The 269,016-nt window shown below is 39.3% G+C and overlaps 6 protein-coding genes across 19 annotated transcripts; 4 read left to right on the top strand and 2 right to left on the bottom strand.

Moving 5' to 3' along the window:
- Positions 1-1,619: 1,619 nt before the first annotated feature.
- On the top strand, positions 1,620-9,230 carry KPNA2 (karyopherin subunit alpha 2). Of its 2 annotated transcripts, XM_019733063.2 has the most exons (12): positions 1,620-1,753; positions 2,493-2,586; positions 2,838-2,935; positions 3,088-3,225; positions 4,363-4,451; positions 5,220-5,488; positions 5,739-5,833; positions 5,933-6,196; positions 6,372-6,605; positions 6,871-7,053; positions 8,127-8,276; positions 8,894-9,230. In XM_019733063.2, the coding sequence occupies exons 3-12, from the start codon at positions 2,858-2,860 to the stop codon at positions 8,984-8,986; spliced, it is 1,593 nt and encodes a 530-aa protein (XP_019588622.2). In that variant the 5' UTR covers positions 1,620-1,753; positions 2,493-2,586; positions 2,838-2,857; the 3' UTR covers positions 8,987-9,230. The 2 variants fall into 2 exon arrangements, with proteins under 2 accessions (XP_019588622.2, XP_019588621.2); XM_019733062.2 differs by lacking the exon at positions 2,493-2,586 and having other exon boundaries at positions 1,621-1,753.
- A 52,550-nt stretch (positions 9,231-61,780) lies between these two features.
- SMURF2 (SMAD specific E3 ubiquitin protein ligase 2) lies at positions 61,781-152,751 on the top strand. 3 transcript variants are annotated; one of them, XR_012492016.1, is made up of 20 exons: positions 61,781-62,063; positions 108,076-108,114; positions 113,055-113,163; positions 119,357-119,490; positions 122,553-122,618; positions 124,758-124,842; positions 126,717-126,800; positions 128,859-129,061; positions 131,993-132,077; positions 135,430-135,588; positions 139,722-139,917; positions 140,988-141,091; positions 143,297-143,411; positions 145,206-145,384; positions 146,178-146,315; positions 149,139-149,259; positions 150,345-150,546; positions 150,713-150,743; positions 151,796-151,871; positions 152,178-152,194. XR_012492016.1 is itself a non-coding variant. In XM_074319449.1 (19 exons), the coding sequence occupies exons 1-19, from the start codon at positions 62,012-62,014 to the stop codon at positions 152,275-152,277; spliced, it is 2,247 nt and encodes a 748-aa protein (XP_074175550.1). In that variant the 5' UTR covers positions 61,781-62,011; the 3' UTR covers positions 152,278-152,751. The 3 variants fall into 3 exon arrangements, 2 of the variants coding, with proteins under 2 accessions (XP_074175550.1, XP_074175551.1); XM_074319449.1 differs by lacking the exon at positions 150,713-150,743 and having other exon boundaries at positions 152,178-152,751; XM_074319450.1 differs by lacking the exons at positions 135,430-135,588; positions 150,713-150,743 and having other exon boundaries at positions 152,178-152,398.
- An 8,456-nt stretch (positions 152,752-161,207) lies between these two features.
- On the bottom strand, positions 161,208-194,811 carry CEP95 (centrosomal protein 95). 4 transcript variants are annotated; one of them, XM_019732886.2, is made up of 20 exons: positions 194,644-194,811; positions 193,007-193,135; positions 191,528-191,635; positions 188,753-188,863; positions 186,041-186,146; positions 184,557-184,672; positions 177,607-177,738; positions 176,666-176,856; positions 175,031-175,143; positions 174,695-174,824; positions 173,926-174,079; positions 168,799-168,938; positions 167,921-168,010; positions 166,774-166,903; positions 165,776-165,945; positions 165,594-165,668; positions 164,341-164,493; positions 162,220-162,366; positions 161,844-161,915; positions 161,208-161,558 (listed from the first exon to the last, which is right to left on the bottom strand). In XM_019732886.2, exons 1-20 carry the CDS (start codon positions 194,660-194,662, stop codon positions 161,382-161,384), a joined length of 2,463 nt encoding a protein of 820 aa, XP_019588445.2. In that variant the 5' UTR covers positions 194,663-194,811; the 3' UTR covers positions 161,208-161,381. The 4 variants fall into 4 exon arrangements, with proteins under 4 accessions (XP_019588445.2, XP_074175871.1, XP_074175873.1 ...); XM_074319770.1 differs by having other exon boundaries at positions 176,666-176,853; XM_074319772.1 differs by lacking the exon at positions 166,774-166,903 and having other exon boundaries at positions 167,917-168,010.
- Positions 194,812-194,844: 33 nt separating this feature from the next.
- DDX5 (DEAD-box helicase 5) lies at positions 194,845-202,144 on the top strand. Of its 3 annotated transcripts, none has more exons than XM_074319773.1 (14): positions 194,845-195,020; positions 195,570-195,754; positions 196,976-197,141; positions 197,495-197,591; positions 197,681-197,814; positions 197,930-197,995; positions 198,220-198,361; positions 198,443-198,603; positions 198,691-198,863; positions 199,204-199,314; positions 199,549-199,610; positions 199,715-199,774; positions 201,007-201,231; positions 201,438-202,144. In XM_074319773.1, the coding sequence occupies exons 2-14, from the start codon at positions 195,711-195,713 to the stop codon at positions 201,839-201,841; spliced, it is 1,845 nt and encodes a 614-aa protein (XP_074175874.1). In that variant the 5' UTR covers positions 194,845-195,020; positions 195,570-195,710; the 3' UTR covers positions 201,842-202,144. The 3 variants fall into 3 exon arrangements, with proteins under 3 accessions (XP_074175874.1, XP_019588441.1, XP_019588440.1); XM_019732882.2 differs by lacking the exon at positions 194,845-195,020 and adding an exon at positions 195,124-195,282; XM_019732881.2 differs by lacking the exon at positions 194,845-195,020 and adding an exon at positions 195,168-195,319.
- A 1,277-nt stretch (positions 202,145-203,421) lies between these two features.
- On the top strand, positions 203,422-245,950 carry POLG2 (DNA polymerase gamma 2, accessory subunit). Of its 4 annotated transcripts, XR_012492098.1 has the most exons (10): positions 203,422-205,213; positions 208,755-208,881; positions 208,995-209,106; positions 210,276-210,449; positions 211,307-211,447; positions 213,728-213,808; positions 216,036-216,136; positions 217,834-217,951; positions 240,882-241,040; positions 245,830-245,950. XR_012492098.1 is itself a non-coding variant. In XM_074319776.1 (8 exons), exons 1-8 carry the CDS (start codon positions 204,649-204,651, stop codon positions 245,849-245,851), a joined length of 1,323 nt encoding a protein of 440 aa, XP_074175877.1. In that variant the 5' UTR covers positions 203,422-204,648; the 3' UTR covers positions 245,852-245,938. The 4 variants fall into 4 exon arrangements, 3 of the variants coding, with proteins under 3 accessions (XP_074175877.1, XP_019588443.2, XP_074175875.1); XM_074319776.1 differs by lacking the exons at positions 217,834-217,951; positions 240,882-241,040 and having other exon boundaries at positions 245,830-245,938; XM_019732884.2 differs by lacking the exons at positions 240,882-241,040; positions 245,830-245,950 and having other exon boundaries at positions 217,834-218,809.
- MILR1 (mast cell immunoglobulin like receptor 1) lies at positions 223,503-245,931 on the bottom strand. Of its 3 annotated transcripts, XM_019733034.2 has the most exons (9): positions 245,799-245,931; positions 236,314-236,595; positions 232,083-232,367; positions 231,035-231,145; positions 229,050-229,139; positions 228,486-228,542; positions 228,290-228,358; positions 227,793-227,872; positions 223,503-223,874 (listed from the first exon to the last, which is right to left on the bottom strand). In XM_019733034.2, exons 1-8 carry the CDS (start codon positions 245,884-245,886, stop codon positions 227,820-227,822), a joined length of 1,035 nt encoding a protein of 344 aa, XP_019588593.2. In that variant the 5' UTR covers positions 245,887-245,931; the 3' UTR covers positions 223,503-223,874; positions 227,793-227,819. The 3 variants fall into 3 exon arrangements, with proteins under 3 accessions (XP_019588593.2, XP_074175878.1, XP_019588594.2); XM_074319777.1 differs by lacking the exon at positions 228,290-228,358; XM_019733035.2 differs by lacking the exon at positions 232,083-232,367.
- Positions 245,951-269,016: the final 23,066 nt, after the last annotated feature.

The following is a 269,016-nucleotide window of genomic DNA, read 5'->3' as shown; positions in this document are numbered from 1 at the left end:
TTTTAGGTTGTTTTCAGGTACAAGTGCAGAATAATGGTTGAGAGCATGGATCCTGGAACCAGACAGCCTGGGTCTGAGTCCTGTCTCTGCCTTTATTGGCTGTGTAAACTTGGACAAGTTACTTAACCACTTATGATTCAGTCTTCTGTAAAATGGAACAGATGATAATACTAGCTCACAGAATTGTGAGGATTAAATGTGTTAATATATATAAAACACTTAGAATACTTCTGGGAGTATAGTACTTAATATTTGCAAACAAAAGAAAACTCAATTTAGCTGAAACAACAAAAGAAGTGTATTGGATGACATAATTGCAGAGTCATAATTGCAACCATCAGAGGTAGGGCAGGCTGTTGATCAGAGCTTTCCTGGTTTCTCTACAACTGTCCTAGTCAAATTTCTAGGACACATATCCTTCAGCTCCGAACAGCAAACAGCACCTGCTTTCCCACTTCCAATCATTAAACAAAAGGCATTGCCTTCCAAACTGGATGAATTTAGGTCACATGCCTGCCCCTGAACCATTCACAGTGGTCAAGAGAATACCCTGGGGTGACTGGTTTAGGAGTGAATTCCTTTCATATTTTTGCATTTAGAGGGATGGGATTCTGCTGATTGAGTAGGTGGGAGTAGAATCAACCTCCTATGAATCCCATCGCTGCTACACAATGAGTGAGGCTGGCATAAATGCCTGCAAGAATAAACAAAGTTCAATGTTTGAATTTATAGTAAAAAAATAAATCGCAATATAACTTTTCTAAAAATACACTTTTTAGAATACAGAAAACTTGCATAGAGAAAGCAAAATGGCCCATAATCCCAATGCTCTAATAACCATCATTGATACTTTAAAAAATATACGTGGCAAAAATACAAATATTTTATTCAGAAATGTGTAAAATACAGCATAGAACATTACTGGAATGGTTGGCAAAACTTGAACACGGATACACACGCACACACACACAGCAGCAAATAGCAAATGTGGCAAAAATGTTAACATTTGGCAAATCTGCGTAAAGATTTGCAATTCTTCTGTATTTGAAATCATTTAAAAATAAGATTGTCTAGAGAAACAGGCATAATGAACCTTTCGTTACCATATTTGTGGTTTCTATGCAGTCTTTTATGACGCAAGTTTTAAAAAAAAAGAATTTTTTTTTAAGCCACGCGAATGTGCCATATCCCTCTACTTCATAACTCCATAATAGCCAGAAACCACTGCCAAGTTTCTTCTGTCCTATCAGGGAAAATATGCATAGCAATATGTTTCTATGTAAACATTTGTGAAGGACATGATTTTGGGAATCATTTGTAGTACTTGGTTAATCAGGGGAACGACCAAGAACTTCAAATGCGCAAACCCTTTCAAAGGCCACAGTCTCGGGCCAAGGCTGGGCTGACAACCCGTCCTTCGTGCTGCATGCCGGGATCTGAAGTCTTTCCACTCTAAACTGCTAGGTGCTCTGGGATTGCCCGGCCGCTCCCTCGTCTCGCGATGCTATCCTCTTTACGGCTAGGCCGTACGACCCCCGCTGCAACGTGTTTTTTAAATCCACCAATAGACGCACAGCGTAGACTCGAACCAGCCAATCAGAATGCGGAGCCACCGGGAAATTTAAATCGCGCCGGCCGGCTGCTCGAGCCACACGGTCGTCTGGCTGATCCGTGGTGTTCGTTGCCGAGTAGCGGACCCGCAGCCTGTGCTCCCCTGCGCCGTCTCCTGTGGAAGCCTGAGCCGGCTGTGTAGGTACGAACTCAGGTCCCAGCCCGGCCCGAGCGGTAACGGCTGACCTGCAGGCCGCGTTCTGCTTACGGGTGGCGGGAGGGGAGGCTCCGGGTACACGCCCGGCCTGGCTTTGGCCTCCTTGGTTGACTAAGCCTCTGGGGCGTCGTTTGTTGACGAAAGGGCTGTTCCGCGAAGTGAGTAAGTCCTTGGGCTTTAGGCCGCCGAAACTCGGTGAGTCTCATCGAGATCCTTTGCGCATCGCGGCTCGGAAAACAAGAGTGAGGCCGGAGGGCCCAAGTCCCGGGAGGGGGCGGCCGATTAGCTCAGTTGGTTAGCTTTCGTGCTGGTGTTCCCAAAGTGCCGGAGTGCGCCCAGTACCTCTGGCCCCTCTGGCGGTTACCGGCTGTGTCTTCCCCGGGGTGGGGGGCAGGGGAAGGGAATGGAGATGGAGGTGGCAGTTGGAGAAACTATCTCAACACGTAGGCCTTGGGTTGGCTGTGTCAATTTCGTAAACGAACATAAGGGAATAAAGATAAATTGTAAGGCGCTCTTTTACTTTTGTCACCTTTTGGAGATTGCTCTTAAGTATCTTAGTCACAATAATGTCCGCCTAATTAAGTGCATTTACTCGAAATTCCTGGAAATGAAAATGTAATCGAGATGCAGAATTGTGTCGCAAATTTTCAGTGTTGACAAGAAATGTTATGGGAGACTCCATAATGTAATAATAATGAACCAAATTTTTCTTTTATTTTTCAAGTGTGGAGAATATGCCTATTTTGGCCATTTAAAGACAATAGAGAGAGCCTCCAGAGAATCTGAATGTATTTGCGCCTAGGACATAGATATTGACCGTAAGCTCAGTTCGCCTACTTTGTCTTCAATTAACTATTTACAGACTCTATATAGTGGAGTCTAGAGCCACACTGTCCAGTATATTAGGAAAGGCTTGTGGCTAGTCCGAATTTTAAATGCTGTAAGGTTAAAGTACACAAAAGATTTTGGAGAATTAGTATGAAAAAAGTGTGAAATACCTATTAATGCTTTTCTTACTGACAAAGCAAAATGATAAAAGGGACATTTTTTTTCTCCCCCCATCTTCTAGCTTTCTCCCTTTGTCTCATAATGATGTCCACCAACGAGAATGCTAATTCACCAGCTGCCCGGCTTAACAGATTCAAGAACAAGGGAAAAGACAGTACAGTGAGTACTTTCTGTTGCTTTTGTATAGTATTTTTTGAATGGAAAACTATTTGGGAAGGGGTCAAAACTCTGAAGGAATTTGGAAAAAAATGCCCTCACTTTCTAACAAAAACTGAAATGTTAGGTGAAATGGTATGTTATCTTTTCCCAAGGAAATGAGGCGGCGCCGAATAGAAGTTAATGTAGAGCTGAGGAAAGCTAAGAAAGATGACCAGATGCTGAAAAGGAGAAATGTAAGCTCGTTTCCTGATGATGCTACTTCTCCACTGCAGGAAAATCGCAACAACCAGGTAAATATGTTTTAGCTTATAATTGTTTGAAAACATTCCTACCTTTATGGTTCTAACTATAAAATCTGTGAAGGTTTCATATTTGCTCTGAATCAGTAATTCTGATGGGTTTTCTTTCCTGCCCATCTTCATAATCTATTGAAGCTGATTCCAAGGTCTTCTGTAGCTTTGATCTCCCTTCAAGTTTCCCTGCGTTTACAGCTGCCAGCTCAGTACCTTGACCTGGCCATTCCAATACCAACCGAAAGTGTGTCCAGAACCAATTGCTTTCTGGATTATTTCTACCTTTTGTTATTCTCTATTGTTTGTACTTGTCACCAATTTTGTTCATGTCTTTTTCTTCTTGAAATATTGTTAGTATTCTCCTAATTTATTTTCCTTTTCATTCTCTGCCACATACTATTTACCTACAAATTTTCCTAAAATACTGCTTTAGACATATTCTTTCTTTGTTTAACAACTTTGATGGTTTTAAATTGATATTTTTTGAAGGCTGTTTTTGTAAATTAGACCCATCTTAGATTTTCAGAGTTATCTCTTGTCTTTCAAAGATAATTGGGCACTTAATTTTTTTACATTATGCTTTCTTTTAGTGCTCCCCATTCTATCATCCAAAATTGAATACTACTTGTGCTATTTCTAGAGTATTCTACTTAAATCCCATCTTATCAAGTTAACTATAGCATTGTTTCTCAAACCTTTCCACTGTGATCACAACATAAAACATCTGTGCTGCACTATACTTGGGAATGTGTTGATTACAAGGTTAGATAAGAAAATCCCCCAGCACATTGCTTATAACTCCATCCCTTGTTCCCTAAAAGCGTATCTGAATGTAAGTGATTGAGATTAATGTCGGAATAACCTTCAGACTGCTGTAATTTTTTAAATTATTCACAGTCACGTTTTTTAGTGACAAAATGCTGGGATACTCTGCAACTTGAGACTCCAGTAAGTCATGACACCAAGTTTGAGAACTGTTCTACATATAAAATGATATTTAATTAACAGACAAAGTTAAATATAGGGCTAATACACATTTAGTAACTCATTATAAACCTTAAAATGTCTTCACAATGGCAAATAGGAATTTTATTGTATTTAATCTTACAAAGGATAATTCCATTGTTTTTGTAGGGCACTGTAAATTGGTCTGTTGAGGATATTGTCAAAGGCATAAATAGCAACAATTTGGAAAGCCAGCTCCAAGCTACTCAAGCTGCCAGGTAAGTCTTGTCTGTTATACATGGGTAACCTAAGAACTGAGCCTTTTTAGATTTTTTGGTTGGAAAGAGATAGGTGGTGTGGGTAATGGTTAAGCCAGCCATAGTCCTATGTTCATTAGAATCTTCCTTTGGTGAAACTATAATTTTATATCATGCCTAAAATCCCACCCACACCCCATGATTACCACTATTAAACTTTTGGTATACTTCAAAGAAAAGATCAAAATTTTTATGAAAGTGGCATTTCAAGTCATTGTCAGGGAAAGGAGAAATTATTCAGTAAATGGGATTGGCACATCCATTTAGAAACTAAGTATATTTAAACTTTTATCTCTCACCATACACATCCATAACAGAAAGGATTAATAATTTCTGTAGCTTGACAGTGTAGAGAAAATCAAATGACCAACGAGCATGGAGAAGATGTTTAACCTCACTTGGTCAGAGAAACACAAATTAACAGTGACAGTGTGATTCTGTCAGATTGACGAGATCTAAAGTAGATTTCTGTAGGGATGAAGAGAGGAGAGTAATTAATCTACAAAACTGGAAATAGTTTGATTTTGGGAAAAGGTGGTTTAAAGACATCTCATATGATAGCACCATGCAACCAGTCTGTTCAGCTCCTTTTAAATTCCAGGATATCTGAGCATTTAGTGCTTTAGTTCTAAAGTTGTAAACTCTTGAGTTGCATTTTAAATTGGTTTTTACACAAACTTCATTTGTTAATCTCTTTCAACTTTTGTTTCTCTTTTTGCTCACTCTTAGGAAACTGCTTTCTAGGGAAAAACAGCCACCAATAGACAACATCATCCGGGCTGGTTTGATCCCCAAATTTGTGTCCTTCTTGGCTAGAACTGATTGTAGTCCCATTCAGTTTGAATCTGCTTGGGCCCTTACTAACATTGCTTCTGGAACATCAGAACAGACCAAGGCTGTAGTAGATGGAGGAGCTATCCCAGCATTCATTTCCCTATTGGCATCGCCCCATGCTCACATCAGTGAACAAGCCGTATGGGCTCTAGGAAACATTGCAGGTACTTGCATTTTAAATTCTTTTGACAGAATGTCTCTAATTTTGCTAAGGTTAGGAGATGTGCCTTGTCATAAATAACTGTCCTTTGTGTCAAGTTTTGAAATTGCTTCCAGTGCTTATTGGGGCAAAAGTGGCCTCTAAGTTAGGGAACTTCCAATATTTTGTCTTTGCATTATAACACAGGTGCTCTCAGTCACTGAACATTGATGGTACTAGAAAAGTAGATAGGATTAACTTTGTCCTTTTTTCAGGTGATGGTTCAGTTTTCCGAGACTTGGTTATCAAGTATGGTGCTGTTGACCCACTGTTGGCTCTTCTTGCGGTTCCTGATATGTCATCTTTAGCAGTAAGTTACTAACATAGTCAAGTTACTCACTTGTTGATTCTAATTTTTCTCACCCCCTCAGAAAACAGGACCTCTCATTGCATTTTTCTTTTTCCCCAGTGTGGTTACTTACGTAATCTTACTTGGACACTTTCAAACCTGTGTCGCAACAAGAACCCTGCGCCCCCGTTAGATGCTGTTGAGCAAATTCTTCCTACTTTAGTTCGTCTCCTGCATCATGATGATCCAGAAGTGTTAGCAGATAGCTGCTGGGCCATTTCCTACCTTACTGATGGTCCAAATGAACGAATTGAAATGGTCGTGAAAACAGGAGTCGTGCCCCAACTTGTGAAGCTCCTGGGAGCTACTGAATTGCCAATCGTGGTAAGTTAACTTTTGGACAAGACTGTACGTGACACGGAGCATGATCAATTGATACTAATGTCGACCTACTGCCTGTTTTAGGCCATGATGAGCCTCTTTTAGGGTACAGAGTTTTTGAGCATGTTGGAAAAAAATGAAAGATAACTGCCAACATCAACCACTGTTTTTCTTTCAGACTCCTGCGCTAAGAGCCATTGGAAATATTGTCACTGGGACCGATGAACAGACTCAGGTTGTCATAGATGCGGGAGCACTTACTGTCTTTCCCAGCCTGCTAACAAACTCCAAAACTAATATCCAGAAGGAAGCCACGTGGACAATGTCAAACATCACAGCTGGCCGCCAGGACCAGATACAGCAAGTGGTGAACCATGGATTGGTCCCATTCCTCATTGGCATTCTCTCTAAGGTGATGAATGAAGTCTGAGACCTTAATCCAAGGATGATTAGTAGTTATGGATGGGCATTTGGTAGAGCTGTGCGTAACAAGATTCTTGATGTGCCAGTGATGGGTTGCACTTGCAGTCCTGTGCTAAAGAATAGCCTGTAACCTTTCACTTAACCGTTCGATGGAACCAGTTAATAGTTTTAGTCATTGTTTATCTAAAATGGCACTTTTGGAATGTTATTTTTACAACCATTCTGAAATAAACCTGTTTTCTTACGTTTATTAGGCAGATTTTAAGACACAAAAGGAAGCTGTATGGGCTGTGACCAACTATACAAGTGGTGGAACAGTTGAACAAATTGTGTACCTTGTTCATTGCGGCATAATAGAACCATTGATGAACCTCTTAACTGCGAAAGATACCAAAATTATCCTGGTTATTCTGGATGCCATTTCAAATATCTTTCAGGTAAGTCTTTGAATTTGGGCTTGATGATAATTAGCTTACTATTTAGACTAGATGGGGCAACTTAGTTTACTCAGCAGGCCACAGAATTAGAAAGCCTGTTTGTGTGGGCCACACTCTTGATGGATGCGACAGGCGAGTAAAAGAGGCAAAAAGGAGATGACAAGTGCCTGATGTGACCTGAATTGAAGTCAAATTCATATGTGGGCACGTCATCCCTGTCAAAAATTTTAATTCCTCAATTTCATACTGAATTTTGGTGAAACTAAATTTGAACGACTTACCTGATTATATTTCATTCCTACTTGATCCAAGCACGCTAGTGTGTGGCACTTTGTCACAGTGATTAATGGTAGGTAGGTCCTAGTCTCCAGCTCTAAACTTCTGGTTACGGCAATTTTTATGTACAAAAGTTGAGTTTAGTATAATGATCCCTGGTATATTCATCACCCAAGATAAATTTGTCAACGTTTGACCTATTTTCCTATTCCCCCTTACTTAAGCCTAAAGTATTTTGAAACAAGTAAATTGTTTCATCTGTAAATGTATATGTATCCTGAAAGTTGAGAACTTAAAAAATTTAACCACAATATTCTTATACCTAATACATTTTTTGATACCCACAAATAATTTAGGGAAATTTGTTTTTATGCACCACAGGCCATCTTTGCCTTTAGACAATGGTTCCCATCTGACTACACTTTGGGATTATCTGGGGTGCTTTTACAAAACAGGAATTTCCTGCTCCTGTCGCAGACCAATTGAACCTAGGTATGGTGGCCTTTTTAAAGTTACCCAGGTGATTTTGACGCACAGAAAAGGTTGAGAACTATTTGAGGATCTCTGTGGCCAAAAGATACAGTACTAGTTGCTAAGAGCAAGTGCAGATCTGATCACCTTGAATTTTTAAAGAACGTAAAATGAAGATACAGATTTTATCTCCTAGGGTTGTTGAAGGAATTGTCAAGTATTTATTTATGTCTTATATGTATTAGTACTTAAACATAGACATTGTTTTCTTCATTAAAATCAAACATCCAGAGTATATAGGCCAATAAACTTGGAATTTTTTTTAGGCTGCGGAGAAACTAGGCGAAACTGAGAAACTTAGTATAATGATTGAAGAATGTGGAGGTTTGGACAAAATTGAAGCTCTGCAAAACCATGAAAATGAGTCTGTGTACAAAGCTTCATTAAACTTAATTGAGAAGTATTTCTCTGTAGAGGTAAGTAACATGGTGATGTTAATAAGAACTTAGAAAATATGCATTTAAGGTCAAGCCCATAAGTTTCTTTATTTATACTTTTTAGTGAGTCTTGTACCTCTTGATAAATATAGCAAAATATCAGTGCAAATAGGACATGATGTACATATTTGCTCCTCTGATGTTTGGCTTGATGATAAAACAGTCTTTTTAATTTGAGATTTTTTTAAATTGCCAATTTACTTTTAAATGAATAGCCTTGGGAATCGTGCAGTATCTTGGGAGTAAGTTTGTGTAGGAGTTGGTAGAGAGGTGTGCCAACCCCATGACCAGACTCTGGGCCTAATTAGCAGTTTTTTCCTTTCCTATTAAAGTGACAGGTGGAGAAGAAAAATACTGTTATTGTAGTAGCATTCTTTAACCAATTGAGAACCTTCCCCTTCCAGACACTCATGAATTGGCATGTTTTAGCAGCCGTCTCTCCCTCCCTCCACTATTTCAAATATTGAAATACGATACAGGATTAAGTGTGAAATACTCAGATGAAGACCTTAAGAGTACATAAACTAAGCAGGCTACTGCTTAGAAATGTGCCATATTTATGGGATAATATTTTTTGTTTTAAAAAATATTTCCAGGAAGAGGAAGACCAAAATGTTGTGCCAGAAACTACCTCTGACGGCTACACATTCCAAGTTCAGGGTGGCGCTCCTGGGACCTTTAACTTTTAAATTGTACAGCGGAGGCATAAAACTGTTGTGTGCTATGGTATGAATTTGTCTTACTGTTTCCCTACTAAGAATTCTTTTTAAATGTGGTTTGTGATTGTAGCACTTTTTACAACGAAACTATACTTGAACAGTTCCAAACTGTACATACTGTACGAAGCTTCTCCTCTCAATGAATTTCTTATTTCTATGTGGAATTTCATATCTTGCAGTGTCCTGTAAATAAAGATTCAATTCCACCCTTTCATTACTTCACCATGCCTGTGTTTTTGCTTTCAAATTTGGACCTCTTAGGTTGCAAATGAAAGGTAATGGAATCACGCCGATGTGACTAATTGGAGGTGTAGTTCTGGTTATAGTGCGGTTTGTGATGTCATCAAGGATACGGGGTAATAACTTTTCCTTCCTGCTTCTGTGTTCCAGCTTTGCTCTAGGCTGCTTTGCCTCTTGGTGATAATGGCTGTTGGCACTGCCAGAGTTCACATCCATTTCACACAGCCAGAAAAAAAAATTTTCAGAACTTTTCACAGAAGAATGAATAAAATTTCCCAGAAGCCCTCAGCCAGTCTCCTTAAGCTCAATGGCCAGGGAGATGGAATAAAAATCTTAGTTAATCGTGAGTCTTTGGGAGCTACAAGTGAAATGCATCCCTCCCAAATGTCAAGGCTGAAAGTGTTTTCAAAGCTTACTTTGGCATCACCTGCCAAGTTTACCCCAAAGTTAGGTTTATTTGGTAAGGGGTGGGGTCCAAATATCTCTTTTAATTGAATCCCCAGGTGCTGCTGCTATGTAGTCTGGGTTGAAAGTCACTATTCTTAAGGAGTAGCTGTACTGTTCAAATAGGAAATGGATGGGGGTGGCTGTTAAATACAGTACTCTGTAAGTCTTTGGAAAACAATGAAATGCATCTTAAAAGTACACTATTGTCTGTTTATGCTTTTTTGATTAGTGGAAAAAAGTGATGAGCTAAGTCTCCCCTGCTGAAATCCGACAGCTTTGCCAACCTTTTTTCCCATACAAGATAAACAGCTATGGTGGCGGAAGCTAGGATTTGGGTTGAAGACTGAATTTAAACTTGATTTATGACCTTGAAGGCCTTCAAGTCAGCAATATGATGCAACAAACTTCCACTTCTCTCATTGGGTATAAATGTAAGGATGTTCCTTCAGTTCGTTAATCCACACTAAATACATTTTAACTTTTGTAGGTAATGGGCTTTTAAAATTCCTCCATGAAATAGAATGTTTAGTGCTTATCTTGTTCAGGTGCAGAAATAGTGCTTTAGCTAATGCTTATTTAAAGCTCCTGCCACAGCCAGGTTCCTAACCTGGACCTCTAAACCATGTTACATGTAGTCCCCCTAAGCTTAGTGCATCTTGTGAGGAGCCCTGGTCTTTTTCTCACTTCTCTGTACAAAGGCATCCATGAAAGGGAGGGAAAGAGAAGTAACAAAACCGGTTCTGTAGACTGCCCTCCTTTTCCCAGCTACTTGCTCCACGCCCCTTTTTGCCTACTCTTTCCCCAAGGTAAGTCTCTTGTTGGATGCTGGATCCAAAAGTCTTTAACTTAAAAGATCTTGTGGAAGTAAATCTGGACACTAGGCTTTTGCTTTAAAGATAGATGGAGCTTAATGGCCCTAGAGGGACTAATGTAATATACGCGTTGATAAACTAACGTCTAGATTTGTTAAGAGGAAAAGCATGACTCATTGTGAAGTAATGGACAGGAGACAGCTGATTTGAAAATTACATGTTCATCTTTTAGATAAAAACTTTATTATGTTAGTTCCCTTGGAGTTAAAATTCATAGAGGCATTTGTATGTTTTTCTGTCATTGAGAATGAGTTTTCATAGTATCTAGCCACCAACTTTTCTTTCACAGTGTTAATGTCTAAATTGCTTTTATTAATGCACTACATTTTTTAGCTCCTAGCAGTTTTAAATCTCATTTAAAACTTTAATAAATTGTACGTCTTTGCCTGTAACTTTCATTTTTGTATGAGTTATAGGTAAGGGGTTATAGGTAAGGGTCGGAAGGTAACATTTTCATGAAGCAGATATCAAAGTAAAAACTGCCAGCACTATTTTGCTTGTTGCAAAAATCTTTAAAGAGTAGCATTATTAAAAGACTGAACATGAGTGTTAAACATATCACAAAGTATTGATTTTTTTAAATTTTTATCTTTTTCAATTATAGTTGAAATTCAATATTTTATATTAATTTCAGGTGTGTAGCATAGTGGTTAGACGTAATTTACGAAGTGATCCCCCCATTAGTCTACTACCTGGCACTATACATAGTTATTACAATATATTGACTATATTCCTATTCTGTACATTTAAGGCTTGACTTTTTAAATCAATACTTTGTTATATTGTATCAGCTTTAAAGTCCAAGCTACTGACTCTTTGGAAAAAAGGAAATAAACATTACATTTCCTAGGGTGGTTTGATTCCCCCACACCCCCACAACTTCAATCTTTCTGTAGCTGCATCATCACTGAAAAGATAAACTTTGGAAAAATTGTTGTTATAGTAAATCTTCATTGTAAAATAAGGTTTTTGATTCAGCATTTGGCTTCTAAAATTGCTTTTTTTTGAACTTCCAGAACCAAAATTATGTTCACCAACGTGGTATATTCCTTTCTATCCTATCAATAGTGGTAAAAGCAAAACCTTGTTTTGTTTGTATGGGCAGTTAGAAAGCTTGTGAGATACAGGACCCCAAGTTCAGAAGGCCATTAAGAGGAATGTAGCTGGCTGCTTCTTGCCTCCCTCCACCCTGCTGAAGCCTGCCAAAACCCAGCTGGCTGATGTTGGAAGCCCCTGAAATATGTCACTAATGGTGCTTTCTTTTGACATTGGGCTGTTGACCTAATTTGTGATTAACAAAACCTGGCCAAATCATGCAGCATCCCCCTTCTCCAAGGGAAAGTGTTAGTGAAAAGTGTTTTAGCAACATCACTGATAAGTGTCATAACCCCAGCTAATAAAGATAAAAAACACTCAAGCTATCAAGTAGGGTTTTTTGAGGGCAGACGAGCAATTTAATTTTGAGTATTGTATGTTAAATAGCATGTTGGCATAGTTTGAAAGCATAATTCTGGTATCTATAAACACCCAGTTCCTCCTAAATATTTGGGACAGTTTCATAATACTGTAGGAGTTGTATTCACCAAACACTTTTAAACTGATCGGTTTATGCATTCCTCTTAGGTTTTTCACAATCATAAATGTCTTTTCCCATCCTTGTTATGGGATGTGGTGCGTGGATGGACTAGTAATCAGGTGCCAGGCCTACTGTTCAACTCCTGTGTGATTAAGTGACCTCTCGGCTGTTAAAGTAGCACAATCTCTGGTATAAAATAAATACTCTAGATATTAATTACGATGTAATATTAATATCCCAGATAAGTATTATAACCATAGAACAGCTATTCCCAACCTTTTACCAGCAAAGACGTAATTCCTCCACACACCTCTATTTTGATATATTTTACTTTATAGACTAACTTTATTGTTACTTTTTTTTCTTATCAATCGCATATAAATCAACACAACATCACTACATGGTTTGTTTCTATATTCAACAATAGGATTCTATCCAAAAGTTGGATGTTTTGTCAGCCTTTAGGCCTTTTCCAGGCTTGACAAAGATTTTTGAACAGTGGAACTGGCCCAAGGCCAACCAGCTTTTAGCCTTTGCAGCTATCTGGGTGACAGCTCTGAGTTCTCTTCCTGTGCCCACTGTTTCCTTTTCTCTTAATTCTATTGGACAAAATATTTGGAGCACCTCCTCATGTAACTTTTCACTGACTTATGAGAGAACAGCCACCCGAGTCCTGTGGTGACTGGAAGCTTCTCAGTATAAATGACAGATAGGCCTTTACTTACTGGTGATACGAAGCTCCTTCAATGAACAAACACTTGACTGAGAGCAAAACAAAGCTGTATTTTCTACTCTGAAAAAGGTTTACTGTTTAGAGCTTGAACAGGTTCAGGCAGAAATATTGAAAACATCCACTAAAAGGGAAGATGAGGAAAATTGGGGTGAAGAAGAAAACTTGGAATTCCTGATTGCAGCTACAAATATATACAGGTAACCCCCGTATAATATGGCGCATCTGTAACGGTTTCGCTCTAACACGGTTTGAGAATTGGGGAAACCCCTCATACAAAGCATCCTAGAACAGTTTAACACGGTTTGAGAATTAGAGAAATCCCCGAACAACACAGCGCATAATAAGAGCTTTTAAGAGCAAAAGATATCTCATTTGAAATTTTTCATTCGAGTGTGGATGTCGTATCAGATTTCACTGCAGAATTTTAAAATTTATTAGAATTTTAAATCCATTTTGTTTGTGTTAAGTTCAGAGGGTATTAAGTTCAGAGGATGAAGATAACTTGTCAAAAAGAAAATGCCCTCAGTTAATGGTGCTTATTAGTGAGGACGAAGAAAACATTATTTAATACATATTAATGTTATACTTTTGGTGCAAGTTGTTTTAATAAAGATAGTTCTCTTTTTTGTAAAAATATAATGGTATGTTGTTTTTTTTAATTTCTGGAACCTAACCCCCTTTTTTGTACTGGTTCTTTGTTTCATATAACACGGACTCACATAACACGGCATTTTAGGAACCTAACAATCGTGTTATACGGGGGTTATGTATATCTATAGATAGATCTATAGATCTATATATACAGCCTGTTTCCCTGAAAATAAGACCTAGCCAGACAATCAGCTCTAATGCGTCTTTTGGAGCAAAAATTAATATTTAAGACCCCATCTTATATAAGACCCAGTTTTATTTTACTTATTTTACTATAAGACTGGGTCTTATAGTAATTTTTGCTCCAAGAGACTCATTAGAGCTGACGGTCTGGCTAAGTCTTATTTTTGGGGAAACGTGGTGTATGTATGTGTATATATATGTATATATATATATATATATATATATATATATATATATATATATATATCTTAGCAAAACTGTTGGAATAGCTTAGTTTCTACTTATTTTTTCCAGTTATTTTCTACATATTCATAGTGGGGTTTTTTGTTTTTTTAATGTCACCACCTCAGCTTGCTTCACACATAGTTTAAGACCTCCAAGCAATGAATTTAGCTATAATTTGACCAAAGAACTCCAGTTGAACAGGAGCTGTAAATGCTATTCCCTAAGTGATGGCGTTTGGTTAACATTCATTCCAAAAGCGTGATGAAGCACATTGAGAATGTGGTGCCTTTGTGCCCAGAAACAAGATGGCAGAAACAAAGATCCCTTTGGCATCCGTTGGGCTTCTCTGCAGGCCCTGGTGGGTGGGCGGTAACAACATACAACGTGTTGGGCTCTTCACCCTCCTGCTGACAGCCAGGTCTCAGAGGCAAATCACACACTTATCAAGTGTTGGGTCCTGAGCCCTGCTGGGGAATGGTTCCTAGCGGTTATGAGGAAGCAGGGAACTTGCCTGGCCTTCACTAGCATAATCAGGTCTGTCATTCTCGTCAGGAATTGGCTTTCTTTTTAGGTCTGTTCTTTGCTTTGGAGGCAACAACTGCCGTTTTCCTCTGGTATTTCTGCTGTGCTGATCATGCTTGCCCTTCTCATAGGAGACCAGAGGAATTTGCTAGCCAAAGTCACAGCTGGCTCCCAGATGGCTCTCTGTCCCGGGATTCCCTCCCCCCATCCCCAACATCCCAACATCCCAACATTGACTTGCTTGGGAGGTTTAAACTCTGTAGAGGTGGGATGGGGCTAATCAGTTTCCTTTTGCTGGATATTCTACAACCTGCCTAAAACAGAAGTTGACCTCATTCTTACCTCCCGTCAAAGATTTAGTGAGGATTAACTAGATAACTAGCTAGCTATTACTGACATTGGTAAATGACCTGGTGAAGAAAGTTCATTCATTCATTCATTCATTCATTCATCCTCTCTCCTTCCTTCCCTCCCTCTCTGTCTCTGTCTATCTATCTATCTATCTATCTATCTATCTATCTATCTATCTATCTATCTATCTATATGATATGCTAGAAGAGTTCTCCTCCAGGGTATGTTCTTTAGGACACTGAGTATGACATCAAAATTATCTAAGACGATTGTCATCTCCAGTTCCCAGGGTGAGAGCATTCACACTGTTCAGGTGGAAATGGGCAGCAGGACTCACATAGTTTCTTGTTGCAAAAAATTCTTCGGCGTCTATTTCCTGGAGATAATGTAGAGAATGCTAGCAGGTTTCTAACATGCTTCAGCTGTTCAGGAAATACTTTACATAATTTCCTGCTCCAGAGAATAGGAGGAGGGCCAGAAAGTTGGAAAGTATTACTCTCTTTCTTTACGGTCTCAAATGCTCTTCACCAGGACTCTTTCACTATTCATATAAGCTCCTATGAGCTCTTTTCTGACTCTCTCAGCCTTTTTCTGCGGGAATGTTCTCTTTAAGAGTATGGCGAGAATCCTAGTCATTTGGGCTTCCCATAGCTCCTGGCCTGAGCTTCCTAAGGAACCTTACAAATGAGAACTAATTAAGCTTGGAAAGCCCCATGAAAGTCCTCCCAGCCATTATTGAAATGCGGCCAGCTCTGAGGTGGACCGGCCACTGTTACTGCCCGGAACAGGAACAGCAACAATTCAAACCATGGAGAGGAAGAGACGCCGACTGCCACACGCAATTGAAACTGCAGGGAAGAAGTAAATTAGGCTCCACTTAATTGCCTCCTTGATTTGCTTGATTTGCTTTTGGCTGCATTCAATGGTGTTTAAATTGGGTCACTTAGAGTTTTCAGCAAAATTTCAGGTAACTGAAAAAAAGAACAAGTTTAAGATTAATTTTTACCTAAGGCAGTGGTTCTTAATCAGGGGCAATTTTGCCCCGCAAGGCGAAATCTGACAGTCTGGAGACTTTTTCTTTCTTTTTTTTTTACAGCTTTGATATTGTTTTATCGATACAGCACCATTTGATGTCCCAGAATGAAACACAGAGTAAAAGTAGCTAATGTTTGCCGTCAGCTCTTCCAGGAGATTGTTTTGTGTCTAAAAGGTGGTGGGTGACCAGAGCCGTGGTAATATCCTGGTCACTTGGAGAGTTAGATGCAGGACTAATGCCACTTGCATCGCACTTGCTCCTCTCTGGGCGAAGGAAATCAGCATTCATAGTGGTGTTGTGTCCATGGCATTAGTCAGCTTGCTGTTTTGTTTAGCAGCCTGTCGTGCAGGCTTTTACAGTAGCGTCCTGTAAAAATGAACACTCCCAATGGCATTGGAGACTTTTTTGATTGTCACATCTTGGGGAAAGAGTGCTGCCAAACATCCTGTAATGCACAAAACAGATCCCTACAGTAACAATGATCTGGTCCAAGTGCTGAGGTTGAAAAATCTGGGTCCAAAAGTTCAAAGCGATTCAGTGTTGGCTTGCGTCCTCTCTCTCAGCCCCAGATTGGTTGGTGACCCCTGAGCCCATTCAGATCTAGACTCTAAGCTCCTGGGAGCACCCTGGGTTCCTGGCTCAGTCCTGTGGGTGATGACATTCTCCTAAGGCATGCGGTGTTGGAGCCTCGCCTCTTGTCCCCTGGGAATCAGATGCATTTTGCATCTTGTGAGTGCTTTTTCTGGGAAAGGAACTTTTTGCACAGTTCTGGGTTGGGCCCTGGGAATTTTGAGAATCCTGTTTTTGCAGCAGTGAGTAGAGTGAGGCTTTGCGTTTCTCGGACAGGGTCCATTCAGTGAGCAGCTATTTATTTTCTCCTTCCTCAAGGCCCAACTACCAGGGAAACTTGTGTCCTCATCTGTTAATGTGGAAAATGGCCTCCCGCTCACGGGGTTGTTGTGAGGCTTAATGCAGTTAAAATGATTAGAGCAGCTCGGGGCACAGGAAGTGCTCAGGACCACTCAGCTGTTAGCAGCCTGGGGGGTAGTCTGCCTTCTAGGATTTCCGCAGGTTCTTGGCAAACGTCACTCTGAGAACTCTGATTCAGAGGTGGAGACGTTTAGAAAAGATAAAGGAAACACAGTATCTCTGTCCTTGTAATGATTTTATTTTACCTATTTGCAAGTTCACCTCCCGTGTCCACACACTGACTCTGGGCCTCAGAGCCCTGTCAATGGGCCATCTCTCCTACTCACTCCTTTGCCCTTGCCTTGGGCCGTTTCTTCGTCGCCTCCACATTATTGGGTAAAGAGTAAGGAACCAAATGCCCCATCAAACCTTAATTCAACCCATCCCATCCAGATCCCATCAGCTCTGTTCTAATCTTCTAATTAAAGGGGCCACATTTGCTCCTAATCCCACCAAATAGATCAAACCTATCCTCCCCACCAGGACCCTCCCCCGCCCACAACCGGCTCCCCACCCACCACACAAGGAAACCAACCTCCAAGGCCAAAAGCTTTCGCTTGGAACTTGGAAAGTTTTAACCGGAAGAAAATAAATCTGCCTTCTTGCCACCGAAACAGCGATATGAAGAACGAAGATGTTTCTAAAACTTTGGAGATGCAACCTACCCCAGCGTTCCCGATCTACCCGTAGGTGTCAGAGCAAGTCCCCCTCCCCCCCCCGCCCCCACCTGGGCCAGGCATCGGCACTTCCCCTTACTGGACTCAACCTGCGGGGCTTCTAAATGGCTTCCGAAGTGCGTTGAGTGTTGACAGTGCGTGAACTCTTTTGGTCTTACATAGGAAGGTAAGAAACCATGCTTTCCTTGCAGTTGTCGAGAGTCAGAGAAGGCGGAAGGTGCTGGTTAAAAGAACACCAAACCAATGTGTTGTTGGTGGTTTTTTTCCCTCATGGTGGGTTAATATTTTATGCATGTTGAAAATGTGAACACAGGGTGTGGGGTTTGCTACGAAAAGCCACAGGAGAGACACTGAGTTCTGTGCGTTGTGGGCCAGGGCAGTAGTAGGGTTTGTGAAAGCTGTGGTTGCCTCCCGACTGGAAATCCGCCACAAGGAGGCAGTAGGAGCTCAGTGGTTAAGGGCATGGGCTCTGGAATCAGACTTGAGTTTGAATTCGGCCTCGGCTACCTACACAGCGGTGTGACCTCCAGAAAATTACTTAACTGCTCTCGGTCCACCTCAGCAAAATGGGGATAAAACTTACATCTAAGTCCTAGGGATATTTTAAGGGTGAATGAGATAACCAGCTCACAAGTAAGCGCTCAATTGGTGTTAGTTCAAAAAGCAGGAGACTGTATTGCGTATTTGAAAGTTGTAAGACAGTGGGTCTTCAACAGTCTCACCACAAGAACAAATAGTTTTCTAACTACTATGTCTGGTGATGGTTGTTAACTAGACTTGTGATCATTTTGCGTTATATACAAATATCAAATCATTATGTTGTACACCTGGAACTAATATAATGTTTTATGTCAATTATACAATTTTTAAAAAGTAGAAATTTAACAGAAGGGCAACACATTTCTGATAGATGACAGATAGATTTTTTTTTTTTTGAGAGTACACAATTTTCGACCCAAATACCTCTAAACCCAGTGAGCCTGTCCCCAGTCCTCACCTACAATCACATCCTATTCTGGAAGCAGATTTAAACAACTGCGACCCTCCACAATGTCATTCTTCTAGCTCTTGTCATGAAAAAAATGTGGAATTTGTTTCATTCCACTCTTGAGGGTGACTAACTTTCTCTTAGCCTTTGGTTGGGTATACACACACACAAGTGATCTATATTATATAATTATTTTGTTAATATATAATATTGCTATATTACATAACAGTATATTATATATTATAATGATAAATTTAATTTCTCTTTGTTTTTTTTTATTTTGGGCTTCTCATTTAGGATGTCACAGAGGTGGGAAAGGCTGCTTTTTTCTGCTCTTTTTCTTGGTCAAGGTTTCAAAGAAAACTTAAAGTGAAAGCTTTCAATTTTGTGTGTTGGTTACACTGAGCAGTGTCCAAGTTAGGGGCTGGATAGTTATATCATGGCTGGTCGTTAAACGGGTAAATTGTGCAGGGGACTGAGACAGGAGGAGAGGGGTTTACTGAGTGTGTTGGGATCTGGGTGATCAAATGAGAGGAATTTAGACTTCATCACCTGATTGTGCTATGGTTCCATCTGAACATTCGATTGTCTGGCTGGTTTATAGGAGTGGGTTAGATTTTGGTGGCACAGATTCCTCACTAGTGACAGAAACCAAGTGAGAGACTGTCTCTCTACCCAGGAGCCCTCGGAAATCAGAGTTGAGCTTGAACCCTGATGACTTCTGAGCTGCTCAGGAGGTGTTATTTAGAGCTGGAGAAATTCCAAATGAGAGCCAATCATCATAAGAGTGAACATTTACTGAGCACTTATTATGTGCCTGGCACTGTGCTAAGTACTCCCCCTATGTACTCAAACCTCTCAGGCAAGCCTCATCACACTCTGTAGGGTGAGTAGTGACTATGAGCCTCAGGCACGAGGTCAAATGATTTGCCAAGGTGTATCCAGCTTCTCCGGTTTCACCTTCTTCTCCAAAGGACTAAAGGAGGAGGTGATCCAGAACCCAGACTTTGCTCTACAGACCTGGCTCCTGGCCAAGGGTCCTTGCAATGGGCAAGTACGCCCATGGAAGCTGCATGGCTCCCCAAGAACATCCAGGAGGGCACCAGAGAAGACCAAGCTGATTGCATCTGGCAAAGGGGCAATGTCCTTTCTATAAGTTTGAGGACTACAACAGGCAAAACCAGGGGAGGAGGCTGAAGCCTCCAAGAGGCCCTGGCCGGGATACGGGGCCTCAGAGATCTTTCCCTAGAATGATTCAGCTCTCTTCTGGCTGCTGCCAAGTTTTGAAGAGGAAAGAACTAATGCTGGGCAGAGAAAGGGTCAAAGCCGGATGGTTTTAAGAGACACTTCCCTGTTATGCGTCAACCCAACAACTGTTCTTTGAGCTTTGAATATGAGCCTGGGAAGGAAAAAAGTTTATACCACAAACCATCCCCTGACATGCATTACCTCTCTCAATTTTCACAAACACCTGGGATGCAGGGGCAAAGATTCCACTTCTACAGAGAAAGACACTGAGGCTCAGAAAGGTTAAGAAAGCTTCCTAGAGTCACACAGCCACCAAATAGCAAAACCAGAAAATGAGCTGTTGTCTGTATATCCCCTGCCTCATACTGCCAGGGATGGTACTAATTGCTGGGGTGCAACGCCTGGAAGAAAAAGTCTTCCCCCCCCCCAATATTTTCACTGTTCAACAGAAGGGTAAGACTGGTATCCAAATGACCAGTAGGAATGGTGGGCATTAATCGAGGCTTTTTGGAGCGATGACTGTACTTTCTATTCAGTAGCTCTGATAGGGTAATCATGGCCATGTGAGGAAGGGATTGTGCCTATTTTACAGATTGAGAAATGGGGGCTCAGAGAAGTTCAGAAAGTTGCTCAAGATTCCATAGCAAACAGTTGTCCCTTCCCAGCCAAGGGAGTTGCCATGAGAAGCCCAAGCCCTGTGGGTGGAGGTGGTTATGTTTGGTGTATGTGCAGCTCCAGCCTCATTCCAAACCTAACAATGAGTCATGTGCAAGTGACAGAACCAGCCCCTCTGGACACATGATGAGGCTGTTTTGTACATTAGGCAGAGCCGGCCCCAGAGAACGTGGTTCTAAGCAGAGAAGACGGCCCCATTCCAACTGCATCCTTCCACAGGCCCTTGGGAGCTGGCCAGGCCCGGTGACCCGTGGAAGAGGTGACGCTGTGCCTTGGTGTCCAAGCAGCACTCAGCTTGGCCGAGTTTGCTGGGTTTCTTCCCTCCCAGAAACCCGTTGGCTTTTTCCCTTATATGCGAACCAGATGTGGGGCACCTCACTTTGCAGGGCAGAGGCCACTCCGGGAGGCCCTTCACCATCTGCCAGCTCCTCAGCCCCTGGGGAAGAGGTAGCCCAGCCCCCTCCCCTCTCTCCTGCTTGCCTCACCCCCACATCCCATTCCTTTTGGGCACCCCCTGTGTCTTCCCTGCCCACCAACAGGAAACGACACTGGACAGAGCTCAGAAGTCCATATGTCCTGGGCAGTCTCTCTAGGAATTTTCTGGGCCTCTCCTCTGCTCCATGTGTCATATCCTTTCCACTCATGGCATTTTTTTTTTTTTTCAATCAGAAAAAGAAAAATGACTGTGAGTATGCTTCTTCCCCCAGTGCTACCTTACCCGCTGTGGTCTTGGGCAAGTAATTTATTGATGTCCTCACGGACCCATAGAGTCAATAAGTTATTATAATCCATTATTTTCATGACTTATTTTGTTAATTAAATCATCCCCAATTTGACCAGTGGGAGCCCATTCAAGCTAGTTGCTTTGTCCTTTGGCCATGACGTGTCATTCTTTGAGCTTTCTAGTACAAACTGTTCTAGGCTCATCTTGTACTTTTCCTGTCCCAGCCCTGGAATCAGTTGTATCTCCAAGGAACCTGGTTCATTTCAGTAAAAACAGTATTAGAAGTCAAGATCTGGATGCTGGGTTTGCTCACTGCTGCTACGTAGAGCAAGGTTTCCCAGTCTCTCTCAGTGGACAGAGCTGGGGAATATAGGTGTGTATATTAACACACACACACACACACACAACACAACACACACAATCATTTACGTCTATGCTTGTTTATTATTTTTAAAAATTGTGGCAAAATACACATAACATCAAATTTACCATCTTAACCAATTTTAAGTGTACAGTTCGGTGGCGTTCAGTACATTCACGTTGTTGAACAACCATCACCACCATCCATCTTTTCATCTTGTAAAACTGAAACTCCCCTACAAACTCTCATCTCTATAATGATTTTTTTATTTATCTGTATATGTACTGAAAGTCATGAGTTCACGCTGCTATGTCCAGTTCCCATCCAACACCACAAGGCTCTTCAAGCCTTCTCCCTTGCCATATTTGTCACTCCCTTGTGTGACAGCCATGCGTTCCCCTTTCTGCTCAGGCTCTGCCTCCCTGTTCAAGGCCACGTCCTATGGGGACACTCTGCTTGGGCTCTGACTCCTTGTGTCAAGCTTCCCCCTGTGGGGCACCCACCCGATGTCACCATGGCTCCCCACTTCTTTCCACGGTGGGCACCTACCTTGCTCGGTCCTATCTAAGTTTTAGGACTGAATTTTTCAAGAAGGGAAGAGGAAGGGGAAAGTGATGTGAGGAAGAAGCACTATTAGTCCTGTGAGCTTTAAACCTAAACTACAGATTTTGTTCAGATCTCACCAGTGGTTCTACTAACAGCCTTATTCGTCCCAGGGTCCCATCCAGGATTTCATGTTGCATGGAGTTGTCGTGTCTCCTTAGTCTCCAATACGTGACAGTTTCTCAGTCTATCCTTGTTTTTCTTTATCTTGATACTTCTAAAGCGTGCCCAGATATTTTATATAATGTTCCTCAATTTTAGCTCGTCGGATGTTTTCTCACGAGTAGACCGGGGATGTAGATTTTAGGGAAGAATACCAAAGTGATGAAATGCCCTTCTCATTATATCAAGGGGTGCGTGATATCAACATTTGTTAGTTACATTTTAAAGATGTAGACACTAGGATTACAAAGCTGTCACCTGCCTAAAGTCACGCAGCTGGGAGGATTTGAAACTGCGCCATTCTGAGCTTTGTTCCATTTCCTTAGTTTGAGAGGAAGAACTGTCTGGGGAAGGAGATTACAAAAGGCCCCTGGTGTTGAAGAGAAGGGTGGGAAGTGGGGAGACTTTACATCCATATTAGGTCCTTTCGCCAGGGCTGATTCACCACCGGCGGCCTTTCCCCCAGGGCCCTGTCCAGTCTTGTCTTAAATTCCCTCTGTCTGGTGCAAGCGGCAATGAGACTCCTCTTCAAATAGATCTGGCAAGATCATCTTTTGTCCATTAGATGAGATTGTCTGGTCTTTGTGCCTCTAGCGCCAGGATGAAAATAATCCAATTATTCAATAAAGATGCATTTTTCATGAGGGTTCAAGTTATACAAGAATCCTATAGCCAAACCAGTTAGCAGTTAGAAGGCCACCTGTGCCCCCACCCCAGCCTTCTGAGTTCCTTCTTGCTCTCTGGGCCTATCCCAGGGGGGTGCCTGCAGGAGAGGCCATCCAAATGGAATGGGCTCATGGACGTTGGTGACACTGGCTTTCCTTTGCCTGCTGTTGACCTCTTTGTTTAGCAATTATCAGCACCACCACTGTCAATACATTAAAAACATCCTGAAGTTTCAGCACAGAAGTTCTAAACATGACCTTGAGTCAGTGGTCAACCAGCATATGTGTTTTGTTTGGCCCTCACTTAATTAAAAAGGTTTAAAATTTGTTCACAACTTGAAGAAATCAGGAGCTCATCACAAAAGTCTAGATTCAGGTTTCTCTTGAAAAATCAGATGTGGCGATAGATGGTTCACATTCCTACCTGGCAGCAAATGGCCAAGACTGCCCCTTTAGATGTGGCGTACACAGTCCATTTCACTCTCGGCCTCAGCACTCCCTACTGTTACCATCCCCAACCTCATTCATTTGTACTGTCTGCCTGGCCTCTGAAGGCATTTGAGTCCACACCCTCTAGATTCCTGCAGTTCATTCATTCACTCAACAAACACTAACAGAGACCCTACTCAGGCCAAGTTTTGTGCTAGGCTCCAAAATCAATGGCATATGTACTGGTGTACTGGAACCGTATGGTAAGTCCCTGATAAAGATGAAGTCTGTTGATGTGGGAACATTGAAGGGAGGCCCCTCGCTCAGCCTGGAGGGAGTCAGCAGAGGCATCCTGCAGGAGACACACATCCTTGAAAAGTTGGTCATCATCTAAATTCCAGTGAGGTTTATAGGGGAAAGCAGCTCCCTTTATTCCAGGACCTCTGACCCCAGGCTGGGCCATCTGCCTGTTTGGCCTTGTCCTGTAGTTTGCTCTTCAATGGCCTCACCTCTCTGCTGATTCTTAGAGTGTATTCACAGAGGGGGATTTTCTGCGTTTATGTCAGGACCCCAGGTTCCGGGAGTATGAGAAGGACAAGTGCAGGATGCTCAGCTGTGGCGTGAGATGACATCAGGGCTGGAATGACCTGTTGTGTGAGTAATGGAGGCTCCATGAGGCAGAGGAAAGGGCAAAAGGCTTGGAGTCAGACAGATTAGGGTGCAGTCCTGGTTTTGCCCTTTACCTGCTCTGTGATCATGTGTAATTACTTACATTCTCTGAACGTCTGTTTCCTTCTCTTTCAAGTGGGGACAATAGTGTTTATTCACAAGGTTACTGTCAATATCATGTGTAATGTATGTAAAGTTCCAAAAGTAGTGTTAGGAACATGGTACTCCCTGAATAGATGCTCTTCAACTTTTTTAAAACACATGCGCTTCTTTATTATTACTATTATTATTTTGGTGTATAGGTCTATGAAATTTTATCACATGTACAAACTCAAGTCACTGTCCCCACAGTCTGGATAAAAAACTGTTCCATCACTACTAAGAAACTATTTTGTGTTGCTTCTTAATAGTCACATCTTCCCTCAAACTTTAACCGCTGGCAATCACTGATCTAGTCTCTATCACTACAATTTTGTAACTTCAAAAAATACACCATTTGCAACTTTTTTTTTTTGCAATGAACATATATTACTTTTATTACCTCAAAAAAAAAGGGAGCAAGAACAGCTTAAAGGCAGGATTTAATCATTATTCTTTCTTTTTCCTCCCCAGTTTTATTGAAGTATGATTGACAAAAATTGCATATATTTAATGTGTACATGTGAAAAAAATATATATATGTGTATATATATTATGACCACAATCAAGCTAATTAACACACCCATCACCTTCAGTATGTAACCTTTTGAGCTTGGCTTTTTTCACTCAGCATAATGCCCTGAGATCCTCTCAAGGTGTTCCGTGTATCAATAGCACATTCCTTTTTATTGTTGAGTAATATTCCATTGTATGGATATACCACAATTTGTTTATCCATTCACCTGTTAAAGCACATTTGACTTGTTTCCAGTTTTTGACTTGTGATGATTAATATTATGTGTCAACTTGACTGGACCATGCGGTGCCCAGATATTTAGTCAAACCTTATTCTGTGAGGGTGTTTTTGGATGAGTTTAACAATTAAATTGATAAACTGAGTAAAGCAGATTGCTCTCCCTAATGTAGGTGGGCCTGGTGTAATCAGTCGAAGGTATGAATAGATGAAAAAGGCTGACCCTCCCCCAAATAAGAGGAAATTCCTCCTGCCTGCCTGACTTCAGCTGGGACATTCTTTTTTTCCTGCCTTCAGACTCCAAGAGCTGAAACATCTGCTCTTTCTGGGTTTCAGGCCTTTGGACTCAGACTGGAACTACACATTGGCTCTCTTTGGTCTCCAGCTTGCCTACTGTAGATCTTGGGACTTGTCAGCCTCTATAATCACATGCACCAATTCCTCACTATAAATCTCTTTACATATAGGAGTATATATATATGAGTATTCCATGTAAAGCTGCTATAAACATTGGTGTACAGGATTTTGTGTGAACACAAGTTTTCATTTCTGTGGGATAAATACCCAGGGGTGTAATTCCTGGGTCTTATGGTAAGTGTATGTTTAACTTCATATGAAACTGCCAGACTGTTTTCTAGAATGACTGTACCATTTTACATTCCCACTGCTCATCGCTTTTATTGTTTTAGTATACTAGTTAAACTACTTAACTTTGAAATGGGCTGGCATTTTGAAGCCTGGTCATGCAGGGAGTTTTGCCCATTTGTATTATAATCATGGCTATCACACGCATCCTTGTTTTAACTTTCATATTTATTAGCCAAACACAGAGGTCTGCAGGGTTAAAGATTTGAAATAACAAATCTGGCTGCCTCAGATTTTCTTGGCTGGCACCAGGTCTTGCCAGGCCTTTGAATCAGCTGGGTGCAGGGAAGGGTCACCAGGAAACTCAAGCTGTCGAACCCGACAGGAAGCGTGGGACGAAGCTTACTCTGGGTCTGGCTCGTGGTCAGCCCTGCTGGGGCCCGAGGCTTCTAGGCTGGCTCGGTGTGCACCGTCAGGAAATGGCCCGGGCTCTTGAAATCACCCCACCCCTGAAAAAGAAATTCATAAACCAGGAAGCTCTGAGCTCCTTCCTTTGAGAAATAGCATCTTAAAGCTTGGAAGAAAATTGACTTGCAAAACAATTAAGATACTGTGCTCCTTGAGCTCCAGACACCCATAAGTCAGTGACAAGTGGCTTTGGGGTTCTTTTCCGGGAGAAGACAACTGTAGAGTTATTTACTAATGCTTACTACCATGACCTCTCCCTTCTCCCCTTCTGCAAGCCCTCCCCTGTGTTAGCATGTACAGAAGTATTTGTCTTGCCGATGGTTATTATTGCCTAACACTATAATTTTAGTATATTGCATTTGGGGGTTGATAAATAGATTCAATCAGACATCACAGCTGTATGGACTTTTATAGCTTTATGCTATCTCCCCAGAGTCTCCTAATAACTCTGTGATGTAGGCAGGTGAACTGTTAACTCCATCTTATTAGGAATTTCCCAGGACTAGGACTGAGATTCACAACTATGAAGGCACTTTCCACAGGTCCCACGGCTTTAAGAGGTGGAGCTGGGGCTGGAAGCCAGGGGCCAGGGCCTGGTTCAGAGCCTTGCTCCTCCTTCTACCCCGGAGCTGTCCTATACAGAGCCAGGAAGCCATGGGCCACATGTGGCCACTGAGCCTTGAAATGTGGCTAGTCCAAACTGAGATGTGCTGTGAGTGCAAAATACACATCGGCTTTTGAAGACCTAGTATGAAAAAATAATGAAAGTAGAACATCTCATTAATGATTTTTGAATATTGTTTACAAGCTGAGATGACGTTTTAGATATGCTGGGTTAAAAAATATTTTGTAAAAATGAATCCCATCTGTTTTTTGTGTGTTTTTTTTTCAATGTGACTACTAGAAATAAAAAATTACATGTGTCTCACATTGTAGTTCTCGGGGACGGCGCTGCTTTCGACCACATCACAGGGAGTTTTTTTTTTTTTTGCTTTTTTTTAATAGAGGAGAGTTTTAGACATATGATCTCATTATCTTGTAAAACATATTCATCTCCAGTGTCTGCTTTCTGGATGGCATTTATGCAGATTTCTCTTCACCATCTTTAAAAGTCACCCTTCTCTGATAAATTGTATGTGCCATATTTTGTTTATTCATTTATCTGTTGGGTTGTTTCCATCTTTGGGCTATTTTGAATAATGCTGCTATGCACATGGGTGTACACATATCAGTTTGTGTTCCTGCTTTCAATTCTTTGTGGGTACCGTGTTTCCCCCAAAATAAGACCTAGCTGGACCTTCAGCTCTAATGCATCTTTTGGAGCAAAAATTAATATAAAACCTGGTCTTATTTTAGTATAAGACCAGGTATAATATAATACAATATAATATAATAATACCGGGTCTTATATTAATTTTTGCTCCAAAAGATGCATTAGAGATAATGGTCTAGCTAAGTCTTATTTTTGGGGTAACACGGTATATATCTAGCATTGGAATTGCTGGATCATATGGTAATATTAAGCTTAACTTTTGGGGGGAACCGCCATACTGTTTTCCACAGTGGCTGGATCCTTTTATATTCCCACCAACAAAGCACAAGGATTCCAAATGAGTGGTTATCTTTTAAAACATCTTTATTCTAAGTTCCAAATTGATGCATACTCATTGTAACAAATCTAAACTATACAGGAGAATAAAAAGTTAAACGTTACTTGGCGGTAACCACTGAGAGTTTGCTCTGTTTCCATCTGACCTTTATCTGTGCTTGTACGTAGAAGGCTGGTCTCTCTGCCTCCATTCCTGTCCCCTAACACTTTATCCTCTGCACACAGGCACAGTTGGCTTCTTAATATGAAGCAGAACATATGGCTTCTCTTCCTGAAATGCTCCATGGACTGCCCATCTCACCTTGCCTTTATGCCAAGTCCAGCCAGTGGCATCTAGTCGTAGCTGGCACCTGGCATCTCTCTTTGTCAGCATAGCCTGCCTCATGTGATACTCGTATATGATCATTTTTGGTCTCCCTGACTAGGATGTAATCTCCATCAGAGTAGGGGCCTTTTCTATTTTGTCCATCTTGTCTCCCCAGTTCCCAGAACAGTGCCTGCCAAGTAGTAGATGCTCACTTGTTAGGTACATCTCTTTGTGAGATGGATGGATAAATAAATGAATAGACACGTATAAAATACACATATTTCTATTTATAAATATTTAAGATATTTGAAATACATGTGTATTCAGATCTGCTTGCAAAACAAGTGAAAATGACTGCCGTTCAAGAGATTACTGCCGATTATTGTGACATGACTATAGCAGTCCTATAAGTAAATTCAAGGCAATTATGCAGGTCAAAATATGCAGTAACTTTAAACCATCATATTCACCCCAGAGCTCATTTGTTTCCTGCAATCAAGAGCATGTTTTGCTTGGCTGTAGGATAAAGTGGCAAGCAGTCTTGATGCCACACTGCAGCCTGTAAAACTGGATTCTGACACAGGGCTCCAGCTTCATTTCCTCACAGTCTTCGTGGGAGGACAAGCTTCTGAGCAAGGGCCAAGTCACACTCCCATATGCTGTACTGAACCCCCTCCAGGGAGACAACGGGGGAGGGACAGAGCAGGCCACAAACTCCAGCGTCGGAACTTCTGTGTGTTTTCATAAATTGAGGTATAATTCATGTACCATAAAATTGACCCTTTTAAAATGTATGAGTCAGTACTTCTAGTATATTCAGAGTTATGCAAACATCACCACTATCTAATTTCAGAACATTTCATCACTCCAAAAAGAAACTTGTACCCAATTAGCAATCACTCCGCATTTACCTCTCCTCCCCAGCCACAGACAACCACTCATCTGCTTTCTGTGTCTATGGATTTGTCTATTCTGCACATTTCATACAAATGGGATCATACAATATGGTGATTTCTGTGTCTGGCTTCTTTCACTTAGCATGATGCTTTCTAGATTTATCCATGTTGTAGCATGCATCCGTTCTTCATTTATTTTTATTGCCAAATAATATTGTATTGCATGGATATGTCACATTTTGTTTATCCATTCATCGGTAGATGGACATTTGGGTTTATTTCCACTTTTTGGCTTTTATGAATAATGCTGCTATGAACATTTGTATACAAGTTTTTATGTGGACATATGTTTTTAATTCTCTTGGGCATATAGCTAGAAGTGGAATCGGGCAAGTCTACATCTGAGATTTTGAGGAACTGTCAAGTGCTTAACAAAGTAGCTGCACTGTTTACATTCCCACTAGCAATGTATGAAGGTTCCAATTTTTCCACACCCTTACCAGTACTTACTATCCATCTATTTGACTATAGCCATCTAGTGGGTGTGGAGTGGTATATCATTATGATTTTTATTTGCATTTCCCTAATAACTATTGATGTTGATTGTATTTCTACATGCTTATTGACCATTGGTGTATCGTCTTTGGAGAAATGTCTTTTCATATCCTTTACCCATTTTCTAATTGGATTATTTGTCATTTTATTGTTGAGTTATGAGAGTTCTTTGCCAACACTTGACATTGTCATTGTTAAATTCTTGCCAATCTAAAGGCCTCTCAGGGTCATGTGAATTTGCATTTACCTCTAAATGAATATTAGGATTCTTTCCACACAGGCTTTTGACCATTCTCTGAATTTCCTGTTAAAATCCTTTGCCCATGTTTCCACTTGGTTTGTCATTTTCTTTTTGCTTTTATAGGAGTTCTTTATATCTTCTGAAAACTAACCCTAAAGTCTGTAGCTTTATTTTCACTGTGACAATGGGCCTTTTCTTTCTTTCTCTGGGTACAGAAGTTTTTTGTTTTTTTTTATAGTTTATCCTATTTGTGTCTTACTTGAGAAATCTTTTTCTACCTAACACTGTAAAGGTAATCTGTATTTTTTTAAAAAAGTTTTAAAGTGTTCCTTCCACATTGTGGTCTCTGATCCATCTAGAATTTATGTTCGTGTTTGCTATAAGGGAAGGATGGAACTATTTTCTCCCATTTGAATAACTAATTCTCCCAGCACCACTTTTGAATAGCCTAGCCACCTTCTTTTCACCAATTTGTAATGTCTTCCTGTCATATTTTGTTTTCATATTTCATGGGTCAGTTTCTGGCCTCTCTGTTCTGTTCCACTGGTCTTTTGGTTTCTCCCTACACAAACACCACACTGTCTTAATTATAATATTATTACAGCATTTGGAAGGGCAGGTCCTGCTACATTGTTCATCTTCAGGTATTTCTTAGCTTTTGTTCTTTTTTTAACTAAGTTTGATAAGAAAACCTATTTGGATTTTTGTTAAAGTTGCATTATAGATGATAGGTTCTAGATTAATTTTTTTGGGGGAAATGACATCTTTACAATATTGAACCCTCTCATCTCTAAACGCATTGTATTTCTCCATTTCTAGATATAGGTCATCTTATGTCCCTCAATAATGGTTGGAGATTTTTCTCCATAGAGGTTTTGTACATATTTTGTTAGATTTATTCTTAAGCCTTTTAGAGCTTGTGTTGCTATTGTAAATGGGAATTTTGTTTTGTTTTGTTTTGAATTGGTTATTCCACTGTCTAGGAATGCTATCAGGTTTTTGTATTTTGATATTATATCAAGACACCATTCTGAACTCTTATTTAAATTTATTGTTTTGTCCAAAGTTTCTCTTGAAGTTTTCTATGCAGATCTTCTGCAAATAAATGCTGTTTGTCTCTTCCTTCTTAATTCTTATAATTCCTAATTAACTTTTCTTATCTATATTGTATTTCCTAGACCCTCCAATAGAATGTTAAATAGAAGTAGGGACAGTAGACTTTCATTTCTTGTTTCTGGTCTCAGTGCTTCTGCATTTTCTTTTTCTGAATGTGTTGGTAGAAAATTTTCATCAGGTTAAGGAAGTTGGCAGCTAGTCTGGTTTCCTATGAGTTTATTATTACTCTTGTTAACAAAATGTTGAATGTTTTTTCTGCTTTTATTTAGATGATGATATGTCTTTCCTCCTTAGTCTATTAATGTTGTGGAGTACTTTCATTTTCTTTATTATGAAATACATCAAACAGAGAAATAGAGAATAAGCAATAGAGAAGTGGAGAATAACCAATCAGAGTTCCTGGTTACAGGACTCAGGAATCAACTTTAGCTGATTTTGGTAGAAAAACAATTCATGAGGAGGAGAGTGGCCTCTCTCAGAACTGCAGGAAGACCGGGCCTTTGAGCTCTAAATGCTGCAGGTTACATTGCTGACACATCAAGCACTAAATGCTGGTGACCCCATCAGCAGCACTGCCACAGCTACCCCGGGAATTCTGTCCTGCGCCACTAGAGGTGGAGTTACTCATGGCCTGTGCAACACTGGGCTGAATGTTTTTGAATGGCTGAGCCCAGGTCATATGCTTGTACCCCAGATGCATAGGAAGAGGGTTCCGATGTTGGGTGGCCAAAAAGAATGAGAAATGTCCTCTACAATCAAAAACACTCATGTACCCACCAGCTAGCTTGATTATTAAGAAAAGCAGTTTAGTGAAGTGGTTAGGAGCATGGATTCTGGAACCAGCTCCCATAGCTCAGTAGCTGTGTGATCTTAAGTTACTTAACTTGTCTGTGCTTCAGTTCCCCATATGTAAGTTATGAATAAGAACAATAGCTACCTCATGGAGTTTTTTGGAGGATTAAATGAGTTGGTATATGTAAAGTGCTTATACCAACGCCTGGCGTATAAAATGTGCTACGTAAGTGTTAGCTATTGTATAAGTTAGGGACCCACCCAGAAACAGACTGCACCTTCAAACTGGGTAATTTGAGGAGAGTTTAATACAGGGATTATTTACAAAGTTATTCTCCAGAGGAACAGATCAGGGAGAGAGAGAGAGAAAGAGAGCGAGAGAGAGAGAGAGAGAGAGACAGAGAGAGACAGAGACAGAGACAGAGAGAGACAGAGAGAGAGAGAGATGTATTATGAGGGATTGGCATTACGGAGACTGAGAAGTCCCATAATCTTCCATCTACAAGTTGGAAGCCCAGAGAAGCTGTGGTGTAGTTCTAGTCCCAACCCAAAGGCCTGAGAACCAGGAGAGACAATGGTATAAGTCCCAGTTTGAGTATAAAAGCCTGAGAACCCAGAGCAGCAGCATCTGAGGGCAGGAGAAGATGGACGGCCCAGCACAAACGGAGAGAAAATTTGCCCTTCCTCCGCCTTTTCATTCTATTCCTGCCCTCAATGGATTGGATGATGCCCACCCACACTGGGGAGGGCAATATTCTTTACTCAAGCTACCAACTGAAATGCTAATCTTTTCAGGAAACACCCTCACGGCCCCACCCAGAAATTGTGCTTTAGCAGCTGTCTGGGCATCTCTTAGCCCTGTCAAGTTGACACACAAAATTAACCATCCCAGTGGGGGTCAGTTGTACAGTACCTCAGGGTTAATAACAATGGGTAGCCTTTATCACCTGTAGGCCTGAAGGGGTAAGAAGAGGGGCAGTTACTGGAATCTAGATATAGAGAAAGCTGTGTGGATTGGAACTCTCGGCAGGGCATTTGGGATGCAGCCAGGCTACCAGTGACCCGACAGGGAGACAGAAAAGGGAATGGGTCTGGTAAACCCACTTCCCTATTTCTTGTGGTCACTCCCTTTGGCCAAATCTGACTGGAAGCCAGCTTCTTTCGGGTGGCGGGACATGTGTTCAGACCAGTGAATTCTGTGGATGTGAGTCCATTGCTGTACGCAGTAGCAAATGAGGACCTGCTTTTCAAATGGAGAATAGTCATTGGTAGAAGACAGCATGACCTTTCTCCAAGAGGATGCTTGTGATGGCATTGGGATAACATTATTCAGGATAATCTCCATATTTTAAAGTAATTCATTTGTGATTACTTTGTGATTGCATTGGGATAGCATTATTCAGGATAATCTCTGTATTTTAAAGTAATTCAATTAACAAACCTAATTCCATCTGCTACCTTAATTCTTCTTTGCCAGTGTAATGTAACATATTCCCAGGTTCTAGGGATTAGATTGTAGACATTTTTGGGGGGGACTTTTATTCTGCCTCCCACACTAAGTGTATGCTTTCCTTGTATACATTCAGGGACTAGGGAAATAACCAAAGGACACTGGACTTGGGTCAAGATTCCATTTCCACGTGATCTCCATAAACTCTTATTCTGACCAGTAGACCACTGTGATATTTTGAGTCTTCAGAGACATCAATTCAGAGCCAATGCCTAAGGACCCCTAGAAAGTGTAAGTGTTTCTTTATCCCTTGTGCACAGCCACCCCGGTAAAAGGCCCTTGGACCCTCCATGGAGGGTTTGGGAAAAGATGCACAATATATACCTGTGACTGCATTGCAGACCTCTCCCCAAAAGGGCCCTCAGTCAGTGGGACCTGGATTTGTGAACTGGTAGGTTTGGGACCTGCATAGGAGCCCATGAATCCCTGTTATGGCAACTCGAGTTAGATTCCTGCCCACCAAACCTGGAATTTTTCCTCCTTCTATGTGAAGTAGTATCTTACAAGGTTACTCATCTACTTAATTCCCAGGAACCGGTGATCAATGGCCACCGTGTCAGATCCCCACAAGTCAGTACAGTCTGACTATTACTCCTCTCTGCTGTTTATTAAGTAACTGTGCCATGTGGTATCTGACAAACACTCACCTGACTTCTACTCTTCTGGAGTCTGGTTAGTCTCACTGAGATCAAGGACTCTGATTTCTTTGTGGCATCACAACGTCACCTCCAGCCCCCAGTGACCGTCACCACAGAGCTCCTGAAGGATACTGGTGACCCCATCACAATGCATTTCTTAGGAAAAGGAATATCCTCGAGGCCTTGGGGTGGAGGAAGGGAGATATGGTTGGGAGTGGCTGAGAGGTCATATGTAATTGACACACTTAAACATTTCATTTCTTTTAGCTTTCCGACTCCTTCCTCTATACTCAGCTTGCCAGGGAATTTTCGGCATCTCAACCTCATTCATTTTAGGTCACTGTTAAATCTAGTCTGACTTAGAATTAGTCTCCTTCATTGTAGGAGATTATTTATGCCAAACTCCAAAGCCCAAACCCGGGCAAGTATATCCATGTCCATGAATTCAGCCCAATCAATCCTTGCATTTATCTTCCATGGGCTCTAATGCTTTGAATCTATTCCCATACATGCTCCCAGGACTCGATTTAAATTGGCAAGGTCCTGCCACTCTTTCCGTATATAGATCCTCTCCTTCTGGAGCAGGGCTTGTATTTCGCCATCTAGGCTGTGTTGGGATCGAACTCTCCTTTTGGGGCTGGAGGATTAGGAAGGAAATTTGTCATCCCTTTCGTGAAGCAACTGTCCTAGGTTCCTAGGTATAGTCACTGAAAGGCTCCGAGGCAGGGATAAGTTGGTTTCCCCAGACAGAGGTGGGACTCTCTGAGATGACAAGGGAGGTTCAGGAGGATTTGAGAGTTCAAACTTCTCAGCCATGTCTGCTGCTTCCCAGATGCTCCCATTGTAAGTCTTGGTTCTTCCACTTCCCCATTGGGACCCTCCCTGAGCATTTAATTGGAGCTGCGTTTCTGCTACCTGTGCAGTGAGGCTCTGCGCTCAGTCTTCAGTCATACATAGGTCAGACAATTAAGTTCACTGTGGAAAGTTCGCCAACTTAATTCTCCGTCCTTCGTGTACTGCAAGGACAGGGGACGAGGGCTTCTTCACAGCTGCCACCAAGCCTTTCTCACTGTCCACTCCATGCACAGTTTGACATTCACAGCTTTCAATTTTTCCTTTTTCCTATGTATTCTCTCTAGTGACATTAAGAGAATGCAAGTGACTCCATCATCTTTATAATGACCATTATTGCCTTAGTATCGAAGTACCTAAGTCACTCCAAACCCTAGTGCCTTATCCTCTACCTGCCCTTCATCCCATGCCACTCCTGATAAGTTGAGTGATTATAATGCCACCTACTGCCATTGATTATACCAGACCCATTCCCTACCCACCATTCCCTTCACGGATGTTACCACTGCTCTCCTCAATGATATACGCAATCTAATCACAGAATTTTAATTTGAGAGGCCACCCTTGGCACTGGGCCACCTCTACTCCTGGTACCAATCACTAGCAGGAGACAGGTAGTGTACTCAAATTGGGTAATTTGAGGAAAGTGTAATGAAAGGAAGGTGAGTAAAACAACTAGGAATAGTGCAGTAGCCCAAAGGTAGTAACAGAGGAATGCTTTGCCACGCCTGGTCCTAAAACGGACAGGGTAGGAGTGGTTACTGAAATCCAGAGACGGAGAGCGCTTCAGTCAAGGGATGCGGTGGTAGCCTAGTGGCAAGCTGTCAGACGGACAGCTAGAGGAATCAGCCTATCAGAAGCCAGGGTGAGGAGGGAGATGGATGCCGTCCTTGCAGGTCAGTCTCCAGGGACGTAGAGCAGGATGGGGAGGGGTGAAGAGTGGATTTGGAGGGGCAAGTGCCCAGCGAGGCTATTATTATTATTATCATTATAATTTTGTTGTTAACAATCATTGAGTTCCCGAGATGAATCTTAGTTGATCATTTTATTTCTTATTCCCTAATACGTTCAATTGGCAAATATATTGTTTACAATTTTTAAATCTCTGTTGTTGTTTTCTAGCCAACTAAAGGAAGGGTTTCCCCAGTTGCAATTAGTTTGGGGACAAATGTCCTCGGCCTGAGAGTAGATGGACCTTGTCCTGAGGTTCTCCTCCTTAGTACCCACGTCACCCCCACACAATACCATGAGAAGGATTCCCTATTCTTGGTCCAGACTCTGTGCTGTTTAGTTATAGTCTTATACGTCAGTGGAACCCAACTTTTGCACATCACACAGAAAGTCACAAGTTTACATGGAATGCGAGAGAAATACACCAGGCTGCTTGCGGCGGGAGACACCCCCCAGGCCAGGCCTCCCCTGGCTGCCTGAGGAGCCGAGGGGCTCACCCTTTCAAACTCACCTGTCATCCCTTTGCCCCGATGTGGCGGGCTCTTATGACTATGTTCTAGTCTCTAAAACGTGAGGAGAAATGATGTGTTCAACTCCCAGGTTGTACCCTTTCTTTTACATGATTATTTTAAAAAGTACAAGCAATGGAAAGCACCCGTGGGTCAAGTGCGGACCCAGAGCAGGCAGCCTGCAGCTCTGAGGCGATTCCTGATGAAGTTGTAGGGTTGTATTAAAAGCCTGGGCGTTGGAGTCTGACAGTCTTAGGTTCAAATCTGATTCAGCTAATCCCGACCTGTGGTCCTAGGGTGAAGAATTTAAGAATGGGTCTGGGTTTTCTTATCTGCAAAATACTGTGAGGATGCAAGGAACCGTGGTAACTAAATCTTCTAGCAGCGCTCATTGGCCCAGAACAGGGCTTTAGCAAACAGGCGCTGCCTGTCACTGCTCCCTGTCCCTAGGGCTGCCTTTCTTTTCCCTCTCTGCCTGTCTTTCCTCCCCCTCCTATTTTTGCTGTCCTGTTCTTTCTTTGCTTTCACTTCCTAGGTTGCTTCTGTCTTGAGCTGAACTCAAAAGACCACTGGCATGTTTTACCTACAGCTGCCTTCAGGAGCCCAGCCGGTCTCCCTGGCTGACCTGTTATTCATTATCCCTCCTTCTACAAAGATGCCTCTTTAGCCCATTAAGAGACCTACCAGGCCATCCCTTTGGTGCACCCCCCCCCTTCTCTTCCTCTACTTTCTCTTTTTTCCCCAGAGAAGCCCAGGACAGGGCGCTGGTGCCATGGGCCACCAAGCTAGTGACGAGGCACAGCCAGCAGGGGGAGAGCTACAGCCAGGACTGTCCTGAACCTGAACCTTTGATATGTCAGGTCTTAGATACCACTTTCCTCTGTGTTTCTCTGGGAGCTTGTTCCTGGGGTTTGCAGTACATATTTAATACTTCCTTGGAAAAATGTATAGGGGAATAAAAGAAAAACAGAGAGGGAAGTAAAGAGGAACCAAAATGCCATCTATCCCATAATGGAGCTGAGGCCCCAACTCAGTCCCTCTTTTGGCAGCGGGGCGAGCCTAGCTTCCTGTGGTGGCCTCGCTTCTCAGGCATGAGTTACACCCCAACTCCGAAGGTCCCCAAACACTTCACCCCTCCCTGAGAACTCAACCTCTTGTGCAGCCACATAAAGGTAACCAGTGTCTGGTGGCTGCCTGGGACAGACTTGTAGGGACTTCCTGTCTTTTGATGCATGCCATTCCCTTGAGCACGGCTGGGCCTCTGAAGATGAGAGAACCCTTTACGCTTCCTGAGTGTCTCAGCAGTCAGCCTCTTGGGGTTTGTGGTCTGAGACTGGTATGAACATTGTGTTCTATAAAATGTGCCCTCTGGGTCCTACAATGTTAACAAGCAAAGCTTTGTGTGAACCACCCCCTAACCAAATTGACCAAGAGGGTCTGAAAGGCCCTTGACCTTGCTGACATTGGGGGAGAATGAGTGAACAGTTGGATGGATCTGGGCGGATAAGGGGAACTGCCTGGGTGAGGGGGTGGTGACAGCATGACCCTCTGCTGAGAGGTCCCCTGCACTCCACTTTGGCACCTCAGAGCTCCCTCCAAATCAGAGGTTTCTCCAGCACTTGCTCTCAAGGGGCAGACATATGTCACCACACTCTAATCCTCTTCCCACTTGCAGATGAGGAAACTGAGACTCAATGAGGTTAAGTGACTGCCCCAAGGACACACAGAGGTGGATTGGAACTCAGATGCAAGCTCTTCCTGCCTCATCAGACTGCCTCCCACAGTGCTAGAGCATGCTGGCAAAGTCAGGAAACATAGGACAAACTCTTTCTTCTGAAATCTGAAATCACCTGGCTGAGATATTTGTCAGATTTCTCCACTGTGAAGTTACAACCCCTGCTATTCTGCCCCTTCCCCTCTCTCCCCCCCACCAGCATCTCTTTCCAGACTGTGCTCTTAGGAAGTCGTTATTCACAGACCAGGCTTAAGGACCAGGGAGTTCTGCTCCCCTCCAGGAGTGTGCAATGCCTGCATAAATTACTTGGAATTCTTCTTCCTGGGAGATTTATCTTTTGTCCTTCCTACCTTCATTTATTTAATCATTTAGTTTTTAAAGTGTATGCTACTTACCTTTTCAAAGAATAAGCTCATTATGTTTTCAGGGGAAGTACCTTTAAATCGAAATTATTGGGTCCAGTTGTTAAGCTGAGAAAAGTATAATAAATGCACCACAGAATATCCAGAAAGTCTGGAAACACAGGGAAAGTCTTGTGTATTTTCCTGATTGATAACCAGACCCACTGGTTTAAACATAGAGGGATTTCACCTGAAAAGGTGTGAGGAGGCTGAATGCAAAGCATGTGGCCCATGTTATTTCAACGTGTTCCTGCATATTGCTGAAACGTAAGTTTATCCTGGTCTCAGTCTTCGCTGGCCCTGAGCAGTGTCTCCTGTGGTGACAGTGAAGTCCGTTCTACCTGTTAGCAGCTCGTCCTCTCATGGGGTCCATCGGATTCCCATCCGCTACTAACACTCAGATGGGAGGAAAAACCTTAGGCCTCCTCCCTGGCTGATCCTTTTCCTTATGCTATGGGCTGGGAGGGGGAAGGGCCTGGGAGCCATTTCATTTGATAACAAATGGAGGACTCTGGGGAAAAGCTGTGGCTGGCTTCAGACATCTGAAGGCTTTGCTGAGTGGAAATGGTCAGAGTACTCAGCTGACCCCCATTCCTGGATAGTTCTGCTCTATCTCCCAGGTATCCATCCCCTGTCCTGGGGATTATTTCCAGGGTGGACCTAAGCAGGCGCACAGCAGGCACCATCAATGAGAATCTCTGAGTGTACTTTCTGGAAACTTCCAACTGACCTTGGTGGAACTGTGACGAGGGGATCTCCAGCAACCCAATCAACATTGATCATGCCCCCACCCACCCCAATTCTGGGAATAGGGTGACCAACACCTCTGATTTTCCTGGGACTGTCCTAGTTTTAAAAAAGTCCCATGTCCTAGGAAAACCCTCACTCTCAGGCAAACCAGGAGGGTTGTTCATTCTGCCAGGGAGACTGTTGCTTTGCTTTCCATCTTCAGCTTCTAGAAAGGAAAAAGTAAAGTGAGAGCAAGGTGAGGGGAAGTTGTAGGAGGGGAGAGGTTAAGACAGCCAAGAGGAAGTAGTCTCCCACCTGACTGTCACACAGAAGAGGAGGTTCAGACAAAAGATGACCGGTTTCTGCTTAACAGGAGAAAGGGCTGATGTGATGAGTTAGCTCCTCCTGGGGAAATGTTTAGTAGAGCGTTCAGCAGAATGGAGGTCTGCTTTGGGGCCCACTTCCAGGCCATTCCCAAGATGGCTCCATCTCTTCCATTGAGGAAGACCCCTTAGTTTCTTAGTTTACAGGAAGCACATAGAAAGATGTAGCTGTATATACATCAATATGTGTATACGCATCATAAAAAAAAGCTCACAATTAATTGGTGAAGCAAAAAAAAAAAAAAAGGTTGCAGAATGCTTTGCACCATATGAGTTCTTTTCTGTAAATAAATAAGTTAGAAGCAGCCAGCAAGGATGATGACACCTCCTGCTATCTCTAATCTTTTATCTTTTATCACAAACAAGCTTAAAGATGCTTGTTCTGGTTTTTAGGGAAGAAGAAACAAAGACTGCAGCTTTTATTATAATAATTGTGATGCTCATGATAACATTCCCAGCTTTGAGCTGCTCACTGCACTTCACCATAAACATAAGGCCCAGAGCTTGTCTGGAGATTGCTGGGCGTGTTTTCTTGCTTTTTCTGTTCTTCTGGGAACTCGAATTAATGCATCTGCCCATTTCCATGCCAAGCACTGCGTTTGTGGTTCTTTTGTTAAACAGCCAAGTTGTTTTTCATCAAAACTTTGCTGGTATGGGTCTTATGACATTAATGCCCATGTGGCCAAATGCAGAGTCCAAATTTTAGAGCCCACCAAGGCAGAACTACTGTGGAGAGTATGTAGGAAATATTCCTCTCTCTTCTGGCTGCAAAATAAGACTTTGGGCCTCGGCCTCTGGAGGTCTTGAGGCTGCAGTACCTCAATTAAGCTGGGAGACCCCTGTGATAGGGTGCCTGAATGTGAGGTCCCAGGGCTCGGTCAGGTTAAACTTGCTTCCTTGCCCACTCCTGGGGATGGTACAGAAAGCAGGTTTCCTAGAGAACCCTGGGCAATGGCCTTCTAGACTTTCTAACCTCAGACCTCAAATTAAGGAAGACAAGATTGGTAAAAGGACCTGCTACTCCCTTTGACAGTGTCTGCAGAGCCTTAAACACAGATGCTCTTTTCTCTCTCTGGCACTGAGTTCGGCCTCCCTGCAGCGGCAGACACAGCACCAAGCCTTGCCAAGTGCTCACTTCCTCACCCACATCTTCCCCAGGAAGGTGCTGGCACAGAAGCAGGGTAAACTCACAGCCCACCTGAGCTGGCTGGGGGCTCGGCATGGGCATCCTCTCCTTGTCAGCATCCAGTTACCCAAGCTGGGAACCCCAAAGGAGGAAACACCTGTACGCCCTGTCTTAGGGATGGGCTGTGAATTCCCCAAGATACAGAGTGAGTCACCGCGGGACGTGGAGCGGAATTTACTCATCCCCCAGGAATGGACCCTTGGAAGGCTCCAGAATGACTAGCCTCAAGTGTTCTGTCTCAGGCACAGGGCATTTTCCCCCTGAACCATGTCTACAGTCACTTCCTCTCTGGACACATCCTGTTTCTGGGATCAGGCGACTTGCCAGGCAGATCGCAGCCTCTGCTGCTGGGAGCCGACGGGCGGAGACATCCTTCCTCTAATTTCTAGTACTTAATCCCATCTTCCTTCCCAGTCAGAGATATCAATCAGGATCTCCGCTTTTCCCAGGTCCCTGCACGCCAGGAAGGGAGTATAGGAGGAACATGTTTCTATTGGCAACACTAGCTCACTGGAGGTGCTTAGAAACCACTGCTTCTCAGGCACAGGTAATGAATGAGGAAAAGATCTAGGGCAAGGATCCATCCACCCATTCACTCATTCATACAATAAATATTTATTGAGTACCTACTATGTGCCAAGCCCTAATCTATATGCTGGGCTACAGAGGTAAACAAAACATAAAAATCAACGTCCTCATAGCAATTATGTTCACTGGGAGGGGCAGCTGATAAACAAGATAAAAATATAAAATATTGGGCAAGCCCGGTGGCTCAGGTGGTTAGAGCTCCATGCTCCTAACTCCGAAGTCTGCCAGTTCAATTCCCACATAGGCCAGCGGACTCTCAACCACAAGGTTGCCAGTTCTATTCCTGAAGTCCCACAAAGGGATGGTGGGCAGTGCCCTCTGCAACTAAGATTGAACACCGCACCAGATCTGAGCTGCCTCTGAGCTCCCAGATGCCTCAGTTGGTTGGAACGCATCCTCTCAACCACAAGGTTTCTGGATCGACTCCCGCAAGGGATGGTGGGCTACGCCCCCTGCAACTAGCAACGGCAACTGGACCTGGAGCTGAGCTGCGCCCTCCACAACTAAGACTGAAAGGACAACAACTTGACTTGGAAAAAAGGCCTGAAAGTACACACTGTTCCCCAATAAAATCCTGTTCCCCTTCCCCAATAACATCTTTAAAATAAATAAATAAATAAATAAAATATTGTGGCATGTAAGAGTGATCAATGCTAAGCGGAGAAAAAAAAAAAGCTGGGAAAACAAATACAAAATGTCTGGTATGAAGGGAAGTGTGAAACATTAAACAAGGTGGCTGGAAAAGGGAATTTGGAGTAAAGACTTGAAGGAAGCAAGGGAGCAAACAGAGGTAGCGAGAGCATTCTAGGCCGAGGGTACAGCAAGTGCAAAGGCCCTGAGGTGCGAGCGTGCCTGGACTGTGGTGAACAGGAGAAAGGCCAGTGTGGCCGGAGTGGAGTGAGGAGGAGAGAGGCACAAGAGTTAAAGCCAGAGAGATTAAAAGGAGCCATATCAAGCTGCCATATCAAAGGGGAACCATATCAAACTTGTGAGTGGTAGTATGGACTTTGGTTTTCACCCTGTGAAATGAAAGCCACAAGAGAGTTTTAATAGGGAAGTGACTGGATCTAAATTATGTTTCAGCAGGATCTCTTAGGAAGCTGCACAGATAGTAGCCTGAAAAGGCCGAGGGCAGGATGTGGAAGCTGAGAGACCCTTTAGGAGGGGACTGCAATAATCTAGGGGAGAGATAATGGTGGCCTAGAAAGACAGTGGCAGGGGGTGTGGTGAACAGTGGTTCCAGAATATTCTGAAGATAGAGCTCACAGGATCTGCTGATAAACAGAATATAGGGTGTGAAAAAAATGCAAAAAGACAGAAATAACACCAATAACACCAATATTTTTTACCAAAGTATATGGAAGAATGGTGCTGCCATTGACGAAGATGGGCAACTCTGTAGAGGGAGCTGGCTCAGGGCAGAATATCAAGAGCTTGGTTTTGGCCATCGGAAGTTGGAAATGCGCATGAGACATCCATGTGGAGTTCTCAAGTAGGCTTTGGAAACATGGGGTCTGTGGTTCAGAGTCGAGGTTCTGGCTGGAGATGTAAATTTGGAGTCGTGTTTTTTGTGTTGGCACCATCAGTGTGGGTTTTATTTCATATGGTGAACATTTTGAAAATGTAATCTTAAAAAATTTCTAGTATGTGATTCTTTAAAGAGGTAGGCCAGATTACGTAATTTCTCTACTTTTAACCCTTTAAATGATTTCCCTTTTCACTCAGATTAAAAAGCGAAGTCTGAAGACAGTTCGGTACTATCTACCAAAGCAAAACCTGTGTCCAGTGAACACACTCCTGAATATATATCTACTCAACTGAAGTGCACACTCATGTATTCCAACGATACAAACAAGAATGCTCATAGCAGTATTATTTCAAATAGCCCCCAAATTGAAAACAACCCAAATGTTGATCAGTGATAGAATGTGGTTTATTTCTATGCAGAGAGATAAATTGTGGCTTATTTATACAGTGCAATACTACACAGTAGTGAAAACAATGAACTATGACTATATACAACAACATGGAGAAATCTCACAAACATGACATTGAGTGAGTAAAGCCAGACACCAAAGGGTAATACTGTACGATTCCATTTGCATGAAGTTCAAAAACAGGCAGAATTAATCTACGGTGATAGACACTGAACTAGTGGTTATCCTTGGGGGACAGTGACAGGAGGCAGGGAAGAGGCTTCAGGGTCGCTGGCAATGTTGTAGAGCTCAGTCAGGGTTACACAGGTGGGTCCAGTGGGTGAAAATTCATTGGGTTGTACATTTATGATGTGTGTACTTGCTCTGCATGTGTTATATTTCCGTAAAAAGCTTACACAAAGCCCTTATGTATAAGGCCCGGAATGATAATGCCACTCCCTCTCCCCAATCTCCATTTCTGGCTGAACCCCAACTTTGCTCACTCCACTCTTATGACAATTTTCTCTTTACTGTTCAACATAACATTGTGGGTTGTTCCTCCCTTGAGGATTTTGCACTTACAGCTCCGTCTAGTCCCAGATATCCCCACAGCCCACTCCCTCACCTAATTCAGGTCTCTGCTTGAACTTCTTACCGGAGAAATCTTCCCTGCGGAATCTATGTGAAATAACATCCTCTATGCTCTTCTCCCTTACCCGTCTTAATTTTTCCTAAGCACTGGTCACTGCTTTACATGCCATGGATTTATTTGTTCATTTATTTATCATCTATCTTTCTTACTGAATCTAAGTTCCATGAAAATAGGTACTTTATTTGCTGTTGTATCTCCAGTGCCTGAATTGGGACCTAGCTCAGTAAATATTTACTTGATGAATGAATGCAACATACAGCAGCAAATAAGACAGACATGGCTCCTGCTTTTATGGAGAAAAGAATGCTTAGATCTTTAGAAGGTGTATAAATAGTCAGCTAGCTCTGACGTAGGAGATGTATTGCTTTGTATTTTCATAGGTTCTAGCACAGAGACTGACTTACAGAGTGGATTTTTCAATAAATGGTTGTTGTGGTCCTTAAAACTATATTTATGGGCTTAGAAATTCATTCTCTTAACAAAAGAATAAAGACAATTGATAGAATGAATTAATGAATGAATATTTTTAGCCCCGTCTGGTTTCCAAGTCATAGAAAAGAGACCAGATCCAAGCCCACCAGCAACTTCTTGAAATCAGGTGTGTGTGTGTGTGTGTGTGTGTGTGTGTGTGTGTGTGTCCCTCCTGAGTAGATGTAACTGCCAACACCATCAATTTATTGGAGATGATTAAATTGTGCCACATTTCTACATCTTGACAAGACCATTGCATTCTGAGCAGCAACTCTAGGGCATTGGAGTTCCCAGTCTGTGTATGGAGACTGGGCTTGTGATAAGTAGGAGAAAGGCAGGGCAGGGAGGGGCTCTAGATGAGCGCTTAAGTCAGGCCTCCAGATCTGGGGAGGAATAAGAATACTGAGTGGGGGACCAAGGAGGACATGTCACTAGCTCTATAGGAAGTAGCTGCCCAAAGATGTGCCTGGGCTGGTGCCCCAGCTGGGACTCTCACATTCATTTATATCTTCACAGTTGGCCAAACCTGCTCTGTTCTTACAGTGACGTGAGCATTTAGCCAAGCCGGAGTTACAGTGCACCTGCTAGAAATCCGAGTCCCTGAGAGGATCACAGGATTTAAAGGGTTACATGGCTGGGAGTAACCCTCCTCCTGCCTGTTGGGTTTTTTATGCCACCAGCTTACATACCTTCTCAAACAGTAATTAACCTCCCTGCAGCCCCAAGTGGAAGCGAGAGATGTTAAATACAATGCTCCTTGTTCAGCGGGGAGAAAAGAGGCAAGAGCACTTCTAAGTGTCTTGGCTCAAGGGCATACACAGTGAGTCAGCGACGTCTCCCAGGAGGGGAGTCTGGAGTCCTGTCCACAAGTGACATGTTTTATTTTAATCACTACCCCACCCAGCGTCTTCTGGTCGCTTCTTTTGCAGCTCTGTGGTGTCTGTTACCACTCCTCCATGAGCTTGCCCTCTCCCAAATTGTGTTGGAATTTTTCAACTATGAGATCTGTCTCCTTCCTCTGTGTGTGTGTGTGTGTGTGTGTGTGTGTGTGTGTGTGTGTGTGTGTGTAGGTTTGTAATCTTTCTATTTCTTTACTATCACATTAGTGAGGTCTCCGGAGGCAGAGGAGAAAAATCTAGGTGGACAATCTGCCATTATTAAAAAGTAAACTTGAGAATTATACTGATACCACCACTTTACAGAAAATTCAGGGGGGGAAAAGGTGGGGGGAATCTCTTGTCTCTCATTTTAACAAAACCACTATTATCCTTCTGATGTATTGCTCATGTGGTTCTCTGCGACGCATGTTTTCAGAATGTGGTCATTCTTGGTTTGCATAAAACTTATATCCTTTCTTTCTCACTTGACATTTGCATCATAAGCATTTCCCCCATGTTTTGACAATCTTTATAATCATTGCTTTAAAGGTTGCACAATATTCCATCAGGGAGATTTACAAAAATATACTTTAACCAGAATCCTATTGTTGGACTCTGTTCCCAGATACTTAAGGTGTCCCTGGTATTGATTTATAAATGGGGACAGGGATGAAGTAGGGTGACTACACCCACTATTTTTTTTTTAACTAGAAGAAGCTATCATTTGAATGTTGCCAATAAAATTGAGTATGTGATAATGGTGTATAAATTAATGGGCTAATATATAGAATTAGAAAAAATAGTATTGGGGACAACTGAGCAGCCATTTTTGGGGAAAAAACTTGGATCCATATTTTTCACTGGGATAAATTCCAAATGCACCAAATATTTAGATGTTAAAAAAAAAAACCACTATAAAAGTACTTGAAACTCCATTGGAGAATTTTTTTAGTATTTTATAAATGGAAATTTTGTCCAAGTATGAAACTACGTCCAGAATCCATAAAATAAAAAATGGATAAATATGATTATATAAGAGTCTAATTCCTTCATGGCAGAAATTACTATACAAGCAGTCAAAAGACAAATGACAAACTGGGAAATACATTTTCAATTCCAAATACAGAAAGGACTAATTTCCCTAATCTATAAAGAGTTCCTACAGATTGGTAAGGAAACAAGCCAATAACCAATTAGAAAAATGGGCAGACTATGTACAGACAATTCACAGAAAAGGAAACACAAATCATTCTTAAATACTGGGGCTGCCAAAAAAATGTATGTAAGTGGACACTTTGGTCAACATTGCTCAACATTGTTCGCTGTAATCAGAAGTGTCTGGACACTGATGGTAACCACATCTTATAAGAGGCAAGCACCTCTTGTAATTGCAGAAGTCAAACGTGACTTGTATTCATCTTTTGTTATATATTGAGTATTATAATTTTATTAGTTTTCCTTTCTTAAAATGTGTATACATTGTTTTGGCACCCTCTGTATTTTTAAAATGTTCACTTTCTTTCATTGTAAGAAAAATTCACATGAAAACATACTACTCTTTATTTCTAAGATTGGCAAAGATCTGATAGGCCATTTCAGCTAGTGGTTAAGAGCCTGAATTTTGGCTCAGAGGACCTGGATTTAAATTCAAGGTATACTGCCTCCAGGTTAGGTGAGTTACTAAACTATGGAGAGCAAATTGGTGATGTCTACCCAAAATTAAAGTATATATGCTCTTTAGCTGAGCATTTAATTCAGTAATTTATCACAAGCAATGATGCTTCTGTGATATTATGGTTTATAATAAGGAAAATATATTTGGTCTTTCTCTCGTTTTTTGGCACAGGGCTACTAAAAAACCCTTGGCATTCCCTAAGTGATGAAAGGGATAAATGTCTTTTGTTATGTTAATAATGTGACTTTCGGCCTGCATCTAAGGATGGGGCCTGGTTGCCAAGAGACTCAAGCATGTGATTGGAGGGTTAGAACTGTCAGCCTCACCCCCAGACCTTCCGGGAGAGGAGAAGGGCTGGAGGTTGAGCTCAGTCACCAATAGCCAGTGATTTAATCAATTATGCCTGTGTAGTGAAGCCTCCATAAAAACCTGAAAGGAGAGCTTTCACCGGGTTGGTAAACACGTGGAGAGGAAGGAGTGGCCCACCTGAAGAGGACATAGAAACTCTGTGCCTTTTCTGCCTACGGTACCCTATGCATCTCTTCCATCTGGCTTTTCCCGAGCTGTATCCTTTTACAATAAACCAGTGATCTAGTAAGTACACTTCCTGAGTTCTACGAGCGGCTCTAGCAAATCAGTCAAACCTAAGGAGGGGGTGGTGGGAACCTCTAACCTATAGCCAGTGTCAGAAGCACAGGTGAAGTTGGGGGGGACAGTCTTGTAGGTTGAGTCCTTAGCTTGTAGGGTCTGATGCCATCTCTAGGTAGATAGTGTCAGAATTGAGATGAATTGGAGAACACCCAGGTGATGTCCAGAGCATTGCTTGGTGGTGTGTGGGGGACACCCCCCCTACACATTGGTATTTGGGTACAGGGTACTTGTTGCATTGTTGATTGATGAGTAAAAGGTTGGAAACAACCTAATAAGGTATTGATTAAGTAAGTTATGCTATATCCAAAATGAGCACTGATCGGGAATGATAAACAAGGTGTGAAAAAAGATTATACATTATCAGTTTCCATATTGGAATCTTGGCTAGTCTCTAATATTGTCCTTAAGCAGGCGTCAGGGACAGGATTGGAGGATATCTTTTCACTGTGTACCCCGCTGTGTTTTTTAAAATTTTTAAGTGAAATTTATTTTCTCAAATTTATTGAAATCTATTTCTATTACTCATGGGGAAGAAAAATAACATTTACATTTAAAAAATGAAAAACAGAAACTGCCTACAGTGGGGCTGGTCTTTAGGAAGACACCCCGTTGAGTGGCTCCTTGCAGTTAGGTAGTTAAGGCAAAGAGTACCCCATCACTGGGGGCTTCCAGAGCACGAGCCACTCCACCCAAACTTCTTGGAGGGCGGCGCTCAAAAGTTGTTGGAGTGGTGTGGGAAAATCTGCCCTTACAGAAGCTTAATGGTATTAGAGCCTCGCTGACCCTCACTGAGGTCATCTGAAGGACATGGGGGACTGGAGCAGGAAGTCCCCGGGAACTCAAAACTTACCCTCCTGGGAAAATGAGCAGGGTGCCCGAGTGCCCAACAGCCTCCTTCCAACAGTGATTCTGTGGGAGAGCCACTCCGGTAACTGGCAGAGATGAGCCCTTTTGGAGACTGACCGATTTTCTCTTTGGAAAGAGCCTCTTGGAATAAAAGAAGGACAGCAACCTATCTTCAGTCATTTCAGTTATAAAGAAGATGGTTTCTCATTTTTGCATCTTATGTGGGAGAAGCAGGACAAATTGGTTATGCTTAAATAACATCACAATTAGCAACTTTCTACTTAGTGCTTTCCCACATTGTGTATTTATTTATTTGAATCAGATTCTGAGAAGTGGCATTATAGAGTTAAAAGGAAGGGATGTTTTATGTATGACTTTGTCAAAGCGTTGCATGCAATTTATAGATTTCCAGCTGTGTAAAAGACAATGCGTTCTTCCACGTGAAAATGTATATATGAATGTTCATAATCACCAAAGAGTGGAAACATTTCAAAATGCCCAGGAAATGATGAATGGATAAGCAAAATGTTGTCTAGCCACACAATGGAATATTATTTGACAATGAAAAGGATTGAAATACTGATGCATGCTACAACATGGATAAACCTTGAAAACATTATGCTAAGTAAAAGAAGCATGACACAGAAGAACACATATTGTATTTGAAATGTCTACAATAAGCAAATCTATAGAGGCAGAAAATATATTAGTGGTTGTCTACAGCTGGGGGAGAGTGGAGTAGGGAGTGACTGCTAATGGGTACAGTGTTTTCCTCTGGGGTGATGAAAATGTTCTAAAGTTAGATAGTGATAAGGTTGTACAACTCCGTGAATATACGAAAAAATACTGAATTGTATACTTTAATCAGATAAATTGTATGTGAATTATACCTCAATAAAATTATTATAAAAAAGACAATGAGTTCTACGAAACTCTGACTAATATGAGGTTATGTATTTATTGTTATATTTTTCTAATTCAATTAATGAGAAATATTTCAATATTTTTAAAAGTTTTTGTAATATTAAAAAAAATTTTTTGACAAACTGTATGTGCAAGTGCATTAATCTTTTAACCTTAACCCATTAATCTTTTGGGTTAGTGGGGTTTTTTTTTTCTTAGGAATTTATGTTCTCTACATAATAAAAATATTAAAACTTTCCTAATTAGGTTTGGGAACAGAATGTAATCAGTTTCTTTTACTTTTGTGTTAATTTTTCTTGGATATGCGTACGTTTAAAAAATAATTATATATAGTTAAATCCAGATTTTTTTCTTTTGTAATTATTTGTTTTTTCTAGGCTTTGGAAGTTATTCTCTGAAGAACTAATAAAAGTAAATAAGAAGTCAGAAATAAGGTTGAATTGAAACAAATCGAAGGATTGGTTCTTTGAAATATCAAAATAATCTGATGATCTAATTAAGCTATAAAAGGGGGGGAGAACCCCCTTCAATAAGTAGAATTAGAAATGAGAAAAAGAACATAATAATAGATGGGAAGAAATTAACATCATATTTACTATTCTAGTAAATCTGTTCTTAATGAAGTAGAAAGATTTTCTGGGAAAATATAAATTACCAAAATGGATCTATGAAAAAGTAGTGTATCAGAATAAGCAAACAGGTGTGGAAGAAATTGAATATGTATGTCATTAAAAAAAAAATTAATTCCAAGAAAATGAGTCCAGAATTTACCAGTCTGCTGTCAGCTTTCGGGAAAAGAAAGGCTGGTAGGCATGCAGTGAGATGGTGAGTCTCACTTTTCTGAAAAAGGGTCATACCTAGAAAAAGTTCATGTCCTTTGACCTCAAGGTAACTCCAATTCTAGGACTTATTCTAATAAAATAACCAGGGATTTATAAGCAAAAGTATTCATTATAGATCTAAATTTGTGAAAAATTTGAAACAACCAAGATATTAGTCAACATGTAAATAGGCAATAAATCAATTATATTTATAGGTTAAAATGTAATACAGCCACCTAATTTGTGTTCAAGTAGTATTTAATGATTTGGAAACAATCTCATGATAAGTGAAAAATCTGGATATAAAATTGATTTTACAAAATAACCCCATTGTTTTACATTTATGCATTAAAACACAAATTGGATAGAAATATTAATAGTGATTATGCCTAAATATTTAAAAATTTCTCCTTTGTACTTTTCTGATTTTCCAAATTTCCTATATCAATCAGGAAAATAATTATCTAAAATACATAGTTTGCATAGAATAAGGAATAAAAGGAAACACTATACCAAAATGATAACAATGGTTATCTTTGGGTGTTATAATAAATTACTTTTAGTTTCTCCTTTTAGTGTTTACCATTTTCCAAATTTTATAATGAGCAATTATACTTTTATAATAAACATTTTTTAAAAAGTCTCCATAAGCTATACAATGTTTTAATTATATTTTTAACTTTTTCATAATCATTTTTAGGTTAATAGTGTGTATGGTAAATCTCACATCGTGTATGTTGTAATTTGTTTTCCCTTAATGTAACAGTATTATGAACATTTTTAATGCCCTTAAATATTCATCTAAAATTTCATTTTTAATGGGAGCATAACATTTTCTTATCATAGTTTTTACCTGATTTAATTATTTTCTTTTTGCTTTTCAAATTCAAACTCTGCTTCAGTGAATACCCTTACTCATCAGTCTTTCTCAGATAGTCCTCCAGTTTGAGTCCTATACAGTCTCCTGAATAAGAGTATCCCAGATTTGGATTTCTCCCTAGAGTAACAGGGTACTCTTTCCCCCCTCAGGGGGCAGTCCAGACCAGTGCCGCTCCAACCTCAATGTGCATTTGAATTGCCTGGCCATCTTTTTAAACTGCGTGTTCGGATTCAGTAGGTCTGCACTGGCCCTCGGATCCAGCACTTTCCAAGAAGTCACTGCTCTGGTTCCACGGACCACACTTTGAGGAGCAAGTTCAAGGCCAGTATAACTTCCTCCTGTCTCAAGTTCTGTCTTAATAGAATTCCAATCCTAGCTCCAGCACACTGGTCATAGCTTCTTCCTGCAAAACCATATGAACAAGTTTAATTCACCTGAATGTGACAGCTTGTCAGTTATTTTAAGGCAGCAGATGTGTTCCTCTGGGATTTCTTTCTCAGCTTCTCCAAGCATTCCACATGGGACATGACTTGAAGCCCCTCAGCATTTTGATTCCTTTCCCCCTTGTCCGTTTTACAGTATAGCACCCAGAACTGAAAGTATTGCTTGTAGAGGAGGCTGATTGGCTGCAAGTAGAAAGGGACCATCATGACTCTCATCCCCAATAGAATCCTGCTCTGAATTCAGCTAAGAGCCCATGTCCCTGCAATGACTCATGCTGAGCCCATTGTCAGCTAAGAGCCTGAAGTTCCACAGGGGCTGTTGTTGATTCACATCTCCCTCAACTTCTACTTGAACCCAAGTGACTCCTTGAACCCAAGGAAGCCCTGTTAAGTCTGTTTTCTCACTTGAATTTGGCATAGAGCTGTCCTTGTCTCAGAGAAAGATGCTATGACCACAGGAAGGGGGCAGTGTTGAGTCAGGGATCCCCATTTGGACCAATAAAAAGGTGTCACTGGTGTTTGCAAATTACACCTTTATCAGCTTCATGTATTAGGAATCCTGTTATTGACAACCAGATATTTCTGAAGAAAAAAAATCTATAGCAGTAGATGATAATGCAGTTTTCATTTTTAGTTTATTGAAGTGACCTTTCTCTTAACTGGGTAACCACTTCCTTTCCCCTGCCCATTCATCCAATATGGGGTGAAACAATATGTAGCAGTAATATGTAATACAATTTTAACATATGCTCTTTGTGGAAAATTCAGAAAACATTAAAGAGGAAAATGAAAATCCCATAAGATGCCATTATCTAGTGGCAACCATTGTTGACATTTGGTATATTTCTTTCATTCTTTTTTATTTGCATATTTTTATCTTGCTAAAACCCAACATTTTAACTGTTTAATCACATAAGTAATGTTCATTAGAATAAAAGTGGAAAATACAAATAAGTGAAAGAAAAAGAGATAATGAGATGTTTAAATCTACATATATTTTTCTGTTAAGAAATGAATTTATACAGTAAAATTATATTATAAAGATTTTTTCCACTTGATATCATGCTTAAAGCAATTTCCCATGGCAAGAAATAGACATTAATATTTAATATATATTTTATATGCTATATATAATAAATGCATTTCTATAATATTATTTTAATGGCTGTATTAAAATAATATTCCATAGTATGAATGTACCATCATTTATTTAACTGATCCGGTATGATTACATATTAAGATAGTTTAAAATTTCTTGCTGGAATACAAACTATAAACAGAAGCACTCCACTAGGTCACATTTTTTAAACTTGGTTAATATATACTACTTGATGATACCTAAGTCAATGTTCTTAAACATTTTTTAAACTTAACTGTATACAAACGTATATTTTGGTGTATCAATGTAATTTACCTACTTGGCATTTTTAATGGCCTGTATGGCTCTCTATTAATTGAATATATTATAGATTGCTTAGCTGTAATGTAACACAAATGTCACATTAGAAATTGCTATTTTCAATAAGAAAATTCACAATGAACATGAATACAGTAGATAGCTTTTGTCTTTATTGTCTATATTTCTATATATTGTATATTTTCTATATTCATATTCATGAACATTTTCTATATCCATGCCTCTTCTCAAGCCTGTCGAAGCTGAGAGAACTCGAGCCAACAGAACCTTCTCCTTTCAGGCCACTCTACCGTTGGTGGCAGGCAGATTTCCTCTTGGTTTGCTCAGAGTTCTTCCTTGCATCTCCTGCATAATGACGCAGGAGAGGAATTCCCTCCAGAGTCTTGACCGGTTCAGTCACTTTTCATGGCTTTGGTTCTTTGGAAAACTATTTTCGAGAAAGTTTACTGAACTCATTCTGTATGTTTTCACATTGTGAGGATTTACTCTGGAAGAATATTATTTCACCTGTATTTAGAGAACTTTGCTTGTTTTGGCAAATTCCTCTTTTGTTCTGAGAATTCACATGAGCCAATTTCCACTTTCAGAAATGCTGTGGGCTGAGCTTCATGCTGTGTAAGTTCATACCTAAAGACTGTAAATTTCTGAATGGGTTCATAAGATGAAATACAACTTACTTGTGCTTACTGCCTTTCCTTAGACATTCGTTCTAGAATGTTTTAAATGCCTACATACAGTCATAGATGTAAGCTGCTAATGATACCAGTGAATAAATTCAGAAAAAAAGCCATCAATCCTTTCAGGCAGATTAGACCACATGTTTTGATAATTTTTCAAATAAAGAAATTCTGATATTGAGGAGAAATTCTGATATTGAGCTTCGTGGTCCCTATAAAGGTAACACAAGTCGTTCTGAAGACAACAACTTGATAAGTACGAATTTAGTTTATTTCATGTTTGACAAGAATTTGGCACAATAAATATTTGATGAATGAATCTATCACTTATATTTACTTTACCAGGATAGTAGAAAATATGGCTCTGATCTCTTAATTACCATATGGAATATGTGTTTTTGTTTTTTTGGGGTTTTTTTTGTGGGGTGACACAAATTGACGGTATAATTTTGTCGTTGGGTTTAAATATTTGATTTGGTTTCCAGAGGTTCTCCTCATGTTTTCTCATCCCAGCATCAATCCATTGACCATGGCTGCTTTTCTAACTCTCTGTACTAAATCCATGTCTCACCTATTCGTGTCACCTGCCAGCTCTCGTTAAGAGTCCTTGTCCTCTGGGAGTATAGGTGATGTGTTGACCAGGAAATAGGCCAACCTATTTCCTGTTCACTGTCTGAACTACAAACATAAGAATGGTCATAATGTTGTACAGAAGTGTTATAGCATCTATCTTTCTGTGGAATGAGAAAAAAAAACCCTTTTTCAGCTCATTCCTTAATCAAAAAGTAACTTCCTAATCCAAGCTAGGTCTCAAGAGACCTTGCATATTTTCACTCTTGCTCTTGGCACTTGGCTGGAGGATGAGAGACCACGTGGAACAAAAGTATGCCATTGCAGCTGAGGCCATCTTAGACCAGCCAGTCCCCAGTTGATCTGCTAGCTAACTGGCAGCTGACCAAAGATGCATGAGTGAGTCCAGCTGAGACCAGAGCCCAGTCCAAATTGCTGACCAATATGATTGTGAGCTAAATAAATTATTGTGGTTTGACACACTGACTTAAAAGGTTGTTTGTTATATAGCATGAGCTCAGTGGTACACCCTGCTAGGGACGTCTGGTCACATCACAGGTTTAATAACTGACTCGACTTTACTTGATTGTGAGGCAAACTTGGGAGCTATCCTGCTCTTCCCTAACACCTTCAGCTCTAGCTTCAGCACTTTAGTGTGTTGGTTGAGGTCTTGGGCTCTGTAGTCACAGGACTAGGTCTGAATCTAGTCTCTTCCACTTATTGGTCATATGACCTTGGGCAAGTCACTTTCCTTTCCCTGAACTTTATTTTCTCATCTGTAAAAATGAAAAATAATATCACTTGTGGTTGCTTATTCAATATCCATTCCTGGCTCCCATACTTCCTTCCTGACAGTACCCTGATTTTTTTCAGGTTTTAATACGTCCTTTACATCATTCTCTGTACTCTCTACATAGCCTAGAGTAGGGGGTAATTTATGATTAGTATCAGCTAATCTTGGAAATATCATTGTTCTTGACAATGGTTTACTTAAGAGTGGGTATATGATTAAATTCTGACCAATGAGAGAAAAGAGGGAAGATGCTGGTATGGAAGAGCTTTGTGGAAAGATTTATTTATTCCTAAGTAGCAGACAGGAGGAGATGATCTGTTTCTTCTGAAGATTGTTTGGTCTGGACATGGTGAGGCCTGGGACTGCTGTGGCCATCTTGGTCATGGAGGGAGTTACTTGAAGGCAAAGCCAAAGCCCTGAGGAAGGCAGAGGCATGAGATAGAAAGAACCTGGGTCCTTGAACATATTAGTAAACCAATGATACTCCAATCATGGATTCAATCCTATCTCACAGCTACTTGTTATATGAAATAGCACATCTCTATTATTTCAGTTTGTTGGATTCAGGTTTTTCCTTGTTAATCAGAGCATCCTAAATCATATGTTCCTTAGCAAAGCATCTAGCACATAGTAAGTCCTCAACAAATATTAGTTCTTATAATTATATTGGCTTCTTTCCCTCAACTATTAAATGGTTTCAGATTTCACAGATCTGGAAATCTGAATCCTGTTGACCCTTTCAGGTATGGTACTGTTTTCTTTATTTATGGCTCTGGATCTAGAGCAGGGGTTGGCAATATGTCACATGGGCCAAATCTAGCCCACTGCCTGCTTTAATAAATAAAATTTTATTACAACACAGCTACATCTGTTTATCTATGGCTGCTTTTGCATTACAATATCAGGGTTGAGTAGTTGCAACTAAGACCCTATGGCTGGTGAAGCCTAAAGTATTTATTCTCTGGCCACTTGTAGAAAAAGTTTGCCAGTCTGTGTTCTCAGGCCAATTCTTCACCTCCTCAATGATAATTCACGGGGAGGACCTAGTTAATAATGCAGACAGCAGCTTCCATCCAGAGATTCTGCTTCACTGGATTTATTAGTTAGGACTCTTGTAGGCAAGTGACTGAAAACCTGACCCAAACTACATGGTGGCTTTAGGAATGGCTGGGTACAGGACCTCAAATGGGATAATCAGAATCAGATTCCACTCTCCATCTCTTGGCCCTTCTCCCTTTGTGTTGACTTCAATCTGAGACAGTTTCTGCCATTGAGGGCCACACGGTGGCACAGTAGTTCCTCTCCTTCGTAGTTCATGTCTAGTGGGAAAGAGGTAAAATCTTTCTCAATATTTTGGGTAAAACGTTGGAGAATCACTGTGATTGATTTGACTTAAGCATTGAAAATACACTCTAGGAAGCAACAGACAATTCCCTTCTTACCCTTTGTATGTGATGTCTTGTTTCCTTGTTGGTTGTCTTCCTCCACTAGATTACAATCTTTAAGAACAGTGCTCAACAGCTGGCGTATGCTTAGTACATAGCATTTTGAATGAATGTATATTTATTTTAGAATTGGAATTGGGATCATTCCTCACACAGATTTTTGTTTTCTGCTTTTTAAAAGTTTCTATATGTAAATCGTGAGCATTCCTTTATGTCATTAAAGCTGTTTGGATTGGCTTCTAGATACAATGAGCAGCCATTGAAGGTTTTTAAGCAATGGTTGACATCGACCCATTGGCTTATGAGCCGTGTTGATCTCATTTTGGCCCATGTCCTCTGCATTACCCATGAAGACTGCATCATACAAATATTTCCACATCTCCTCCCATCCCGCCCTTAGAGAACCATGTTGTAGCTACTACAGTTCTTATTTTGAAGATGATTGGATATGACTTCTTTTTTGAGCGTGGTCATGTTGCTCCGTTGTCCAAAGTAGTTGCAGTTGAGTGATGCGCCCGCTCCCTTTCCCCTGGGGCTGGGGCTGCTACCTCATCCTGAAAAGAATGTGTTGTTTCATGATATCAGCTTACAGCAAACCATGCACAGATAACTTTTCAAACATTTAATTGTAATACTTCCCTGCTTAAATCACCAAATTGGCTTTGGAAAATATGTAATCTCTTCAAATTATATTCTCTTTTAACCCAGAATTCACAATATAACAGGACAGTCGGTTAAGACATTTGGAAATGAGTGCATAAAAACGGCTTAGCGTTACAGGATTTTCTATTTTTTAAGAAGCACAGTATTGCAAATGCCACAAATAATGAAAATCAGCCATGCACTTTTTCACCTGTATTGTATATAATATAATTGGGTATGGAAAGGACTTAGAGGTTGTATTAGTTTCCTGGGCCTCCTGTGACAAAGTATCACAATAGTGTGGCTGAAAACAACAGCAGTTTATTCTTTCACAGTTCAGAAGGCTAGACATCCAAAATGAAGGTATTGGCAGGGCCATGCTCTCTCTGACACTCTGGGTAGACTCCTTCCTTGCCTCTTCCTGGTTTCTGGTGGTGGTCAGCACTCTTTGGCATTCCTTGGCTTGCAGCTACACACTCGAATCCATCTCAGTCATCACACAACATTCTTCCTGACTGTCTCTGTCTTCACATGGTATTTTCCTCTTGTTAGAAGGATACTAGTCATATTGAATTAGGACCTATTCTGTAGCTTTGTCTTAACTTGATCACATATTCAAAGACCCTATTTCCAAATAAGGTCACAGTCACAGGTACAGGGGATGGAGTATAGGACGTCATCATATCTTTTTGGAGGACATCTTCCTACTCTCACTAGGGTGAGATAGTTGCTGTCGAACTGACCTAGCTGTAGAAATTGGTTGGAGAGCTGAGTGGGTAAGAAAAGGTCTAAAGAGGGATGCAGGGAAAGTCTGATGTTGGGCAGAGCCCAGAGCCCACTGGTCAGGGGATCCAGCTGGTGGCAAACATTCTGGAAATAGATGGATGGGATGGTCATCATTGGCTAGATCACCACCGTTCCACAGACGTATACAGTGAGTCACATTTGTAGTTTCAAATGTTCAAGTATTCATGTTAAAAAAAAGGAAAACGAAATGGGGACATGAACGTTAATAATATATTTTATTTAACTCAATAGATCCCAAATATTACCATTTTAATATGGCATCAATATAAAAAATATTAAGCTATTTTTGTCATCTTTTTTCCCATACTAAGTCTTCAAAATCCAATATGCATTTTCAAAATCCAACTTGCAGCAAGCACATCATCAGTCATATTTCATGAGCACAATAGCCACATATGTATTAGGCCGCTCTAGATTCTAGAAGTGTCTGCCCTTCAATGGTGGATGCAAGCCCCAGGCTGCGTTGCACGTGAGTCTCAGTTCTGGGGAAGCAAGGCAGACAATCAAGGATGTTTGGGGAAGAGCGTAGGACATGCCTGAAAAGGAAAAGGTGTTTTAAATGGAGACAAAGTGAATGCAAGGGACAGGGACCCACTTAAACTTCCTTAAGTGTGGGGTGGTTATTCTGCACAGTGAGATCCCTTGGAAATGAATTGTAAGAAGGCACACTTGAGCCAGGAGTCCCTGCAGGAAATATGTCAGACAGTCACTCTCTTTGTCTCTCTCTTTGGGGTTATGAAGCCTCTTATCTCTTCTCTCTATCTGCTTTTTAGTATCTTTCTACACACTTATTTCCTCTTTTATTTATCTACCTGAATGTTAAAATGGTGTCCTCAACTGCTAACTCTGTCATCTCTCAACCCAGCTCCCCACCACTGTCTCCTAGTGTCCCCATTTCATGTTCCAAGAAGAGAAAATCTGATTGGCCTCTTGGTCAGCCATCCACTTTTGGGATCAGTTAGCTGAGGTCGAGCTCATCCAGGACAAGCAAGGCCACTCATCCCTGGTGTAAGGCAATGGTTTTCAAAGTGGTTTCTCCCCACCAGCAGCATTAGATATGCAAATTCATGGGCCCCACCCCAGCCTGTTAAATCAGTATCTCTGGGATAGAGCAGAGGACACTATGTTAGAACAATAGGTGAGGGCAGATTCCTTCAGAAGGGGAATCCGCCTTAGTGCACCAAGGTAGAGGCCGAGAAGGCAAGAGGTGAGGTGAGTGGCATGGGGGAGTCCAGATCTGGAGAGACACAGGTCCCAGATGTGACCTCAGCTTCCATCATTGGGGACCAGGTCTTCTGGGAGGGAGGTCAGGAAAGGGATCACGGAGAATAGCTTGGAATGTGACCTAATCCTAAACCATGTCAGGACAGGACTGCCCATGGGGGTCTTTAGTGAACCTAACTTTGAGGACATGGGAGAGGCAGAGGAAATAGTGGAGATGGGGGAGGAAGGGTCAGCTTGACAACAGCAAGTACATGGGGGTGGTGCTGGCTGCTTCATCACTTATAAGCGAATTCGGAGGAAGCTAGAACTAAATATTAAATTCAATTCATGGTATTCTAAAGATTAAAGAAAGGTGAATTTTAAGCAAGGGTGGAAACTGCTGAGTGCCTGATATTTGCTTTTTCCATGGCGCATAAACTATTAAATTTGAAATTTATACTACAAAAATAGCTTCACATTATTACCATAACCTTACCTCAGACAGATTTTTTATTACTGGAGACAACTCTTCTGTGTAAAAAATATATTAATGGCTGGAGCGGAAGAAAAAAATACCAACTACAGATGGTAAGCATTTTCTTACAAAGTCATATGAAATTTAACATTAGCCTTGGAAAACAGAAACACGTTTTAAACAAAAGATTTTTAATATTCTTATAACTGGGTGTTGATTTTTACCTCTCGTCTAGGATACCATCATAAAGAATGCAACATTAAGTGGTTAGAATATGTTAATGAGAAAATTTAAAACTTTTGCTCAAAAATGCTATTTAATGAGTTGTTACAGCATTTTCATTGGAAGGTTCTATTTAGCCATATTGATAGAAAAAAGCATTTATTGGCATGAAATAGGTGGAGTTAGTATACTTGAGTAGATGCCTAAAACAATGATTCGATAAAAGGTGCACAGTTCTACAGAGAGCAAATTGGAAGTCATATGGGAATAAAAAGGCTTTGAAAAGATTTTCTGCAATTCCCATACCCATTAGAGACATGTATAGGTACAATTTACATTGAAAGTGCATTTTTATGTTAGGAAGAAAGAAAAGGGTAAATTCCCTAAGAATTGTTGTTCCTCTCTTTTTTTCCCTCATAAATGACTAAATTGTTGCCATTATGAAGCAATGCTATGCATTTAATGTAACATGTAATCAAATGAAAGTTTAGCTCTCCTTAACAATATGAATGGTTTTAAAGCATCATTCTTATCTGAATCTTTTCTTTTAAACAGTTAAGATTTAAACTTACACATAGGCAAGCCTAAACAGAGTTTACCTGCATATTAAGCGTGTATATATTTTTCTGTACTGTCACTGACATATTTGAATGTACTGCTTTAAACTTCTCAACAGGCAGTCTCCCCTGCTCTCCCCATCATGTTCTGAAATCCTAACTTCTATACCTAATACAAAGCTACAAATTATGTTAGCGGGTGGTTGGAAACAGTGTGTGCCATGAGAATGAAACAAATACGTATGTATGTATCAGTTTGCTAAGTTTTATTGTCATTATCCTTCCAGTCTCTTAAATTGTGATAATTTGTTGCTCAAATTGGTTAGTGTATCTTCAAAGCCTCTGTAGTACAAAGAAGCATTAAATGATCTTGTTCACTGCTTTGCATACAGTAGGCAATCAGTATTTGTTGAATGAATTTCTAGTCTGACTTTCAGAACTTCATATAATCACTTTTGTTGTAGGGTTGTATTCAGACTGATGAGATGCTCTTGGAGGAAACTTCACCTGGAGAATGAAGTGACATCACTGATGAATTGAAAATTACCATTGACACTGATTTAGGATTAAAATATATCAGACTTTGTTCAACATTTAAAATTGCATTAACAAAGCACACAAAAAATCCCTCACGCTGTTATCCTTAGTTTTCACTGTGCTGGATACTTTTGAATGCATACATACAACTTTTTATTCTGCTTTTAAACTTTGATTATTTGTAAACTCTTCCACATTAGATGATCTTCATAATTGTCATTTAAATGGGTGCATACAAATCCATGTGGTTGATGTAATATAACTCACCAGACTGTTTGCTCAATCCCCCTTTTGTTATTAACCAAACTTTACAAGTAACATCTTCCACATTATTACATGTCAAGAAGAATATCCCAAGAGTGCAACTGCAGAGTCAAAAGCTAAGGTACACTTATTTTTATTTCATTTTTAATTTTTTTCCTCCAGAGATAACGACATACAGTACTGTATGAAAAGCTTTTCACACATTGCTCTCCAAGGTTTATCTTGTTAATAATCCTTTAAGGCAGTATTATTATCCTTCTATCCATGTGCTACAGCTGGAAAAAACCCGAGCAGGCAGGTAACCTGATCTTCACCAGGTGAGTCCTGGATGGAAGTGGCAACTACGATACCAGGAGCAAAACATCCCTGGGGATTGGCAGGAATCTTCGGTATGGAAAGTGTCTTTTCCCTCCGCGAAGCTACATTCCCAGAGGGAGCGGTTCTAACCTTGTTCGCCCCATCCTCTCAGAGTCCTGCACGCAGTGGAAGACTAATAAAGGGAGTCCGCGCTGCACGGACAAAAGCTCTCCCTTAAGTGGGCCGGACACTAAGCCCCTCCTTGCTCCAGAGAGCTCCGCGCTGCCACTTATTTCCTTTGCCGACTCCCTCCTAAAGTTCTGCGTGGGACCGTCTGCTGCAGGGAACATCTCCCTGACCGCGGGCGCCTAGGCCGAGCCGGGCCTCGCGCCCCAGCGCCGCGGGCACCAGCGCGCGCCCGCCCAGGCCCCGCCCTCCGGCCCCGCCCCGCCCCGCCAGCCCCGCCTCCCGTCTCTTCCCCGCCCCCCGCAGCCGACGAGTGGCGGTGGCGGCCGCAGGACCGGGTTTGCTCAGACAAGAGGGCGGGTGGAGGAGGAAGCGGCCGATCCCTGAGTCTGCTCCGGCGCCGCCGAGCACCGCCCGCCCCAACCGATCAGCCCCGTCGGCTCCGGGGCCTTGCCGAGCCGAGAGGAGGGAAAGGCGCAGGCGGCTGCGTGGAGGCGGCGGGGGCGCGGGCGGAGGCGGCGCGCCCGGCCGCGGCTGCCGCTTTGTTGTGCGGCCCGGGCCGAGGAAGGAGAAGTGGGAGGAGGGGGGAGCTCGGCGTCCCGCTCCCTCCGCGGCTCATGGCGACGACGCTCGGCACATCCGGGACCCTCCGGCCGTGGCGGCCGCGGCGCCGGCTGCTCGGGCCCCAGCCCCGGCCGCTGTGGTGACTCTGTCGCGCCTCGCCGTCGCCCCAGCCCCGCCTGCCGGCCCCGCGCCGCGGCCGCTGCCCCGCCGCCGCCGCCCCCGCCGTCGGGGACATGTCTAACCCTGGGGGCCGGAGGAACGGGCCCGTCAAGCTGCGTCTGACAGGTGAGGGGGGGTAGGGGGGCGCGCGGGCGGCGGGACCCGGAGGGGGCAGCCGCGGGGTGGGCAAGCCGGCGGGGGGTGTCTGTGGCCTTGGGAAGGGCCAGGGTCGCGATCAATGGTGAGTTTGGGGTCGGGGACGTGGGAAGGCCTAGTTCAGGGAGAGTCATGGCAAAACCACTCGCCCTTGTTGGGAAATTCTTTAAAAAGCCAAGGGTGACTCGGGGGTCTTTTGTTGAGGGGAGGGGGACCCAGGTTGGAATTCCAGGCAGATTTGAGGTCGAAAAGCCGTGGCCGAGGAGCACGACTCTCCCGGAGCCTCGGGGAGCAGCCCCTGGGCTGCCGCCCAGGTGGGGTCGTTGAGGGGATCAGGAGCTCCTGTGCGGGGATTATTGAATCCGGTGGTTGACGGCGCGCAGTAAACACTCCTTAAAGATGGAGCGCTTAACGGGAGGGTGTGTGTGTGTTCCCTGGTTGTTAACTTGTTCGCCCACTTGTGCCCGCGTGCAAAACCTTCACTTTCTGCTGCCAGTCTGAGCAGCCGGTGCCACACACCTGAAACGTACGTCCTTGGGAGGGAAGGAGACTGAGGTTGACTTTTCCGGTGTGTCTGCCTGATCCCGGCGACTCCGGCGTATTGTACACGCTATGTTTTGGAAGTGTTTGATTGCAGGGTAGCATGTTTTGGGATGTTCCTTGTAGGCCGCAGAACTTGTGTCTTACTTCTAACTCTAGACCGGCTTTACAAACACGCTTTTTTTTTTTTTTTTTTGTACATTTCTAAGGATGTGCTCACATAAACTTTCAAGCGAAGTTTTTTCTCTGACCCCAACCTCCCTCCGCTTTCCTTTTTCTAAATGGAAAAGAATGTCTGGAGGGGTTGCTAGATAGAAGGCTGCTCTTACAAAGTGTTTATGAGTCCAAGTGCATTAAATCTGTAACATTACAGGTCCATTATGCTTTATAATGCCATTTTTTTTTTTGTATTCTTACACGGTCGTGTTGCCTCATTTTAAGGAAAAAATTTTTTTTGGTTTGAAAAAAGATGATTGAAATCAGCATAGTTATCCTAGTTTCACCATTCACTATTAATAAATTACCCACGTTGATAATTGGATGTGTGGTGAGAAAGATCATTTTCCTGAGGATCTGTGTGTGTGTGGGTGGGTGCGTGTGTAAGAATAAACTGTAATTATGTTTGCCTACGCTAGACTTTGAGATTTATATGGACTAATTTTGTAATTGAATGCTTGTGTGTTACATCCCAGTCCACTGGCTGAACTTTTGAGATAAAGACTTGCAGTGAACTTGGTATTTGAGAATTTAGCCTGAGTGTATGTTGGCTGCAATTTTAAAAATATATTTCTTTCATGACAGTTTTACTTTTGCTAGGGAAAACTGCAAAGAATCATTAACTGAGTGTTTCTTAATGGAAAACCTGGATTAGGGGATGCCTGTCTCCCCCATTCAGTTTCCTTATTTTCATATGAATCAATGGAAACCTTTATAAGAGATGTTTGTTGCTTTAGAGTTTTATCTACTGCTGTTCCTCTCCAGAGTCAGTCCTGTGTCAGTGATTATGGAAAGAACCTGTGATTCCAGGTGTGCAGAAAGCATCAAAAATAGGCTATTGGCCATTTACTTCCTTCTAGCCTATATACATAATGTGAAAATGAGGAAGAAAACAGGGATTTTTACTTTCTGAAGATAAAATGAGTTTGAGGTTTTTTTTGTGTGACTCAATAGATCTAAAAGTGTTTATCTGTGGTTTCCTGACTGCAAATGATACATTATAAAAATTCATGAGTAAATTTGGGAGCAAAGATTACACTTATTTTTTGGGGGGGAGGGACACGACTGAATTTATAGACTGACTTTGTATTTTTAGATTTTTCTGAGGAATTTTAAATATACTGTGTCCCCTTAATTGTAAAAACAGTTGAGGTACTCTCAATTTCTTAAAATGGTTGGGAATTTTTCTCTGTCATATTTTAGGAGAAAACTATTCAAATATTAAAAACATTGCCCTCTCCCTTTTGGTTACATATGGTGAATTTCTTCTGTTTTGCCAGGAAAGTTAACATATATTTTTCATTTTTGTTCATTTACAAATTAGATGGTATATATTTTAACAAATAGATCTCAAGAGCTGGATTCAATTAGCAGCTTTTTAGGACATAAACATTAAAGGGTTAGATGGAAAAGATTGTTTTGACTGACTGGATAAATGACAGGGCTGTGTTTGATGTGTGTCCAGGAATTGGTCTGGAGCTGGTGCCCAACTTTTCAGTCCATCTTGAGAAGCCAAATAAAATATTTAACCTAGGCCTCGTTTTGTTTTTTTTTAAAAAGTTGATTCTTTGTTAAGACCTTAAGAAATGTTTGGCATACCTTTAGACTAAGTGTTTAACAGTTCATTTAGATCCGGATTCCATAATAGAGGAAAATCACTATTAAAAAAAAAAAGTAGATCCCACAGCGATCTTTTATTTGGTTTTCAATATACTGGGGCTGGAGGATGCTTTAACATTTTTGGTTTTTGCTTTATGTTAATACCATACCAGTATTTTAAATTTATGGAGTGTCTTTGATTTCAAGGTGCTTTCTGAACTGTAGTTACTCAATTATATCCTTAATACAGAGTTGCCCCTTTACTGAAAGGTGTAAACAATTCTTACATGATGACACACACGCACACACACACACACACACACACTTCTTGCATGATGACGCGCACGTGTGCACACACACACTCAGACACACATATACACAAACTGAAGGAGAAGAAATATTTGAGCTATGAGATCTCTGCCCACAACAGATATTAGACTTTTCCACATATTATTCCTAAGACCACAATCAACTAGTGAACTGTTTGGTATTTGTTGATGCTAAGAAGGCAGGGCTAATTTAATACTAAATTTAAGATTCCTCAGGCCATTAGTGGTTAAAATCTGATTGGGTCCATCAAGCTACTGTTCTTCATGACACATTAACACTTGGTCATTAAAATGGGCCCTATGGTAAAGCTATCAGTTTCAGCAAGTATTTCTGGAGCAAATTGATTGTGAAATGTGAAATTTGTATGCATTATACTTATGAATATCTGATATAGGCTTTTCTTAAAATGGTTTGGATAGAACCTATTCTTTGTATTTGGTTATAGTAAAGAATTTGGGGTAATTTTTGTTTTATATCGTTGTTTTTGAAAACCAAAGACTGGAAAAAGCAGTTTTGTATAATTTCTAATATTTAAAATTCTTAGATCTGGAGAAGTAACAGATTACTTCTCCAGAGCCTTTTTGTAATTTAAATATTTTTGTACGCTCCTCATGTTATTAATTTATAAAACTCTTGGCAGTAATGAGGTTAACCTTGTCTATCGCTGAGTGAAAATTAACTTTAAGTCTCACTTTAGATATTATGGCATCTTAGTATTGTTTTCTGCCATATTTTATTGATTCAAGGCTTTAAAAATTGCAACTTGATCATAACTCACAGGTTTTTAAGTAGGAATGTGCCTGTAAACCATAATGACTTTTTCTAGGGGTGTTAGTGATTGGAATATCCGCAATTCATTTTATTTTCTTGGTGTCTGAAGAGGAAGCCAATCTGGCGTAGCGCCTTCCTTTTCTCTTTACATTATCTCTTCTAGTCTAACCTTCATACAGGCAGTTGGACCTGCCTCGGTGCTTCATGTAGTTTAGTTTTCATTTGTGAGTCGTGTGTGTGTGTGTGTGTGTGTGTGTGTGTGTGTGTGTGTGTTTTCCTCTTGAATTGTACCTGTCACAACTACTACCATCATTTATTTAGCGTATAATTTAGCATAGTCAGCATATAACTTAATTTTTAAAGTAAATGAAGGGCTACATTTTAGGCACACAAGATTTCTATTTAGCCATTTTTGATGTCTTTTCAAGATTTTGAAAGCTTTTAAAGATATAATATACCCTACTTTTTTCAAATAGACCATATTTAACAGAACTTAGTATTTTATTTACGATTCAGCATAATTTTGAGTCTAAATTATTGTGCTGTAGTGTGAGGATATCATTGTGGTGTGTAGAGAGACCTGTTTGACCCTGGCTATGTGGTGATACGCTGTTTAACCGTGTTCTTAACTGCTTTGCCCTCATTTTGTTTTTGTTACTTTCTCTAAGAATACTGGACCCTTGAAATATACATTTGCAATCAGCATTGTTATGTGTTTCCATATGACTGACACGTATTGAGTGCTTATTAAGTGCCAGATACTCTATTAAATTTACACCTATTATCACTTTTAATTCTCACAGTAGCTCTAAGAGAGAGGAGAAAGTTGGAGAGGTTAAGGATACATCAGAAGCTAAGTTGTCTCGAGAGTCTGTTACAAACTTACAAGATTTTGTGTGGAAACATAAATACTTTCCATTTATTTGGAATTAGCCTTGAGATCCTTGCTCCTTTTTTAAGACTCATCTCCAGGATTACCCTCATCCGTACGACTCCCTTTGACTTGAATTGGCTTTTCCTCTGGAGCTCACTGCAGGGCATTGCTGTTTCTGTCTGTAAACTCCATGAAGGCAGAGTCCTTGTTTCAGCATGGATTAAGAGGTTTTGGCATATTATGGAACCAATGCTGAAGACACGGAAGTAGTTCTGTGTAATTCTATATGTGTTCCTTATGGCTAATGCACTGGGTGTGAGTGGCCAGAAATGAGGCTATCGACAGGGACAAACCCATTTAGGGCCTTGTTATATTTTGCCAAGAAGTTTTTTTTTTTTTTTTTTTAAGGAGGTAGGAATCATTGAAAGATTTTAAGCTTTGATATATTTAATGTTTAGAAACAATCTTGGGGCAGTAGGGAGGATGGACTGGGATGGGAACTGAGAAGACTGATTTTAGGACAACCAGTTAAAAGGATGTGACTGCAACCATTGTTCATGTGTTTTTCTTGTTTTCACTTTTATTTATTTCCAGATTTTGTTATTACAGATAATTGCTATAAACATTTTGGTGTAGATAATTTTGCTTTTTTATTTTTTTTAAAGGATGATTTTCTTAGGATATTTCCATAGAAAGTGCTATTGCGTTCAAGGGTTTTTGAGGTCTTTTTAAGGTTCTTGATTAATTTTTTTTCTCAGGCAGCTTCCAAAAAAATTGTGCCTATTCAGAGCGCGTGAATGTCCCTTTTCACTATTCTGTTATAAACATTGACTCTCGTTTTTCAATTTTTTTGCTAATTTCATGGCATTTAATCTTTAAACATTTACTCGTTAAGTTGAATATTTTCCTATTTACTAATTATGTTTCTCTTTGTTGACTTGTTTGGCCCTGTCCTTGTTACCGCATTTCCCTGAAAATAAGGCCTACTCCCAAAATAAGCCCCAGTTAAGATCATCAACCAGATGGACGTATTTAGTACGTTATGACGATGTTCCAGAAGAAGATGACATGACTTTATTTGAATAAATGTAGATTGTTGTACATGAAAAAATAAGACATCCCCTGAACATATGCCCTAATGTGTCTTTCGGAGCAAAAATTAATATCAGACCCGGTCTTATTTTCGGGGGAAATACAGTATCTGTTAGGGTCTTAGTTTTTTTCCGTACTGATCTGCCTGAGAATTAAAAAAGATATTAGTCTGTTGTCATATTTGCTACAAACATTTCTCCCAGTCTGTTACTTGTCTTTTGATTTTGACCATTTTTGGACATCCAGAAATTTGTTATTTTAGAAGCCAAATCTGTCCAACTTTTGTTTCTCCTATTATTTTTATACTTAGGAAGGCCTTTTTCCTCAAGAGGCTTAGTAAATATTTAAATATATTTTATTTTAGTGTTTCAAAAAATGGTTTAGGAAGCTATTTCTCTCCAAATTGCTATTAATCATCTCATCATTATTTATTAACCAATTCTTCCTTTCCACAGTGATGTGATTATCTTTTTAGTTATGTTATATTAGTTATAGTAGAGTCAGATTACCTCTTGTTCAGTGCCATACTATGTTCATTATTTTAGCTTTATAATTTATTTTAGTATTCTCTTTGTACCACAGCATGTTTTTTGGTATTTTATATATTTGCTTTTCCATGTGAATATTAAACTTATTAGGTTTAAAAAGAAATTTCACTGGGATTATAATTAGAATTGCATTACTTTGGGAGAAGGAACCATTTAAGTGTAGTATTTAGTTTTCCCACCTAGGAGCATGCTATGTTTTTACATTTATTTAAGCTTTTGTCCGTATTACTCAGGATAGTTTAATAATTTTCTTCCTATATTTTAATGTAATTTCAGCTAATTTATATTTGTGGCATTTTCATTGTATATTCTAATCGTGATTATTGCTTGTATTCAGGAATGCAGTCATGTATTTTTGGTTGATTAGAGTAATTTTGCTGAACCACTAAGCCTATTTTTCACTTGATGCTAGTTTTCTAGGTATCAGTATTTGGCATTTTTTACAGTTGAATATTAACATTTAAAAGTTTTCATTTCTTTTTGAGTTTTCCCACTAATGTATGATCAGTTGAACAAAGTTAGGAATTTTATTTAATTTGTTGCTTTTTAAAAAAACCACATTTGACAAGACATTAAGTAGCAACATGTATCTTAAGTTTGGCAGTTTGATTTCTTAGTGAAAATTGACAGCAGACATAAAGCTTCACTTTTAAAATAAATCTTGATGATTCATTTTAGGTAGGAATTACTGCACTGGTGATTGCACAGAGGGCGTTTCTTTCTTCCCAAAAAGTTTCCTTGTGCCCCTTCATAGCCAGTCTCCTCCCATCCCTACTCCTTGGCAACCACCCATTTACTTTCTGTCACTATAGTTTTGCCTTTTCTAGAATTTTATGTCAATGGAATCATACAGTATATAGCCTTCTGGATCAGGCTTCTTTCACTTTGCACAGTGCTTTTGCGATCCGTTCATTTTGTGTGTCACTTGTTTGTTCCTTTTTGTTCTTGAGGAATAATGTGTTGTATACCTACACCCCATTTTGTTTATCCATTCACAAGTATCCACAGATATTTGTTTCCAGGGTTTGGCCTTAAAGCTGCGACAAACATTTGAGTACACTTCTCTTTGTGAACATGTTTTTATTTCTCATGATTAGGATTGTTGGATCGTATGGTAAATATGTATTTAACTTTTAAAAAAATTTGCTAAACTGTTTTTTTTTCCAAAGTTGTACCACTTTGCATTTTTACCAGCAATGTATGAGAGTTCTAGTTGCTCCCAATCCTAGCTAACACTTGCTGTTATCAGTCTTTGATTATGGCCATTCTAGTTGTGTAGCAATATTTCAGTGTAGCTTTAATTTTTATTCCCTTATTGACCTATAGTGTTAAGCATCTTTTCATGGATTTGTTATCCATTTATCTTTGGTTAATATCTGTTCAAATCTTTTGCTTATAGTTTTAAAATTGGACTGTGTTCTTATTATTGAGTTTTGGCAGTTCTTTTTGTATTCTGGATACAAGTCTTTTTTTAAAATGAAAATTTCAAAAAATTTTTAATGGTAGGAACAGACACAAGTCCTTTACCAGATATTTTCTCTATATTGTGACTTTTTACCCCCTCAATAGTATTTCAAAGAACAGAAGTTTTTAATTTTGATAAAGCCTTGTTCAACTATTTTTTCTTTGTGGTTCATGCTTTTTATGTCCTAAGAAATCTTTTCCTAATTCAGTTCTAAACATTTTCTCCTATGTTTTCATCTGCATTATTTATAATATTAGCTCTTACATTTAGATCTATGACCCTTCGAAAGTTAATTTTTTAATATGGTGTGAGAGGTAAGGATAAAGGTTTTTTGTTTTTGTTTTTTCCTTTCCCATATGGATGTCCGATTTTCCTAGCACTGTTTGTTAAAATATTTCTGTTTTCCTCCATTGAATTGTCTTGGCACCTGGGCTGAAAATCAATTGACAATATACATATAGTTCTATTTCTGGACTGTATTCTGTTCCTTTTATTTATAATTCTGTCCCTTAGAAGTTTATTATCTATAACCCACACTATCTTGATTTCTGTAGCTTTAATGTAAGTCTTCTGATTTCAAACATTGATAAAAAAGCTTTTGTAAACATTTTGATAAGAATAGATTAATAAGCATAATTGAGTCTTTTGTTTATTTATTTTTATTATTAGTTTCAGGTATACAAAACAATGTAATAGTTAGACATTTCACCCCCCTACATAATTGAGTCTTTTAAATTTAGCATCCTTTAGGACCTTGTAATGCTTGAGAGCCATTCTTTCATTTGTATAGCCAACAAATATTTATCAATTTCTTGACATGTCCCAGACATTATTTTTGTTATATGGTATCATGGGTGGAGATATAAGAAATCAGAGTAGACACGGATTGGACTCTCTTTTTCTTTTCAAAATTTTTATGATTATTTTTATCTCTCACTGGTGAAAGTGGATTGCAACAAGTATGACTTAGGAAGGTTTGCCTGTTGACCAGCTACCCTCCTCAATTCATTTTTAGAAAAAGGTGGGCAATAGAAAATATATAATTGTTTTATTAAATGTGAACTGGATCATGAGTTTTTAAACTTGTATTTTTTATATTATGACTATGTATTTTTTTTCTATCAGATCAAAGAAAGGAAGCAACTTAATTTTATTAAAATCTAAGCAGACTTTTTTATTTGACCACAGTGCATTCCTGGGAACTGTCACAAAGCAAACATCATAATGTAGGTCTTACTTACTGCGAAAGATATACTTGGTAATTTTGTGGGAGACAGTGAAATGTTGTGGGAAGAGTATAGAACTTGGAGGCAGAAAATTTGGGTTCGGATGTTAGTTATGCCACTGATTAGCTTTGTGTCCATAAGCAAATTACTTATTTTCTTGGTGCCTCTGCTTTTAGTTATAAGTGCATGCTTTAAATGACAGTGTTATTTATTTTAGGATTCTGCTGGACAAGATAAAGTGTATGTAAAAAATACTGTTAAAACTGTAAATTATTATGTTAATGTATTTTGTCATTTTTGACCACACTTTTAAATAAGTTAGTCATAACCAATTATATGTTGTTTTATAGGAGCAAGTACAACATTAATATAGGTATTGATTTAAATGGTATCATGCCTTATAAGATAGGCATAAATGTCTTGTACACTTTGGGGTACCAGTGTATCATAAAGAATTCATTCATATAGTTAAATTAGCAACTATGTTATACTTTTATTTTTAAATAATACAGCAAACATTTAGAAAACTCATTGTATTTACCCCACACTCCTTATTTTTGGTAAGAAGTAGAGGAGCTTTGGAAAACAGTTTGAATGGCTCAGGATTTTAGAGGTGGGGGAAATGTTTGTATCCAAGTCTTTAATGAACTAATACATTTCCCTGTAGCTTGCTGGCACTTTCAAAAGTAGCCTGTAGTTTCACCTCTTACCAGTAGGTGGGGTTATTTCTACACAGGTAGATGTCAACAGTGAGGAAAGACCTGTAAAACTGCAACGTTCAATGAGTGTAGTACTTGAAATAAATGGAATTGGAGAATTAGAAACTATCAAAGGTGATGCTGCTTCTAATGAAAATTCCTACTTTAGGATAAATTTTCTTATATAAACTATGTGCTACATGTTGTTATATTAGAATTCCAAATATTCGTGGTTAATTCTACTTTTATTTTTGTATGATCTATGTCATCATGTTGTCAATATAACTTTCTCTAGTGAAGAAAACTTACTGATTGATTGGACCATTCTGAATCATATGAACCTAATACTATAAATAAAGTTGAAAGAGTTGCTTTTTAAAATTGAATTTTAGAAATTTTATAAAGGAAGATGATGGAAAAAATCTTTTTTAAATTGAAGAAAAATAAAATGGTGTTTGATACATTGAAAATACCGTGTCTAACCCAGTACTCGGTACATAGTACATCTTCAGTAAATATTTGTGAGTTAAAGAATGATTGACAAAATTGGAAAAAGCTCACATGGTCTTAAGAACCTCATTTGAAACAAATAATAGGCTCTCTGTGATGTCATTATTGAATTAACTGACAGTTATACCTTAATAATTTTGACAATGTTAAATTATAAAAATATAGGACTGAAGTATTTATTCGTTAATATTTGACTTGATGGATAGGACTCTTACCATATTCTGTAGAATTTACTTCCTAACAAAGTAAAGAGCAATCTGATATTCACTGCCAAAAGATCTGTTTTTGCAATGTCACCTAAGAGAAATTACACATATAACTAGTCTGTCAATGTTAGGAAGATAGTTTTCTTTCAGGGCTCTACAGTTTTAAAGTGTTCTCATTTATTATCAAATTTAATTGCTATTCTGACCTTAACTTCATAGGTATTCTGAATCAGTGACAGTGAAATGAGAACATTGTATTTGATGAAATTTTTTCCTTATATCGTAAGAAGAGAAGAGTAATAGATTTTTGATGGAACAGTTGGTGCAACTATTCTAGTTCCATCAAAAGGAAGCTAGTTGTACCAAAAGTCCTTTGTAATAAAATAGGAATCCTTATGTATTTTAGTTTTCTATTTCCTAGTTGTTTTGCATTTTTCTCATTTTAGGTAGATAGGAGAGCTTAAGTAAGAAACCAGCTTTTTTGTTACTTTAAAATGGGATTGGTGATGATAGTTTAAGTTTCTTCTGATTTTCACTTTGGTTAACTTGTAAGTCTGTTTTCTTTAACTAGAACAAGGACTTGGGATGGTGATGAAATATTCATAGTCATTGAACATTTGTTGAGAGTCTTACATGCACCTGTCATGGAGGTGTAGGCTGTGGGATTTCAAGAGGTTTGGACCCTGATATTGCTCTCAGGGAACTTGCAGTGTGAACAAATAGAGATGAGATTTGATGGATGAAATAACTAGTCAGTGCTAAAGTTAGCGGTACACGCAGTGAGAGCGAATGAAATAAAAAGAAGGAAAAGCTCATGGATATTTTTAAGGGAGTTCACTTTTCAGATTCTAAGATTGATTAGTCTTTCATATTTCTTCCTTCTATTTTACAAAACAAAAGTATGTCATCCCACGTAGTATCCCGAATAGTATGTTGTCCCGTGGTGAGAGGCCTTCCAGGACGCCAAAGAGGCAAATCAGAATATTGGTGAGACTGCTGAGAAGGCAGTGACTCCAGTGATGGATTAACATCTTTTCACAAGTCAGATGGTTTCCAATCCTTAATTTTCAACAAAATTGAAAAACCTGATCAAGTTGTTAGCTGATCATTAAAAGTAATTTTCATAAAAACAGAGAAGTCAAATAAATGCCATTACTTTTCAGAAAGTTAAAAAAATTTAAATGATTATTGTAATTTTTCAGGGGGCATATAACTCAGAAGCATTAAAATAGTTTGATGACATTGCTGTAATAAAACTCATACATATTTATGTGAGTAAGTTTTCTTAGCACTTATATTTATAGTGAAAAATAAGAATAGAATAGGAATGGGATATTTACAATAAATAATATTCACTCATAGATACATGAACTAATTGGAAATAAGAAAACTCCATCCATCTCATGAAGAGATGCATTTCCAATTCTTCTTTTCCTCCTTTTTCCCTCCCATTTTTTGAACAATTGGTTTGTTCTCATCAGGATGCAGGAAAGTCTGTTTGGTTGGTATGTCTCAGTCTGTCTTAAACTATAGCTCCCCCTGCCTTTTTTCTTTGAATTTTCTTTGAATTTATTTATTATAGAAACTAGCTCTGTTAAAAATTCATCTAAAAACTATGATTTGGTTCTAGAGTTGTTTCCCATTGTTCCTGTGTTCCCTTCATGCTCCTATGTTGCACCATTCTGAACTCCTCACCTTTTCTTAATTCTTTTCATAGTTTCTCGAATTTCCAAGTTTTTGACAGTGTTGTTTCCTTAGACTCTATTACTTTCCTTCCTTAGTCTTCCTTCCTAAGACATAGTTGAGGCATTATCTCCTCTGAGAAGTCTTCCGATTTCCTCAGGCTGAGTTAGGCTCCCTCTCTCTCAGTTAGGGTCCAGATAGGAAACAGTTAACATTCCCAGAGTAGGTGAAAGAGAATGCCATTAAGGGACTACTTACAACGAATAGGCAGAGTTAAGGGAATCCTGATGAGGAGCAGGAATAGTGTAGCATGTAGGGACTAGCAAGGATAGGCAGTGGTGCCATCTTTGGGCCAGAAAGGGCGAAGGGAGTGAGTAATTATGGGAACCCAGAGAGATCCTTGCAGTTGCTGCTCATTTACTGAACCCAATTTGAAGCCAGAGGGCAAGGGAACCTAGTTTAAGGTTAGCTTCCGAGGACACCAAGCACTGAACAAAGGATAGAGAATGGTTCTGGAGGAGCAAACAGAGAACAGCCAACACACCCTTATTTATACTCCTTAAGTACTTTAGCAAACTTCTTTGTATCGTCGTATTGACTTAAAAGGCATTGATTGTATTGGTGTTTTCCCCATAGTGCCATCAACTCCTTTGTAAGATATGAACTGTCCCTTGTTTATAGTTGTGTACCTACCGTGCTCATTAGATATTTGTTAATTAAATGAATAAAAGTATAAAAAAGAAATGGATGAAATACATAATTTAAGTGGCTACACATACCTACTTAGTGGTAATGTGTAGTGATTCTTACCATGTTTTCCCGGAAATAAGACCTAGCCAGACCATCAGCTCTAATGCGTCTTTTAGAGCAAAAATCAATATAAGACCCGGTCTTATATAATATAATATAAGACCTGGTCTTATATAATATGATATAATACCAGGTCTTATGTTACTTTTTGCACCAAAAGATGCATTAGAGCGGATGGTCCGGCTAGGTCTTATTTTCGGGGAAACACGGTAGTTCAAAAGAGAGTAAATCTAATATTTGCTTGTTCGGCAGTTTTGATGCTTCTGCAGTAACTGGCTCACTAGTTTTGGTTGAAGAGAGCCCAGGGATTAGGCCATAATATATTACTACATTGAGAAGGATTATAATGTAGATCTTTGAGTTTGCTGCTCAGTAACCTGGTCAATACATGTATGGCCTTTCTTTTGCTCTATGAGAATCATGATGCAGGGAAAGAATCTGTAGAGGCTCTAAGGCCAAAATGTTGACTTCAGGAGAATGTGCCTTATTACATAGCCTTTTCAAATCTCCTAAATATATGAAAGCTGGTCCTTCTCTGGAAAATCAACATGTATTGATAACCACCGTTATTGATAGATGTTTTTCCCTTCACTCAGTTAATTGAATTAACTATCATGTATTGGCTATAAAGGCTTATTATACTTGCTGTGTAAAAAATTACTCCAAAACTTAGAGGGCTAAAACACACACAGTAATTTTATTATGTCTCATGGTTTATGTGGGTCAGGAGTTTGGGAAGGGCTCTGCTGGGTGGTTTTGGCTTAGGGTCTGTCATTCAGGTGGTGGCTGGAGCGGAATCGGCTGGGCATTTCTCTCTCTCTTCAGGTCTCTCTGCATGGGCTATGAATAGTGTATGGCAGCTTCAGGGCAGTTAAACTGCCAATATGACTGGCTCAGTGCACCAGCAGGAATTGCCCAATGAATAAGGCGAAAGCTGCATCTCCTTTTCTGACCTAGCCTAGGAAGTCCTTGCCACATTTTATTGGTTACAAGCAAGTTAGTTTTAAGTTCTTCTAGATTCAAGTGGAAAGAACACAGAACCTATCTCTTAATGGAAAAAGTATTAAAAAATTTGGCAGCCATTTAAAAAATTGTCATAGGTGGCAGCAGTGGTAACTGCTGCTGCTGCTACTACTTTTTGTTTTTTGGGCTTGACTACATACTCTTTGGTATCCTAATCTAAGATACCATTTTCTAGCTTTTAGAATTTAGTTATTTTATGTTTTGCTTTTGAAGTTTCCAAGAATTTTATTACAGAGCACTTAACAAATGACATAAGAATTTTGAACAACTTGTAGAAAAGTTATTATAGTTGTTATTAAAGTTTAAAAATCCATAAATTATTTTGGTAAAGGATAAAAAAGACCCTTAAAAAAAGGATAATGGAAACACAAGCAGACTGATAAAAAGAGAGAAGGCAGATACTATTTGAATAAAATAATTGATGCAAATGTATGAATTTAATTCTTTAATTCTCTGGAATTATTATAATGAAATATTATAATTCAGGGTTAAGAATTAAAGAATTTTAGTACTTCCCCTTTGAGTCTGCATTGTTTTTCTTTAAATCATCTATAATCCATTATCCACAAAGCAGATTCATTTAAAAAAAGAAAAAGTAAATTGGATAATTTTGTTCCCCTGCTTCAAACCCTCCAGTGGCTTTTGAATGAAATGGATATTATTTGCACAAGATCCTGTATAATCTGGCCCCCTGTTGACTGGTCTTTCTTTTGCTCATTATATTTTAGTCACATTGTGTTTTAATTTCTTGAAAATGCCAGTCTCTTTCCCACTGTAGGGCCATTATATATATATAATATATATACATACATACATACATACATATGTATGTATATATATAATTTATGTTTTTGTGGGGATCTTCTTGTTGCTTATTGTTTTTCTGTGTCAGTGTAAGTATCTCAAAGAGTTCTTGCTGCAGGGAACTCTTTGTCTACAGTATCTTCTACCATCATTAATCTCTATCACAGTATCCTATTAACTTTAGAATACTTATTACAGTTTATTTTCATATTTATTTCTTCACCTGTTTATTGTCTTTTTATTGTTTTTTTTTTTGAAGGTAAACTTTCTTTCTTTCTTTTTTTTTTTTTAAAGATTTTATTGGGGAAGGGGAACAGGACTTTATTGGGGAACAGTGTGTACTTCCAGGACTTTTTTCCGTGTCAAGTTGTTGTCCTTTCAATCTTAGCTGTGTCGGGTGCTCCACAAGTTGTTGTCAGACTTAGTTGTGGAGGGCACAGCTCAGCTCCAGGTCCAGTTGCCATTGCTAGTTGCAGGGGTGCAGCCTACCATTCCTTGTGGGAGTCGAACTGGCAACCTTGTGGTTGAGAGGACGCGCTCCAACCAACTGAGCCATCTGGGAGCTCAGCGGCAGCTCAGCTCAAGGTGCTGTGTTCAATATTAGTTGCAGGGGACGCTGCCCACCATCCCTTGTGGGACTCGAGGCATTGAACTGGCAACCTTGTGGTTGAGAGCCCGTGCTCCAACCAACAACTGAGCCATCCAAGAGGCAGCTCAGCTCAAGGTGCCGTGTTCAATATTAGTTGCAGGGGGCACTGCCCACCATCCCTTGTGGGACTCGAGGCATTGAACTGGCATCCTTGTGGTTGAGAGCCCACTGGCCCATGTGGGAATCAAACCGGCAGCCTTCAGAGTTAGGAGCACGGAGCTCTAACTGGGAGCTCAAACCGCCTGAGCCACTGGGCCGGCCCCCTGAAGGTAAACTTTCAATTTTAGATTTATAGAAGAATGGCAAAGAGAAGTGTAGAAAATTCCTATATAGAGAAGTATAGAGAATTCCTATATGCGCCACACCCAGTTTCTCCTATTATTAACTAATCTTACATTAATATGGTACATTTGTCACAATTAATGAGCCAATAGTGGTTTGTCATTATTAACTAAAATAATACTTTATTCAGATTTCCTTAGTTTTTACCCAATGTTGCTCATTGGTTTTTATTCCTCCTAGATTGGGAGTTCTAGCAGGGCAGGGAGTGTGTGTTTCATTCACCTAGTGTAGTGCTGAACACTTAGGAGGTTCTCTAAATATTTCTTGAAAGAATGACTACTAGAAAGATGTCTTAGAGTATATAGTCTAACTTCTTCCCCATTTTAGGTGAGTAACTTGCTCAGGGAGGTCATGTGTGTCCTCTGTAAGTCGCATGGCTAGTTGGCAAGACAGGTCTCCATGGTGGTACTGGAAACGACATCTTGTGCTACCCAATTTGCTATGTATGTATAGAGGTGAGTTTACTATGAAATTCATGAAGCTAATGAAACTCATGAAACTTAACTTTTAGGATCCTGTCTGAGGGCTCAGGAGGGATGCTAGTAATGAGTTTATATGGTCACTTTTAAAAGTTTTATTGGTACATATTATATACACAGAAAAAGTGCAAAGATTGTAGGAGTGCAGCTTAAGACTTTTCACAAACATAACACACCTATATCACCAGCACCCCAACCAAGAAACAACATTTCCTGTACATGATCACGTAGTTATGAAGAATTTGCAAATGTAAGCTATCTTAACCACAATCAGTTAAAATTGTTGTCTCTTTTTACGCCGACTTCCCCTCTATCACACTGCTCATGTTGGTAGTATTGGAATGGCTGTAGGCATTTGGGGCATCTGCTATAGGGAAACTGACTTGGGGGTACATGTAGCTGGGTTTTAGTAGGATTATGTGGTTCACAGTCTCTTTAGGTGCAGTAAAGATATTGCTAGCCATCTCAGTTTGGGGAGAGTTTCTAGGAATACTACATGTTGTGTTGACTCACCTGGCATTGTGACATACACGCACAGGCCTAGAGGTGGTAGCGTGATACGAATGTGTCCCACGCACCTGGCAACTGAAGCACATGCTTAATGGAGGAACAACAAGGTTTGACGCCAAAAGCCAGTCTATGGAAAATTCTTCCAAATCTTAAAGCTTCATATGAAGGAGACTTGTTAAGAGTTTCCCCCAAGTTTGACAACAATCCTAAAAGTTTACATAACATTACTAGTAATGGCCCTGTGCTATTAATATAAAAGAAATTTTTCTAAGCTATTATCAACAACGAAAATGTGTTCAACTATGCTAGAGGAAGGGCTGAATTATTTTCCTGTTATCTCTATGGAAAATGACATTATAAAACTTGTGAGAAATGTGATACTGGCGTAAGTGTTGACGTATAGATCAATGGAATAGAAACGAGAGTCCAGAAATAAACTCATACATCTGTGGTCAGTTATTTTCAATAAGAGTGCCAAGATCATTCAATGGGGGAAAGTTTAGTCTTTTCAACAAATGGTGTTGGAACAACTGGGTATTCACATGCAAAAGAATGAAGTTGGACTGCCACCTCTCACCATATAAGAAAAAAAAATCAACTCAAAATGGATTAAAGACCTAAATGTAACTGATAAAACCATAAAAGTTCTTAGACGGAAACACAAGACCTTGGGTAGGCAATGACTTCTTAAATATGACACCAAAAGCACAAGCAACCAAAGAAAAAAATAAATTGGACTTCACAAAAAAAATTATAAATTTTTGTGCCCCAAAGGACACTATCAAGAAAGTAGAAAGACAACTCATAAAATTTGTTACAAAAAATATTTGTAAATCATATATCTGATAAGGGTCTAGTATCCATAATATATAAAGAACTCCTACAACTTAACAACACAAGGACAAACAACCCAATTAAAAAATGTACAAAGGATTTGAATAGACATTTCTCCAAAGAAGATATACCAGTGGCCAATAAGCACATGAAAAGATGCTCAATATCATGAGTCATGAGGGAAATGCAAATCAAAACTGCAATTTGATACCACTTCACACACACAAGGAGGGCTACAATAAAAAATGGGAACATAAGTATTGGTAAGGATTCATACATTGTTGGTGGGAAAATAAAATGGTTCAGCCACTGTGGCAAAAAGTTTGGCAGTTCCTTAAAAAGTTAAACATAGAATTACCATGTGACTCTGTTCCATTTTTAGGTATATAACTAAAAGAATTGAAAACATATGTCCACACAAAAACTTGTACACCAGTGTTTATAGCAGAATTACTCATAATGGCCGAAATAGTTGGATGGAAACAACCCAAAGGTCCATTAACTGATGAATAGAGAAACAAAATGTGGTATATCTATACAATGGAATATTACTCAGCCATGAAAGGGAATGAAGTACTAATGCTTGCTCCAACATAGATGAACCTCAAAAACATTATACTGAGTGAAAGAAGCTAGACTCAAAGGGCACGTGTTGTATGATTCCAGTTGGCAAATTTTATAGAGACATCAAGTCCATTAGTGGTTGCCAGGGGCCAGGGGAAAGAGGAAAATTGGGACTGACTGCTAACAGGTATGGGGTTTCTTTTTGGGGTCCTGTAAATATTCTGGAATTAGTGATGATGGTTGTACAGCATTGAGGATATACTAAAAACAAATTGAACAGTTTCAAATGATGAATTTCGTTATGACTTTTATCTCAGTAAAACAAATTGCAAAAAAACCCTGTCATGTGGGAAGAGGTCATCAAAGATTATGGAGAAACTAGGAAAAAAGGTAGTATAGGGGTGTGTCAAAACACTGTTTTCTGGTTTTTTAAATGATGTTTGTGGTATTTATCAGCTTCTTAAAATTTAAGATTTATTTTCTCATTCTAAATTGAACATTTTCTTTCATGCCTAATTTTGTATTCTTAAAGTGGGGCCCCAAACTAAAAACTCCAGGTCCACAAAACCTGGAAGCACCCCAGTATAATACGTGTATTAACATCAAATAAAAATCACCTGTCAACTTCTTTAGCATGGGGGAATTGAACAAATGTTTATTTTTGTTCTCTCCCCAAACCCCATTCAATGACAGTAAAGGGATAAAAACAACATATATACCTACAAGAGCAAAAAGAATAGGAGACTGCAAATAAGTGATGTTAAAAAATGTCAGGAAGGGAGAAGGTGGTGGTTGGAGGAGGGAATTTAACTGAGAAAGCAAGCTATAAAGTATCTGCGGAGGGAGATCCCCAATCCTTTAGTATCCCAGCTAGTTCATATCACAGAGCTCTAGAAAAGACTCAGGAATTGGAGGCACCAGATATCTCTCTCAGGGTGCAGGTGAGATAAGAGGCTGAAAACTTCTGCCCATACCTCGTCCCAGGCAGCCAGGTGACTGTTCTTCCTCAACTATCACCAAGAGTTAAAGACTTATTTTGCGGAGAAAATTGACCAAACTGGTTCCAGACCCAGGGATACCTGGCACCTTGAAAGGTTGGGGGAGAAGTCCTCACCTGAAAATAGGGAATCGGAACATCTTAAACAGTGAAACTCTCAGCTCCCTTGCAGGGCTCAGCTCCAAGAACACTAGTAGCCAATTACGTCTTTTATCCTTTATGAAGAAGTCTTTTCTGGAGAAAGTTGGACAGCTCGAGAGAAAGCACTTGTAAATACTGATCTGTAGTCTCCCTCGCTAGGTCACCCTGCCAGGTTCCTTACAGTGAATATTATCAGTTGCCAGGTGGGGGAGGGAGGGCCTCACCACCAGTCCCTAAACATTCACATGAAGACTTAGAAATGGCACCAGATTCTCATCAGCAATATCAGAAGGGAGAAGACAGTGGACCCACGCCTCCAGAGTTCTGAGGGAAGATGACTTCTAGAATATAGCCATTTGGTTGGTCAAGTGTGAAGGCAGAATAAAGGCATTTTGCGGCATGCCAGTTCTCAAAAAATTATTTCCATTTATCCCTTCTTAGGAATTCTTAGGAAGCTACTGAAAGATACGCCCACTGAAAAGAGGGGGCACACTATGAAAGAGGAATACATGGGTGATTGGATCTTTGTGCACAAAGGGAAAGGCAGACAGGCAAAGGGAACCCTGGGACAGTAAACTTGAAGTCCAGGGGAGGAGGCACTGGAAGTCTGCAGCATCTTGGGTATGCTTTTCTTGGGAGAGGGTCTGCATTGGGACTGTTGTTTATAAATGACCAAAAGCCAAACTTGTGAAAAAGGCATTACTAACCATGAACATTATCAATGTTTTAGTGTTTGGCAATTTTATACATGAGTGAAATGGTATGTTTTAAAATTTTTGAGTTTGAAAGTCTTTATTTTAGTGAAGTTGATCACTTTTACTGTCACAGCTTTTCTCTTTTCCTCTGCTTTGTCAATTACCTTATGGCTTTATTGCTAAATACTTGCTCATAAAAACAAACACTCAAGTTTTAGAGCTGGCTGAGAACCGAGTAATTACCTTAACTTGGGCTATGTAGACCTTTAAGAAGTCTGTGGCTTGACTCCTGGTACTGTCAGTCCCCTGGGTGGTATGTAAATTTGTGTATGTGGACAGTTTTTGTTTTTTTTCCTGGCATAGGGTGCAATTTCATATCACAGAAAAAGAAGCTCAGAGGTTAAGTGACTTACTCAACAATGGTCTTCTGACTCCTATTTTGATGTGCATTGATATTATATCATGCTGTTTTCAGAGTCCTGAATTAGTGTAGTTTTTGTCACATGATCACTTTTAAATTTCTTGAGTAGTGTATATAATGAAGAAGATGAATGTAAGAACTGTAAGAGTTTCTCTTGAGTGATATAGTACTGTGCTAAAATACCTTCAAGTTAAAAATTGTGACTAACCTAAAATAAACATTTCAAATAGTCCTTAGCAATATGGAGAATGAAATTTTTATACTTTTCTGTTTGTGAAGGAAAAGAACTGTGAAGAAGAAAAATCCTAGAAAAATTCTTAAAGGGTCAATGTCTGCATCTATCTCTCTCTCAGTGTCACGAATGACAAAAACCTAGGACTAAGGATTGTACCCTCACATTTGAGCGTAGACTGAAAGGAGCTAACGAGTTCTGCAGATCTGATTTTTAAATTTCAATGTGATAAACATATTTCTGCGACTGTTTGACAGTTTGAAGTTTTAGTAAACCATCAATGTCGCTTGCCTCATTTTGGGAATAAAGTACTGATGAGTCTTTTTGTGTCCAAGAGTATGGTCATTTTTAGTGTTAGACTAACCTGCAGCTAATTGGAGTTACTGTAAAATGTCATCACACTTCCTTGACAAAAAAGCTTTTACACATTAGAATTCGCCAGTTTCCTTGACAAAAAAGCTTTTACACATAAGTAGTCATCAGTAATTGGTGATTTTGCAGTTACTTCTCAGTTTCTTCTGAGATAAATTATCCTCATTTCCTGTGTGTATTCATTCATTCATTCTGCTGTCCTGTCAAAATAAGGCCCTAAGTGTGGTATTGCGGCTGCGTGGATGGATGGAAAGATGAATGAGGCAGTCTCTCCCCTCATGTGCAGATCAGTTGATAGCTGTGGTGATAAAAATTATGTAAACAAATGTTTCATTGGTATAAAACTCATATATATATATACATATATATGGGTGTCATGTAAAGGGATATATATCAACTATGGGAAAATAGTGAAGTAAGAAATCGGGCCTATTTTTGGACTTTATATTCCATCAGTCTGTCTATTAATGTACATCTATTTATGTGTTAGTGGTTTTAATTATAGAGGCTTTGTAGTTTGTTTCAGTATCGGGCAGGGCTAGGTCTTCCCTTCCTGCATAGCTTTTCCTTTTCTCGGTTTTCTTAGCAATTCTTCTGCAATATTTTTATATGTGCTAGTATAAATTTTTCTAGCTCTAGGGAAACATTACTAATATTTTTATTGAGATTTCATTAAATTCATAAATTAACATAGGGACAATATTTTCATGATTTGGAGTGAAACATTCTAATCAAGAACAAGGGATTTAATTTTGTTTCATTGACTACATTTCATTGTGATCAGAGTGTTTGTAATATTTATTCTTTATGAAACTTTCTGACTTTTTGCGGTGTGTGTGTGTGTGTGTGTGTCCTAATATGTGATCGGTTTCTGTGATGGTTCTGTGTGAATGTGTGCTACATATTCTGTTACCAGAGTATTATATATAAAATATGTCAGAACATATAATATTTATATATTATTCTTTTAGCCATGTCCCTCTCTCTGTCTTCTTTGTAATTCTTTATAAATAAATATAATAAATGCTCACCACCAGTTCTTTTACTTAACTTGCCTCAGTTACTTCTTGTTTGGATGAGGCTCATCCTGCAGATAGAATATTTTTGAGTTCTTACACATTTGAAACTGTTTTTTAATAGCCTTGTTACCTGAAGGATCGTTTTGCTAAATGTAATACCCTTGACTTGCACTTTCTTTCCTTGAATTTCTTGAAAATGCTTCTCTACAGTTGCCTTGCTGTGTATGTGTGTTGTTCTTGAGAAGTTTGATATCAGCCTGTTTTCTTATGAATAATTTGATCTTGCCTGGAAGCCCTGGGGAATTTCTTTTTTGTCTTTAAAGTCTTGTTTTACTAGGATATGTCTCGTGGTTTATTGTTTTGAGTCAGTTTTCCCAGGTATACAGTGGGCCCTTCAAGTATGTAGATTTGTTTTTTTCTTATTCCTGGAAAGTTTTGGATTATAGTTTTAAATATTAGTTCTAAAAATCTTTTATTTGTTTTTCTTCCATAGAGACTCCCAAGTGTAAGTATGTTGACCTTCTTTGCTTCCCTTCCATTTCACCCTCTTCCTCTGCCCTTAGTACCTTTTTTTTTTTTTTTTTTTTAAATCTCACTTTCATTCTCTTGGTTGTGTTCTGCCCTTCTTCTTATTTGATTTTCATTTGATTCTCTTCTCCCATCAATGTCTTGCAATTTCTTTTTCATTTTTGCAATAGTTTTATCTTCAGTTTCTTTCTTGATTTTGGTCAGTTTTGTCTTTTCCCTCCTCCTCATTCTTTTCCTCCTCTCCCCTCTTCTTTTTCCTTCTCCCTGTTCTGTTAGTTTTTATGCATCTCCAGACCCTTGTTTGAGCATATTTAATTGAACTTGGAATGTTTTGTTAGAGGTTTTTTTCCCCCCCATTACGTTTGGTTTTTTTTTGGGGGGGGGACAGTTTTCATTGACTGAAGTGTTTTATTTACATTTTCTGTTTTTATAGTATCTTTGTATGGAGAGTATAAAATTTTTCACAGCTTTTTTTGGGTAATTTCTTAGTAGTTGCCTATGTCCTTAAATTACCTCTAAATAACATATAGCATTGAGAGTTGTTCAGTGTTTTAAGCCTATTATTAAAGCCTCAGAATTGTAGAGACTAGAATTTTACTGATGCCCATGATGCCTCTAATTAATTGAAGTTGTGAAATCATTCGTGTTATGTAAACAACAAACCAGTGAAGGCAGTTGAGTCCTGGAATTTAAGCTTGAAGTGTAGTGAATATGACGTACTTAATGGTTATTCTTACGTTGTATTGTAAATATATGTTAAGGGGTTTGTGTAAAATGGCGGTATTAATTATTATTTTTACCCAGCTAATACAAACATTTCAACTGGGATGGAAGACACTGAGGTAGGTGTGGAGGGTTCAATAGAAAGAGAGTTTCTTGCCTCTGCTTCTGTTTTATAGTCTAGTTCCTTGTTGAAGTTCTTGTTCCTCTATCTGATTTCAAGGAATTCTCATCACCTCCCAGTCAGTACCCTGGGTACGGAGGAAGCTGTCATGGGATTCTTCCTTTTATTATAGTAATAAATACCATGTACCTCTGTTTGCCAAGTATGAAGAAATTCTTTACCTAAATCATCTCACTTAATTCTCAAAGTAATCCTGTGAAGTAGGTAGGTACAAATATTGCCATCATATCATCAGAAAACACTGATCTTAGAGAGGTTCAATAATTTCTCCAAGGGCTTAAAGCTAGTAAGTGTGGGGGAGCTAGAACTTGAACACAGATGTGTTTTACTCTGGTCTCTAAGTTCTGTGTTGTATTGTCTTCCTAAATGGTTTAGATCTCTTGACAGAGGTCTGGAGGCCTTTGAACAGTTTTTTCTTTTTCTTTTTTTCTTTCCCCCCTAAGGAGTTCCTTTTTGTCTCACTTTTCCCTCTAGCTAAGAAAAAAGGGTGGGGGTGGGGGGAAGCGGACTGAAGTGTTTGTCACTTCCTTTAGAACCAGGTTGTAGGTCAAATAGGCTGAACCAGTGTTTTGAATTAAGAAAAGTTTGGTTTTTCTCTGCCCATGTCACTTTTGACAGCTGACAGAATGTAAGTCAATTGGAGATTCATTTCGTTTAATTGGCAAACATTCCCTGGGAGGACTGATGTTAGGAGCGTGTGGGGCGTGGTGAGTTATGAACCATGTGGTGTGGATTACACAGGATGCTTTGGCCAGTCCACCTACAGACATCTGAGACAGTGGAGAAATTGTGATTAATGTGCCAAAGCTTAATCAAGTCAAAATTCATAGAGATGGAAAGTGTTGCCATTTTCCCGCTTTTAAAAAGAGAGACTTAGAACACTGGAATGATGGTTAGTTAATTGGTGATGAGAGGCAGTGTATGATAGTAAAGTGCAACTTCACTGGATATGCTGATCTTCTAAACTTTAATTTCCTTTAGTAGAATGGGAGTAATATTATTAATCCAGAGGATTTAATGAGCTGCCTATATAAAGTGCTTAGCGCAGTGCCAGGGAAGTAGTAAACACTCAATGGTATTAGTTATTATTGTGTAAATACTTTTTACACCCAATAAAGGACGTGTGAAAATGAGTTCAAAAGTAGAATTTAGGATCTTGTCACTTTTCTTTTGAGGGCACTGGTTAAGTGCATTTTGTGTCGTGAAAGAATAGCTCATAAGAACTTGGGCGGATTTTCGAAGACCTGTCAAAGTGTGTTCCTCATTATTCAAGGCCAATTAATTTTCCTTTTGAGATCTGGAACTTTGTCCTATCAAGAACCCGTGTCCATTTCTTTCAGAATTTAAATATCCGCGTGTGCCTCTCATATTAAAAAGCCTGTCTTTAGCCTGTTTCCTTTAACTCCTGCATTTATTCTTTCCAAGGCTGACTTTTAGAAAAGGGTAGTCTACTCTCATTTCTATCCACATTTTTCACCTTTTATTTAAGTGCTAATCCGGTCTTTGCTCAGTACTCTTCTGAAACTGCTTTTGGTGAGGATATTGGTTCCCTAATCGATAAACTGAATAGAGACTTTTCTTTGTTACCGTTTCTCTCTTGACCTCACTATGTACTTCATTTGACTAGTAGTTGCTTTTTAAGGATACCGTAGAGCAAGATAAGTGCTGGTGAAAGAAGGACCCCGGGGGATCATCCAAGGGAAGCTCTTACCCTGAGCTTTCAAGGAGCTTGGTAAAAATGACTTATTCTTTATTCAGCTAAAGAGAGGCTAACTCTGAATCAATCTTACAGTTTTCTAAGGACAGTTTAAAATACGTAGTTGGGCTAAATTTGTTTCAGCTCAGGATGGACCATCATTTGTTTTCTCTCCTCTGATGATTGTCCTAGAGCCTTTGGAAGTTTCCGGTCGGACAGTACTGACAGTTCTCCAGCCTTATTGCTTGTTTACATCTACTTGTTGCACCGGCCTGTTTGGGTGGTGGCAGGAACTGATTTCTTTCTTTCCTTTTTGTTTTTAAATTTTATTGGGGAATATTGGGGAACAATGTGTTTCTCCAGGGCCCATCAGCTCCAAGTCGTTGGAGGGTGCAGCTCAGCTCCAAGTCCAGTTGCCGTTTTCAATCTTTAGTTTCAGGGGGCACAGCCCACCATCCCATGCGGGAATTGAACTGTGAGAGCTCACGCTCTAACCATCTGAGCCATCCAGCCACCCCTCTGGAAGCTCAGCGGCAGCTCGTTGTCTTCAATCGAGTTGTGGAGGGCGCAGCTCACTGGCCCATGTGGGAATCGGACCGGCAGCCCTGTTCAGGTCTCTCGCTTTAACCAGTTGAGCCATCTGGCCGCCCCGGGAACTGATTTCTTGTGTTTCGGCAGATTAACTCTCTGTTCGCTTGCAGAGTAACACCTTTCTTTTGTGGCATTTAATTTGAGTGGGATCATGTATTTTAAAAATTCCCAATTAACTGATAATCTCTCAAAGTGGTTTTCTGCTTGATGCAGGCATGAAGATGTTGAAAGCCTCTTATAAAACAAGCAAAGAAAAAAATTCTAAGATTTTTCCTAACCACTTACTCTGCATTAACTATATTTTACCGCCTAGGGACAAAAGCAGATGATTATTCCCTCTAGTCACCTCAAGTGGCTAGTCTTTCCTTGTCACTCATTGTCTCCTTTTGTAAAAGCACCCTATTCCCTGAGGTCAGGTGTATAGCCAGTCGTCATAATATGAGGACATTTCTGGGTTTAAACTATATGTAGTTGAAATACAAGTAGTTTTGTGTCTCTTAGCTTGACACTTCTTTAAAATATTAAATAACTCCTTCCAAGTACTTTTTGTGATTTCCCAGGTCATTCTTCTAAACCTAACACTTAGGGTTATGGCTTTATAAGTTTTCTCTATATCTTTTCCTGGGCCTAAGTCTTTTCTTTCTCTCCTGGCAGCCTAAGTGTCTAGGTAAGTATTTTTCTTGCATTCAGGTCACCAGATTCATTTCCTGTAGACTTTAGGTCAAACCGGTTGTCTCAAGGTAGCCCCCCTTGGTGGGTGTTCTAGGCTCTTCTTCTAGGAGATTTCTGAGTAGTCTTCCTTGGGTTCTGGATAGTTAGTTTACCTGTTTGTTACCATGACTGTTTTCCTGGCCTCTGTTGTTTTAGTTCTGTTTTTTAGTTTGCTTTCTGTTTCCTTTTGCTATGTTGTTCTTCAAATTCTATTATCCTGCTGCTCATCTCATCATCTTTTCTTAAAATTAACTTACCTGTCAGGTTCACTGTAGCCTTTCTTTTTACTGCATTGTTACTAAAAAGTCGTCTTCAGGATTCTGCCCTAGGACATCAGGCCCAGTCTCTAAGATTCTTTCCCAGGATGTCAGTTGGTTCCTGTGGAAATTTTCATCTCTTTAGAAACTTGTGGTTTACCCTGGTGTGATTGTCCTTTTAATTCTAGTGCAATGATAATTGCTCTAACTTGCCTTAAGGATTCTTAAATACCCTTTACAGCTAATCATCATGTTTGGCGGGGGTGGGACGGGGAGGGATGAAGTTGCCACAGTAGATGAGGGGGGCTATTTTCCTGTCTCGATTTTACCTGTAAATAAACAGCAAACATAGTGGAAAGCATATGAGTTTTGAACTGAGATTTTGAATTTTATATCTTTTTTCCACTTCGTAGTTTTAGAATCCGAGTCTAAGTTTCCTCATCGGTAAAATTACATGCCCCTCATATGATTGTCGTGGGACTAAAAGAACAGTTTATATAAAAAATGATACCTAGAAGATACATACTAAAGGTTTTCATTCCCTCGTAAGAAATAGACCTCAGTTAACTAATCTTATTGTGGTGATTATTGTGCAATATATATGTGTATCAAATCATCATGTTGTACATCTTAGAGTACTTGATATGTGTCAGGCGCTGTGGTACAGGAAGAGGTTTAACAAGGTCTTAGCTTTGTTGTTAAGGTAGCTTACAGCGTGGTACTTCAGTATATTTTGGTAAGTGCCATGGTAGAGATAAACACAGTACTGTGAGAAGACTAAGGAAGGAAAAGCGACCTTGGCCAGATCACTAGAGGTCTGAGTAGGTGTTAAGGATCACTTTTAGCTGGGAAATAATGATTGTGCTCAATTTTTAAGGATTAGTGGGATTTGGCCAGGTTTGTAAACTGGAGAATAGTGAGGAAGGCATTCTGAATTGAAGGAGTTTACTAGGTGAAAGGTACTTGTGAGTGTATGGTGAGATTAGGCAGGAGAAGATGGTGTTCAGGGACCAAATTATAAAGTATCGTGTGTGCTCTGGTGTTTTGGCAAGCCATTGAAGGATTTGAAGCAAGTAAGTGATACAGTCTGAGTTCTGTTTTATAACAGTTACTATGGAAGTATATGGATGATGGATAAATTTCCAGGTTTCCTCATGCCTATGTGGATTGCTGATGCTGTTAAACTTGAGGGGGGAAAACTTGATGGGGAGAGGGAACGATGAGTTAGACTTTAATAGTGGGGAGAACCATAGAAGCAAAGACTGTTAGAGATAAAAAATTGAGCATTGAATGAAAAAGTTTTACTGCCAAGCAGGGAACCTGATCCAGCAGAGTCTAGGTAGGCTTTGGGGGATAACTTTTGGGGAAGGAAAAATGGAGTAGGTCTTTTAAAGCCAAAAGACCTGGAGATACCGCTGGTTTATATTAGGTAAGCAAAGTCTCTGTGCGTTGTTGATAGGCTGGTGGATTTGTTGGTCAGATAAACAGTGTACTGGTCAGAAAGGCTCTTTGTATGTGTCATGAGTATATATGTATGTGCTTGTCTTGAGAGTGTGGTGTGGAGAGCTGCCCGTGTGCGGGCTAATGTGAACACACACGTTTTCAGTGTACCAGGAGCTACACACGTAGTTAAGCCCAGTTCCACCATACTAAGAGAAAACAACGGTCGCTTCGTGTTTGACTTAAATCACCAGAAGAATACTGTAGTGATCATTTTTAAAAGACAATACATAATTCTGTTTTATTCCAAAGTCTTGTGCAGCCACTGTCTCTCTATGTCGTCCTGAGCTTCATCTGTGGTTTTGGGGCAAATTGTCTGTTTCTTGGAGTCATCTGCTTCTTGAGTCCTTTTAATTAGACTCAGTTTCTGATTACTCAGGGGTGTGGAAATCCACTGGTCTGGATTGGTAGCTTGTTTTCACTGTGACACAGAAACCCAGGCATCAGCACCTTGAAGCTTGGCTGTTATAGCTGTTGACAGGATGACCTGGGATGGTCGCTTTAGATGACATACCTTTAGATGACATACCTTTAGATGACATACCTTTCCAGAGAAGACAGGTGTAACTTAACACTTACTGAGTGTAAGACTGAGTGAATCACGTTCGTCTCTGCCAGTGTTTAGATTTGTATGTGAGAGTAAAGAATAAGTTTTCAGTGGCGTTTGATTCCATTTGCATTGGGCATATTGTAATGATTTCATAGGGAGAAAGTCTGTGAGCTCTGAGGGAATCATTGCATGGCCATTAGTGCTAGTGGGAAAACTTTAGGCTGGAAAACACGAAAGGTTTATGAAACTTTGGGGATAGTATTAACAATGGAGTGTCTGTATTAAGAGAAGGGTATCACAGAGTTTCTGGTTACTCTTCCAGTGAGGTGAATTCCTTGATCATTTGACAGAAAGGTAGGGATTCCCCGTGTTTTATTAAGCAGTGAATCTACTTCAGTGTCTGTATGTTCTGTGGTGACAGTATACCCTACACTGGGGATGTCTTTGTTATTTATTTATTTGGTTATTTTTACGATAAGTCATTTCACAAACAGTATTAAATCAGAGTTGACAAAAGGGGTAGCTTTAGGATCAGAACTGGGCATATTAATTTTTGAGTGATTGCTAAACAAGCATGTAGTTTCCTTTCATCTGAAGAGGGAGTGATGTTGCAAAATTAAGTTTTGAACAAAGGTGGAGAGTGATACACAAAGTGAGCAAAGAAGGATTTCATAAAAAAGGGATTTCAGTTGACAAATTGTTGAATGTTGCTCATAAGTAACAAGAATTGCACGGCATAGGGTGAGTGGAGAAGTGCCACCAAATGCAAACAGGGAGGGTATGTCATAGCAAGATAAGCAGTGTGCTTCTCGTGTGAACAGTGCTGTTAGATTTCTTCTGGAAGGAATGGAGCATAGGGAGGTATTTGGTTAAGAGCAGCTGGGAGTCTAAGGGTCACAATTCTATTGATTGCTTTGAGAACTTGAATGACTGTAGTCTTTTCCATTAGGTTTCTAAAGGAGCAATAGGGGAGTGTTACAAAGGACAGTAAATCTTTCTTCTAATAAAGACTCAGTGTGAGATTTATTCCTGGTAATCACTTCAAGTTTAAGTAAATATTGGAGTAACTGAGGCAGGCTTATGTAAGGATCAATTTGAACTCTCAGTACGGTCAGCACCATGTATTCTGCCTATTCTGTCAGTAAACTCTGTAGCTCAGAGTACAGGTATCTGATGTGACAGTGGGTTAGGAGAGTTCAGTATCCACAAGAAAACAAGGGCATCTAGGGCTGCCATAATTTGGTTTTGTGCACATTTTAAAATATGGGAACCTCTAAATATGTGCTTTCTATACAGCATTTAATTTCACAGTGCTATGTACAAAACAAGCCTCAACCTAGTAAATGAGCCAGAGTAGAGGTCACACTGGGCAAAGGTGTCTTCCTTTTCTAATGGACTTGTCGAAGTTGGTAAAAGTTGGGAGACTGGGAAGATAAGATTATTGGTGTTTCCCACCTCTGATATTCTCTTAGTACTGTGAGGAAGACTAGAAAGGAATTTAGGATAGAAACAGAGAGCCCTGTACCCACTGGGAATTTTAAGGCCTGTTCTTGAACAGAAAGTTAACTTCCTTTGGCCTAGTAACAGCAGAGAATATAATAGGGCATTACTGAGATGCTCAGAGGTGTGTCATTACCACTCTGTTTCTAACTTGGCTTGTTGGACTCCTTTCTCAGTTTTGAAGGGATAGTAACTTTTCTAGTACCTGAGCTCTATGGATACAGCACCACCTTACCCCCAGGGCAGTCTTTGCCATTATCTGTCATAGGAGGAATATTAGACTTTGAGCAAGTTGTTTAATTTGAAGGGACATGTGTTTTCCCCCCTTTTTATTCTTTTAGAGTTCTTTGACAATATTCTGTTGTAATATATCAAAATGATCTATTTTCCAGTCCACTGACATTCATCTCACTAATCTGGCTATTTCTGGTTTTAATCCATTAAAGGGCTGAAAAGACCTTGTAGTGGTCTGCCTCTAGGTGTATACTAAAATATTTCCTAAAGGTTTCTCTGATCTTCTGATTATGTATGATTTTGCTTGCAGTTTTGGGTTTTGGTTCAATCTACTTCGGTAAGAAAGGCTTTCTGGGATGTCCAGAAGCAAACACTTTGCTGTATCCTCAGCTTCTTTAAACTTTCTTCTGGTTTGTGATATTTGATCTGCATTAGGATCCCAACCTGTTTTTTCAAACCATCTTTGACCTTCTGTTGCAGAAACTACTAGTCTCTACAAGCTTGTGAAGTTCTGGCAGCCCTGGCAGTATAGAGTATAGGTATCTGAAACTATCCTACACTCCTCAGAAAACCTTGGTTTCCATGTGAGAAACCCTTGGGGATTCCATGTGAGACCAAAGTTTAAAAACAACAGCATGACCTTCTTTTGAAGAGTAGGGGTAAATCCTTAATGGAAGTTGTGTGATCATCTCTCTTACTATGTGGGTGCTCGGCAACAGGTTAGGGGATAGGCCCGTGATATCTAAGGGAGGAAACTATTAGGGAAACCCATGATGATGAAGAAGGGTGAAGATGGGGTAAAGACTGACCTTTGCAGATGGGGAGTTGGGAAAGAAACACGGCCTTTTCTTTAGCTTTTGCCAGGGAGGCCTTCAAGAAAGTTAGTTTTGAATTATTGAGGCATTTAGATGTTTTGGTGTACCAATTTAAGGAGGTAGATTGTTGCCTGGGGGGTTTTGGCTCCTTTGGTTCTAAGGCATTGCAGAAGTATACACTTGTTGAAATCCTAAGTTCCCCAGAGTAGCTGCTGCAATTATAAATTATCAGCTTGGTGTAATTATACCATATTATTAGACATGTATATGAACTTGGACTGTAGGGAATATACATACACTTGCTTCTTTGAATTGACAGTCCCTCCAACAAATATTAAAAAGGAGAGTCCTTTACCATTTGATAGACAAATGTATGTACAGAGCACCTAGGCAGTTGAGAGAGACCCAGTAGTCTAGTACCCGAAGTCCTTGAATCTGGCCCAAACTTTGACTTTTCTGAGGACTCTCTTAGATAAGACATAGGCGGACTAACAGTGGTATGCAGAATGGATCCCCTCTTTTTGTCACTCAAGAAAGAGGCCCAGTTTCCTCTGCGTGTCTACCTCGAGAAACCAGGTGGTTCTGAGCCAGAATACACACAAACTTGTGAGACAGAACAGAACAAACTCGGAGCTGAAATCAGCTGAATCACCATCAGAAGTTTCCAAAAACCTGCTAAATCTAGGGCCCAATAGGTTCTTAAGTGTCGGTGGTCTGTCAGTTTTAATGGGTGGCTCAATCACGTGATCTCTGTGGGGCCTCCAACCTGTTAAAGAAGGCATAATGACTAATTGAGACCAAAGATTGTGCACTAAGTGAAAAAGTTTTATTGCCAAGCGTGGAACCTGATCCAGCCCAGGGTCCAAGCAGGCTCTCAGAGATGAAGTTCAGGGCAGGAGAAATGGGATAGGTCCTCTAAAGCCCAAAGACCATGAATTATCTTTGTTTCATGTTACAAGAGCCAGATTTTTTAATGCTGTTGATTGGCTGCTGATATTTGGGTTGGTTGGTAAGCACTGGACTGGCTGGAGATAGTCTGTAACATATATATATAGTATGGAATTCTGTCTAGCTGCGTCTCTTTTGTATGTAATATATCTGAGTTAAGGTTGTCACCCACTTGCTGCGTTGGCATCAGCACACTAGGTGGCCATGTCAAGGTTTATTAGAGTTTAGTAGTTGTCTGGATATGAGGGTGTGGGTGTTAGGAGAGAGAAAGGTCTGGGGATGGTTCTGTAGCTATATACTTTGGAAAACTGTCTGCTAGGAAAGAAAGGCAGCTTGAATGGGTCTTAGTCCACTATTAACTCATCTAATGGTGTTATAAGTATCAGTTGATGTTGAGTAAACTACCTCAGAACTTAGTGGCTCGAAACCACATTTATTTTGCTTGAGAATCTGCAGTTGGCAGGCGGCTTGTCGCTGTTGCACTCAGCCTCAGCTGGGGTGGCTCAGAGGCTGGGGCCTACATTAGCTGAAGGTTTATTCACTAATATTTCTGGCAGTTCAGCTGGCTGTCAGCTGAGACGTTAGCTGGGACTCTCAGCTGAAACTCCTACAAGTGGCCTCTCTGTGTGGCCTGGTCAGTTCAAGGTGAGTCCTGAGAGATCCAGATCACCTCCCGAAGGCCCCAGCCCCAGATACCATCACGTTGGAGATTAGGTTTCAACACACAGGTTTGGGAGGGGTACAGACCTTCAGTCTGTAGCATACCCATTTTTCAACTATATCAAAATTATATACCTTAAAATAGCGTGTCTTAATTTCCATAAAAGAACACCTTGCTAAAAATAAAACGTCATTACTGAGATTTTCCAAATGTGGAAAAAAAGGTTTATGAACTACAAATAATGAAATAGGATGGCTTTTCATTTTTTATAGATTTTATTACAGTGCCTGTCACATTTTTGTCATTATGATAGATGTTCTTGAGGATACAAAGACCTTGAGGGTACAAAGACAACCTTTTGAAACAAAAATCCTAAATATTCTGCCCTTGCAGGATAAATGATCTGAATATTATACCTTACGGAGAAATGCTTGTGCGTCTGGATTTTTCCAGTAGCCCAGAGAGCTTTCAGAGAATGAGTTTCTCAAGCTTTGTCCAGATAGGGTAGATTTTATGTGTAGGCTCAGTGGAGGACTTGCTATTTGCAGTAACTCTTCATAGAAGATAATTCGTGCATTTGTACATCTAGAGGGTTTTTTTTATTTTTTAAAGGGAATACAGGTATGTCTTTCATGTGATAATTTAGTTATTCCTAAATGTCTTTCTTTTCTGTTTAATTAAATTAGGTACAGATTATGCTCGTTTTGTAGATATAATTTTGTCTTTTTGTGTGTGTCAAGGTGAAATTGTTTTCAGTTAAGTTTTTAAAACACTCTTCATTATGTTAATTAGTAATTCGAATGAAAAAGCCTGTGCTCCTTTAAAAAATCAAGATAAATGTGTGAAATAAACTTTAGGTAAAAGTTCCAAAGTGTACTTGATAAACATAGATATGTAGGACGCTATGTTATTTTAATGAAGTTCTTGACCTAAGTCATTTGGAAGAGGATGTAGAAGAGCTTCTGCGTTTCCACAAACCCTTTAAAGTGTGTATATGTGTGTGTGTGTGTGTGTGTGTGTGTGTGTGTGTAAATACATAGTTTTCATCAGATTTTCAAAGCAGCCCTTTATCACCGCCATCTCATTCCCCCCAAAGTTGAGAACCATTACTTCATAGTCGTGGTTCTCAGTGCTGTGCAGAGACCAGCAGCATCTGCGTCCCCTGGAAGCTTAGTTCTGGGACCTACTCCAGACCCACGGAATTAGAAACTCTAAAGGTGCCCCCCACATGTGTTTTAACAAGCACTCCAGTGATGAGATACATGCTACAATTTGGGAACTGTGCCTTTGAGGCGATAGAGTAGATACAATCTAACAACTACTAGTTCTGTATATATTGACCCATAATCCTATACTCATCTACATAATCTACACTAATTTTAATTTGCTGATATGATTATAGAACAGAGATATAAGCATGTTCATATGTTGTCTGCATAGCAGTTTTTTGAACACAAATACAACTGGTGTTCATATTTAAGTATATTTGAAAACACTTAGACTTATAAAATGTCAATGACTTTTGGTTTAATATATTTGCACTTTTGATTAAGTCCCTTTTGGTCTATGACAGTGTTTTGGTAAGCGGGGTGGATTACCTTGATCTTAAGACATTTTTAGTCGTAAGTAACAGGAAAACAACTCACTTAGGCTAACTTAAGCAAAAAGAGACATTATTGGGAGGATACAGTTTTGGCACCTAGAGGGGAAAGTGCAGCCAGGGTGAGATAGGACCCAGGAAATCGAAAACTTCAGGAACTAAGACAGTTATGCCCTGACGCCTCCTTGGGCCACTTAGAACCCTCTGTTTCTCAGTGCTATGCTTCCTTCTTTGCAGGGGCTCTGACTTGCTGCCTTCTCAGGAGAGAGGATCTGACTGGTTCATTGGGTCTGGGGGCTGCTCATCATCCAGTCAGTGTGGCCAGTGGGTCAGGGTCACGTGCTGCAAATACAGCCACTGATACTTATCTTCCATGACTGTAGCTATAGGTTGCGTTTTATTGAGGTGGTATAATTTATAGCGTTCTGACGTCCTGTTAAGGTTAAAGTAGGACTGCCCCACTTGCCTTTTGTTTAGTAGTGAGTAGTTTTCTTTTTCCTTACAGTAACTTTCTCCAAAAAAATAAGCCATCACAAATTATTTAGTGAAATTTGTATTGTAGATATGAAGTTGTTTAGTAGAACAATCCCATCATAATTTTGGCTTATTTTTGCACATCTATGGATAGGCTGTGGAAACATGCCTTCAAATTGTAATCAAACCCTGTACACATAAGACAGTATATGTTTAGCTTGTGCTTTTTCCTTTCTACATATTACAGACTTATAAAAAGATATTGGTACGTTTCAGATGTTTATTTTATATACATACTAACCGGGTGTTTGAGGGGGTATTATGTGTAAACAGGTTTTTGGCATTTGCATTGTCAGTAATTTTTGTTCTGCTGCCAATGTTGATAAGAATTTGGCATTATGCCTTTCATTTAAACTTTACATAGCAAGGTAAAACGATCATTTGAATAGAACTTGGACAGGATGATGTAAATGGCAACATGCCATTACAGAAAAAATCTAGGAAATGTGATGCATTAGTCCCTTGCACTGGAAATTTTACTGGGGATACTTAGCAAACTTTTGGCTTGCAGTGGAATAAGAGGGAGGAGCAGTGGAAAAAGGAAAGCTTTTGTTTACTGTAAAACAATGCAGTGATTTAGACAGAGTGATGTTAGAACAGAAGTCTGAACATGACACATCTCGGCAGAGTCCATGGAAATGGCGAGATGTTGGACTCACTCCGTAGCCCTCTTAGAGACCTTCAGGATTCCTGAGACTTCAGTATTTGCAGTAGTTATTGAATTGTGTACTCTGTGCATGGTTTCATAGGCTCTGGGGGTGCGGTGGGGATTAAAAGTTCTTGACCTCATGGAGTTTAATGTTCTAGCTGGGGAAGACCTTAGGAAGTGAAGGGTTAATTGGGTTAACTGTTTATATATGAAAAATGTGGGTCTTTGTTGATGTTTAAATTTGGTAATTCCCAGGGCTCCTTGGCGAAATGACTGCTTCTAGGGCTGGGGCAGGGAACATACAAGATAGGCCTAGAGCATTTTCTAGTGTCAGAAAGTATGGAGGCATGACCCTCCACCCCGCCCCGCGATGTGGCTGTATCAAAGGAACGCAGAAACCCATGGAAACTCCCAGGGCCAAAGCTGGGGCAATATGAGCAGCACAATAAAGCAGTATTGGGGTATAACTCAAAGTATAATATAAGTAAGTCCACACTGACGTATATAACCAAATGATTGAATAAATAGATACATGGAGGAGGACAGACAAATCTCCCATGCCGAATTCCAGATTATTTATGTAGACATTTCAGTGTGAAGAAGGGAGAGTAATTTCCTGGTTTTTCAGTGTAGACTGCACATAGCAGTGACTTCCTTTCAAAGAGTATGGTGTGGAAAGGGGGATAAAAAAGTAACTTTACAGTGGAGAAACCTTACGGACACAACTTTTGCCAGGTCAAGGTTAATATGAACAGTGACAAGTCATGTTGACAGAATATACCCTTGATACGATGTTATGGGAATGGTACCTTTACCTCTGTGGTCTTTCTCCCAACAACCCATAAACCCAGATTAATCATTTGGGAATAAACCCAGCGAATTCAATTGAGGGACACATTCTCCAAAACACCTGACCAGTATTCCTAAAAACTGTCAAGGTCATAAATACCAAGTCTGAGAAACAGTAACAAAGTCTGAGAAACTGTCACAGCCAAGAGAGGCCTAAGGAGACACGATCACTTAATGTAGTACGGAATCCTCAGTGGGATCTTGGAACAGATAAAAGATGTGAAAACTAAGGAAATCTGAATAAAATAGGAACTTTAGTAATAGTGTATCTATTAGTTCATTAAACTGTGACAAATGTACCATATTAACTAAGATAAGATGTTATTAATAGGATAAATAAGGGTGAGTGTATGGGAACGCTATTATCTTTGTAACTTTTCTGTAAATCTAAAATTATTCTAAAATAAAAAATTTACTAAGTTTAGTAATTCCCTATCAAACCAGGAAATATTTCAAAAGTATAAAGTTACAAAGAAGTATTTTCTTATTATAAATTAAAGCTTTTTACAGTTGCAGTCTTCTTTCCTATTTGTACCAGAGGCCTGTGTTTATAAGTGGAGCCTATTTGGGAAACTAAATATCTTTGGCACTTTGCTCTATTAGAGTAGATCATCAGGTATCTGAGTGACTACAGTGTTTAGAGGTTGGAAGGATGCAGAAGACCTGGGATCTTATCCTTATTTACATTGTTGTAGAAATAAGGTTAGTATAATTGGAGGACATTATGTTGACAATACACCGTTTTATTGTGTACGAGAGAGAAGGCTTAACGAGATGTTATTAGGAAAGGGCTCCAATAGGTAGTTGGGCCCTAGGCTAAGCAGCGTGCTTACAGATAGTTGAGGGAGCAAGCCTGATTTGAAGGAAAAGACTTCCTAGTTTACGGGAAGCAAGGAGTGAATTTTGCTTTATTATTTACCTTTTAGTTCGCTCATCCTTATACAAAATCAGATTGTGAGAAAGAATCAGAAAAAGTTTCACATGGAGTTGAAATTTGATAAATGGATACAATGTTGAGGGTCAGTGGTTAGAATAATAGCACTTGAGCTGGGAGGAATATTTTGAATAAAGTCAAAGGCAGAAAAGTCCTGGGCTTATTTGGGGGAAAAAAGAGGATGCCGTTTTTCAGTCTAGGAGTTAATGAGAGAGAAGGCCGGGGTCATTAACAGCCTTCTGAGTGAGGAATCTATAGAAAAAGAGGACGGAGCCTGAATTAAAAATGCTCACCTACTAGGTTCCAGGCTGGGGGAAGCCACAGCGCTCAGCTCTAGTTTCCTTTCCTGTGGGTATTAAAACTCACAAACTTTTAAGGATCAAGCAAGAAGTTGTTTTGGCACATTATAAAATATATAATTACTTAAATGTGAACACTGGAAATGGAAATAGGCAGAGAGATATGTGATACCTGATGTAATCTGGCAACTACGTTAGATGTGGGGTGGTCAGGGGGGGGAGAGATAAGAAAGACGTTTGCTTTCTGGGTGATGGGAAGCATGTGGTGCAGTTTACAGAGCTGGGGGGTCAGAAAGAAGAAGAGCTGGTTTATTAGGGAAGCTGATTAATTCAATTTTGAATAAATGTAATTTGAAGTGCTGGTGAGGTTTCCCAGTGGGTATATGTGGTAGTCAGCTGAAATTAGGCTTGCAGCTTGGGAGAGGAGTAAAGTTAGACATACACATTGAGGCTCATCAGTATTTGCTGAAAACTTACATGAACTTTGTGATTGGCTGAATGTTTGTGTCCCCCCATGTTTCTTTCGCAAGTGTGATGGTATTTGAAGGTGAGGCCTTTGGGAGGTAAATAGGTCATGAAGGTGGAGACTTTACAATTGGGATTAGTGCCCTTAGAAGAAAAGACTCGAGAGATGATACCTCTCTCTCGGCCATGTGAGGACACAGCAAGAAGGTGGCTGTCTGCAAAACAGGAAGAGGGCCCTCACCAGACATTGAATCTGCTAGCACCTTGATCTTGGACTTCCCAGTCTCTAGCACTATGGGAAATAAATACAATGGTATCTCGGTTTTCAAATGTAATCCGTTCCGGAAGATCATTCGAGTTCTGAAATGTTCGAAAACCGAAGCACGGATTCTCCATAGAAAGTAATGCAAAATGGATTAATCCGTTCCAGACCTTTAGAATCAACCCCTAAAACTGCAAATTTAGCATGAATTTTACTATTTAATGATACCATAGAGCCATAAAATTTACAGCGTTCGTAAACCGAAATGTTTGTCAATGGAGACGTTCGAAAACCGAGGTACCACTGTACTGTGTAAACCACCCAGTCTATGGTATTTGTTATATAGCAGCCTGAACTAAAACAGGGTCTTCACCAGGTTGTGAGAAGACCACTTCCTTGCTCTTTAAGATACTTTCAAATGCTTGCAAACGGGGGGATTCATTTTATTAGACATTTTAGAGTAGAAAGAATAATAATGGCTAATATTTACTGAGCACTTGCTGTATACTAGGTACTATTCCAAGGGTTTTATGTTTTTCAGTTTATTTAATCTTTAAAACAACACTGTCACGTGGCTCTCATTATCATTTTTATAGATGAGCTATCTGAGGTACAGAGATATTAAATAATTGTTCAGGGTCTCAAGTTGATAAGTTACAGCACCAGGTTCAAACCCAGGCATTAGGACTCTCAGTGTTTAATATAGAGCTTATAGCTTAACAGTATACTGTGCTGTCTCTTGTGAGTGCCTCTAGAAAAAGAAGGTAAAGGAGAGAAACTTGGGAGTGGCCAGAAAGTGATGTAACTTTTTCCCTACCTGTAGAATAGTGTTCTTCATTGCAACTATCTACTTGAATTTTGTAATAAGGTTTCTTTCTTTTGGTGTTCTGATGTAGAAAATAAATTACTGTGTGGCTACATTTAGATACACTATGTCAATCTCTTGAGCAGCCGTCAGTTATGAAGTGGGTCTGTTTGAATGAAGGTGTTCAGTCGGGAGGAGGTGGTGGCTGGGTCTCCAATAGCACTAGCCAGGATAGCATTTAGTGTAAGCGTCCCTAAGTTATAGTGAATTTACCCTCCTTCTGAATGAAGGAGAATACTTTTATGTGTTTTTATCATCAAATTGGAGAAATGAATTTATGGAAGTTTTGATTTAAGATGTATAGCTGAAATGCTTTCAGGTAGTTTCTTGCAGTAATAGCTCCTACAGCGCGCCTGCTGTGTGTCTGGCCTACCTGCTTTACGTTTATTTCATGCTGAATGTCCTGCTTGGCTTTAGCTGAACCGTGTTTATTTTTTAACATGTGAATTTACACCAGAACTTGATTATTATGCTTGTAGGAAGAGCTTTATTTTAAAGTTAATCTCTGATCACTATAAGGCAGAAATTTACAGTTGTGGCTAGGAGTAATATCTACATTTATTATGTCAAAGTAGGTCATTGTTTTTGTATTGAAAAAGTTAATAAACTTGCACTTGACTTTTAGAAAGCTTATATGTATACTCTTAACCTTGTTTCAGTTTTATTCAGTTAAAAAGTACACTTGTTTGGGGAAAAAGTTTCGCCAAAATCTTCATGTTTGAAATTTGAAAACAAAAAGTATTTACTTAAAAGTTGTTATGAGTGCGCTAGAAAGGTCATTTTTAATTGCTTAACTTGAGAACCAGTTTTGCCTTTGGTGAAATATTTAAGTGTGTGTGTGTGTGTGTGTGTGTGTGTGTATTTGTATTTTTTAGTAAGAATATTTACCTCATAGTGGCAGAACCTGTATATTTTAACACATCATCTGGTATGCTAATTAAATTACCTGTCAGGTACTAAAATGCATTAAGTTAAACTTAGAAGCCCAGTTTGTTTTGCAACATGCATGAAATGAATTGTCTAAAATTCCTTGATTAAATGGCACTGACGCAAGATACGTAGTTAAAAGCAGGTCTAATATGATTGTAGAGGTAAACTATTGTACCCATTGAAAGAGGGAAATTGCTTATCTTTTGGAGAAGGTCCTCCTGCATCCTAGGTTTCTTATCACCATTTTGTGAAGCTGTATCACCAATGATTGTTTAAGTTCCTTTGAAAAGAAGAGTTGACCTTAGAGACTGTTTCATTCTATGTATGATGGTTAAGTTTGGGTTCTGTAATTAGATTATTTGACTTGGAATCTCAACTCTAGAACTTAGTGAATCACCTTCGCAAGTATTTAATGCCTGAACCTCAGTTTCTTCACTTCTAAAATGTAGGTAATGCTACTAACTTCACAGAGTGGTTGGTGGACACTTGCACATAGTGAATACTCAATAAATGTTATCCAGTCTTTTTGTATTTCTTACTAAATTTACATTTTATTAAATGTACTGTTTGTAAAATGGACTTTTACTCTTAATAACATTAAGAAAATATTTTCTTGTCAGTAAATACATTTACATAATTTTAATGGCTGTGTAATATTCCAACATGCTATTTGTCATCCATAACCATTTCACTGCTGTTGTGCACATAGGTTGTAGCTGACATTTTTGCTCATTGCACCATTTTGTAATAATGCTCTTGAATGGTGAGTCTGTGTAGCACTCCTGCTTCAAGCAACAATAACTAAAACACATACATAAAAAAATTGTGTTCAAGTTTTCTGTAGAACTTATATTTCATTTTCATTTCACATTTAGGAGATGAGGTTGAGGTTGTTTCTTGGAGCAGAAAGATCTAAATGGCTGTCATATGCCAGGGATCAGGAAGGGTGTGTGTTAGGTGTTTCTAAAGCACTAGGCCATCTTGTTGGAATTTGTATAGGAATGTTATCCTGAACTTCAGTTTTATTTTACAATGATAATAAAAGTTCAAAGAAAATCCAGAGAAATCTACTCTGTTCAAAGTAGTCTATACAACTTTTGAGTTACAGGAACAGTATAAAATCTGTTTTTGTGGGGTAAAGGAAGACGGGCTGTCTGAATGTGTTTTTTTCTTCCTTTCTCTCAAGCAGTCTCGTTCCAATCAGCAGTGTAATTGGAATGCAACTCCAATCTGGAGGAGGAAGGGGAATTTTTGGCAAGATACTGAGCAGTTGGGAGTTTTATTCAGATGAAGCATAGACAGCCATTCATTATGAGTACAACTCAGTAAGAACAGCAATGGCATTCTATTTCTACAGCTGGGATTTGTACTCTGATGTTACATGGCGTGTTCATATAGATAACTCCTTTCCATCCAGGGAAAGAAATTAGTGACTTAAATGAAATGGTAATATTTATTAACATCTGCACTTCTGCAAATGGTTTCCTTCAGTCACTGCCTCAGAAAAAATATACTAAAGGAGATTTTTCCCAAATTCAAAAACATGTCTTGAGAAAACAACGGGAAAAAAGGTATTTAAGGCATGATATTTGAATTATACCTGATCTGCAAGCTCTAAGGGCAAAGGACTATGTCTCATTTTGTATTGTATCTGCAGAATCTGTCATAGCACGTGACACAAAGTGGGTGCTCAGTAAATGTTGAATGAAAGAGTGAATGACATGAGAAGTGCTCCTTCCTCATTAAGCATCTCAACATGGTCACACCTGCATCTCTGTGAAATAGGAGTTACCAGCACACCCACAAGGCTGTCTTTAGCCTGTTTTGATCATCTCCTCTACCACTTGGAACTTATTCATATATTAGCAACATATTATTTGTTATTTTTAAAAGAAAATTTCAAACGTGACCTGATGAGTATGTTTTAAATAAAGGGAAATGATAAAAACAAGATTTCATAATTACGTCAAAATCACAATTACTTGAGGATTGGTAATTTATCTGTCATATAGTATAAAAAGTCCCTCTTTCAATGAAATTATTTTAGATTATTTTGGAATCTGTTTCATTCATTCAACAAATACTTTTTTGAGTGCCCATCGAATGCCTGGCTCAGTGTGTGATTGGTGCTGGAGATGCAAAGAAGTGAGACAGACATGATTTATGCTGTATGGAGTTTACCGTCTCCATAGTTATAAGCAACATTCTAAGCTTAAACAATTATAATAGAGTGTGATGAGTGCCTGTGATAAGAATGGGCTTCTGTGAAAATACAAGTGGGCGGAGAGTTGAGAGAAACTTGTTCTAAAAGACTTCCTTCCCTTTGAGACCTGAAAGATGAGAAGATGAAGCCTGAGAAAAATGTTTCAGGCAGAGGGAATAGCACGTGAAGGCTGTGGGTGAGAGATGGTGTACGTTTGAGAAAGTAAAAGTTTGGTGTGGCTGGATCTTGAACTTGGGGGCTTAGAGGGAAAGGCTGGTGATGAAAGATGAAGAGTGATAAGCAGGAGCCAGAGCCTGAAGGGCATTTTAAACCGATATAAAGTTTGGGCCAGAACACAAAGTGTGATCAATACGGTGAATGTTTAAATAAAAAAAAAAATTATTACAGTAAAAGACGCATTGCCGTTAACTGGTCTCAAAATACTCCCCCCTTGCTTTGAACACACTTATTCCATTGTTCTTGCCACTTCCTGAAGCAGTTCTGGAAGTCCTCTTTCATGAGTGTTTTTAGTTGTGCTGTCGTGGCTGCCTCTATATCCTGAATCATTTTGACTTTGGGGAAGAGCCAGAATTCTCACGGTGACAGATCCAGTGAATCAGGTGGATGAGGATACACCGTAATGTTTTTATTTGACAGAAATTGCCATATACCAGAAGTGATGTGTGACGTGGAGCCTTTCTGTTGTGATCACAATATAATGAAGGCTGCTGCCAAGTGCCATCCAATGGAAAGGCAGGCATCTTCAATATGGGAAGAGGTGCATCGAACCTTAAGTAACAGTGTGTGACAAGTTTCAACTTGTTCGGTGCAATCAGTCGGGTGTGAGAAGGTGTGTTTTAAAGTCTGCCGTAAATCATCCTTCATTATCGACAATGCTCCATGTCACACATCACTTCTGGCACAGCAATTTCTGTGAAATAAAAACATTACCACGGGTCCTCATACACCTTATTCACCATATCTGGCACCATGCGACTTCCAAATCAAAATGACCATGGAAGGTAAATGTGTTGAATTGATTCAGGACATCGAGGCAGCCACGACAGCACAACTCAAGACACTCATGAAAGAGGACTTCCAGAACTGCTTCAGAAAGTGGCAAGAACAATGGGATAAGTGTGTTTGAAGCGAGGGGGAATGTTTTGAGGGGGATTAATGGCAATATGTCTTTTATTGCAATAAAATTTAAACATTTACCATAGTTTTGGATCGCACCTTGTACCTTGGGAATGTTTTTAGGATGGAGATCAGTAGAGGAGACGAGAGACAAGGTCCCTGAGAAAGTGGTAGGTTGGGCGTGAGATACAACGCATGGATAGAAGAATAGTTTTGAGGAATGTTTTAAGGATGTTTTGGAATGTTGTTAGGAGGAGGAGAAATGGATAGGAGGACTTAATCATAGTTTCAGGAAGACCACTTTGGGTCCAATGTGGAGAACTGACTGGAGGGGTGGAGGCTTGAGGCAGGGGACTGATTGGGAGGCTATTGTAATGACCTAGACAGTTGATGGTGGTCTGGACTGGGGGCGGGGGGGTGGGGAGGGGGCATGGCACAGATAACAGGGAAGTGGAAAGATGAAGGCTATCTCAGAGGCAGTACTGATTAGAATTGGTAATTGCCAGGAGGCAGAAGAGTAGTGAAGGTTGCTGTGGAGGTTTCTGACTGGGGCAGTGGCGTGGAAAGCATTGGTATTATTGAAAGAGAGTAAACTGAAGGAACAGTTTTGGGGGACCGGGAAGATGGAGATTTTACTTTGGGGACATATTTAGTTTGCCTGTGTGGACCTGGCGTTCAGGAGAGAGCAAAGGGTCGGGCTTATACATTTGGGTGTCATAAAAATGGCACAGACCAGGGAGAATGTATGGAAAGCTGCTCTTCAGATTTGTATTTTGAGAGGGAAGAGCTTTGTCAATCTGTTAACTATGAACTTTCTCCCAGAAAAAAGTGTGAGTTCTTTCCCTAGAAAAATACACAGACATGTAACAATTTACAAATAAATCAAAGGCAGGCATCTGCTCCTCGGGTTATAGAGTAAAAGAAGGGGACCTAGGGCAAAACCCTGAAGAACCTCAACTTCTTGGATGGAGCATAGGAACAAAGATCTGGCAAGGAGCACTTAGAATGAGTTCCTGCCTGGTGTGAAACCAGGTGCAGTGGTGTTAAACAGAAACCAAAATAAGAGAAGCGTTCCTAAAGAGGGAGTAGTAGTGAATAGAAGCAGATGCCCTTCAGGGGTCAAGTGTGATAAAGAATGGAAAATGTCCATTGGGTGGATTTAGTAATTAGGTCCCCAGGGCTTTGGAGAAGCAGTATAAGGGCAAGGGTGACAGAGGAAGCCACGTGACAGTGGGAGGTAAAGAGCATGTAGACAGTTCTTTAAAGTAGTTTCGTTATGAAGGAGCAGAGGTAGGATGGTGGCTGGAGGTAGGAGGCAGGGGCGAGGCTTGCGTACGTTTAAATTGCTGATGAGGCTGTTGAGGAGAAGAGAGACAAGGTCCCTGAGAAAGTGGTGGGTTGGTATGCGATCCAGAGCTCAGGCGGAAGGATAGTGTTTGACAGCTGAGTGGACGTGGTAAATGGATGGGAAAAAACGTGTAGCCAAACAGTAAATTTGTAGGTTTAGTTTTGCATATGTTTTCTGTTTCTCTGAAGAATGATGTGAAATCATTTCACGTCTTGCATCCTAGGATGCTGGTTAAATCATGATAACCTCATCATACTGAAGACCATATCGTTTGTATTTATGTGTAAGATAGGGCCTAAGAGTCTCTGACTAGTAAATCAGCGTCTTGTGCTTACTTAATAATTTTATTCATTTACTGATGGCATCTGTCTTTAAAATGATTTTTACTTGAACTTTGAAGTGGTTAGTTATATTGAGACTTATTACCAGAGTTTATAATGTTAAATGAATTTTTACACACTAAACTTCTAATAATTGTAACTAATTGAACAGACAACTTAAACCTGAGTAGAAGTGGGTAGAAATTAATCAAATGTTACTTTCATAGATATTTTATAAATTGAACTACAAATATATGGAAATTGGTGTTTTCCCTTCACTTGTATCAAGTTTGATTTAAAGCAGTTAAGTTTATAACTGTATAAGCAGTAATTTTTAAATTGAAATATAATTCACATGCTATAAAATTCACCTCTTTACAGTGTACAATTCAATGTTTTTAACATATTCACAAGGCTGTGCATCCATCACCATATAAGTAATAATTTAATGCAGGGTAATCCAGAGAATGTGGATTTGGGATATCTAGTTCAATATATTAACTTAAATTTTGGAAGAAATAGTAGATCTATCTTATCGTTGAGCTGATGATTTAGAAGGTAATTTATCTGTCCTGAAAAGTTTCTGTGGAGTTTAGGTGCAGAGTAAATAACAGAATGCTATTTAAAAAAAACCCAAACTCATACAAATCAAGAAGGCTTTATATTATTTATGATCTTCATCAGTATAAAATTATTTTATCCCTCAAATATATATATCAACCCGAATTTACATATTTCCTCCTTGCCCCTAAGCTACTCTGAGAACAGATCTTGCTGGAAGATAGGAATTGGGTCCTTATGAGAATACCAGACATATAAACTTTCTTGCCCTCAGCTGTTACTGCTGATCATTGCTAAAGTTACAAACACAGGTTGAGCTGTCTTCTGCTAGTGTTTAATGAAAGTTTATGATCATAATTCATACCTTGCTGTGGTTGGTGTTTAATTATTATTCACTAGTGTTTTCAATATGAAACTTTTGACAATGCAGTCCTACCATTTTATTTTAATTCTTCCCATGTATTTTTTGTTTCCTTTACAGTACTCTGTGCAAAAAACTTGGTGAAAAAGGATTTTTTCCGTAAGTAAATTAACTTTAAATCTTGTATGTTGTGTGTAAACTTTTTGGATAACATTTTCAGAATTGTCTGCTTTAGGGATTTCTCTATTCAGAAATATACTCAATGTTATTTTATGAATGCTTTGGTTCAGAGCCTTTTGGCATCGCATTTTTGAGAGAGGATTTTATGCTCTTTTAGCCTTAGCCCAGTTCCCTTTACCCACCCCTCCCACATAGTTCTGTGAAATGTATGTATGTGCAGGTGTGTATATGCGGATATGTGTAATGTATACTGAACGTGTGCATACTGCTAGATCTCTAGGAAAGGTTTGAGATTATTTTGTAAACACTTTTTTTCCCCCGTAACATTTTGTAGGAAATTTTACCCATGCATTCAAGATTCCTTGGAAGGGAGAGAAGTCATTCAGCTTGTTTGGAATTTCCAGAGTGTAGGAAAGTAATCTCTGCCACATTTGATCGTAGATGCTCTTAAGTCTCAGACTCCAAAGTAGATATTTGGTTCCCATATTTGCTGTCTCTTGTGCCGATTTGTTGTGAAATTTTTTGTGGCTTTGTTTAGGATTAAGTTTTGTGAGGGAGGATTGGACAGAACCCCTTGCATGTGTTTACCCTGTAATATACTTCTCAATAGCTTTAAGTTATTGGGTAAAAAATGATACAATTTTTAGTAAAAAACTCTTAAGCCAACAAAATTTTATATGTCAAATATTTGAAGTTAGAAATAGAGTATATTCATTAGATTTTTAAATGCAAGTCTTACAAGCCAGCAAAACTGGCTATGAGTGCTAATTTAATATGAGTAGGTAATTCTCAAGGGTTTGGTTAAAAGACATAATAAGCTCTTGATATATTTTTAAATCATACTTAACTCATTCCACTTGAAATTGTATTACTTCCAATCTGTTTAGAGTAGAACCTGAATTAAAGTTTATAAAATAACATCTTATAAAACTATATAATTAAAATTTTTTATATCTGTGCTTATATGGGAAAGCAATTAGCATGATTTGGGACATAGTTAAGAAGGAAGTTATAAGCAGCCTCCAATTTATGTACCACGTGGCCTCTACCCCAGTTTTTGTACCCAGTGGCCACTCTGTGCTGCCACCAATTAATGTTATCTTCACAAGCTGCTGCTGAACTGCCCACCTCATCTCTGTTGCTAATAACCAGTATGTATTCTTTTTACCCTTAGGTTGATCTGAGGTAAGATTTAACCTAGTAAGACTGCAAATTGGCAGGATTGGATAGGCTACTGACAAGGAGAAAAGCGAGAGAAGTGAGGAATGCACACTCTTACAGATGCTTCTCTCCTAAGACATCTGCTCTAGTTTTAAAGATAAAATCTTCAGTTTTGTCTCCCCGCCTTCCTCCCCAAATTCTTTGCCTTTCTCCAGAGTCCCAAGACCCAGCTCCTCCAATAAAGTATCCAGATATCCCTGTCTCAGTTTTCCTAGGAAATCTAGAGGGATCTGACTTTAATTCTTTGTAAACCTCTGAGAGGAGGTTATTACCACTTATATGTTCTTTATCTGTCCTTAAGTTGCATGTAAAAAATAAGAAGGAAAGAAGGATTTATTTCCCTTTTCCCTTATGAAGCAGTAAAAATTGATAAAATTATTTAAGAGTTGTGAGCTTGCTTCAGGGATAAGAAAATTGGGGGAAACTGTGTGATTATCTTTAAAACCCAGGGTGGAAGAAACACTGAGGGCCCTGGAAAGGGAAACAGGAAAGCCAATCCTGAGGCCTTCAGAGGGGACTCAGAATAATCCCCCAGGTTCACATTGGTGAAGGTTCTCCCGCTGTGGCAGACTTAGCATTTATTTTCCATCTGCTTATGAGTTAAGGGTTGCTCACATTAATTTCAGAGAAAGAATTAAATAATGGTTCCTAAATCTCTTAATTAAGTTTGAGTGCGAATGTGTTTATTGATAAGAATGCAGTTACCATTGATACTGAAATATACGGGGGGTGCCAAAAAGTGTATACACGTGGGCACTTGGTCAGTGTCGCTCAAGCAGTAGTTCGCCATGATCAGAAGTGTCTGGACGCTGATGGTAACCACTTTGAGCACCTCTTGTCATTGCAGAAGTCAAACGTGACTTATATTCATCTTGTGTTATGGGTATATATTGAGTATTATAATTTTAATACAGTTTTCCTTTCTTAAAATGTGTATACATTTTTTTGGCACCCTCTGTAGTTAAGGTTTTGCTTGTAATTCAGTTTAAATTGTGTTGAATGAGAATGAGAAAAGTAAATTTTAATATTAAGCACGATTATATGCTGATGAAATAGATACATATATTTTTTTAACTATAGGAAACACTGCATAGCTATGTATTGTCTTTTGCAGAGTAACTTATAAAATATGAGATAGTACTGTTAATTCCAGGATATCTACCCTTTCTGAGAAAAGGTTTTGCTCAGTCATTTTTCAAAGAACTGCTTTCAAGCTTATTGGCTTTTAAAAATAAGTACTTCCTCCTTTCCCCAAAATTTTAGCAGGAAAATTTTCAAGTATATAGGAACATGTAAAGAATTTTATAGTGAGTACCCACTATCTAGATTTTACCATTAACTTTATCACATATCTATTCATTTATCCATTATCTGTGTTTTTTAAAGAATGTTGTCATTAGTATCAAATTTTTTCTCTTTTATGCAACATTGAAATTAAAGATTTGTGTGTAAGGTACTGTGTTAAGGTGTTATATAGGGGTCTTGCATTGAATTCAGTAAGAACCAAGATGGTGGGTTGAATCTCCCCCCTGCCCCCCGAATCAAAAATAAACGTTTCTTTTCTCTGGTAACTCACTTTTAAGTTGACATTTTTGTTTCATTATTTTTATATCAAGTGCACTTGTGTAGTGAGAAAATTCTTGAGCTTTAGGTGTTTTATATGACTCAGAAATGATGGGGAGAATTGAAGTTTAAAAAAATACAGAAAATACTTTAGCCATTTTATATTACCACTAGAGGTCTCACTAACTTCAGAAAAGTTGATAGCTTTTGACCACATTAGAATAACTTGGCCCTCAAGTTAAATTTTTGTAGAAAATATAATCAGGTAGGTTGAAACTTAGGCATTTTTTGGTTAGGGTATAGAGCTTGTATTTTGTTTTATTTAACAGAAGAGAAACATAGGAAGACAGGACTTAGACATTCATACTTAATTAAGAATTTGGAAGCCACGCCAAATTTTGTGTGGAAAAAGTTGTTTTCTTAGTCCTTAATTCTTTAACTAGTTAAGCAACTTCCGAAGGGAAAGCTAGAAATGTGATTTTTGTTTGTTTTTGCTTACAAACATACATTTATATGTTTATTTGTTTAGAAAGTAGACTCAAAAGAACAAGGTAGAGTGGATTTCTCCCAGAAGAAAATAATTAACATTATTGAAGGTAGAGGGAAAAGTATTCTTCTGTTAAACACATTACTGGTTGTTAGGTATTATGGAAATAATACAAATAACGCTAAACTTCAAGAACAGTATAAACAGATTGATACCCTAACCTACCAAGTTTCTTCTTAAATACTTAATATTCTTAAATTTTGGTCTTATTTTTTTGAAGTTGACGGATCACAGAATCGTGGAATTGGAGCTCACTAGGTGACTCGTTGTGCTGTTCTTCATGCGACGTACTGTCTAAAGCTTACAACAGTTTCGGAGATGGGCTCTGTGCCTCTACTCTTTCCTTCTCCCAGTTCATCCTGAATACCACTAATGGAAAAATAGGAAAATGTATTTACAGCCATGCTTCAGAACCTAAAGTGGCTCCCTGTTAGCTCCCCCAGTCACTCTAAGACTTTATTTTCTGACTTTCAAGCCTCTCTCACTGGATCAGTCTTACCTCTCCAGCAGCATTTACTTTTACACCTTAGCACAAACCCTTTGGTTAGAGTCCTCAAACCCTTCAGATATTGTCATACCCTCCTTGATGCTCTTCCTGCTTCTTTAAAGCCCCAATGAGTCCCATCCCCTCAAAAAGAAAAAAAAAAGAAGCAGCAGCAGCCTTTTTTTACTGTTCATACTCAAATTGTCCTGTTTTTCTGCGCTCTTACTTGTGCAAACTGTTGAATCGCATGGCAAATGAGAGGTACCATAGTACAACGTAGCAGTTCAGACCATGAAATTGAGAACCAGACTGTGTGTGCTTGGGTTTAGAATCTAAACTTGAGACGCTGGCTCTTCCACTTACACTGTGTGATGCTGGGCTAGTTAATAAACCTTTTATGCTTCAGTTTCCTCATCAATAAAATAGAGGTAATATTATTATGTAGGGTTATTGTGAGGATTAAGAGATTTAATATATGTAAAACATTCATAGTATTACAAATCAGTACAAACACTTGTTTATTCTCAGGTCTTTTTTGTTTTTTGTTTTTGTATATTTGTATAGCATTCTTATTTCCCCAATTAGATATGAAGCTCTTTTAAAGCAGGGTATTTATTAGATTTTTTGTTTCAATTTCTCATCACTCATGGTAGTTATTCAGTAAAACTTTTTGGCTGATTTAATTATAGCCCATGTTCCTGTGTGAAAACCTTTAGTAAGCTCTTTCTTTAAATGAGCTACTAAGGGAGACTGTGGAAAAGTTTTAAGAGAGCCGGGAATGTTTTAAGCATTCTCCTTCTTAGGGTCAAAGGGCTGGTAAAGAGCAATAAAAACATCCACATTTGGGGTAACCTCTAGACTTTGGTAGTTTAAGCTGAGAATGTTTTGAGACAGAAACAAGAAAAAAATATAGTTTTTGGTATTTAATGTAGAATTAACTTTAAATGAACCACTTTTCTTTTATAGCGAAATGTTAAACTTTTATAAGGAATGAAATAATCTTTTGTTTTGCAGCGAACCAGTAATCTTTATATAATTAGTCTTGTATCTTCCATGTCAAAATATTCTTTAATTATAAAAAAAAATCTTCCCCTTTTCTCACAGGACTTCCTGACCCATTTGCTAAGGTGGTGGTTGATGGATCTGGGCAATGCCATTCTACAGATACTGTGAAGAATACACTCGATCCAAAATGGAATCAGCATTATGACCTGTAGGTTTAAATGGTTGATCTGAAATGAAACATAGAATCAGTATTATTTGATACAGTCTTTGAAAGCAGTCACTGAAATGATCTGAGTTTGAGCTGGGTATAATTTGGTCTTCACAGAGGGATATAAAAGTTAGTGGGAGAGGACTTTGGCTGATTGATAACTGGTTTTGGAAGATGAGGTACCCTTCATAATAAGCCTACGAAGAACAAAATGTATATACAGTATAAAGCAGTTCCTTCTCTCACCCTTTTTCATTAAATAAAGGTATTCATTTCCTGTAGGCCAATTGTAAGTATAAAACAAGAAATCATAATTGGGGTGCCCGCATAGGCAGTTTTTTTGCTTCTAAATGGATGGTTTCTTTCTTCTAAATTTTATTTTAATCATAGTAATATATGTACCTTTTAAAATAGGCAAGTGATGCTCTTAAGGCTTTTAATGGGAAAATGCAGTTATCTGTTCCATTCTTATTCCTCATTCCCTTTCTCAAGGGAACTGCTTTCAATAACTTTGGCTGTTTATTCTGGTATTCTGTTTCTAGATATCATGCTCAGTTTATGACATCTCGATATATAAATATAAACAAATAAATAATAATAGTTGTTTAGCTTTGGTATTATTTTAAAATTTCCTACCATAGAAGATGACTTAGCTTTTACAACTGGTATCTGTCATCCTCACTCCTACAATACCCGCATGCCCCTTCCTTTCTCCCAGCATTCCTATGTAGTTATTTGAACCTTTTTGGTTAAATCGTTGTTTCATTTTTATATTATTATGATCATGTAAATATTCATAACTGAGTCACCTGGTGTGCAATGATTACCTTTCCTTTCTTGACAACTTTTATTTTTCTGTAGTTACTATCTTACTTTACCATTCATTAGTTTAATTTTTTTTTATCTAGTTCGTTCATTCATTCACGAACTCTGCTATAGCACTGTGTCCTTTGCGTATGTTCAGCCTCATGAGATACTCCGCTGGCTTTGTTTTCCTCTTGGAGCTATTCCCTCTGGAGCCTCTGTCCTTTTGCTCTAGTCTGGTCTGGTTTTTTGGTGGTTCTCTAAGGTCTGCTGCACAGTTGTGGACCTGGAACTTGCCTTTATCATTATGTTGGGAATTTCCTTTCTCTCCTTTGGTTCCAGTGACTTCCTACTTTTTTGTTTACTTCCCTGTTTTGGTGAAGTCTGTCTTTCATGAAGTCTGTCTATCTTTGTACTCAGCTTGAGGAAGAGTACAAAAATGTGGAAAGTTACTTTGAGATCTTGTCTGAAAATGTATTTTGTCTTGTTACTTGATTGATAGTTTGCCTGAGTATAGATTTTCAGGTGAGACATCACTTCTTCCAAATTTTGAATACATTGCTCCATTATTTTCTAGGTCTAGATCAGCATTACTGAATAGAAATATAATGTGAGCCACAAATGGCAGCTTATCTGTAATTTTAAATTTTCTAGTAGCCACATTCAAAAGAGTAAAAAGAAACAGATGAAATTAAGCTTAATAATATATTTTATTTAATTCAATATATCTAAAATATTTTTATTTCAGCACGCAATCAATATCAAATAATTATTGAATTATGTTATACACACATACACGTATGGGTGTGTATTTCTTTTTTTAACTCAAGTCTTTGAAGTCAGGTTTATTTTGTACTTACAGAGTACCTCAATTTGACCTACCTACATTTTAAGTACCCAATAGCCCCCTATGGCCAGTGGCTACCATTTTGGACAGTGCAGGTTTAGAGTTTTGCTGATGCCATCCTGATTTTGGTCATTCGTGATTATTGTTTTCCACCACAAGATTTCAGGGTATTCTCTTTATGGCTGATGTTAAATTGTTTTGTGATGGATTTGGTATGTTTGATACATAGTGCTGGATAATGGGACCTTTTAATCTAGATACTTAAACTCTTCGGTTATGGGGAAATTTTCTATTTAGTTATCTATACATGATTTCCTCTCTTCCAATTTCTTTCTCTCTTTTTCCTTTTCTGGAACTCCTGTTATTTGGATGTTATCCCTCCTAAATTGGTCATCATTTAGTTGTCCTTTCTTTTATTCTCCTATATTTTACCCTAATTTTTTAAAAACATGTTTTTAATAAAAAACATTGGTTTTAGTAAAAAAAAAAAATTAAAACCTATGATGAAATTTCTGGGCTGTTTCCTCAACTTTGTTTTCCAGTATTCCTATTGTAATTTTTGCCCTCATATTTTTAACTTCCAGTATCATTTTACTTTCTGACTATCCTCTTTTCATAACTTCCTCTTATTTCTCGAATGCAATATCTTCTCTGATGAGAGAAGTGTTATAATTGTAGTTTTCTTCTGTTACTTGTATTGCTTCTCTTTTCTTAGAGTTCTTTTTTTCCTGTTAGTTTGGTTTGGGTTTCTGCCGTTTTATATTAAAGAGGAGCCACTTAAATGTGGATTCGAAACTCTGTGCCCAGCTGGTTAACTCTAGGGTAAGCAGGTGTAACTATGACATTTTCATTGCACATAATTCTCCTGTCTCCTGCCTGGGGGCTATATTCCTAGATGCTTGTATTCTTGGAGCTGAACAGTATAGGACGCTGGGAGGTCTCTCCATTCACTAGAGTAACCTCTTCTTAATAACCCAGCTGTGCGTAGTGTTCCCAAGTAGAGAACGTTTCAGAGAATAAACCTATCGTCTTCCAGGGTTGAGGATGAACTGTGTTGGGGAAGGGGTTCAGGAGGTCTTTCCATTCCTTTTAAACACTTTCACCAGTCCTGTTTCAGCCCACGATCACCATCAGAGTAACTTGGGCTTACAGTTTGGCAATATTTCAGGGGTTTGGTGGTAGGAATAGTCTTATTTCTTGCCTGTTCCTTATGTTTCCATTTTCTACAAGTTACTAATTCAGTTATCACATCTTCTCTAAACTTCTACCCTTTGTCAGCATCTCTCATGTTACAAACATGTTAATGGTCCTGATATCCTGACTTTGTAAGTCTTTAGTCTTACATTTAAGCTTCATGGTTATTCTACTTCACTCTCATCAACCTTTCATCAAACTTTTCATCAAAATGTTCCACTTGACTTTACCTACTAATCTTAGATCTTCTGTCAAAACCTCTATGCCTGACATCTCACCTCCTTACTTCTAGCCGATTAGCTCTAAGACTATCCTAGAGTACCCGGCTCATCCTGGACTCTGGTCAGTTATTTAAATTGGACCTTCTAAGCCACATGTGAATAAATGTTATTCTCCACTGCAACGTTAAGATACCTAGAGACAACTAAGAGCAATGCTTTTGTATATGCCCCTCAGTGCTAAGGCTCAGTAACTCCAAGTTAACTTAAGCAAAAAAATAGGAACTAAAAAGTAGGCAATCGAGAGAAGTGAGACTGCCTAGCTTCCCATGTCTGTCACTTACCATGTGATCATCTGCTTGGTATCTAACGCCTGTGCATCAATTTCTGTTAATAACAACAAGAATGCCTACTTGAGAACTCTGATATGAAGATTAAGTGAGATAATACATGCAAAGTGCTTGGACTAGTACCTGGCATGTAATTCTCAAACATTAGATGCTTTTAGTAAATACATTGTTTTAGGTCACAAATGTTTTATTACTTGATTTGACTTTTAGGGATTTTGAAAACACAGCTATAATAAGCTACTATTTGTGCAGCTGAGTAAGCTTTTGAGTTCTTAATTAGATTATTTTAAGCCATTTCTTTTAGCTTTGGTCAGATTTATTTTTAGCCAGAGACCCAGCTACTACATGGAACAAGACATGGTCCTCCAAGCTTACAGCCAAGTGGTGTATAAAGACAAGTAAATGGGAAACTATAAACAGTGTGATGCAAATATGGTGAAGTATAGAATACTGTGGAAAACACATAGAACTTCTTTACAGGGAGTTAGGAGTTGGGGAGCGCTTCCTAGGAAAAGTGGCATTTAGGCTTAGACCTTAAGTAGGAGTTAACTTGAAAAAGGAGAAAGTGGGAAGGCCCTAAGCAAATGCAGTCTGTGAAGACCCAGAGGTAAAAGACAACTTGACCGAAAACAATTTAGAGAGGCGGCACTGGCCAGCAAGTTCTCATAAGGTAAGGGGAGTGTGATAAAGCTAAGCAGAAAGAGGCAGGCAGGACGCAGCTCACAGGGTCCTTGAAAGCCTGGTAATAACTGAACACTCCCCTAGAAGCAGTGGGGAGCAATGAAAGTTTTTAGTGGGGAAATACTATAATCAGATTTATAGCCAAGAATGAACACTGGCTATAATGTGAAGAATGGCTTAGAGGGAGGCAGGAATCTTAAGGACACTAGTTCCCACACTGTGGAGGAATCCAGCAAATAGAAAATGATGAGTATGTGTTAAAAAAAAGTGGTGATGTGAGTGGAGGGATGTAGACATTCTAAATATTTTTAATAAGGCCTTAAAACCTAATTTTTTTTGTTTATCCTTGAAGGAAATAGTGTTATACTATATTCTGTGCTCTGCTGGCTTTGGCTCACAGGCCGTGGTGTGCTGACCCCTGCCTTAGGCTCCCCGCTGTTCTAGCCTTGCCGCTTGCTAGTCTTTCTCAACAGAGCAGCTAGAGAGATCCTGTTCAAACGTATTTCAGATCTTATTACTCCTCTACTCTGAATCCCCATTGGCTTCCTATCCTAACTTGGAGTAAAAGCCAGCATTCATACCATGGCTGACAAAGCCCTTTGTGATTTAGCCCCTGGATTGGTTAGAACAGGCTAACTGACATAATAGATAACACCAAATTTTCAATGGCTTAGTACAATAGAAGTATATTTGGCAGGGAGGTGAGACATTGTCAAATAGTCATTCAAGGGTACAAGCTGACAGAAGCTTCCCTATTTTCACTGTATATCCTCAAGGTCTCTGTGGGCCTTGACATCCAGCCTCCCGGCAGGACACTTAAGCCAGTGGTGGGCTGCTCAAAGACCTGAGGAAATCGGTATTTTAGCATACTTGTAAGTCAGGTTTCCCAGTTAGGAAACTGATTTAATGGGATTTTTTTTTTTTTTTTTTTTAAATATTTGTATTGGGGTCATTTAGCTATTTAACTCTTGATTCTGGTTCTAGAATTTTGACGTATCATGCAGTAGATACTTACCAAGTTAAGTCTGTTTGAAGACTGGTACATGCATACTGAATGATACTTTCATTCAGATTTTGTTCATTTGCAAACAACAGAAATGAAATTCAAATTGGCCATAATTTTAAAAAAGGGAATGCGTTAGCTTGCAGAATTAAAAGTCCGGGGGTGGGTGGTGGGTGGGCATGCTTTAAGCACAGCTGGATTCAGGGGCTCAAGTGTGGTTACCTGGTTTAAAAGTTTTAGTTCTCACTTAATGGCTTAGGATTTTTTATATACTAGGAGAATTTTTTTTTATATTACTGCTTTATTGAATGATACATTAAGGTCAAGGTTGCTGGACCAAAAATTTGACCTCTTAGAATCGTTGAAATAGCTAAGGTTCAACTGATAGAATTATGTTATTTTCTTATATTTTTGCATGGGATGACACCATGTTAACAATTGGCTGTGGTAGAGCTTTTACATACTTGCAGATATATGCACAGACAAGTATAGTAACGCTTTTCCCTGCTCTGCTTGTCTGCAGGCAGTGAAGTGAAATCTGCAAGAGTCCTGCTCGCTCAAGGCCTGCATACAGGAAAGAAGCAGGGGAAAAGCGTTACAGTCAGCTTTTGTTCTACAGCAATTTAAAACATAACAGGTATGTTAGATTTTTGGTCTGTCAGCCTTGACAAATGCCCCTTGAAAATGAACTGAGTACTCTCTGAGGTAGTAGGTTATATCATGGAAATGTGTTTAAAATGTGACTGTGATAAAAGTTTTTGTAAGATTTTTGTTCTTGGAAAGAAATAACCATAAACTCCCATAGTGTTATTTGACACCAGCTACTAAAGTAGTTTTTTTACTAACAAAAATTGTTACTCAGCCTGACAGTAGCATATGTGATAAAGGATAAATTGAAAATTCTTTTTAGATTTTGCTTTTAAGATTTTTTAAAGATCTAAGTTCAGTCCTGTGGATTGATTGAACTCCAAACATATTTTGCATTATCTAGCTGTACTCTGAAACGTTTGTGACTCTAGACTACAAAACCAAAGAAAACTTTTACACTAACTACTTGTAATAGCCAAATTACTCATGCAGTCATTTTGTTTTTTAGATACATTGGAAAGTCTGATTCAGTTACGATCAGTGTATGGAATCACAAGAAGATCCATAAAAAACAAGGTGCTGGATTTCTTGGTTGTGTTCGTCTTCTTTCCAATGCCATCAACCGCCTCAAAGACACTGGTTGTGAGTAGATACTAGTGCTTTTCAAAATTTACATACATACGTATGCATCCATGTATGTTTTGGGGGGAGGCAGGAGTCCAAAAACTTAACTTCCTGTGTGTGTTTGAAACATTGGTAAAAATTCCTGGTCTAAATTTATTTTGTGGACTTTTAAAAAACAGTGAAACATTTTAATTATGTGAAACCTAGAACTGAATGAGAGATGATGCCTACTTTCCAGTGAATACATAAGGGTTAAAAAATGATTGCTATCCAGAAGAATAAAAAGAAAGGTGTCAAAATACATATGCCTTTTTTCTTAGCACCCTTTTCTGGTTTTGGATGGACTTGTGAAATAAAGTGAGTTTTATTTAGGTGATTGGAGTGTTTAAGGTGGTAGTTAAAGGGGACTTGTGAGTGAATAAGAATGAGATATAAAACTGAAAAAATTACTTGTGTGATCACTGAGGTGCCTCATGAGGTATCTGGAAGTGGTGGTCTGAGAAATTGACCACTTATCCTGCTTCAATAATAGCTCCATGTACTGACACCTACAGTAAGCCAAACACTATGCTCAGTACTTCATATACATTTTCTTTTTCTTTCCCTTGGTAGTTTTTTTTTATTTCAGGTGTACAAAACAATGTAATAGTTAGACATTACCACCCTTCACAAAGTGATAACCCCCCCACTCCCAATCTACTACCCCTCTGACATCGTATGTAGCTGTTACAATTCCATTGACTATTCCCTATGCTGTACTCCACATCCCATTTATATTTAATTATAGTTGACATTCAATATTATTTAACTTCAGCTTCCAGTTATAGAAAGGTAAACATTATTTTGAATGTAAAACAGCTGTATTAATTACTCATCGATAGCTTAGTTTTTCACCAACCTGGGCATTTAGAAGATAAGATCAAGCCATTAGAAATGATGTCCATATTGGATTAATAAGTTGATGTAACATATGTGTAATTTCATATAACCGGTGACAAAGCATCTTTTTGGGGGTTTTTCCATTGGGATATATTAGAAATATCTTTTTCAACAGAATTTTTTTGTTGTTTCTACAGAATTATTTTTTACATAATATAAAAAGTATTGCTAGCCATTGTTATGGGATTTTTAGCCCAGATGCCTATATTAAGCAAAAATTCACGTAGAATATAGCTAAGGAAATAAAAAAATAAAAAATAGAGTAAATCTAGCTTTGAATGTTAGCTATATTAAGAGATGATCCCTCTTCATGTAGTATGACACCACAGCCCAGATATATAATACTGGCCTGTTGAAAAAGGGAAGCGAACAAAGAAACAAAAACTCATAGACACAGATAACAGTTTAGTGGTTACCAGAGGGTGAGAGGGCGGGGTGGTGGAAAAGGGTAACCGGGATCAAATATGTGATGATGGAAGAACTGACTCTGGGTGGTGAGTACACAATGTGATATATAGATGACGTATTGAGTCAGGGAAATTTAAAGGGACCTGAGAATTTCTTATGTTTCTGGGTTGACAGGGTGATCTACAGGAGATTGAAGACATTGGGATTGGAAAAGATTTAGCATACAAGTAGAAAAACGAATTGTTTTATTACCCAGCCTAGCAGACAGACTGAAAACTTACAGGTCACATGTATGACCTTATCTCTGGTTCAATTTAGTCAACATTTATTGAACCTTCAATGTCCCAGTTACTGTTCAAAAACCTGGTGATATAAAGGTGAAAAAGGCATGGAATTCTGACCTCTGAGACGCACAGGCAAAGGCCTCCTGGTTAAGGGAGCAGGACACCCTGGAAGGATGGAACAGAAGAAGAATTGCTCTGCTCAAATCCACTGTCTGGCTGACTTAGTAGCATCTTTTTTATTTGCAAAGGAAAAAAATGTCTGTATTTTTGGCTGGATAGCCAGGTGCTATAGTTTTAAGGCATGGATTTTTCTTTCTGTTGCTTATGAGTGTTTTATTGCATTAATTTGACCTTTTTGATGTGCACAGTATTTGTCAAACATTTGTTGAGCATCTGATATACTGTTCTACCAGGTTGCAGTGGACAATACAAAAACTAAGATACAGTCTCCTTTTATCAGGTCATGATTTATTTAAGTAGATAGATGGCATATAGCTGTAAAAAAAAAATCAGTTTTAAGTGCTATACAGTAGTACCTTGGTTTTTGAACGTCTCTGTTGATGAACATTGTAGTTTACGAATGCCGTAAACCCAGAAGTAAATGCTTTGGTTTTCGAACACACCTCGGAAGTCAAACATGTCACGTGTCTTCCACTGACTGCAAGATCCTGAGGCCTAGCTGTCAGCTGTTTTCTAACGTTTCAGAACTCGAATGGTTTTCCAGAACGGATTATGTTCGAAAACTGAGGTACCACTGTAATCAAACAAAGGAACACCAACATGCTAAAGGTGACATTGTTCCTTACTGTAACTGCCCAGGCCAGTATCATGTCTGTTTTATAGATGAGGCATCAGAGAATAAGTGAGTTGCCCCTAAATGAGTTAATAGAACAACTGACCCAAACTCTTATCTTACAGTTTATACTTGGCGTCTTTTTATTATAACACTTACTCTGTATTGTGGAGGGTCATTTGAAATGCTTAGAGAAAAAGTAACAATGACATCAACTAATATTTATCAAACACATATGTGCCAGGTGCTTTGCTAAGAGCTTTACATGATTACCTGATTTAATCCTTAGAAAATATGAAGTAGGTAGTGGAGAAAGTCAAGACTCGGATAAATCGCTTAAGAATAGCAACTATTAAATGGCAAGCCACGACTCAAACTGAAGTGGTCTGAAATCTTTGGAAAGAAAGTAACTGCATGTTGGCGGTTATATATATGGTTTCTGAATTTATCAAAACTTTTGTTGAGACGTTTACACTAATTATATATATGCAGTCAGAGAATTTAAAACATTTGTTTCATCGTCATTAAAACATGACTAATTCTTTAAATGATGATAGGAGATGGTGGAAATTTACTATTACTCAGTGGATGTTAGAATCTCTGATACCAGCTAATTTTTTAATTGCCTTTTTTTTCCCCCCCTAAATTTGTAATAGATCAGAGGCTGGATCTATGCAAACTTGGGCCAAATGACAATGATACAGTTAGAGGACAGATAGTAGGTAAGTGTGGAACTTAAAATTGCATGAATTTTGGCTTCATTCAAGCTGACCTACACTCTAAATATATTTTAAATCAAAGTACAACTGTCATTTCATTGTATTGGCATGAATTAAATGAGTCATGTAAAGTGTTTCGAACAGTGGATTCAGGATCCATGCTAACTTAATTAAAAACGACAAACTGTTAAAAAAAAAATTCTCCTAGTATTGTGAAGAACTGTTGATCGTTTAGGAAAGAATTCTTTTAAAGTATACAAATAGAGTACAGCACTGAGACAGAAGAAAGATGCAATTGGAATCTTACTGTTATACTTCATTACAGAGCAGAACTTAGAATAAGATGACTGCATGATGAACCTACGAAAGAGGTTTTATTATAGCTACTGAAGGTACTTGAAGGGCTTCCTTTTACAAGGCAGTGAATTGGGTTCATAGTTCGGGAACTGCCAGAGTAGCAGCATAACAAAGCCCTACTGCGGTTGTCATAGGGAAGTAGCTACACTACAGCAGTATTGATAATGCCTGTCATTCTTAGATTGAGAAGAGAGCAAAAACTCAAAAATAAATCCTGGCATACAGACTTTAACTGTAATTGTTCCTACTTTATTTGATTTGATATTGTAATGTTTGCCAACTAATGTCTAGTAACAAAATAATTTTACTAGGTGTGAGTTTGCATTTATAAAAATAGAAGACTTTTCTTTTGTCAGTGGTTAGACATATACCTACTGGGGTATATATACTATGTAACAAAAAAAAGAATGTTTCACTTTAAAATGTGTGATCAAGATACATAGCGTGGTAGGACACTGAGATGGACTCCTTTAAGGATACATTTCTGTAGTAGTGTTAATGTTGTATGGTAGTCCATGTGGGCAAATAGTTTAACCAGTGCCATTTTGGATATTTAGGTTGTTTCTGATGTTTTAATATTACGAACCGTGCTCTAATAAACATAATATTTCTATGATTCATTTTGCATATTGCTAGAATTAGGTTATTTAAAAACACAAGCCTATCTGAAAATTGCTTAGATGTTTTGTAATACAGCATTCTGGAGATGTACATCGAAGCTCATGAAATCCTTTAGCTTCGATTCTTAATATTATTCTAAACAAAGCTAATGAGAAAATACATTGTTTCTGCTGTAATTGTATTTCGGTAAGCATTTCACTTAGCCTTTCTGTATAAAAACTGATTAATATAGTTTTCTAGTATAATTTTCACTAACATTTTGTTTACATTCACTGAGGAGGTTTGTTACAATGTTGTCTCTTGTAAATGGAATTTATACAAAGGAACAATGTGTTGAACTTTCTGATTTTTCAAAATTTTTATAGAGCTGGGAGAGTTCAGTATTTTGAGACTCTTCCTAGAATGAAGGGTCTTAAGATGTCATCTTTATGTAATATTCTTTAAGAAGCTGAGCTACAGTCAGGTTTTCCTATAGCCCTTTCTGTCTTTTGGGAGAGTTGCCAAAAATGGAATTAAAGAATAATAGAGCAGCGAGGACTTCAGGCACATCATTCACCCTAACGTCCTCATTCAGACTGGGATTACCTCAACCTCAAGAAAGTTAAGTGTTTTGTTCAAGGTAATAGTGCTAAACTAGTTGGTATAGCCTTGTTTAGCGTTCACATCTCTTGCTGCCAAGTTTATAATGATAGTTTTATACTACACTGGATGGTAATGTATTGTTTTAACTCATGGAATCTGAATGTTGCCCTATTGTCAGAATCTAGTGGGGTTTTTGTTGTTGTTGTTGTTTAAGATGGGTCAAGAATTAAACCGAAATTAATGTGAACTTTTCAAATTCCTCTGCACATGAATTACTGTTCATATATTATGCCTCTTCTTAAGTGCAGTAGTGGCCTTGCATTGCCCATTACTATGGGAAAAAAGTAATTAGGCTCTCTTCCATGAAAATGATACAGTGTAGGAAACCTTAAAATTCTGATATTGCTCCTAAAGGAAAAAAATTTCATGGGAAAAGAAATGACAGAATTTAGTAGACACTAAAGAGTTCATTCTAAAATATTAAAATAATCTAAGCCAGATGTCTTTTAAAGGTATGTATTTTAAATTGTAATAATTCTTTCTGGTTCTATGACTCTTAGTAATGTTTCCGTTGTTTCATAGTAAGTCTTCAGTCCAGAGACCGAATAGGCACAGGAGGACAAGTTGTGGACTGCAGTCGTTTGTTTGATAATGATTTACCAGATGGGTAAGCTAAACTCAATAGAGAATTATGTAGATAATAGTCTTAAAATAATGAGAAATCAGTTGGTGTTTATTGTGTACTTAACTTTAAAAATTTTCTGATCAGGTCCTGAATCTAGATTTTCCTTGTACTTGGAAAATCAGGAAGGGATCTTGCTTGTCACAGCAAATTTAGAAAGTAAGCCATGAATTAGATGTTGAATTTGGTTTATAAGAGTTTTGACTAGGATACAAATAAATTTTCTTGGCAAATATAGCTCCTGTAAATATTACATATTTAAAAGAAAAACTTTTGTTTGATTAAATTATTCAAAACTGGGCATATAAATGCTAAATCTGAGACATTGCTCTATTTAGAGGGATAGCACAGAGAATTTGTATAATAGTGTAATAGTAATTATAACAACATAGTAACATTTATTGAGCATGCAGTATCAGATACCATTATAAGCACTTTATATGATACATTTATATCATTTAATTCTCATAGCATATAGCATATGATTCTGGAATTAGAACGTCTGGGTTCCAGTCCTTACTCTTCTGCTTATTAGCTTATGAATTTAATCAATTTATTTAACTTATGTAAGTTTTGGTTTATATTTGTTTATAAAAGGATGATGATGATAATAGTACATACGCATATGCCATAAATTGTGCGGATTAAATGAAATCGTTCATGTAGAGCATTTAGCACAATGTCTTGCATATAGTAAGTGCTTAATAAATAATTTGCTATTATTATTACTACTGCTACGACTATTGTTACCGTCATTCGTTTCACAGATTAGAAAAACAGACTCAAAAATTGCTGAAGATCACATGGTAAATGGCAGAGTTGCAACGTAAAAAACTGGAATTCCAAAGTTCATGCTTTTTTATCACTATTCTCTGTCTTGGGTACTAGTTCTGACACTTTTCTGATTTTATTTTTAACTTTCAAAGTATTTTTAATTAACTTCAATGAGGTATAGTTTACATTTAATGAATCTATCCATTTGAAGTGTATAGTTGGTTGAGTTTTTACTGAAATTATTTTTGACATTATTTTAAATTTTATATCCAGCTTGTGATATTGGCTCATTTTGTTTAAACTATTAAAAATCACTGTAATGTAAGTCTGTTTATAGATCATTTTAGCGTTGTTGATATTTTGGTTAACTTTTATGCATGTGAGGTAGATTATGGTACTTTTGAAGGGGAAGTTTAAGATGAAGTCACTAATGTTGAGAGATTACAACAATGTAAGGCTTAATCTAAACTTGCTCTACATTATTGTACTACAATTGTAATCACAGGGGGAAAATACCTCTTAGTATCTCTTTATTTTCTATTTTTTAAGGCCTCTAAACCTCTGCCAATGTTTTAGTGGAAATATTAACATTACTACATTTCTATAGTCATTTGCCTATTTTTTTGTTATATGAATTAACAAGATGCTGAGGAAGAAGTGACATTCTTGTTTTTTAAAAAATTAGTTTGAGTAGGCTAAATACTTTAAAAAGTTATTTGATATACTTTTCTAGTTTAATTTTTAAAAATTGTGTGATTTTTAGTATGGCCTTTTCTTCCCACTAAATTATAGAAATTAGTGTAATTTAAATTGGGCATTGTTGACGTTGTTGAAAAATTATCAGTTTGGCTGCTGGAAAATATTAGTCACACCTCAATGTAAATAACTTAGAAGCTTCAGAATTCCAGAAGATATATTGCATAGTTTTAAAATAAGTTGAAAAAATTCCTATATTCTTTGTATTGATCTTACAGTTTGTCATTCTTGTTTCCTACTAGCAGATATCTTCCTGGCTTGTTTATTATACTAAAAACATTGTGTCCAGCTTCCTATTAATACCATGTCTCTCAATGTTTTTATTTAAGCTGGGAAGAAAGGAGAACTGCCTCCGGAAGAATCCAGTATCTAAACCACATAACAAGAACTACTCAATGGGAACGCCCAACACGGTAAGAACATACAAATATCTGTCCATCGTCTGTGCTGTTCACCTTCCTAAAGTCGTCCCTTTCAGTTGAACTATCAGCTTTACCGGATTTCCTGCCTTGGTTTATACTGTTCTAGGTCAGTAGATCTTATAGCAAGTGCCGTTCTTATTTTTAAAAAGTAATTTTTGATAAAGATTATTTAGCAGGTTATCCTGTTATTGTAGTTATAGGGCCTGTGATGGTACTCAATAAATATTTATTTATTAAATGCGTTAAGTGAATAAATTGAGAAGTCACCTTATTTCTGGAACTCTTAAATTTATTTTTTTTTTTTGAGTCCACGAATGGCTGTAACAAAATAGGTATGCAGGATCTATGTTCGTTCAGTCATGTAGGGGCATGATTACATTATATTACGTCTGATAAGGTCTGTAATCAAGATAAGAATGCAGATGCTGAGACCATATGGAGAGGCACCTGACTTATATGTAGGGGGAAGGGGATGGTGGAACTTGCACGGAAAAACTCTGAAGGAGAGGAATCTCTGAACTAAATCCTGAAAAATGTTAGGATTTAGCCAGGTAGGGGGAAGGTGATGAAAAGTAGTCAGGGTAGTGGTCATAGCTATCATTTAGTTCACCAGATGGTTCTATGCCAGGCTCTGTGCTCGGTGTTTGGGTTGTAATGTTGAACAAGGCAGAAAGACCTTCATGGAGTTTAACGTATAAAGACATGGGGGATACAAGACAATTTTTGGAAATGCCAAGGAAGTGCTTTATGAGTAACAAAATGAATAAGATAAGCGGCTGAATTTTTTTTTTTTTTAAAGTAAGAACAAAGTTTACTGCGACCTCTACTCAGTGTTTGTTTTGCCCCCACCCCCTTTTTGTTTTCCTGAGCAGGATTGACACCAGACATAGAACATCAAATGCTTCTCATTAGCTATACATTCTTTTATTTACTAGAGATTAATTGCTTCATCCACTGAAACACAAAATTTTTTCTATTGTGATTCTCAGGTAAAAGCTTAGCTCATGTTGCCATTTTTAAAAATGCTTATTTGAAAGTTGCATTTCTAGTATTAAACTGCCAAGGATTTTATTGAAGTCAAAGAACCCAGTTTTACTGTATCTAAGTGTAAATGAAGGTGACCTTGTATTAGTGTTTTAGTGAAATCCATTTCCTTCTAATTCATTTAACTGATAAAGTTGACTTTAATTTCCACATGTATCAAGTTGATTGTGTTGTAAATGTTAGTTTAAAAATTAACTCTTGATTAATCCTCTTATTTTGGATGACCTACCATCGACTGGAAGCTCTATCTTTTTTCCTTTTCTCATTCAATAAATATTTGTTGAGTGACTCATATATATACCAAGCACTATACTAGGTGGGACATATATTGTGGGGAGCAAACGAGGCACTCTTTTCTCTCCATAAATACTGTAACACAGGAAGACAAAGACAGGGATGCAAATGAGAAAAATATCAGAAACAACTGCAATGCTGAGGAAATGAGGTGAGGTACGATTACATGTCTGGGTGACTTTAGATTCAAAGGCTAGGAAGGCCCTCTTGGAGGCTGTGATTTGAATGACAGGAAAGGAACCTGGCTTACGGAAAACAGGAGTCAAAAAGCATTCTAGGCGGAAGGAATAGCTCTCCAGCACTAAAGGAAGAGTGACTTTGGCAAGTTCAAGGAACAAGGAGAATGTCAGTATGGCAGAAGCAGAGTGGGAGAATGGTGGGAAGTCACATCTGACAGGTAGGCTGGAGCTAAGTCAAGTAGCACTTTGTAAGCTACTACTCACATCTACAGTTATATGTGGATTTCATATAAAATGTGATTAAAATCAATATTAAATGATTTAAAAACATAATTGACAATTCTGCTTATCACTTGAGTTTCTTTGTGCTCAGAGGCTTCGGGCTTTTATTCAGAGTTCTTGAAATCATTATATTTGTATTAATCATTGCATTTTCTTAGAAATGATTGTTACTGCAATACATACTTTGTTTAGAGAACGCTACTTTTGATATCTGAGTTGAGTAACTTTTTTCCCTGTTCCTTTTTAATAGACCGGCATCTGAGTATTCTAGTCCTGGCAGACCTCTTAGCTGCCTTGTTGATGAGAACACTCCGATTAGTGGAACAAATGGTGCAACATGTGGACAGTCTTCAGATCCCAGACTGGCAGAGAGGAGAGTCAGGTCACAGCGACATAGAAATTACATGAGCAGGACGCATTTACATACTCCTCCAGACCTACCAGAAGGCTATGGTATGACAACTAGCAGAGGAAAAATAAAAGTGTGCTTTACTGATTTCAGCTGGCTAAGAAAGCCGGAAAACCAACTTTTAAAGAAGTTATTAAACTGGATTTAGGAATTCTGCATGAAAATAAAAGCAAATGTAAAACACCCCAACTTTGAAAAGTCTTTGAAGTGGTAGAAGACTACCTACCAACCGTTTCACCTTGGGCTAGTCATTTAACCTTAACCTTTTTGCTCTTTTATAACGAAATAAGATGAATGATACCTCTCCTTATCACAAAAGTGTTGTGAGGAGCATATGAGACTTCTTTGTAAATAGGCACTGTATAAAGGTAAGATGGCATTGTTATTGATAATGGTAATCTGAAGGCAGACCTGAAATGCCATTGTCTAAACATACAATTTAGAAAGAATTTCAAAAGCATATTTATGATCGTATTTATACATTATATTTGTATTGTCTGTAATTTTGGGTTATCTCTGAGTGATTGGGTGATTGTAAATGATTTAGTCACTTGTTTGTATAAAATTATTGCAATCTTATATAATTTCCTAAATTGTAGAATTTCAAATAGAAGATGACATGAATCTTCTAGTTGAATAATGAACTTTCTAAATTAATCACCACTTGTGAACACTCTGGTAGATAATATACACGTAAGTAGCACTGGTATAACTCAGCTGTCCTCCCTTCTTGCTAAGAGCTAACCAAGTTGTTTACATCCTTGTCCTCTCAACAGCTATTCTGAGCTGATGGTGACACCTAATGACCAATGTTGGGAATCACCTGATCTAATTTGTATTTTATTTTTGCCCTAGAATATTTTTTAAACTGTTCTGCAAATGCATGATTTTAACTTTATTTTTAAATATATTTTAACTTTTTTTTAAATCCACCCCCCCAACACAGCACCTCCCTCCCTTCGGTTCAAGCCGTTGTTTCTCAGTCTAGTTGTGTAGGACACAGCTCCCTGGCCCAGGCTGGTATTATGAGCCTTGCGCTCCCCCCAGCTGAGGCCGTCGGTTGCTAGTTGTCCATCGGCCTCTCACAGCAGCTCTTGCCGGCTGCCGGCCACTCACACTGGCCATAGGCCGCTCCTGGCAGCTCACAGCAGCCCAAGGCAGGTCACGTCAACCTCCGGCTGCTCGCGGCAGCCCAGCTCTAGAGGGAGCTGTTGTTCACAATCTTAGCTGTAGAGGGCGCAGGTCACTGGCCCACGTGGGAATCGAACCGGCGACTCAGTATTAGGAGCGTGGCACTCCAACCACCTGAGCCACCGGGGTAGCCCGTAACTATGTAATTAAAAAAAACACACAATTTGTCCATTAACTGTTCTATGCTACACAGGTGAACGTAAACTTACAGCGCAGTGATTAGAGCATGGACTTGGGAGACAGACCTGGGTTCATATCCTGACTTTGCCACATATAAGTTGTGTGCACTGGGCACGTTGTTTACTTTTATGAACCTCAATTTTATCTTCTATAAAACGGGGAAAATAATAGCACCAGCCGTGCAGGTTTTGTTGCAAAATATAAATGATAACTTCATGTTAGTGCCTATTATACAGTGCCTATTCAAACTTAGTGAATTTTAGCTGTTATTAATGTTCAGACCTCAGAATCAAGTTTTCTCCTGCCATTTTTCTTTGAGATTACAAGGCAAACTGTTTGGAGTGGGGGTGGTTATACTTTCATAATATTTGTGTGATATAAATCAAAAATTTTTTTTAAACTTTTATTTATTTTAAGTGTGTTTTTCCAGGACCCATCAGCTCCAAGTCAAGTAGTTGTTTCAATATATTTGTGGAGGGCGCAGCCCGCAGTGGCCCATGTGGGGATCGAACTGGCAACCTTGTTGTTAAAAGCACTGCACTCTAACAAACTGAGCTAACTGGCCACCCCTAAAATTATTTTAACCCAACCAAAACATAGGAGTAAAGTGGTACCAAGGCTGAAATTTTTGTAGCTGTTATGTCCAACCAATTTTAAATATTTTTGTTTGTAATTTTTAAAAGTTTAAAGTTTAAATTGTTTGCTTTTTGTAGGTTTATAAACAAATTAAGTTTATACTAATATATACTAGCAATAGCTTTATCATTTTATATGGTGGAATTTTTCATTAACTTTGGTTTAAAGAAAAGTGGTTCTGTTGCTTAAAAACCTAAGACCAAAAACCACCAGTGAAGGAACCCTTTTCACAGATTCCTTCTCTTTGCCCTGGCTTCCTCACGCTTTCCCCAAGGGCTTTGAGTTTATGTCACCTTGGACTTTTTTCTCCCCAGTATGCACACTTGCTCTTTAGTCCTCTGCTTTCTAACTTGGTTATTTTTCCATCTTTGCCTATTTTTGACCATAGAGTGTCTCCCCTGTATTCCATCTTTTTTGCTTCTGTTTAACTCCAAGTGTAGTCTTGAGACTACCTCTCTCAAGAAAAGAAAAAAATGTAAGTTTTTGATGTAAGATTAGGCATACTAAAAAAAAAAGCATTACCAATCGGCAAACCCTTTGAAAGTTTCTGCAAATCCCCTCAGGACCTCTCCAAAGTTGGTTAGCCTCTTCCTCTGAGCCTTCCTTTGTTCCCCTCAGGCTCCACATTTAAGACAAATAAAAGATCATCACTTCATGTTTGTTTTGCTTAGTTATTGGTACTGTCACCTCTTCTATTTTGCATTGCAACATGGTTAGTATTTTAAGCCACATTATAAGTATAGTTGCCTTTTAGATAGTTGGCCTGTGACCCTCTTCACTGTTTACAAGATTGTTTCCAAGAGAGAATGTATTCTGAGTTCAGAACAAATTATTTGTAAAGCAAAACTTCTGTAATAATGTAGATTGGTAATTTAGATAACTTATTAATATGATATTGTAGTGTCTCTAGTTGTCTGATTTGGACATTCTGAATATGTTTTTATTGTTAGTGTTTCTTAATTTTACAGAACAGAGGACAACACAACAAGGTCAGGTGTATTTCTTACATACTCAGACTGGTGTGAGCACATGGCATGATCCAAGAGTGCCTAGGTAAGAACATATTCTGAATATTCTTCATACAATTGAATATCCATTTTACCTAGAATTTCTTTGATTAGCTAATCATTAACTTCTTAAAATAGTTAATGTAAAAGTTTGGCTCTTTCTAATAGTCATTTCACTTTGACATTTAGTAGAAGTTAGGATTTCTCTGCAATCCTTACCCCAGTGCTCTATGCCCCCGTCCCCAACCAGTCCCCAGTCCCTCTCCCATCTCACCCTTAAAAAAAAATCTGGGCAAAAACATGGGTCTTTTAGGAGTTTGAAAATTGACCTGGGGAAAAAAATGTTCATATTCTTTTTTAAAGGATAGTAAATTGATATTTTTATTTCTGCTTATGCTTTTTTTTAAAAAAAGGTTTATTTTTAATCTCATGTAAGTGTATTCAGTATTCTTTTATATGTTCCTTAATAAAGTTTCGTTTTAATGTGGAAAAGAAATAACCTAATTAAATTAAATTTCTGTCAAATGCTAAAACTTGCACATTAGAACTGCAGGCACTGCTGGATGCATTTACCTGAGATCTTTTTCTGCCTAAAGCTTATAGTCAGAGCTCCACTTGTCAAGAATCATGTATTTGAATGAAAACCAGATGTGACTAGCTGGTCTTGGATTGCTTTGATACTCTCTTATTTATAAATAAAGCTATTACAATGAAAATGTTTTGCTTTGTCATAGAGCTTAATTAGAATCTTTTGAGGGTGGCAACCAAAGAAAAGTGCTATCATTAATTATTGTATGAAGATTGCCATTTCTGTGTCTTGGTAATGTAAGCTGTTAGTTTAAAAGAAGTAGTGGAGAGGAAATTTTTGTTTTATTAATAAGCTCACTGAAAAAAATCCAAGGGCCTAACTTGTAGAAACAAGATTTTTATGTAAATTATGAAAAGAAGTGTTTTGGATTCTGTTTATTCAATTGAAGGTCAATGATGAGCTTTTTAATAAAATAATTTAAAGTCATTTGAAGGAAATGCATAGAAGAAACTGATTTTTTAAAACTAAGTGATTTATAATATTGAAGACGTGGAACCTGAGTTATCTGTTGAAAGAGTAGTATATAAACTGGCATCAGAAATTGAAATTGAGAGAGATTTTGGCACCACTGTTGGTAATATGTTCTTATTCCTAAGGAAACATGTCAGTGATTCATTAATGAATTAGTGATGTTTATAAAGGTTTAAGAATATTTCATGTTGCGTATTGAATAAGGACTATGAAATTATGCTCTGGATTATTTTTCTTCTCTTTAGTTTCTGTGCCCTAATTATTATCTTAAAAATCATACCTTCATATATCATTATGTCTTTTGTTTTTTGGAGGATATCCTTTAGTAAATATACCTTTTGTGTGGAGGATCTTTTTATCAAAGCAGACTATAAATGTTTAGATTCTATTAAAATATCACTATTTAATCAAAGACATTTATTTATAAAATAGTGTAACTCAGACACTTGAATTTTATTTAAAGATATCCAGTAAGCTTAGACTTATCTGAGAAGTCCTATTTCATCAAGTTGTACAGATCTCGTTAAAACAATGATTAATGCCTTGTTATTCATTACATTGCATACTGACTATGTAGTCTTGAACTACAGATCTGTATTACTTTTTATGGCTGTATAACATTCCATTTTTCTTCAGTCATTTCCTAATTGGAAATAAAGATTGTTTCCAGAGTTCTGCTCTTTCAATCAATTCTTTGGAGCTCTCCCACACATGACTATATAGGTTTATAAAATTCCAAATAAAGTGATATAAAATCAAATTCTGCATTATACCCAAAGAATTATTCTTTGATTTCTGTATTTGCTTTTCATTTCTAAAAGTTCTATTTTAAAAAATCCATCTGTTTATTCTTAATCTCTCATTGATAGTTTGCCTTTGTAATTGTTCCCTTTTATTTTTTTTTTAAATGTTGCATATCATAGCTGTTCTCTCTGTTTGATCTCTGATAGTACTTGGGGATCTAATTCTGTGGTTTATTGTTTCCACTGACTCTCAGTCTTCATGACTTCTTTCTGAGGTGTTTGGTGATCTTTGTGAGTTTGTTTGATCTTAATTGGGTTGAGTTCTGTGGACCAAAATGGGAATTTAGGAAGTTTTCCTGAATCACTTCATCCTCCCTTTGAGTTCTCTGTGTAGGGAGGAAGTTTCAGATTTCCTTTTCCAACCTTGCTGCTGGCCTGAGGCTGTTTCCCAACTAACAACTACTCACCTGCAGCCCTAACCCTCTGCCTGCCCGCCTGCCACTCAGGTACCAGCTCCAGCTCAATTCACTTTTTTTTTTTTTTTAATTTGAGAAGTGTCCTTGCAACTTTCCCTCTTGTCTCTTATGAGACTAACAGTGTCTCAAATAGTATGCTCTTTCCAAGCTTTAGTTGTTCTGTAGCAGAAGAGTCTCTTGGAAAATCTATAAGCATAACGCAAAATTAATATTTCAACAAGTCTATGGGTGCTTATAGGTGCCCATCATTGTGTTTTATTATGACCAAGAATAGATTATTTCAGGAAAAATCTTTTTCTAGTTTAACTTTTAAAACATGATTTTGATGAGGTTTATGATTATAATTATTTAACAATATAAGCTTATATTAGACATGCTACTTTTATGTCACTCTTTAAGGTCCTATAAGTCTTTGTCTCTATATAATAGTATTTTAAGAACGTATGATTAATGGTCTTCAGTCCATTAAAAGTCTTTTTGCTTTTTTTATTGTAGCAGTAAGTCTTTAGGAGTAGTCTTCCTTAGGTGTCTTAAACAGGTTCTTCATTCACTAGTTTTACAGCTTTCAAAATTTAAAATGGAGACATTATCTTTTAAAATGTATACTGTGGTTATTTTTAGGATCATAAAATTCAATAACATTTCCAGTTTTGCTTTGTTGGAGAGCTTAAAATTAATCACAGAATGAACATTTATTTACACAAATTTTTATGATGTAGTGAAGAAATAATTGAAGAGAAATTTTAGACAACATTTCATTCCTTATATCACTGGCATTTGTAAAACAATATTTTGTCAGATAAGTATTGAAGTATAGTTTATATTGGCAAATTTTATGATTGCTTTCATGTTAATTTAAAATCTGTCTTACATTAAAGCCCAGGAACAAACTTTCTAAAAATGTAGGCTATGTGATAAGTTTCTGAGCCATTTATGGATTGGGTTTTGAATATGCAAGTTTGTTAAACCACTGGGAATTAAAGATTCCAGCTGAACATCTCAAGTTTCTGAAACAATACATTTTCTCAGACTTCATGGAATTGTTCTGTGTCATTTACACTTGCTTGGCCTAGCAGGCCCAGCAATGAGGTATTTTGTATTTTATATTTGTTTTTGCAGGGATCTTAGCAACATCAATTGTGAAGAGCTTGGTCCATTGCCTCCTGGATGGGAGATTCGTAATACGGCAACAGGCAGAGTTTATTTCGTTGACCATAACAACAGAACAACACAATTTACAGATCCTCGGCTCTCTGCTAACTTGCATTTAGTTTTAAAGTAAGTTTTTGAAATAATACGTGTTAAAATGCGAGTCTGAACAAGAGAAGACGGGTGATGCTTTTTGTAATGAATGTGGTAGAATGTCTGGCTCTCCTCAATTATAAACTACTTTTGTTGAACAAAATTTTATATAAGAGTTTGACAAGTTTTACTCTGATAGATGAGTATTTTAATCCCACTGTGCTTAAGTAGGAACCTGTCCTGAAATGTTAGGAAAGGGTATGTATCAAAGGTTCTCCCTGGCACACCTTGGAGACAGGCTGCTTTATGGGGTAGATGGATTTTTTCCCCTCGGGTGCATCAGAGCTAGCTCCAGGATAGCTGAGTCCGTCCCAGAGCATTTTTTGCTATGTCAGTTTTGTCCTTGAGCTTTAAGCCGTTTACAGGACTTAGTCTTTCATACAAGTCTTTGTGAATGAGCTTGATGTATGCTGGATTAAAAAAAAAGCAAACCAGCTTTATTGAAATGTAATTGACATACAGTTAGCGGTGCATATTTAAAGTAAAGTTTAAGTTTTGATCTATTATATACCCCTGAAACCATGACCACAGTGAAGATAGTGAATATATCCATGACCCCTAAAAGTTTTTTCGTGCCTCTTTATAATTCTTCCTCCTGTCCCTTCTCGTGGGGCTTCCACCTGTACTAGTTTCCTAGGGCTGTCGTAACAAATAGCACACACTGGGTGGTTTAAAACAACAAATTCCTTCTCTCACAGTTCTGGAGTCCAGAAGTTCAGAATCAAGTTGTTAGCCAGGGTTGGTTCCTTCCAGAGGCTCTGAAGGGGAATCTGTTCCTTGCCTCTCACCTAGCTTTTGGTGGTTGCTGGAAACCTTGCTGTTGCTTGGCCTGTAGACACATCATCCCAACCTTTGGGATCAACCTTTGGGTAACATGGGCTTCTATGAACTGTTTCTATCCACAAAACTTTTGACACCAAATGTATGGCCTTTCCCCTCAATCCTACCTATTCTCCAAGTCTCCAGACACCAACTTTGTGTACAGTGATTGAATTCAGTTCTGACAATACCTGCAGTTAGTGTCAGATCCCACAGGTTAAGTCCCACAAGACTGTCCCCACTTCAGATGCCGATTGTAAGTCCCAGTTCTTACTGACTGGCTATAAATTGGGGATTTCCCATGACCCCCTCCTTGGGTTGAATAATTTTCTAGAATGGCTCACAGAACCAGGGAAATACTTTATTTACTATTACTAGTTTATTATAAAAGATATAACTGAGGGACAGCAAAACGGAAGAGATCCACAAGGCCAGGAACAGCGATGGAAGGGCACAGAGCTTCCATGCTCTTTCCGGCTGCTTCACTCTCAGTGTGTTCACCAACCTGGCAGCTCTCTGAACACCGTCGTTTAGGGGTTCTTACGGAGATGTCATCACTTAGGCCTGCTTGATTATTAACTCAACCTCCAGTTCCTCTTCCCTCCCCAGAGATTGGGGGAAGGGGGCTGAAAGTCCAGGCTTCTAATCAAGCCTTGCTCTTTCTGGTGACCAGCCCCGATCCTGAAGCTATCTAGGAGTTCACCAAGAGTCACTTCATTGAAAACAAAAATACTCCTACCCAAGAAATTCTAAGGGATTTAGGAGCTCTGTCTGGACCTGAGGATGAAGACCAAACATTAGAACAAAAGACACTCCTACTATCACCTCTGTCATCTGAAAAATTTCAAGGATTTGAGGGGTTCTATTTCAGGAACCAGGAACAAAGATGAAAGTGTATTTCTTACTATGCCCCACCTTCTCTTTCCTGTCTGGATCCAAATTTCCCTCTTCTTTATGACCTCATTTAACTTGATTACATCTGCAAGGACCCTATTGCCAAATAAGGTCACATTCACAGGTACCAAAGGTTAGTACTTCAGTCCATCTGTGCAGACACAGTTGAAACCATAGTGCACCCCGTCTTCAGGCAACCGCTGATCTGCTCGGTCGCTCTGTGTTTGTTTGCATTTTCTAGAGTTTTAGATAAATGGGTTCATACAGTATGCACTCTTCGTTTGGTTTCTTTTACCCAGCAGAATTATTTGAGATTCATCTCTGTTGTTGCATGTATAGTTCATTTCTTTTCATTCCTGGGTGGTATTCTATTGGATGGGTATACCACAATTTATTCATCCATCTACCTGTTGATACATTTGGATTGTTTCTAGTTTTTGACTATGACAAATGCAGTTCTTGTGAACATTTATGTATAAATCGTTGTATGGACATATGGTCTCACTTCTCTTGGATAAATAATTACCTAGAAGTAGAGCGGCTGCCTTATAGGCTAGATTTGTGTTTAACTTTCTAAAAAACTGCCAGATTGTTTTCTGAAGTGATTGTTCCCATTTGACGTTCCCATCAGCATGTGTGAGAGTTGTCATTGCTTCTCACCCTTGCTAACCCTTGGTATGGTTAGTCTCATTAATTTTAAACATTCTAATGGGTATATAGTGGTTCCTCATTATAGTCTAAATTTGCATTTCTCTCATGACTGACTGATGATGTGGAGCATCTTGTATGTGCTTTTTACCATCTGTATGTCTTTGGTGAAGGTTTCTGCCCCCTTTTAAAAACAACTGATTTTTTTTTTTAAATTTTTTAATTTTGAGAGTTCTTTAGATACTTGCGATACAAGTCCTATATGAGGTATATGCTTTGGAAAGATTTTTCTTCTAGTCTGTGACTTGTCTTTTCATTTTCTTAAGTAAAGAACTTTCTTTCAAAGGAAAGAAGTTTTCTTTGAAATTCTGATAAAGTTCTTTTAGAGATTATGCTTTTGGTGTCATATCTAAGAAACCTTTGCCTAACTCAGGTCATAAAAATTCCCTTCTGTGTTTCAGAAGTTTTGTGGCTTTGGGTTTTATATTGAGGTCCCTGATCCATTTTGAGTTAAATTTGTCTGTCTAGTAGTGTAAGGTATACCCAAGTTCTTTTTTTTTTTGCATAGGATGAATGCTGTTGTTTAGGGAGTAGTTTTTAATGTAATGTCTGTTTTGATTTTGTTTATGTGTATAAAAACACCTTTATCATGTTTGTAAGGGTAGTAAATAGTGATTTGTAATTTTCATCCAAGATACATTTTCTCTGGATAGTTCCATGTCTTCGGTATAAAATTTGGCCTGATAACCTAAGAACCACCAGTGTATGTAAAATAAGCTTGGGTGATTTATCTGAGAACTGAGAGTTATTCTTGTTTATTTTATCATTGCCCTTTACTTGTAGGTTAGGAGACTGCGCTCCTATCAGTCGTGTGCAAAATTAAACTCCAGTTGAATCACTCAGTGTCTGCGTAGACATCCATAGTGAATTATTGGACTTTTTAGTTCCTGACAATTTATTGGAATTAACTAGTTCATTATTATCGTAAGGTTCTTTTAAAAAATTCTTAAATGCAGCTTATATTTTTGCTAGGAGAACAAAAATATCTCTAGGCAACTTGGTTTTAAAAAATTATATTTCTGCTATACTTGGGAGACTATTTTCACGAATTTGTGGTAATCCATATATGTGCAATTAGAAATCACTTTAGCACAACAGTGTGAATGTACTTAATGCCACTGACTGTATCCTTCATAAATGCTGAAAATAGTAAATTTTATGTATATTTTCCCACAATAAAAAGTAGTCACTCTATAAAGCATTTAAACTTGTTTGTACAGTGCTCGTTTCTCTGTGCCAGTAACTTACACGTGACCTCCCGCATTCTTGTGGTCTAGACTGTAGCGTGTATAGAAGCAGGGGTCCCTGCCAAGCTGCCAGTTCAAACTGTCTCCTCCAGGGAGACAGACTCTAGATAACAGGCACAGGCCTTGGCATCTGCCTGGATTTTAAAGGGGGTGATGGTAAACTATGCACAAGAAAATGGAAACGGTATTTAAGAAATTTGTTTTCAGCAGCTGTATAAAGCTTTCTGGATAAAACTGTTTTTTTCAATTCCATAAATTCATATGGATTCTGAGAAGTAAACTTTGGACCTAGTTTATCGTTGTCAAAAATGACAAGCCAAACATATAGTAAGGCCCGGAAATGATATCGCTAGACTTGTTTTATAGTATGATGCTATTTGAAATGTATAATTGCAGTCTTTTTAGTGCAAGTGCTTTAATAACATTTTTGTTTACTTCTAGTCGGCAGAACCAATTGAAAGACCAACAGCAGCAGCAAGTAGTATCGTTATGCCCCGATGACACAGAGTGTCTGACAGTCCCCCGGTACAAGCGAGACCTGGTTCAGAAACTGAAAATTTTGCGTCAAGAACTTTCCCAGCAACAGCCTCAGGCTGGCCATTGCCGCATTGAGGTTTCCAGGGAAGAGATTTTTGAGGTAAACTTATAAGTCTTATTTCAAAATGGAGAAAGATTGCATTTCAGTGTTCTACTCTGTTTTGCAAGAATGCTTTTTCGGAGTGTTACCTCTTTAGAATGGGAGAGTTTTCATTATTTCTTTTTTAATAGTGGGGAATAAAGGCAAGTACTATTGGAGAGATTTAACGTGTAAGATAAACACTTAAATGGGATGAAGAGTGTGAGATATTCCAGTTGGTTCAGCTTGGTCTCTGCATTGCACATACTTGTTTGTTAATGAGTTTTAAAAGACCCCAAGTATTGTCCATCTTTTACCTTCTAATTCTTCCAAAAGGTAAGGGACTCTTAAATCAAAAGATCGTTGTATTTAATTACTATTGAACTACTGCCGTAATTTATTGAAAAATCTTCCTTTTCAGTATATTCTTTTATCTTTGGATTTTTACAGCCCTAATACCAACTTCAAAGTTCTTACATAATTAGTGGCAGAATTTCAATGCAAGGGTTTCCCACTCATTAGAGGATTCCTGGGCGAGAGATGTTTGGGGACTTGATAATCCTTTTCCCAAAGGATGAACTTGTTTCTCTCAGAACAGTTCTGACCTTGTTTGTAGTCAGTCATTTGTATTTTAAAATAATATAACATTTTGATTTGGTAAAAACTACACTAATGATTACTTACGTTCTTTGGGGACTTTCTTTTTTTACCTTTATTTTCTACTGGTGCTTATGACCTAGAATTAGGTAAACTAACTTAAAAAAAAATTGGTACTTCTATCAGATTCTGTTTTTAATGCGAGTGGAATCATTGCTGTGGTTCATAGAACTTAAATATGGAGTTTTGCACTTAGTAGGCTTTTAATGTAACGTGTATCAAATGAATTGGTTTCAGTAGTATTAAGCTACATTCATTTTGTTTTTAGAAGTTCCAAGAGGTTTCAAATACTTAGAGTTGATCCATTGATTTGATTGTTGAACAAATTTCACCTTATTTAAATAAATGTATGTTTTGTAGGTGGAATGGCAAGGAGAGTTTAAATAACAGGTTAAAAGCACCTAGTAATTCTAGTATACTAACATTTTTTTCAGGAATCATATCGACAGGTCATGAAAATGAGACCAAAAGATCTCTGGAAGCGACTAATGATAAAATTTCGTGGAGAAGAAGGTCTTGACTACGGAGGGGTTGCCAGGTAAAGACTTGCTTGTCAGGAAATGACATATGGATCCTTATATTTACAAATTTAAGATACTTCCTGTGGTATAATCTTCTCATTGATATTTATTTTCCAGTATAATATTCCCTAATGTTTGCAATAAGAGGATATCCTAATAGATACATTCATAATGAGTTAGGATAGTGCTGCTATCAGAAGAGTACTTGAGAACTCTCTAGTGGATGATACAGCCCAATGAGACTTCCTCTGTAGACTAGCTGGAACCCCACGTGGCTTGTTGGTAGGACCTGCAGGCCTAATGTTTTCTTCATCTTTCTCCTTTAGTACATGTTATTCTCTCTGCTTCACATTATCAGGAACAATTTTGAGATTTTACTAACATACAGTCTAAACTGAATACTGTTTCCCTTTGCTTCCACTGCTCTGCTTTTTAACCTTATTAAAGTCTGTGTGTGTGTGTGTGTGTGTGTATGTGTGTGTGTGTGTGTTGTGTTACATTCATAAAGTCCTTATATTACATTCATAAAGTATTTTATATTTTTCCAGGTGTGAAAATTCACTTAATGTAAATGTAGCAGAAACATTGTAGCTCTGTATTGAAACATTCTAAGGACCATCATGATAATTCCCCTTCCCCTAATCTAAATTCAGCCTTAATTGTGTAAATTGTTTCCACCAAGTCCCATAATTGTTACTTCGCATTACTTGTTTTCACCTGTAGACTTATTTGACTTGCAAATGGATAATTACTTTAGTTTGGATTTTTAGCATTGAGCACTTGTTCATACTTAGAACTTGATAGTTTCTGTGGAATTCTTATGATTTATTTATAACTAGATTTTTCAGTGGTTGTTGGGAAAACTTGTTAATTATCTGCTGATGGAATTCGAATGCTATAATTACATGTATAGTCCAAATAAGTCATCAGTTTTTTGTTGTTTATTTCTTAACTGTGCTGCTTACTCTCAGGGTTGGGCAGACTAAATGGGATGTGGCAGTGAGCTGCTTTCTTTGATTTTTACTCCGCAGTAGAACCCAAAAGTAGTTGGGTTCTACTTTGATGTGTGTTCTAAATACTTGGTAGAGATAAAACAAAAATTGGGATTTTCTTTAAAAAACACATACATGCATAAAACATACAAGACACGTCAGGGGAGTGTTATGTGTACTAGGAAAGTTGCTTATGTGGAAACCACTTTCTTTTCCCTTTTTAATCTCTGGAGTTTTTCAAGTATTACATAAACGGTAGTGATTTGAGTTAGACTCCATCACATTATAGAACTTTGAAACATTTTCCTTTAACTACTTGTTAATAGTATTTTCACTGCATTTCCTAAAATTATATTATTCAATGTATTTAATCCATATTATCAGAACATATTTAAATACCTGTCCTAGCTGAGGAATGACAAGAATTTATACTAGCACTACATCTTAAGTTCTAGTGATTTTATTTCAGTTTCGCCAAGATGAATAACAAGTAATCTTTCACACTTTGAAAAATATAAAGGATTTAATAAGCTTAAAGTGATAATACTGTTTATAATGATGTTTTAAAAATATTGATGCACACTTGAAACCAAGAGTTGGTATGGAACATACCCAGAAAATACAGGCTTGCCCTTTTGTTCCTACCTATACCAAACGCCTTGCAATCTGACCACTTACATGTTTATCATGGTATATTTTAGGGTTTACACAAAAAAGATTATGAAATGGATAATGAAATTTTCTTACTAAAATAATACCAACAACAAAACACACCCTGTTCAAAAGTGAGAGTAAATCAATGCTATGTTATGTATATCGATATTAATTAGTATAAATCTGCGATAGGAGTGGACCAGGATAGTGTAGATCACATGGATGTTTTGGGATAAACCATGTTCTTCCCTTCATTTTATATTTATCATGTATTACAAATTTGTTTAGCAATAAGCAGACCACTGGGCTGCAACATCTAATTAGTAGTTGGTTCTTCTGGATAATACCTTATACTCTCTGATGCTCATGTCATAAAAGTGCCCAAAATGAGTGAGAAGTGACTGCATAATAACAAAACAAGAGTTTTCATTTGCTTTTTTTGGTGTGGTAGATTTTTCCAGTCTGATCTTATGTAACTAGTCCGTGCTTTATTTTCTTTTATTTGAAAAATTCTTTGCTAAAATGATTAATAGTGTATCTTAACAGAAAATTCCTTTGTCATCTCTTCTTTTCTAGGGAGTGGTTATATCTCTTGTCACATGAAATGTTGAATCCATACTATGGCCTCTTCCAGTATTCAAGAGATGATATCTATACACTGCAGATCAATCCTGATTCTGCAGTTAACCCGGTATGATTGGTGGTTATGATGATGTGAATTAATTAGTGACCTACAATACTTTTCATCTTTAAATGTCAGTGTAGTTTATGACATAGGATTACTCTCCTTGTCCTAGTCACGCCTTTGCACTTAGCAATTCCTGTTTTAGAAAATTTTCTCATGTAAACGATTATGGATATATTCAACAGTTTCGGCACAGGGGTGTTTGCTGTGTCATTGCTTATGGTGGCTCCAATTGGTAACAGCATTATTGCCCATAAGCGGGGGGGCCAGGGGGGTTGTTGATTAAATGATGTCATGAAGCAGAATGACATTAATGGTTAAGAACATAGAGTCTGGAATTAGAAAGACATGTGATCATATCCTGGTCCCACTACTTCATAGCTTTGTGACCTTGGGTAAATTCATTGACTTAAGCCTCAATTTTGTAACTGCTAATAATAATAAATATAGTTCGTACCTCAGAGAAGGATTGTGACAATTCAGTGAGACCCTGCACATCAAGTGTTTAGCACAGTGCTGTACATTATTTATCCTGTTGTATAAAGCACTCAACAAAGGTTAGCAGCTGTTACTAATTCATTTTTATATTATTTCGATCTTTCCATACAAGGGCATATTATATAGCCATTAAAATGACATTGTGGGATAATAGTTAATGACATGTCAAGATGGTGTTTGTGATATATTAAGTGAAAAGAAGGTTACAAAATAGTATGATACAATTTTGGTAAATATGTATATGTGTAAACATTGAAAGGCTCTATGTTATAATACTGACTTTGGTTATCTCCAGGTATTAGATTATGGGTGATTTTTTCCCCCCTGAATTTTCTATTTTGTAGTGAACATGTATTAGTTTTTAAAAAGACACAAAAGCTGTTTTTAAGATAAAAGGGAAGTTTAAAGATTATTTATTAAGTAGAAAGGTAATATAAGTTTAAAATATAAATGTCCAACTAACGGAACAATTTATCATGAAAGACCAATATATCCAGCCATGGTAGGACTGTGAGAGTCACCGCAGGGAATCCTTTATAGAGGGAAGATTTTTAGGTGACGCTTCTGCTTGGGGAACCCATTGCTGCCACTGTAGTAATAACAGTTTTTGTTTGTTGAGCTTTTACTACATGCCAGGTCCAGTGCCATGGCCTTCATCTTTCATCTCATTTTACTCCTCACAGACATCCTTTTTAGATACTGTTATTCCCCTCATTTTTCCAGATGTGGAAAATTAGTGCTGTAGGGGTTAAGTAATTTGCTTATGCATAGCTAGTAACTGGCAGAATCAGGACTCTAGTCCAAGTTAGACAAGAAATCTGTGCCTTTAAATCTATGATGTTTTGAAGTTCGATTTCTGGTTAGGTTAAGGAAATAGGGAGGTTTAGGATTGAAAGCTTTTTTCCATGACAGAGCCAGGATTGTAAAGCGCTCAGCAGGATATGAGAGGAGAGGAAGAGAACAGGATCTGTGAGTGGTTTAATGAAGCTGCAATGGGACTGTAATCTGGGCTTAATTTCTAAAGATAAATTTTACAAAGTGACTGTACCCTTTGAGAGAGGCATTGAGTCTGGTGTAATATTTTATCACAGTGTACAGAATCTTGAGTATGCCAAATAGAAACTCTCCCTAATGATTACTGAGCTTTGATATGACAGCTTGTTCCATCTAAGTAGTTGTAAATTAGAGTATGAGTTGATGCTTATTATAAAAAAGATTAATGTTGCTTAAATTTAATTTTTGCTAAAAATTCTCTGGATAGTGTCTAACTGGAGTATTTATATAAACTCTTTTCAATTTCAGGAACACTTATCATATTTCCACTTTGTTGGACGAATAATGGGAATGGCTGTGTTTCATGGACATTACATTGACGGTGGTTTCACATTGCCTTTTTATAAACAGTTGCTTGGGAAGTCAATTACTTTGGATGACATGGAGTTAGTTGATCCAGATCTTCATAACAGTTTAGTGTGGATACTGTATGTATTGAGTCTTGTATATCTGTTCACTATAGTTAGAATCTGATCTTTTAAAAAAGATGCTGTTTCAAAATGGATATACTTCTTTAAAACTTGAAAAATGCACAGATAACATTAAGAGTGATTATCTGAGTGATAGGACCACATAAGACTTTTCTTCTTTCTACCGCTTTCCTGTATATTTCAAATTTCTAAAAGTTAGTGAATGTTATTACTTTAAAAAGGAGAAAATTTAGTATATTGTCTTCTAAAAGTTACTCTAAATGATTTCCTCAAGGTGATGCAAGTTTGATTACAATCCTGCAGGTATTAAAATAACAAATTCCTGCTGAAGTGGTGATTGTTGAAACCATACTTTAAAAAGGGTATCTGTAAGAACCAATTCTGTTTTGTGGGAGGGCGTGAGTTTATTAAGATATATTGGCCATACTTATTTTTACCAAACACACATGTAGCTTTCTCACTGGGGATACCCAGATTCAGATAGGGCCTCTTACCTGAAAGCCAAACACAACTGCAGTTTCCTGATGTAAAGCCCAGCTTTGGCCAGGGTTCTTTCTCATTCCCCAGGAAGTGAAATGTTTCCTTGTGCTTGTGACGGTTAAAGCTCTTTGGCTTTTCTGCCCAGGAAGCAGGAGGCGTGGTAGCATAAGAACTAGTCTAAGGAATCTGACTTTATATTTGTCATGTCATAAAACTACATTAGTTTTATTTGTCTCACCAATTAATACATCTGTAGGGTCTGTGTTTGAGATTTTGCAGTTAAGTATCTTGCCTTCTCTTTCCTTTCTAGTGAGAATGATATTACAGGTGTTTTGGACCATACCTTCTGTGTCGAACACAATGCATATGGGGAAATTATTCAGCATGAGCTTAAACCAAATGGCAAGAGTATCCCTGTTACTGAAGAAAATAAAAAGGAATATGTCAGGTAAACACTTCTGTGTTCTCAAACTTGAGAACTGTTTTAATGTTCTGGAATGGCAGTACAGAAAAACATTTAAATACAGTGGTACCTCGGTTTTCGAACGTCTCCGTTGACAAACATTTCAGTTTACGAATACCGTAAATTTTATGGATCTATGGTATCATTAGATAGTAAAATTCATGCTAAATTTGCAGTTTTAGGGGTTGATTTTAAAGGTCTGGAACAGATTAATCCATTTTGCATTGCTTTCTATGGGGAAACTGCCTCGGTTTTCAAACATTTCAGAACTCGAATGGTCTTCCGGAACGGATTATGTTTGAAAACCAAGGTACCACTGTACTTAGAAAGTGCTACTTACTGTTATAAAATAGACTTCTGCAGAATTGAGTGGCTTAAAAACAACCACCATTTTATTATTTCTCACAATGCTGTGGGTCAGGAATTTGGATAGAGAACAACAGGGATGGCACAACGCTCCTCTGTGTGGTGTCAGCTGGGACTGAAACATCAAGATGGCCTCCTCACTCAGTATCTGAAGACTCAGCTAGGATGGCCCAAAAGGCTTGGGGGCTGGCTGGAGTGGGAACGGCCACTGGGTCACCGTCTGGGGCCCAGTTCTCACTGTTGGCTGGGTTTCTTGGTTATCTCCACGTGGTCACAGCAGCCTCTCACTTTCCCCATGGCCTCTCTCTCCCCAGCAAGATAGCCAGGCTTCTTAGGGGGTGGCTGGTTTCTGAGAGCACAAGAGCAGAAGTTGTTGGCTCTTTTTAAGGCCTAAGCCTAGAACTGACCAACGTCACCTCTGCTGTATTCTTTTGGTTAAAACGAGTCACATGTCATCCCAGGTGCAGTCTAGAGGAGGGGCTGTACCAAAGGCCCAGAACCAGGAAACATGGGGCCTGGGCATGTGTAGCATCACCACCACGGCTGGCTATACAGAAGCACTTTAGGCTGTATTACTAGCACTTATCTTGTTTATAAATAGGCATATTGTGAGTTTAAGAGCTAGATGTAAGAAAATGTTCTCCAGTTTTTATAAAATTACCTGTTGATTAAGGACTTTAAAAGTATCAGGTTAGATCATTTGGCTTAAGGTAACTAAAGTTCTTCCAAACATAAAACTATGGTAATCAAATTAGGAGCTTGAACGTCACCATATGTACACAGAAACATGCACGCTATACTTTTCGTATAGATTATGTCCCCAAGTCTCATTGGCTAAAATTTTCCCGGTTTACACATGATGCCCATCAGTCTTATAGACTGTTGGTGGGTGTGAACATTGGTATAGCTTTTTTGTAAAGCAATTTGGTAATAGCTACAAAGTGCATATGCCTTTTAACCAGCAGCTCCATCTTTAGGAATCTATGCTATGGAAACACATGAATTAAATAATTATGATTAAGGATTAAATATTAATATCAAATATTACTGTAAAAATTGAAAACTGCTAAAATGTTCTTAGAGAATGATTATGTACATTCCAAAGACTATTATGTGGATTTTTAAAAGAGACTCTGCGTAAGCTGTCAGATTTAAAAAGCAAGTCTTAGAAGAATTATGTAGGCACAGAATCTGGTGCTGTTCTATAATTTCACAGAAGGTGTTCAGGAAGGCACATCCCAAATAATGTGTTCGTCTAGGATGGGGGAGTGGAGGTGGTGGGCCTGGAAGTGGAGAGGGAAAGAGGATAAAAGAGTGGACTTTCAGGTTTTACTCTGTCTCCACATTTAGTGTTTGGTTTTTCTTTACATATCTAACAAGCATGTATTACATTTCTAATTAAAAAATTAAAGAATGAATGGGAATTTCCTGAATTTCAGTCGTGTATCACTTCCAGGATCAAGTGTGGCCTACTCAGCTCCTAGCTCTACTCTCCAGGATTCAGTCATGTTTATAACACACAGTCATTATCCCTTACCAAACACAGTTTTGAGATTAGAAACATTACATTTTCGATGTGCAGTTTTGGTGCAGAAATGAGGTCCCCCAAAGGATATAATGTTAAGTAACTTATTTCTTAAAGTAGAGAATTATTTCTCCAACTTTGGAAATGGATGTGTTGACAAACTTGGAAGATGAGTAGTTCTGAGATTTGTGAGATGTAGAGGCTTTCCCTGGGTAGATTAAAAAAAAAAAAGCAAAAAGCAATTCACTTGTAAATTATAAGTCCAAATCAAAAACATGAGTAAAGCTACACATTAGATGTAGTTTAGTGTAATTTTTATTGGTAAATCACATCTTCCAAGGTTTTTAAAGCCTCCAGGGAACAATGAACATTTAATCAAAAAGTGCTTACTATTGGCTTTTACTGTTTCTTCTCATTTTGGGTATGAGGATTCTCTTTTACTCCTCTTCCCCATATGCCACCCCCCAAATATAAAAAAAACACACCCAACATATTCAAATCATATTTTCAAGTGAAACCAGAAGAATAGTCATTTTTGGTTGAATGGACTCTTTCTTTGTGGTTTATTGGCATGCATGCTAGACATTTAGAAAGGAGTTTCATCTAGACTTTGACTTCAGCCCCATCTAAGCTGCAGATAACTTCCAGTTTCTAGGAGTTTCTCTGATTCAAAGAGTTGCTTTATTGGTGCAGCCCTTGTTCTACTGGAAGGTTACCACTTCTTAATGTGCGTTGAACTGCCTCGCAGCTCGGGATCCATCTACCTTCAGTAATCGGAGATTCTTTTAGACTTTAGTCTAAATTCTTCTTGCTAGATGCTTGTAAAGTACAGTGTTGCTAAAGTAGAGGTTCATAATAATGACCAGATCTGAACATATTTGCTCATATGAAACCCCTGCCTTGCCCAATGTTCATAGGCTTTATGTCAACTGGAGGTTTTTACGAGGCATCGAGGCACAATTCCTGGCCCTGCAGAAAGGATTTAATGAAGTAATTCCGCAGCATCTGCTGAAGACATTTGATGAGAAGGAGTTAGAGGTCAGTGTATTAATGTCATGACATCATCTAGTGTAACAAGGAAAGGTTAGGAATTTTCTTAACAGTTTTAGAGGAAGGTTGTATTTCTCGTGCTTTTGAAGTTTCATGGTGCAATGCTATGACAATTCTTATTCACAGGAACAATCTTTCCTGTTTTAGAATTTCTGCAAGTTAGCAATCTCTCATATTGTGAACATTTTATTTTTTCATATTATCCTTTCTTGTTTTCAACAGGTTGCGTGTACTTTGTATTTTGTGTACCTTCTTCCAGTGTTGTTTTCTATTCCCTAATTAAATGGTTATTGATTTAGTTAAATAAAACTTTATTACTTGGTCTCCACCTTATTGAAATTTACTTGAAATAAAAGCCTAAGGCTCAATCGATTTACACTGTTTTACAAGAAAGCATTTGCTCTTCTTTACAAGATCATAGAGGAAATAATTAAAACACTTAGGGTAAATAAACTATTATTTAAACATCCTAGTCGCTTTGGAAACATTCCTTATTAATGGTAGCTGTAAGAAACAGTTAACTTGTTTTTTTTGTTTTTTTTTTAAAGCTGGTTCTTCAAGTACCTTAGGTCTGGTTTTATAATTAAGACCTTTAACAAATACATCTGAATTTCTACTGAACTACTGTGAAAAAACAATAAGGTTTTAAAATTCTACCAGAAGTCCCAAATTTAACTAGTGGTGAGGGAGAGCATAAATATTTGAAGGCTACGTGATTTGATTAATTAACTTCAATGTCCTTTCTAATTAAATCTGTCAACAGACTTATTGGTAAACACATCTAAAAAGATTGGTTGGACTCAGTACCATCCCATTTGTGTCCCTCTGGGGAGGGGACCTGCGAGTGAGTGGTACCCGTGGAGCTTAGTGTTGCCCCAGACCCACAGAGTTGAAATCTGTGAGTGTAGGACCTGGGGTGTATATTTTGAAGCTTCCTAGAAGAGTCTAATGTATACCCTTGGTTAAGAACCACCACATGAGAGCAAACACTGCAAATCTGAAGCTCTGTTTGGAGGAAGTTTTGGCTTAACTTGGGTTTCCACTGGCTCATAATTTGTGCTCTATTTTAACAGCTCATAATCTGTGGCCTTGGAAAGATAGATGTTAACGACTGGAAGGTAAATACCCGGTTGAAACACTGTACACCAGACAGCAATGTTGTCAAGTGGTTCTGGAAAGCTGTGGAATTTTTCGATGAAGAGCGACGCGCACGGTTACTTCAGTTTGTGACAGGATCATCTAGAGTGCCTCTGCAGGGCTTCAAAGCTTTACAAGGTAAGGAAAGCCAGAGGGACAGACAGACATGTGGCAGCAGATGATTAGGGGAGGGGACAGTCTTTGGTTTATGTAGTTTACAAACCGTGTGCTTATAAATTCCCTGTTCTTATCAGTAACTCACATCTGATCCCGTCTTCTTCCTTCCCTTTGTTCCCGTCCCAAGAGCCTTTTCTGCTGGGTTCTCTGTGACTGTAGTGAGTGCTGCATGTCAGAGACTGTGGGGGAGGCTCTGCCTTTCCTTTTCCCGTTGCCTTGCTTGTAAATTCTGGTGCGCAGTCCTGTAGGGGAAGTCTGTGTGCTTCTACCTTCACATCTCCGCCTGGCGAATCACTTACCCACTTGGGGTGCCTCTCCCGTCTCCCTTTCTATTTTTGTTGATAGAAAGAGGCAGCATGCGTCGTGGAAGCCGTTTGTTTGGTCAGAGCACGTTACTTACTGCATGGCGTCAGATGCTTCATATCCAGCCGTGTTCCATTGTAAAGAATTCTTTTCTGTGGAATAGCTGTTGTACTATATTTTTGGATGAGTTGGTAATCTTGCTAATGAGTGCGGTGCTTCACTGGGTGGCGGGTGCTTCCTTTACTTCTGAAGCCCTTCATTTCCAAAGCTGCCGCTGCTGGTGATGACTGAGGATACACGAAGCCAGACTGGTACATAATCCAGCAGTGTGGCCCCAGTCCAGATGTTGGGGGTCCGGGGAGAGCACACTTTGAGTTGTGCTTCTGTTCCCTGCTTGGAAAACTCGTCTTTAGCAGGCTGCCCAGCTTCATAAAGTGAAGTTGTATTTCTATGTGTATTTGTACAGGCGGTCTTATATTTAACTGAAATTTACCCTGTAGACTGCTCATCTTTCACTCTCAGCCAAGTTTGAGTCACGAAACCTAAATGTGCGTTTAAGTTGTCATCTTTTTGAATGTATTTAATCTTGCATTTGCCCACTTACTTTTCTTCTCATACTTGTGGGACATTGCTTTTCTATAGAAGATAGAAGTTGGCAAAGGGCTTCCATCCTCAACTTTTTCTCAAATTGAAATGCTAGCACATTAAGGAATCCAGCCTTATCCAAGGTCAGTTCAAGCTTTCAAACCCCACTTCTTTTCCTGGGAAAAGAATTTTTTAGCAGCTCGTGTGGCGTCACCAGTATTCCCGTCCCTGACCCTGTGGTTTATGTACCAGTTTTCTTCTGAGGTTTGGGAGACCGGCCCCTGCCCCTACACTGACCTGCCCCACATTTGCTTCGTTGCAGGAGCTGCAGGCCCACGGCTCTTTACGATCCACCAGATCGACGCCTGCACTAACAACCTGCCAAAAGCCCACACGTGGTGAGCTCTTTGTGTAGCTTTCCTTCCCTTATTCCATGTGTGTAGGTATTAGTTTCAAACAGGTGACTGTTCATTTATTGTTCTTAACCACTAAATGGACCTTTAAAAGGAATGATAAGCAACTCTCTAAGTGATTTGAGATTATTCAGAGATTGGTAAGAAAACCCGAAAGTGGTAATCTCTGCTTTAGAGAAATATAACCATTTTCGTTTAATTTTCTATGTGGCTGTATTAGTCTACACTTGCTAGGCTGGTTTACTTACTACGTTGGATGAACCATGTAAAATCTAATGTGCTTATTTACAGCTTCAATCGAATAGACATTCCGCCCTATGAAAGCTATGAAAAGTTATATGAAAAGCTGCTAACAGCCATCGAAGAAACTTGTGGATTTGCTGTGGAATGACAAACTTCAAGGATTTACCCAGGACTCTATTTATACCCCGGACAGCCTCCTTTCAGCAGAGTTTCAAGAAATGCTGAAATACAGGAAAATGCCCCCACCCCCACCCCCTTAAATTTTAGGACACTGTGAGGGGAAAGGACAATTTTAAATTCCTTTTCAAGGAAAAAAAGAGGTCTTTATGTTTTGCCATGAGGCCGCATTCAGCTGCTATTTAAAATTAATATCTTGAACCTAAAGAATGCTGACTTTTCCTACATTTCCAGAGTTAGGCAGTATTCTACACTTAAAGACTACTACTATTTTTATAAAAGGTAATCTATTCAAATTGCTTCACAGATTTCAAGTCTCTCAAACATCAAGACAACTTCAGCAGGCGGTACAAGTCACATTTCATTTTGATTGAATACATGATTTTGAACAGCTCCTGTACTTGCTCTTTGTAAAATAACTAAAATAAAATTATTTTGAATTATTCTGCCTTTGTAAACAATTGGCTGAAAGAATCATTATCTTTAAAAAATGAAGCCATTGACATGTTTAAGGACATTTTTCTATAGCAAAGCATTATATTTTAAAAGCATGGTATGTTTCAACCTAGCCTGAGTCTTTTTTACATTTTTCAAGCACAGATTTCCTGGAATACAGCTATATAATTTTGGTTGTCAAATTTTCTAATGCAACCATTTAGTCTAAACTTAGTAGCTTATTTGCTACAATAGGATGTTTTCAGGGGCTCCCTGTTTTTAAGAGACTTGAAAAAAAATCTAATTTTTAAAATCTTGAATCAATATGACCAGGTGTTTTGGATTTACTTTTCATCTTAAATGGAAATCCTACATTTTTATAGCTTCTCAGATCATGTGGATAGGATGGGATTTTCATTCTTCTGCTGAATCAGCTTATCTTTAATATATATACTATTTCTGTAAACCAAAGTCTCCTATGACAAGTACACCTAACTAATATTTTAATTATGGTGTAAGTTTCTAACAGGTAAACCATTCTGAATCTGTGTTCAGCTGCTCATGATATTTTAATCAGCTAAAATTATGAAAAAGGAAACAATTGCTTTTAAGATTATTTAGCACGCTTAGAAAACCCTGCTTTTACCCAATAAAATGAAGTGAGGGTGGTGGGGTAAGGGATGTGATTACTAAAGAAACAGTAATTCTAATTCTATGGCATAAATTAAAACTGAATAGTGAATTTTGGAAGTAAGGGAACCTGAGTTCCCTTAGTGTTGTAGATCGGCATCTGATTTTGAAATACCCAGATTTAGGTTTCAGTGTGTACGGCATGTTGCATGATCCACGAGGCAACCAACATTCTGGAGTGAGGGGTTGGAAAAATCTGAAATCATGGGTGGATTTGTAAACTCAGCCATCAGAAATCTGCACTATTCTTTCTTTTTACATTGATGTGAAATCAAGAATAGCACATTTTGATGACAGCTTTGTGTAAATTTTGCGGTTTAATTATCAAGTGAATAGACCCTTTGTGTTCTTTCATTTGATGGACTGGCCTTCAGTCTGTATAATTGGAGCCCAGGGGTTCCTCAGAGGTGCCTCAGGAGTAATGGTTTAAGGGAGGGACATAGTGAGAGGGAGAGGAAAGGTCTGGTTGGTATTTCAGCGGAGGCCTGTAAACTCCCCATCCCCGCCCTCCTCACCCAGAGCAGCTCCAATTTTTCTCTTTTATGTGTTGGAATTCCAAGTAAGCGTTCATGTGTGGGGGGTGCGGGGGGGGGTGTAAAAGAAGTGGAAATTTTGCTGCTTAAAAGAGAAGTTGAGAACTACTCGTGTAGTTTCTAAGTATTTAAATTTATTTCATTCAGCCAAATTTGCTACGTGCAAGCTAGTCCTAGCATAACCGTGCAGTAGTAATGTACTTATGCTGACCTTTTTCTTCTCACGCTTTGTGTTTTCCCACTGCATTAGTACCGAAGAACATCTTGGAATGTACAGAAAAGGTTTGTATATTACCTGATCATCAGTAGTTTCAGCTTACACAATAGTACCTTCCTGGTTGCAGGTCCATCTCTTTTATATTTGAGCACTAGGACAGTGTAATTGTGCCTACTCCTCTAACCTTCAATGGAAATTAAGTACGTGAACACTAGAGCAATCCTAACTGACGGATGCAGTAATAATGAAATGCTACTATCATGATGTATAATATCAAGCAGGCAAATACCATTGCTTTTTGAGTGCCTTTTTAACTTTATAATGACTTACTAGAGCTTTAAAATAAATAAATTACCCTAATGGTCTGTGGTATCACCAACGTAATTTATAAAAAACATGATGATTCAGATTTCATTTTCAAAAGTTTGTTACCTGATGACTTCCGAATAGGTGCTAAGCAAACAAAACCCCCCCAGTGAGTCACTGACCCTTGGACTTGCACCTCACGTTTAATGTGAATATTTATTTCCACATGTCCCTCTTAACTGGGTTTTTTCTAATCCTTCCTTTAGTTGTGTTATTTCAGATATGTGATGTCACGTTTCCATACATTGCCTTTCCATTCATGAATGCTTAATTACGAACAGTGGTTACTTTGTAGAGCTCATATGCAGTGCAGAGGTGAGTTTATTTCAGAGGGTCTTCTTGGTGTAAAGAGTTTTTAAATTGTGCTGTGTATAGTGTACATTTTGTTTTGCACATAGTTTGTTGCCCTGAATGGGTTTTATTTTTACCAAGTAATTTTTTTCCCTTCTATTTACAGCCCAGAGCACAAGTTTCCTTGCTTTTAAATACAATGTAATTTGCTTTATTAGGTTGGTGCAAAAGTAATTGCGGTTTAAAATGTTAAAAACAACTGCAAAAACCACAATTACTTTTGCACCAACCTAATACAACACTAAGTCTGCTTTGAACTTCTGGTGCATTGAACTGATTACGTTGATGGGAGTTAAGAGATTGTTCCAGCCATCTTTACAGTTTGACAGAGCAGCTCCTTCTGCTTCTGTTTTTAAGCTGCAGCACCGTCAACGGGTGCTATTCATGGTATTTAATGTTCTTATGTTAGGATGATGATTGTACCAAATGCTGAGTTGTTTTGTTTCTAGATGTATAGTTCACTTAATGTAATATTCTTCTTTCTCTCAAACTGACTTTAAAAACAAAGTTTTATCATTTTCATTGTATTTGTATTTATTACAGAGTGTTTTAGCTTTGATATTCTTTGTATTTTCACTCAGTTGTTACATGAGCTTTACCAATAACATCTGTATAAATGGTTTTTAAAAATTAACTATGTATGTGCCCATGCTGAAGTTGAGCAATAAAATGAATGCTGTTTGCACTGTCACAGCATCAAAGTTTTTAAAGAATATTGAGTTTATAATGAATTGTTTTGAAAAAATTTGATTCGCTCTATGAAGGGCGCCAGCATATGAGCCATAAAATGAGAAGTTTAAGAAGATTCACTTGCTTTCCTTAGTTGATGCCTTTGTCATTTTGGAGAGCTAGAGCTTCAGAGAGCTCAGGACCCCTGCCCGCTTTCTGTCTCCAGGTAGAGCAGGGAAGGTGCCATGTGGCATTTCTCCTGCCATAGCCAATTGATCGATTGGCAGTGGCTATTGGGGGGCCACGTGGAGATGGATTTCTGGGCTGATACAGGCTTATTGGGGAAGAGTGTTCCAGTCCTGCACCAATGTCTGCCAGACCTCTGGTGGGCAGAGTTACAGTGGGGCCTCATTTTCTCCCTTGGTCTTAAGCAGTAAAATCCTCAAAATGAAAAGGAGAAATCAATTGTATTTTTCCAAGAAGCCATGACTTTAAGGGTCATGATTCACAACTCTATACGTGATAATGGATGAAAGTCCAGCTAAATAAATACATGGGTGGAAAAAGGAATGGATACACGTTTTTTCTTTCAGAGTACAGTCTGTATAAATTCCTCCACAGCATAGGCTACACAGGATGAATGCCTGGGAAATGCAGTGTAAGTAGTAGCAGTGGCTGAAAGTTCAAAGAGTGGGCATGGTATCCACTTTTTATGGCCTTTGAAATTTATTTATTTTTTTGCTTTGTCTCAGATTGCCACACTTACTGGTTATTATCTAAAATTTGTTAAGTTTTAGTACTTAGTATTTCAGTATTATTGTAAGTTATAAATTACCCAGAAGTTTGACTAATATATGATGTTTCCTTTATATGGTGACCTGAAAGTTTTATCCCTTCATTATAATGAAGGTTAACCTTGGCACTCACTGCATTTATTTGTACTATACAGCCTAAATGCGTGTAGCAGGATACACACAATAGAACAAGAGCCTAGTAACAGGATAGACTTAATTATACAGAAAAAGAGCTACATTCCTGCATTACCACTCTTAGTTAACTAGAGAAACCAAATTTTAAAGTTACATTTTTTTAAAAGGTATTTTGCCCTAAACATGACTTGTTCTTTGTTTATTCAACGAATGTCTACTGTGTTCCTACCGTGTCAGGCTCTGGATGGTTGTTAGAAGCTGAAGTTCAAATGCAGGTACTCAAAACTCAGTTTGTGTACAGCCAAGCTGTCATGATGGGAGCACAAGATGAAATACCTCACTTCAAAAGGCCTCAAATCCCAGACTTGGTTTTTAGAACAATTGGTTTTGTTCTCCCCTTTCTTCCCCCGTGACACTTCAATGTTCTCTAGGACATGTAGCTCCTCCCTGTGTTCATGTCCTTTGTGTAATTGGCTACATTACCAAGGTGATGCGTGCAACTGTTGCTAATAGCATACCTGTTGTGGATATCTGGGCTGGGAGTTATCTAGGTTCTCAGTCTCTAATATGAACTGTGAACCCCACTTCTGTGTCCCTTATAGTGTTTTAGAAGTAAAAGAAGTGGAGAGGCAACTGTAGCAGCCTGTGGGGGTGGGCAGGGGACCCTTCCAAGATGTTTTCCCCGCCCACTTTTCATGAAATCATCTTGCTTTCAGCCCAGGAGTTGGGAGTGAAGATGGAGAGAGCACATCATACCAATTTTCAGACCATTCGATTCTCTCAAAGACGATGCTGGGCTGGCAAAAAGGTGCAGAATCATTGAGATCAGAAAGGTATTTCTTTTCATTGAGGTATAATTGACATATAACATTATATTAGTTTCAGGTGTATAACATAATGATTCATATATATTTGTACATATTGTGAAATGATCACCAAAACAAGTCTAGTTAATATCCATTACCATAGTTACAAAATTATTTTTCTGGTGATGGGAACTTTTATGTAATATAGTATTATTACTTATAGTCACCATGCTGTACATCACATGCTGTACATCCCTATGACTTATTTTATGATTGGAAGTTTTTTTTGATCCCCCTTCACCTATTCCACACCGTCCCCTGTTTCCCACTTCTGGCAACCACCAATCAATTCTATCTGTGAGTTGAGTTTGTTCTGTTTTAGATTTTTAGATTCCACATGAGATCATATGGTATGATCTCTCTGACTTATTTCACTTAGCATAATGCCTTCAAGGTCCATCTTGTCACAAATGGTAGGATTTCCATCTATAGAGCTGAATAATATTCCATTGTGTACATACACACACATTGCTTTTTATCCTTCATCTGTTGATGGATACTTGTTTCCAAATCTTGTAAATAATGCTGCAGGAACATGGTGGGGTGTGGGTATCTTTTCCAGGTCATGTTTTCGTTTTCTTCAGATAAATACACAGAAGTGGAATTACTGGGTCATATGGTAGTTCTATTTTTAGTATTATGAGGAATCTTCATACTGTTTTCCATAATGGCTGCACCAGTTTATAATGCTAACAGTGCATGAGGGTTCCCTCTCGACATCCTCACCAACACTTATTTGTCTTTTTGATAATAGCCATTCTAACAGGTGTGAGGTGATATCTCATTGTGATTTTGATTTGCATTTCCCTGGTGACTAGTGATATTAAGCGCATTTTCATGTACCTGTTGGTCATCCGTGTGCCTTTGGAAAAATGTCTATTCAGTTCCTCGGCCCATTTTTTGGGGTTTTTTTTTGCTTGCTATTGAGTTGTATGAGTTCTTTATATATTTTGGATATTAACCCCTTATCAGGTATCTGGTTTGCAAACATTTTCTCCAATTCCATAGGTTTGTCTTTTCATTTTATTGATGGTTTCCTTTGTTTTGAAGAAGCTTTTTAGTTCAGTAGTTTCACTTATTGATTTTTGCTTTTGGTGTCAAATCCAGAAAGTATTGTGAAGACTAATGTCAAGGAGCTTACCCCCTATGTTTTCTTCTAGGAGTTTTATGGTTCCAGGTCTTATGTCTAAGTCTTTAAACCATTTTGAGTTAACTTTTGTGTAAGGTATAAGATTCGGTGGTACAGCATTATATTTTTGCATGTGCCTATCCAGTTTTCCCATTGACAACACCGTCCTTTCCCCATTGTATGTTCTTGGCTCACTTGTCATAAATTAATTGACCATATGTGTACGAGTTTATTTCTGGCCTCTCCGTTCTGTTCTATGTGTCTGTTTTATGCCAATACCATACTGTTTTTATTACTATAGCTTTGTAATATGGTTTGAAATCAGGGCATGTGTGATGCCTCCAGCTTTGTTCTTCTTCAGAGGGTAGTTTTAAAGGCGTTCGAGTTTAATGTTTTTTAAGACAACAAGAAACTGGTCACATCAATCAAATTAGCTGAGTAATGTTCAAATGGCTTGAAATGACGGATAAAACATGTTTTCAGCATGTCTAAATTTAGGGATCTGATGGGTCTCTCTATAAGCTGCAGCTGAAGCCAATCCCAACAACAATTTGGATTCCTCCTTGAGTTTATACCATTTCTCTTAATGACACCTTCTTCTGTTGGCCCTGCCCTTCTCACTCTCCCATTATAGACGTCCCCTGAACCGTTTTTTACTGGGATGCTTCTTCCATTTGCAAATGCATTCCTCCCACACCCTTCGCCTCTTCACAAAAGGCTCTATCGTCCGTCCAGCCTTACCTCAACACTGGCTCTTCCTTTCCCTTCCGAAGTTTTTAAGAGGCAGCAGCTAATTTTCCAGTGCCCACATGGTAACAGTGAAGCATATACACAGCTAAACATAGTTAAAAAATCATACACCAATCAGACACTTAGAGGCTTAAAAACAACTGTCACCCTTCCCCCTATCCCTAGTCTTGCTTTCCATAGGCCATACTCCCAAATTTTCTGTCTGCTCTTCTGATACTTGCACATTTCTAAATAAATATGGTAATAATTGCTTTTTATTAATTTTAGACACCGTTTAGTTTCCTTTTTATGGTACTAGCTACACCACTAGTATGGTATTTAGCTACACCATTCACCTCATTCTGTGACACTCCTCCCTGACAGTTATGTGCTATATAACTGTACACAGAGTTATAAAACTATATAGTTACATACAATATATATGTAACTATATATACAATACAGTTATATCACAGTCCTAAAGAACTTTTCAGATATGTGCATTATTGTGATGAGCCTTGCCTGGGTTTTGTGGGCACACGGGCTTCACACACATACCCTCTCCACAGGTACTTGGGCCGCAACACCCTCCACTTGCCAGTGAGTTACTGCTTCATGTGCTTCTATTTTTCGAAAATATGTTGGCATCTTTAATTTGTCTCCTCTCCTGTTCTTTGATCTTTGTTTAGCAATCCTATCCCTTCCCTGATAAATGCCTTCACCCATTCTTCTTATTGGTTATTCCTAGTTCTGAGTTTGGTAAAGAGCTGGCAGAACTTAAGACTCTTTCTAAAACATTCACCATTTAAAAAAAATCACAAAAGCATCATTATGCTTGTTTTAACAAATTCAAATAGCATTAAAGTATGTTAAGCAAAGACTGAAAGTTTAATCAACCACTGAGAGTTGTACCTACTATTTTGGGGGAACTATTCTCCCAGTCCTTTTCTATATTCTGTTGATTATATTGCATTATATGAGGGCAGACAATTAAGGTCGTAAACTCATCCTAGAAAAAGTGCTGTATACCTCATTGCTGAATATCACTATGGTCACCTTCGAAGTACTCCCCTTTGGGAAGCTATGCACTGATGCCAATGCCTAGTCCACCCTTCAAAGCAATTTTGGAACTCTTTTTCTGGAATGGCCATCAGAGCTGTCGTATTACCCTTGATGTCCTGAATGTCAGCAAAATGTCTTCCTTTCAATATTTCCTTTATCTTCAGGTAAAGAAAGAAGTCATTGGGGGCCAGATCAGGTGAGTAGGGAGGGTGTTCCAATACATTTATTTGGTTACTGGGTAAAAACTCCCTCACAGACAGTGCCGTGTGAGCTGGTGCATTGTCGTGATGCAAGAGCCATGAATTGCTGGTGAAAGGTTCAGGTCATTTTCATCTAACTATTTCACACAGCCTTTTCAGCACTTCCAAATAGTAAACTTGGTTAACTGTCCAGTTGGTACAAATTCATAATGAATAATCCCTCTGATATCAAAAGAGGTGAACTTAATTGTCTGACCTCGTATATATGATAACCACTCATACCATAGCTTTTAAAATAAACAGCATCACTGCATAAAGATTCGCTCGTTTTACTCAAGAATGTACTGTAGATTATCTATCTAGATCTGTGCACCCTTCGCGTCTCCTCATGCTGTCCTCTATCAACCACTAGAAGCCATAATGCATAAATTCTCATCTCCTAGCCACCATGTGAAAAAGCTACATACACTTACCTCTGTCTTCAAGATTTAACCTTAAGTCCTGCCTTTGATGACAAGCTCACACTTCTTCCCGCTTTTTGAATTAGAGATTGTTTTTGTCCTCAAGTGCTGTGTTTTACTGTTTCTGTTGACCTACAGCAATTGGTTTCAGGAGCTGACTGCTCAGTCAAGGCTTGTTAATTGTTTTAGTACAAATATGACTAATGAAGAATGTGTGCTTTACTTCCCCCCTTTTAAGGTTTTAGGTCATAAATTCAAAAGCAGTAAACTTTAAGAAAACAATTTTTATTTAAAAAATGATTTCATCAAAAGTATTGGAATGAATATATAGATAAGACGTTTAAAATGATTCTTCTGGCTTAGATAGTTGAATGGTTTAATTCTAGCTCTGCCCTGGTGAAGTCCTCCAGAAATGTCACTTAAGAAGGAAGTCTGGCGTCATGGGAAGGGATTTTTACTGTACTGAAAGGAAGCCAGATGAAGCCGCGATCTGAAGCGCTCAGCTTCCAATTCCCGGAAGAAAGCATCATCATCGTTCTGTGTTATCATGTACTGCAGTTGTTGAATTTCCTTCTCCATCTTAGATCTCAGCTCCCTCTTCACCTTATATAATGTCTAAAAGAGAATTCATATCATCCTGCTATTCACAACATACATTCAAGGCCTCATCTGTTTTTATTCCCTTTCCACCTTCCATCTCATCAAGCATCTGTAATAATTTTAGTAATTTAACAGCAGCTCTTACGGAGACCTGAACAGGTAAAGTTAAAATCACACAGTGAATGTTTGGGATCATAGATGGATCTTCTTACTAGTATTCTCTCCATTCCCTTTAAAGTATAATACAGTTTTTTATTTCTAAAAATATAAACAAATGATTTCTATCCTGTTAATTATTACCTGGGCCTGGGATTTCTCTCTGGCTCTGAGTTCTTGACGTTCCTGGGATATGGCTTCTGCCAGCAATGAAAACTGTTTACAAGGAAGAAAACAAATCTCTTATTTGTCTGTAGTCCAAATATACAGACAAATCTTATACTTAATGTTCATAGGCTTAAAATCTTTATTTTAACAGAAATCGGGCAGTATAAATTCTATACAATGGTCAAGGGCCAGCTTATTTTACCTTAAATTTCAAATGGTGTCAGTCTAACCTATATAGTGACAAGTTCTGAATTAATATGTGGAGGTTTATTGTTTCGCAGGCTAAGCTGACTTTTGCCAGGGTGGTCAGGATCAAGAACGTCCGAGCATAAACAAGCAGCAGTGAACCCACCTGGTCTTTATAGTAGTTCTCCATGGAGTCCAGTTCATTCTGGTGCTGTCTCTTTTGTTCATCTCGCTTTTCTTTGGCATAGTTTCTTAGGTCACGTAATCTTTGCTTTTGAATTTGTAAACCTTCTTCAAACAGTTTCTTAAATATCTGTCAGAAGAACAAGACAAACAAATGAGAAACAGAAACTCATAGACACGGACAATAGTTTAGTGGTTGCCAGAGGGTAACGGGGGCGGGGGGTGGGGGGTGGGAGATGAGGGTAAGGGGGATCGAATATATGGTGATGGAAGGAGAACTGACTCTGGGTGGTGAACACACAATGGGATTTATAGATGATGTAATACAGAATTGTTCACCTGAAATCTATGTAATTTTACTAACAATTGTCACCCCAATAAATTTAATTAAAAAAAAAAAAAAAAATATCTGTCAGTAATTTAGTCAGAAAAATTAATTTATGCTGAACTTTCATGGAAGAATATAATCATTTCACCCAACTGGAGGTATATACTTAATGTATTTCACAAGGATTTTTTTTTAGAATAACAGCTTCATTGAGATATAATTCACATACCATAAAATTCGCCCTTTTAAAATGTATTAATTCAGTGGTTTTAATACATTCAGAGTTGTGCAACCATCACCACCAATTTCAGAACATTTCATTACTCCCAAAAGAAACCCCATACCCAACAGTAGCCAGTCCCCGTTCTCCCCTCCTCTGGCAACCACTTGTCTACTTTCTATGTCTACAGATTCGCCTACTCTGGACATTTCGTATAAATGGAATCACATACTATGTGACCTCTTGTATTTGGCTTCTTTCATTTAGCATAAAGTTTCCAAGGTTCACCTATATAGTACCATGTGTCAATACTTCATTTCTTTTTATTGCCAAAGATTATTCTACTGTATGGATATATCAGATTTTGTTTATCCATTTATCAGTTGATGGTCATTTGGTTTGTTTCCTCTTTTGGGCTATTATAAATAATGCTTGTGCGAACATTTGTGTACAGGTTGTGTGGATATATACCTAGGAGTGAAATTGCTGAGTCATATGGTAGCTCTTTTGAGGAACTGCCAGACTGTGTTCCAAAGTGGTTGCATCATTTTACAACCCCACCAGCACGGCAAGAGGGTTCCAACTTCTCCACATCCTTGCCAAAACACTTGTCGTTTTTATTTCAGCCATCTTAGTGGATGGGAATGGTATCCAATTGTGGTTTTGATTTGTATTTCCCTAATGACTAATGGTGTTTCAGCATCTTTTTCCTGTATCCCAAAGAGTCTTTACTGCTTTCAGAGAAGGTATCTCAAGCAGCTACATATATTGGGCAAGAACGCCAGAGCAGAAGAAACAAACTATCTACACTTGTGCATAACTGAGGGTGACGTGGTTATCCTCTCACCAGGCCACAGGAAAACAAACTGTTCCAAGGATTTGGATATGCCCACGTATCCTCTATTGATTATTAAGAATTCTTGATCAAAGAACTGGTTCTTGTAGCCATGGATTCATTACCTTATTACATTAGTCAAATTACTTAACCTCTAAAAGTCTTTGTAGTATATTCTAGAAAGGAGGATAATAGTACGACCCATTTCAGAGTATTTAGCCCAGTTAACTATAATTACCTTAATGTTTTACTCTCAGGATGAAATTTATTGCCAGTTTGAAATCCCAAAATATTAAGCATTTCAGCTTGATTAAGATGAGACAGCAAATACTCTGTGGAAACACCTCACAGCACATCTGTCCTATGTTATTTTCCTGATTTTATGTGGAAACCTAGGTCATGTAGTGATACCTTAAGTTCCTGTTTCTGATGATGTATTCCCAAACCGTGAAAGCAATTGTATGGAAGAAGTCCCTATGTGCAGGCGCTCAGAGAGGATTCAGACCTCACAGTAAGATGAGCACAGTGGAGACTGAGAACACACTGAGATGCTCTATGGTGGAATACACAAGGTGCGGCCAAATCTGCACTCATAACCAGCGTTTTAGGACTTGCATTTGGATTTGGGGTTCAAATTGGCACAAGAGTCACAAACAAGGTGGTCCTGAAAGGTAACAGACAAAATTCACCTTCTTATCAGAGTTAGAAAAGTCATATTTACCATTTCTTCCCGGGTCCTCATTCTCATCATTTTTGCACGCAACTGAACTCTATAATCATCATAATATTTTCGGGCTCGAACACTGTGCTGCCGATTTTCTTTTATCTTGGATAGGGTCAACTTCTGCCTGTGAATGCGGTCCTTGAAATCTTGCTAAGAAAGGGAAAGGGGAAAAGGTAAGGACAAGAGGAAGACAGACTCCAGCATTCTCATCTGCCCACTCCCCATCACAGTGTCTTCGAGCAGTAAGCCAAGTATGGAGGACGAGTGGCTTACTGCCTGGGCATAGAGTATGAAAGACCGTCAACCCCCAGAAGCCCTCTAGCCTCTGGTAGGTTTGTCACCTCGGACCTAAGAGCTGCCAAACGGGCCCCACTACTACAGAGAGCAGCTGTGAGCCTGGTGGGATTGAGGAGGATCTCATCTCCCTGGCCCACCAGGTGGCACCTAAGCCACCCCCAAATGCCAGCTTAGGAAGAGTAGAAAAATGGCACTCCGACTTCCAAGCAAAACTTGAGTTACCAAGAGTATTGTCAAAACAATGGAAATTAGATAATCTCTTACAAAGTACTGAGGATGGAAGGAGGTCATGGACATACAGCCTTCAGATAGGTGTTTAGGTAATTGTTTTCTTTTCCTCCAGACCAGAGTACCCCAGGCAGTTCCTCAGATGGCTTTTCCTTTGGAATTGTTTGGATTATAGTTCTCACTGTTTATTTCCACTCTACATTCAACCAGGGGTCTTAAAAGCTCTTCTTCTGGCATATTGTCTTTGACCTCTGTCCTCTCCCTTCATTATACTTAACAGAAGATAACGTGCCATGTACGATTCTCGATCCAAATTACAGTGGAGGCTGGTAAACTGCCTCAGCTGTCTACTCGAAACCAGAGAAAGGAAAGGACAAAAAGCACCCCGTTAAAACCATGTGGTACCTTGAGGGGCTATGAAGGTAGAGAGAGACCTGGCTTAAAATCTCAACCATACCCCCTTGCTGATTACAGTGGGATCCAGGGCAAGTTAACATCTCAAAGCCTCAGGTTTTTCATTTCATAGGAAATGTCTCCATTATGACTAAATGAAACTATGTATGTAAAGCACCTAGCACCTTCCCCACTCATCAATTTTGGTTAAAGTCCTAGTTGCTTCCACAGGCAAGTGTTAGAGGTAACAGTCTGTGGGACTATTGCCCAGCTGGTACAAATAAAATTAATAAAATTCAAAATTATAATACCCAACTTGGCTTTTGACATACCAGTCTCTTGTTATGTTCATATTCTTTCTTGACAAGTGCAGTAAGCAGGTCATGCCTTCTTAAGGCTTCTTCTATCTTTAAGGGGAACAAAAGGGAAGGAGGTTAATAATGCTAATAATTCTCAAGGATAATAAGCTCTGTCCTTTTCTGCTTTATATTCCTATGCTTGACAGTTAACTTACTTCATCCTGGAGTTTCTTCTTTGATCGATTTTCTCTATGTGCATCTTTTTTGAGCTGTTCAACCTGTGCAATTTGCTGTTTCCACATTTTGCTTAGTGTTTGGCCCGAAACATGGAGAAATGGAAACTGCTCAAGCATCAGGGGCAGGAGACTGTGTTCGATTACTTTCACTGCAAGGTAAAAAAATAATGCTCTTCCTCTGAAAAACTTGCTGATCGCTTTTTATAAGAACTCTCATCCCACCTTCCTGATAGATCAAAGCTTATCTAAGTGATGCAGTTCTGACCCTGAAAAGAGCAATTCTAAAAGTATATTATTGCTTTTGCATTCCTTCTTTGATCAGGGTAAGCCAACTACTGGTACGGATGAAAATAAGCTCAACAGTTCTGACTGATGACAAGCTGGTCTTGTGAAGTCCATCAGAACCTAACTGCTCAGCTGACTCAGCGCCTGGGGTGGATGCTGTGTGTGTGGTCAGACTCCTCATCCCTACTGGGAGCAAAGTCTCTGTCGGATGGGATGTAGTTAGGCCAGCAGTCTTTGAAACTGCACCCTGGCATTTCACATGACCTCATTTTCCTTGTAACAGGACTCTAATACTCACTGGCACCAACTGTCAATATAACAGGAGCTGGACAGGCCATCTGCTTGCTTTGGAGCACCGCTCTGGTTCTACCAACTTCCCAGAAACAAAGAACAGGCAGCCAGCATGAGTGAGCCGAGGAAAGCTAAAGCTGGAGCAGCAGGTAGTGGCACTAGCATTCCTTTGGTGCCAGGATATAGGCCTCCCTAAGATATTATTTAAAGGTTTTAAGTAAATGCCTTATTTAAGAGTTTTATCTCTCTCTACAGAAATCTAGCATATGGCAGTGATAAAGGAGGGAACTTTCTCCAGCTAACTGGTGGATGTTAGTTTTCAGTGCTGTGTGTCCTTGGAATGTAGCACACACTTTCAAAGGATGCCAGTTTTCCATAAAATACAATTTTGTGGTTCTTACTTGGAACTGCTTTATTTGGCTTTGGCAGGCCACCTCTTGGACTTGGAGTTGTGGTGTTTCTAGAGTAAATCTTCCAGGGCTGACTACGTTTTGGAGTTCCTTTATGAACAACTTCTCTGTATATTTTTTCCTTAGAAGCAGATATAAAACAGAATAGAAATGAGAGAAGTCTAATAACTTTTATACATCATCTTAAATATTACATATTGCCAAAAATAGCTAACTAATCTCCAGCCAAACCACCTTCTAAAATCTGGTTAGTCTTTATCTACCGTGTTTCCCCAGAAATAAGACCTAGCTGGACAATCAGCTCTAATGCGTCTTTTGGAGCAAAAATAAATATAAGACCCAGTCTTATTTTACTATAGTATAAGACCGGGTCTTATCTAACGTAATATAATGTGAGACGGGGTCTTGTATTAATTTTTGCTCCAAAAGATGCATTAGAGCTGACTGTCCGGCTAGGTCTTATTTTCGGGGAAACACAGTACTCTAAGTAAAATGCATCTTTTGGCTTCTGGCATCCTTTGGAATTTGAAAAAGCACTGAATCTTTTTCAAATTTCATAGTTACCATAGTCTCACACCTTAAATACAACTACTAATGTTTTGATGTTGTTTGTTTGACAACTTTTTCCATGTACATTTAAAAAGTTCTGAAACAATGTTTAGTTGTAACCATACTGTATTTTATATCCAGTTTTGTTCATAAACATTTTAGCATAAGCATTTTTCCCATGCTTTCATTTCGTTTCTGTAACCATCCTTTTGAAAGGCAATGAAAACTTAATGCTTTGGGTTTCTACGAACCAGGCATAGAAGTGAGATTTCCTGTCTTCTCTTACCCTCTTTAACTTGTCAGCCCAGACCATCTTTTAAACCCTTCGTGAACTGCTAAGCAATAGAACTTAAAAACCGAGGGAAGTTTTGCGTAGGAAGTATTCTTTGGTGTACTGTGTCGCCACATTTTAGCAACTTGGCTACCCTATGAATAAGGAAAAATCCCGTATCGTGAAGTGAAACCCTGCCTTTTTCTAAGGAGCTAATGATTAAAGTCCTGTTGCTTCTCTTTTCCTTTAAAAAGGTCATCTCTATACTTTCCACTGATCTGATAAATGGCATTTATTGCAGTAGAGACTTTTACCCACTGTTTCCTCCTCCTCATTTATTCCTAGAGGTCCAATATTGTCTTGAACTTTATTTCTTCTTAGTTCCCTTTCAAATGCTTCAGTTATTGCCTACAGAGGAAAAGGCCATATGATATTATAGCTATTAAAAACATATGCAAATGAAAATGAAGGGAAAAAAATTCACTTAAGATCCTGCCATTCCATTCACATTTTTAAAGTTCCTTTCAGGCTCTGTATGTATCACAAATACACATTAACAGTTGTGTAATTGGGACATAGAATGAAATTTACATAATGTGTGTGTGTGTTTTTTTCTTTTTTTGTAATTATTTTGATAGTCCCTTGAGTGGAAGTTACATACTGAGTTGATGTTATTGCAAGACATCTGAATTAGTTTCAATTTTTCACGATTATAAAACATACTATAGCAAACAAGTGTTCTAAATTTATGTCACATTTCAAAATCCTTATTCCATAGCAGGAAGTCTTTCTTGGTAATCATACATTCTCCTTGTTGAATCCTAACCACCTCCTCTTATTCCTGTCTTGGGCACTTTCACTCCATCTGTAACTCAAGTGGCCTGTCACATTTGATCTACCTCAAATTTTCATCTCTGAAGCTCTCTCTCTGAAAATATCAACTCTTACTGATCTACTCTTTCTTAATCTACTGGAGCACTGGGCTATATCTGACAAGGTTAGTTTTCTTAAAATTTCATGAGTACAAGTGTTTTGCTCCCTAATTGGGGGCATAAAAGCTGTATCACATAATTTTCTGTCATCTACTCAGCTCAAGAATATTAAATGCATTTAATCAACTGCATGTTCACTGTAGCATTTGGCTGAGAGTAAATGATACGCCTGCTGCCCAATGGTAGTCAAGAGATGGGATGTACCTTTGCTTGCAGTCGGCGGGTATCTGTTTCTTTTGGCTTTCGCTGCCTTTTTCTCTCCATATGGAGCTGTTTGTTTTTGTTAACTGGAGATGGAGAGAGCGAATGAGATCTGTAGGGTGGCTTTCTATGCATGGCAAGTCCTACAATACAGAAGAAGAGACCATTAATTCCTGACAGCGAGAAATGTTAAGTTGGAAACCAAATAGTTGATTTTCACCAAATCCAAAAAAAGTGACTATGAATGTGCTAAGTGTACTCTAAATGTACGCTCTCCTATGATTAATTTGTATTTGTATGTTTAGTCAGACCAAGTAAACAGACAAATGCACATAAATGTGCACTGTCTCAAAGAAGTACTTAGGTTCTACATTCAACTTGGGGTTGAAAATGGAGCAAAATGTGGAATGCCTACTGTGTAAAAAGGCTTTTATTAAGTGCTTTCAGTGGTGGAGGAAGAAAAAAAATGTTAAATTCTATGAGATGTATGTCTGCTATCCTTTTACCTATCTAGGTCCTAAGGAGATGGGACGTAAGTGTGTGTGTATCTTATTCTCATATAAGCAAAAGTTAACGTAGTTTAGCTTTTTCTAAGCAATCCCGATTCTTTCCTGCTTAGCGATCTAGTTCTCCTAATTCCACACTGCCTAAGAGATCTAACAAAACACATCTCTCCACAAACCTTTTTATATCCCATTGTTTATAGGTGTGCTTGAACATCTAATAGTTGTGAAGAGAGGGACTCACTGCCTTTTGGAAAAGCAAATAATTTAATATAGCTCTAAGATCAAGGAAATTAGTTTGATACTTGTCTAAATTTTCTCAGAGAATTCAAATTTCCCTGAGCTTTTATTTCTCTTTTCACTCTTTTAATTCAAATCTTCCAAATTCATTTAGAATTCTAAGATATCAAGAAAAACTGAATTGCACAATCTATTTTAAATGTTTTTGTGACTTTACTATAGCCACAATGTATTCTTTTTTAGAAACTGAAGAGCTAATTAAAATGACATTTTAACTGATAATGTGTTTTCAAAATGCGATACCGTATGTATGCGTACAGTAAAAGAAATATGTAGGTTACTGGGTTAGGGTTCCTAGAGATTACCTGACTCAAGCTTAAAGGAAGAGAGATGAAATAATCAAGAGAAGGAAAAAGTATTCTTGGAGTATAAAAACAACTGAAAAAGTTAAGGAAATTTTGGATGCGAAATGCTGTTTCTAGAGAAATAAAGATGGCCAAAGGAGATAAAAGTGAATGGAAAACACGCAGAATTTTAGTTGGTGGGGGACAGGACAATTACTTGAATATGAACAAATAGTAGGAAGTATCTGCAAAGATGTGGCAAACCAGAAACTGACATGCATTGTTGATATGAGTATAAACTGGTACAGTCACATTGGAGGGGAATTTGGTAATGGTGAAAAAGTGTAAACCCCATGGTCTAGTAATTCTTTTAGATGTAGACCCTAGAGAAATGTTTGTACATGTTGTATAGGTTGTTCATTGCAGAATTGTTTGTAGTTATGAAAACTGGAAGCAATCTACATGTCCTACAATAGGGGAAATGGTGATAAATATATATACGAACATAAAAGAGGTACCGTTGTATGACCTGAGTTACATAGTAGTTAAAATGAATGAACTGGATCTCTATAAATATCAAAATAGATTTCTAAAACAATGTTAACAAAAACAAATTGCAGAATAACATACCCAGTATCTATGTAAATTTAAAAAAACATAAAATAGCATATTTAGACAGGCAACACAGAGGCCATTAAAGTATAAAAACAGGGGTAAGAGGGTTCCTGCTCAAGATGGCAATATAGGAGTGACATTAGCATCATGACTGAGTGAGAAGACCCCTGTGCATCTACCCTTAAATCTACAACTAGTCAGATCTATAACCCAGCAAACGTTCTTCTGTTCAACACACGGCCACACCTGAGAAACCCACACATTGGTACATCTGAAGGTGGGCATACTGGAATGTGTAGGGGAGGCAGGGTTGGGAAGCATGGGGATGGTGCCTGCAGCCCATAGCCCCAGTTAACACAACAGTGTGGAGAAGTTGGGTTGTGACCCACGCATTATGGCCTGGCAGAGGGTAAGAGGGGCAGAGGCAGTGTCGGCACCTGATAATCTGGCTCCTCCCCTGATTGCAGTGGAGCCCAGTAGCAGCAGTGGAGACGTGTCTACAGCCTTCTGGCCACACAGTACAGTGGCACCAGCAGCCATAGGGATCCAGGTAGCAGTGGGGTGGGCTCACAAACCCACTCCCCACTACAGGACACATCTCCTCACCATGATGGTGATGACCCAAGACCCAGGTGACCCAGACACAGCAGGGACACCCACCATCCCAGTCACCCAGGCGACTGGCGACTCCTGGGACCATAGCTACACCCCACCAACCATGACAGCAGACACACAAGTAGCACAGGTAAGAGAAAACAAAAACTTGTGCTATAGCACCACCTAATGGAAAACAAAAGAAAGACCTCTAATTATCAACCTGCTCAATTGTTTAAATCAAAAAGAAACAAGAAAGGTAATCACTACTTCAGATGTACCCGCAGAGGAACAACCCTATCCAGCAGCATGAACCGCCAAGGTAAGATGGTAACACGGAAAGAAAATGACAATTCTCTAGAAACCAAATTCAAAGTCATGGAAGGTTGTAATCTAAATAAATGATAAAAATTCAAAATAGCAGTCTTGAAAAAACTCAACAAGGTAACAAGAAAACTGAGAAAGGCAGTTCATTGAGCCCAGGAATAAAATTAATGAGCAGGAGTACTTAACCAAAGAGAGTGAAACTATAAAAAAATAACCAAACAAATTCGTTAAATGAGATGAAGAATGCATTAGAAAGAAAAAATCTCATTTGCAATCACATAAAAAAGAATAAAAGAGGAATAAACTTAAGAAAGGAGGTGAAAGACCTGTACACTGAAAACTACAAGACATTGTTGAAAGAAATTGAAGAAGACACAAAAATGGAAAGAGATTTTGTTGTCATGGATTGGAAGAATTAACATTGTTAAAATAGCCATATTACCTAAAGCAGTCTATAGATTCACTGCAATCCCTATCAAAATCCCAATGGCATTTTACAGAAATACAACCCCAAATCCTCAAATTTGTATGGAACCACAAAAGACCCCAAATAGCCAAAGTAATTCTGAGAAAAAAGAACAAAGCTGGAGGTTCACACGCCTCGATTTCAAACTATACTTCAAAGCTATAATAATCAGAAGAGTATGTTATTGGCAGAAAAACAGACATGCAAACCAATGGAACAGAATTGAGAGCCCAGAAATAAACCCACACATATATGGGCAACTAATTTATGACAAAGGACCCAATAATATACAAGGGAGAATGGAAAGTCTCTTCAGTGAATGGTTTTGGGAAAACTGGATAGCCACATGCAAAGAAAATCAAACTGAACCCTTATCTTACATCATACACAAAAATTAAAGCAGATTAAAGACTTGAATGTAAGACCTAGAACAATAACATAGAAGAAAACACGGGCACTAAGCTTCTGTACATTGGTCTCAGTGATGTTTTTGTGAACTTGACTCTAGAGGCAAGGAAAACGGAAACAAAAATAAGCAAATGGGATTGCATCAAACAAAAGCTTTTGCACAGCAAAGGAAACCATCCACAGAACAAAAAGGCAACCAATGGAATGGGAGAAGATATTTGCAAATGATACTTCCAATAAGGGGTCATAGCCAAATATATAAAGAACTCATACAACACCACCAAAAAACTAAACAATCCAATTAAAAAATGGGCAGAGGATATGAATAGACATTTTTCTAAGGGAGACATACAGATAGCCAACACGCATATGAAAAGATGTTCAACATCACTAATTATTAGGGAAATGCAAATCAAAGCCACGAGATATCCCCTCACCCCTGTTAGAATGGCTACTATCAAAAAGACAAGTGTTTGAGAGGAGGGGGAGAAAAGGGAACACTTGTGTACTGTTAGTGGGAATGTAAATTGGTGTAGCCATTATAGAAAACAGTATGGAAATTCCTAAAAAAATAAAATATAGAACTACCATATGACCTAGCAATTCTACTTCTGGATATGGATATATGTGTTCAGAAGTGAAATGAAATCACTAACTCAAAAAGGTATCTGCACCCCCATGTTCATAGTAGCATTATTTACAGTCAAGACATGGAAACAACCTATTGTCCAACACATGAATGGATGAATAAAATGTGATGTATATATATTTTATATATATATTTTATATACAAAATGTGTGTGTATATATATTATATATATATATATATACACACACTTTATATATATATATCTATGTATATATATACGTGTATACACAATGGAATATTATTCAGCCATAAAAAGGAAATCCTGCCATTTGTGACAACATGGATGAGCACTGAGGGCATTATGCTAAATGAAATACATCAGAGAAAGATAAATGCTGTATGATCTCACTCATATGGAACCTATAAAAACAAACTCATAGATACAGAGAACAGATTGGCGAGCGCCAGAGTAGGGGTTGGGAGGTAAGTGAAATGTGTGAAGGTGGTCAAAAACCAACTTCCAGTTATAAGTTCTGGGGATATAATGTACATTGTGGTGACTATAGTTAACAATATTGTATTGCATATTTGTAAGTTGCTAAGAGATTAGATTTTAAGTTATCACAAGAAAAAAATTGTAACTATATGAAGTGATAGATGTTAACTTTATTGTGGTAATCATTTTGCACGCGTGCTGTCTCTCTCAATTATGTTGCACAACTTGAACAAATACAATAGTATATGTCAATTATATCTCAGTAAAACTGGAAATAAAAATAAAAACAGGAATCAGGAAAAAAAATACAAACTTAGAGTAGTTTCTTTGAGAGAAGGAAAAAAAATGGGCTTGTGGGAAGGACAGAGGGGATCTCAACACAAAAGCAAATATAATTGGTGAAGATACAGTAATATAGGTATTATTTTTTATCCTTTCATATACATTTCTGAAGTATTTAAAATGAGAAAGCCAGTCATTATAAACATGTGACAGTGCCTCCGTGGTGCCCTGGGAGGTATTCCTCCTGGCCTCTCTGGGATAGGTACCTGGCCTGCGCTTTTTCGGCCCACACTCCATGATGCTGTCACTGTGCTGAGACAGTGTCTCATAATTTCCACTCTCCACCTCTTCATTTCCAGTATCTTCTTCTTTGTAGTCAGTCTTTTCTTTAATTCGATCACCCAGGGCACTTTTTAACATCTGTTAAGAAAATTATTTTCAGCATCTTCAATGATTTCAGCAGAATGCAAGTTGGAAGGAATAGACAGATACAACCTTTAGAAAGCTTCCTCTGATAATCTGGCACTAATAACAAGTTTTCAGATGCTTACGCATGTTTGGTTTCTAAAGACTGTGTATCCGTGCTGTGGACTGTTCAGTTTCAATAAACTTTAGAGTAAGTCACACAGGGACTTAACACATTTACTCAGTGATAACCCCCAAACTGTAATTCTGTATTTTGTGAGAATCAAAGATCCATCTAATTTTATAACAAATCTGTCTAGTGACAAAGGGAAACTATATAGATGTATCTAAAGATAAATGGTTTAATGTAATCACTTATGTTAAATGATTGGTCTTCATCAGAATTCAATAAAAATTTAGATGAATCTGTACCAAATTTAGTTATGTCATGAAAGGCTAGGAGATCATTTCTTATCCTATGTCCTACCTGTCTAACTTAGGGAAGATTTTCACGGCAACTAAGACAGCTAATTTTCCAGTTTCTTGGCTTAGCTTTCACTTTCAATTGGAAGATCACTTAAATGCTCACCAACTATGGCAGTCTCAATATAGATAAAAAACAAGACTTGCCCAATCTAATTCGGAGAGCCGTTGAGAGAGTTTCTCTGATACTGCATGTAGTTCTTGTTCTGTTAACCTATTTCTTGGCCTCTGGGAGAAAGGTGAATCCCACGATGAGACTGCAGCTCTGTTTTCATATCTGTAATAAAAGTGACCATGTGACATGTAAGTAGCCAAGTGTATATTGCTTAATTCAAAACACCTGTAATATGTCCTTTAACAAATATTTCGTACTGGTCTTTATAGCTAAGTTTAGAGAATATACCCCTAATAGAGAATATACCCCTAACTCTTCAAATCCCTTTGCAAACAGATTGGAAACATTGAAGCCTGCAGTAATGTTACCTTTTATCTTTGGGAGACCTCCTTGTCCTAGGCCAGTGGACTTGAGCTGGATACATTCCCTGTTTACTATCTTTAGGCAACTTGGAAGTTAAGAAAATTCTATCATCTGGTTCCTATTAAAAACAAGAGAAAATTGACTTGAAAAAACTACAAAGACGACACATAAAAATAATATTTTGGGTGTGGGGAAAGGGAGGACCTGTTGCAGAAAGCTAGGTCCCTTCATTCCCTATGTTTTGCTTTTTTAAAAACACATTTGTCAAAACACTCTATTGATCCCCAATGCCAAAGGAATGGAGCAATGTCTATAAACTTGTACTCAAGAGAAAAAGTGTGGCTCGGGATGCTATTCAAATATAAAGGCACACGAGTGTTCGCAAATTTGAAAATTCAGGGGTTATGGCAACACCTGGACAATGAAAAAAACGATCAAATCACAAGTGGAAAGTATTAAAGTCATTATCAAGAAGTCAGTAGAAACTCCAAAATTGAAATAAAGACAAAACCTCCCAAAATACGAATATAAACTCTTAACATTTTTAACAACTTATTTAACCTTAGAGGGAATCTTATGGAAAATATTTCTTGTGGTGAAGAAACATTTGATGTTTAACAATCTCTTCAGTTTTACTTCAGTATTTTATTAAGGTAAAGTTAAATTTAATACTCTTTAGTAAATATCTGTAATATAATCACATTTTAAAAAAACTTTTTAATTGAAGTTTAAGTGTCCTGCTCAAGAATTACTTCAAAATGAACATTCCCACTTAACTGCCACTCAGGTCAAGAAATAGAATATTACCGGCAATAAGCCCTTCTACCAAATGTAACTTTCTACCTCCCCAAATGTAACCGTTATTCCACCATTCTTTATTTTTTATATATCCACACTATCTGAATAGATGCACAGAATGTTTAAATGATCATCATGTAATGCTAATGATGCTTATTTCATTTCTTTACTTTTTCTGCATTGTTTGAGTTTTTAAAAATGAGAATGTATCATTATTTATAAATTCACCCTTTTTATATACCTGCCTATTGCTTCTAGGAAGATAGGGACAGGTTGACTGTATAAAAAGGGATTTTTCTTTTTCAAAGAAAAGAGTAGACACAAATAGGCCAAGATATTAACAGTTGAATCTGGATAATAGAAACAGAGATAAAAGGTTATTTTTCACACTTTTTACACTTAAAATTTTTTTTAATTATTTAATTAGGGACATATAATATAGGTTCTGAAGCTAGAATGCCTGACTTCAAATTCTGACTCTACAATTGCTGTGTGACCTCAGATAAGATACTTAACCTCTATCAGCTTCCCCATGAGAAAAAAATAGTACCTACTCCAGAAGTGTTGTGAAGAGTAAATTATTCAATACTTGTAAAGTACTCAGAACTGTGCCTGGCACAAAGTAAACACTCAATATATTTTGCTCTTACTATTTCCCTTTTTATATAATTTTCCTGTCCCTATATTCCTGGAGTAAAACCATGTAGGTGTATGCAGAGGGAAATTTTAAGAAGTACAGTGCTCTGATTAGTGCAATTATCTTTGACTACTCTTCTAGCAGAGATTTCTGTAAATCTGTACTATCGACTTCTGTCCAATCGAAAGCAAACTTTTCCACTTACCACAGAAAATGTGCCTTCTCCAGTAGAATTCATGGCAAGAGAGCAGTGACTTGAACGCAAGTATTCTTTTCCTATGGGGCAGGTTGCTCGAGGCTCTGAAGGGTGGTAGGGTGGATGTAAAGGAATAGCTGATCGGATAGGCTCCCCTAGCTTCCTAGCATTTGGAATCATATCCACAGAAGGAATTTCTGCTAGTTGGACAAATTTAAATGAGCATTAAGATGAAACTCTAAAGAAATGAAACTCACAGAAATAAATCATCTTATATATACACACACCTATATAAACATGTTCACACATACTACTTAGAAATATATTTTAAACTTGATTTTATGAAAAGCATACACAAAACATTAAATCAAGGACTCATCTTAAGTAAACAAGTAAGAATCTAATTAAATCAGGAAGAAAACAATTTTAATGTTCTTATAAAAATGTTCCCTGAAAAGTTACTTAAAAGCAATGAAAATTTACTAAAAACTCTAAATGGCTTGAAGAATAACTATATAAATTATGGTTCATCCACATGTTATAAAGGTAACCATTAACAATGGTTTTATATACTGACCATATGAAAATCCCAGAGATAATAAGAAACGATAATTTTCAAGTTAACTATTTTGTCATTCAGTAATAATTTGAAGATCACGAACTGATATACTAATATATCAGAGACTCTTACTGTCCTAAAATCTTTGAGAGGAAAGGATTTAGATAATAAAATAGTGAGTGCAAAACGTGCAAGACCATCTTAAGAAGAAATCATAGCTCATAATTAATAACAAAGATTTACAAATAAGATCATGTGAAAAAAAAAAAAACTGCATAAAATGTAGAGCAACAAAAGTAAAATGGCTACTAGCAACAGCAGTTGTCCCAGGATCTAACTATTGTCTTCAACTCATGGCAACAGTCCAAGTACTAATAACATTACTACTCACTGTCTTCAACAGAGGATGTTCTACTCTTGGGCAAAAGACTAGATGAAGGAGGAGGGTTCAACACTTCATGTGATTTAGAACATGGTATGGTTGAGGCTTTTTCAGACTGCATTTTGTTAGGACCTTGTGTACCTAGAAAAGAAAATATTAAAGGTAAAATTTTTTATTGCTGAATGTTATACTAAAAGCCAAGAGTTTTGTACCCAGGATAAAAATCTCAGCAATGACATAATCATAGAACTATGCTGGTCTGATTGCTCTAAATAACAACTACTTTTAATAACTATCAGATAGCAAGATGTAGTTCTGTAGCCCAGAATCGTTTATACAATTTGAAAGCAAAGTTTTACAGTGTTTCATTAGTTTGCTTTAGAAAAACATGCCAGAGTTGTAGAAATGCTGTTTTGTGGGTATATCTCTGTGGTAGGGATCTTGGCTGGTACCATAATCAAATATTTATAGGTCAAATACTTTGTCTAATTTTCGAATGCTTAATATTTTGAATCAGGTTTGTAATGTTATTACATAGAGAGCTATATTAAAATATTATTGAAATTGAGGAAATATCCACTTTGCTCCCTTAGAAATCTACAGAACACAAATTCCCCAGAAAGGAAATGGATTCATGATTTCCCCTCTCCTAATGACTTTTTATCCCCTTTTCCATTGAATGAAAGATTCCACAATAAACTTATTCCACACTTTGAAGGTATGAGAATGTACCCCGAAAACTCACTGATACCAATATGATCAACTGACGTAGTAATCACTAAATACAGAAAAATTCACCTTGTACAGACACCAAAGTCCTTGCAATTTATTCCAAGACACTGTGTATTGTAAATTTTTGGCATTCACCTGATGTCTTTTAAAAATCAGCAAACATCTTTTTTTATGCTCTCCCTTTCCACAATCCAGTGCAATATAGCCATTTTCACATCAAAATGTTTTAAATATGCGAATCTCCCTCCAGGCTTCATATTTCACATGAATACCATCTCCCTGAAGTCTAATGTTCAAACTTCATAACTTGGTCCACAGTTTCTCTACTACCTGATATTGAATTTGTCATCAGTTTGACCCGACTACTTCATTTTTACATGGGTCTATTTTTTTTCTTCAGTTTTTTTTCTTCTTATGAATCAAACTCCCTTTCCTTTGTAGATTTTCAATAGAATTTATTCACAAACAAGTATGAAAATAGTTGATGAGATTACAGTAACAGTAAATGTTAATTATGGTAATCAGCCCAGCACTGTTAAAAGTTCTTTGGGTTTAAAAAATTTTTATTTTAATTTTTCAATTACAATTGACATTCAGTATTACATTCAGTATTCAATATTAGTTTCAGGTGTACAGACAGCATAGTGCTTACACATTTATGTAACTTAATGAAGTGATAACCCCCGATAAGTCTAGTACCCACCTGACACCATATATAGTTATTACAATATTATTGACTATATTCCCTATGCTGCACTTTACATCCCTGTGACTATTTTGTAATTGCCAATTGGTACTTCTTAATCCCTTCACCTTTTTCACTCAGCCCTCCAACCTCCTGCCAGATATCTGGCAACCATCAATTTGTTCTCTGTATCTGAGTGTGTTTTTTGTGTGTGTCTGTGTGTGTTTTTTTAAGATTCCACATATAAGGGAAATCATATGTTACTTGTCTTTCTCTGACTTATTCTAGGTCAGAGAAATACCTTCTAGGTCCATCCATGTTGTCGCAAATGGTAAGATTTCATTCTTTTTAATGGCTGAGTAATATTCCATTGTATATATGTATCATATCTTCTTTATCCATTTCTCTATTAACACGTTGTGTACGGCGGGGTTTAAATCCCTCGTGAAGATTCTCGTGATCCGTACGCAACGTGTTAATGGATATTTAGGTTGCTTCCACATCTTGACTATTGTAAGTAATGCTGCAATGAACATAGATAGGGGTGCAAATATCTTTTTGAATTAATGTTTGGATTTCTTTGGATAAATACCCAGAAATGGGATTGCTGGGTCATATGGTAGTTCTATTTTTAATATTTTGAGGAACCTCCATATTGTTTTCTATAGAGGCTGAACCAACTTGTAATCCCACCAACAGTGTACAAGTGTTCCCTTTTCTCCATATCCTCGCCAACACTTGTTTGTTGATGCATTGATGATAGCCATTCTGATAGGTTTGAGATGATAACTCCTTGTGGTTTTAATTTGCATTCCTCTGATGATTGGTGATGGTATCTTTTCATATGTCTGCTGGTCATCTGTATGTCCTCTTTGGAGAAATGTCTATTCAGGTCCTCTGCCCATATTTTAATTGGATTTTTTTTTTTTTTTTTTGGTGTTAAGTTGTATGAAATCTTTATGTATTTTGGCTACAGTATTAATCTCTTACAGGATGTATCATTGGTGAATATCTCTCCCATTTAGTAGGTTGTCTTTTCAATTTGTTGATGGTTTCCTTTGCTGTGCAAAAACTTTTTAGTTTGATGTAGTCTTGTTTATTTTTTTCTTTTGTTTCCCTTGCCCAAAAAATATTACTAAGAGCAATGTCAGAGAGTTTACTGCCTAATTTTTCTTCTAGGAGTTTTATGGTTTTGGGTCTTACTTTGAAGTCTTTAATCCATTTTGAGTTTATTCTTATATACGATGTAAGAAAGGGGTCTAGTTTCATTTTTTTTGCATGTTATCTGTCTTCTTTTCCCAACACCATTTATTAAAGAAACTGTCTTTCCCCCATTGTATAGTCTTGCCTCCTTTGTCCTAGATTGACCATATAGGTGAGGGTTTGTTTCTGGGTTCTCTATTCTGTTCCATTGTTATTCTTTCTCAAGATTGCTGTGGCTATTTTTTTTTTTTTTAATAGGAAAACAGACTCTAGTTTTTGTTTTTTTTTTAAAGATTTTATTGGGGAAGGGGAACAGGACTTTATTGGGGAACAGTGTGTACTTCCAGGCCTTTTTCCCAAGTCAAGTTGTTGTCCTTTCAATCTTAGTTGTGGAGGGTGCTGTTCAGCTTCAAGTTGTTGTCCTTTCAGTCTTAGTTGTGGAGGCGCAGCTCAGCTCCAGGTCCAGTTGCCGTTGCTAATTGCAGGGGGCACAGCCCACCATCCCTTGCAGGAGTCGAATCGGCAACCTTGTGGTTGAGAGGACGCACTCCAACCAACTGAGCCATCTGGGAGCTCAGTGGCAGCTCAGCTCAAGGTGCCATGTTCAATCTTAGTTGCAGGGGGCGGAGCCCACCATCCCTTGCGGGACTCGAGGAATTGAACTGGCAACCTTGTGGTTGAGAGCCCACTGGCCCATGTGGGAATCGAACCAGCAGCCTTTGGAGTTAGGAGCACGGAGCTCTAACCGCCTGAGCCACCGAGACGGCCCATGTTTTATAATTTTCCAAGTACAAATCTTTTACCTCCTTGGTTAAATTTATTCCTAGGTATTTTATTTATCTATTTTTGATGCAACTTGTGGGGACAGAGCCCCAGAAAGTAGTTTACAGGCTCTTGGCCTCACGTGGAAAGGTGCTGGCTCGGGCAGTGGATGGCCGTCAGCTGTGGCTGATTGGTCGTCGGCTGTGGCCGGTTAGCCGATTGGCCGCTAGTATAACTGCTGCAGCTACCGAGGAGAGCCGAGGAGAACGGAAGAGAGGAACAGAGTCGAGGAGAGTAGAGGAGTCGTTGGTCGGTTGGCGGAAAGGCGGACAGCAGGTCGCACGCCCGGTGGGCCCAGCCTCCAGTGAGACCATAGTGGTATGACTCCCCTACCAATGGCTCCGTGGGTGTTCCTTTTTGGCCTCACCATATCCTGTGTTCTTATGTGGGGAGCAGGACCAGAGGCCCCGCAGGCCGCCCCGCACAACAAATGGCGCAGCAAGCAGGGTCTCCCGCACGACAAATGCAACCCATTCTCACCTGCAAATGACAGTTTTACTTCTTCCTTTCCATTATAGACGTCTTTTCTTTCTTATTGCTGTGGCTGGGAGTACCAATACTATGTTGAATAAAAGTGGTGAAAGTGGACATCCTTGTCTTGTTCCTGATCTGAAGGAAAACACTTTCAGCTTTCCCCCCATTAGTATAATGTTAGCTGTGGGTTTGTCATATATGGCCTTTATAACGTTGAGGTATGTTACCTCTTTTCCCACTTTGCTGAGAGTTTTTTGGTGAAAAATTTTTGTTTAGAATTAGACACCTGGACTCAGTTTAGATGATCCCAATTTTGTTGGCAACATTCAAAGCATCATAGTTAGGTGCCAAACATATGCCTTCTTCTCTCCATCAGACCTGATCAGGGTGTTGACCTTTGCCAGCTCAAGGTCATAGAGCTTCTTCACACCTGTTTATCTGATGCTTGTTGGCCTTGACATCCACAATGAACATTGTGTATTACTGTCTTCTATTTTCTTCACAGCTGACTCAGTAGTTAGGGGGAACTTGATGATGGCATAGTGGTCAAGCTTATTTCTCCTGGGGGCGCTCTTCTGAGGATATTTAGGCTGCCTTCAGAGCTACGGTGTTTTGGGCCTTTGTAAGGTGGGTGATGTGAGGATCTTTTGTGTGGCTGTGGACGCCTTTCAGCACTGCTTTCTTTGCCTTCAACGCCTTTGTTTTGGCTTTGGCTTTGGGAGGGGCAGGGACTTCCTTCTTGGCTTTCAGCACCATCTTTGTGAAAAGGCTTTGCTGAGAGTTTTTAACATAAATGGATGCTGGATTTTGTCAAATGCTTTTTTTGCATCTATTGATATGACTTTTATCCTTCATTTTGTTTATGTGGCATATCACGTTAATTGATTTGTGGTTATTGAACCAACCTTGCATCCTATGAATAAATTCCACTTGATCTTTTTAATGTATTGCTGAATTCAGTTTGCTAATATTTTATTGAGGATTTTTGCATGTATGTTCATCAGGGATGTTTGCCTATAATTTTTTTGTAATGTCTTTGTCTGATTTTGGAATCAGTGTAATGCTAGCCTCATAAAATGAGCTTGGGAGTCTTCCCTCTTCTTAATTTTTTGAGATAGTTTGAGGATAGGTGTTAATTCTTTGAATGTTTGGTAAAATTCACTTGTGAAGCCATCTGGCCTCAGACTATTGTTTATTGGGAGTTTTTTGATTACTGATTTGATTTTGTTAGTAGTCATCAGTCTGTCCAGATTTTCTGTTTCTTCTTGATTCAGTCTTGGAAGAGTGTGTTTATAGGAATTTATCCATTTCTTCCAGGTTGTCCAATTTGTTGGCATAAAATTGTTTATAGTATTTTATTACAATCCTTCGTATTTCTGTGGTGTTGTCATTTGTGTTTCATTTCTGACTTTTTGGGTCCCCTTTTTCTTGATGAATCTGGTTAAAGGTTTATCGATGTTATCTTTTCAAAGAACTAGCTCTTGCTTTCATTGATCATTCGGTTTTTTTGGGTTTTTTTTTAGACTCTGTTTTATTTCTTCTCTGATCTTTAAAATTTCCTTCCTTTTACTCACTCTGGGTTTATTTGTTCTACTAGTTCCTTTAGGTATAAGGTTAGATTGAGATTTTTGTTTCTTGAGGTAGGCCTGTCTATTGTTATGAATTTCCCTCTTAGGAGTGCTTTGGCTCTGTCCCACAGATTTTGGGTCGTTGTGTTTTCATTTGTCTCAAGGCATCTTTTGATCATTTTCTTGATCTCACTGTTAACCCATTTATTATTTAGCATGTTATTTAGCCTCTATGTGTTTATTTTTCAGTTTTCTTCTTGTAATTGATTTCTAGTTTCATACCATTGTGATCAGAGAGAAGATGCCTGATAGGATTTCAATCTTCTTAAATTTATTGAGAATTGTTCTGTGGCTTAACAGGTTGTCTATCCTGGAAAATGTCCCATGTGCACTTGGAAACTGTATATTCTGTTGCTTTTGGGTGAAATATTCTAAAAACATCAATTAAATCCACCTGCTCTAATGTGTCAGGCTTTAAGGCTGCTGTTTCTGTGTTGATTTTCTGTCTGGATGATCTATCCATTCATGTCAATGGGTGTTAAAGTCTCCTACTATTACTGTATTCCTGTCAATCTCTCCCTTTATGTCTGTCAATATTTGCTTTATATATTTAGATGCTCCTACATTGGGCGTATAAATGTTTACAAGGGTTATATCCTCTTGTTGGATTGATCCCTTTATCATGATGAAATGTTCTTTGCTGAATGAATATGATGTGGCTACTGTCCCTGAAACTCACACTTAACATAAGAGACAAAGTTACTATGCAATGTGAAAATGGTGTTACCAAAATAAGGTGAGAAGGTTATGCTTTAGGAATACAGAGCCTCAGAGCCTGAGGCAGGTGGGGGAGAGACTGGGCTTTGTAGGATGAGTTTGCCAGGAATAGAAAGGAAGAGCATCTCTGTGAAGAAACAGTATGATGCCAGAGAAGAGCATTGCAACAAGGTGGGCAGGACGGAGTGGGATGGTTGGAGGGCAAGGTGAGAGGCTCAAAACAGGCCTGAAAGATATTCAGGTTTACTGTGTATAAGCAGTAGTTTGTTGGAAATGTGGCCTGAAGCCTGGGAGAAAAATTGCCACTGGATATACAGACCTGTTGGTTGAAACAATGAAAAAAGTGAGTTACCCATTTCAGGAAATTATGTCTAAGGAGTACACTCAATGTGACTAGACTATTAAGGTGTATCCAGAATTCTCTTCCCAGCGTATCAAGTCCTACATATTACAGGACAAACTTACATCCACCTGTTTGTCCATGTGCCTGTGACTCCCACTTGATTGATTTCAGATAATTGTTCATATTATGGGTAATAATTATTATTATGGGTAATGTTGGCATTCTGGAATTTCAATTCTGAAATTCAGTTAGGGCTCTCCCATTCTTCTCAACTTTAAACACTCCTAACGTTATTTACATTTTCATAGTTGTATGCTGAATAACAATAACTGATATTTAAGGTTTAACTACTCACCATTACTTCTTAGAGAAAAGGTGTGTGCTGTGTCTCCGAGTCTAATTATTTCACCAGTGGATTCTGCTTCATCTCCATCCCAAGAGGGGCCCAAAGCCTCAGATGACAAGGAACACCTGAAAGAGTACCCTCACTTACTCAGGGCCCAGCATGATCACAGAAGGCCCTTCCTGTGAGAGCCCCGAGAACTGCTTCAAGCAGCCTGCCTGTGAGTATTCAGACTGTTCACTGTTATGCACAGAAAAAGGGAAAGACACCCTCTTCTACCACTTATCACTTTTTGCTGCTTATCTGTTTTTGTTTTTTTATTGATATGTGGTAGAAACAGCTCTGTATAAAGTATCAAGAATTAAACACAAAGAACAATAAACACTTGTTACTATAGTGTGTGGAGTGGAGGGGAGTCTGGGTGGAGCACTCATTTTACATTAAATATCCTTAAATTGTTTCACTGTTGCACTTGTTATTTTTAAAAATCTAATAATGAAAAATAAAGTCAAGAAATTTATGTTCTGATGGTCTCCTTTAAGACAAGTTTTCCACAGAGTACTATACCTAAAAAGAAGGCACTGACTGCTTTTCAAGCCATGACAAACTCCATAAGAAAACTGAGAATCAGATGTTTAAATGAATATTATCATGTTCAACCTCTAGTTAGCAGAAATACAATCAAACTTGTAACGACATTATATTTTGTCTTGAAAGTAGCACCAATTTTTAAACTCTGATATTGGTCAGTGATATTGGTTCATGAGGGCATAGTAACCCAGCACTTTCATCCTGCTGGGGGGTTACAGTCATGGCCTTTTTGGAAAGCAACTTGGCAACTTTTAATAGCCTTATAACATTCATACTCTTTGACTCTGAATGCAGCTTAAAGATATTGCGGAGGATGGAGAAGAATAAAAGTGTGTATCACATTAAAAAAAATATAAAAACACAGGAAACACTACCTCCACTTCAGAGAAGTGGTTTAGTAAATTATAATGCACATAAGAATGGTATGTTATACAGTGATTTAAAAGGGTTATAAAGAGTTTAATACCTTGGGGAAAGACTTGATGTGTTAATTTTAAAATGCAGCAAACAAAATTATATAGACAATATGACTAAAAAACAGTAAGAAAGACTAAAGTACAATAAAATGTTAACAAGCAGTTATTTAGTTCTAAATGGTAGATTTCATTTATTTCTGCTTTTTTATTTTTCTGTACTTTTCAGGTTTTTTGCAAGGAACATAAACTACTTTGAAGATGAATGGAAATATTGAAAAATAAATAGGTGGTTAATGCTGAGAATTAAGTACTGTATATAGCTTAAGGTTCTTAAAACTCCCTCAGGGAAGTTTAAAATATGAGTAGTAAAATTTTCACATTAATTTTGTTTGTTTTTTTGCTGCCATTCTGGTATATTGTGTGCAATTTTAATTCTTAGAAGGAAAAGCATAACTTGTTTTGATTAAATTCACAGACATTGAGTGCTACCTCCCAAAAGAAACTCCTTTCCATGACGATTTGGATTCCTTAGTACTTTCTGACTCTTCCAAAGGCTCTACTCCGTGGGATTCTTTAAAACCTTGTCCAGTTTCACCTGTTTAGAATAGATAAAAACAGTACCAAAAAAAACCAAAAACCCTGTTAATATACTATTTCTATACAGGGGGTGGGTAGAGGTAAGGAAAAAAAGGCACCCTCAACTCCTCCTGGTAAACTGGGCTCTTGAGAAAGTGAAATTAGAAAGAACCAAATCATCACTTGTAATGAGCACATATTACTTGGGTAACAAAGAAACAACACAAATTTTGCTTTAAAATCAGGATCTATAGTTGTATTCACAATGTTTTATTTTTTAAGCTGGGTGGTAGGTCTATTTATTATCTTTATACCTCTCTGTCTATAAGGAATATCTGAAACAAGATACTAAGGTATGGCTTCAGAAAAACATGACAGCGTCAGCCTACCTCAAACTCTAAGACAATCACGCCCTAACCTAAAAGTCAGATATCATCAAGGCTTGGATGAAATTTTCCTTCGGACTAACAACCTTTTTTCTACCCCAAACTACCTGATGAATACACACTTTCATCAGAGGCTGAGTAACTCACCAGGGGAGTGATTTCAGGAGGTATGTGGGTGAAACCTGCCATGATTCAGACCTACCCCTGTGGACATTCCCATCCCCATTTTTAGAGATTTCATGTTTGAACATCCCTCTTCATTTTTTATTATTTCTGTATTCACCAAGCAATATTTTAATAACATTAGCTAACAATCATTGTGCATTTACTCTGAGCTACGCTCAGTGCTAAACTATCCACATCTACTCACTTAACCTTCTCTACAACTGCAAAAGAATTTCAGATGAGAAAACTGAGGCTTAGAGAGCTTCAATCATACAGTGGGGGGCACTTTGCACTGAGCCCATGATCTGCTTTCAAATCCCTTTTTTCTTCAGTGGTAAATGAAATGCTCACGCAAGTACCAGGGCGAAGCTGTTCTGCACACCTGATGTAACTAGTGATAATAAAGATTTCCCATTGTTGTTCTGAAAAGTCCGATCAGCTCTAGGTAATAATGCCATATAAACTTGGACCTGTAAGGTAACAATCAGACTTAGAAAACACTGCCAACTAAGGTACTACCACATAGGGAGGCCACCTCTGAGCCTAGCTGCACTAAGCTCTCCACATTCTACAGACCTCCCCCTGGGGAGATCCCTCCCTGAGCAATTCACTATTACCAGACTCATATGTAAGTATCTCTACGTTCTGTCCTCTCTCCATCCCCACTGCCCTGTCCTTGGTCAGGTCACTATCATCCCTCCCCCACCTACCATCAAGCACTACTTTGTAAAAACTGCAGCTGTCATTGTAACTTTCCAAATTAATCTCTTTACTTAGAGGAAGTATTCTACCTCTTAATCTTGGAACTAAGATGACTAAAAAGCCACGGAGCATCAAAATACCCACTAGTAGCCTTGAATTAGGTTTCACATGTCTTTCATGCTCCCCCAATTCTCCTATAGTGTTTTTATTGTATGCATTTATAGCTATCTCCCTGACGAGCGTAGGTGTCTTTGGGAGCACTAAATGTGGCATGCAGCTTTGAATCCTCCTAGGGTACCTAGGCTGATATTTAACATACATTAAACACTAAAAAATACTCAACACTCAAAACATTCAAAAGTTTTTTAAATAAAAAAAGAAATATCCAGTGTGGTATGCCTTTCCATCTTTCCTTCCAGACCTTACCTATATATGCTTTTAAATCGTTTTAGCAACAAGGATAAAAGGTAGAAAATTACTCTAACTAAAGAATTTAAGATTAACTTCCAATGTTCTAATCACAGCATAGGTCTCACCATCAACAATGTGAGAATTAGGAATGATGAGCTTACCCAACTTTTTTGTCTTCATTTATATCAGAATTTATTTTAACTGCTATTATTACTGAAAACTTTTTTTGGACAACTTTACAACATTAAACCCATTCTTAAATGGGTCATATATTATTCCAATTATGACATACATTGTAACGAAGACCTTCAAGTGCCTTACTTTCTTTTGTATAATTTCCTTAGAATAAACCCCTAGAAAAGGGATTTATTGAGCCGAAGGTTATAGCTCTTAAATACTGCTGACCTAGTTTAAACCATAACCTTTTTGGAAAATAATATGGCAATATTAATCTTTATAATTATCATTAAAAAACAAAATCAAAATTTCACACAATAAATTGTTACAATTTAGGGAACTGAGTTACTGGAAGAGTAAAATAAATATTCAAGCTGTCATAAACCTAAATGTAGGCTGAAGACAGAAATGCACCAATTCTTGCTGATACCTCAGCCAACATCCAAATTTGTAACAAAAATGGCAGTTTTGACATAGGAAATTTTGGAGTAAGGAAATTCATGCAATAATAAGCAATTTTAGCCAGAATTTATCTTTCTATTATAGATTAGTTTTAAAGTAATTTATAAGCAACATCCAAGTTAACAAAGGATACGATGACAGTCTAAGATAGAGTTTTCAACCACTTGGAACAGTAAGAATTGAAATTTAATTTACAATTAAATTTATCATATGTACTGTATTAATGATTTTAATTCCTGTGAAGAAAGACAGGCAAAAATATAAAAGGCAAAAAGGTATGTAACATAAAAATAAACCAAACCAAATTTCTTTTTAAACTTACTTCTCTCGTGAGATGTTTCACTGATGTGTTCCGTAAGATACTCCAGCAACCCATCAAATATTTCTAGGAGATTCTTAATAGATTCTTTATCTCCTTTCACTATATTTTCTCCTGAACACAAAATAGAGTTATTAAAAAATTTAACCAAGAAATCAAAAGCTTCATAATTTTGAAATGGATATACCGCTATGAAAATATTGTTCAAGATACAAGGATTATAAACCAACCCAGGAGAAATATTATAAATACAGCTGACACAAGAACTACAGTTTTGAACTGTGTGGGTCTACTTACACGGATTTTTTCAATAAATATATAGTTGGCCCTCGTATCCCTGGGTTTTGCATCTGAGAATTCAACCAACTGTGGTTCGAAAACAGTATTTTCTATCCATCGTTGGGAATCCACATATGCAGAGGGCTGACATGTTACACATGGATTTTTGACTGCACAGGGATTGGCATGCCTAACCCCTCTGTTGTTCAGGGGTCTACTGTATTAAAACATCAATTTTCTAATGCCTTATTATATCTGAATTAAAAGGGGGGTAGTCTTGGATATGGTGTTTGATAATTCATTGGCATAGTCCTTTATCAAGAAGTAAAATAAATGGATTTAAGAATACATCCTCTGGTAAGACTTATACCAAAATAACAGCTAAGCAGAACTTTTTTTGGCTGGTGGGGGAAAAAAATGGCAGGAGAGAACGTTTTCAGATATTGGGATCCTGTTTGTACTGAAGAAAATAGCAGTAAAGGAATATAAAAACAAAACAATAAAAAAACTTGCCAGGAAACTTTCATCGGGAATTCCTAACTTTTTCTATTTAACTCCTATTCACTTTGTATAGATAATAGTATTTTTAAAAAAAATTAAAAACCATCCATGGCACCCTACACGTAAAACCCTTTTTAATCTCACACCCCCAAACTCTCCATCCTCATCTCCAGCTCATCGGCTTCATGCCCAGAAATTAATCTTTAAATGTCCCTAGCACAGCACCTGGCCCATAATAGATTTTTAATCAACGTTAACTTGAAATGTTGACAAGAAATGGGTTGCTTAAAGCATGGAAACTTGACATGTTTAATGCTCCCTAAAATGGACTCCAGTCAGCATCAGGTGTGGATGAACTTAATTCTTGAGACACTCGGTTGTCCTTGGGGAGATCATGCCTCGCTTTCTTGTGAGTTCAAGCTCATATGGAAGAGGCAGGGTGGAAATTTGATATTTGAAAGACTCTAGCCATTTATAACTTCAGTTATGATGCAAAACAAACCTAAACCAGAAATTGGATGTTTTATAATACTAGTAAAAACAATGTTTGACAGGTGTTTTTCTGTTTAAAACAAACAGAAATCTTGTTTTTAAGCCTTATGTTTTTCTGGCTTAACAAGATACACAAGTATACCCCAGGGGTATACTCAGGACTTCATAGTTTCCAGGATGGGGAGCATACTCTGCCAACCCAGCAACTTAGACTGCCTGCCAGAATGCAGTGCTTCATAGTGGAGGAGAAACTGCTTTACACAACACAGGAGTGAAAAGGCTGCTCTGCAGGCTACTGGAGGAGGTAAGCAGTTTGTAACTTTTCATGGGTGGGTGTGAGTTGTCAGGAGAAGCTCTACTGTAAAAAGTTCTATACGTGGACACTACCTTGCCATATAGTATGTTTTAAAAGCACGAATACCAGAAATTGCCCTACTCCGGTGATAAAGCAATTCTAAATTGCAAAAGAACAGGGAAACCCCACGATTACCCCTCAAAATGAATCATCTCCAAAATAATTTACTACATTTACTCTCCCCAAACTGCACTCAAAAACTTAAGACAGTATTTTTGCAAAAATTTGTTCTTGTCGGTATCAAATTAAGAGATGTACATAACCTATCCTGATTAACATTTATCTCTTTAAAGAATAAATCAACAGTATAAACCCTCTTTTAGTGATTTTAGTTTCAAGTTCCCAAGATTCCTTCTGTTCATTAGCTGGAAATTATTTTGGAAAAAGGTTCAAAAAATAATTTATAGTTTTATTTATATTGAATAGGTAATCACGATTCAAAATTTAAAAATTACGAAAGGTATATAATGAAGTCTCATCCCACCCTTGTCCTGCAGCCCTTTACTTCCTCTTATTGGAGGCAACCAGTATTACAGGTTTCTCGTATATGCTTCTAGAGAGTCCTTCTACATGAAATCTATTGCATAAATATTCTCCCCGCCTTTGCTTTTACAAATAGTAGCATACTCTGCATATTATCATTGTAATTGCACCACATTTTTCTCACACAATATATAATGATGATTGTCCCATTAATATGGAACATTGTACATAAAGAGCATGATCAATCATCTTTTACAGTTGCAGAGTAGTTCCCTGTATGGAGCTACCATAATTTATTTAACCTGTCACCATGAATGGACATTTAGATGTTTCCAATTTTTAGCTACTACAAACAAGTAGCATGGTAGCTTTAAAATAACAAAACAACAACAGAAACTACCTCAATAACAACATACCTCAAACTACCAGCTCTAGGACTCTGAGATCCATCATAAACTCAATGTCTGACTCTCCCAGGAAAGCTCTCACGGACGGCTGCCTTAACTATATATATACTCAATCAATTGTCTTGGCTCAGTCTTGCCATTTGGTCTATTTCACAAGCTTATTCATTTGGCTAATTAAATAATTAAATAATGTCCTGGGTTCTGTCTAACAAGTTATTTTAGTAAAACGCAAAATTATCTGGAGGTTAAGTATATACCAACCTGTTATGTGAGACAAGCTGACCTGCAGGTAATCCAAGGCCAGTGAATCGATTACTGCTTGTACATTGTGAGCTTCATCCTCTTGACTCCTAGGAATAGCTATGAGGTCTGTGGAAGAAAAGCTACTTAATTTTGCATCTGTGAGGGTCCAAGTTTTCATCTATCTGTCTCGGACCAGGCTCTTGAGTAAGTTCAACTGCTACAACAGTAAGCTCTGCCCAAACAGAACAGTTTTTATAAAGTACAGATAAAGTTAATAGAGCCTGAATTCCACACAGAATCTTTATTGGTTGCATATTTATTGATTGAATATGGTTGAATAAACTTATGAACATGCTCTACATTAAGTAGTACACTAAAGAAGATAAAGAAGTCCCTAAATTCGGGGTGGCCGGATGGCTCAGTTGGTTAGAGAGCTCTCCTCTCAACAACAAGGTTGCCAGTTCGATTCCCACAAGGTGGGCTGTGCCCCCTGCAACTAAAGATTGAAAACGGCAACTGGACTTGGAGCTGAGCTGCGTCTTCCACAACTAGACCGAAGGACAACAACTTGTAGTTGATGGGCCCTGGAGAAACACACTGTTCCCCAATATTCCCCAATTAAAAAAATTCCCTAAATTCAAGATGATAATACGATTGTACGGGTGACAGTTACTAACCTATAACCATGGGCTGCTTTCCATGAGAGAAAAAAAACAACAGGTGTGAAAGGAGGGTTACTGTATGTCCTTTTAAAGGGCCCTATTAAGAATGACTGGCATAGAGGTTTAAAAGATCAGTATAGACCTGAGTGCAGAAGGATTTTTTAATATCAACTTAAATTTGGAGTTCCTCCTCCGGTGTTGAGAAGATGAATGTTTTTTGGGAAGGATGAAAATGTATTTTAAAAGATTGGCCTAATAAGTACTCGTATATGCCTCTGAACGCTAAAGAGGGTTGAGACTAGCATCAAAGACACCAGCTAGAGGCTATTCCATTATTCCAGGAAGTGTGGAGGGACTCATGATAACAGTGGGAAAGGAAGAGAGACTACGTAGAGCTTATTTTAGTACATTTCTTATATGAAGAAATGAAGGCAGAGAAATCTATGGATCAGGACTCTGAGATATTTAACCAGGGATACAGTACAAACACCAATTCTAATCTGTAATATTGGTTAAGCAACAGAGTTGCACAAGTTCCCAAGTTCCACTCAATTTTAGAACCTTTAGTCACAGAAAACGTGACTTTCACAAGGCATTAAACATGATTAAACAGTGACAACCAAGACCAGTCAAACTGATTTGACCAAGGCTGTTACTATGAGTGGGTCTCATAAAGTATTCATTAAGGTAATGAATGCAATAATTAGATAGACATAAAATGCAGACAAAGAGAAAACTCAAGATTTTATAAATACCATAGGATCTCACTTAAAGGCACTAGAAACTTCTGGGGTAAGATATAGACATTATTACTCCCACTTTTTAGCACCCTTACCTGGTACCTTTTCTCCCAAAATGGATTGATAAAAAGCAATAAAGACATTAGCATCACAATCTTCTAGTTCATGTATCCTCAGGTGTATGTGACATTTCAAAAGAAGGTTATTGGCAATGGCTACCCAATCTGTTGGGAGAGAAAGAGAAAAGGTCAGCCTTAGAAAGCACTAGAAAAAGTAATAATTTGAAAAAACAAACAAAACAAAAAAAACCCTCACAAAAACAGACATTGAGTTCTGTAGAAGATAAGGAATTTGACTTTTATAGAATTTCAAAGACCCTCCTAGGCATGATTTTTGAAAAGATGTATCTAATTACTTGAGATGACTTCCAGACTGCTATAATTTCAATGCAGTCAAAAATGTAATACAAATCTAATTTTGACTGTTGCAACCTAAAATCTTAAGTTATTTACTGTGGTTCTTATTTTACAAGCCATAGGTAGGTGTTTTTATTTGTAATATATTTATAGGTAAGTGGGAACATTGTGTCCCAAACAAGATAATCTGAGGCTATCAGAAACTACTAATGGATGTCACTTCAAATTCCCAATAGCATTAGTCATGTTTTTACCCAATTATCTTATGCAAACAATTTCTCTGGTGTCCAAATAGGTGGTGATTAACTTAGGCTGTTAAATACTGGAGTAATGACACCAACACTACTGCACTTGTTGGGTTTTTTTTGTATTTGACTAAATGAAAGGAAATACGGAAAATATATTTAAAAGTCCCTAAATTCAGAATTAGCACATTACCGATACTGTGTAAGTTTCCTGTGTACGACCCACTCCCCCCCCCAGATATTGTTGGAATTAGAAAAGTTATTTCAAGGGTTTCTCCACCGAAGGTAATTTAGAAAACTTGAAATGTTTGTTCCCTGAAATGATTGTTGATTAAAGGGAAAGTTCCTTTATTCTGCATTCGATTGTCTTCAGTATGTTCTAGAAATGTGTGACTGTATGTTCAAGGCACATTATCTCTCTCTTCCCAGAAAACAATGTGTACGTGTGTGTCTCTTAAAGGCACATCATCTCCCTCTCCCCCACACCCACTTCTCACAGCTGCACAAACCATGACAACTAATCTGAACGCTGTTCTGGAGAAAAGGATGAAAGCGTCCTAGACGACCAAATCAATTCGCATTTCAAAAGCGATGCTAGGGAAAACCGGTAACTCCAGAGGGCACGGAAGAGAAAAATCCACTATTTTTCTTTGGTAGGGGCATCAACAGATCTTGAGTGCCATTCCTCCAAAGTTCAATACAATTCCGGTACCACCTCAGTCCCCACAATGCAAGAGTAAAGAGCACTTGAAAGCGGCTAGATACCCCGGGGAAGAAACTTTTCGACTGCCCTTTTTTGCAGCCAGGATGCAAGCAAACTACAGGTCTCGCCACAGGGACCTTCTCTCCCCTACCCCCAAAGTCGCGCTCGACGGCTTCCAAGCGGACAGAGAACTGGGCTGAGACACTCCAGATAACCTGCTAACTACGACGGAGTGTCTGTCACGAGCCCCGCTGGCAGCCCAGCCCTAGCTGAAGCCGGCCTGAAGTCTCAAGATATAATAGGCAGGGGCGTTCGGCGACTTGGACCGCTGTAGTCCACCTACACCGGGATTCCAGGTTGAGACTCACCAGCCTCTGAGCTGGCCATGTCGCGGAAGCAGGTCGCCGCCCGACTCCCAGCTGGGCGCGCGGGGGACGGTGTCCTGAAAGGGCCGCAACAAGCGCACACAGCGCTGAGAGGAGGGGGAACGACAGGAAAGTGCAGGGAAGGAGGAGTGAAAGAGGGAAGGGCGTTAAAACGGCTTCTCGCTACTGATTGGTCATCAGAGGAGCACTTCCTTTCGCAACACGCGCCGAGGCGGCGGTTTGGGGGCTCTGGATACCATTCTCCTCCCTAAAGATCGCGCTAAGCGACTCTCAAGTGGGTGGGTTTGACAGTGCGGGTCACGCAGCAGCCGGAGCCGGTCTCCCGGCGGCATTAGCGCGGCATTAGCGCGGCATTTCCGGTGAGCTTTTCGTTTTGTATTCCTCCGCCGACGCCAACTGAGGAAGTAGTGCGGTCCGCTCACCCGGTGGGCGGGGTCAGCCACGTGACAATGTCAGGGTCCGCCTTCGTGTCTCGTATGGTTCTGGGCGTGAGGGCTGTTTGGAGACGTAAACAACTCCAAGTGGACCGAGTGGGTTCCCCTGTGCTGGCCATTTTATAGCCTGTGCTGGACCTGAAAAGGGCGGGGTAGCTTCCTTGAGGTGTGGAAAGACGAGAAAAAGGTGAAGTCAAGAGAGTGTAGGCTGAGGCATTCCGGTGGTGAGTGGGCCCAGCCATGGAAAGGGCAAAAAACGGGCGACTCTAAGGGAGGGACAGTGGGGGAGGGGAGAGGACATGGCGGATTCCGGAACGTTTGCGGGCGTTGCGGCCTCTGCGCAGGGGCGGGGTGATTAGGTCATAGAGCGGTTCCCAGCATTCTCTGCGGCGGAGGAGGCGGTCCAGCCTATAAAACCGGCTGCCGGGACGCGGCCGGCACCTCATTCATTTCCATCGGTCTCTTGCGGAGCAGCTCCGGCTCCTGTCACCGTCGTCCTTCCGCCGCTGCCGCCGCCGCCCCCGCAAGGCTTTGCTTGCCGAAGCCTCCTCCACAGCGACTCGTCGCACCAGATTCTCTCCACTTCGTTCCCCGCCAACCGCAATCATTGACGCCATGTCGGGCTATTCGAGTGACCGAGACCGCGGTCGGGATCGAGGGTGAGTGGGGGAACTGACCTGTCAGGCCCCACGGGTGGGGGATGGGAAGCCAATGAAAATAACGAGGGGCGGGTAGCGATGGGAACTTGGCTTTTTCAGCCCCTTTTTGGGCCTCCTTAAGGGAAGGTTTGCGCCATTTTGATATTTGTAGAAAACTGACTGAAAGGTTTTTCTATAAACGGCTCTCAATCTCGCCTTTTGTTTGGGAGCGTCGGGGCTTCGGCGATTTAGCAGTTGTAGCGAGAATTGAGCGTGTTGTGAGGGGAGGAAAGCGCGACGCTTCGAGGAGAAGGAAGTCGTCGCTGTTGAGTGCAACCTTTTGGGAGGTGTTTTAGGGGTCTCCGGGATTTTTTTTGGGAGCCGAGAGGGCCGCTTCGAAAGCCATTGATGCGGCGGGGGCAGGAGGGTGGCCGGCGCCACGGTAATCAGCCATGTGGCTGAGCCGTAGGTACAAAATGCCGGCGTCGGACATGGCGCCGGCGCCTTTGTTACCCCGCCCGGCGGAGGAGCTCAAAATGGCAGCGTCGAGAAAATGTGGCGCAGAGAGAAATGCGAGACAAAGGGGGAAGCGCCGCCCCAGCGGGAACGCCGCCCGGCCGACTCCGCCCGGGCCGGGACTCCTCCCCTGGTAGTCGCCAGCTCCTCCTCCTCTTTTTTCTTGCGTTATATAATTTTGTTACCTTGGTCGGAAGCCGTTCCGCGGTTCCTCCCTAGTCGATTGGCTTGTATAAGTGTCCCCGAGACCACCACTCTTTCTTGATTTTCTTTCACTGCCTGTGCTGTCCCGTTATCCATTGAAACCAAAGATCCTTTGCTTGGAAACAGCTGGTAAATAACATCGCTGTTAGTAAGCTCCTCCCTTCTTGTATTGTCCTTCTCTCAGACATTTAATTCCTAAGCTCGTGGGAAAGACCGGTAGCCACAAGCTGTTGTCTGTCCTTGTAATCTGAGCTTTTGGTGTTTGGGCAGCCAATTTCCGACCTGATAAATCCTGGGCTGTTTTTTTGGCTTTAATAGCTTGTACTTGGGACAACGGGAAACGAGAGGGTGCTAATTGTGGTTTGGAGAGAATGATCATCACTAAGGACAGCACTAGATCTTATTCCTCCAGAAGTCTTTCGTCCATCTTTATTTAGTGTGTGCCAAGGGATAGTAAGTTAGAGTGTATATAAACTCCTACATAGAGGTTTGAAAATGTAACTTTCTTTTTTTTAATTGCAGGTTTGGTGCACCTCGATTTGGAGGAAGTAGGGCAGGGCCCCTATCAGGAAAGAAGTTTGGAAACCCTGGGGAGAAATTAGTTAAAAAGAAGTGGAATCTTGATGAACTGCCAAAATTTGAGAAGAATTTTTATCAAGAACATCCTGATTTGGCTAGGCGCACAGCGGTGAGTAATTTCATGTGGCTTCATCAGGTTTAACTTAGTGACTTACAGTAAGTCAAAATCCGACCAGAAATGTGTCGGCAAATGACCAAGTTGTGGGAAATCATGCTTTTATATTAGATGGGGAAGAGGTGTTACTTACTTTTGGAAATAAATGGCTCTGAATTTTTCTACTTAGCATGGTAGAGTATAACACAGATATTTTTCTGTGCCATGTAGGGTTTTCATCACGTGGATCCAGATTAAAATGGCTATGTTAAAGTTCCTAATCAATTATAAGATTAGGGGCTTATTGTTTGCATATTTAGTTGGAGGAGGTTGTCGTAAGACTTAAGAGATTACTATTTGTTTTGTAGCAAGAGGTAGAGACATACAGAAGAAGCAAGGAAGTTACAGTTAGAGGTCACAACTGCCCAAAGCCAGTTCTGAATTTTTATGAAGCAAACTTTCCTGGTAAGTACTAGTTTTGAGTTTTGTCCTTTTTTAAAAATTCCCTTTTCTTGGCCTTACTGATTTTTCTAAATGTGTGTTGATAATTACAGCAAACGTCATGGATGTGATTGCCAGACAGAACTTTACCGAACCCACTGCTATTCAAGCTCAGGGATGGCCAGTTGCTCTAAGTGGATTGGACATGGTTGGAGTGGCACAGACTGGATCTGGGAAAACATTGTCTGTAAGTTTGAAAGAACTTTTGAGATCCTGTGATAATGTGCTAGAGGAATTGGGTTAGAAGTAAAAAGCAAGAAGTATTTTAACGTAACTTCTGCTGTTTGCTCCCCTTTAAATAGTATTTGCTGCCTGCCATTGTCCACATCAATCATCAGCCGTTCCTAGAGAGAGGTGATGGGCCTATTGTAAGTATACATACATTTTTTTTTCCTTTGAATTTTTGGCCATATGTGTAATGTAGAGATTTTTTAGAACATAAAACAGCAAAAGATAAAACTTGCGTTAGTTTTATATAGACGTTATCTTACCCTATTTAGTTAGAGATTGTCTGCCAAAAGAGCAGTAAATTACTAATTTACCCAGGATTCTGCTGAAAGATGTTTTTCACTTTCTGTTCCTCTTTCCTTAGTGCTTGGTGCTGGCACCAACTCGGGAACTGGCCCAGCAGGTGCAGCAAGTAGCTGCTGAATACTGTAGAGCATGTCGGTTGAAGTCTACTTGCATCTATGGTGGTGCTCCCAAGGGACCACAGATACGTGATTTGGAGAGAGGTATGTAACAAAAAAAGATTGTCACTGATGGTGCTAAAAAATTCTCGATGTCTTAGTTAACGTTTATGTGTTTAATTGAAGGTGTGGAAATCTGTATTGCAACACCTGGAAGACTGATTGACTTTTTAGAGTGTGGGAAAACAAATCTGAGAAGAACCACCTACCTTGTCCTTGATGAAGCAGATAGAATGCTTGATATGGGCTTTGAACCCCAAATAAGGAAGATTGTGGATCAGATAAGAGTAAGTACTCTTAAATACTTTATTTATTTAAACTTAACCTCTGAATTTATTCTTCAAATACAAATTTTTAATCCAAATTTTTTTTAGCCTGACAGGCAAACTCTAATGTGGAGTGCGACTTGGCCAAAAGAAGTAAGACAGCTTGCTGAAGATTTCCTGAAAGACTATATTCACATAAACATTGGTGCACTAGAACTGAGTGCAAACCACAATATTCTTCAGATTGTGGATGTGTGTCATGACGTTGAAAAGGATGAAAAGTAAGATAAGTCTTAACTATAAAAACAATTGGTACATAAGATAAATTCCTGTTTTATACGTTATCTTAAAAGTGACTTTGAGTGTGGTGGAATTTTAATGTTCATTTAAAATTAGCCTGTCCTGAAAATTCTTGCTTCCCTAATTCAGATAATTAGTTGTCACCATATTTATAGCATTCCTATAGGAAAACATACCCTGTGGTGTATTTAAGGGTTAAAGGTAGAATTGCTTGATTAGTGGGTAGCAGGTGTTTCTGATTTGTGGCCATGTACCCTGACCATACATGTGTGATTGTACCATGGACTTTTATTAAAGTTTATAATTTTTTTTTCTTTCAAGACTTATTCGTCTAATGGAAGAGATCATGAGTGAGAAGGAGAATAAAACCATTGTTTTTGTTGAAACCAAAAGAAGATGTGATGAACTTACTAGAAAAATGAGGCGAGACGGGTATGTAGGCTTCTTCCATTGAAGAGCAGGTATATTAGAGTTGATTTCAGAGGAGAAGGCAAACTTAGATCAGGAGTGATGGATTTGAATTTTGTGGATGGGAATCATTTGGTAGTATAGGTAGAACTGTATTAACATTTCAGGTGAAATTAGAGGGATTGACCAAAAAGTTAAGTGCTAGACTAAAACCTAGCAGGTTTTAAATATGCATCTTACAACTTTTCTTTAATTTAGGTGGCCTGCCATGGGTATCCATGGTGACAAGAGTCAACAGGAACGTGACTGGGTTCTAAATGGCAAGTATTTCAAATGAAGGTTACTCCCCCCCCCCCCCCAGCCCCTTTCAAAACCTACAATTTTGGTCAGATTAGTGATTGTATATGTATGTTGTCTTTTGCAGAATTCAAACATGGAAAAGCTCCTATTCTGATTGCTACAGATGTGGCTTCCAGAGGGCTAGGTTAGTACAAACTCGAATTCGTGGCTTGGTTTTCCAGAAGATCTCCATATGATTTTTAAAGAAAGTTTATTGCTTTCTTTAACCTCTGCATTTTTTCTAAGTTTTTTTCATATAAAGGTGCAGTCTTTGTGGCAAGGCCTAGGCATGACAATCGGAGGACTCGAGGGGGATGGAGGACTAGTGATCGGCTGGCTCCTTCCAGTCGATTAGAGAGGTGAAAAGCTGAAAGTGTGCCAGTAATCTTCAAAAGGCAGAACATACGACTTCTGCCCCGTAAACTGTTCTCTCCGAGGGGGAAAAAATGCAAGTTATCCTCACAGTTCACTGCCGTGGTATTTCTTCTGTCCCATGCTTTGCATGACTGCCATGGTACAGCATTGTTTCAAACTGTTGACTGTGATCTGTGGGTCTTTGAGTTTCAGTGAGTTTGCTGAAATGTCGAAGAAATATTTCCAAACATCAATGTTCAATGAAATTTTTGTTCAAGTTTGAAATGGAGAGAGCAGCTTTAAAAGGTACTAAGCCTTTTACAAATTGGTGAGTACTGGCACATGAGCTCTAGAGCAGGAGCAACTTCTCACACTTAGTCAGTGGGAAAAGCAAGCAATGCTTTGAAAGTTCCTCCCTCACCTACACAGTAGTCGTCATGTCGAGACCTGCCAGAGAGAGACACATTCTCAAGTGAATCCTGGCTTCTTGGAAGCGCTTGCCTAGACGAGACACAGTGCATAAAAACAACTTTTGGGGGACAGGTATGTTTTTCTTGCAGCTGCGGTTGTAAGGTCTTGGCAAGACAAGCAGTGTGGCCAGAATTTTGAACTTCTGATGAGTGTGTAATGGCAAAGGACCATGTACATTTTTGTTTAAAGGTCCTCAAAATGAGCACATGAAGAAGTTGCTGTGAACCTTTAAGTGGCCCTACTGCACAGAAGCATTCAGATGTCACTTGATGATCTTTTAAGGGGACTTGCTGATTTGGGAATGTTAGGGACTACAAGTCCTTTTGACAGATTCTACGGGTGGGTAATGGCATACAAATGACTATTATTTTTGTTTTTTTTTCCTCAACCTCAATGGTATTCCTACAGGGAATGGATAACCATTTTAACTGTATTTTTTGCAGCCCATACCTTCTTGGGAATACAATTGTCTAACTTTTTATTTTTGGTCTGGCTGTTGTGGTGTGCAAAACTCCGTACATTGTTATTTTGCCACACTGCAACACCTTACAGATGTGGAAGATGTGAAATTTGTCATCAATTATGACTACCCTAACTCCTCAGAGGATTATATTCATCGAATTGGAAGAACTGCTCGCAGTACCAAAACAGGCACAGCATACACTTTCTTTACACCTAATAACATAAAGCAAGTGAGCGACCTTATCTCTGTGCTTCGTGAAGCTAATCAAGCAATTAATCCCAAGTTGCTTCAGTTGGTTGAAGACAGGGGTTCAGGTAAGACCAATCTTCAATAAGAAATGTTGGTGGTTTGGGGTCACATAATTGTCTACAAACCCATTTAAATGGGATTGGCAGGTGAGTAAATTCTTCAATGTGAAACTGACTTGAGAAAATTTCACACACATAGTGAATAAAAGCTATCTGATTAAATTAATAATGATTTGTGTGAGAAATAATCGGTTTACAATTTTTCTTGACAGGTCGTTCCAGGGGTAGAGGAGGCATGAAGGATGACCGTCGAGACAGATACTCTGCAGGCAAAAGGGGTGGATTTAATACCTTTAGAGATAGGGAAAATTATGACAGAGGTTACTCTAGTCTGCTTAAGAGAGATTTTGGGGCAAAAACCCAGAATGGTGTTTACAGTGCTGCAAATTACACCAATGGGAGCTTTGGAAGTAATTTTGTGTCCGCTGGTATACAGACCAGTTTTAGGACTGGTAATCCAACAGGGACTTACCAGAATGGTTATGATAGCACTCAGCAATATGGAAGTAACGTTCCAAATATGCACAATGGTATGAACCAACAGGCATACGCATATCCTGCTACTGCAGCTGCGCCTATGATTGGTTATCCAATGCCAACAGGATATTCTCAATAAGACTTTAGAAGTATATGTAAATGTCTGTTTTTCATAATTGCTCTTTATATTGTGTGTTATCAGACAAGATAGTTATTTAAGAAACATGGGAAATGCAGAAATGACTGCAGTGCAGCAGTAATTATGGTGCACTTTTTCGCTATTTAAGTTGGATATTTCTCTACATTCCTGAAACAATTTTTAGGTTTTTTTTGTACTAGAAAATGCAGGCAGTGTTTTCACAAAAGTAAATGTACAGTGATTTGAAATACAATAAATGAAGGCAATGCATGGCCTTCCAATAAAAAATATTTGAAGACTGAATTAAGTGGAAATTGTACTTTATTTTACATATACAATGTCATGTAAAAGTTTGCTTAGATTTTTTTTTTAATCAATAACTAAATTGTTCCTTTCCATAATTTAGTTTTGGTAAGTGGGGAGATCAGAAGGCTGTTCTTTCTTACAGTGCTCTATTCATATTGCAAGAATTAAATGAGATTGAGTTAAGTAAACTTATAATTCTAGGCTAAATTGCGTAAAGGCTTTCTATCAGTACCTCCCAACATCAGGTGAGTTATTTAATAGTCAATTAGCAGAGTGGTAAAATGAGATATTAAAGTAGATGTGAAGCAATCAACTATAGCCCCACCTTCTACTGGTTAGTGTGAGAACAACATGGGTGACTGTTCTTTTGTAAAATTTATTTGAAAAGCTCCAAATAACTTACTTTTTCAAAAGATGGTATTCATGCTCTTCGCTGCAGTGTGAATTACTGGAATGCTGAACAAAGCTAAGACTTGACACCTTTTAAGATAAGGTTGGCAAGACCTAAGTTTGAATTTTTCAGTGTCCAGGTTATTAACAAATTACAGTCTTCACAGGCTTCCAGGGGCTCCTAATTATAGTCACACTGGGAGTCATTGAATGTTTTTCTAATAACCCAGGGAACTCGAGAGGACTCCAAACTGTAAGGTCTATTCATTTAAATGAACACAAAAAAGTCCTTGTCAGAATTAATGGTTAACCAAGAGGAAGCAACATAACCAAAAACAGTGACCATAGTACAAGTCTTGTTAGGGTCAACATGGGTTTATTTCTAGTAAGATCCAGGGAGTAACCAGATTTAATTCCAGCTCACCAACCTAATTATTTCACTAATGGCTAGAAGTAGGTCTGAAATGTCTTCCCAGAGAATCTGGTATGTATGTTCTTGCCAGGAGACGAGAGTTCTTCATGAGACTTCATTGAAATTCTGATTATTAAATCGAGGCTTTAGTTGGTATTAATGCCTTACCTCTCAAATACAAAATTAGAATTTGTGAGGGGATGGGGAGTGGTAATTTTAGGACTAATACATTGAAAACTGATTCAACCTTAACAGTTTTCAATAGCATGGTAGGTCAAATTCATTAATGACTTAAGCTTTCAGGATAGGTTGGAGTATTATTTTACTGTTTAATGTCTAACGTGGGCCTTTTAATTTGTAAACACTGAAATGTGGAAAACATTTATCTTTGAAGTTTTAAAAGACAGTCCACTTTTTAGCATGTGTGTTGTGTCCAGCCTGTGGTTGTCTTAACTAATAAATGTGATTTTACTCCCCAATCGCTCTCTTATTTATTTGCGTATAGGCCTCTCCTCTGGTGTGTTTCCTTAGTGTGGGAAACACGTTAACAGTGCCCAGCTTTGCCATTAATATAATTGCCTTTCCAGCAATGCTGATGAAATTTTGTAGTTTCTTTTTACAAACCTGCACATTTGAATGGTTTTCTGAGCTTGTCCAACTACCTTAAACGTGATGAAAACTTTAAACTGTATTAACATTAATTCAATTGCTAAGTTACTGTCCTGCATAAACTGCCCTTTCCTGGTAGTCTAGTGGAATCTAATTCACCTGGATTTATCAAGTTTCCCCAACCACTTGAAGGGAAGCTAGCTAGAAGTAGGAATCGTGGGTTTTGGAATCAACTGTTTTCATCTGGGTTGTACCACTTTCCCAATATTTGGGTAGTTTTAAAGTGTTAAAATGGAGGTTGTAAATTCAAAAGCCTGCTAGGTAGTCGTGGATCTTCGTTTAAGTTGCATGTTTTGATGAACCCCCTAGAAGGGACCTGTGGTTAAAATTTGTACACAACGGTTTCAGTGTTCCTCCATATTCATCTGCGGGGCTTGTAAACATTGCTGGGTCAGGTGCTACCGGCCGCGGAGTGGATTCCCCTTTTGAGAGCCACGCCCCAGTGTAAAGGGACCATACTCCTTCCGGTTTCAGCTCCACCCAAACCCAGGAGAGCTGCTGGGGGGTGGGGGCGGGAGGCACGCGCTGGTGGTGCATTTACTTAGTAGAGTTGCAAGGAAGATCTGGGTGTCTAAACCACCATAAAAGACTAAAACTTTAAAAACGGAACCAAAGTTTATTTTCGTTAATACTTAAGCTTGAGATGGTTTAAATGGTGATTTGAAGAATATTCTGATGTCTGACTTGCAAGAAAGAAGGAAACTAATGCTGACTCAACAGTGGCTACAGCACCGTAGCGAAAATAAGATGGAATGACCTTTATCGGTGCTGGTGAGGACAAAAAAAAATTGGGGGACCCGTCTTCACCGAGGAGCAGGAGCACCAATTGTAGGAGTCCGCCATGGCGAGTGCGGGAGGCCCGTGGCGGCCGCAGCCGGAACACAGTGACGCACTTCCGTGGGCGGGGTCGACTGCGCAAAAATTCACTTCCGTCGCGCCTCTGCAGTTAGTCCCGGGGTTTTTAGCGGTTGCAGCGGTTTGCTGGGATCACCAGCAAATAGGAGACTGAGCTCTTTAACTCCCAAGGGCGATGCGCTCCGGTGCAATCGTCAAGGCCTGCCAGAAAGTCTGCAGGTGCCTGTTGTCTGGGTTTGGGGGTCGAGTAGATGGGGGCCAGGCAGAGCGGTTGACGGAAGGGACTAGCTCGCTCGGAGGGCCCCTGAGGTCACACGCGGAGCTCTCCAGGGGGAGCGAATCAAGAGAAGCCTCAGAGTCTGGTGAGGGCAGCGAAGCGCTGGTAGAAATCTGTCGGAGAAGGCATTTCCTCAGTGGCACCAAGCAACATATTAGCCGAGATTCTCTCCTGACCGGGTGCCACTCCGGTTTTGGCCCCTTGGGCATAGAGTTACGGAAGAACCTGGCAGCAGAATGGTGGTCCTCGGTGGTGGTGTTCAGGGAACAGCAGGTCTTTCCGGTAGACGCCCTCCACCATGAACCAGGCCCTTCGCTGCCCGGGGACAGTGCCTTCAGGTTAGTTTCTGCAGAAACTCTACGCGAAATCTTGCAAGACAAAGATCTCAGTAAGGAACAGCTAGTAGCATTTCTTGAGAACTTATTAAAAACTTCTGGGAAACTACGGGAGAACCTTCTTCACGGTATGCTTCACGATTTGATGCTTCAAAATAGGTTGTCTGGGTGGAAAGGCAGTCTCGCTCGGTCTCGCGAATTCCACCTTTAATTCACGTGGAAAGGAAGTTACCTGGTTCACAAATTTTTGAAGTAGTTGGGTGTATTGACGGTGCTTCTGCCCTGGGGAAAACTGGTGCGTGGAATCGTTGCTGTTCCTTAAAGAATCTGGCTGACGGGCCTGGTAACGCTCTCAGTTTCACGGGGCAATCTTTTAGAGTTCAATTGAGGAGCCCTAGAATTAGGAACTACATTAAGTCATGTATTTGAATCATTTGTTCATCATCGCTAAAATATTTATAAATATTTCCACAGTCACCCTGCAGTTTTACACACAATAGATTAAGCAAAGCTCATTTTTCTAAAGCAAAGAGAAAATACCCTTCCCCGTTTTTTTGTTTTTTGTTTTTTTTAACTGAAAACGGATCTGCAATCTGTTGTTTCGAGAGCCCTTTAGGTAATTTTTGAGTTTGCAAAATAATAAGACTAATCAAGCTTTATAAGTGGTTCTTGAGTAAATACATACACAGCAACTTATAGGGGACCATTTGCCTTTAAAGTAAAATAGAACATGATTGCAGAGACTGAAAAAAAATTCAGGTTCTTTACAGGACAGACTTGCTGCCACAGCATCTCATCTTTGCAAAGTGCTATCCTTGCCATTTTTCGTTAAGTGGTACTATAAAGTAATTTGAAATAACCAATGTCCATGGTTCTCTGAAAATTAGTACCTATATTGTAACTTTAAAAGATTTCCTTAAGAAAATAAAGTAAACTAAAACAAACAGTTGAAAAAATGTGACAGTTTTGCTTTGTACTACGTAATTATTCCATGATGACTTGACTTTGGGAGCGTTAAATCACTGCTCATTACCATGTTCCAGAACAAATCAATCTTTTCTTCCTTATTAGAAAATGAAACTTAGCTCTTTTAAATGTCCGTTCACCAAAGCATCTGTGGTGTGCTAGACATTTTCTTGCCTTTAGAAATCTTAAATCCATTTATTTGCAGAATCCTTTGGTTGTCTAGTGTTTTTAGCTGAGAGTTACCCAGTTTGCCTTTTCTTTCTATTCCCAATGCTCTTGTTCTCTTTATTCCTTGTCTGAACTATAGTGGTAGCCACTGCTTATGACTAGTTTTTAAAAATTCTCAGCCATTATGTCTCCAAGTATTGTTACCACCCCATTCTCTTTCTTCTGTCCTATGACTAATTACACATATGTTAGATATTTTCACCATCTTGTCATCTTGAACAAAATCATATTTTAAAGTCTGTGTGTCATAACTCATATGTCTGTTTCCAGTATCTGTTTTTCTCCGGGCTTTGGGTCATTTGAACATTCTGATATTCTAGGTAATTTGTGTAAACATTGTAGCGATAAATTGAGGCTTTGGGTTCTGTTTTCTTCCTCTTGGGAGGATTTACTTTTGCTTTTGGCAGGCAGCTGAAGTGCGAGCATATCTTCTTAATACAATCCAGGATTAAGTTAATTGGAGGCTGGACTTCAAGCTTTTCACTTCATCTCTACTCCTAGAGTGTAGCCCTTTGAGTGTCCCTCCTGAAAGGCTGGGGTGTGTACCAGGGCCCCTTCTCCTTGATGAGCCAGGAACTACAATTTTTGTACTTCCCAGTCCCATAAGATGTCAGGAAGCTCTGCTCAGCACTTCAGCTTGTCTGCTCTGCTACTTGACTATTGGAAAGGCAGCATTAAATGTTGGGTTCACCTCTCTGCTCTTCCCTATTCTCCAAATTTTGGGCCCTCAAGTCCTTACTGCCTTGATAGCTCTCCTATGTCTTTAAACAGATTTTTTTTTTTTTAAATTAAAGTTTATTGAGATGTCATAAACAGATTTTTAAAAAGTTTCTTGACCGGCTTTTTGTTGTTGTTATCAACAAGCTAGTCTGTTACTATCAGAAATGGAAATCTCAAGTAAGTTTTGAACACAGTGCTGTCATTTAATGGGATAAATCTTTTATATAACTAGCATAGAGAACTACAAAAAAATCTTGAATTTAGATTTCAAGCAAATGGGTGGACGATTAATAGTATTAGAAACCAAGATTAATGTTATTATAAACCAAGGTTTTTTTACTGTAATAGTACAGAGATACAAATAGAAGACAAGAATAAACTTTGACATGTTAAACTTGAATTGGCAATATCAGTATGAACTCAAGATTTTAAAAAATAATCTATTTCCTAACTTTCTTCATGGGACAATAGTAATGAGCACAACCTTATACCCAGATTTTGGTTTCGAAAATGAATCAGTGCTTGGAGAAATGGCTGATTCCAGGTCTGGGGCAGGGAAAGCCCAACGTCAGTTTGGGACATTTTATGATGCTAGAAAGCAAAGAATTACTCGAAGACTAGTGGGGTCATGCCAAAAGGACACAGATGCTGGTTTCAAGGAGACTCCCAGTGGCTACATTTAGGGCAAACAACATTAGAGTAAATATTGATGGTAATAGATCATAATACATTAAATAAATATTTAAACCATAGTGTTAATCAAAAAATAAGTAATCGAGGCTGCTGTTGGTGGGAGAAGTTGGAGAAAGTTTGTTTTTACAGAAGCTATGCAACAAATGTAGGAAGAAATGTAGAAAAATCACCATGTTATGATTTTGCAATCCTCAAGGGTATAATAATGGAGTCAAGCAAGGCTCATCAGTGGATTCTAAAATACTGGGTGAAAGGTTGCTCAGGAGCAGAGTATTGTGGGGGAATGGATTACCTTAATCAGGTAGTCAAATTTGTTTCATTGATAGTGAGATAATCTGATACTGTGTTCCTCCTATTAGGATGCAATAAGACATAACATCAACTATGTAGTATTTATTCCTGCTAAAAATGATTAACCCAAATTAAATCATAAGGAAGCAATCAGACAAATCTCTGATGTGAGATAATCTATGACTGGCCTGGACTCAAATCAATAGTTAATGTCATTAAAAGCAAAGGTAGAGACGAGTCAGGGGAAATGTTCTAGATTCAAAGATTAGGGACCTAATCAAAATACAGTGTATGAACCTTAATTACGGAGAAATAGAACAGCAATAAATAACATTTTGGGTGACAAGTGGAGAAAATAGAATATCGACCATATGTTAGATGAAATTATGGTATTACGATTAATTTTATGGTATAATAATGGTATGTAGAGAATATTTTTAATTTTAGGAGATGCATGCTGAAATGTTTTGGGGGTGAACAAAAAGAAAACAAATGTGGCAGAATGTTGACAATTGGTGAATCTACGTGTAGGGTTTACAGGTGTTTATTGTAGTATTCTTTTAGTTTTTCTTGTAGATTTGGAAAATCTTCAAACTGAAAGGTTGGGGGGAAACTACCTAAAATGCAGTGGTGACTAAGATCTACCTTAATAGCTCCATGGTACTTGCACTGCTGTGTTAGCATTATTACTATTAATTTGTCTATAAATTGACCAAAATGATTTGGGTTTATAGAAGAGATTTGTATGATGATTGATTTATCTTTTGACAGGTGCCTTGGAGCACTATGTTCATTGCCTGGATCTGGTAAACAAGAAGCTACCGTATGGCCTTGCTCAGATTGGAGTGTGTTTTCATCCTGTTTCTGATGCTAAGCAGACACCTGATGGGGTTAAAAGGTACAGAACAATGGCAAATAACTTGGCCTTGTGTTTAAATAGTCAAGAACCAGTCATTTTCACTTTGAGACATTTTATATAATTTTCAAGTAAATAACTGATATTTCTTACAGCCAAAGAATTGGTGAGAAGACTGAAGCTTCACTGGTGTGGTTTACTTCCGCAAGAACTGCCAGCCAGTGGCTTGATTTCTGGTTACGTCATCGACTCCTGTGGTGGAGAAAGGTACTACAATAATCACCCTTAACTTAATAGTGAATAAGTAAAACGTCTTAATGTGTCAGGGGTAATACCTATACTAAATGAAATTTTCTTCGATGTAGCTATGTTTATAAGAGACAACTATGCTAAATCAACAAGTACAAATAAAAAACTCTTGGCAATGATTTTCGTTGTTCCCATATAACAAAGTTATTTTGGTAAAGACATTTGTTGATACCTCTCTTGCTCAGAAGCCTTTGTTGATAAGCCTTTACGTTCAAGGTAAAGTTCAATTCCTTCACCTGGCATTCCTGGCTGGTGTAGAGTTTGACACTGGCCCACTCTTACAGCTTTGACATTTGCTTCCTACCTCCATGAATTCTCCTTATTAGTCCTATGGTTCTGTAATTTGTAATCAAGTTTTAGTATATGCTGAAGGGAAAAAAGTTGAAGTAAGCATTTTGTCTCTCCATTGTCTTATCTTTCTCCAACTCTTAAAATCCCCGAATACCCACCTGAACTAAGTGGAATAATCACAAATAATCAAGCTTTTCACAAGGATAAGAATGATAAGTATAGGATACTTTCTTTCTTTTTCTTTTCCTGAACTTTCTCCATGTCTTTAGGAACAAACTTTATTATTTTTTTTCCCTTCTTCTGCTCCCCACCCTCCCCTCTCAAGCCGTTGTTTCTCAGTCTGGTTGTGTAGGACACAGCTCCCATAATACCATGCTGGTATTAGGAGCCTTGCACTCCCCGCTGCTGAGGCAGTCGGTCGTCAGTCCTTGGTCGTCAGCTCATGGCCTCTCATGCTGTCTGTTGTTCATAATCTCAGTTGTAGAGGGCGCAGCTCACTGGCCCATGAGGGAATCGAACCAGCAACCTCGGCATTAGAAACATGGTGTGCTCCAACCACCTGAGCCACCGGGCCAGCCCAATACTTTCTTCTTCATCCCACTTAGTTCTTGGTTACCTTCCCCTCTTGCTAATTGACTGCAAAAAAAGACCCTTATTTTTCTCAAGTTTTTTCAGGCTGCTCAAACAGTATTTTTAGCAATACATTCACTCATATTTAATTAAACTGTGCAATTTTTATTTGGGAGTTGACCATTTTCATTCAGGTGCTGCATAAAAAGTCTCAGACAACTTTTTAACAGTTATTTTAAGTTAATAAGACAGACTGTCTTTTGCAGTTTGCCGTGAGCCCATCTAACTTCAGCAGCAGTGATTGTCAGGATGAAGAGGGACGAAAAGGAAACAAACTTTACTACAATTTTCCCTGGGGAAAGGAGCCAATAGAAACCCTGTGGAATCTGGAAGATCGTGAACTTTTACACATGTATCCTGGAAATGTGTCTCAATTATATGTATGTTTTACTTTGAGCTTCTATGTATCCTGCACCCAGATTCTCTGTGATAATTTCTGAACCATTTGAAAATAAGCCGCAGACATGGTGCACCATGACCTCTTAATACTTCAGTATGTTTCTCAAGTGCAAGGACAGATACCTACATTACCACAATGCAACGATTAAAATCAGGAAAGTAATAGTAGTCTATTATTACCATCTAGTCCATAGATCCCTTCAAATGTAATGGGTTAGTCCCACGTGACTTTTATAGGTCCAGGAGCCAATCTAGGATCGCCTATTTCATGTAATGTCATGTATCTTTAGTCTCCTTCAAATGAACACTTCCTTTTATCTTTTCTTGTCTTTCATGACCTTGACATTTTTGAAGTGTACAGGCTAGTTACTTTGTAGAATGTTCCTTGGTTTGAGTTTCTTCCATGTTTCCACAGCCACAGAAATGGTGCTGCCCTCTTCTCAATGTATTGTATCAGGAGGCATATGATAGAAATTTTACTGGCGATGTTAACTTTTATTACTTGTTTAAGAGGGTGCTACTAGGTTTCTACAATGTAAAGTTGATAAGTATTTAGTACTTACTAATTAATGAGTAATTAATAAGCCTTTTGTGGGCAGATACTTTATGTAAATAACTTGTTTCTCACCAAATTTTGACCTACCGGTTGTGGCGTTCATTGATGATTCTTGCCCAACTCAGTTATTACCATGAGCATTACCAAATGGTGACTTTTTTAAAAATTAATTTTATCATTCTTTCTAGATTTATTGATCAGTTTGCATTCTGATTCTAGAAGTAATTTTAAGAGATAGTTCTGTGAAATGATCCTTTATTTTTGTTCTACTTTTCTGTGAAGGGCCGAGATGGACGAAAAAATGTGGTTCCTTCTGTTTTATCTATAAATGGAGATCTAGACCGAGGCATGCTGGCTTACCTCTACGATTCTTTCCAGCTGACGGAGAACTCCTTTACAAGAAAGAAAAATCTTCATAGAAAGGTGCTTTTGATATTTCCATGATAGACTTTTCCATGAAGTATCTTTTCAGTTTTTTTTTTAATCTGGCCACATGAATAATAAACAGGTTCTCATAGAATTGAACAAGACATCCCTATTGGGCAATCCCAAATGCATTTCCGTTTGATCCTGGGGAGCTAGGCAGCTATTTCTGATTCTTAGCCTCTGAGCCTTTCAATTGATAGCTTCCATGTGCATCAGAAACTGAGTGTTAAGTGGGTTTAAATAAGACAGACCAGCAAGACTTGTGGTATTGACCTCTCTGCTTTTGGTCTGAGCCCAAATGGCTGACCACTGGATCGGAGGAACTAGATATGGACCTGGGTCAAGGGAAAGGCTTATTTTAGGAAAAACAGTTCTTTGGAGGGGCTCAAAATTCAGAGAGAGGAAGGGTTGAAGCTGAAGGTGACAAATGAGTAATGGAGTAAATTTTTGAAGAAACGGGAGGGATCAAGACAGAATCAAGAGCACAAGTGGGGGATTTGTCTTGAAAAGGAGTTAGTATTTGAAACAGCAGGGAGGGAAGAAATGATGGTGTAGCTATACGTAGGCTACTGTGGCTGGTCGGCCTTTGAAGGAAGTTTTACTCATACCCAGTATTTTCTTTGGGAATTAGGAGGCAAAATTATTAGCTTAAAACATGGGTTTAAGTGGCAAGAGTTTAGAATAGTCATATTCCCCTTGAATGTAAAAGGGAGCCCCAAATCAAAAGCTTTATTTAACATGTTGAGTATTCATCTGGGATTGGAAACCATGAGTTTGTAGCACCATTCTGCACAGTTAAGTGATTTATTGTGCAGTGCTCATTTAGCCTGATATGACCATAGAGAAAGTCAGATTAATCAGAAAGTTCAGAAAGTCAGAACTGTTCTGGGGATCGGGATTTATCCCGATACGTGTAGCAAACAAACAAGGGGGATCATTTCTTTGTCATACCCCACATCCAAACCATCACCAAACCTGTTTGACTCGAGCTTCAAAATATATCCTGAATCTGACCATTTCTTGCCACCTCTATTCCTTCCATTCTGATTAGGTTGGTGGTTAAACCACCATCATTCCCTCTTCCTCCCACTGAATGGTCCTTTGGAAGGTACATGTTACTTTGCTCCTCTGCTTAAAAGACTCCAGTAAGCTCCTCATCTTACTCAGAGGAAAAGCCAAAGCCCCGAAAGTGTTTTACCAAACCATTTCCTCTTTGACCTCCACCTGCTATTCTCTACCTCACTCAGCCGGCACCAGCAGCACAGACCACCTTGCTGTTTCTGGAACATGCCAGTCATGCTCCTAGCCCAGTGCCTTGTCCTTTGTTCTCCCCTTTGCCTGGAACGCTCTTCCTTCCTTATCCACGTGTCTTGTTTCTCAACCTCCTTTCAAGTCTTTGCTCATATGTCACCTCAGAGAGGAGACGTTCTCTTGCCATTTATTGAAAACTGCAAACAGCCCTCCCACAACCCACCCCTTGCCAGCACTTCCTATCTCCCCGCCCCACCTTTTTTTTAGCATTTACTACCTTCAAATATATTCTTATTTATTTTGTTAAAATCTCTTTCTCCCCATCATGAGGGACAGTGATTTTTGTCCCCAGCATCTAGAACTATTTCTGGCATCAAACAGCCATTCAAATGTTGAATGGATGAATGAATAAGAAGAGTGGTGGGTTTTGTTAAGAGAAAGTCCCAATGATAAGCCACATGTTCCCCAGCTGGGTGGGGAAGGCAGTGATACCAGGAAGGAGCATTTTGACTGAGGGAAATGGAGTTGTCAGAAAATGGGAGAATATCAAATGAACTTATTTCTGCAAAACATCTAAGTGAAGAAATCCATGAGCAGCTGCATATAGACAGCTGAATACATCATTACATGATTTTTTTTTAATGACCTCAACTAGCTTCCATTTTCACACAGAAAATTTTAACCGTTTAAGAAGCTCCATGTTTGTTAGTGCTTGTATTATATTTAAATAAGATGTATTATAAATGAGAAACAAAAACTCATAGACACGGACAATAGTTTAGTGGTTACCAGAGGGTAAGGGGGGTGGGGGGTGGGAGATGAGGGTAAAGGGGGATCAAATATATGGTGATGGAAGGAGAACTGACTCTGGGTGGTGAACACACAATGGGATTTATAGATGATGTAATACAGAATTGTACACCTGAAATCTATGTAATTTTACTAACAATTGTCACCCCAATAAATTAAAAAATAAATAAATAAGCTGTATTGTCCTCCCCCCACCCTCTCTTTCAATTGCTTTAGGTACTTAAACTTCACCCTTGTTTAGCCCCTATTAAAGTTGCTTTGGATATGGGAAGAGGCCCAACAGTGGAACTGAGACAGGTGGGTTAAATGAGTTTTAATGTCGTGATTTGAATTATAACCATTATTCCAAGTAAATGAGTAGCTTGCCATTTCAATTTTATTTTTATTCATTTGCTTTTAAAAAATGGTAACAAAGTAATGAACTGTGGATAAATACATGGTTAATTATAGATAATTCAAAGTATAGTATATTAAAGAAAATGAATACAATTCAGTGGATTTTGCTGTCGATGTCATGGCCGTAGTTGTATTTTTTTAGTGAGTATGCATAGTTTTGGTAATTAAAATATTTGTACAGATGTCTGGTGAGTTATTTTTTGCCCCTTTCCCTTTTTAAGATTTTGAGACTTGCTGGTATAAGTACAGGTTCTAGATCTATAATCTTATTTTTATTTTTCTAATCTATCTGGTCTAAATACTCTTGAGAAAAGCCAGGAGGGTGGTTTTAGTTGCTTCCAGAGACCCCTTCAGCAGTCATCATTTCTGTCTGGATGACTCAGGCCCTGTACGAGGACACTACAAAGATTCACTCAGCTTTCCGCTGGGGCTTCTATGGAGGGGTCTGGGTAGGTGGGGATAGCTCAGGGACAGAGAAGGGAATAGTTTAATTTCCACTTTATCCCCCAAGGGTTGTGGCAGGCTCCCCAACACCCTGGTAGGTGCAAGTTCCTAGGTTTTTTTGCTTGAAGGACAAAAAAAACCTCTCTTCCTTAGATTTTTGTCATTACAATTGCAGGCCTTGTTCTGTTTTTGTTTGTTTATGAGAATATAGTAGTATTTTTTGCCTTGGGTGTTTTTAATTTACCAGAAGGGTAGTATGTTGTATATCTTTTTCTGCTTTGAACTTTTTTGACAGAAACTGTATGCATGTAATTTTCTGGGCTGTGCAAGAATTTTTGCCAGTTATATACATGGGGATGGGATTGCTGGGTAAAATGAATATATGTAGACTTAATTTCACTACGTCAGCTACGTTGCTGTCCAGACCGGCTGAACCTGCTTGTACTCCTCCAATGGTGAGGGTTCTCATTTCCCCATGTCTTCAGCACTTAATCATGCTTAGAGCTTTTTCTCTCCTTTTCTACCGTTCATTAGAGCAGATTTTCTGCTGGCCACTAATAACTTATTAAAACCTATACTTATATTGATTTTTCCCTGTTAATTTCTTAGATTTATTAATATCTGTATTCCATCTATCCCCAAAATATAAATACCTCAATACCTATTTACTTCACTATGGTCTTTCCCTGGGTGATAACACAGACCTGCTGAATCAGAAACTCTGGGAGTGCGGCTGAGCAGTCCTGTTTTGGCAAGCCCTCCAGGTGTTTCTGACTCTAGCTGAAGTTTGAGAAACCGTGTTCTGGGTAGTGCAGACACATCCCACACCTCCAGCCGCACCCCCTACCTGCCCGGGATTTTTGGTATTGTCTGAAGATACTTTTGTTTGTCACAGATGGGAGGGTGGGGGCGGCTACTAGAACCTATCTAATGGAGACCAGGGATGCTGGTAAACATCTTAATGTCAGCCGAGCTGAAGAGGAGAAATCCTGCTCTAGAGTTTTAGCTCTAGATTGTTAAGGCCGTTTAAAATTTTGCTTTGTTTGGCTTCATCATGGCTTGTTAAGAAAACAGTAAGTTTACTGTGTCATTTATTCATCATTACTTCTTTTTTTCCAGTCAGGCTTTTGTCTCCAGCATTCCACTGAAACTAATCCATCATTCTTTTCTTCTTGAAGCATTTTCTTAAGTTGGCTTCAGGAATACCACTCTCTTGGTTTTCCTCATACTTTTCTGGCAACTTCTCCTTTGTTTCCTTTACTGATTCTTCTCTTCCTGACATGATAGTAAAACCCTAGGGCTCAGTTCTCAACTCTCAGGTGACTTTAGAGTTAACATAGCCCCTTGGACTTACTGTTTTTCTCTAATAAAATCTGTTTTGGTTTGTTTGTGTTTTGAATAATAATGATGATAATAAAAATTATTATATTTGGTATAACATTTTCTCAGAGAAGATTTGCATTTAGTATTTGGCTTTGCAGTGCTTAATTTCTTCATTTTCAGAGAAAGTATACAATTTATAAGTAAACAATGTAAATTATAAACATTATATTATCATGTAATTAAAGGAATTCATGCCCATTTTAAAGATTGAAAAAGTGATTTGTGGTTTCACAAAAATAGAGTAATTACTCTAGCTATTTTTATTTCTTTCATATTTGAAGTTTTTGTATTTTTTTTCCAGGTTTGTCAAGGGCTATTTAATGAACTGCTAGAAAATGGAATTTCCGTGTGGCCTGGTTATTTGGAAACTGCGCAATCCTCATTGGAACAACTTTATTCCAAGTAAGAATTGTCTTCCTTTTCGCTACATTTATTCAGAGTTTTTGATTATATGGTATTTCTTTACTTTATGAGTAACAGAAATAAATCTAAGTATACCTATATATAATATAATTCAAAAGTGTTCCCATCTACAGAAACGTGCCCTTAGTTAATTGCTACAGCAGGGAACAATATTCATCAAATATATGCAAGCACGTATTATGTGCAACTTCGAGATGTTATGTCATAAGTATGTATACCTGAGTGTATCAGTTTATGAGGGATGGAATGATATATATTGGATGCATTTATTGAGTCGGGACTGAGGGAACATGAATGGAGTGCCTTTTCCTTGCTGTTTTGGTTCATTCTGAGGCTGAGTAACTTCATCGCTGAGAACAGAACTCTTCCTTCAGTGACCGGCACCTGTGTTCATCTGATTGCTCAAGACTGAAACCTGGATATGTTGTCCTTAGCGCTTCCCTCTTCCTTACTCTCCGTCACTAAATGTTGTCAGCCTGCCTCTTAAATATATTTCATATCTATGTCTCCCCGTCTTCACTGCCGCTACCCAAGTTAAGGTCACCAATAGCTTGGCTAGATTATTGAAATAGTCTCATAATTCATTTCCCTGTCTCTCTTACCCTCTTCTATTTCATTAACTTCTGTTTTTTGTTTTTGTTTTTTAAATAAAGGAATTCATACTTTCCTCCTTTGGGTTTATTTTGTTATTTTTTTTTAGCTTTTTGTGTTGAATACATATCTTTTGGGTGGAAAGTTGTGAAGCTTTGTGTTTTGCTCCTCAGTTCTCTAATAACTTGTTAAAATGCACCGTTCACATGATGTCAGAAGAAAAGTGGGTTTCCATGGGTAAAGCAACTTGTTTTATCATATATAAAATGGAGGCGCGGTACTTGAACTTCCCAGTTCTCTCTGGTTCTAAAATTGTATTCTTTGAGTCATGTGGACATTATCAAGTTATAGATGTTCTTTATGTGGTAATGGCTATATTGTTTCAGGATAGTTTTACCCAAATATTTATTAAGCACCTACTATGCTTTATGTACTTTGATACAGCAGTAAATAAGACAGAAAAGTTCCCTGTTTTTATGAAGCTTATATTTTAGTGGGGCAAAATAGACAATAAACAAGTAAATAAACAAATAAGACAATTTCTGATGGAGTCTTTAAAAGAAGAGAAACATGAATGAAATGGTGTGATGGGGTAAACAGAAAGAAGGCCAGTGTGGATATATTTAGCTGTTGCTGAACTAGAAACTATAAGTTAGCATACAAAGTTATATATTAAGCATGATTTGGGCATGATTTATTTGTTGTACACTGGATTTTTATTATAGTAGCATTATAAGAGACTTTAATTTTTCTTGGACTGTATCGAAGTACCAAAAGGCTGAGGTTATTCTGAGGTTCATCCATATCACCCCAAATTATATGCTGAGGAACCAGTGCTTATCAGATTTTATTTTCTCTTATGACTTTAAAGCTATTACAAATCAGGAACTTTCTGAAAATTTTACTTTGAATGTGATTTAGAATCTTGAAAAAGGTGTTTTTTGGTATAGCTTTCAAGCCCTGCTTTTGAGTTTTGTGATTCTTGAAAGTGGCATGGACTCAAAAGTAATTAAAGCTGGTAATAGGGTGAATTTACAATTTATATTTGTGTACATGTATTTTGTTTAACTACTTTTTTTCCTTAGATATGATGAAATGAGTATCCTCTTCACAGTTTTGATTACTGAAGCTACTTTGGAGAATGGATTAATACATCTGAGAAGTAGAGACACCACAATGAAGGAAATGATGCATATATCCAAAGTAAAAGACTTTTTAACCAAGTATATATCATCAGCTAAGAATTTATAGATTTTAATATTGGTATAATAAATATTCACCTTTCCTAATTTGGTTGTCTTCTATCAACTTGGATTTTTTTAGCACCTTTGCACTTAGGAAGTGGACATTTTTGATGCTGTTTTGATTCGTTTTTATTATATTTCTTGATGTATTCCATTGTATAAAGAATATGTGCAGCTACAAGAAACAAAAATCCTCCTGTACTAGATTAAGCAAATTGAAAATTGTTTTTCTCATAACAAGAAATCTAAGGGGTAGACTGTCCAGAGCTGGTGTAATTGTTTCCTCCATAGTTAGGGACTCAGGCTTTTGCTATCTTTCTGTTCTACCATCTTTAGTATGTTGGCTTTTATCTTTTATACTTGTTGCTTCATGGTCACAAGGTTGGCTGCTGTATTTCTAGCCTTCTCGTCCATGTTCTAGTTAGGAAGTGAAAAAGAAAAGAGCTAGCCAGCCAAGACTTCCCCTTTTAATTAGGAAAGTAAATCTTTCCCAGACATCCCAATCAGAAGACTTGTTTACATTTCATTGGTCAGAACTTGGTCACGTGGTCATTACTAGGCCAATCACTATCCAAGAGAATGAGAATATAATGACTCATTTAGATCAGACACAATTTATCCCTTAACAGTTATGGCAGTGTCTTATTCTCTCTGAAGTGGGTTTTGTTAGCAGGAAAGAAGGGATCTTCATGGAGTCTGCTACATTATATTGTCAAATACTGAAGATTAACCTAAAACTAAACTAAATTAGGACATTTATTGATTTTTGAAAAACTAGCGAAAATGAATGTTAGATGGCATCATCTTAACTGTTACAGTGTATTTCACGTCTGATTCTAATAGATATGTTTATAAGAAATCCTTGACCTTCTATGTGATTATGTCTTTGTTAATTTTACTATCATAACCAATCTGACAAAAATTCCAACTAATCATTTGTGTAAAATATCTGGAAAAGTTGGCTAAATAATCTTTTTTTTTTAAAATTTTATTATTAGTTTCAGTGGCTAATTTATTTGACTTTACTTGGTAGATTTTTATTTTTTGGTTATTTTCTGCTGTCATGGAGAATTTCGTACACAAACATACAGAATAGTATAAATTAACCCTATATACCAGCAACCATCAACCCATGACCAATCTTGTCTCATCTCCCCAACATTATCCTTCCAGATTATTTTGAAGTAAATTACAGCTATCATTTCACTTGTAAATATTTTAGTCAAGGATCTTTTGTTATCCATTATCACACCCAAAAAAATTAACCCTATATGATACAAAGAAATTATTGACAATTTCCTTGGGTTTAACAATAATTATATTATGGCTTTATTTTTCTTTTTAAAAAGTCCTTATCTAATAGAGACACTTAAATATTTTTGAGTGAAATTATATGATATCTGAGACTTGCTTTAAAAATCTCCAGTTTAAACCGAAAAAAAAGTGGTGGATTATAGATGAAAAATAAGAATAGCACTGAGTTGTTGAAGCTGAGTGATGGGTCTCTGGGTGTTCTTTGTGTCCTGCCTCTATTTTTGTGTATGAGAATTTTCATAGTAAGTATTAAAAAGCCAATTATTTAATATCAGATATCCACTCAGTTTCCAATTTGTGTTGTTCGTTTCAATCAGAATCAAAATAAGACTCATCTGTTGATACTGGTTTTTAGGTTTGGGCCCCTTTTATCCTATAGATTCAATCTCTGTGTCTCATAAGAAATTGTGTTATTATGGGGTTTTCCACTCTTTGGATTTTATTTATTACATCCCCAGGGTGTAGTTTAACTTGTTCCTCTCTCTATAGTTCCTATAGATTGAAAGTTGAATCCTGAGGCTTGATCAGCTTTTAAGTTCAATTTTGGGGTCAGGATTATTCCATAGGTTGTTATGTTCTCCCATCAGAGTCGGTAATGTCTAGTTGGTTTTCTTTTGGGGATGCTAGCAATCATTGATCAGTGCCTAGATCAGTCAGTTCATTAGAGGTGGCAAAACGGTGATATTTTGATTCTATCTCCCTTTTTCATTCGTTGGCTAGAATGTTTCTATAGAGAAAAACATCTCATCTACTGTTTGCTGAGAGGTAATGAGAAAGGTTTGGGATAAATGCTGGATTCGTCCCCTTTAAAGTTAATCTTTTTGATGCTAAAATTGTCCTACCTCTGGCCAGTGGGAACATTTTCAAGTTGGTCTCAAGTCCCTTTGACCCAACTTTAGTAGTCTTTGATAGCTTGGTATCTAGTATCTAATATGGAGATTGTATATTTCAGAGTTTTGCCAAGGAGACCATATTACGGGTAGTAGGGATGCGCATTGTTTAGAAGGTATTTTTGTTTCTGGGCCTTTTTGGTGTTCAAAGCTAGCAAATATATAGGTGTGTGTGTGTGAGTGTGTGTGTGTGTGTGTGTGTGTGTGTGAATCAGCTTTATTGCAATATAATCTGCATAAAGTAAATTGATCTATTTTGACCTGTACAAATATAGGTTTTGAGAAATGTGTAACCACCACCACAATGACAATATAGAATATTTCCATCCCCCAAAAAAGTCTTTCCATGCCCCTTTCGGACTATAGGGTTTTTACTCAACCTCTTCTCTCACACATCTGGATCTCCTCCAATGCCTAGAATCCCAATTCTCAAGACTCCTGAGGGTGATAGAATTAGAAGGCCATGCCACACATACTCATTTATTTGCTCTATCTCATCTGAATCACGGCAGTCTCAGAATTGCAAGACCAATATTACCACTGTATGCCTACTTAAAATTTTAAATTTCTTTTTTGCAGTTTGGGGTTCAATACTTAGTTTTAAATATAACTGTGAGACACTAAAAAGTTTGTTTGTTTGATTATGGCTTAAATAACAGAAATTTGTTGTCACAGTTCTAGAGGCTAGAAGTCAAAAATGAAGGTGTCAGCAGGGATGCTTCCTTCTGAGGGCTGTTGCAGACCTCTCTCCTAATGTTCCTTGTCTTGTAGATGACTATTTCCCTGTCTAAAAAGTTTAATTTTTAAAAGTAATTTTTCTGAAGAAAATCTCAGTCCTGCCCACAGGTACCTTTATTCAGGTACCTCGTCTTCTTAGGGGCCTCAGCCTTCACAGGGGATTGTATTCCTGGGCTCAGACCGTAGAATACCTTAACATGCAACTAGAATGTCTACACTGCAGCTGAGGGAAGTAGTGTTTCTGGAAGATTGTGTAGGTCAGAGGTGTCCCAACTGTGGTTACACATCAGAAGCTCCTGTGGAGCGTTTCAAAAATATATTTGAGCCCTAACCCAGACCCACTAAATCTCTGGCAGTGGGACCCATACAGATATATATTTTTAAATTTATAGGTGGTTTCTGATGTTTACACCACTAGTAACCACTAGTAATCTTATCAGAGAGCTGCATACCCAAGTAGTATTATTATGACAGACTTCTATCAAACACGATTACTTTTAATACAGTTCTCTTTCTTAATTCCTTTCTTAGGTATTACACTATACCAGTGTATGTTGAAAGATGTTATTAGAAATCGTTCTATGGAACTCATTGCTGATTTAGCCTTAAGAATGTTCTTGAAGGCATTTGTTTGCTGTATTATACTACGTCTTTCTGTGAGGAAGCACGGGAGACATTCCTCAGATTTAAATACCAGGGATATTGTGCTTCTCCTGAAGACTGGGCCCAGTGCTATGTGTTATGTATTTATTTGTTCACTCACAAGGACTTTTTGAGCACCTAAGTCCCAGGGACTCTGGGTGCTGGGGATGTGGCGGAGAACAACACAGACTAGGCCTGGGAGGGGTGAGAGGGGGGGACAGACAATAGCAGGTAGACGCATAGGCAGTTTGAGGCAATTTCAGACAGTGGTAGTGTTGTCAAGGAACTAGAACAGGATGATGTGCCACGGAGCTCATGGCTGGCATGGTGTGCTTCCGCAGGCAGTCAGGGAAGCCTCTGAGCACACGAGACTGAATGAGAGGAAGGAGCCAGCCGTGTGGAGATCTGGGGCAGCCGTTCTGCACAGAGGGACCAGCAAGTCCAAGGCCTTTAGGACAGAGAAGACATGGAGTGATCAAGGAACAGAAAGCAGGCCGGGGGGCTGGAGCAGGTGAGCAGAGGGAAGATGGGTAGAAGGTCAGATGAGGTTGGGGTCCACATCACTAAGAGTCATGCGGGCCATAAGGAGTGTGGAAGCCACTGGGGCAGGAGGAGACAGTTTAAGCAGAGAAGGGACCTACTGTTACTTTGAAAAGATGAGTGTGGAGAATGGATGTGTAGAGCAGCAGAAGGGAAGCAGGGAGACCTGTTGGGGCCTCTAACAATAGCCCAGTGATGGTGGCCAGGATAAGAAAGGTAGCAGCACCCTTCTTAGACCCGGCAAGAGGAGCCCCTGCCCTGGTCCTTGCACTTTAGAGGGTCCTGCTCGCCCTTCTCTGGCTACACCCTTCCCCACGGGATGTCTGAAGGGCCAAGGAGACATGCTTAGAGGTTATCGTAATCCTTGGGTGTCTAATTTTTCTCACCTATAAGTTTGTGTGCTACTGGAGATCTCAGTTACTGTGTCTCGGTGTGTACTGGGGAAGGGTCAAAGCTGAGGCACTAGTCCGTGTCCCCACAGGGCAGTAACTAAGAAAGACGGAAATGATGAGCTTCGGGCAGCACAAAACCCCTACTGATCATTCCTCTGGTTCAGTCTCCCCTTTCCATCTTTGGGAGAAGCAGCATTGAGAGAAGGCGGTCGCCTTAGGCTGTAATCCACCAGCCCTGGGAGCAGAAGGGGCAGCTGGTCAGAGTACACCTATGGGCAACTCCTCATCCCAACAAGGTTTTTGTGCTGCACTGGTGTCACCCTGTATGAATCTCCCTTTCCCAGTTTTCTATTGGATTGTTGGTCTTAATGATTTGTAAAAGCTCATTATATATTATGGAACTCCATACTTGATCTGAGATGGGGGTTCAAAATATTTCCCCCTAGTTATTCTGTTTCATCTAATTAATTTTAACAATCCTTTGTGTCTTCTAGATTGTGAGTCATACCTAGAAAAACTTTGCCCTCTTAAAGATTATTTTTAAATCCCTCCTGTTTTCTTCTAATATTTCTGAGACTCCATTTTTAGGTGCTTTGATATTTGATCTATTCAAATTAATTTTGTTGTGAAGAATGAAGTAGGGGGCCCAATTTACTTTTTAAATGTCATTCTCAAGTTTTTACAATATAGTAAATAATCCTTCTTATCCCCACTGATTTAAAATGCCATATTTTTCAAATACTGAATTCCCAAATGTATGTAGATCTTCATCTGGATTTCCTGTCCTGATCCATAGTTCTACTTGTCCATCCATATATTAATACTGCACTTTCAAAATCATGGTCACTTTATAATGTTTTCAAACCTCTCATATATGTTTACTTATATGCTTCTTGTATCCTACACCCTTTCTCTGTATTCAATTTCCTTTTTCATCAAGTATATCGTGTGGTTTTTTCAGTGAGAACGTGTGATTTGAAAACCTCCTTCTCGATCATTATCTTAAAATGTCTTTATTTCACCCTTAGTCTTGATTGGTATTTGGACTACTGTGGTAGGTATTTTGAATGGCTCTCGTAAATCACATCATAACCCTCCTATATGATGGGTCAGAAACCTATCAATATTACAATTCCCTTTCTGCCAGGGAATGGCTGTGAATATCATCTACCAATTTAGATGCACATGTGTGGGACAGTGGAAGCGGGGGAAGTGGTGATTTTTGCTGAGAAGCAAATGTCTGCTGTGGCAAAGGTCCACGTTCCCCTTTCTGGGCTCCAGCTTCCGGGAGTGAGGCAGTTGTGACACAGGCAGCAACTGTAACAGTAGCAGCAGTAGTTCTCTGGTCTCCAGATTGTAAGAAAATCTACAGATAAATTATTAAAATTGAAAAGAGACTTTAGCAAGGTCGCTGGATACAAAGTCAACCGAGAAAAACAATTGCGTTAATCAAGAACATGAAATAAAAATACAATTTACTTTAGCATCAAAATATCAGATACCTAGGGATACATCTAACCAAAGGGGTGCAAAATGTTTATGTAGAAAATGATAAAACACTGTTGAGAGAATTGAAGAAGATACAAACAAATGGTGAGATATTTGTAGTTCAGAAAGCTCAATATTGTAAAAAAATATTAATTCTCCCCAAATTGATCTATAAATTCCATGTGCTGTCAGTCAAAATCACTATTATGTTCAATTTTTTTTTGTTTAAGAAAATAACAGGCTAGCTCTGAAATTTATATGGAAATGTAAAAGGTCAAGAATAGCTAAGACAGTCTTAAAAAAGAACAAGGTGGGAGAATTTGCTCTTGCAGTTATCAAGACTTATTTAAAACCTGAGTATGGTATTGACATGAGAAAAAAGTAGAACAATGTAATTGGAATCAAAAGCCCAGAAAGAAACCCGCATGTATATGAACATTTGAAAAAGCCTTTAGTAGATAGGCATACAGGATAACAGTGGTGTGACCTTGAGTTGAGAGAATATTTCTTCATCTGGACACACATACACAAACAAACACTAATCACAGTAGACAAATTAAGTTCTTAAAATTAAAACTTCTTTTCATCAAAAGGTACCATTAAAAGAGTGAAAAATCAAGCTACAAAGTAGGAGAACAGCTATTAAAAAAATAAGAAAAAGCCAGAACACCTCAGTAGAAAACCGGGCTAAGAGCCTCAAACTTCATAAAAGAAGAAATCCAAATGACCCATAAATACAGGAAAAGGTGCTTAACCTTCCTAGTCACCAGGAAAGCAAAAATTAAAATCACAGTGAGATCCCACTATAAACTCACAAGAATGGTTAAATTAAAATGAACAGACAGTGCCATTGTTGGTGAAGATGTGAGAAAGGAACTTCCATACTGCTTGTGGGAATGAAAAAGTGATAGAAGCACTTTGCAAAATAGGACAGCACTGTCAGCTTAGCCTGGAGATAAACACGCCCCGTGACCCAGTAATTCCATTCCTGCACATATTCATAGTGGCATGCACCTGGAAACCAGGGGACATGTTCACAGTGGGAGAACAGCCCCGTTATTTGTAATAGCCCCGAACTGACAACCTAAATGTCCCATAAAAGAGTAGTTAAGTTGTGGAGATGGGATCGTGCAGAGAGCTTCTGGGCTGCGGGTGACATTCCATCACTAGTGTTCACTTGATATAATTATTAAACTACGTATACATTTTTATGCATCTTCATATAATGTGTGGTCTGTTTCACAACAAAAAGAACGTTTAAAGAATATGTAGATTTGAAAAAGAACCAAAGCGAAACTTCTAGACATGAAAAAAAGTAGACATTGAAATAACAATCCAGTAGATCTCTTCTTTTCCTCTTCTTTCCTTCCTAAACAATTGAATTCCAAACCCTTCGGCTGAGGGTGAGTGTCTGTGCAGGGGGTAAGGTGGCACTGGGTGAGGAGGGAGCCCTTGGGAGGCCTCTGTGAGGAGAGGTCCACAAAGTGCTGGACAGGACCTAGAATTGGGCAATTACTGTTGTCATGACTACAGTGCTTATAAAGGAATTTGTGAGAGGTCCGTACCAGCCACTTCTGTATCATGCGTCACATCCTCTGATTCCAGCTGCAGTTGAGGTTTCACTCACTCTGTGTTGACAGCTTCGTTACTCACTGTCTGCCCTGGGTCTTTCCAGGGCCCTGGTGAGACGCCCACGGAAGCTAGCTTGGAATGTCCACATGCACAGCCCTGAAGTGGGGGTGTATTATCTCCTGGGGTGACCCCCAGCCAATGGATAAATGCTTTTCACTATTGTCCCTAAGTGGACAATTCTCTTCAACAGGTTCCCGTGGGATCAAGCCCCCAGTGCCCACAGCAAAACACCCTTGCACTGGCTTTTCCTCCAGTCCCTCACACCTGTTCCCTTGGGTCACCTCCCAAATAAATTATTTGCACAGGCCTTATCTCAGGCTCTGCTTTCAGGGCTAGCCTAGGATAAGACTGGGTATCAGAAGGTCCTGGAAAGCAGCCCTGGATGGATGGCAGGGACTCTGTCGCTGGAGTAAGGGGGGTGGTGATAACCTTCACACGCCACAGCCTCACCATTCCTAAGACTTTCCCCTGCCAAGGCAGATCAGTGAGCACAAGGTTATGCAGTCGTTCTAGCACTTGAAAGGCACGAGGCAATGGTAATCATATGGATCGTGGAGTAGGTTGGCTCCTACTAACTGCTTTAGAAGCTTTGCAAGGAGAAAATGAGGGGCTATTGATTCAGGGCATGCTGTGAAACCCAGAGGGATTCTGGACTTCAAAACCTTGGAAGGTCGTGACAGGATCAAATCCAGTTACCAGTATGGTCACTCATTTGCTAGCTCCTCTGCACCCCTTGTGTTGGCTTCTTTTCTTTCTTTGTTTCACTCTCCCTGGGCCTTCACTCCTGCGCCCTGGGATTACCTCCCATGTAAACAACCTGCATCCGAGTCCTTGCCTCAGTCTCTGCTTCAGGAAGGAGCTCAGGTTAAGACCTGAAGAAGCAGTGGTGGCCGAGTAACCAAGTTCATGACCTCAGAGACTTAAAGATTAAGTCTCTGGAGGTACCTTAAAGGCACCTGACTCAGAATAAGCGTCACCGTACCATGAATAGCTAGCCTTTTTTGAGTTCTTACTACATACCTTGCCCTGTCCAAAGCCCTTTACATTTGTTACCTGAGTTAATTCTCACAGCAGCTCCGTGACGTAGATGTTACTTCTCTCTCTCATTTGTCCCCTGTAATGGGCTGAACGGTGATGCCCCAAGAAGATCAGTCCATGACCTAATGCTTGGAACCTGTGAACGCCACCTTATTTGGATAAAGGGTCTTTGCAGATGTATTGTAATTAAGTATCTCGAGATGAGGTCATCCTGGGTTATCCGGGTGGTTCCTAAATCCTGTGACCAGTGTTCCTCTAAGAGAATGGCAGAGAGGAGAAGGCCATGTGAAGACATAGGCAGAGATTGGAGTGATGCTGCCGTGAGGCAGGAAACACCAGGAACCACCAAAACTGGAAGAAGCAAACCCGGGTCCTCCCCTGCAGACTCTGAAGGGAATGCGCTCCTACTGACACCTTGAGTGTGGATTTCTGGCCTCCAGAACTGTGAGAAAAGAAGTTTGTTGTGTGAAGCCACCAGTTTGAGGTGATTTGTTACAACAGCCTTAGGAAACTATGAGTCCATTCTCCTCCCGCAACTCAATTCTGGGCTCTTCTCTCCACACAACACTTAGTCCATGAACATCAATATAAATATTTTTTGCAGGCTTCCAAAATCTGAGAGCAAATTTAAATGGCAGTGAATGGTAAGTGTGTACTTATTGAGTAATCTTGCCTTCCTCTCACGGTGGCTGCAGGCACTGCTTTCTTCAGACACATTTTCAAGGTCACTAATTTTTGTTTTAAAATTTAGATGTGGTTTTTGCTTCTGAAACTCCAATGGGCCTGGGGGCTGGGATACCCGAAACATGATCATCGTCGTGCTCTCAGGATGCACTTATGAAGAGCAAAGTGGTCTAACAATTAATTCTTTTTTAAATGACGTGGAAATGGGGAGGATGGGCCGTGCCTAAAAATAACAAAAGCACTTAAAAACTGTCACCAGCCAGATCCCACCTGACAAAACTGTTGTCTGATGACAGGATTGGAGGTACCTGAATGGTCCAAAGGAACAGTGTTTGATCATGAAAAGCAGTGATTCATTTTAGGTAACCAGGAGAGACATTTTACAGTGTCAATCAAGTTTGCTTTTACTTCATGTCAATCAGCTTTCTAAAAATCATCTTACCCTGAGATGTAGTTTGTATCTTAAATTTCAGAAGATGATTTCAGAATAGACATATCCAGTTTTCCCACCATTGCAGGCTTCTGAAATATAAAAGAGAAAATAATTTAGTAAATTTAGGGTATAAAGCCATAGAGTCTCTTTAAAAAAAAATCCTATTTTAGTAGCTGGGTGGACCAACAGAACCAAGTGTCAACTGTTTTTTCCTAGACTATCTCAAGTAATGGATTCTTGAAAATGGTTTAGATGTGCCCCTGCGTCGTCCTGTCTGGGTGTTTTATATGATGCTCTGTCTGTCACATCCTTCTCTCCTCCCCACCCACCCATCTCCTGATGAGGTTTGTTGGGAGCTGTAGTATTGGTTGCTCTTGGTCTCCTGGGGTGTGTGTATTGCCCGCATCCACCCCCCATCCGTGGGCTCCTACGGCCCTGGAATATGGTGGCCTCACAGGGACCACTGTCTCATTCAGTAGCCTCTCTTATCCCAAACTGTGGCTCACTGCGATCTTTTGGTGTCACCTCCTGGAATATGGGGGTGGCGTAATGCATCTCCTCTGAGTGTCCGGTTTCTGGGCAAAAGACAAGGGACAGAGTTATTGGGCCTATAAGCCCAATCTCTGATCATTTGAGGGCAGTGGCTTAGCCAGCGGCCCTTGCAATGGCATGGAGCTTCGGGACTTTACAGAGAGCACTTACCATCTTGGGCTGTGGAAACACATGGCATTGGTTCCAAGTCTGGCACAGACTCCTTATCTGTAAAATGGGAACATCATTTGGGAGTTAATGGTGTTTGTGTTGGATAGAAGAGGTAAATTGCTTAACACTACACCTGGAATGTGGCTGGCCCTCCATCAACGTTGGCTGGGATGGTTCTTATTGTTGACCAAGGTCGTGGGTCTATTTACCATAAAGCAGCATGTGATGCCTGCTTTAAGAGGTGATCATAAAGGCCTTGGGACAGTATGGATCATTCTCTACTGATATTAAAAAAAAAAAATCTCCACAACATGTTGTTGAGTGAAAAAGTCAAGGTATAGAGTGGCCTATCTGTGGCCGTGCTGCCGTTGCTCTGCATAGACTGTCTGTGGAAGGATTTTAAAAGCTGGTTGTTGACCCTAGAAAGTGGAACTGGACATCAGGAGTGGGAGGGAGACATTGTATTCTATGCTTTCTTCAATTTTTTACCCCTGTATCTGTATGACTTTTACAAAATAAGATGAAAACCTAAACCAATCAAAATACCCAACAAAGTTCTCTTACCTGCTTGATTTTCACAGATATTTGCATATATTCCAGCTTCCATGGGTATATTTCCATTGTGTCTGGGCACCTTATCTCTCATAGCTTTTCCTACATAAGTTAGTATAGAATTAATTAAACCAATTCAGCCACATTTTTCTCACTTCCTCTGCCAAGGAGCAGAAGCCCCCAAAGTTCTGAAACAAAGAATGACGTGCTCCAATGGCCTAAGCGTTGTCTACTGAAGGGAAACTATGGACTCAGCAAGGAGTGCATAGGACCTGCTTCTCCAAGCCAGGAGCCATCCTGATTTATTTTCAAAGCTCTGCAAGTGACATTCTTTGCCTGTCAGATTATGCTTGAGATGGCCAGAGACACATTTTTTTCCTTTGCTGAAAAGAACAGTCTGTAAAAAGCTTTGTAACATCTGTAAGAGACAATAAATTCCCCAGCTGAGTTCGTTCTATTTAGCCATGGCCAGTAGTCAAGAATATTAATTATGCTTTTGCAAAACCCTGGGCTTCTCGTAGGAAGGGGAGACGGGTTTTAAAAATAGATGTGGTATGTGGTATGTGCAAAAAAGGAAAAAAATGTGTGAGCTGTATAAATTTTGACACCTGTTTTTAAGTTGTATGTCACCTGAGCCTCTGACTTCTCTGAATTATAACTCTCTAGAGGGGGAGGGAGACACAGGAGCTTAACATTTATCACTCGGTTCTCCCCCCGGTTGTGACAGTATCTCCTGCAGCCCCATTCTACAGGTCAGAATGCTGAAGCTCAGGCAGGCGAAGGAGCCTGCCCAAAGCCCCTTGGCTCGTGGTGGGTGCCAGTGCTGAGACACACTGTCTTTTGTACAAATCTTGGTATTCCTCCATACTTGTGTGCCCAATGAAAAGGCCGTTTTGAAATCTTCACTAGAGGTGGTCAGAAGACGTGAATAGTGAAAAGCAATAACTAGGGCTTGCTAAGGGGCGGCAGGGAGGAAAGACACTCTGGTTTACCATCATGTACTGAGCACCCTCCAAATGGCAGAACCAGCCTGAAAAGTACAAGGCAAAGCTGTTGCCGTTGCGAGCTGGCATCATTTGCAGGGCTCAGTGCAAAGTAAAAATGTGGTGCCTCTTGTTAAAACATTCTTAGGATTTGTATACCCATGTTCTTAGCACACTATTCACAATAGCCCAAAGGTGGAAGTAACGCAGGAGTCTATTGATGGATGAACAGATAAACAAGGTGTACATATCTGTATATCTATATCTATGTATCTATACTGCAATATTCTTCAGATTTAAAAATGACGGAAATTCTGACACATGCTCAAAATGGATGAACCTTGACATTAAGCTAAGAGAAATAAGCCAGTCACAAAAGGACAAATATTGTATGATTCTACTGACAGGAGGTCCCTAGAGGAGTCAAATTCAGAGACAGAAAGTGGAATGGTGGCTGCCAGGGGCCAGGAGGAGAGGGAAATGAAGGATGAGTTAGTGTTCAACGGAAACAGAGTTTGAATTTTGCAAGATGTTTTGTGGCTGGATGGTGGTGATGGTTGCACAACAAGGAGAATGTACTGAATGCTACTCAACTGTACACCTAGCAGTGGTTAAGATGGTACACTTTATTGTTATATATCATTTTTACCACAATTTAAAAAGTAATTTTAGAAAGAGTTAAAAAAAAAAAGTATTAGGAATTTCAAAACAGTGACAGCAGAGCATTAAACCAAGTGCGGGGCTCTTCCTAGCACGGCGTCCCGTGTGACTGCACAGGCCACATACCCATGAGCGGTCTAAATAAGAAAAGCTCTTACCAGAGAAACCGGAACTATCCTGCATGTGAACTGTGCAACAAGTATTTCATTTACCTTCCCCTTTTGCAGAATTTCCTTTCATTTCATTTTCTTTGTATTCATTTCTGATTCTCCTTTCCCTTCTTCCTCACCCTCTCCCCTGCTGTCTGTATCCAAAACCCTTGGAAAACCATGGTAAAGCTCCTGAAGAACTTACTTGCTTTGTACTTTGGTAGTGTCCAAAATGCCAGAATTAGTATTATTACGACTAGCACCAGTAATAACCCCGGAAGCAGTAACTGCAGGCACAAAGGACAGCTGTCTCCACCTGGAAGAAGACAGCATTCACTGGTCACCATACAGCTTTCTTTTCCAATGACACTGAGTGTGAAGTGTTCTGGAAAGGGCAATCACGGCAGTGTGCTGCACCGACACTTACGGACACCTGCAACTCTTGACAGTTGGCAGCATGGGGGGAGCCAGCCCCAGCTCCGGCCTCACCCTCTTCCCACCCAGGCTCTGACCTGCACTCTAAAGGGCCTCACCGGCATGTAGACCGCCCCCGCAGCCTGCGTGTCCAAATGCCATTCACACCCTCCATAAGCAGCAACCTTGACTGAGGTCCAGGAATACTCACTTCCTCACTGTGGTCTATCCTTGGGAAGATGAGCTGGGAAAGAGACTTACGTGAGCCCTGTGAGATGGGTTCTGATCTGATTGGGTAGGGAATTCAGGTCCAGGTACCCAGAGTGTGGTGTAGGAAAGTAGGGATGTAGGCCTAAGTGGACATGTCCTCATGGGCCCCTGGACTCCTCCTTGGGGCTCCTTTTGCCCCAAGCTAACTGGAAGTCTAGACTCACCAAGCATTGGCAGTGGGGCAATAAGGAGCCAAGTGAGCAGGCATGGGTGTTAGGAGTCAATTAAAAACAGTGAAAAGCAAAAGAAAATCAAGAGACCTGGCAGCTCCAAGAGAGATGCCAATTCTAATGTGATTACTTAGAACCCAGGCAATGGAAGGTCAAGGCAGGAAGCAGAGTCAAGGCAGGCAGTAGTGCAATAAGGTCCCTTCCTGCCCCAGCCTCTAGGCTTTCCTGGGGTGGTTTTTGTTGTTTGTTTTTTGCAGAAAGCAACCCCATCAGAGTTTGTGAGGACCCTATCAAAGGAAAGGCACTTGGATGCAGGTGGCCAAAGTGGGAAGTGGTCAGGCGGAAGAAGTTTCTGGAAGCAAATCCAGACCCTATTGAAAGAGCTCAGGTAACCTTTACCTCTTGAGGGCATGCGGAAGGTTTCACTGTATTTTGCATGGTTAGGCAATTTGTTTTTAGCTTCACAGCTATACTCTTCCAGTTCTCCAGTGTTGTTCTTGGTTAAATTAAATTCAGCAGGCTCCCTTACAGATGTGGAAATAACGGGTGACATGGCAATGCCTTTTGCAAAGAAAGTATAATTGATGGGCATAGAGCCATTGAATGAGATGCAGTGTAGTGTCATATATAGGTCCGGTTTTGTTTGAATAACCTTAACGTTCAGCACTGGTGTGGTCACTGGGTCTAGAAAAATGAAAGTACATGTTACAGGGATAGGTAGATTAGGTTTACTCGCTCAGTCACAAACATGGGTGGAACCCCTACTCTATTCCTGGCTGTGGATCCAAAGGTGAATGACGCCCTTCTTGAGAAGTCAAGAAGCTTGCAGCCCATTGGGAAAGGCCAGTGAATATGTGGCTAAGCAGGAAGTAACCCTGATAAATAGATTCAAGGGAACTTCTCAAAGGAAATGTGTGGGTCTGATACACTCTGTCATGTCATACCCTATTTAGAGCATCCAGCTATATGATTTATTATATAATTCATTAATAAAAGAGCATTACAGGAAAGGAAGGATAATTGTTGAGTATTCATCATGTGCCAGGCTGGCTTCCCACATTGTCTCATTTCACTTCACAACAGTATTGCAAGGTGGAGAGTGTCCCGCCCATTCTACATGAGTAAGTTCTGATTCATAGAGGTTAAGAAACTCACCCAAGGTCACAGCTAGTAAAGGGCAGAGCCAGGGCCACCTTCCAAGTAGATTGGTGGTTTTTTTTTTACAATGTTAATTTGGCACAGAGACAATGAAATGCAGGGACCAAAGTATAAGTAAAATCAAAGAAAAGAATTTGGAGTCTCCTGGCTCCGCGCCTTCCCTGAGCAGGAATCCCTATGGCAGCGTCTTTGACAGAGTGGCACCTAGTGGTGATGGCCTCAGAGAGCAGCTGTGTTTGGGAATAGCACCAGTAAGACATTCTTCCTATGGAACTAAAATCTACCTCCTACAATTTTCAGGAAGAAGGAGTTGAAACTTTTATGAGGAAGCAGAGAGCACGGACTCCTCTCTGAGATAGGAATGGTTCAAAGTGCACCAAGGATTGATATCTACATTGATTGGAAAGGTGTAAACTTCCCTGAGAGTTTGTGACAGGACTAATAAAGGGCATTTACAGCATCACAGTGACCCGGGCTTTTAAAAAAATTCACAGAGTCCTTTAAGGCTCATTCTGTTGCCACCTTCCTCATAAGACCTTTCCTAAATCCTCCAGACAGAAGTGGTCCCCCTCCCGCCTCTTCTAGCCCCTGGTCTCATCCTTATATTATTTCTTTTTCCACCTCTCATTACATGATCCACTTGGATGTCTCATGGTCACCTCAAACATAACCTGTTTGAAACTGCACTGTAGTTAATCTGCTAGTTAATGAATCTATCAGTGGGTAAATAAACATACTCATATTAAAATCCTATTCTTTCAAAAAATGTGTTCATTCATTTTATTGTGGTACGAGCAGTTAACATGAGCTCTACCTTCTTGAATTTTTAGGAGCACGATACAGTATTGTTAACTGTCTAGACAATGCAGATCTCCAGAACTTATTCATCTTGCCTAACCCAAACTTTATACCCCATGTCCCCATTATTTTGCTTTTGTCCCTCTTACTAAATGGCACCACGCCTCATCAGCTGGTCACAGTAGATATCTGGAAGTCATTCTTGATTCCTTCCTCACCTTCACTACCTGTGATTCCAAGTCTAATCATCTAGCAATTCCTATTGTTTCTTCCTCCAAAATATATCTTGAACCCATCCACATCTGTCCATCCCCACCTTTGCCTCTTGGATGACTGCAAGAGCCTCCCAGCCAATCCCCAACATGATCCGCTCTGACCCACTTAGATTGAATTAACTCCCAAGATGATAAATTGGGTCATAGGCCAATCTCACCGGGAGTCACACTCCCCTCACCTGACCTGCAGCCATGCGGGCCTTCCCAGCCAGCCAGTTGCTTTCCCAAGTTGGAGCCCCTGCATAGGCGACTGTCCCTTAATTGGAGCCCTCTTTCCTCGTCTCTTCACATGGCTAACTCCTGCTCAGCCTTCAGGGCTCTACTTAAATGTCGTCTTCTTTGAAAGGTCTTCCCTAAGTCTACCCGAGTAGATCCTCCCCCGTCCACTGCTTCTCTCCATCACCATGTCGGTTTCTTTTTCTTTATAACATCAACGCAGTTAGTGGTTATGGATTTATTTGTTTGGCCACTTGGGTTTTGTGCCTCTCCAATGAGACTATAAGTTCCACCAGGCAGAAACTAATGTATACCCAGGCCTTGGCACATCTGGGATGGCATCAAACATTTTAGGAGTGAATCAGTGATTAATGAATTTGTGTTCATGGCTCATACCCCCGACTGGGTTGGGAACAAGATCTAGTCTTAGGCATCATTAACGCCCCGGCAGTACTCAACACAATTACTTGCACAGGGTAGTCACTCCATAGTTATCTATTAATCTGACCTCCATGAAGATGATACAGTTTTATGGCGGGAAACTTGTGCATTTACTTGGAAGGCAGGATGCGGGAAGATTTTAAACATATCTGTGGGACAGAAGGTCAGGAAATGAAAACTTGGGGTTCTTTTAATCAGTTGATTTAAGGCTTCAGCCATCAAGTTTATAAATCAGCTGAGACTGAGCTTATTCACTGCAGGTGTGTAGGCCCCTGTTATCCAAAGGGAGGAAACCCACACCGCTGGTGAGTCTTGCCATCTTTTCTCCCATTGAATCTCAGTGATTTGATGGGCGATCAGATGCTTTCCCTGCTAAGTAAGTACCAACCCTCCTCACCCGCTTCTATCCGCTGTGGACTGAGATTCTCACCCAGAGCTAAAATTAGACAATGTCAGGGTCACATTGCCTATCTTCTCAATTTATATTTTAATAATTGAGGACTGGAGATGTATCTAAGGTATGTGCAAATGGAATATCCAAAGTTGTGGTACACAGGTCCCCTGACGCCCATTCCATTGTACTTTCTGCGATACCAGGCTGCCCAGTCCAGCGGGAGTCTGACCACTTGAGAATATTATCAGTCAGGGTGCTGCCCTCAAAGTACCCACTACATCCCATGTTTGCAGGGGTTTTCCCCACCCCCTTCTTCACATTTCTTTTACAATTCTGGCTTCTATTCAGTTTATGTTCAAAGTTGTCCTAAGACGGTGGGTCTAATCCAGAGCCCATAGCATCCCCTAAAGCCTTGTGCAGAAATTTGCATCTAAAGTCTTATGAGTATTTCTCAGGGAAAGTATCCATCTCTATCCTTTGATTGTTAAAACGGTTATAACTTAAAAAGCTAAGACCCATTGACCTCGAGCAGAGGCATCCAATAGAACTTTCTGTAATGATGGAAATGTTCTTTGTCTGGATTATCTAATATCGCAGCCACCAGCTACCTGTGGCTACTAAGCACTTGAAATGTGACTAATGAGACTGAGGAACTGAATTTTTTATTTCATCTCATCTTCATTTAAATAGCCACATGTGGAGAGCATAGACCTAGAGTATCACTCAAAGATTTGATCAGTAAGTCGGGGTGCCTATGTTTAAAAGACTCCAAGTATCACCTGGAAGCCCTCTCTCCCTCTCCCAGGAGGTCATTACCGAGGTCACTTTCATAGAGTAGCCCATTAGTGCTATGTTGTGAGAGTCTTCAGTGGGGGAAGATGGGAGAGAAAAATATAGAAGTTATAAAATGTGGTTGGGCAGGACGTGCTGATGGGGCAGCTGGTGGGTGGTCACTGCAAAGGGAAGAAGGTGGGCAAGACCTGGGCTTCGAAGGCCCTTGCCACAGGGTCCAACACCGATTCTAAGACTTCTTACTTGAATCTTCAGAGGAAAAGTCGTTTTTGCCTACCTGATGGGAATGCTAGAGTAAAGCATCTAGAAAAGATTTCAACAATTTTCCGAATTGTTGATATAAGCCTTTTTGTCGAAGGCAAACATCCTACTATTATCTGGAATAGCCAAAAGTCTTTGGAGGAGAAAGTGAAATGGAATTATTAAGAATAAAGAAGTCAGTGACATACTTTCCAGGCTCTTGAGTGAATGCTCACAAGGGGAATGGCTTGACCATTGTAGCATGGGGAAGAGTCCCACAGGTTTCAGGGCCCCAAGGAAGGAGTGCTCTACTTACCGGCAAATGTGAAGTTAAACTCGCGACTGTATTTTTCACAGTTGGAAACTTTGGCTTTGCATTTGTAGGGTCCCAACTCCTGGTCTTCTGTGATGCTTAGGTTAAAAGTCACGGGTTCACCTTTCCCAGACCTGCTTGTTAGGTATTTACCACGCCGAAACAAACTATAGGTGACCTGTAGTGATTTGTTCTTGTTGGAACAAATTAGAGATACATTTTGACCCTTCATGATTACATTCGTTTTTGAGTCCAAACTAGGAGAAGTGAATTCTGGAAAACAAGCTAACATAAGAGAGAGTTCTTGTTAATGTTACTTGTTAATAACTCAGTGGTCGTCTGGCCACATTTTGTGGGTCAAGATGGTGGACACACTGTTCCTGGCAAAACTTCCTAAGGGGGGCATTTCTTACCTTCACAGCCACGCTGACCAGTGTGTGAGGAAGACTCATGCTTCCAGAGGTCCCTCCCAGTGAGAGATGGGTGGCCTGGACAATCTCTTTTGTGCTTGCTACCTCTCCTGCCAGTAAGAGCCTAAAGTACACTCTCTAAATACTGGCTATGCTGACTTAGAAATATTAAAATTCCAGGTTCTATGACCAAACATTATGTCTAATGGCTTGCTTTGTCCATCATTTCTTTTAAATTTCCTATTTTGGAAAATAAGAATTCTCAAACATAATATTAGGGGAGAGGGTATCATGCTCCCTCATGGGCCTATCACCCAGCTTCAACAATTATCAACTCATGGTCGATCCTGTTTCACCCGTCCCCACCCCTTTCCATTATTTTAAAGCAAACCCCAGACTGCATGTGATTTCATCCATACATTTCAGTATTGAGAACGAAAAGCAGCCCCTGACCGTTGGGAACTGACCTGGCTAGGAACTGACCTGTCACTCACAGCTAGAACACCAATACCAGACAAGGCCACTCTGTGAGCCTGTTGGATCAAGACAAAAGCAAGAGGACTCCATAATCATGTCTGAACACAGATAAACACAGACGAACCTTGTCCACAGCACAAACACAACCACACGTGCCCCTAAACTGACTAAGTGACTGTTGCTTCCTTATCAGTCACAGCTTTTACTTTGCTCTGTTTTTGCCTTTTAGATAAGAATTATTAAAATACCCAATCATATCATTATTTCCACTTCCTAAAAGTATCCAATCCAGAGTAAAGCCTGCTGCTTTGAATCTTCTTCCAAATCACTTAACACAGGTCCAAATCTTATTATCAAACCTTTCTAACACCCTCTTGCTGCGGCATTCCATGGTACGCATTTTTTCCCAAAACCCAACTTTGTTCAATTACTCCTGTATCTTTGGTGATCTTTGGCTGGAGGACATTAATAATTTGTACCTCTAAAAGATAAGCACTCTTTTGTAAACAGAACAATACCACTATTACACCTGCAAATTAACATTTTAAAAATGTTATCAAATATCTAGTTAGTGTTCAAATTCCCCCTATTGTCCGATTCTTTTTTTTTCAGGATTCAAAATGGTCCATTGTAATTAGTTAATGTGTTTTTTTGTTGTTTGTTTGTTTTATTTTCTTCTTTCATTTTTTGGCTACATGAACATGTGCTTTGTAATGGAAGAAAGCTTGCATTTATTTATTTGTACATTTATTGGGGTGACATTGGTTAATAAAATTACATAGGTTGCAATTGATATGTTTCTTATGTCTTTTAAGATCTATAGACCTTTCCACCTCTTTTTTCCACCCTGCAATTTATAGTGAGTTGTTTTTTTTTGTTTTTGTTTTTGTTTTTTTAACGATTTTATTGGGGAAGGGGAACAGGACTTTATTGGGGAACAATTGTGTACTTCCAGGACTTTTTCCAAGTCAAGTCGTTGTCCTTTTAATCGTAGTTGCTGAGGGCACAGCTCAGTTCCAGTTCCAGTTGCCGTTAGTTGCAGGGGGCACAGCCCACCATCCTTTGTGGGAGTCGAACTGGCAACCTTGTGGTTGAAAGTCCACTGGCCTGTGTGGGAATCAAACCGGCAGCCTTCCGCATTAGGAGCATGGAGCTCCGACCGCTTGAGCTCTATAGGCTGGCCCTATAGTGAGTTGTTTGTTCTGTAGTTTTCCATGATCCTGATTTTGATGGTCACATTTCCATGGTATCCTTTAGCACTTCCCTCTGTCCCTTGTCCAGAGACTTGATTCAAATTAGCTTTTATTTATCAAGAATGCATCACAGGGGGTAGTGTGTCCTTCCATTAAGAGGCACATAAAGTCTGATTATCTCTCTTTTTGTTTGTTAGTGTGGTTTGACAATAATCACTTGGCAGCATTATTACATTAGAGGTTACAAAATGTGATATACTAATCCTATTACTTCTTCATTTATTATCTGAAGAGAAACTTGTCCTTGTCAACTCTTTGGTTACACTGACATACAGTTTGCATAGAAAAGGCAGAATAAATGCTTGACCAGTTTTGAAAATAATGAATTGGTTTCCTAGCATCTTATAATAGTGAGATATTTTTCTTTTATTGTTATTATTTTTCTTTAAGAATCATTATGCACTAGATTTAAATGCACTTAATGTGCTTCAATCCATTGAGGTTAGTATTCTTATTGTTCCATTTCTTGGCCATGGGAAGCACTCCAAACCAGCTTCTGCGTCCTTTAGACATGATCCCAGTAGTCTTTGATAGCTAGTGTGTTTGTATTTATTATTTAAAAATGCCAAGGGAAAAATTCACCCTCATCAGAAAATCTAATGTAAAAATATAAGACTATAAAAGAATGAAGAGTAATATAGAGAAATGTTTTTATATCACCTGCTAAGAAAAGGTCTTCCAAGTAAGACACACTAAATAGGAGCCATAAAGAAAAGATTGAGGGACCGGCCCGGTGGCTCAGGCAGTTGGAGCTCCATGCTCCTAATGCTGAAAGCTGCCAGTTTGATTTCCACATGGGCCAGTGGGCTCTCAACCACAAGGTTGCTGGTTCAACTCCTCGACTCCCGCAAGGGATGGTGGGCTGTGCCCCCTGCAACTAACAATGGCAACTGGACCTGGAGCTGAGCTGCGCCTTGCACAACTACAATAGAAAGGACAACAACTTGACCTGGAAAAAAATCCTGGAAGTACACACTGTTCCCCAATAAAGTCCTGTTCCCCTTCCCCAATAAAATCTTTAAAAAAGAAAAGGAAAGGAAAGAAAAGATTGAAAAAATTGACTTTCCTAAAACTTTAAACTTATCTATAGCAAAATTGAGATGAGTGACAGCCTAGAAAAAAATAACACATAAGACATAAATGAAAGCAAAGGATTCTTTTTATACACATGAGCTAATAGCAGATCAATAAGAAAAGACACACAATCAAATAAATGGGCAAATAATATGAATAGGTAATTCCCAGAAGAAGAAATGAAGAAGGCCATTAAATAGTGCTGGGGCCAAGGGATGGCTTGGGTGGAAGAGGGGTTTAGACCACTCAAAAATGCCATCCACCTCCCTTCCACTCTTTGATCTGGACAATTAACATTTTCTCGTCTTGTATAAGCTCAGCTTCAAAACAAGACCTCACCTCTCTTTCCAACAAGATAGCCACCCCTAAATTCCTTTACATGGGAAGGCTGGAGCTTTCATGGTCAAGAAACATGAAAAAGATGCTCAACTATACGAGTGATGAGCCAACTGCAAATTAAAACACTGAGATTATTTTTTGCTCATCAGATTGGCACAAATTAAAAAATTGATTGTATCCCCCTTGGAAAAGGGATGGGGAAACACATTCACCTATGTGAGTGAGTGGTCACTGTTGGTGACCATGTACAGTTTCAGTGAGTTGGGAGGACAACTTCGCAGCATCTGTGACAATTTAAATGGATATGCCCTTTGATTCGTCAATTTCACCCCTAGGATGTCATCGTACAGAGATGCTCTCATACTCTCATGTGTCCACAAAGGATGTTTTGTACAAGAGTGTTTATTGCATCATTGTTTATATTACCAAAAAAAAAAAAAAAAGGAACACTCAGTGAATTATGGCTGAGTTCATATTATGAAATGGCATGCAGTTATTGGGAAAAACAAGCTAAATGTACATTTACTACTTAAAAAGATGTCTGTGATTTATTGTAAACTAAAACAGTACAAGCCACAGAGGAGTTTGTTTACTACACTATTGAAGAGAAAGACTATTAATAGCACTTGCTTCTGGATTGGAGGGGGTGTAACAGAAGTTTCACACTTTATGTACTGACAACAACCTGGGGCTGCATTTCTCGATGATTCACCATACACGAGGTACTGTGCTGAGGGACATAGCTTGTCTCACTCAGTCCTCACCACTCAGTCCTCACAGCAGCCATCCGGGGTAGGAGCTTTTATTAAGCCCATGTCACAGAAGAACGACATTAAGCTTCAAGTGGTTGCCTCAGGTACTCAGGTTGCCAGCTGGCAAACAGTAGAACCACGGTTAGGTACATGACCCTGCTTAGTCTAGCTTTATGATGATAAAGTTCTTCCTAATATATATTTTTAGTGTTGATTGAATTATTTTATAGCAACTGTGTGTTGATTTTCTAATTAAAAAACAACAGAGAGCGTGACATCATCAAAATGGTGGCATGAGGTGAGCCTCTGGAAATCTCCCCTGGAATTTATAACAAATTGAACAACAATAATTCCACAAAGGACTCCCTGCACAGCAGACAGGCAAGATGAAGAGCAAAGAGGCTCACTACTGAATTCACCTAAAGGTGGGCAAATTGCGCGAGCAGGGGAGGAGGGAAGGGAGAAGTACAGAGACAAGCCCCATGGGCGCAGGACGCAGACCTAGCTCAGTGCTCCGAGCTCGCTGCATCCAGAAACTACCGTAGCTGCGGGAGAGGGAAGAACTCAGACTGCTAGGGCTCCGTTTATGGCCCACAGGGCTGAGGGGACAGCATATAACATGGCTGAACCAAACGCTCACAGCAGAGATGTGGGGACAGTCTCAGAGAACAGTTTCCAGGCTCTCGGCCTCCCATGGGGAGGTGCTGGCTCAGGTAGTGAATGACCATCAACTGTGATTGGTTGGCCATCAACTGTAACTGGTTAGCCAATTGGCTACTGATGTAACTGCCGGGCTGCGTTGATTGGTTGGTTGGCAGGCAGAGAAATGAATGGCAGGCTGCAGATCATGTGGCTACTATTGCGTGTGTTTCACCCGGCCACCAGAGAGAATATAGTGGTATGATTCCCCTATCTATTGCTTCCATGGGTGTTCCTTTTTGGCCTAGCCATATCCTGCATTCTTATGTGGGGAGCAGAACCATAGGCCCTGCAGCCCGCCTCCCATGACAAGAGACCTCGGAGCAAAGACTGAGGGAAGAAGACTGAAAACGGTGGTTTAAGCACTCACTGCTGCAGAGAGCAGAAGCCTTAGGCACTGAGACTAGCTGCCCCCTCCCTACCCTCCCAGAGCTCACCGGGCCCCCATCTGCCCAGTGCTAGAAGCGGAACAATAGCAGTGTCAGATCAAAAGAACAGAATATTTGCTGTTCTGAGAACTGTGGTCCTCAGACACAGATTCTCAGCCCAACTAGTTCCGGCAAAGGGGAGGGAGCTGTGGAAACAAGACCGGCTGTGGTGGTGGTCAGTGCCATTGCTCTGGGCCACCTCTCATAACTCACCCCACCCCTGCCCCACCTATCGGGGCGGATCCCTGCAGGAGTAAACAGAGCTGCTGAAACACATGGGCTCTCAATCTGGTGCAGAAAGACCTTTGGAACTTCAAAAGCCTTCCGCATCCCCACTTGGATACGGCACCCTATGACCCAGGAGAAGCCCGCCTTCCCGGGAATCCCCCCCATTGTGTGAGAAGCTGGAATAGTGCAGAGAAAACATAACACTATGGTGTGAGAGAGAAAAAAAGGCTGCAGTCAGAGAGAAAATGAAACATTCTACCAACACGTACTGGAAAACAAAAGAAAGACCTCTTCTTATCAACCTGTTGCAGATCCCACTCCTGTAGATGTCTAGGAAGAGAAGTAATAAATCAGTAATTGTCATGAATAACCAAGGCAACAAGACAGCTCAGAAAGAAAGTGAAAAGTCTCCTGAAAATGAACTTAAAGGTATGGAAATATGTGATTAAATGACAGAGAATTCAAGATTGCAGTTCTGAAAAAACTCAACGAGATGCAGGAAAACACAGAAAGGCAGTTTAATGAACTCAGAAACACAATCAAAGAACAACATGAACATTTTACCAAAGAGATTGAAATTTTAAAAAAGAACCAAATAGAATTTCTGGCGATTAAGAACTCAATAGAAGAAATTAAGAATGAAATAGCCATCTTAGGTAGTAGAGTTCACCAGATGGAGGAAAGAATCAGTGACATCGAAGATAGAAACCTGGAAATGACATGGATGGAAGAAGGAAGAGACTTGAGACTTAAAAAAAATGAAAGAACTCTACAAGAACTTTCTGACTCCATCAGAAAGAGCAATATAAGAATAATGGACATACCAAAAGGAGAAGAAAGAGAGAAGGGAACAGAGAGTATATTCAAACAAATAGTCAATGAGAACTTCCCAAACTTGTGGAAAGAACTGGGTCCTTGAATCCAAGAAGCAAATAGAACACCTAATTACCTCAACCCCAACAGGCCTCCAAGGCACATTGTATTGAAGCTGTCAAAAAATCAACGACAAAGAAAGAATCCTCAAGGCAGCCAGGGAAAAGAAGATGGTAACCTACAAAGGAAAGCCCACCAGATTTTTCAGCAGAAACTCTACAAGCCAGGAGGGAGTGGAACCAAATATTCAAACTATTGAAAGAGAGAAATTATGAGCCAAGAATAATATACCCAGCAAAGATATCCTTTAGATATGAAGGAGGAATAAAGACCTTTCCAGACATACAGAAGCTGAGGGAATTTTCTAATACATGACCTGCACTACAAGAAATACTAAAGGAGGCTATTCGACCACCATCAACAGGGACAATTTGTGGCAACAAAAACATAAAAAGGGAGAGAGTAAAGGCCTGAACTGGAATATGGGAATGGAGAAAGTAAGCATGCTGAAGAAAATGGAATACTCTAAATATCAAACTTTCTTTTACATAAACTTAATGGTAACCACTCAAAACAAATCCAGAGCTGAAACATATACGTAATAAAAGAAGAAACAGAGGGAAAAAATCATAGAATATCACCACACAGAAATAATAGACAACAACAAAAAGGCAAAGAAACAATGGAGACACAGTCTTACCAGAAAACTAAAGCAGAATGATAGGAAATCCTCACATATCAATAATCACCCTAAATGTAAATGGACTGAAGTCACCAATAAAAAGGCACAGAGTAGCAGATTGGATCAAAAAACTAAACCCAACCATATGCTGTCTCCAAGAGATACATCTCAGCTACAAGGACAAGCATAGACTCAAAGTGAAAGGGTGAAAATTGACACTCCAAGCAAATGGTATCCAGAGAAAATCAGATGTAGCCATACTGATATCAGATGAAACAGATTTCAGGGTGAAAAAGGTAACAAGAGACAAAGATGGACATTTCATAATGGTAAAGGGAACTATACAACAAGAAGACATAACAGTCATCAATATTTATGCCCCCAATCAGGGAGCACTGAAATATACCAAGCAACTACTAACAGAACTAAAGGGAGAAATTGACCAAAACACAATTATACATCATTGTGTGTACAATACATCACAAATACATCATTAACAGCTATGGATAGGTCATCCAAATGGAAAATAACTAACAAAATAGCAGCCCTAAATGACACATTAGATGAAATGGACATAATTGACATTTATAGAGCACTTCATCCTAAAACATCAGACTATATGTTTTTTTCTAGTGTACCTGGAACATTCTCAAGGATAGACCATATATTGGGACATAAACCTAGCCTCAGCAAATTTAAGAAGATTGAAATCATACCAAGTATATTCTCTGATCACAAGGCTTTGAAATTGGATATCAACTGCAAAAAGAAAGCAGGCAAAATCACAAATACATGGAGATTAAACAACATAATTTTAAAGAATGACTGGGTCAAAGGAGAAATTAGAGGAGAGATCAAAAGATACATAGAAACAAATGAGAATGAAAATACATCCTACCAAAATTTTTGGGATGCAGCGAAAACAGTTTTAAGAGGGAAATTTATATCATTACAGGCCTATCTCAAGAAACAAGAAAAATCCCAAATAACCTCACGTTACACCTTAAAGAACTAGAAAAAGAAGAACAAATGAAACCCAAGGTCAGCAGAAGAAAGGAAATAATAAAAATCAGAGCAGAACTAAATTAAATAGAGAACAAAAAGACAATAGAAAAAATTAATGTGACAAAGAGCTGGTTCTTTGAAAAGATTAACAAAATTGACAAACCCTTTGTTAGACTCACTAAGATAAAAAGAGAGAAGACACTAATAAACAAAATCAGAAACGAAAAAGGGGAAGTTATAACAGGTGCCACAGAAATACAAACGATCATCCAAGAATACTATGAAGGACTATATGCCACCAAATTCAATAACCTAGAAGAAATGGACAAGTTCTTAGAAACATATAGCCTTCCTAGGCTGAACCATGAAGAATTGGAAAATCTAAACAGACCGATCACCAGTAACGAAATTGAATCAGTCATCCAAAACCTTCCCAAAAGCAAAAGTCCGGGACCAGATAGCTTCACTAGTGAATTCTACCAAACCTTCAAAGAGGATCTAATACCAATCCTGCTCAAACTCGTCCAAATAATTGAAGAAGAGACAGTACTCCCTAACTCATTTTATGAGTCCAACATTACCCTGATACCAAAACCTGGTAAGGACAACACAAAAAAAGAAACTACAGACCTATATCTCTGATGAATACAGATGCAAAAATCCTAAACAAAATTCTAGCAAATCGAATACAACAATGCATTAAAAAGATTATTCATCACGACCAAGTGGGGTTCATCCCCGGGGCATAAGGATGGTTCAACATCCGCAAATTCATCAATGTGATACATCACATAAACAAAATAAAGGACAAAAATCATATGATTATATCAATTGATGCAGAAAAAGCATTTGACAAGATATGACATCCATTTATGATTAAAACACTTAATAAAATAGGTACAGAAGGAAAATACCTTAACATAATAAAGATCATATATGACAAATCCTCAGCTAATCTCATAATTATATTAGCTCACCATTGTCATTCCAATAAACTTTAATTAAAAAAACAAAAACAGAAAAACAACAGCAAGAAAGAAACATTTCATTGTAAAAACAATGTCAATATTTTGTCTGAGTCTCAAGAAAGATACTCCAATTCCCTCCCTAAAATCATTTCATTTTCAACAGCAGGTAAATGAAAAAGACTTACTGTTTGGTTGTTCATCTAAGCACAGAAAAACTTACGAATGGTCATGTTTGAAGCTGACCATCCACTGTTTCGGTGAAGATGGTTCTAGTACAAGAGAAAAGTAAATGAAACTTACTGTTTGTTTGTGTCTTTTTCTCACTATCCAGTGCAGCTTTTAGAGCCCAATAAGAGAGAAGAAACACAAGAAAACTCTTTCTCCACATCACGGTTTGGTTTGGAGATGCAAGCCTTAGATGTGACAGAAGAGAAATGCCTCAAAGAGCAGTCTGTTCAAATGCCCCCCAAGTCTCTGGAATGAAATTGAAGAGGACAAGGGAGGCGTGGAGGCACCATGGTGGTGAGTTATTCAAAGAACTTCCTCTTTTTTCCCCAAGTCACAGAAAGCCAAGTTTGACGCAATGTGACTGGTTGGTATGGCTGACCCATGTTCCTCAGTGAGTTTTGTAACAAGAGAGAGAGATGGTAAGTTGCTGCTATTTCAGGCTGGATGGCCAGTTGAACAGTAGGGAAAATAAAGTTAAAAATAGGACCATTATATTGTCTTTCTGTAAACCCACCTGATCATCTCTTTCTGGATTCGGCCTATACCCAAAAAAACCCCACAAAAAAACACAAATTAATGGAAGTTTGGTTTAGTCTCAGGAAGCAAATATTGACGGCCTAGAGCAGACACACACAAGCATGGCAACATCAGAAATGTCTGATTTTGTTAAATGCGTTTCCTAGTCTCCACTCCAGATGTACTGGGGACTCTGAATTTTAACAAGGGCTCCAGCTATCTCAGTCTCTAAATTATATGCCAGTGTACTGTGGTTTACTTCTACCTGATCCAGAATTCTCCTGGCTCTGTAAAGTGTACGCAGCAGTAAAATCACATATTCTGGTGTCACCAATCTAAAGTGAGAAGTAGGGAATGCTGAGAGTTTTCCCAAAATGGAGCTGTGACTGGGCCACTTGGGTTACTGATTCTTGTTGCCACCCAGGGTTGGCCCTGTAGGTCTTTCATATTCCTGTCGACAGGTGCCCCCTCTGTGGGGAAGCCAGGTCCCTGCCCAGGTATGGGTTCTTCCAGGACATCAGCCAACCTCCAGTGTCAGCTCACCCAGGTGCTCCTTGCTCAGGCTCTCCAGGCCCCAGCCTGTGGTGGTCAGTCATTCCCAGTCCCATGTGTAGCCACTACTGGGAATCTGAGTAGAGACAGGGCCTGCTGCTGTCACCCCCATTTCTTCCCGGCCTGGCCACTATTGTCTGGAAACAAATCATCTTATTTAGCCCTCAGTTCACTAAAGACCTTTATTCTCTTCTGACAGTAAAAGTTACTTCCCAGGTACCTACTCTTCTAAAAAAGATGGCACTCGGGCTGGCCCCGTGGCTCAGGCGGTTGGAGCTCTGTGCTCCTAACTCCGAAGGCTGCTGGTTCAATTCCCACATGGGCCAGTGGGCTCTCAACCACAAAGTTTACTGGTTCAATTCCTCGAGTCCCGCAAGGGATGATGGGCAGCGCCCCCTGCAACTAAGATTGAACACGGCACCTTGAGCTGAGCTGCTGCTGAGCTCCCAGAAAGCTCATTTGGCTGGAGCGTGGGCTGTCAACCATAAGGTTGCCAGTTCGATTCCTTGACCCCCCCCCAAGGGATGGTGGGCTGTGCCCCCTGCAACTAGCAACGGCAACTGGACCTGGAGCTGAGCTGCACCCTCCACAACTAAGACTGAAAGGACAACAACTTGAAGTTGAACGGCACCCTCCACAACTAAGATCGAAAGGACAACAACTTGACTTGGAAAAAAAGTCCTGGAAGTACACACTGTTCCCAATAAAAAGTCCTGTTCCCCTTCCCCAATAAAATTAAAAAAGAAAAAGAAAAAAAAGATGGCACTCAGTGACTGATGGTGATTTTCATACTGTGATATTGGTGGCAATTTCTTTCACTAAGGAGGAGGGAGGGAAAGAGCCCCACAAGTTGGATCTCTAGTGGGATGACCCTAGGGATGCCAGAATTTTTGCTAAAGGGAATTGGAGATTTTGGAGGTTTTATTTTTGACACTTGACGCGCCAGCATCTCATCCATCCTTGCCTGGGCAGAGGATGGAGCTGGGTCCCCAACAGCCATCAATCCTGTGAGTACTGAGGGCCTTTCAGAAAAGCTGTCATGTGTGGAACTTTCAGATGGGGTAGGAAGCTTACAGACCGCAGCTTTGACTCACAGACAGCAGAGGAAACCAGAGGAAGTACTACTTACAGCTGTTAGTAAATGTTGCTAGGAGGAGAGCTTTCATGGGGCCCCCGGAAAAGGAACGCATTTTGTCAACGTTTGCACAATAAATCAGAAGTGACATCTCAAATGGAAAAAGAAAAAGTTCATCCGTAGGACCTGGCACGTTCCTTGAGGCTCCAAATCCACTTTGTCATGGTCCACAGTAATTCACCATTTTGATAAAATAGATAACAATAGATATAGTCATACAAACAGTAAAATTAATATATTCCTTTCTGTTGTCTAAGAGCTTTATGCTGATGATCTCATTTAATTCTTACAAAACCTCTATGAGGAGTGCAGGGGTATTATTAAAAATACTGAGCACCCAATGAAGTTATATGAATATGTAACTCAATGCATGGATCAAAATTTTAAAATCTATCCCATCACCTCCCCTGCTTTATCTCTAAATAACCTAAGCTATATTACAAAACTACTTAACAAGTGATATGAACTTTTGTGCAAATTACTCATTGAATCATTCTCATAATTTTCAAAATTTTGTTGATGTTTAGAAATGGTTGGTGTGGTCTTTTGAGACAGGGCTCACTGTCTGGGATGATTTGACACTTTTCCAATGAATTCCTTGAAATTGGTGGCCACTGGATAATGTTTAGTTCAATAAAAAGAAAATTTCTCTTTATGTCACTGAGATTGTTCATGGTTTCAAATTCTCAGCCCCTGATGGATAATAACAATGACAAAATTTATAACCCTGTTTGAAAATTTTCTATATCCAATATTTCTATTATCTTATATTTCTAAATCACAAAAATCACTTAATTCATTGCCTTAGTTTTTATTTATCCTTCCACAGAACTTTAGAGATACCATTTGGTAAAGTGTCAGGATTCAATACATTTAAATGACTCTAGAGTTCATTTATTTTCACCCTCAAGTAACATTTATTTTTGCCCTCAAGTAACAAATGCATTTTCACATGGTAATTTATTTTAAAATATTATGTTTGTTTTTCTCATAGAATTGATACTTTATTTGGTTTTGTTACAAGTGGCATGCCACATTTCTTCATTTTTATAGTATCTCCCACTCGTTTTTCATTCATCAAATTAATCTTGTAAATCCAAAAGTATTAAAATTTCTGTTAGAATATCACTACTTAGGGATAAAGCTCCCTAAAATGTTTCATTTTCCAAATATTTTAGTATTTCCATTAAAATAAACATGCAAGACTTCATTGTTTCCAAACTCTGTGCCACTGCAGGACTACAAGCTCTTCATTAAGGTCCAGTAGCCTCCCAGTTTTCATATCTTGATCCCCAAATCTTGAGATATACGAGGTCTGACAATTAAGTTCGCAAACTTGTTGCAAAGATATTGCTAACCTTTTTTGATATCAGAGGGATTATTCATAATGAATTTGTACCAACTGGACAAACAGTTAACCAAGTTTGCTATTTGGAAGTGCTGAAAAGGCTGCGTGAAAAAGTTAGACGACCTGAACTTTTTGCCAGTTCATGGCTCTTGCATCAGCACAATGCACCAGCTCACATGGCACTGTCTGTGAGGGAGTTTTTAGCCAGTAAACAAATAACTGTATTGGAACACCCTCGCTACTCACCTGATCTGACTCCCAATGACTTCTTTCTTTACAGAAAGATAAAGGAAATCTTGAAAGGAAGACATTTTGATGACATTCGGGACATCAAGAGTAATACGACAACAGCTCTGATGGCCATTCCAGAAAGAGTTCCAAAATTGCTTTGAAGCATGGACTGGGCACTGGCGTCAGTGCATAGCTTCCCAAGGGGAGTCCTTCGAAGGTGACCGTAGTGATATTCAGCAATGAGGTATGTAGCCCTTTTTCTAGGATGAGTTCCTGAACTTCATTGTCCAACCTCATATTACTGCTTCTCTTTGATGTTTATTTGATGAAAGATGGTAAATAAAAAAATTTATCAGGAAAATACTGTGATTGACATGATTCACATTTAAGTACATCCCCCAGCGATGGGGAGTTGGACACCACCGGCCTGAGGACAGGATCCTGAGATGGGATTCTCAGGTATGTGACTTATTGAGGGAGTGATGGAAGGAGAAGGAAAGGGGACTGGCAAGTAGAACAGAAACTAAGCGTAAGGGTTCCACTGAAGTCAACCCACACTGCCTGCTTCCATGGGAGAGCTGGGGTGTGAGTTGTACCCTGAGGCCTGATCCATCTTGTGGTAAGGGAGTTGCCTTTTACTCTCCCCTGTCACCACTAAGTCATTGGTCATGGGCCTGGGGTGGGAGGTGGTGTGTGGGATGTGCACAGAACTACCCAGGCGCCTCGGGACAAGCTGTCCTGCAGAGACGATGAGCCACTCTGCCCAGTCCGGAGGAGGGGAGCTGGGCCTATCCAACAGCACTCACCCACCACCAAACTAAAGGGTCTAGAAACAGTTTCTAAAATCTTGTCTGAAACTCCAGATTGCCTAGATTTATTCTTTATACTCCTCTAGTACTCCTACTCTGTACAAAATCCAGTAACGTTTTCATGAAACATCATTGAAACCATATTTCTCAAGCAATGACAATAAAATTTGGATATAATATTTCCAATGTTCCTTCACCTTTAAGAGATGAACAAAAACCAATAAGGTATTTTCAAAGTCTTGAATTGTACGTTTTACGTAAGTTTAAAATACATGTTATGGAAATAGCTGAAGTTTTGGGAAAAGTGATGGAAATTTTATCGCCTTGACTTATAAATTTTCCAAAATTTGTTTTATTTGAATAGTTATGTTTTATAACAAGTAGGGTCATTAATTTAGATCACAACGGTACACACAATGCTTTTTTATTCTTTTTTGAAATTTTATTAATTTCATGTCTAAAAATACTTAATTACTTATAACTATACATCAGGTTGTGTTAAAAATTCTGATAACATTTCATGAATAGTCTCAATGCTTTATAGATACAGTTTTTTTAAATGAGTTTCAGGTGTATGAAACAACATAGTGATTAGACATTTACACCCCTCACAAAGTGATAACCCCACCAAATTTACTACCCCTCTGACATTGTGCATAGCTATTACAGTACCATTGACTATATTCCCTATGCTGTACTTTATATATCTATATCTATATCTATATAGATATAGATATATAATTATAGTTGACATTTGATATCATTTTATATTAGTTTCAGGTGTACAGTGCAGTGGTTAGACATTTATGTAATATATGAAGTGAATCCCTGATGTCTCGAACTCATCTGACACCATACATAACTTTTATAATATTATTGATTACTTTCCCCATACTGTATTTCACATCCCAGTGACTATTTTGTAACTACCAGTTTGTTCTTCCTAATCCCTTCACCTTTCTCCCTCCCATCTAGCAACCATCAGTTTGTTCTCTGTATCTCTGATCTACTTCTGTTTTGTTTGCTCATTTATTCAGTTCTTTAGATTCCACGCATAAGTGAGATCATATGGTATTTCCCAGTCTGATTTATTTCACTTAGCATCCTTTAGGTCCATCCTATAGATACAGTCTTGATTTGGAAATGTACTGGATTTTTATTTCAAATACTTGTGTGAAACAGATTTAAGGTACTATTTTCATTATTTTGCTCACTGAGATTGTAGAATTTATTAGAGCAATGAGCTTTGCCAGAATACAGTTACCATTTTGGCATTTTCAACTTTTCACGTGACAACTTCTGAGCCCCATTTATGCACAATACAACTTCTGAGTACTGTTCTTATTTTTTGTTATAATAACCCGTTTAGAAATCATTTACTTTATTTTGTACTGTTTCTTGTAGAGTATAAAAAGACGTTCTGGGCTGTTCTGATTTGGGCACTATTACAGAACATGGCCTGCAATTCACTGTTCATCTCATTTCTTATTTGTTCCCACAGGTTCCGTACTTGGTTGACTAGTGCCCTCCAAACTTCATATCCACCCAGAGGCGTAGAATGTGAGCTTATTTGGAAATGAGGTCTTTGCAGATGTAATAGTTAACATGAAGTCATACTTGTGTCCTTAGAAGGTGGCTCTGTGATTCTTCATAAGGGCTGACAGAGGCTCTGGCTATATGTCCCCTTGTCCTCCAGTTTTCTGTATCCAGGATGGCCTGGGATGCTGCCGAGGAGGAGGCTCCACCCCTGAGCCCCAGAGTGATGTCAACCGACTCCCTTCCCCTCTCAGAGAAGGGGCTGCTGAGGATTCTGGGAAGATGGGGTCAGTTCACAGCCCAGCTGCCAGCTTTGCCCTCCTTCTCCCGATTCTTCTTGGGACTTGCTCCATCTTTCTATAGCTGTGAATAGTGAGCTTTTGTGTTCACGCCTAGATGGGGCTGGTGACTCCCCAGTTGTAGGGGTCACCACTCAGAAACTACACCAGGTGAATGGATTCACCAGGGTTTTTCCTGCCTCTCTGAGTTTGCTGCACCCTCACTTTGAGTCTTTCAAGGACCAAAGGGAAGGATCTAGCACTAACTGAGGACCTCCTGGCCAAGGGTCAGCCCATCAGATGGGCCAGCTCATTCCATCCTCATAATAATGCTGGGAGTTGTTCTATTTCACAGATCAAAAAACCATTCAGGAACAGACCTAAGTCCCCAGCTGGCAGAGGCAGATTTAGGGTACTCACCAGCATGCCTAGCCATGCCCAGCTATGGTAAATTGTCATTAGAGGACTAAACCACCTCCCCCTGCTCCTCTATCCATGATCATTGAGGGAACATGGGCCCACCTGCAAACAGAAAATTTACTCTAGCACATGTTGTAGCCTTTATATTCTTGGAAGAGATTTGAGGTGGTTTCTACCACACCAGCTAACATTGGAATTCTTTCATTCCCCTCCAGAGCTGTGTTGGGTAGCCCTAGAATCTTCCTTGTAGATCTACACGGGTACAAAGGTAGGCACGGGGCATCCGTGCAGTTTTGCTTGTGATCGTGAAGAACTGAAAACACCTAAATGTCCATGGACTGGGAACTATAATAGTTACGTAAATTATAGGAGTTCCTTAGAATGGGTTTTTTTTTGGACATCTGTTCTTTTATTAAACAGCTTTATTGAAATATAATTCACATACCATAAGATTTAAAGTATATTCAGTGTTTTTTAGTATAGTTACAAAGCTGTGTAACCATTACCAAAATCTAATTTTAGAACATTTTTAATGCCCTGAAAAGAAATCCCATACACTATGAGGTATTTTGGTGCCATTTTGTTGTTGTTATTTTATGTTTTAATAAATTTTATTGGGGGATATTGGGGAACAGTGTGTTTCTCCAGGGCCCATCAACTTCAAGTAATTGTCCATCAATCTAGTTGTGGAGGGTGCAGCTCAGCTCCAAGTCCAGTCGCCATTTTCAATCTTTAGTTGCAGGAGGCACAGGTTGCGGGAATTGAACCAGCAACCTTGTTGAGAGCTCGCGCTCTAACCTACTGAGCCATCTGGCTGCCCCTCCAGAAGGTCAGTGGCAGCTATTTGTCTTCAATCTGTCCTGTTTCCCCAAAAATAAGACATAGCCAGACAATCAGCTCTAATGCATCTTTTGGAGCAAAAATTAATATAAGACCCAGTCTTATTTTACTGTACGACCGGGTCTTATATAATATAAGACCCGTTCTTATGTAACATAAGTCTTTATAATATAATATAATACAGTATAATACCAGTTCTTATATTAATTTTTGCTCCAAAAGATGCCTTAGAGCTGATTGTCCAGCTAGGTCTTATTTTCGAGGAAACACAGTAGTTGTGGAAGGCGCACCTCACTGGCCCACATGGGAATCAAACCAGCAACCCTGTTTCTTACAGCCCCACGCTCTAACCAACTGAGCCATCTGGCTACCCTGAGCTAGTTTCTTTTTAAATGAGGTAGGTACGTCTCTATGTATTTAAGTGGAAATATATTCATGATAGGCAAAAAAACAGACTGCAGAAAATATATAACATATATACTATTTATTTATAATAGTATATGTATACATATCTACATATATTGGTATTTATGTATTTGTTCATTTATTATTTTATTTGTATATGCATAGAATGCTATGTTTTATTTCAAATACTTTTTTGCATGCCATTTTTATATTATGTAGTGTATATACTTTTTTACATCAACGGTGTGTTTCTGCAATAAATAACTTGAAAGTTAAGTGAACAATAGGGGTGTCCAAAGCTGAGAAAGAACTGTTTAGGAGAAGCTGCTGTTGATAAAACAAATCTGAAAGTAGAGGAAATGATTTTTTTTGTTTAACCTTCTAATTTTCCATTAGATGGCGCCATTGTCAAATTTCTGCAGTTTCAAATGGGCCTGAGAAGGAACCCACCAGCCTATTAATTGTTTCTGCCTGTAATGACTTGTTTTTGGTTTTGCTTGCTTTTCTCGATTTTAAGTCACTTGAAAAAAAAAGTTCCAGCTCCTTTCGGAAATACCCTACTATTTCAAGCCAATGGGGGTAAATGAAATGAAGTGCTTATTAAAGGAATTTAGTCATGAGATGAAAATACTGTCAAATGGATGTAAATACTGGCACCTGGGAACAGGTTACTTTCCCTCAGTCCTGTGAAAATTCACTGCTGATGTCTTGATTATCAGAAGTGGAAAATGCTATCTGCTACTTTAGAATTTTGCCAAGCAGACTGGGATTCTTTCCTTTTTCACTATCACCTCCATTATTTTTATTTCATAAATCTCATTGGGAAGATTTTTTTTTTTTTAATCCAAAATGGCATTTACTAAGTAGTTAATGATTTTTCCAGTTTGTACTTATGTTTGTATACATTTGATTAAAGTTCCTAATGGACCAAGGAACAATCTTGCTAGGTATATCTTGCTATAACTTCAGCCAAAAATGAGAGGAACTTCAACTGGGTGGTAAGAGCAAGGGCCCTGGGGTGGGCCCCTGGCAAGCTGTGGTGCTGTGGGTGAGTTCCTCTAGCTGTATGGACATCAGAGGACTGAGCCATAAGAGCATAGAAATCGCTTTAGCGCACTACAGTAAACCCCAGTTACAAGTATCGGCATTTTATTCAGCGTCAGCGGCCTCATCTACAGGCAGCCACTCGGATTCTTTTCATTGACCTACCCACCACTCACCCTGAGATGTCCCAAGTGGGCACGGTTGGTCTCGGTTTACCTTTGGGCTGACCATAGATAGGAGTGCTTCTCTTCCCTGCTTGAAATGCCCATTCGCTCTGCTTATATAGGTGGTAAGCTAAGAAACAGGATTCCTAGGTTTATAGGCTTACAAACTGTCTCTGAAGCATCCAATATTTGGGGTCATTTTTTGTAAAATCCTCTGGTACCGAAATGGTCCCACAGAAGTAAAGAGCAAGGAGTGGAATGTTGATGAGTCCCTTTTGATTCAAGACAAAAATCAGTTTGCAGACCTCAGGTGGGGTGAATTTAAAGAACAGATTATCATAATTTTGACAGTTGGTTAGAATTTGGTACCTGGATTGCTTACAGCCAGACCTACCAGCAAGCGGCTTTCTTTGTACAGTTGACCCAAGAAAAACTCAGGATTTAGGGGCAACAACCCCTGCACAGTCGGAAATCAGCGAATGACTTTGGATTCTACAGTCAGCACTTTGCATCTGGAGATCCAACCAACCACAGATTGAAAACAGTAGTTTTATCCACAGTTGGGAATCTGCGGTTGGGAATGAGAAAATACTGTTTTTGTTCCTCAGTTGGTTGAATCTGCAGATGGGAAACCCAAGGATACAAAGGACTGACTGTATTTATTGGGGGGAAAATCCACCTATACGTGGACACACGCAGTTCTAACCCTTGTTAGTCAAGAGTCAACTGTATTTACTACGGTCAAGTGCAACTATGCTAATTCTAAAAAGGTAACATTCTCCTATTGATTGCAAAATGCAGTTCGATAGGCAAACCCTACGGATAACAGGAAAATTTGTTTTCTTGGAGGACAAGGAAAACTTTCTCCCCCATAGCAGAGAGAGAAGAGTAATTTTTCTCTGTTTTTAATGCTGTTAGTGTGTTTGTGTGTTGGTGGGTGGGTGTGTACTGACTGGGCAGGGAAGTGTCATACTTATTTTTGTAGCCCGCATGCACAGCCTGTGCAGGGCAGGGCATTCTGTGGCCACCCAGCTGATGAGAGTTGAATTGCCGGGCAGTGATTAGTGAGGATGTGGGGTGGGAATGATTTAGGGTTTTGGAGCACCCAGCAAGCAGAGGCCTGCGTGTTTCCGACTCTGTGTGTGTGTGTGTGTGTGTGTGTGTGTGTGTATGTATCATGGTGGGGGTCTTGCCCTCTGCAGGCCCCAAACTCCAGGAAATCAAAGCTATGGTGACTGTTTAGATTTCTTACACTAGTGACGTTTATGGGTTCCTGGGCTAGTGGGGTGGTTTTTATAGTTGTATTTCACCAGAGGTGAGAGTGGGAAGGGAGTGGAGAGAGTACACAGAAGGAAAAGCTGTGCTTTTTCTTAATAAACGATATTATTGTAGGTGCTGTGCTAAATTTAACAGTGAAGTATAATTCACACACCATAAAATTTGCCCATTTTAAGTGCACACTTCAATTACTTTTAGTTAGGCTTGCCAATAAAACATAGGATGCCCCGTTAAAATTGAATTTCAGACAAACAACAAATACTTTTTTAGTGTTAAGTATGTCCCATGCATTATTTGGGACATACTTACAATAAAAATATTATTTGTTGCTTACCTGACATTTATATTTAACTGAATGTCCTGTGTTTTATTTGCTAAATTTCAGAACTCTATATTTCTAAACTATATAGAGTTGTGCAGCAATCACCATATCTGGTTTTAGAACGTTTTCATCATTCCCAAAGTTCCCTCTTACCCATTTGCTGTCAATCCCTGATTCCTCCTCAAGCCCCAGGCAACCATGGGTCTGAATTCTGTCTCCATAGAGCAGAAGTCTGTATTTTTAAGTGGAGCAACTCAGCTGTTCTACAACTAAGTTTAAAAAAAAATAAAAATAAAAGTATTTGCATGAAGAGCTTGGCTTCATGGTTTCAAGCGAAACCACAGAGGGCACTGGCTACCTGAGTGGCCTCGGGTTGCAGATATGTGGATTATTTCAGTCTCTTGGTGTTTATAGACCATGTGGGTAACACAGCTGTGGTAAGGCTGAGAGCCTCTTGGCCTGGCCCGGAGAGTGGGGACCTTTCCAGGCCCAGCCAGGGCAGGGCAGGAGGTTAGGAGGGGCTCTCAGGCCATCAGAAAGACCCATTCAAGGATGCTGCACGCTACACTGGCAAAATGCTGGTCCTTGGCTACCCGGGCCCAGTGTTGGAGTGACTAAACTCAATGAAGTGTCAAGGTGCCTAATACCATGTCTGTTGCATAAACGGTAGCAGGGAAACAGCCTTCCATGAATTCAGAGTTCATTTGACATTTATTGCTGAATACCCACTGAGGCCTGAAGCATCTCAATCTGAGGATATGCTTGAAAGATGGCCCCTGCTTTAAGAAAGTTAACTCTTTAGCGGCTAATGTTTCCTAAGTCTTAACCCTGTGTTAACGTTTTCTAAGTACTTTATACATGTGTTAACATATAAGCCTCACAAATGCTATAAGCAGATACTATCATTTTCCTCATCTTGCCTATGAGAAAGAGGAAGCTCAGAGAGGTTAAGTAAGTCCCCCAAGGTCACACAGCTAGTCTGGGCCTAGAAGAGCCTTTTCTTGCCACTACTCTGTGCTGCCTCACAATACGGTGTGGTAAGTTATGTGGAAGCCCAGAAAGCAAAGTGTCTGAGCCACTGGGAAGGAGGGGCCAAGCCTCTCCCCCTAGGAGTTAACTGACCAAGAAATCAGGGCACAGCATTCTAAGCAAAGGGAACAGCATATGAAAGGGTAAGAGGAAAGAGAAAGTAGCACGATGAAGAGTGACCAACAAGACTTGGGACAAATGACATTTCAGAGCATTTTTTTTTTTTTAATTCTGGAATTTTTCTTGGGGAAAAAAGTCTAATTTGGGCAAGAGACAGAGTCTCAGATGAGAGCCCTGAAAACCTTCAGGAGTGGCTTGCAGCTGTCTCAAGTTGGTGAGTTGTCTCTGGCCCATCATTCTCCCTCACCAGGCCTATTCTTCTGTTGTAAGAAAGGCTAACAATACTTAACGATTATGCTGTGGGGCTTACATAATAGAACACAGTATCGTGTTGGGCAGAATGTAAGATAATGAAATGGAATAATGGAGGTGGCATACACTGACGAGCTTTTAATGAGCATGTGGCCACCCAAGTGTGACACTGTGCTGGGCAAGCCAGGTGGCCCAGGCACCTGTGCCCGATGGATACCTGTAAGAGTTGCCGAAACCCCTTCCCTCTGTTCTCAGTGGCCGGGGCTTTTCAGTCTTTCCATCTGGCAGAGGTCTCCTCTCTCTTCCTCTACCTGTGGTTCTGGAGGCTCAGCCTGGAGAGGTGCCAGGCGTCTAACCAACTCTGGAGCTGGGAATGTGTTTGCAGGGAACCAGAGAAAGGAAAAATCCTCTCGCTGACTCTCCCTCACTGGCTTCCTGGTGATTTATCACTATGGAAACCGAACTCCCTTCCTCTTTGCTGCCAGCTGGTTGGGGGTGCATATTGTTGATGCCATTGCTACACAGATCAGAAGTTCCTTCCTCTTTCCTGTTGCAGAAATGCCACAGTCACCACCGTTGTCCTAGCACTGCAGCTCACACCTGAAGAGCTCAAGCTTGGGAAAAACAATCTCATTTGATTCCCCAGGGGTCGTGGGCTGTGCCTTCTGGGTAAGCGGTGGGGCCTGAGAACAATGGCCATGTGAGAACAATGCAGCCGCCTGGGCTGAGCTGGGGCCCCCTTTCCCTTTTTCCCTCAGTTCTCCTCGCCACGTTTTAAAAATGGACTTACAAGCCTTCGCAGGTTAGTTAGACCGCAGAAAACTCAAAGTGCCTTTGTGTGGGCAAAGCCTTCTTGTGTGGGCAGGGCAGATGTGATTACAGGCAGGGCAGAGCCCCCTTCCAATGCGTGTGCCCACCCATTCATGGAAACCCCAAGAGAAGTCTCTTCTTGGAGGGTAAGGTTTGCAGATGGAGGGCACATGTGGATATAGGAAAGGAGAGGTGCAGGTGGAGTAGAAATGCCAGCAGAAGGGAGCTTGGAATTCAGGGTACACTACACACGTGTGTCATCATCAGTCACTTCCACATTCACGGGAGTTTCAGTGTTGCCAGCTGGAGGCCTGGGGGAAGCCAGCTCTGCTGGGGTTGGTCCAGAGCTCAGGCCATGCCTTAGAGGCCAGTGCCTGGGTCAGAGCACCGTGGGCCTGACCTCACACATACTGTGCCAGGTCCTGAAAGTGAGGACACAGAGCAAGTGATGAGTGGGGATCCCAGAGACTGTGAAGGAAGCTCCTTGGCCAGGAGGTCCTGAGACACTGCCAGGCCCAGCAGGCTCCACGCTGGCTTCATGGCACTGCCAACCTCAGGGACCTTCTCTGTACGCTGACCTAAAGGATGGCGTGTTCGGCCCCATCCTATGGGAGGAAGAGGGGACGAAGGACACCTCACATTTATTTACCCATTTCACTGTTCCAGAGGTCCACCTGAGGATAATTTGTTTTGGTGCAACTGATCATGAAATTATCTGGGAGGGAAAAATTCCATTTAGGAGCTGGGGCATTTCAGTGTATCTGTAGAATACTGTTCAAAAATCCCCCTTTACCTCCCTGAACATGCAAGATCTTCCCTATATCTTTCCTAGGTCTCAAAATGTTCCTGTTCGCTTTCCATCTAGAATGTCCCTTTATTTGGAGCATGTTTGCTCCTTGTCACCCTGGGATTCGTCCATGTTCTAAGTAGTCTTAGGAAAAAGACAGCGGTGACCGAGGTGATCCTGCCAGATGCTTTCAGAGCAGCTCAGCTCACCTCTTCCTCTGGGTACGAGAGAATGAACCTCTTTGGGGAGATCATTCCAGGTGTTCCTGATTCTGTCTGTTTGTGGGACCAGCAGAAATGGAGGACGTGTGTGCAATGCTCAGTGTCCTCCTCACCACCCAAGGGGTCGCACTCCCCATAAGACCTCAGGTGAGCTGGAGGGGCCGCCTAATGCTCCCCTGTCCTCAGGGAGCATCCGACCAGGTCTCGAATCCTGGGACAGGGAACTCGTCCATGTTTTGAAAATAGAGATTTTGATTGGGATAATAGTAGATTTACACGCATTTGTAGTAAATCATAGAGGGATCCCTTGTACACTTTGCCCAGGTTTGCCCAATGGCAACATTTTGTGAAACTACAGTATAATATCATGACCAGGGCAGTGATGTTGATACGACCCAGCGGCCTTATTTAATCTCCCCAGTTTTACTTGCACACATCGTGTCTGTGTGTACAGTTCTGGGCAGCTTCATCACCTGTGCAGGTCTGCGTGTCCACCACCAGTCAAGACACAGTTCTAGCACCACAGGGGTCCCTCCAATTGCCCTTCTCTATCCACATCCACTTCCTTCCCTGTCCTCATCCCCAGCCTCTGGAAACTGCTAATCTGTCCTCCATCTCTAACATGTTGTTATTTCAAAAATGTTACGTAAATAGAACCATATTTTGGGGGAACATTGGCTTTTTTTCACTCCGCATGTTTCCCTGGAGAGTCATCCAAGTTGTTGCGTGTGTCTATTGTTCGTTCCTTTTTATTGCTGAGGAATGTCCCTTGGTGTGGATGCACCACTGTTCATTTACTCATTTGCCCATCGAAGGACATCTGAGCTGATTCCAGGTTTTCAGGAAAACTGGAATTACAAATAACGCTGCTGGGAACAATCATGTCCAAATTTTTGTATGAACATACTTTTTTATTTTTTTAATTTCTTTGGAGAGCTGGTCCGTTTTTTAAACAGCGCTAATTAAAGCAGATCCTTGTGAGGGATCCATCTGGAGACCTACATCCTCAGTATTAGAAATGTTTATACAGGCTCCTGGCTTGGTCCTAAATCACACAAATCTCATGTCTATCAAGAAGCACCATTTCCTATGCAAGTTCTCATACCCCAGCTTGTCCGCCTTTTTTATTTGGATGTATCTGTCTATTTTAATTTTGTTTGATCAGGTAATGAAACTGTCAAGAAACAGGAACGTTAAGACACTTGGAGAACAAATTGAAGGATTACATCCTAGACTAACCTTGGTGAATAAATACTTCATATTCTATGTATTTCAACTTTTTCAAATTTTGACCCCTTCAGGCTTTGTTCTAAGATTTTCTTATCGTGAGGCATTTCAAAAAGCCCTGAAGTGCTTTTCTTCTAGAGACACTGTGCAAAAAGTTAAGGGCTCAGGCCTGGAGTCCGGCAGCCAGGGTTCCAACAGACGTTACCACTTGAACTAGCTGTGTGATCTCCGGCGAGTATACTGATCTCTCTGAGAGTCTTGTTTCTCTCCTGTACAATGAGGGCAATACCAGTATCTGGTTCATAGGATTCAATGAGATAATCCATGAGAAACGCTGAGTGTTCTGTAAATTTTAGCAGAACCCCCACTCCAAATCTCTTGAGAATAAGGCAGCCCTTCACTGAAAGTGGTTTGAAGGGGGCTGTGAAGGGAGAATTATATCACGCTTTCCAGAGAAAACCTCGCTTTAAATCTCCTATACCTAGCTTTTCCCTCAAAATCAAGTTCCCGCCGTCCCTCCCCAAGGCAGCTAGTCTGTCTCGCTCTGTCACGGTCAGTCCCAGCTGGGCTCCTTCCTTCCTCAGTTCCGTGTGTCTCATCCGTGACTTTTGTCACTCTTCCACCCTTCAGCCTTCAGGGACAAAGACTGTGAGCACTTAGCTGTGTTTTGTTTCCTTCTCGTGTTTTTGGTCCCTGTCACGCTTGCTGTTCGGTTGGTCAGATGGATCTTCTCAGGTTTCTACAACGGGAATGTAGATACATTTCCATGCCATCTGGCTGGTCATTCACAATCTCCATGACAACTTCACGGCCCTTCTTCACATCAAGCCAGAACTGGGACCCCAGCCTATAAGCAGCAGAGGCCACTCAACCACCTCTGCAATGACTGAGACAACCGTCTTCTTTCCTTTTGTTTTCAACCCCGGAACATTGCTCTGAGTTACGGCATTGGTTTGGACAAATATCTGCCTCCTTTGTAGCTTTATCAATAAGGTGAAAAGATGTTCAGTAGCCACAATTTTCCCCTGGAGAGAGAAGGGGTGGCCTGCCTGGCTGCTGGAGTCCTCAGGAACTGGCCTGCAAACTTGCCTCTGGGCCACAACTTTTTTGACATAATTGTCCCACAAATGACAGCTACCACACACTTCTCCATGAGGACCCCAGACAGATCTGGTCAGATGTCTTTCTGAAATCCAGAAATCCCGTATCTGTTGTATTTTACTATTTCAACCATCTAGTAACCCTGACAACAAAAGAAACTGAATAAATTTGTCCTGACTTATTTTTAGAAGATCCTTGCTCCCAACTCCACTTCCTGCCTGGTAGTTCAACTGCCCTTTGCCAACACACGTAAGAGTTCCGTTCTGATTTGCACTGTCTATTGGGTGCTAGGCCCCCCTCTCTGTCCCCCACTGAGCACCCCTCCTGGCCCCCTGGCCTCATCTAGCCCTTAATACGGCCTGATCCCTCCTGGGTGGGATCCTCACAGGCAGCCCTTGTCAGGCCTGGGCCAGACTCCCCATTTTCCACCTTCTCTAAACTCCAATCTCAGAGGTCTGGGCCCCTCCATTTTTCCCCCGTGAAGACTGTATTGAAGTTCTGTACACAGTGTGAGCCATGACTCACTAGGACAAGATTTTAGGGGCTGCTTAGACACAACATAAGGTTGTTACATACTTAATAAATAGTCTGCTGGAGTTTTGTAGAGGATGGATCTTAAGGCCCCTGTGATCTGTGGTTTTGGAATTCCCTATCCCCACCCCGACCCCTCTGTAAAACTCAGGACATTATCTGGGTCTCAGGCTACATACTCGAAGGTTGCCCCCCTCCACCTCCATCACTTGGAGGTCTAGCCTGGGAATAGCACCAATCTACTTGGCCCAAAAAGCTGGAAGGAGAAGTCTCTTAGGAAGGAGCCATCGTTTCCTCTCAAAGCTGAAAATAAAGGAATTGTCTGAGAATGGAGAAGAGAGCGCCCTCGCAGCCTCCAGCCTCTGCTTCCTCTGCAACACCCCTGATCCGATTTCCTATTCAAACCAGGGGAATAGCTGATCTTGATAGGAAATGAAAGCTAGTTGGGCATGGACAGAGCCATACTCCCACACGCCCTGGACTGAGAACCACTCCAACTGGTAATGTTTTAAGTATTTTAAAGTATTTTTCTCTTGTAAATTCCTAGAGCCTATGTGCCTAAGTGGGCAAGCCATAGGGGGATGATGTAAACAGCAGCCGTCAGCCAGCATTCCCGTTTCTTCTGTGTTTTCTGCTACTTTTCCTCAATCTCTAATATTAAGATGTTAGGAGAAGGACGGATTTCTGAAGCCCAAAGCTGTAGGCTTAAGAAAACTGGTTGGAGAAATGGCTGCCACCTTTTCCTGGACCGCCAAGTGAGACTCTGGCACTTAAAGCGGCGAGAGTCTCCAGGCACTGATGGGGTGACATGATGGATGGGAAGTTCCTGCTGGGAAGTCCCCTGAAAGAGGGAATGAGGCTCGATTAAAAATGCTTTTAAGGGCCGGCCCAGTGGAGCTCCGTGCTCCTAACTCTGAAGGCTGCCGGTTCGATTCCCACATGGACCAGTGGGCTCTCAACCACAAGGTTGCGAGTTCGATTCCTCGAGTCCCGCAAGGGATGGTGGGCTGTGCCCCCTGCAACTAGCAACGGCAACTGGACCAGGAGCTGAACTGTGCCCTCCACAACTAAGATTGAAAGGACAACAACTTGACTTGGAAAAAAAAGTCATGGAAATACATACTGTTCCCCCAATAAAGTCCTGTTCCCCTTCCCCCCCGCAAAAAAGGAAAAAAAATGCTTTTAAGTTATAGACATTGAACTTGAAGTAATCCCTGCACGCAGGCAGCTGCCCATTTACAGGGAAGGGAACTGCCCAGACCTGCCCCTGGAATTAAAGGGGTTCAACACTAGGAGCGTGAAGAGACTTGGGGCTCAGACCAATCACAGTAAATTTCAACCTGCCTGTGCATAAGACCAGAGGACCTCATCAGCGTTTGTCGGATTGTTTTTGAGTACACTTAGTGTTTGCTCAACAGCCAACTTTAAAAAAAACAAACTTCTGAATTTAAACTTGACGATAAGCTGGAAACTGCCTGTACTTTAAACCAAAGTCACTTTTTGTATCAAAACTTCATTTTGCTGATCTGTAGATAAACGATAATTGTTCCTCCTGCTCCCTACCAAGAGTTGTTCCTGGCAGGGTAATTTCTCCCCGAACTTGTGATAAACCCATTAGGATTTCCTCTTATTTTAGTAAAATTGACTTCGTCTTCGATAGAAAGGACAGAAAAAGAAGCATGAGGACAAAACATATTCTATTTATTATTATTGTTGTTGTTTTATCATTATCGTGACTGCTGCTATGAGAGTATCAAGACTAGCCACCATCTAATGGATGTACAGTTTGCCAGTATTTCTGGATTTCATCCTCAAGAGGAATCCTCATAGCCTCATGGAGAGGTGAAGGGTGAAGGATGGTAGAGTAAGTGGGTTTGTAGCTTGCTGAACATTTATATCAAAAGGATTTTGATCACCCCAGCCTGGGGCAAGTCTCTGGTAGAATGTCATTGGGCTCTATCCCCATTCTTCTAGTGAATATTTTTATGAAGGATTTGAATGAGGACTCTGGAGAACTGATAAAATTGGTGAATGAATCAAAGCTGGGAAGGACCTATCAATAGAGCTGAGAGAAGCTCATCCTGCCAGGTATAGAATGAGAGGGGACCTTCCCACAGGTGGATACGGAGATCTACCTCCAGGGCAGAGTCTTCTTGACAACTGAGTCTATCCACTGACATCTTAGCTGGGGCTAAGAGAACAGCACCTGAGTGGGCACTGAATTAGGGACTTTGAGCCCCTCTACTCCAGTGCATTAAGACAGTTTCCAGAGCAGCAGTTCAGATGGGGCAGGTTGGGCCCCAAACCAGTCCAACAACTATTGTTATTATTACTCTTGTTGTTTTCATTGTTTTCATATTCTTATTGTACGCTGCTGATTAAATGCCTTTCAAATGTCAGGTCTCCCTTGATCTTCGTAACAAGGCTACACAGGTAGAGTGGGCATATTCCCATTTTATAGGTGAGGAAAGTGAACCTCAAAATATTGGAGCTATTAAACTGCAGCGAAGGGAGTAGAATCCCAGGCTTCTGATCTGTGTGTTACATGTACATGTTACCATTGGGGTGACTTCCCCATGGAGTGAATGGGGGATTCGTCCCACGCATCAGCTCGCCAAGGTTAATTAATCAGGCTGGCAGCTACGGACTGTGGGAAATGGCAGCTATTTTATTTCCTATCACCTTAGCCATGAAATAGATGAGAGGTCAGCCTTGCCTGGTGCCTGTTGCTCTCTGACAGAACTGCTGCCTGCCTGCCCCACTTTTCTCCCCAACCCCACATACAGCTTCTCAGAAAAACTACTTCCTAAGGTTTAGTACAGCAGGCAGCTTTTTCGTGCAGTTAAGAATGCTGGTGATTCAGATGTGTGTGACATCCCTGGCATTGAAAGGCAAAAGCACAGCATGTGCAAAGCACTCTATCCTCCTTCAAGTCCCTTTGGCCCAAGAAGGGGAGAAGCGAGCCCCACCGTGGGCACACAGGGCCCTGGGTGAGCTTGCGATGCCTGGTGGGCGCACCTGGGGTCTCCATCCTTGGCAACGTAGGACTCAGTCTCTTGCTTAGTGATCAAGAAGCTGACACAGTTGTGGGGAATTTTTTTTTTTTTTTCTGATCAAGGAATCCACTAAGGACAAGTGGAAGGAAAGGGGAAAATATGTGAAAGTCACACATCTATATGAAGCCACTCAATTTACTATTTTTTAAAAAGTAAAATAGAAAAAATTCCATTTGTACATTTTTAATTTTCAATAAGACATTCACACTTTTCCAAACCAAAACTCATGAGCACCATCATCTTTTCAGTGAATAAAATAAATGATGAGGAACTTACACTTCAGTTCTTGTCCTATAGCCAAGGCTTGAGAGAAGGAAGAGATTTCTGGGAGAACTAGAAGGAGTGATTTCCGTGGAACGAAAGTGAGTGGGAGACAGACAGACAGGAGAGTGGTGGGGGAGGCTCTCCCGTGAGGATCCACAAATCCTCTGAAGGACCAGCCCCCATGTTGATTTGTCTCTTGAGGTCTCAGCATGGGTCACCCCAGGGTACTTCGGGGCTGGAGAGGGCAATCATCTTAAACGATTTCCAACACCTTGAGGCACAGTTTGCATTTTAAAATTCAGTTTCTTAATAATTTAAACTAACCCACAGTGACAAAAAGTGGATCAGTGTCTGCGTGGGGGCTGGTGGGGGTGGGGAGAGGGGTGCAGAGAGAGGAGGATTGCAGAGGGGCGCAAGGAAACTTGAAGGTGATATCTATCACCAGGGCCCAGGGCAGTTCGCTTCAGTCTATCCCACACTGGAACATTGATGATTTCAAATTAAAATCTCTTGAAAAGCGGCCGGAGCAGAAGGCTTTCTCTGACTCTCCTCTGTCTTCTAAGTGGAGGAAGTAAATCTCCAGGATGGGTGCCCCCCTTGCTCCTCAGAGCTCAGAGTCAACCTTATCACAAGAGTTTTAAAATCCACAGTGTAAAGCTTGTATAAACAAACCTTGTAAAGCCTTTACTAGTGTATTACCCAAGCCCAAACCTTGCTTAGATTCCTTTCTAGTGAGCACTAACTTTCTTTGTCCTGTCAATTTCGCAGAAACTTATTGTTGTTGGGGTTTTGTTTTTTTCGTCTGAAAAGTATGAAAAGTTGCCTGATTCAATCATTTCTTTGAGCCTCTTTTTATGATCTGAGTATCATATTGTGGTTTTCCCATGTGCATGTATTAAATTGGGTTTTCACCTGTTAACCTTATCTTATGTCAATTTTAGTATTATTAGTCCAGCTGTAAGAACTAAAGAAAGGTAGAGGGGGAGAATTATGCCCTTTCCTTACAATATGTTCACTTTCTTAATTGTGGCTGTTGTGTCATGGGGTATACTTGTGTCAAAACTTTTCTAATTATACCTTTAAATGTGTGCCATTTATTGTACATTATGCCTCAATAAAGCTGTTAAAACTTTCAATTTCTTATTAAAAATGTAAAAGATAATATTAAAAAAAGGTGTCACATCATTTAAAATGGAAAAGTATGGAAAGATTTACAATTGAGGGCCCAGCTGCCAGCTTCTACCACTTGTAACCCCACCATGGATAACAAGAATTATTTGCATTGTTGTAGACTTTCCAAAAGTTAACGTTTACCTTTACTGATTGTAAAAGATCCTAGTAAATAGCAAGTCAAACAAAGGTTTACATACCCTTAGAGCAGGGGTGTCCAATCTTTTTTCAACATTTTTCAGCAAGGGCCATATGCGGTAAAATACACAAACAGCCCGGCCACCCACTCGAGGTGAAGTACGTATTGCCTCACCTGGTTTATTTAAGTAAACTAAATATATTTTTGGAATTTGCTGCGGGCCAATTAAAAATGGTTTGCGGACTGCAGTTGGCCTGCGGGCTGCAGTTTGGACACCCCTGCCTTAGAGAGTCAGGTAGTCCCTAGGAAAGCCTGCCAATAATGCCCAGCCTTGGAAGGACACACTAGAATCCTTTTGGCCTGTTTTCAATTTTCAGATACTCTTTCTTACGTTATCTATCTGCTCATATCCTTTGCCCATTTTTCTATTGTACTGTTGATCTTTATCCTCTTGATTTCTGAGAGCTCTTTACATAGTAGAGAGATGAGCTCTTTGTCTATGATATGAGTTGCAAATATTTTTTCTGGTCTGTAGATTTTCTCCTGACTGATTTTTTTTTCAAAGTAGACTTTTCATGGCGTAGAATGTATCAATACTTTATTTTATGAGTTCCAATTTGAAGTCATAGTTAAACAAGCCTTTGCTATTTCAAGGTCATGAGGCATTCTTTCACATTTTCTTCTAGAACTTTTGTGGTTTCATTTGTACCTTCAGTTGGTTGGTCCATGTGGAATTTATTCTGGTGCATGATATAAGCTGTAGGATATAATTTTTCTGCTTTTCTTTTAAAACATTAACACTTCTTTTTGAAATAAAGCCTTTCTTTTTTCTGCTGTTGTTCTATAAGTATTAGCATTGTGTATGAAACAATGACTAATTTTTAGAAATTTGCTTTGAAACTTAGGGGCAAAAGGTGGGACATTTGTCACTCTTGTTTGAATGTCACTTTGAGAAGGAAAAGTTGCTTGCTTTGCAATATGTAAAAGTTATCTTTGAAGCCAACATTTATTTTATTATTCATGGTGTGTCCTTTTTTTCCCTGACAAATAAAAATTTGGTAGATGGGAGGGGATAATTTCCGGCTTGTGCGCACATTGCTCTTCACCAGTTCTTAGCAAAATGAGCCAGAAAAGAGTTGTTCTCTAGCTGGAAGCCATCACTTCTTGTACTTGTCCTGAGGCCGAGAAGTCTTGGGTTTCTATCCTGGTGCAAATCTAAGTCAGATAATACTATCATGTGGTAGTATTATAGGGTAGCATTTCAGAAACAATATGGCATGCTGATTTATGATGACTGGGTAGGAATTAGCCAGAAGAAAAGGGGGAAGAGTACTCCAGGCAGTGGAATAGCATCGGCAAAGGCACAGATATGTGATGTGTTCTGGGAACTATAAATTCCAGCAAACAGAATGTAGGCCCAAGGAAGGCAGTGGTGAGAGATGTAACAAACCTCCAGACCTGTAGAGAATTTTTATGAGATTATTTGACCCCAAATTGAGGACAGTTGCTAGAAAGCAAGATCTCACATGCTCTAGGGAATGACAGTTTTGCAGTTTCTTTTATGCTTTTGGAATTCAGGAGGGGACATGAAGAAGATTACATGAAGGTGGGAGAAAGCAAGGAAGAGATTGGCTTACAGGATAGTTAACAAGATCACCTACTCTCGTGAGGGTGGTTACCTATTATAGATGTTGAAATGTGTGTT

The sequence above is a fragment of the Rhinolophus sinicus genome, linkage group LG15, assembly GCF_036562045.2.
Source record: "Rhinolophus sinicus isolate RSC01 linkage group LG15, ASM3656204v1, whole genome shotgun sequence".
In the NCBI taxonomy this organism is placed as follows: Eukaryota; Metazoa; Chordata; class Mammalia; order Chiroptera; family Rhinolophidae; genus Rhinolophus; species Rhinolophus sinicus.
This window is presented reverse-complemented; position numbering and strand designations above follow the sequence as displayed.

Coding starts and splice junctions, on each gene's coding strand:
- SMURF2 (XM_074319449.1), top strand. CDS start 62,012: ATGTCTAACCCTGGGGGCCGGAGGAACGGGCCCGTCAAGCTGCGTCTG. Junction 113,164..119,356: donor TGGAATCAGCATTATGACCT/GTAGGTTTAAAT, acceptor TTTGTTTTTTAG/ATACATTGGAAAGTCTGATT. Junction 129,062..131,992: donor AGACCTACCAGAAGGCTATG/GTATGACAACTA, acceptor TTAATTTTACAG/AACAGAGGACAACACAACAA.
- DDX5 (XM_074319773.1), top strand. CDS start 195,711: ATGTCGGGCTATTCGAGTGACCGAGACCGCGGTCGGGATCGAGG. Junction 195,755..196,975: donor GACCGCGGTCGGGATCGAGG/GTGAGTGGGGGA, acceptor TTTTAATTGCAG/GTTTGGTGCACCTCGATTTG. Junction 199,775..201,006: donor TGTGGCTTCCAGAGGGCTAG/GTTAGTACAAAC, acceptor AACACCTTACAG/ATGTGGAAGATGTGAAATTT.
- KPNA2 (XM_019733063.2), top strand. CDS start 2,858: ATGATGTCCACCAACGAGAATGCTAATTCACCAGCTGCCCGGCTTAAC. Junction 5,489..5,738: donor GGCTCTAGGAAACATTGCAG/GTACTTGCATTT, acceptor TCCTTTTTTCAG/GTGATGGTTCAGTTTTCCGA. Junction 6,606..6,870: donor TCATTGGCATTCTCTCTAAG/GTGATGAATGAA, acceptor TACGTTTATTAG/GCAGATTTTAAGACACAAAA.
- CEP95 (XM_019732886.2), bottom strand. Junction 176,857..177,606: donor AACATCCTCTGTTGAAGACA/GTGAGTAGTAAT, acceptor TTGTCCAACTAG/CAGAAATTCCTTCTGTGGAT. Junction 161,916..162,219: donor AGAACTACTATAAAGACCAG/GTGGGTTCACTG, acceptor CCTTGTAAACAG/TTTTCATTGCTGGCAGAAGC.
- MILR1 (XM_019733034.2), bottom strand. CDS start 245,886: ATGTGGAGAAAGAGTTTTCTTGTGTTTCTTCTCTCTTATTGGGCTCTA. Junction 228,359..228,485: donor TGTTTCCACAGCCCAAGATG/GTAAGTGCTCTC, acceptor TCTTTTGCCCAG/AAACCGGACACTCAGAGGAG. Junction 227,873..228,289: donor GGTGACACCAAAAGATCGCA/GTGAGCCACAGT, acceptor TTTATATTTCAG/AAGCCTGCAATGGTGGGAAA.
- POLG2 (XM_019732884.2), top strand. CDS start 204,649: ATGCGCTCCGGTGCAATCGTCAAGGCCTGCCAGAAAGTCTGCAGGTGC. Junction 209,107..210,275: donor GACTCCTGTGGTGGAGAAAG/GTACTACAATAA, acceptor TGTCTTTTGCAG/TTTGCCGTGAGCCCATCTAA. Junction 216,137..217,833: donor TTGGAACAACTTTATTCCAA/GTAAGAATTGTC, acceptor TTTTTTCCTTAG/ATATGATGAAATGAGTATCC.